At 48.0% G+C, this 236,247-nt stretch overlaps 29 protein-coding genes and 2 non-coding genes across 41 annotated transcripts; 20 read left to right on the top strand and 11 right to left on the bottom strand.

Annotated features, from left to right (window-relative positions):
- Nucleotides 1-5,215: 5,215 nt before the first annotated feature.
- On the top strand, nucleotides 5,216-16,273 carry LOC108091563 (gamma-aminobutyric acid type B receptor subunit 2). The gene is made up of 11 exons (XM_017190836.2): nucleotides 5,216-5,316; nucleotides 7,459-8,635; nucleotides 9,369-9,512; nucleotides 9,912-10,187; nucleotides 10,671-10,922; nucleotides 11,485-11,832; nucleotides 11,912-12,213; nucleotides 12,505-12,643; nucleotides 13,725-14,000; nucleotides 14,478-14,796; nucleotides 14,931-16,273. Exons 2-11 carry the CDS (start codon nucleotides 8,018-8,020, stop codon nucleotides 16,181-16,183), a joined length of 3,927 nt encoding a protein of 1,308 aa, XP_017046325.1. The 5' UTR covers nucleotides 5,216-5,316; nucleotides 7,459-8,017; the 3' UTR covers nucleotides 16,184-16,273.
- Nucleotides 16,274-26,245: 9,972 nt separating this feature from the next.
- On the top strand, nucleotides 26,246-26,670 carry LOC108091416 (tenecin-3-like). The gene has a single exon (XM_017190607.1). The coding sequence runs from the start codon at nucleotides 26,276-26,278 to the stop codon at nucleotides 26,585-26,587; it is 312 nt and encodes a 103-aa protein (XP_017046096.1). The 5' UTR covers nucleotides 26,246-26,275; the 3' UTR covers nucleotides 26,588-26,670.
- Nucleotides 26,671-29,443: 2,773 nt separating this feature from the next.
- Nucleotides 29,444-29,719, top strand: LOC108091410 (tenecin-3-like). The gene has a single exon (XM_017190601.1). The coding sequence runs from the start codon at nucleotides 29,444-29,446 to the stop codon at nucleotides 29,717-29,719; it is 276 nt and encodes a 91-aa protein (XP_017046090.1).
- Nucleotides 29,720-31,846: 2,127 nt separating this feature from the next.
- Nucleotides 31,847-32,251, top strand: LOC122320007 (POU domain, class 4, transcription factor 1). Its single transcript, XM_043207916.1, has one exon. It carries the CDS (start codon nucleotides 31,865-31,867, stop codon nucleotides 32,156-32,158), a length of 294 nt encoding a protein of 97 aa, XP_043063851.1. The 5' UTR covers nucleotides 31,847-31,864; the 3' UTR covers nucleotides 32,159-32,251.
- A 1,541-nt stretch (nucleotides 32,252-33,792) lies between these two features.
- On the top strand, nucleotides 33,793-35,572 carry LOC108091415 (gustatory and odorant receptor 21a). 2 transcript variants are annotated; one of them, XM_017190605.1, is made up of 4 exons: nucleotides 33,793-34,747; nucleotides 34,815-34,872; nucleotides 34,933-35,136; nucleotides 35,188-35,572. In XM_017190605.1, exons 1-4 carry the CDS (start codon nucleotides 33,996-33,998, stop codon nucleotides 35,515-35,517), a joined length of 1,344 nt encoding a protein of 447 aa, XP_017046094.1. In that variant the 5' UTR covers nucleotides 33,793-33,995; the 3' UTR covers nucleotides 35,518-35,572. The 2 variants fall into 2 exon arrangements, with proteins under 2 accessions (XP_017046094.1, XP_017046095.1); XM_017190606.1 differs by lacking the exons at nucleotides 34,933-35,136; nucleotides 35,188-35,572 and having other exon boundaries at nucleotides 33,793-34,752.
- A 435-nt stretch (nucleotides 35,573-36,007) lies between these two features.
- LOC108091445 (xylulose kinase) lies at nucleotides 36,008-37,909 on the top strand. The gene is made up of 2 exons (XM_017190641.2): nucleotides 36,008-37,815; nucleotides 37,866-37,909. Exons 1-2 carry the CDS (start codon nucleotides 36,104-36,106, stop codon nucleotides 37,870-37,872), a joined length of 1,719 nt encoding a protein of 572 aa, XP_017046130.1. The 5' UTR covers nucleotides 36,008-36,103; the 3' UTR covers nucleotides 37,873-37,909.
- LOC108091443 (cGMP-dependent protein kinase, isozyme 1) lies at nucleotides 37,817-84,442 on the bottom strand. Of its 2 annotated transcripts, none has more exons than XM_017190638.2 (5): nucleotides 84,209-84,442; nucleotides 39,947-40,308; nucleotides 38,389-39,834; nucleotides 38,142-38,327; nucleotides 37,817-38,083 (listed from the first exon to the last, which is right to left on the bottom strand). In XM_017190638.2, the coding sequence occupies exons 2-5, from the start codon at nucleotides 40,174-40,176 to the stop codon at nucleotides 37,921-37,923; spliced, it is 2,025 nt and encodes a 674-aa protein (XP_017046127.1). In that variant the 5' UTR covers nucleotides 40,177-40,308; nucleotides 84,209-84,442; the 3' UTR covers nucleotides 37,817-37,920. The 2 variants fall into 2 exon arrangements, with proteins under 2 accessions (XP_017046127.1, XP_017046126.1); XM_017190637.1 differs by lacking the exon at nucleotides 84,209-84,442 and adding an exon at nucleotides 42,274-42,571.
- On the top strand, nucleotides 62,270-64,053 carry LOC108091447 (probable ATP-dependent RNA helicase DDX28). Its single transcript, XM_017190645.1, has 2 exons — nucleotides 62,270-63,196; nucleotides 63,258-64,053. The coding sequence occupies exons 1-2, from the start codon at nucleotides 62,330-62,332 to the stop codon at nucleotides 64,002-64,004; spliced, it is 1,614 nt and encodes a 537-aa protein (XP_017046134.1). The 5' UTR covers nucleotides 62,270-62,329; the 3' UTR covers nucleotides 64,005-64,053.
- Nucleotides 64,043-66,554, bottom strand: LOC108091444. The gene is given in 6 exon segments (XM_017190639.2): nucleotides 64,043-64,538; nucleotides 64,594-64,827; nucleotides 64,886-65,846; nucleotides 65,902-66,048; nucleotides 66,101-66,136; nucleotides 66,138-66,554. Coding segments are annotated over 6 exon segments (2,136 nt in total). The 5' UTR covers nucleotides 66,459-66,554; the 3' UTR covers nucleotides 64,043-64,101.
- LOC108091453 (peroxisome assembly protein 12) lies at nucleotides 66,821-67,863 on the top strand. The gene has a single exon (XM_017190652.1). It carries the CDS (start codon nucleotides 66,887-66,889, stop codon nucleotides 67,778-67,780), a length of 894 nt encoding a protein of 297 aa, XP_017046141.1. The 5' UTR covers nucleotides 66,821-66,886; the 3' UTR covers nucleotides 67,781-67,863.
- LOC108091454 (post-GPI attachment to proteins factor 2) lies at nucleotides 67,767-68,689 on the bottom strand. The gene is made up of 2 exons (XM_017190654.2): nucleotides 68,034-68,689; nucleotides 67,767-67,979 (listed from the first exon to the last, which is right to left on the bottom strand). The coding sequence occupies exons 1-2, from the start codon at nucleotides 68,686-68,688 to the stop codon at nucleotides 67,843-67,845; spliced, it is 792 nt and encodes a 263-aa protein (XP_017046143.1). The 5' UTR covers nucleotide 68,689; the 3' UTR covers nucleotides 67,767-67,842.
- LOC108091455 (post-GPI attachment to proteins factor 2) lies at nucleotides 68,852-70,457 on the bottom strand. Its single transcript, XM_017190655.2, has 2 exons — nucleotides 69,540-70,457; nucleotides 68,852-69,439 (listed from the first exon to the last, which is right to left on the bottom strand). The coding sequence occupies exons 1-2, from the start codon at nucleotides 70,168-70,170 to the stop codon at nucleotides 69,303-69,305; spliced, it is 768 nt and encodes a 255-aa protein (XP_017046144.1). The 5' UTR covers nucleotides 70,171-70,457; the 3' UTR covers nucleotides 68,852-69,302.
- Nucleotides 70,654-71,915, top strand: LOC108091452 (cleavage and polyadenylation specificity factor subunit 4). Its single transcript, XM_017190651.2, has one exon. It carries the CDS (start codon nucleotides 70,770-70,772, stop codon nucleotides 71,676-71,678), a length of 909 nt encoding a protein of 302 aa, XP_017046140.1. The 5' UTR covers nucleotides 70,654-70,769; the 3' UTR covers nucleotides 71,679-71,915.
- Nucleotides 72,146-74,988, top strand: LOC108091451 (integral membrane protein 2B). Its single transcript, XM_017190650.2, has 3 exons — nucleotides 72,146-72,378; nucleotides 73,459-74,170; nucleotides 74,225-74,988. Exons 1-3 carry the CDS (start codon nucleotides 72,271-72,273, stop codon nucleotides 74,362-74,364), a joined length of 960 nt encoding a protein of 319 aa, XP_017046139.1. The 5' UTR covers nucleotides 72,146-72,270; the 3' UTR covers nucleotides 74,365-74,988.
- On the bottom strand, nucleotides 75,045-76,569 carry LOC108091448 (RCC1-like G exchanging factor-like protein). The gene has a single exon (XM_017190646.2). It carries the CDS (start codon nucleotides 76,479-76,481, stop codon nucleotides 75,117-75,119), a length of 1,365 nt encoding a protein of 454 aa, XP_017046135.1. The 5' UTR covers nucleotides 76,482-76,569; the 3' UTR covers nucleotides 75,045-75,116.
- Nucleotides 76,906-84,185, top strand: LOC108091446 (cytoplasmic protein NCK1). 3 transcript variants are annotated; one of them, XM_017190643.2, is made up of 6 exons: nucleotides 76,906-77,435; nucleotides 80,359-80,894; nucleotides 81,106-81,310; nucleotides 81,697-82,042; nucleotides 82,118-82,567; nucleotides 82,669-84,185. In XM_017190643.2, exons 2-6 carry the CDS (start codon nucleotides 80,438-80,440, stop codon nucleotides 82,876-82,878), a joined length of 1,668 nt encoding a protein of 555 aa, XP_017046132.1. In that variant the 5' UTR covers nucleotides 76,906-77,435; nucleotides 80,359-80,437; the 3' UTR covers nucleotides 82,879-84,185. The 3 variants fall into 3 exon arrangements, with proteins under 3 accessions (XP_017046132.1, XP_017046131.1, XP_017046133.1); XM_017190642.2 differs by having other exon boundaries at nucleotides 80,208-80,894; XM_017190644.2 differs by lacking the exons at nucleotides 80,359-80,894; nucleotides 81,106-81,310 and having other exon boundaries at nucleotides 76,907-77,435.
- An 86-nt stretch (nucleotides 84,443-84,528) lies between the features above and the next one.
- Nucleotides 84,529-100,666, bottom strand: LOC108091449 (arf-GAP domain and FG repeat-containing protein 1). Of its 2 annotated transcripts, XM_017190649.2 has the most exons (6): nucleotides 100,142-100,435; nucleotides 87,464-88,272; nucleotides 86,589-87,059; nucleotides 86,245-86,439; nucleotides 85,837-86,174; nucleotides 84,529-85,543 (listed from the first exon to the last, which is right to left on the bottom strand). In XM_017190649.2, exons 1-6 carry the CDS (start codon nucleotides 100,309-100,311, stop codon nucleotides 85,505-85,507), a joined length of 2,022 nt encoding a protein of 673 aa, XP_017046138.1. In that variant the 5' UTR covers nucleotides 100,312-100,435; the 3' UTR covers nucleotides 84,529-85,504. The 2 variants fall into 2 exon arrangements, with proteins under 2 accessions (XP_017046138.1, XP_017046136.1); XM_017190647.2 differs by lacking the exon at nucleotides 86,589-87,059 and having other exon boundaries at nucleotides 100,142-100,666.
- Nucleotides 100,667-101,467: 801 nt separating this feature from the next.
- On the bottom strand, nucleotides 101,468-102,957 carry LOC108091552 (WW domain-binding protein 4). The gene is made up of 4 exons (XM_017190823.2): nucleotides 102,834-102,957; nucleotides 102,690-102,762; nucleotides 101,915-102,633; nucleotides 101,468-101,856 (listed from the first exon to the last, which is right to left on the bottom strand). Coding segments are annotated over exons 1-4 (1,011 nt in total). The 5' UTR covers nucleotides 102,836-102,957; the 3' UTR covers nucleotides 101,468-101,639.
- A 20-nt stretch (nucleotides 102,958-102,977) lies between these two features.
- LOC108091551 (probable serine hydrolase) lies at nucleotides 102,978-104,650 on the top strand. The gene is made up of 3 exons (XM_017190822.2): nucleotides 102,978-103,197; nucleotides 103,347-103,436; nucleotides 103,606-104,650. The coding sequence occupies exons 1-3, from the start codon at nucleotides 103,002-103,004 to the stop codon at nucleotides 104,442-104,444; spliced, it is 1,125 nt and encodes a 374-aa protein (XP_017046311.1). The 5' UTR covers nucleotides 102,978-103,001; the 3' UTR covers nucleotides 104,445-104,650.
- Nucleotides 104,651-105,275: 625 nt separating this feature from the next.
- LOC108091431 lies at nucleotides 105,276-106,219 on the top strand. The gene is made up of 3 exons (XM_017190622.2): nucleotides 105,276-105,635; nucleotides 105,691-105,814; nucleotides 105,870-106,219. Exons 1-3 carry the CDS (start codon nucleotides 105,562-105,564, stop codon nucleotides 106,101-106,103), a joined length of 432 nt encoding a protein of 143 aa, XP_017046111.1. The 5' UTR covers nucleotides 105,276-105,561; the 3' UTR covers nucleotides 106,104-106,219.
- Nucleotides 106,220-107,146: 927 nt separating this feature from the next.
- LOC108091518 lies at nucleotides 107,147-111,649 on the top strand. 2 transcript variants are annotated; one of them, XM_017190779.2, is made up of 3 exons: nucleotides 107,147-109,177; nucleotides 110,632-111,225; nucleotides 111,290-111,649. In XM_017190779.2, exons 1-3 carry the CDS (start codon nucleotides 109,095-109,097, stop codon nucleotides 111,555-111,557), a joined length of 945 nt encoding a protein of 314 aa, XP_017046268.1. In that variant the 5' UTR covers nucleotides 107,147-109,094; the 3' UTR covers nucleotides 111,558-111,649. The 2 variants fall into 2 exon arrangements, with proteins under 2 accessions (XP_017046268.1, XP_017046266.1); XM_017190777.2 differs by having other exon boundaries at nucleotides 107,148-110,265.
- Nucleotides 111,650-111,746: 97 nt separating this feature from the next.
- LOC108091517 (epidermal growth factor receptor kinase substrate 8) lies at nucleotides 111,747-117,969 on the bottom strand. 2 transcript variants are annotated; one of them, XM_017190775.1, is made up of 6 exons: nucleotides 117,686-117,969; nucleotides 114,403-114,790; nucleotides 114,198-114,341; nucleotides 112,431-114,017; nucleotides 112,184-112,360; nucleotides 111,747-112,124 (listed from the first exon to the last, which is right to left on the bottom strand). In XM_017190775.1, exons 2-6 carry the CDS (start codon nucleotides 114,739-114,741, stop codon nucleotides 112,032-112,034), a joined length of 2,340 nt encoding a protein of 779 aa, XP_017046264.1. In that variant the 5' UTR covers nucleotides 114,742-114,790; nucleotides 117,686-117,969; the 3' UTR covers nucleotides 111,747-112,031. The 2 variants fall into 2 exon arrangements, with proteins under 2 accessions (XP_017046264.1, XP_017046265.1); XM_017190776.1 differs by lacking the exon at nucleotides 117,686-117,969 and adding an exon at nucleotides 117,541-117,653.
- A 689-nt stretch (nucleotides 117,970-118,658) lies between these two features.
- On the bottom strand, nucleotides 118,659-119,860 carry LOC108091487 (KRR1 small subunit processome component homolog). The gene has a single exon (XM_017190711.2). It carries the CDS (start codon nucleotides 119,770-119,772, stop codon nucleotides 118,732-118,734), a length of 1,041 nt encoding a protein of 346 aa, XP_017046200.1. The 5' UTR covers nucleotides 119,773-119,860; the 3' UTR covers nucleotides 118,659-118,731.
- A 49-nt stretch (nucleotides 119,861-119,909) lies between these two features.
- On the top strand, nucleotides 119,910-126,731 carry LOC108091486 (serine/threonine-protein phosphatase 1 regulatory subunit 10). Of its 3 annotated transcripts, none has more exons than XM_017190708.1 (6): nucleotides 119,910-120,009; nucleotides 120,784-121,017; nucleotides 121,077-121,174; nucleotides 121,238-121,512; nucleotides 121,639-122,925; nucleotides 124,655-126,731. In XM_017190708.1, exons 2-6 carry the CDS (start codon nucleotides 121,015-121,017, stop codon nucleotides 126,346-126,348), a joined length of 3,357 nt encoding a protein of 1,118 aa, XP_017046197.1. In that variant the 5' UTR covers nucleotides 119,910-120,009; nucleotides 120,784-121,014; the 3' UTR covers nucleotides 126,349-126,731. The 3 variants fall into 3 exon arrangements, with proteins under 3 accessions (XP_017046197.1, XP_017046196.1, XP_017046198.1); XM_017190707.2 differs by having other exon boundaries at nucleotides 119,924-120,718; XM_017190709.2 differs by having other exon boundaries at nucleotides 119,945-120,028.
- Nucleotides 126,732-127,147: 416 nt separating this feature from the next.
- On the top strand, nucleotides 127,148-128,313 carry LOC108091489 (peptidyl-prolyl cis-trans isomerase, rhodopsin-specific isozyme). The gene is made up of 2 exons (XM_017190712.2): nucleotides 127,148-127,739; nucleotides 127,998-128,313. The coding sequence occupies exons 1-2, from the start codon at nucleotides 127,233-127,235 to the stop codon at nucleotides 128,199-128,201; spliced, it is 711 nt and encodes a 236-aa protein (XP_017046201.1). The 5' UTR covers nucleotides 127,148-127,232; the 3' UTR covers nucleotides 128,202-128,313.
- Nucleotides 128,214-135,629, bottom strand: LOC108091485. The gene is given in 16 exon segments (XM_017190706.2): nucleotides 128,214-128,373; nucleotides 128,436-128,817; nucleotides 129,273-130,249; nucleotides 130,371-131,420; nucleotides 131,489-132,100; nucleotides 132,157-132,456; nucleotides 132,540-133,096; nucleotides 133,160-133,539; nucleotides 133,602-133,803; nucleotides 133,877-134,068; nucleotides 134,071-134,511; nucleotides 134,564-134,700; nucleotides 134,751-134,883; nucleotides 134,955-135,165; nucleotides 135,259-135,383; nucleotides 135,440-135,629. Coding segments are annotated over 16 exon segments (5,892 nt in total). The 5' UTR covers nucleotides 135,579-135,629; the 3' UTR covers nucleotides 128,214-128,319.
- A 13,608-nt stretch (nucleotides 135,630-149,237) lies between these two features.
- LOC108091565 (larval serum protein 1 beta chain) lies at nucleotides 149,238-151,893 on the top strand. Its single transcript, XM_017190838.2, is given in 3 exon segments — nucleotides 149,238-149,498; nucleotides 149,569-151,461; nucleotides 151,463-151,893. Coding segments are annotated over 3 exon segments (2,376 nt in total). The 5' UTR covers nucleotides 149,238-149,288; the 3' UTR covers nucleotides 151,736-151,893.
- A 233-nt stretch (nucleotides 151,894-152,126) lies between these two features.
- Nucleotides 152,127-152,291, top strand: LOC122320033. Its single transcript, XR_006245452.1, has one exon. It is a non-coding gene; the product is annotated as a U1 spliceosomal RNA (small nuclear RNA).
- A 1,029-nt stretch (nucleotides 152,292-153,320) lies between these two features.
- LOC122320040 lies at nucleotides 153,321-153,485 on the bottom strand. Its single transcript, XR_006245459.1, has one exon. It is a non-coding gene; the product is annotated as a U1 spliceosomal RNA (small nuclear RNA).
- Nucleotides 153,486-165,790: 12,305 nt separating this feature from the next.
- On the top strand, nucleotides 165,791-169,523 carry LOC108091567 (glutamate receptor ionotropic, kainate 2). The gene is given in 12 exon segments (XM_017190841.2): nucleotides 165,791-165,947; nucleotides 166,017-166,172; nucleotides 166,247-166,309; nucleotides 166,507-166,710; nucleotides 166,781-166,992; nucleotides 167,047-167,169; nucleotides 167,225-167,428; nucleotides 167,494-167,910; nucleotides 167,975-168,346; nucleotides 168,409-168,502; nucleotides 168,505-169,088; nucleotides 169,158-169,523. Coding segments are annotated over 12 exon segments (2,817 nt in total). The 5' UTR covers nucleotides 165,791-165,835; the 3' UTR covers nucleotides 169,434-169,523.
- Nucleotides 169,524-174,213: 4,690 nt separating this feature from the next.
- Nucleotides 174,214-207,497, top strand: LOC108091511 (protein O-mannosyl-transferase TMTC2). 2 transcript variants are annotated; one of them, XR_001771401.1, is made up of 11 exons: nucleotides 174,214-174,494; nucleotides 180,907-181,254; nucleotides 200,519-200,605; nucleotides 201,410-201,965; nucleotides 202,069-203,179; nucleotides 203,243-203,357; nucleotides 205,637-205,722; nucleotides 205,786-206,174; nucleotides 206,253-206,332; nucleotides 206,455-206,612; nucleotides 206,676-206,787. XR_001771401.1 is itself a non-coding variant. In XM_017190760.1 (11 exons), exons 2-11 carry the CDS (start codon nucleotides 181,181-181,183, stop codon nucleotides 206,847-206,849), a joined length of 2,835 nt encoding a protein of 944 aa, XP_017046249.1. In that variant the 5' UTR covers nucleotides 174,214-174,494; nucleotides 180,907-181,180; the 3' UTR covers nucleotides 206,850-207,497. The 2 variants fall into 2 exon arrangements, 1 of the variants encoding a protein (XP_017046249.1); XM_017190760.1 differs by having other exon boundaries at nucleotides 206,248-206,332; nucleotides 206,676-207,497.
- Nucleotides 207,498-236,247: the final 28,750 nt, after the last annotated feature.

Raw genomic sequence — 236,247 nt, 5'->3', positions numbered from 1 at the left:
GACTTGGATCAGTGATTGTTCAGTGGGAGTCCGTTTGAGGTTGCCTTACATAAATCGGACATAAGGCCGGTAAATGGATATTTCAGGTCCAAGAGACAAGGGAAGGGGAAAGCAGATCAACAGGAAACCCAAAAATTTATTCTTTGATGCTAATAAAATGCAACCAAGAAAATTACTTGATGAAAAGTTCTTAAATCTGTTAAGGTGTTTATAAATGACTGATTTATAGCTGCATTTGTATTATGGGTATTGCCATAAACCGGTTGCTGTCTCTACTAAGGAAAGCTGTTGGACACCAATCTACAGGGTGATTGCTGCAACAGCTGTCCTTTGTTTACCACCGGCAAATGAGGGCTTAAAAATTAAGCTTAAATTAACATATTGGTTGAACCGAGTTGAAGGGCCCGAAGTTGATGCTGGTGGCTATAAAAGAAGAATTTCTGCCGCCAGCGCTCAGCAGTCCGCATTTCCCACAGTCGAAGCGACTGCAGCGGGTAACGGCTTCGAACAGTGGCCTCTCGGTAAATGGCATGCGAATTTCTAATGGAAGAACCATTAAATGAGTTTAATTAAATAAGAAATCATTATTATAATTTTTTATTTACTTGAATCAAACATTTTGAGTCCTAACAACCAGTTAACAATTTCGATTTGTAATATTCGACATAATAAATATTTAAATGGACAGAAAAAGACAGAAACCACTGTAAGCCAATCAGCAAAAAAATCGAGTTGAAGGGTCGATCGTGTTCCAAATCAAATGATGTTCAATTTTGGGCCCGCTAAAAACTGTGTGCTTCTCTCTGCGCTTCTCAGTTTTTGGCCGGCTAATTTAATTTGGTGGGAAAACCCGAAAACGTTAACTTTCAAACGGAACCTAATCCAATTAAGCAGGATGCAGGAACCGGGCTACACGCAAATTATGCGATTCTGCTCCGTTCTTAATTAACATTTAAAATGCTTCAGGTTTTCATTTTTTGTCCCTTCGGTTGGACCTTTTTGCGCGGAAACCACTCCGCGACCGCAGTTGTGGTGCGGTGGTTGGTTGGGAAAGGGGAAGGGGAAGGCGAGGGAGATCTCCCACCGCCGCACCCACTCTGAAATCCATATACAGAAAGTTGCAAATTGTTAAATATTTGCAACACCTGAAAAATTGAATATTTTTCATTAAAAGTTCAAAGTTTCCCGACAGCAGCGGCTGCTCTGGAAAATACTCGGTAACTGGAAAAGTGGAATGTAAGAGTCTCTGTCTCAACCGCAGTCAATAAATAAACTTTGAAAAGTGCGTGAAAACGTGTTTGCAGACTGAACGGAGGCCAAGTGATGAGTGATGAAACCAAGTGCGTGAGTGAACCGAAAATACCAATATGAGAGAGAATATATTTAACCTTCCACTTTAAAGTCATGGTTTTGAATCGAAAAGAATAGAGATATATAGGAATGAAGAGATTTTTTGAATCACTTTTCTCCTCTCTACCAATACGTGCTTACATAACTTGCTTTAAGTCCTGAAGGCAGAGCTAACCGACCTAAGTAGTGATAATTGCAAGAGATTTTGGTCTCGTTCATTTCTTGGTACTTGGTCCTATTTGTCCAAGCTTTTGCTAAAAGTTGCTGATGCTGTTTCGATTATAACTTTTAGTTTTGCATAACGCTCCCTTTCAGTTTCTCACTTGCACAGAAAAAAAGTTCGTTAAATACTTAGAAATAACATTTAATCCGATCCTGAGGAGCCAAAGGAATAGGTCTTTGTTTTGAACATCTCAAAGTTATATATTCAACATAAACTCCGCATACCCAAATCCGCGTGTATCAAATATCAATAAGTATTTCTCAATGTGCCTCCTTGCCAAGTGGCGACTAAATCAATTTGCAAACTTCAGTCACAGTCGCAGCTTTCCCCTCCCTGCTGGGAAAACCGCGACAGGAAAATGGACGACAGCCGGTGGTGCTGTCGGTGGTTTTCCGTGTCGACGGCGGTGGTGGCACGTGTTGCGGGTTGCCGGCTAACAGCAGATGTGGGCCGATGTCTGTTTAAAGCGCCATCATAATCAGCAGCGTCGTCATCATCGGAGCGCTCCTCCCGCAGTTGGTCATGTTGTGCTTTGTTAAAAGGATTTTCACGGATTTCCGTTGTAATTTGAAAAGTTTTTGTGCAACTTTTTTCATTAGAATAAAGGAGGAGCCTGGGCGGGCAAATGCGGAGGATACGGCTGGGCATCGGGAAAGGCGTCCCATCTACCAGCTCGCAAAAGGTAAATGGCTCGGCGACCGTGTTAGTTTTGAAGTGGCCTGCCACGAGCAGCAGGCGAACAGGTGTTAATTGTTTTCAAGCTAATTTGCCCTGGCGATAATGAATTTTTCGCCAGGCCAGGCCCGAAAAGAAGAAAATTATAATTAAATTGCCCTGAAAGTGACGCGGATTTCCAGTACCTTACTTAAGACTCTTACACGGAAAAAAACAAACCAAGGGTGTAAGAAACGGATATGCAAGTGTGATTTATTACCCTAAGTATCTGTGTGCATCATAATGTTTTGTGTTTTTGTGCTCTTTATCCTCAAACTGTGATAAGGGTTTATGAAGTTTTTAATGGCTAACGGTTATTTTTCTCTGTACGCGCCCTGGAAAACTGTCTTTAGCGCACTAGTTCGAGCTGGAAAGGGACTTGGGTCCACCTGCTGGGGCCAACAGCTCCAACTGCCGGCCAAAAACTCCGAGGAACAATAAAGTTGCCAGTGCTCCACATTCCACCTCCCCTGAGCCAGCCCCGCCCCCCGAGCAGTGCCTTTGTCAACCTTGAAAAGGCGCGCAGGTGTGAAATGAGCGTGCGAAATGGAACCAGGCCTACTCCGAAGAACGAGGGTGGGAAAGTGGAAAGTGAAAAGCGAAAATGGGAACGGTGCGGGGGAGCGTGTGTGGAGGATAATTGAATTTCTGATTTTAAGTGCTGTCGGGGGAGACTCAGACATCAGCGGAGGGCTGCTGAGCAAGTCACAAAAGTGCAAATTTGCGCCGCAAAGTATGCAGCACTAAATTACGCATACGCCGTGTGCTCCGGCATCAAAGAGCGGAACGTGTAAACTGTTTCCACTCGGCCTGCCCCGAAGTTGTCCGGCTGGAGAGGGGGAAGCTGCCAATTTGCCAAGTGTCCGCAAACAAAGCGAGACAGGAGGAAACGAAGAACCGAACGAACAACAAATAGTTGTCCACACTCAACGGCCGGTTTGGCCGAACAGTGAGCACACTTCAGATGAAAAAGAACCAGCAGAGTGCATTCTAATTCTCACTTTTTCAAGGCAAACATGAACATCGGAATAGTAATTCCCGTTTTGTTCGGTACGCCTTCGTTCCCGTTTCCGTAGTGCAAACATTTGTTATTAAAATAAGGTGTAGGTGGCCAATCTTCAAGCCGAATTCTAAGCACCCGCCTGAGAGAAGTTCAGCCGACAACTTCAAGTGGCATTGTAAAAAGTTTCCCAGCCAGCTCATTTAAAATGCAAATGGAGGCCGCTCGTACAGAGGCAATCGCCAAGTCCACCTTTCCCCCTTCCCTCTTCCTCGACGGCAAATTAGTTGGCAGGCGGAGGAAACATAAACAGAACACGGCAAAATATCGCCCATTTAGGCTATAAATTATCAGGGATATCACTCCGCATCGGGCTGTCGAGTTGTAAGTCATATTCGGGCATATATTTTGGGCTGGAGCAGCCAGCAGTCGTTCTGGCCATAATCCGCTTTGTGGCCCATCTGAACTTTCAGCTTACTGAATTTACAGAGGAATCGGAGTGGATGTCGCACCATCGCTAACTTCTTAAGTGCAGTGCAACTTTTTGACACTTGAAATTGAGTTTTGCGGTGTAATTGCATTTTATTTGCCAACTCCAGCCGAGGGAGCCAAACAAAAGTCGCAATCCAATCCCGTTCTCATTCTCATTCTCATTCTCGTTGTCGTTCTCGTTCGAAATCCCCGTTGCACTGTCACAGTAGCGAAAGTACTGAAATCCGTTGGATGCTGTATCCTTCTGTCATTCGGATCCCCAAAGGGGGAGGGAAGGGGTGCCATCAAATTTGCATGGGTGGCGCCGAGGAGGCTGGAACTCAAGTCAAGCGGCGATAATCGCAATCTTTGGCTCTCCCTTTACAATCATCCAGTCACCTTGCACGGAGTAATGTGAAATCACCTTAAATGCTGTTTGTTTAAGTATTCAATTTATTATGTCGAAACTTACCAAAGAAATTGATGCATTATTTGAAAACCAATTCACTTTCCAACCCAAAGTGTGTTGAGGATACAATCATTCGGAATAAAAGTATTTTCGCAGTGCAGGAGGGAATTGAATTGAATCATTTTCGCAAATGGGTTGCCCATCTGAAGGGTAGTTTGTGCAGGCTGCAGTTTGGCAGCTCATAAAATCAACTTTATCAACCCATTCCATTCGCATCCACAGGGTCCCCGTGAATGTGGCGATGGGTGGATTTGGGCCAGAAAATTAATTACATTTTTTTGAATGCAGACCTTTGAAGGCGGACGGCAGTGGATGAGGAGCAGCAATCAAATCAAATTATTTTCCATGGCAGCTCGATAAGGGAAGCGAAAACGAAACCGAACCGAGCAAAAGGCCATTTGGAGAAAGGCAGGCGAGTTCACAGCGAACTCAGCCATATTATGCAAGCCAAGTTGGACTGGGAAAAAGCTGCTGCGGAAATGTTTAGCGAATGCAAGGCGGCATTTCAATTCCAGGCGAACTGAACAACTCAATGCAGCCATAATTAAGCGTGTCCTCCCTGCCAGTCCGCCATTGTTCTGCCTTCTGTAATTTACCAGCGAAAGCAACGCGAATCGACAGCTGTCCTTCCTGCTCGCAATTATTTGGCAGCGTGCTAAATGAATTTTTCATTAAAGCAGTTGCAAATTATTTAGTTTCATGTTGGGCATTAATTTGCATAATTTAAAGTTAAACTTTCCTGCACAGTTTTCAATTGCCACAGCTTGTTGCTTGTGCGCCCCCAACCCGATTAAGTTTTTCATGAATGAAATTTTGGCGCGCTTTCCCGACGCAGGCGCACTTTAAATCGGAGAAGAGAGCGGAGCCGGTTGAAGCCTGGCGATGGAAATTGAATCCCCAGCTTCCTCGGAGGATGCCGTTTCAATCCGCGTCTCGTCAGACAAAAGCCCACGAACGTCGACAACTGCCAACAGTTGCGGTCCGGAGCTCGTTGGTTGCACCTTGTCGTAGGCGGAAAGCCCGGGAAATAAAATCTCGAAAAACCTAAGAACCCGTCGTCGTGCGTGATTCGCCTGCCGAAACTGCAAAGTAAATTCAACAAATTAAATTATCGCTCAGATATGCATGAAATGCCAATAAATTGTCATTTTTGTGTGACGGTGCGAGAGTGTGTGCCCCGTGTCGTATACGCAATATTTATGAACGCAACTTCCTCGGCTGAGCAGAGACAATGCTCGCCTGCCGAGATTATTGTGCCTGCCCATTGAGCAGACAGTTAAGTGAACCCGAAAAAGCGGTTGCATTGTCAGTGGTAATCTCTGTGGAAATACCCGGAGCGATTTGCCCCGCCCACCGCCTGCAGCCGAGTATTGGCTGCATAACAAATCGCAGATCGCATCAGGCATTCTGACATCGCATCTCGGATGGCGTCTCCGAATGGGCAGAGTGCACTTGCCACACTGCCGCTGCTCAGCACACTCAGTGTGCTCAGTGTGCAACGCCCCCGCTCCTGCATTTTTTGCCAGCAGTTCGCAGCAGTTGCAGCTTCACAGTTTGCACACGACGAGCGGCGAAATATGGAATCTGAATTACAAATGCAGCCAGCATTTTGCATAATTTATGTCAAGCATGAAAATAACAACTAAAGCGGGCAATGGACACAATGGGGGAGGCGAGGGACATCACATACATGGCCATAAATAAGTGTGGGTTTAAATACCACGGCAACAATTGTGAAATATGGCAGAATAATAGAAAGGACCAAAGCAGAGCAGCAGCTAAATATTCATGTACTCAAATGTGCTCTGCACTGTGAGAAATGTCGGAGGGGTAGGACTCAAATCGAGAGGGGAATCGGGAAAGTAGTTTTGAATAAACATGACTAAAGACCATTCAACGTGTGTCTGATTTGAATGGAAAGCTTCTCACGAAATAATCTCATTTCAGGAATTTCCATCAGCGCTTTAATTGACTCTAGTTTATGTGTACTTTGGCGACTCAATTTGCGCGTGCCAATTTTACTGAACAGTTGAAATTCAATATGAACTATAACGCATTAAATCCTATTATAGAGCAGTATTTTATAAAAGCAAATCTGTGAATCATGTTGATTAAATTCATAAATTCATTTTTATCAACCAATGGCAGATTTTTTTGGCAGACTTAATATTTTTGGTAACTCAATATCAAATTAAACTTCAGGTCGTTTAGTTTCTGTTTAAGTTAGCTAACAATTTTTTTCTTATTGAAAACTTTAATTGAATTAATTTGTGTCCTTTTTCCAGCCCGAGCAGTTTGCCATTTTTAGGCTCTGAGGTTTAAGTTTCTTTCAACTTACAGATTGTTTTCTTAAGCCTTAAAGTCACAATGTATTTTCCTTGCTGTTCTCAGTGCGTATACAAATATGAGTTGTTATTTGCACGAGTAGCCCAGTGCAAAGGGGTTAGACAAAGGAGAGCGGGAGGGGGCAGGGGGCAGGGGGCAAATGTTAACTGTATACCATGCACTCAGGGGTTAAAGAGTTTCGGAGGGGGGTTAAGTGGGGCTGGAACCCCCTTCCGGGCACGCCTCTGTGCGCAACGAGAACTCTGTGGACAAAACAAAGCGGGCTAAAACAACGAAATGGGCCAAAAAGTTATTTTAAGCCAACAGCGACAAGAAGAGAAAGAATAAGGCAGAAGGCACGAAAGAAAGCGTCCGTGGAGTGGGTGAAGGTGTGGGTGAGTGGGCGCCGGAAAAGTGGGAAAGCGGGAAAGCCGCGAAGCGGGGGAAAGACTGCAAGTTGGTAATCTCGAAACAATTATGCATACGCGCGCATACAGAGAGAAACGCTCACCGAAATCTGTGGCGCGTGAGACTCGACAAAAAGTAGCCCAAAAGCCCGCAATGAAAGCGCAAAATGTTTGGCCATTAGCATAAAAAATAATAGCCAAGTGGCTGCCACACAGCGGCAAGAACAACATCTGGGGAGCTGGGAAAAGGGAGTTTGTGCGGGGGCTTGTGTCCATTTCACGAAAGACTTTGGGTTAATCCTTTTCAACTGGCAAATTGGCGGAAGAATGCCTTTTGGGCCATAAATATTTTCGATATGGTTGCTCCGTGACCATTCCCTTTCACATGAAGAAAAATCAATAGAGGTTCAGTTTCAGGAATTGGCATTTCTTACATATGTTTGTTCGAACACATTTCATATTAAATGAGTAATTATTTAGTGCTTTATATCATTGGCAGCTTTAATGGTGCAAAAGAACTGTATATAAAATTAAACTATAAGTGAGTTGATAAAATATTATAATAATAAATTCAGTGTGTGAAACCATATCAAAAAGCAAATGATTTCTTAATCCAACATCTTTAAACTGTGTACAATTATACGAAAACTAGCTCCTTGCAGCTACAACTTGTAGTGTACTTTCCGCAGAGTCGGGCAATCCTTTCAATTGAGCCATCGAGAACCTCCTCAGCACCGCATACTTTAACGGCCGCATACTTTTCCGAGTGAGTGTGTGCAGGCAGCGGAGCAAGAAGATACAAAATGCGTGCGAAAGTGAGGCCAATAAAAGGGCGATAAAATTGACGCCGATACAGGAGGCAGGAGCGGAGGAAGAGGAAGAGCAACGATAAGCGTATCCTGTCGGCAGAGTGCATAAAAAGGCGATATATATTCCCGCCGTCCTCGAGCCGCGTGTCCTGTGTGTCCTGTGAGCCCCATTTTTGCTGCAGCAGCCTCCCGATAGCCGCCGATTCAAATGCCTTGGTGATTAATGGGCCATTGGCCACTGCCGACGGGATGCGCATAATTCACCCGTGTCCGAGGACCGAGGGATACGGCCAATGGTCGGCCGTGGGTCTCCGGCTGTTCCTGGCTCTCGCCTGGACGACAGCGGCGGCGGCGGGCATGGAATCGTCCGCCGAGCTGCAGGCCCTCGGCTACGAGGCAATTAGCCCGGGTGCCGGCTCCATTAGCACCACCTCCACCTCCACCTCCACCTCCCCTTTGCCACCTGGGGAGTCCACCCTCGCGGAGGGGCTGCCCGCCCGCTCCGACTGGAAGTACAAGCGGACGAAAGTCAAGCGCCGCCAGCAGCGCCTCAACTCGCACAGCAACCTGCCCGGCAGCACCAACGCCTCCCACGCCCACCCCCACCCGCTCCTCCCGCCGCCGCCCAGGCAGCGCTACCTGAAGGTCAACCAGGTGTTCGAGAGCGAGCGCCGCATGTCCCCGGCCGAGGTGCAGCGCAACCACGGCAAGATCGTGCTGCTCGGCCTCTTCGAGCTCTCCACGGCGAGGGGTCCTCGCCCGGACGGACTCAGCGAGCTGGGGGCGGCCACCATGGCCGTGGAGCACATCAACCGCAAGCGGCTCCTCCCCGGATACACCCTCGAACTGGTGACCAACGACACCCAGGTGAGTGGGAAGCAGGGATTCGGAATTCGGGATTCGGCGGGGGTCACCCATTCTAGGCGGCGGTTCCATTACCAAATTGAATTTTCATTTAGTAGCGCGTGCACATTAAATCTTAATAAGAAAATCTGCTGCAAAAGAACAGAGAATGGAGAACGGAGAATCGGGCGGTGAGCAGCTGCGGTTGAGGTCCTAAAAGTCCCGGCAAATATGTCATCAACGTTCCGTCTCGAGCGTTTTTATTGCGATGAGTCGTTGCCGCTTTTGATGGGGCACGCAAATGTACAAGAGCAGCGACACTTGCCGAACGAAATCTGTTATTCAAATTTGAGAGTAGAAAGCAGCTATAAACTAAAATAAGTAGTAATTCAATTCACATTGCCTTTGCACTTAATCAATATTGAATTCACGTTCTGGAACAAAGCGATTCGAAAGATTAATTAATTTTTAATGCTAGTAATAAATATTGAAAAGGCTTTGTTTTAAGTGTATGCATATGCACGTCTACCAAAACAGACAGTCATATCTGGAGTCGCATCTCCGCCCGTGCCTCTATCAAAGTCGACATTTTAAAAATGTTTATGGCGCCATCTTGCCGCTTTTTTATGGCAGCGAAACGAGTCGGTGCACAACGGCCTCTGCCCCTGTTATTTAGCCCCTTCCCCTCCTCCCCACCCTCCCTGAGGTGCCCTTTTCCCCACCATTTGATGGCGTTTTCCGCTTCTCCCACAATCAGTGCGATCCCGGGGTGGGCGTGGATCGCTTCTTCCACGCCATCTACACTCAGCCCTCCACGCGGATGGTGATGCTCCTCGGATCGGCGTGCTCGGAGGTCACCGAGAGCCTGGCCAAGGTGGTGCCCTACTGGAACATCGTGCAGGTGAGCTGGTTGATTAAAATGCAAATACCCGCGTACACCCCATTCGGCGGTTCCGGGCGTCTGGCTTAATCGGGCAATTTCTCAAAAATCTAATCAACTCACGTGCGTAGCTCGATTAGCATAAATGCCGGGAATCCAGCCGATGCCGGCACCCCATAATCCTCCGGGCCATAAACATTTCCACGGCCCACAAATTATGAGGTCCACAAATTCACTTAGAACTCGGCATTTGCATTCGGTCTTTGAAGTTTCGTTTCGGTTCTGGGAGACTAAATGCTAAATGAGCGGGGAAGCAGGGAAGCGGGGAGCTCGAGGACACATGAGTCGGCTGGATTCCTGGGAGCACGTCCTGCATTTTAAGCAATCCCCAAATAGTCTAGCAATTCCCTTCGATACAAGGTCTCCTTCGGGTCCACCTCACCCGCGCTGAGCGACAGGCGGGAGTTCCCCTACTTCTACCGGACCGTGGCCCCGGATTCCTCGCACAACCCGGCGCGCATCGCCTTCATCCGGAAGTTCGGCTGGGGCACGGTGACCACCTTCTCGCAGAACGAGGAGGTCCACTCGCTGGCGGTGAACAACCTGGTCACGGAGCTGGAGGCGGCCAACATCTCCTGCGCCGCCACCATCACCTTCGCGGCCACCGACTTCAAGGAGCAGCTGCTGCTCCTCAGGGTGAGTGGCATGAGTGGCCTGAATGGCCAAGTGCACCGTTGCCAATATCCACAAGCTGTTGCACGACTTTATTGCACGTTATGAATTCCACAAAATTGTTCGTGTAATCAAAACAGTATAAAAGGAAAATAATGAACAACTTAAATATATTAAATTTCTTAAGGCCTTCAAGTACAAAGGTTTATTTTTATACGCATGCATATTGATTTTTTTTTATTTTGAGTATTTATTTTAAAACTCCAATATACTTCCTCTTGTTTATGTACCTAAATTTCTTCTTATTCCGTTTCCTTAGTTCAACTTAAAGTTTATTCCCCCAGATGAATGCTTTATCATTAGTAGACCATATCGCCCAGAGCATGATTGTTACCCATTTTTTTGTTGAGTGTGGGCGGGGGCGGGGGCGACGGCTAATCGAAGGATGACAAATGACAAATGGGCGGCCGCCGCTCCATTCCGTTCGTTGTGTTCATATCGCCACAGGAGACGGACACGCGCATCATCATCGGCAGCTTCTCGCAGGAGCTGGCCCCCCAGATCCTGTGCGAGGCCTACAGGCTGCGGATGTTCGGGGCGGACTACGCCTGGATCCTGCACGAGAGCATGGGCGCCCCCTGGTGGCCGGACCAGCGAACCGCCTGCTCCAACCACGAGCTGCAGCTGGCCGTCGAGAACCTCATCGTGGTCTCCACGCACAATAGCATCGTCGGGAACAACGTCAGCTACAGCGGACTGGTGAGTTCAAAGGACACCACTTCACTGGGGGAAAACGTTCAGGATTCCTATTCAAAGTTTTCAAATTTAATACAAATTATCATAACTGTGAAAGGCCTCTTTAAAAGTCCAATAGAAAATAACAAGACGGACTGGCAAATCAATTTAGATGTCTCCCGATCAAGTATTACATTTTGTAAAATCAATTCGGTTTCTTCGAGTGTCTGTTTTTCAACAGGCAACCAGCGTGTCCTTCTGGTCGTCCTGCTCCTTATTCCTTTGTCCGTCCGCTTACGCGCGTCCAAAACGAAATGATTTATTTGATTAGACAATCCCGAGGCTGCGATTGCGTTTGCGATGGCTCTAGCGATTGCGATTGCGATGGCAATGGTGATGGTGATTGCTAAGTGGGAAGCCTTAGTCCTGCCTGTCATCGCTTTCGCATTCGCATTCGCAGACGCGCTTTTATGGCTCTTTTAGTGCTGGTCATGAAACGGCGGCGGGGGGCTTGGCGTGGGGAATCTTATTACTGGCGGCATCCTGCGGCACTCGTGGTCTGTTTAATCGCCTTTCCACTTCGCAGAACAATCACATGTTCAACTCGCAGCTGCGCAAACAGGCCGCGCAGTTCCACGGCCAGGAAGGACTTGGCTCTGGGTCCAGGATCAGCATCACCGCACCGCAAGCGGACTCGCGCCGCCGGAGGAGGAGGAGCACCTCTGGGGGCCACCTCTTCCCGGAGGCCATCTCGCAGTACGCCCCGCAGACCTACGATGCCGTCTGGGCCATCGCCCTGGCCCTGAGAGCCGCCGAGGAGCACTGGCGGCGCAACGAGGAGCAGTCGAAGCTGGACGGGTTCGACTACACCCGCAGCGACATGGCCTGGGAGTTCCTGCAGCAGCTTGGCAAGCTGCACTTCCTGGGAGTCTCGGTGAGTGCATCTAGTGGGGGATCGCATTAAGAGGAAAACTACTTCAGTAGAACTAGCATTATATGTACCATTTATTTAGGGACCCGTCTCCTTCAGCGGACCGGACCGCGTCGGCACCACCGCCTTCTACCAAATCCAGCGCGGCATGCTGGAACCCGTGGCCCTCTACTATCCGGCCACGGATGCCCTCGACTTCCGGTGTCCCCGCTGTCGTCCGGTGAAGTGGCACAGCGGCCAGGTGCCCATCGCCAAGCGGGTGTTCAAGCTGCGGGTGGCCACCATCGCCCCGCTGGCCTTCTACACCATCGCCACGCTGTCGAGCGTGGGAATCGCGCTGGCCATCGCCTTCCTGGCCTTCAACCTGCACTTCCGCAAGCTCAAGTAAGGCGGAACATTAATCACATCCCCTGGGTAGCCCGAGTATTTTTGCATACTTTTTTCCGTTCCGTTCAACCCACTTTTGAATCCGATTCCCTTAATTCAACTCCCTGTTAATTCGGTACTTTATAATATACTCCGCCAACTCTTGATTGAGCAAATTGATTGGGTTTCTTCGGTTGTTAAAGTGGCATACGGGTATACGTCTCGCACCCGTTGCTTACTCTGCACTTTCCGCGATAGGACGAAGGCTCCTCGACTCATAACCTGACCGCCTCCTATCTCACTCCACAGGGCAATTAAACTTTCCAGCCCCAAGCTGAGCAACATCACCGCAGTGGGCTGCATCCTCGTGTACGCCACCGTCATCCTTCTGGGCCTGGACCACTCGACGCTGCCCTCGGCGGAGGACTCCTTCGCCACGGTCTGCACGGTGAGTTGTTATCCTGCTGCTCGGGAGTCCCCGTCCGCTTCCTCCTCCTCCAGCCGTTTTTGTTTGACTTTGACGGGCTTCTTGTGTGTAAGCATGCATGTGGGGTCCACATCAAATATGACTTTCAGTTTCAGGCTGCTAACTTTCGAGCCGCGTTCGTGTGTTTGCTTTATTCGTGCACTGGGAAAAACAAGATGTTCTGCAACCTAACTATACTCTTAGGATTGACTCAAACATCCAGCAAGTTAATCTATCGTTATATTTTTGTTAACTCAGATGAGAGTGGTTAAGTGACACATATTGAAATCGATTTTTAAAAGTGTGATTTTTTACCCCTACAGGCTATAAATAGCCGACGGATTTGGCTGCAAGTCTGCTGCTTGAAGCCAAGTCAAGTTTGACGAGCTTTTCATCCTGATCTGCCGCCCCTTCCCCGTCCCCTTCCCCTTGCCTTTCGGCTTTCCCCTCCGTTAACAAGGACCCCCAACGCCACTCCTGGGAAATTTGCTGGTCGCTGTTGTTTCCTGTTTCTGTAACCATTTCTCCTGCTGTTCCGCTCTGCAGTTCCCTGTTTGTTTTGGTTATTGCGGAGTCCCTGGTGTTAAGCCACAGTCGAACATCCATAACTCAAACTGAAAACGGTTAGCGAATAAATACGATATGGGGTAACAGTAGCATTTACTTGGGTACAAAACCGATTATTTCTTACCAGAATTAAACACTTACGCAAAACCATCTACAAGTGTGCTTGAATTTCCAGATAAAATTACAGTGAGGGAGGTTCGACTGTACTTTCAGAGCGCCGCAGGCGTTGATGGAGGGAAAACTGAGGATGGGGTCCTGAAAATGCAAACACATGACACAGAAATTTACAACTTTTGTGATATTCCTTTATTTGCATAAATTTGAAACGCACAACAAAGTCTCCGCCACTCCGAGGATTGTGGTCCATTGATGACTTGTTTTCCCCATTGTTGCCGCCGGCCCTGTTTTCCTTGGGTCTGCCTGACATGACACTTAGTGCGTTGCTACAGTGTTACCCCCTCTAACCCCCTCCCCTTTCGCTCATCCTGTTCTTCAGGCACGCGTTTACCTGCTCTCCGCCGGGTTTTCACTTGCCTTCGGATCGATGTTCGCCAAGACCTACAGAGTCCACAGGATCTTCACGCGCACTGGGAGCGTTTTCAAGGACAAGATGCTGCAGGACATCCAGCTGATCCTGCTCGTCGGCGCCCTGCTCCTGGTGGACGCCCTGCTCGTAACCCTCTGGGTGGTCACCGATCCCATGGAGCGCCACCTGCACAACCTCACGCTCGAGATCAGCGCCATCGACAGGAGTGTCGTCTACCAACCGCAGGTGAATATATTGAAGCACTCCACTAGGTTTATCCTATGGGTTTTTTATGAGGGATTCAGCCCCTCCTTTTTAAATATTTATACCCGCATACTCGAATATACAAGAATACATACAGAATATACAGAATGCAATTGATAACATAATAAAAGTTTATCTAAATTTAGTATCACGGAAATATTGTGTGCATTTAAATTGGCGCTTAATTGAACTGCACAGCGAAATTTTATTTGTAAAATCATAAACGTCGGCGATTCGATTTAAAAATTCAAAAGATTATTTGCAACGCTATTATTTATTTAAGTACATCTGATTTGAATGCGAACGCTCTATTTGCTACAAAAAGCCAAACATAAATAGGAACCGTTCTGCAAATAACCAAATCATGTTAACAAATAGTTTTGTTGGCTAACAAAGCTAAGCAGTTTTTCAGATATCGTATGCGGAATGTACATATTTGGGTTTAATTATCTCCGTCAGGTGGAGGTGTGTCGCTCGCAGCACACGCAGACTTGGTTGAGTGTGCTGTACGCCTACAAGGGCCTGCTCCTCGTGGTGGGGGTGTACATGGCCTGGGAGACGCGCCACGTGAAGATCCCCGCCCTGAACGACTCCCAGTACATCGGAGTGTCCGTCTACAGCGTGGTCATCACCAGCGCCATTGTGGTGGTGCTGGCCAACCTGATCTCGGAGCGGGTCACCCTGGCCTTCATCACCATCACCACCCTGATCCTGACCAGCACCACGGCCACGCTGTGCCTGCTCTTCATCCCAAAGCTGCACGACATCTGGGCGCGAAGTGAGTGATAGAAAGTTTAGCCGTACCATTAACTACACTTTCGTTTTACCTTTAACTCGAAACACAACTTTATTGCGTAAGCCCTTTCCACTTTTCTCTCACAATAACCCCCGTGAAACCACTTCCGCCCGCAGACGACATCATCGACCCCGTGATCCACAGCATGGGGCTCAAGATGGAGTGCAACACCCGCCGGTTCGTGGTGGACGACCGCCGGGAGCTGCAGTACCGCGTGGAGGTCCAGAACCGGGTGTACAAGAAGGAGATCCAGGCCCTGGACGCCGAGATCCGCAAGCTGGAGCGCCTGCTGGAGGCGGGGCTGAACAACACCTCTACGACGACCTCCTCCTCCACCTCCCTGCTGGCCGGAGGGGGTCACCTCAAGCCGGAGCTGACGGTGACCAGCGGCATCTCGCAGACCCCGGCCGCCAGCAAGGCGAGGACACCGAGCATCTCGGGGATCCTGCCGAACCTGCTGCTCTCCGTGCTGCCGCCGGTGATCCCGCGGGCCAGCTGGCCCTCGGCGGAGTACATGCAGATCCCCATGCGCCGCTCGGTGACCTTCGCCTCGCAGCCGCAGCTGGAGGAGGCCTGCCTGCCGGCGCAGGACCTCATCAACCTGCGGCTGGCCCACCAACAGGCCACGGAGAACAAGACGGGCCTGATGAACCGCCTGCGGGGCATCTTCTCGCGCACCACCTCGAGCAACAAGGGCTCCACCGCCAGCCTGGCCGACCAGAAGGGGCTGAAGGCGGCCTTCAAGTCGCACATGGGCCTGTTCACCCGGCTGATTCCCTCCTCGCAGACCGCCTCCTGCAACGCCATCTACAACAGCCCGAGCCAGGACTCCGCGCAGGTGGAGGCCTCGCCCCACCCGAACGGCCACCACCTGAAGCCGATCCACCGGGGCTCCCTCACCAAGAGCGGCACCCACCTGGACCACCTGGCCAAGGACCCCAACTTCCTGCCCATCCCCACGATTTCGGGGGCCGGGCAGCCGGATCCCCAGCAGGGCGGGAAGTACGTGAAGCTGCTGGAGACCAAGGTGAACTTCCAGCTGCCCAGCAACCGGCGGCCCTCGGTGGTGCAACCCGCGCCCAGCTTGCGGGAGAGGGTGCGCGGCTCCCCGCGCTTCCCCCACCGCATCCTGCCGCCCACGTGCAGCCTGAGTGCTCTGGCGGAGTCAGAGGACCGCCCCGGGGACAGCAGCTCCGTCCTGGGAAGCTGCAAGTCCATTCCCCGCATCTCCCTGCAGCACGCCACCAGCGGCGGCACCTGGAAGTCCATGGAGACGGCGGCCAAGTCGAGACTCTCGCTCGGCGACTCCCAGGAGGAGGAGCAGCCGGCGCCCAACAAAACCGAGGCTCCTTCGAACGGCCTGGATTAGATTACCCGCCCTGTCCACTTTCCACTGACCACTGTCCAGTGTCCACGTCCAAGTCCAAGTCCTCGTCAATTAGAAGGGAAACACCAAGCAATTATTTAACGACACGCCCTCGGAATCTGCCCCCCGGAAAAGCGCGTGTGCAACTGACCAATCATCAGCTTAAAGCAATCAAACGCATTAGGGTAAATGCTAGATAAGTCACGATAGGAGCCCTCCTCCGTTAGCTACCCATAGTTAGTACCCCCTTGAGCTCGGTAGAATCAGCTACACAGAGAAAACGGTAGCTTAAGAGTAGCAACATTTATGGAAATTAAAATCTGTAAATTTAAAAACTCTCATCACTAGATAAATTTCAAACTCGGGATGCCAAAAGATGATATGTTATATTATATTATTTATAAAGCATTCCACTCACAATATGGAACGCTGTTTTAATTTTCTCAAAATCTCTTAGGAATTGTTAGGATAAAGTGTAGGTCTTTCGAACAAAGTTGTAGGCCTGATCTCATCTCTCTGTGTAGAAGCTCCTCCGCAATGTGTTTTGGCCCTGAGCCCGGAGCACCCCGCTTCTAGGTTAAGTAGGTGAGCTTTTCAGTCAGTTCCAAGTCCCCCTGTTGTGATCAACCCGCTCCCTAGTCCTGTCCCCCTGATTGTCCTATTAGAGTAAGTAGCTCCGCGTTAGCGTTTGATTTCTTGTTGTTGTGCCGCCGCAGGACGGCCGAGTCTGCGGCGTATCTACAGTGTATCCAGTGAGCAATACTAAGTATCGTACTAAAAGTTTAGACTTGGCATCAGCCGAGATCCAGCGTAGAGTAGGGGTAGCAGGCGGTCAGCATGATTAATCATCGCAGACGAACCATGAATCATGCAGGAGTGCAGGGGAGTTGAGGCCAAAGCCGAAACACTTGAGAGCTGCGCGAGACTAAGCCGTAAGTTTTAGCATTGTAATCCAATTCGATTCCCCTCCCCGCTCCACTCCATACCACCCCTCCACTCGGATAACTTGAATAAACAGAAAAGTCCAAGCAGAAATGCCAAGCCAGAATAATGATTAATTAATTAAACTTGTTTTATTGAGTGCCGCCTCGGGGGAGCCGAAACCGCTGCAGATTCGGACTCGGATACAGATACAAATGTCGGGCGGGCCAAGAGAAATGACTTTGTACGAAGCCGTGAAATGACTTGGCCCATTGGCCTGTTTGCCAGCTCGCCCGGCGGATCCTGCACAATGGCCACCGAAACTAATAGAGTTCGGTGATTAAGTTGACGCTGCAATTTGTTGCCATAAATAAATAAATAATTCGGATGACCGAAAACGGCGGGCGGTCGACCTAACCTGAGCTCCTGCACTTTCTCCTCCGCAAATCCTCGTGGGTTTGGTGGCGTGTGAATTTATCTTTATGCTCGTAAAGCAAAAAGCACATGAAACGGAATCGGCCAAATAAACAGCGACGACAACGAGGCACTTGGAGAAACTGCTAGTAGCCAGATACTTTAATAATATTTTCAATAAATAAAATGTTGCATGAAACTCATATTAGCCAGGGATTGCTTAAGCTGATTATGACTTAGAGAGTAAGAGATGTCACACGAGAGTGGAACTTATGGTGCTTTAACTATGCACCATCTCCTTTCTTACGTATATTGTAAGTGAATTTGTTCTCTCTGCACGAAAATAGATGTGATGGTGACACTCGTAGTCGGGTGGAATGAATACGCCAACATTTTTCATGGCTCCATTCAGTGACTTCCCCGCTCCACATCATTCCACGCTGACGCACCAGGATTTATCCCCGCGCACTTTGTTGCCACTTGGCTCTCAGTCGGCGGTCGGCGGTCGGGGGTCGGAGGTCAGGGGTCAGGCTTTGCAGGGATGGGGTCGGAGGTCGTGCTCCGCTTCCGCTCAATAAAACGGAGCTGGCTGCCTTTATATTTGCTTTATTACAGTTGGAGTACCTTTTGCCCGAAGGCCTGTCACAGCGGCGAAATGTTTATTTATTGCACATATTTGCCGCAGCTGCTGCCATTCGCTCCATTCTTTCTCAGCCCGACGACAACATTTTGTGGCGTCGCAAAAGTTGCGCAAATATTAATTTTAATCAAGCTAATTAATATGGTCAAGTCGGTGTCGGAGACGGCTCTCGAAAAAAAGGAGGACGACCGAGTGAAATGAATAAAAATGGGGACATGGTCAGTGGCGATATAAGGATGAATTTCCCGGGGTGTTTGTTTGTGATTGATTAAATGAAAAACCAGTGTTCTTCGGGGAAGTGGTTAACCTATTTTTTACGGTTTTAATGCACTATTTTTCACATGTCACTACTACAGTTGGTATATGGTAGTTCGCCCCTCAAACGCCCAGTGGCCTCCGCCACTGGCAATGTTTTTCTGAGGCACTGACAAATGGGCAGCGGGGTCAACAGGTTGATCCCACGCGCCGAAAAGGGCACACATTGTTCTGTTCGGTGGCTCCCTCGGTTGGGCGGGATTGCCCTGGCAATCTGGTCCTGCGGTCGGTTCATTAGTGTTGAGCCCCCGGGCGCAAAGCCCACTTAATTAGCACCCGCTCCAAAGGCAATTTGCGCATATGCCAAACTGCATTAAGTGAGCAGATCTCTCCTGATGCGACGGAGTCTCTGCGGAGCCACGCGCCAATTCCCGCTAATTATTCAGGATTATCACCGAAAGGGAACGCGTTCGTTTGGCTGCCAACAATGCCCGCGGGTCTGCAAGGATTCCCACGAGGTGGGGAGCTCACCAATTCCCCGAAAGTCTTGCACTTTATTTACCTTTGGCATAAAGCGCTCGAGTTTATTCCCCCGTCCCCCTTCGGGAGGTGGTACATAAAACGGCACTAAGTTATTTTCAATCAATAAAAACAACATAAACAAAAAGCAAGCTGTAAAAAATACACTCAAGTGCGAGGGAACACACACACTCCCCTCTGAGGGAGAAAAAAGGAGGAGAAATGAAAGGAAACCACTGTGCTCCCAATTTGCCAATAAATTTGCCTGCCTCGCTCTGCCTGTAATTCAAAGAAGCGAGTGAACTGAAACAGCAGCACATAACAAGCCAGCGGCACCGAGATGGGAAAGGCGAGGAAAAGCGATTTCGGGGAAAGCCAAAGCCAAGCGATGCCGAAATGTTGGCCAAAAAGTTTTCCCTTCTCTGCCCCGCTCCCAACTTTTCCCTTTGCTACGTGGCTGCTGTCAGCGATGAAAATGACAAAATATGCTCGCACACGGTTGAGATGTCTTCTGGGTTCATCCCCCCATCCCACCATCCCCCTTCTGCTCAATCAGGCATAAAAACATCAACGTAAATGATTTTCCGCACTGATGACAACTCGCACTTTTAATTGTGACACATGCACTGCAGGTGAAGCTTTAAGTAAGTATTCCTCTAAACTTTAGTAACAAATTATAATAAGGAATACTCTTACATGGGATAACCTACAATCCGTACTTCGGGATAAAAAGAGGGATTTGATTTTGTTATTAAACTTTGCGATCGCTTTTATTTGCAGTGGAGTTGGATTGAAAGGTGGCAGGCCACAAGCGCTCTAATTGGTTATCTCCAGGGAATCGCGGCGAGGGAATCACCGCGAACGACAACGGGTAAGCGGGAAATGGGAAACTAGTAGCGGAAAACGGATTTCTAGCCCAGTGAGTGGCTGATTGAACACTTTCCAGTGGCGCTGGGAAGGTGGAGAAGTGAGGAGGAGCCAGAGCAGTTCCCATGCAAATTCCGCCAGATACAATCAGAGTCAGCGAGATGGCGCGTGGTTGAGCTGTTGCCATTCAAGGCATGATTGCAATTTATTATGAGCGAGCTGTAAACAAATGCAGGGAAGTCTTCGCAGCAGTTATTGTCGCGACAACTGGAAAAGACAGGATACAGCTGCCAGGAGGAGGAGGTTGCACTCACTTGCTCGGCTACCATGGGAAATTACGCGAGTGGAATGGCAGCTCTCACACACGCGCACGTCTGCCCAAGAAATAACATAATGTTGTTGACACACTGCACACATACGCACACGCCAGCCAACTAGAAGCGGAAACGGAAGTAGCAACATGGCGACAGATGGGAGGGAGAAGGTCGGGGCTGCCAACTGATTGCTATGGTTGGCAGCGGAAGATGGGGTCCAAAATGGAGGAAACTGTGAGTCTGAACTCAGGAACCCAAGATTCAAATACCTTAGCAATGTCCTTTCAATTTACTTGGTTCAAGGTATTTAGTCCGCCTCAATGCAGACTTACGATTTGTGATAAATCATCTCACTGGGTCACCAATTAATAAGTATCTCTCACACCAAATTTTATTTTATTTTCCACTGTGAAAACAAGTATTATCATTAAACGTATTCCATTTATATTCTATTCTGAGTTCTGAGATTATTAGGCGCTTGCCAAATCTAGCATACAACCGAAATACTCCCAAAAACAAAGATAAAGAGCGAGGCGCTGGTTTCGCCTTGGCAGACAAATGATTAATTTCAACAAGCTGCCACAAACTGTTGATGGAGCAGCCAGCCAAGCCAGGAGAAATCTGGGAGAAAGGGTGTCCTGCGGAAGGAGCAACTGGCGTACGTGTCTACGCTCGAGTTTATCGAGTATGTTCGAGCCAAATGCAAACTTCGGGGACGATGATGCCGAGAAGCGAGACAGCGTTGATTTTGCGCTCCGGAACGTAATGAACCACAAAATAAGAGAAAACTCAAGGATTCGCTTAAGCATTCGCAAACCCTTCAGATCTGGCAATATTTGCTGTCCAATCTGCTCATCCTCATTATGATTGGAAATCACGTCTATGTGCAGCAAACTGGATTTAGTATTTATCAGATTTTTCCCATGCTCGAAACTACTCGTAATCAGCTATTTGAACCTCTAGCGTAGAAGTTGCCAAACAGTCTAGTGAAATACCTAAAGTGTGAATATTCTACAGGGAACTCTTAATGCATAGCAGTCCGATTTTCTTCCATCACTCGACCTATTTAGGAAACGTGTAGGAAACGTTAGTAACGCCCATCAAGTCCTGACTAATCCAAAAAATAGTTAAACATTGCTCCTCCAATTGTCACCACACTCGTAATGGCCAGATTACCTTGTAAATGTCTGGGAACTTCGAAATGGACCGGAATCTGATTTGCATTTCTATTGAAAGCGGAACAGAACTGACCTGCCATCCGAGGAAAAAGCACAAATCCGAGCTGCCAAAGAGTTCAGATCGAATAACCAAGCTGAGAGTTCAACTGTCAAAACATTTTCTGGGAAATTTCTCGATTCCCATGGTGGCTGAATCGCCGACCCTCCTCCGCCGGATTCCCAGCTTCTGTGTTTGATTTGCGGTTGTGCATCCATTGCTCTGCAAATGAAGCAAACGAGCCGTGCGGTCATTAGATGTCGCCCAGTCGGATCCGGCCACCGCAATGTTTGGCCCGGGGCTTCTGGCTTCTGGGTTGGAAGGACCACTATTGGTCTATTTATGGAAGGGAAGCTCGGAACTTAAATCGAGCCTTGCTATGGATCACTAAGCGAAACTCGTTTAACCCGCCTTGCCCACTTCATTTGCCCACGCTCTCAAATTTTAATTAGTGGAGACAGGACAGGTGAAAAGCTAAGCCAAACGTGTCAAAATCAGCGCCAAAGTTTCGCTTCGCCACGCCTCATTTAACTTTTTGGGCAGCGCAACTTGACACGCTCCTCGTCGCTCCGCACATGCAGCACATGGCGTATGCGTAATCTGCATTGTTTGCCTGCAGCAGCAGCAGCACGCCATATTTCCCACCTGCAACACGATGACTTGATAAATATTTCCATTGGCGTCAACATAATCAACAACAACTGCAGCGCCAAAATGGGGCCGTGGGAGGCCAGGAGCCATCCCTTTGTCTTGGCAAACTGCGAAAATAAGTTTTAATTAGACGTCACTGCAGGGAAAGTTTTCCGCGTTCACGGGGCGTATGCGTAATGCGCGAGGCAGAGATGAGCGCGGTCCACAAAGGGTTAGCTTTTGCATCGAATACCAAAAGATTTTCACATGGGGTTGATGGTCCTTCTAGTCGCTTGTGATGGGTAGTTTATGACACATTTCAGAGACATCCTCATTTTACGGTTGGACATAAAGCAAAGGTAAAGTTTTAACGACAAAACGATAAGAAACGAGGCGATTTCTAAAATTCAGAGCAAAACTGAAATAGTAACCTCTAAACGAGTTATGAAGCCGAAAATATCCCCTCATCTCTGGGTGTAAACTTCGCGTTGTTGGCCCGAAACTTTAATCAAAACTTATGTTTCTTTGCAATTACGCGACAAGAAGTCAGTTAAAGTGCACGTGCCCCGCACTTCCCTTTGATCCCGCCCCAAGTTCACCTCTAATTAAGCGATGCGAACCGTTTTAAGCTGGCACGCGGGATGGCAGATGCAATGCATCATTAATGCACACTCACTCACACACCGGCGATGCCACGCCCACACACTTACATGCTCACGAGGACTTCTACACTGCAATTTCGGTAAACAATAATCGGGATGATGAGGTAATCACCCGAAGTGCAGTGAAACTTTTTGCTTCATGAAAGTGTGGGTGATTCTCTTGACCTTTATGCTTTATTCTGAGCACAAGTTCAATCTGCATGATTTCACATATTTTTCTAGCAGTGTACTGGCGCAATGTGCGTGCCTTCCACGCCGAGAGTCGGCGATGAGCGGGGAAGGGATTGCGGGGAACGATTTGGAGCGGGAAATGGGGAAAAATATGCCGGCTAATAGCTCCTTTTATGCTCCACTTGATTCCCCTTTTCGGCGGTTCCGCCGTTCGGTGGCTCAGTGTTTTGCCACGTAGACGCCATAAAATTTTCGGTCGTGATTATTACAAGAAGGGTCGAAGGGCGGAAGAGGCAGGTTGAGGGGGCACTCGTAATTTCATTAAAATTTTATTAGCCCTGTATGCGGCGCTCAGGTTGGCTGTTGCGAATGTGTGTAGCAGTCTCAAGTTTTGATTTGGGCAAATGAAATTATCACCTATGCGAGCTATGAGCATAAAGCCAACACCAACGGGCCAGCGAACAGAGCTTTTACTTTTAAGTACCCCTCGATTCAATGGGGCTGAAGGGTGGGGAAGGGGGCATGTGGAATCCCTAGAATGGCCCTCAAAGTTGCAACTCTCTGTTGAAGCGAGTGCGAGTCACTGAGGTTTCCCGGACTATCGGCATTTTCTTTTTCCTCTGGCCGAGTGGCTTTTAATTTCCATTTTGGAATTAATTTCAACCTCAAAGGTAACAAAGGTGAAAGGCGGGCGGTGGGTGGTGCGAAAGTTCGAAAGGTGGAGCACATCACTGCCTCACAACAAAGCCGCAAAGCCTTGCCTTGGCTTTGGTTAATCCAAACACTCGCACATACACACACATCCAGATAGATCCGGCCACTAATACCTGCACACAAAGAAAAAAGTGGGCAGTCTTACAGCCATCTCCAAGATCATAAGAAGAACGTACAAAAAAAGAATGTATTTCATCCATCAATTGATAATTAAAGTGCTAATTTTTAAAGGTTCGCTTGCCTGGCAATAATTTTCTTTACCTTTATTTTAAAACAGCGTTTGCTTCACCAACCGTCCATTGCAAATTATTTGAGTGCGCAGATTTTGTTTTGTGTGTGCGGCGCCTTTATGTTTTCTTGATTGAGTTTCACCTTTTGCATATGAAATTCAATTTAATCAGTTGCCAGCTCACGATGGGCCAGGCATCCTGGCAGTCACACACAGACGCACACAGACACGCAGTGAAGCCAATAATAATGAAGTCCTTTTGTTGTTCGACATTTTCAACGAGAGGGCTGCAACAACGGCAAATTTGCTTTGGGTACGCAACAATTTTCATGACCGAGCCGAGGCCAACCTCAATAATGTTTTCACTTGGAAATCAATAAATACAAATAACATATATTTGCCGACGAAGGGCCAAGCGGGGCGAGGGGGGTTGAAAAACCAGAGCCAGCTCTTGACGGCCATAAACTGGCAAATTGTATGCAAATAAAAACGGGAAAACAGAAAAACGGAAAACAGAAGCGCAGTGCCGCTCGACAGGCCAAGTAGCACCCCTATAAAGCCACCAATCCGAAGTGGAAAGTGGAAAGTGGAAAATGGAAAGTGGAGAACCAACAAACAGCTCGAGCGACAGAAATGCTGACACTGCAGCCGCTGAATCCGAAGCCCCATAAAACAACGAAGGCGAGGGAGCGAATTCCGGGGAAGATTTGACCAGAAAAACTTGCTCGACGACAACTTTTTATTAACTCTCTGGCTTGTTGGCTCTCTGCCGGTCCTCCCCCTCAGTTTGGATACCCCATTGTCCTCCGGCGCCAATTGGCAAAAGCCCAAGGCGGAGACACAAAAAGGATTTAGGGAGCGGGCCCAACAACTTGTTGTCGGTCGTTTCTCAAGCCAGATGCAAATGCAAAGGTCCTCCGAGATGGCTTCCCAGAAAGGGTAAGCAAAGCGATTACCCCTTCGCCGCCCAAAGTCAAGTTGGCAATGTGTATCCCCTGTTTTCCTGGTTAAAGTGATTAGAAGCATTTACATTTATAATTGCGAGCGCACTTCTCACAGACTTAGGAATTACATCTTCCCAGCAATTATATTGCCATTCATTGCTTTTTATATTAGCCGGTAGCTTATATATTTTGTTGTCCTGAGTAGTTTATAGGGCAAAGCATCTTCGAAAGGGAGGAAAGTCGGCCAGCTTATTGTTTTCTTCATTTGGTGACTGCTTGTTGACATCGCCCCTCGGACAAGGACAATAAGGGCCAAGGGGCCAAACAATTGTATTGATTCAGGCCAAGTCTGGCCATCTGACATATGTTACACATGCCGCAAGTGCGGTTGTGCCTTGGTGACCCGTGGAAATTGTGTTTTGGGCCTTGTGGACCGACATCCTGGCCCGCGAGAAGGCTTCGACTTCAACACACTGAGTGTGGGGAGAGCTGCGCAGTCAGTCTGCCCGAGTTTAATCGCATTTAGCTCATTTAGCGCCAAATTGAATTTGCCAACGTCACGACCCGCTTCGAAAGCCCCTGAATAGGCCCGCCGAAAATGAGAAATTCAATTAAAATCAAACTTTTACATCAGCACACGCCCTCAGATATCTTTAAACGGATTTCAGCTGCAATTTCACCGCTTTAACTCCGCGAACACACAAAATCGAACTGAGGACAAATAGGCGAAAATAATTGAAAGACGGCTGCTGCCACCGAGGCATCAAGTCTTCATTTTCCAATCCCAGACGCCTGTGTATCCCCAATCACTCCCCTCTAAACAAAAAAAAACACTTCTTGCCGCCCAGAAAACATCTATGCGTGGCCAAATCTTTTGCGCTTGGCTTCTGTTTCGCAAGGGCCACTGTTCGTGATTAGCTTTGGTCATGGATGGTCTCGTCAAGTTTTTTTGACTGGAGAAAGTGGAAAGTGGATGAGGCGGGAACAGAAGCAAAGGCTTTGGCTCAGTGGCTCCGGCGATAATTAGGACTCAAAATCCTAGGCCCTGAGATGATTTATGATGCCAGAGATGCTGAAGTTCATAGCTCACTAATTTATTAAATTCCCGCCGTGAGGCATGAACGCTTTTCTATTCCTCTCTATTTCGCACTTACCTCCCAAAGTCAATATTTTTCGTGTTATCAGGTTTGTCTTCATAAAGCGAATCAACCCGGAAAATTACTTGTGTTAATTTATGAGTATAGGGTTTACATTGCAAGCTCAAAGTAACAAAAATATCCATCGAAAATGGTAATTAAATACACATAAAAACCGAAAAAAAGCAACAGCTGCTTTAAAACGCTAAAATGTAAACGAATAAGTCAACGTAAAACATTTGGTTTTTTTAAGACAAACCCCACGAGCTTTAAACGCATTTAGTCGGTTTTTTCCAATTGCTTAGAAGTTTTTTTGTGTAAGTGACGTAATAGCAGGTAGCAGCTGTTTTTGAGGACACTTATGAGACAAAACAAAACATTTTGAGAATATAAAAAGGCCTTGGCGCAGGGAAAAAGGCATCACAACCCGACTTTCCACCGAGCGAGCCAAACTACCGAAGAAAATGCGTACCTTTACTTTGATTGCTCTTTTGGCTCTTATTGCCGTGGCTGCTGCTCAAAGCGGACAGCAAGGTGGACAACAAGGTGGTCAGCAGGACGGCCAGCAAGGATCCCAGCAAGGAGGACCCCAAGAAAACCAGCAAGGTGGTCAGCAGGGTGGACCTCAGGATGGCCAGCAGGGTGGACAGCAGCAGGGAGGCCCAGAAGGTCCTTGGGACCTGCCTTCCAATGGAACAGTACCCTCCAACAGCACAACCTCAACCACTGAGGCCAGCTCCACTGAAGCCAGCACCACTGAGGTGTCTTCATCCTAGAATGTGGCCTTTCATAGTTTAACACGAACTGTATTGTCTTTTGTTCCTTAACCCTGATTAAATAAAAAATTCTTGCAAGAAAATTATATTGTTTTACACTTTGCTACCGTTTGAGATGGAAAACCATTGCCTAACTATTTCCCCTGATGAAAATCGTTTAACTTTGCTCCTGCGCATCCCCAAAAATAATTTCGAGCTATCCTGAAGCAGCAATTAACGCTAAAAAGTATGCAACACTTTTTGTGCGCTGCTGCTGAGAACCACTTAAAAGCAAATCCCAGGAATGCTGCTCATTTCCATCTCCTTCCCCCGAGAGTCCCCGCAAATTGCCACTAAAAGAGCTCCAGTTCCCGGCTGCGAAGTCTGCGACAAACAGCAGTTGTAAAATGGCAGAGGAAAAGTCTGGGGGAAAACGCATATGCAGTGGCTCATGAAATGCAGTACAAAGTATTCCTCATCCACTCGCTGCTTAGCGAAGCGGCCACTTTTCAGTGCACTGAAGTGTTTTGCCGCAGAGGGGAAGGGTTTCCAACGGGGCGGGTGAATGAAGAGGAGGGGGGAGAGGGGGAAGGCCGTCAGCTGTGGACCGGCGAAATGATCAATTGATTTACATTCCCCATTCCGAAAAATGGACAGCAAAGTGCAGTGCAAAAGCGCTTTAAAGCAGCCAACCATTGACTGGACGCTGGGGTTGGGTAAAGCCCCACAGAGCTTCGGTGGAGCTTAACCCACTGAAGGCAGAGATTTTATTTTCAAATAAAAATATACCTTGCCATTACACTAAGGGAGAAAATAAATCTATTGCAAAATAAAGCAATACAAAATAATTTACTAATTCACACACCAGAAGCAAACGTTATATTTCACGAAAACACTTTCTAATCAACTGATTGTCGGGCTAGCTTTGATTTGCTTCTGATTCATTGATCTGCTGGGGGCACAGGTGGGTTAAGCCAGCTGCCACATGCGTTTGTGGCAAGTGGGGCAGTTGGGCGAGTGGGGCGGGTGCGGCGAGTGGAGCAGGCAAAACAGCTCGCTGGGGAACTGTAAATCACGTCGTGCGCAAAGCGCAAATTGGTTAGTGAAACACATGAACCATTCATCAGGAGCAAACGGGAGGATCGGGGATTCGCACACTCACTCACATGAGTTGGCAGTCGACTAAACTCGCGCTTTCGGAGGAGAAAGAACTGCAAAAGTACAGAAGCATACGCAGAAATGCCAAAGTAGCAAATGTAATCTGCAGGGGGCTAAAAAGTGGATGGGACCGGAAGGAGCAGGGAAATCATATTATCCTTAGGTGGAATTAGTTGCCCCTTGCCGAAGCAGATAGAGAAAAAGTGTTTATGGTATTCGGTTCCCCATTTACCTGCACCACTTAAGAAGTACAACATCTTATTGAGTACAACCTGTTTGCCTCGTAATTGGTAAATTAAATTCCTTAATCCACTCGGAGTCTTGCCTTTTCGAGAAGAAGAAAACATGTACCAACCATAAATACTTCAAAATCCCACCACAACAGCTGACTTTAAAAGTCTTGCAACTTACTGAGGGCTTTCAAGCAGAGTCCTTTACGTTTTCAACTACCTGATTGTTCTCTGTGTGCTTTAGTCAGCGCAGCAGGAAGTTCTATCCAACTTAACTCAACTTGAGTCAAGTCTCCGCTTTGCTTTACTGAGCTCTACCTTCCCTTCCTACATTTTAGTTGCACAAATTGAAAGGAAAACACATCCTGGCTTCCTGCAGCAGCGGCAGCGTGGCAGCGGCGGCAACAAAAGCGGAAAATCAGGATGAGCAGCAGTCGCGCTGAAATGCAGCAAATGAAATTTTCCAAGGCCGAAGCGATCGAAGTGAAATTGAAAAAATAATCATAAATATTGCATGCAGCTTGGTCGGGCTCTGGTTGGCATCTATTTTTTGCCGCTTTCATTTTGGCTTTATTTCTTTTTTCTTCTCGCCGATTAAGCGGCGCAAAGTGGATGCAGGCAGCGCCGGTTAAGTATACGCCGCGTGGGCTCCGCCAAGTTGAGCCCGAAATGCGCACAAGCCTCTTCATGTCATCCTGGGCTCAGATCCGGATGGAAATGAGGTGGGCTGGGTACTCGGCGTGGGAAATGAGGAAGCACATCTGCCATATTTACACGGCACTCCACTTCTATGGCGAAGCCGCCGCGGGCAAGGAATATTCTAAAATGCTTCGTGTGAAAATAATTTCACGGCGGAAAACAAGGTTAGTGAGCAGGAGGAGAGCTTAGCGACTCTAAGGATATCTTGTATTTTGAATATTCCTCACCCCAAAATAAGCTTTTGCTAAATTTCACAAGCATCAAAAATTCGATTTTTATAACGAAAATAAATTATTTTCATAAAATAATGTAATAAATAAAATAATGGATGTACTATGATTAAGTAATTCCCAAATTTTGGTCCGAAAAAGTAAACAGTAAAACTACATTATGTTTTGTAAGACAAATAACACTTTGTAAGCCACATTATCAAACGTAAATATTTGTCTGCTCGAAAATAGTAAACATAACATTCTTATGTGTATATCGTAAGCGAAAACAGAAAACAAATCAAAAGTAAATTCCAGGTGACGCACAGAAGGTAAATTAGTCAACGGTAAACAGTAAACACTTTGGCCAAGCCTAAAACTCTTTGTGTCTGGTTTTAGGTTTTGCCAAATTACCGCAGACGTTTGTTTGATTTCTGTGACGCCGCACGAGCAACAACTGTTTAAGGGGGAATTTCTTTGGGCTATGTAGGAAACTTTTGGAATATAAAAGCCTTGGCGTTCGGGAAAATGGTATTACAACCTCAGTTTCCACCGAGCAAAGCAAAACTACCCAAGAGAAAATGCGTACCTTCATGTTGATTGCCCTTTTGGCTCTTATTGCCGTGGCTGCTGCTCAAAGTGGACAACAAGGTGGCCAGCAGGACGACCAGCAGGGTGGAGCTCAGAGTGGCCAGCAGGGTGGACAGCAGCAGGGCGGCCCAGGAGGTCCCTTCGATCTGCCGTCCAATGGAACAGTCCCCTCCAACTGCACATCCACCACCACTTCAACCACCGAGGCCAGCTCTATTGAAGCCAGCTCCACCGAGGAGACCTCGTCTTCAGACGCAAGTTCCTAATAGAAAATATACATAAACTTGTTAATGTAATAATTGTACATAAATAGATACACATATAACCAAAATAAAATTACCAAATTTAAACCGTAGTTAGACAATTGTAACTCACTTTGTGGGGCCCAAACCATCAGCTAAGCAATATACCCCAGAGCTCCCACGTACGGGAGTACATTTAGTGGAGTAAAGGTGTTACTAGCGCTGAACAAGGGAACCACTTAAAGCGCTCGGGGATGTTTCAGCATTTAACGGAAAAAGTTTTCCACTCGCGGCTCACCCTCCTCCCCTTTTCGCCACCCAGAGCTCTTTAACATGGCGAAAATTAAAAGTTAAATGCGCAAAGTCAATAAAAGCCGGCGTCGGCGATACTAACAAATGGAAGCAAGAAGCGGCAGTTGGGAAATCCTTTAATGCCGTCGCATTTGCATTGCAATGTGGCGCGGAGGAGGAGAAGGGTGATCCATCGAGGACAATAGCCCCCGCCGCTTTGTGTCTTTTGTGCGGCACCAGCGACTGTTTGCCCAGAGATAAAAACTCGGTTTGGGGCTCAAGCCCCGCCCACTAATAAAATGCACTTGCAGTAGTCGGGACTCCCAGGGACGGCGCAGGGATGTCCTTAGAGCGGTTTGCGTTTTGTCTTTGCCGGCTGAGTGGCTGCGTTTGCTTTGCTAATTGATGCACTAGGCACTTGTGTACTTTTCAATTACCAGGCACCGAAAACCTAAGCAAAAAGCATCCGGAGCTTAGAGAAATACTCGCATAATAGGGAGCCCGCCCCAAGCAGATGGACTTCTTCCCATGAAAGTGATAGACAGCTGATTAAGCCATCGATTCCCGAGGACAAAGGCGGGACCGGAATAATTGGAACAGTTTTGTTTTCGCGGCGCCCCCTTTTCAACTGCAGTTGGTTGGGCAGAGCTCAAAATCAATTGTGGGAAAATATGCAAAGCGTTTTTAATTAAAATTTGAAGATCCCGCTGGGATGAGGCCCACACAGCTAAGCTCGACAAATTATAGAGGGCAAACGCATTGAGCCGTGGATTATGGCCAGAGGCGAAAAATGGGCAAAGTCGAGGGCGCGCGGCTTTCCACAATTGTTCAGATTTTTAATTGCAATTGCAGCGCGCTCATTAAAGCGATGAATTTCCAATGGAAATGAAATTTGCATTTTAATTTCCCCGAACAAGTGGGTGGAGCGCCAAGGGGAGCCGCAACAAAACAAAATTAGTTTGCTACATTTACATTCACGCACATTGAGTTATCACTTCCCCCGATGCCATGCAAGTATTATGCGGAGGAGAGTGCGGCAAACACTTGCTTTTAGCACCAATTAGTGAGTTTATATCCAATTTGCTAATTTGTGGATGCTCCGCCCAACTGCTGCAAATGTAACCCAGACGTCGACATATGTATCCTGCTGGTCCGAGCACACAGTGCGTATGATTAATGTTTAATTGCATTAGCCAGAGTGCAATCCCGCCTACAGAGCTCGAAATAAACTGTTTTAATTCGTGATGGCAGTGGTAATTAAAGAAATAATTTCCCTAGTGAAAAACAAGTGCGATAATTATAGACGAAATAAAGGCGGCTTTTAACGTTTTTCCATTTTGTTTAAGTGGATTTAACTAGACCTTTGCTTTTCGAGTGCATTATAGTGCATCTGACCCTGCAATCTGTCCTGTGCAGAGATAATTAAATAAACATTTATTTATTGGTCCTGCATTTGGAGGACCAGGCAAACTCATAAATTGCACTCGCCACTGCTCGCACTGATGAATTGCCCGCAAAACCCAGTGGGATCGATTCCGATTCCACCAGCCATAAAGAGCACCCGTGCCACCCGTTTGGCGATTGTGGTGATAAATAGTTGAATAGACAACGCAACCAAAACGGCGACGCCAATTGAAAACGAATCAAGAGCAGCTGCTCTGTGACGCAGGGAAAACAGATGAATGGACGGCTAGCGTTTGCAGCAGCTCAAGACTCTTTGTCTGGCTTTGGGTTTCCCAAAACACCCGACGTTTATTTGACGTCACTGAAAAGCAGCTGTCTAGCAGGGGACTTTGTGGGGAATCGCGCGAGTATAAAAGGCTGGCGGATCTGGCGAATAGGTATCACAGTTCACTGAAAGATATAACCACCAACGAGATGCGTTCCCTCATCATCATTGCCCTGTTCGCCCTGATTGCCGTGGCAGCTGCCCAAGGTGGCCGACGAGGTGGACGCGGAGCTCCTCAGGGTGGACCCCAAGGAGGTCCGCAGGGTGGACCTCAAGGAGGACCAGGACCTCAGGGAGGACCAGGTGGTCCTGGTGGACCTGGTGGCCCAGGTGGACCATGGGGCCTGCCTCCTAATGGCACTCTTCCCTGCAACAGCACCACCACCACAACCACTACATCGACCACTGAAGCCACGACCTCAACCACCGAATCCTCTGCTTAGTAATGTAGGACTCGCGCCCAATCTTAAATCAATTTTGGGCTTGTTCTTCATCCTTTCCCTATATTAATAAAAGTCTTTTCTGCAAAAAGTAAATCCTTCTTTTACATAATCCAAGATACAAGATACTTGCATTCCGCTTACATAGAGAGAAAAGTTGAGAAAATAACAGATGAAAAGGTATGGTTATTTTTTGTTGACTGTTTTTTGAAGATATTTTAACACAGAAGTATCTTTTCTTGTCTTTAAAAAGAAGTGAGAAAATGTCGCATTCCATTTGGTAAGTAAATTCTTGAAGCCCAACTGAGGCGTTAAAGGAGAGAAAAAAGCCAAGGGACTCGAAAATCGAAATGTAACTCGTTCGCCAAGGCCGCATGGTGGCTGACAGCCAGCGGCCATGGGGACTCGCTCAGTTCCTGTGACACTTCGAGAAGGCACGTCCTGCAAAAAGGACGAGGAGCAACAAAGCCCGCGAATCCATGGATGCGCTGCAGTTCCTTAAGCCGTTCCAAAACCAGAAGCTGCGCCAGCGGTTTTAGATGTGCAGCCGCCTCCTCCAACCTCCTCCTCGTGGCTGCAATTATGTCACACGGAACACTTCGGGGTCATAAAAACCAGCTAAACACTATATTTATGCTGTCTCGCTTGTCGTTTGTCTTGAAAGTTTTCGCATTAAACGAGCTGAGTTGCCAAACTATGTGCAATGAAAATGAGTTTCGGTGCCAAAACAAAGAAAACTCCGGCCAAAAAGGGATGTGCAAACTCGCAACAGTTGGCTTTGGGTCGCTTAAGCCCGTCGGAACTCTTTAAATGTCGCTCAGTACATTTTAAGCATTCTTTGGGGGACTGGCTACTTGTTGTCTCACTTAATTTACTTGGTTGAAAAAGTTCGCATTTAAAGCGAAGGGGATCGAATGCTGCAATGCAGAACCGACAACTGGCAACGTTGAGAATACTACAAAATCTTTTATTTTGCATAAACTATACTGATTGTCTTAATACACACACTCCAAACATTTTCTCGGCCGCCCACTTTGCACATAAACGTGTTATTTCGCTGTCATCGCCATGACTTCTCCTTCACTTTCGACTGACTTTAAGCGCCTTAAGAGCCATTGATGCCTGGCCTTTTGGTATTTGAGGCAGAAATAGATCAAAAGTCCGACCCACACACACGAAGGACCCAGAAGTCGAAGAAAAGGACACGGAAGGAGACCCGTTGGTGGCACATTTTTATTGGTCATTAGTGCAAGCCTCTATCGGCATTCGTAAGCATTTACACATCGTTAAACTTTCATTTCCGGCAAATTAAGCGCATTTTATGTACCTTCTCCGTTCGGTCGCCCCCATCTGCCCCTCCCGCTCCCCCACCCCTCTTCCTCATCCACTGCTGGCGTCGGGGTCACCAGTTGGTCGGTGTCAGCAGAATGACCGCAACAAACGGGCACTGCGAGAAAAGACCCAAACTATTCAAAGCGGAGCTACACAAGGTGTCTTTCTCTATTTAATCAGCCTTGTGTACGTATGATAAACACTGCTTTAGCCTCCAATATTAGTCTGCTGGTTTTAATGTGCAAAATGAGTGAGCAGGAGAAACAAGTCATGAAGTTAAACTGATTAGCAATTTAGGATAGGGTCGGGTATTTTCTCGCACTGCAGGAAGCAGGCTACCCTTAGGCCCATGTTCCTGTCCTGGTCTTGAGCATACTTAATGGAGGGCCGCCTCCGGGGCGTGTCGCCCCATTGTTTGTCTTTCAATCGAAAGTCAATAGCAAGGCCTGCCGCAGGGGTATAAAAAGTCTGGCCGAAGGGCCCTGGCCGGACTTTCCCCGATCGCACGATGTCGTTCTGGGCAGTGAGTCGCGGACTGACGCCGCCGTCGAAGGTGGTGCCCATGCTGAATCCCAACCAGCGCCAGTTCCTGGAGGACGAGGTCCGCTACCGCGAGAAGCTGAAGCTGATGGCCCGCGGCGACGCCATGGAGGAGGTGTACGTCCGCAAGCAGGAGACCGTGGACGACCCGCTGGAGCTGGACAAGCACGACTCCTTCTACCAGACGACGAAGAGCCTTCTGGTCCTATTCCAGATCATGGGCGTGATGCCCATCCACCGAAACCCGCCCGAGAAGAACCTGCCGCGGACGGGCTACTCGTGGGGCTCCAAGCAGGTCATGTGGGCCATCTTCATCTACAGCTGCCAGACGACCATCGTGGTGCTGGTGCTGCGCGAGCGGGTCAAGAAGTTCGTGACCAGCCCGGACAAGCGCTTCGACGAGGCCATCTACAACGTGATCTTCATCAGCCTGCTCTTCACCAACTTCCTGCTCCCGGTGGCCAGCTGGCGGCACGGTCCCCAGGTGGCCATCTTCAAGAACATGTGGACCAACTACCAGTACAAGTTCTTCAAGACCACCGGCTCGCCGATCGTCTTTCCGAACCTCTACCCGCTCACCTGGTCGCTCTGCGTCTTCTCCTGGCTGCTCAGCATCGCCATCAACCTGTCGCAGTACTTCCTGCAGCCGGACTTCCGGCTGTGGTACACCTTCGCCTACTACCCCATCATCGCCATGCTCAACTGCTTCTGCAGCCTGTGGTGAGGTTCTGTAGTGGGTTTTTCCCAAACAAGCCGGTAGTATTTAGCCAACTATTTGTTTCCGCAGGTATATCAACTGCAACGCTTTCGGCACCGCGAGTCGCGCGCTCTCAGACGCTCTGCAGGTAACACTTATATGTTTTGCTAAGAAGATGGGTAAGTAATCTTTGAACTTTAATCTGTAGACCACCATCCGGGGCGAGAAGCCCGCCCAGAAGCTGACCGAGTACCGCCACCTGTGGGTGGACCTCAGCCACATGATGCAGCAGCTGGGAAGAGCGTACTCCAACATGTATGGAATGTACTGCCTCGTGATTTTCTTCACCACGATCATCGCCACCTACGGCAGCATTAGCGAGATCATCGACCACGGAGCCACCTACAAGGAGGTGGGTTTCACACGGAAAATGGTATTAGCCTTTAATAAATTTGACTTCCAGGTGGGGCTGTTCGTCATCGTCTTCTACTGCATGGGTCTGCTGTACATAATCTGCAACGAGGCGCACTACGCTTCCCGGAAGGTGGGCCTGGATTTCCAGACGAAGTTGCTCAACATAAACCTCACCGCTGTGGACGCCGCCACCCAAAAAGAAGTGGAGATGCTGCTGGTGGCCATCAACAAGAACCCACCCATCATGAATCTTGACGGGTATGCGAACATCAACCGCGAGCTGATCACCACCAACATTTCCTTCATGGCCACCTACCTCGTGGTGCTGCTGCAGTTCAAGATCACCGAGCAGAGGCGCATTGGCCAGCAGCAGTCGTAGTACTTATTACATTTTTTATATATTGTATAAATCATGAAATCTACATAAACTAGAGACCCAAATAACTTTCTGGAAGACTTAGAAAAATTCATTTTTCGGTCGAATTGCGCATTTTTTTGTGAGGGGTACGCACCATATAATTTTTATACCCTTGCAGAGGGTATTAAAATGTCATCTTGAAGTTCACTCCAAGTAGAACACAATCCAATGATTACAAAATAAAAACGTAACGTAAACTAATGTAGTTAGGCTATAAAAGAGTTCTTCCTCAGATATTGCAAAAAAACTTAGTTAGTTTTGGGCAAAAAAAAAACATTTTTAAATGGTAATTTGTATGTCGTTTAGGCTAGAAACAACTTACAGCCAAACAAAGTATAGATGTGGAAACCAGAAAAGCGCAACTATCAAAAAAATACCCATTTTTTGGTAAGGAAAATCTGGTTCCGGACTTCTTCTACAACTAAAATACCTTTCTACTTATGATCTTGCTTAGTAATTTCTGTCCAGCACCTGTTCGACCACCCAAAATTTAAAATTCCCGCTTCAACAGAACTTTTAGCCTTCCTTGACTTTCGTTTAATGGAACATGTGCCACCGTCGCAGGCAGGACTACAGCGGGAACACCTACCTGGGCCTCCACCTGGGCACCCAGCTCCTCCGCGCGGTGATCCTCGACTCCAGCCTGAAGGTCACCTACGTGGCGCAGATCCGCTATGACGTGGACCTGCCCGAGTTCGGGACCACCAACGGAGTGCTCCCAGACAGCGGTCCTGGCGAGTTCCTGGCCAACCCGGTGATGTGGGTGAAGGCGCTGGACATGCTGATGGACTGCCTGCAGCAACAGGGTGCGGACCTGCACTCGGTGGCCTCGATTGGAGGGGCGGCGCAGCAGCACGGCTGCGTCTTCTGGTCGGACTTGGGCCTGCGGCGCCTGTGCAACCTGAACGAGCACTTCCGGCTCCACGAGCAGATCACGGAGAGCGCCTTCGAGCTGACCAGGACGCCCACCTGGCTGGACAACTCCACGGACGAGCAGGTGCGCGAGATGGAGCAGGCCGTCGGCGGTCCCGCCGAGCTCTCGAGCATCACCGGCAGTCGCGCCTACACCCGCTTCACGGGTCCCCAGATCCGGAAGGTGTTCACCCAGTGCCCGGAGCACTACGAGCGCACGCCCCGCATCTCGCTCATCAGCAGCTTCCTCTCCTCGCTGCTGATCGGCGGCATCGCCTCCATAGAGTACACCGACGGCTCGGGCATGAACCTGCTGGACATCCGCAAGAAGCACTGGTCGCCCGAGTGCCTGGAGGCCTGTGCCCCCGACCTGGCCAGGCGCCTCATGCGGCCGATCCCCCCGTCGCGGCTGCAGGGCCGCGTGGCGGACTATTTCGTGAAGCGCTGGAACTTCCGGCCCGACTGCATGGTGGTGGCCGCCACCGGGAGCAAGGCCTCGGAGCTGGCCGGGCTGCTGGTGGAGCGGGACTTCCTCGTGCTCTCGCTGGACACCAGCGACGTGGTGGTGATGCCCCTCCAGAAGGCGCCCCGCCTGGAGGAGGGCCACGTGATGTGCCACCCCACGCGGACGGACGAGTTCATGGGCCTGCTCTGCTTCCGCAACGGCGGCCTGGCGCGCAAGGCCGTCTGCCAGGAGGTGGTCGGCGGCAGCTGGAAGCGCTTCTACGAGATGCTGGAGGCCACGCCCCCCGGCAACCACGGCAACATCGCCCTGCACTTCCGCGACCGCGAGATCCTGCCCATCGCGCTGGGCACCCTGCGCTGGGACGCCGCGATCGACTACATGGCCCAGGAGTGCGTTCGCGGACGGCACCACTTCGAGGCGCCGGAGACCGAGGTGCGCGCCCTCATCGAGGGCCAGATCATGCACCACTGCGCCATCGCCCGCGAGATGGGCTTCCACCGAGGCGAGGAGACCAAGATAGTGGTCGTGGGCGAGGACTCCCGCCACCAGGCCGTGCTCCAGATCGTGGCGGACGTGTTCAACGCGCCCGTCTACCAGCGGACCGGCATCGAGGTCAGCCTGCTCGGGTGCGCCTTCCGGGCGCGCTACGCCTTCTACGAGCACCGCGAGGCCTCCTGCAACTGCCGCTCCTGCCGGATGCCGCTGGGCCGGCAGCCGCGGCTCTCCTACGACGAGTTCTTCCGCAACGTGCCCTCCGGCCTGAGCCTGGCCGCGGAGCCCACCCCGGGATGCGAGAAGATCTACGAGCCCCTGATCGCGCGCTGCTCCCAAATCTGTCGCCTGCTGGCGGCCAAGACGGCCCACTTTGTCGTCGAGCACAAGTGAGTTTGAAGTGTCTTTGTTCCCCTACGTTGCTAACAAATCGGTAAAGTAAGTAAAGCCTAAAGTAAACTAGCGAGTGCGAGTGCGAGCGCGAAGTACTGGGCCTAGAAGTCCGCGTCCCAGCCGGAGAGCTCGTCCGGCGGCTCGTTGGGGTCGCAGGGGAAGCGGTCGAAGTAGCGCACGTCCGTCGGGTGGGCGATGGGCCTCACGAAGGGCGGGATGAGCAGCTGGCTGGCCAGGCCGTCCCAGTCGAATCCGAGGAACCACCTGTAGGGGCATCAACTCATTAGGGACTCCCTTAACAAGGTAACACTAGACCACTCACTTGTGCTTCTTGATGTCCTGGATGCCCCCCGTTTGGTAGCCCAGCCGCTCCGAGGGAACGTCGCGGCAGAGGCGCTTGATGAGCTGCACGGCCCAGCGGGAGATGTGCTTGGGGAAGGTGATCATGTCGATGCCCTTCAGGATGAGGTTGTACGTCTGCATGGGATCCGGCGCACTGAACGGCGGGCTGCACGAGAGGAATCATTAGGGAAGGGAGTTCGCGGGAAGTATAGTATCCATGTACTTACGTTCCGTTGAGCAGCTCGTGGATGAGGATGCCCAGGGCCCAGTAGTCGACGGCGCGGTCGTGGCCCTTGTTCAGGATGATCTCGGGGGCCACGTACTCGGGCGTGCCGCAGAAGGTCCAGGTCTTGGCGCTCGTGCCGATCTGCTTGGCGAAGCCGAAGTCGACGATCTTCACGTAGCCCCGCTCGTCCAGCATGAGGTTCTCCGGCTTGAGGTCGCGGTAGATGATCCCGCGGGCGTGCAGGTACTCGAAGGCCTGCAGCACGCACCCGATGATGAACTGGGCCGCGTTGTCCTCGAAGGAGCCGCGGTCCCGCAGCATCGTCCAGATCTCGCCGCCCATGCAGGCCTCCAGCAGCATGTAGACGTACTTCTCGTCCCGGAAGGTGCGGTACAGGCGGCACACGAAGGGGCACCGCGAGCTGAGCATGATGTGCCGCTCGCTGTAGATGTGCTCCTCCTGCTTGGTGTCCACGATGTGCCGCTTCTTGAGGCACTTCAGCGCAAAAATGTCCACGCGATCCTGGTGGTGCGCCTTGACCAGCTCCACGCGCCCGAAGCCGCCGATGCCCAGGGTGCTGACCACCTCGAGGTCCGTGAGCTTCAGCTCGGGGAACTCCATCTGCAGCTGCTCCTTCGGCTCGTCCTGGCTGCTCCCGCGCGCCTGCTTCATGGCCAGCATGCGGCTCTCGTCGCCGTAGTCCTTCTCCTTCAGCTCGCAGAGGTCGCCGATCAGCCGCTTGAAGGAGTCCCTGTCCAGGGTGAGGCACTCCACCCCCGGCGACAGCGCGATGATATTGGCCGTCCGCTTGTCCTCGTTGATCAGCGCCTGCTCCCCGAAGTAGTCGCCCCGGGAGAGGGTTCGCAGCTCCGTCTCCTCCAGGGAGGCGGGCGTCAGCTTCTGGGTCACCCGGACGTTGCCCTGCGAGATCAGGAAGAAGCTGTCGCCGGCGGTGCCCTGGCGGATGATGTAGGTGCCGGCGGCGTAGAACTCCAGCTCGAGCACGTCCGCGATCTTCGCCAGCAGCTCCTCGCTCAGGTTCCTCAGCAGCGGAACGGACTTGAGGAAGTTCACGCTGTTCTCGATCCGCTGCAGGCCCGTGCACATCATGATCTGCTGGAAGACCCGCCGGTCGAGCACCCACACCCGCGCCGCCTCGCTGAGCACCCGGATGGAGGCCGTCCTGGTGCAGTTGTAGAGGATGGCCAGCTCCCCGAAGGCCTTGCCCGGGCCCATCTTGTCCAGCACCTTCCCCTGCTGCATCACCGCGAACTCCCCGGCGGCCGAGACGTACAGGTGGGCCCCCACCTCGCCCTCCCGGATCACGAACTCCCCGGCGGCGATGCTCTTCGAGTACATGGAGTCCACCAGCTCGCGCACCTGCGAGGCGTCGATGTTCTTCAGGAAGTCGTTGTCCATGATGGCGTCCTTGATCTGCTGCTTGTCGCTGGGGAAGACCAATGAGTTGGGTTTTCAATTTATATGGAGAAAGGCTTACAATTATTTATACACATTATTATTTTAATGTACTCCTTATTAATTTGGAATACTTTACTCACCAGAAGTCCTTGTCGAACTTGGGAATCGGGATGCTGTAGGAGTGCTGCATGGACTGCACACAGCTCTCGGCGGAGACTCCCTGCTTCTTAATGGCGGCGGGGATCGCCTTGGGCGGCACTGCTGCTTCTGCTGGGGAAGCGGGGGCCGCGGAGGAGCAGGCCGCTGCGCCGGGCAGCGGGCCGAGGGACAAGGCCTCCAGGGCGAACGCCGGACTGGAGGGCAGCACCATGCCGCAGGAGCTGCACACGTGGGGGTCCCTGCCCTCCTGCTCGCCACATTGCTCCGGCAGGGGGTAGAGCTTCGTCTTGGTCTTCTCGCTCCGCGTCACGTTCAGGTTGTTGGTCGTCTGCTGGAGCACACTCTGGACATGGAGAAGGGAGAAGGAGGAGGAGCATCAACTGATGTGCGTCGGGAAACCAATTCCCCGCCAATTGGGAGGCATCAATCGATGGGGCGCGTGATTCCCGCGACACCCGAAACCAACTCAATTAGGTGACCCACTGCGAATGGCATTCACGTGCTTTCTCGATGACGAATGCCGGGATGGAATACACAGAGCGGATTTCTCATACATTCATCAAGGCATTTGACACCCAGAAAGTCCATTAATGAAAAGCGCATATCTTAAACAAAGATTAATCGAATGTTAAGCAGAGATCCCAGGGATTTGCCCGTGAAAGAAGTAATGCCTGTCAATCAAGAATTGCAGAGTGCGTAACCGAAGGCAGCAAACTTTGACTTCGAACCCATTTCCATGGCATGTGTGCCAATTGGGTGCGTTCTTTTTAGGCTGCCTTATCACAGTCCGCAAATAAAATGCTAAATTCTCCCCTGGGCGGGTGACCCAAAAACGGCATAGATAAAACCGCAGCCAAGAAAAATCCGAATCCGAGTCCGAGGTTCCTCCCCAGAAAGTAGACCTAGTCAGAGTTCCAGTTCGAGTTCCAATTCCGCCTCCCGCTCGGAGGGCAAACAAGATAAGCCGAATGTCGGGGCGAGGTGTTACCACCCCGGCAGCCACCTTTTGCTTGTTTTCCAAATTATTTGCATAGAAATTAGCATTTCAAAAACTCTCTTCGCTCGTATTTCCTTTTCTGCCGCCGCTCTTTTGTTTAGGTTTCGGTTTCAAATTCGGTTTCTGTTTCTGTTGCTGTTGCTGTGTTTTTTTTCGATGCGCGCGTGCTGCCCCCGGTGGAAACTATCTATGTTATGTATCTCTGCATCTCTGTCTGGCCACAGAGCAATCTGGGGATCTGGGGGGGACCTGAGGGGAAGTGGGGGGCGGTGGGGGACGGGGTACGAGCTGGAGGTGATCCGGCAATTAGCGACGCACACTCGCGCGGCGTTTGAATTAAGTGTCGAAGAGCTTTACATCTCTTTATGTATGGAATTCCGCTGAGCTAGGAAAATTTGTATTATCATCACAATGTTTTGCGTTTGTGCGTTTCCTATTCTCGACACTCACTCGCACACTTTACAGCCCCAATTTGCGGAATAATGGATATTAAACGTTTTTCGGCTTCCAGATTATTTGGGGAAGGCTGCCGAGTATCTCGCAGTCGCAAGTCTCTATAAAACCGAGCACGACGAGATCTCGCCAAGAAGTGCTAATCACTTGGCTCAATAAATCTGCCTTACAGTTTAAACATATGGGATGGAAAGCAGGGGTTCAAGAAAAATTTATAAGGCAGAGGCCGGGACAGAGCGTTAGATAGATACGAATACGAAACGATTACGAATACGAATATCTAGCAGATAGCCGGCGTGTTCATGGGCATGGGTTAGCCTCAGAACCCCCACCCCCACCCCCAACCCACTTTCCCTCCCCCTTGCCCCATCGTTCAGTGGGGTAGGCATGGTGTGTGGGGTGTATCTGATATCTGGGCAGAGTCTGCTGCTGTTGGGCAGATAACGATGTGCGACGCAACTGCTGCACGGAGCGAAAAACCATATCACTTGATGTTCCCAGGTGGGATATCTATTTGCATTGCTTGTATCGTATTGCCTGCCAACCCACCAAAACAATAACCAGGTAAAGAGTCTCTGTGCAAAAGAAGTCGGAAGTAAAGCCCTTAGCTCTTCCCAAGAATGTAGAGACGATCGCACCCGTTTTTGTTTCCGTGCAGAGGAGGGGTCGGCGCGCGTGTATTTGCAGATACTTTTGTATCTCTGCGATACACAAAGCGAATTCGAAATTAGTCCGAAAAAATAGTGTGCTCCGGTGGCTCCTGCTTATCTGCCAGGGGCAGCAAACAAAAACAGAGCAAACAAAGCGATGCGATAGACAGCGATGGATGGCTTTTCCCCACCCCGCGGCCTTGCTCACCTTCAGCTTGTGGATTTCCCGGTGCAGCTTGACCAGCTCGCTCTCCCTGCTCCGCACCATCTCCCGCAGCGCCTGCACGTCCTTCGTCAGACTGCTGACAATCGCCTCCCGCTCCCGGTCGGTCATCATCGCTTGGGCCATCTCGACCTCTGTCTCGATCTGTGTGGTGGACCAGGGGCACTAAGCGCCACTCTTCGGTTTGCAATCTCTGGAATCTCTGTTCTAAGGCTTCTCGTCTCGGGTTATTCCATCCAGGCGGAGATGCTCCTCCGCTGCGAAAAGCTGGAGGTTTGCTTGCGCGCGCGATTCATTAGCGACTGCCATCAGGCGGCGATCGACGCGGCGTATACGTGATTTATCGGAGAGCCCCAAAGAGAACCCGCAACCAAAAGAGCGGCCAGAAGAGCGATCTCGGCTTATCGCCAGAGTAAACCACAAACGAATGGAGGCCATTGCATACTTTTGCCGAAAGTGGTTCGAAAATTACTCTTCCTTCGCTTTGCAGAAGCAAACTGAATTAGCTACCATAATAATTTTAAATATTAAAACAACAAAATTTCTAAAAATAGAAAAAATGGAAATGAATGGGTAGGGGCGGCGGCAGCCAATAAGGGCGATTTAATTTGCCTTTACGGCTGCTCGAAAACAAAGCCCAGCCACAAAAGCCGGGCGTAATTTGATGATGACAGGCAACGCGACATCCACGGGCGGTCGAAAGGGCTGGTGACGGGTCAGAAGGTCTAGGAGGGGGTGGGGGGGTTAGAAGGGCCAGGAAGTGACAGGGCAAGGACATCTGCGATGGGGGAGCCAGAGCGTGCAGAAAGCGTAAAAATGAAAACGAAAATGCGAAATGGCAGCCAGTAGATATGAAAGGGAAAGCCAGCCAAGGAGGAGTAGACGACTGGGGAATCGGATAGTGGCCGCAAGGTAACCAGGATCCAGAAATCTGACAAACATTTCGGCACCCGACTACAGGAAAAACTCACTTAATTAACTATCAATTTTTTCTACCCTCCAGTTAGTGCAACCGAAATGAAGTTCATATTTGCCGAACTAAATTAAAAAAAGTAAATCTAAGGGAGAAATTGAATTATGAATCATTCTGAAGGGAAGCTCCCGCTCAACTTTAATATTTCATTACAGCTCTCAAAAGTTTAGTTTAGGGCGACGTTAAGTTTAAGAGCTTACGGAATAGTATTCATTACCAGCAGTAAAGTCCCTGACAGAACGAATTGGACAATTTATTGGTGTAATCTCATTCCTGATTGCTTACTTTAAGTAGAAACTTAAATTTATGTGCACTCTTTTCATGCTTATTTATCATTGCATACGCTTCTGGCTGGGGAGCAGCTGAAATTAAATGCTGGAGTTCGAGCCAGAGGAGTTTCGCTGTACTCTTGTCCTGATGGCTGGCGTCAAAATAAAATGGCTTTACAGCCGTAATAGAATTATAGTGGCCAACTATGAGGCGAGCCTTAAACACGAAGAGCGGAACGTTTTGGCTTGGCCCTTTTCGGTGTCTGCTTAATGCAAGTGGAAAATAAAACGAAATCGAGCAACGAGTTTCGCTCTTTCGCTGTTTCGCTGGCGGTGGCCCCCATTTAATGGAGTCGCGTATTAAACTGCAGACAGTGATATATTCGGGATGTGCAAAAAATGGAGGAAAATCTAGCGAAGGGAGGAATTGCGGAGAACATGACAGCCATCGGGCCGAAGAGCTCCCCTCCGAAATCACGGGAAAGGACGCGGAGCAGAGGGATTACCCGCCGAGCTTCGAAAGGCAAAGGCAGCGGGTTACACACGGCGTATGCGCAATGACGCAGCAAATGATCTATTAAAGCACTGCCTCCAGTGGAGCCAAGATAAATTACCTACGAGGTGAGCAGGAGGACCAGCAGGAACAGTAACACTAACAGGAACAGGGATGAGCTGCTCAAAACTCTGACATGCTGCGGTAATTATCTGCAGGGGCTGGGACACCAAAGAGCCCCGCCCGAGCTGCCAATCCGGCCCCTGAGCTCCCATATTGACCCCCGCGGTTGCAGCCACAGGATCCTGGGTGAAGAGCTCAAAGAGCAGGGGAGGGAGAAGGCTGGGGGGCAGCAACTAAACGTCAATCCAGCCGAGCCAGCTAATTAATGGACTCTAATTTCTGATGGCTGGAAACCGGAAGGGGAGTGGGAATAATGGTGATTCCGCTGATGACGAGGTGGGCTTATCATAAAAGTTTGTCCCGCATAAGAAACAGAAGCGGGAGCTTTGGAATCTGGATTGGGAAATCCTTTATTGGGGAATGAAAATTAAAATCAAAGGAATCCCACTAAATAATAGTTCTAAGCTTGCGAGAATTTAGTTTCCTGATGACATGTAATTGCGATTGAACCATTTAAGCCTTCCCCACTCTCAAAGGTAAATAAGAGTTATTCCTAATGCAGAGTGCAGTCACGTTGGCTCTCGCAGAGTGTTGTAAAGCAGGGATTATCGGATCACAGGAAAGGGGATTGTAGGATTGTGGGTTTGCGGGCTGCCAATATTTGCATAATAGATATCGCATGTCACACATTTCACGGAGGTGATTACAGCTGCCGAAGGCCAGAGGGCCAGGACTCGCTTTGCATTCCTGCGGCTGTCTGTCAGGGGAAAAGCCGGAACCGAAGGCAAAGCGCTGGAAAACAAAAGCAAAGCGAGACAAAGCCAAAACAAATGCGATTGACGGGCATAAAAAGGAAGAGCTCGAATCAAGGGGCAATCTGCGGTTATGAGCGGGTCCCCATAAACACATCTCCGCAAAACCCCTCATATGCATACAGATCGTTTGTGGACGGGGCTTAAGCAGGCTTTTCCTGCGAATACTATCAACGTGACGCCGCAAGGACGCAGGAGCCACAAAACAGTGGAGCGTACGCAAAGAAATCGGCACGAGGCGACAATGGAACTCAGAGAGATAAACAAAACCCCATTTCGTGCGTTATTTTATGCCAGTTCGAAACCCGTAGACCCGTTGACGACCACGTGGGCAATCCAACTGGAAACCCGTGATTTGTTGCGAGGACACAATGCCCGAAAGCGATTCCCCCGGGATCGGGGCCATATCTTATCGCCTTATCAACACAACATAACATTTCGTTCGTGTAGTTATTCAATTAAAATCGGCTGCCGGGAGGAGGCCAAAGTGCACGCCGGGGATTAATTCGAGGCACTCCGGACCAGGTGGCCCTTGTAAATGCCCCCCCAGTCCACTGGCCAGCTCGCAATCTCCACCAGCAGCCATTATCATTGGCTTTGACCGGGCTCTTTACCCGGGGCTCCACCTGCCATGCAGCCCATTTATTCCGGGCTTTTGTTGTTCGCTTCTTGTGTTCACACTCGTACCTCTGTTATTGCCCTTGTGCTACCCTCTAATCGCACAAAAGAGGGTGGTTTAGAATAGCTTAAAGGGAGAATCATTTAAGGGGAGGTAAAACCAAACAGTTCAAGAATTGTTAGCCATCCTTATCATCTCAAATAATCGAACAGTTCTTAGCTCATTGACTAAGTACTTGAGGTACTTTGCCGTCGACTCCTTCCACTTGAGCTGCCAATTTCACCGTTCGGGGTTCGTTTTTTGTGCGCTTTATCTCCGGCAAAACAAATGTAACATGTTCGCTTTGGCCCGAAAACCCTGGCATAATAAACCATCAGAAGACAATGCATCATGTGCTGGCCAGCAGAATGCCGAATAATTTCATAAGCGGCTAATTTCGTAGTTTCTGTGCCGGTTGCATTTTCACGCTCGATGGAAGGGGAATTACCTGTCAAGCGTAGGAGGGCAAAGGGCAAATTAATGAAAAGTTCCATTACTTGAAAGCCGAGAACAGCAAAAACTTTTCACTTTGACCGGTTTCTCGGTCGCATAATAAAAAGTGTTCCGAGGAAATGTTTTTTAAGATGCAATCTTGCTCAAGCACGCCCCTTCCACTCTGCCACCCGTATTCTCCATCCACTTGGCCATCCTTATGCATAGTTGGCGTGCTTCTCGTCCTTTTTCCCCATGTCCGAGAGGAAAGAGCAACGAAATTTGTTGCAGATAAATTTAGATTTTCCGAATGGATTCGGTAGAAAGCAGGGACACCTGAAGAAATCGGAAGGATGGGAAGTCATAGACTCACCTTGTATCCGAAACAGGAGTGGGAGATCCTAATTTTAATGTTGAAAACCCAAAGAACTACTCCACTAGCAGTATGACAAAACAACCAGCGACGTGGCAACCCACACTTTCTCTGAGTGTACGAGGCAGTTTGGCAAAGTGGCCAAGCTACCATCGAGGATGGTGATGGCTGCCTCGTGCGTGTTTGTGAAGTTTTGCAAATTGCTCGCACACACACTCGCCAGTGGACAATGATAGATTAGCCCTCCCAGCCCTCATTTTCCGAGCTTTTTCTCGTTTTGGACTTTTTCGTATGCGCTCGGGAAAACTTCAATTGGCAGTGCCAACATTTCTTACAACAAAATTAAACTGTAATTGAAAAAGTCAATTAAAAAGTTTCTCATTTTGTTCTCAATGAGCGCAGTCAGACATCCTTCCACGCCCACTCGCATCCCTTAAAATGATGTTTGCAACAGAACTTGCCGCCTGAGGGCTTGCAGCGAACGGGAAGGAGCAAAAAGAATGCAAAACCCATGGAGAAAGCGAAACTTTCTCCACCGCCTCCGCCCGACCCCGCAACCCTTCCGCTTGATCCCTGCGGACTTGTGGATTGAGCCTTTATTCGGATGGCAAAGTGTCAATTAGCGTGCCGTTCCTTGAATCCCGCAGATGCGCAAACTACGGCTGAAATGCTTTCAGCAGATGCGAAAGAGAGATTTCAACAACTGATTTTTTTTTGTACAAAAGAATGTTCAAGCACCGCTGTTATAACTTACTCGAATTGCTATTAGTAGCAGAAAATCGCTAACAATTTATAGAAGAATTAAATTAGATTAAGCCTGGTTCTTTCACAATTTGCCACAAAAGTTCGCATTTGCAAATGAAACAATAAATTGAGGCACACAGGAGGCTGCAATATTGGCAATACAATCAAACTGGTGCCTCAAAAATGCAGTTAAAATAAGAAACTCTCAGAAACTCTCTCTATTTTGACAGACACAAGAGATTCGATTTGGTTTTGGATGAGTTTTTGTCCGGTACTCGAAAACCATAAATAAATTCCCCCGATTGAACGCGAAGTGCAATGAAAAAATACCACAAGCAAACTGTGAAAGAAAAATACAATGAAATATTTCAGCAGTAATTGGATTTTGGATGGAATCGTTGGGCAGATACTCTCCTTTCGCACAGACACCTAATGATTGGAGAATGATTTGTCGAACATAATGCTATTTACATTTCAAAATGCTATAAATAACCTTCGTCCTGTCAACAATTTATGTTTCGAAATTGTCGCTTATCAGGCGAATATTTAGCACGTTCGCCAGCATTTTAAAGCGGACGTAGATGGATCTATTCAGGCCGGAAGGGTACTGCCCGACAGCCCTGCTTTGCCACCCGTCAGGCAACCTTTATTTAAAAATGCAACAAGCAACACTCAACTTTTTGCCTCTGTTTCGCAGCGCAAATCGATAGAAGCAAACAGAAAGCGTTTGCAGGCCAAAAAAGGAGGCGGAGTGAGGAAACTGGCAGCCAAAAATGCCAAACAAATTGATTGGAATCGAAAACGAAACGCAAACGAAAACGATTCGAATGATTGACTGGCTGGCTGACTGGCTGACTGACTGACTGATGGATCGGCGGACCAAAGGACGACTGGACGGCGGACGAAATATGATGGCTTATGGACTGCTGAAATGTAACCAAAAAGGGGAAAGCTCACGGCTCTGATTGCACACGTCGGGGCCCACCTTCAATTTGGGGCTCGAAAACATTTTAGCCAGGAATTTAATTTGATTGCCCCGCTCATGAATGAATGATTGGATGAGCAAACAGGACAAACGGCGTGCGCCGTTTTTTGACAAATGCAATTACGCAACGGGCTGCAACGCAAGTTTGTGCAGCCTGCGATTGTTGTTGCTGCTCAGTCATCGAAAATGCATTTGCCATTATTTGCTGGACGTCGCCCGAGGAGACTTCCGCCGCCATTCAAATCGAATATCGCCTCCTCGCAGAGAATCGGGGAAAATCCAGCTGAATCACATCGAATTGAATGCACGGACGTCGCCCGCCCGCCTTCCCCGTCCCTCAGTCGCTTTTCCGGTGCACTAAGAATCGCAATTTATATCTAAATAAATTCAAGGATACATTCCTTTTAAATAAATAAAATAAACATTTTCTTTTCTATGTAAATGGCCTAGGTAAGAGATAATCCGAAAAATCATTTCAGTGCAAAAGAAAAAGAAAATACTTAAAACATCTTACTATTAAATAATCTACTAAATAACTCAACAAGTGCACCCGTTTTTATCGCCGTGCAGTCTTCACAATGACAACGGAGGTGAAGGCAAACCCGCAGCTCACAATGAAACTCGTGGAATCGACGAGTCGACAACTCGACGTGTTTATTCACTGCATTTCCTGTTGATATTCAACAAATGTCAGCCGCGCCTCCGCTCCCTCTATTTTAGCAGCCTCCGAGTTTCTGGAGGAAACAGGAAACGCATTTGCAGCGCTTTGCCAGGACACTCTGCCGAGGACGAGGGGAACAGCCTGGAGCCGCATTGATATTTGCAATTGTTGTTGCGGGTGGCAAGTCGCCTTGCGACACCAATCCGCAGACCCTTTGAGGCTCCAACTAGTGCTCCGTGTGGTGTTGAAAGGGAGAGCCTGATTCTCTTTTCTTTTAAAGAACTTTCAAGCTTCAATTTTGCCCAAAACATGATGACGACTTTTTAAACAAAATACTGACGAGTGGAAAATTCCCAAATACCCTTTATATTTATTGACTCAACCAAATGCGCTCCTCCCCAGTTTTTCCCCCGCTCAAGGCCAATTCCGTTCGCTGCGAGAATAAATTAAATTTTCATAAATATTTCTCGTTCTTGGCAGTTGAAGTTGAAAGGCTCCGATGCAATTGTCGTCATCGTCAGCGCCATCGCCTTGCTCCGTGCGGTTCCCCATTTCACTTCTTGTGGGCGAACATGTGCCGCCCTCCAGCAGTGCCACGCCCACTGCAGCAGCAAGTGCGTCAGCAGGAATAAAAAGTGAGTGGAGTGAAACATAAAAAATTTAAACTAAAATGTTTTATGCATGGGCAAACCACAACAAAGCGCGTAAATGTCATTTCCTTTTGACTAAAAGGATACTTTGAAATTAAAATTGCGGTATTTTTTACACACCCGCCCAGCTGCAGTCCTGCCGGGGGCAGAACCTGCAGGCTTCCCTGCGTCCTGGTCCTGCTCCTGGCAAAAAGCGTCGGCAATGCCTTTGTTTTAGCTCCTCCCCGATCCAGCTGCTGTTTCTGTTTTGTGTGGCCATCGAGCGATTTGAGTGGTCTGCTCATGTGAGCAGCCACCAGTGGGTTAAGGCAAGTGGTTCGGGAGTGGAGAGTGGTTGGGGAGTGGTTTTCGGACACAGTGGCTAGCTAGCAACCACTCCTCGGCAAATTCGAATCAAATAAAGGCAATAGTCAGACATGAAATGTAGCAAGCTGTGCTCAGCGCTTAACTGCCGGATGGGTTGCCCAATAGTGGGAAACATTGTTAAAGTTTTATAAACTTTAATTGTGTATAATAAATAATAATTTGTTCGGCCTTTTCCGGGGGTGAAGCCTTCCCAAACAGGAGGCACATCGTGTGGAAAATGAACTTTTGCGATGACGATCCCATTGAGGTGGCAACTGCGATGGCCAATGTGCAATATTGCACAAATAGCATACTTTGTGGCTAATTACGGCTGGCAAATAGAGGGCGGAATGAAGGAGCAGAAACGATGCCTTCAGGAGGGAACTGTTTGTTGTTCACACAACTGCACAGTGGGTGCGAAAAGGAACTGACACCTCTCCTTGTTCTCCTGATTGGCCTTCCAATTAGCCTTTTTTGCGAGCCCAAATTAAAGGGGGTTCCAATTAAGGAGAAGGCTATTAGTCTAATGCGAATACTGTGAGCACTTATCGAAGGAACACCTTCCTCAAACGAGGCCATTCCATGTTTACTTTTCTTTCTCTACGAACACTAATGTGAAAAATAGTGATATTTCATTTTATTCAGCGTTTGAATTGGCTACTCACATTCAAGCACAAGTTCAAGCAGCAGAAAGGGGGCTGAACCACGCAGGATTCGATCCAAGGACTGCTTTCCACCAGGAGCGGGATTCGCAACGAAACTCGTTCGCAGGGGGACAAGGGTTCCAATTATCGGCATTTTGCATTTGGAATTTGTGGCCGAGCTGGCGGAGCTTGAGTTATTGTGCCGAAAAACTTTTGGAGAACAGAACTCTCGCCTCGGCATTTGGGTTTTACACTTGGGCTCTCATCTACTTGGTCCATAAACCCTCGAAGGCTGCTCCTGAAATATTCATGCGTGAGGCGACAATTATGCCAAAGTCCTGCCAAGGGTAATGCAAATGCAACACAAAAACTGGCAAAACTCAAAGGCAACTTCACATAGTTCGTAATTCCTCGACACGCCCATTCACAGCACTCGAAAAAATGGTAGCTGCAGATGTATAATTCAGGATTTGACCTTATTAAAAATTATTATTCCGTCGTAAATATTATTAATGCTGGGTTATTGTGATAAACACAGCTTTATTATGAATGGTTGAATATTTTATCAAGGTTCTGTTTTTTCTGGCTTACTGAAAACACAATAACCTTTATTATTTCAAGGTAATTTTCCAGGCAAATCGCACCTGATGGGTGATTATTTGTCTGCGTGCATCTGCATCTTGGAGGGGATTTGGGTTTTCGAGATGGGTAATTTGCGGCTAACCTTATAAATTGCTCTGACCGCAGCACGCACATAAAACAAAGCACACAGAGACAGAAATCAACCATTCGCCGCAGGCTGCGCGCGAAGAAGGCAGGGAAAGCGGGAAAAGCGGGGAAAGCCGGGGAAAAACTTTTACGAGCCTCGCAATGAACGGCCAAAAGTTTGCTTTACGACAATTATGGCGATGGGAGGGAAAGGAGGGAGGGTGGTGCGTTTTGGGGACGACAAAGTTCAATTACGGTCAACAAATTGTTTCGCAATTTGAAAACACGTTTTCATAGTTTTTCTGGCTGCAGCTCCAGGAAAATGGGGAAAAGTCCCTGTTTAAAGCCCGCAAAAGTACGTAATGAGAAGGCACGCACAAGATTTCAGTCGTGATTTGCGCATATTGCGTAAAATTGAATTTTCAAGTAACCGAAAAGTTGCCTCAACAGCCCCAAGTGGAGGTCAGTGGGGGCGGGGGGCGTGGCACCCAAGGAGATTTCTCCATTGAAGTCCCCAAATGAGTTTGTGCACTGTGGAGATGACAGCGTGATTCGACACTCGATGACTAGAATTTAAGGTTGATTTTAAATGAATCTTTGCTATATTTTTTCAATATTTCAGTAAACGAAAATATCGGGCTCGATTAACCTTAAGTCTAATGGATCGTTAGATGTGGTCACCCAAATTGATTCCATCCCACCTAAGCGAAATCACATTTCCATCTTCCGTGTCCTGTGGAGGTCCTCCGAGGGACAGTTGAAGTTGGTCGAGCACTCAAAGACTGATGTGTTTACATGTTGAGCCATCTGGCTCCCTGGGAGTCGTCCGAATCGCCCGGATTCCCATCCCCGCCATCTCGGATTGGTCCGCACTCACTATTTGCTCAGGCTTAATTGTGGGTGGACTGGGATATATCCGAGGAACTGGTAACTGGGAACTGGGAAGTGAGTTCCAGGGAAACATCCAGGCTTACACCACTAAGATCTGGCGTGCCGTAGAATAATATTTCTCCGCTCGGAGGCTCCGAGCTGGCCACTCCGCCCCCAGAAGATGCAACTACTGCTGCCGGCTATTCTTGGCTGCTCTGTATCCTCGTGCTGTTGTGCCGGCATTATTATTTTCAGGGAACACGTTTAATTCCATTTGAAATTCATGAGCTGCATCTTCCGGCGAGGAGAGCGAAAGACCCTTAAAGCTGCAATTGAATTCGCGTCGCGCCGTCGAATAGCTTTATTCCGGTCTGGCGCAAAATTCAATTTGGGGTAGCTCTTTTAATATGCGGCATCTTAGGCATTGTTTTCCATTTCCATCTGCTAAGCGGCTTTCTCCGTCCTTCAGGTGGTTTCCGCTCCTGCTCCGTGTTTCGTGTTCTGCGCTCTCCTGGCTTCCCGGCGTTGCCCAGCTGAGCGGCAGTTTTAATTTAATATTCATAAGCAGCAGTTAATGAAAAACACTTCAAGTCAAAGGGGAGGGACATGTGTGACGGGGCAGCAATTTCGGGCCGTATTATGCTGTTGCGTTTGTAATAAAATGTCAAATATGTTTGACGCACTTCAACCGCAGCACAACCTCCGCCCCCAACCCGGAACCCAGAAACCCAGGACTCCGCACTCGAGGACGCTCGAGGACCCTCAGGCCATCGGGGAAAAGGTTAGTGACAGGCGCGAGGCCAACAACAATGCCGCCGAATGGGTCTGCGACAACGTCGATATGGCCGACGTAATATGGCAGGTAAAACGGCAGTTCCCGGCTTCAGTTTCACATCGCAGCTGCCGGGGAACCCGATTCCCCCAGCTGATGCCTCAGATACCCTGTCCTTCGAACGGCATGCTACATGCTCCATAAGAAGATTTGCACAGTAAGCTACTCTACTCACTTCTCAGCAGAGTAAAGTAGCCTAAGCCTCGGAACTAATAAGCGTCGTTGAATTATTGAATCGAGTTTGACTAATTGCTTTTCGGTATTAAAGTAGAAATTTATTAAATTATTGATTAGCGCACTACTACCCAAATGGCAGCTTAATCTAATCCAACTACATTTTAAGTTTGAACAATTGGTCTAATAATACTTAGAACTAAGATAACAGAAAGACAATTTAGGAAATACGGTAGTTTAAAACATATAAAGCAGAAATATAAAATTAAATTATTAAATTATTAGGTCAAAACCCGGTCAGGCAGGTCTTGAGGGTGGTGTCGCTTCAGTCTTCTTCTCGTTCTTGTTCGTGGGTCTGCATTGTTAATGACAGCTGTGCCAAGCTTCCTTGATTTTCGGTATTGCAAGGGGTATCCCGAAGTCAAACCTTCCCCGCTCGGCAGCGCTTCCTCTGTTATTGTTATTAGCATTAAACGTGTACGTGAGACCGAAGGCCAATCTTAAAGAGCCACACTAACCGAAAGAGGGCCAAAATGTAGGAAGGGTTGGGGAGCGGGGAGCGAGTCGGTCTATCGATTTCCTAGCCTCGCATTTTTCACCTTTCAATCGAAGACAAAGGCGCTGCACGCCATTTGTTGTGGCCGCAATGAGATATAGCCCAGATATCTGGGGAGAGGACGTTGCATGCTGCTTGACAAGTGAGAGGAGGACGCCGGGAGGAGAGGTGAGGGGAAGGAGGAGGGGAATGGCAGACCTTGTCCCTGCAGCTTTTCAGTCAGCCAGTCGAGCAGCAAAGCAGTCAATAAAAGTCCACTTACATTTCTGCCGACATCTCAATTATTTTCCTTTCTCTCACACGGGGACAATGAAAAGGGAAGCTCCGGGGACAATCCTTCACCGAGGGAATCCCCTTTAAAGACCTCCAAGAATCCGGTCCACCGTGCCTGCTTTTGACACCGGCAAATATTGCCAACAATGATAATTTAAATTAAATTTTACCGAGGTAATCAAAATCACAGGTAAGGGAAATTCATAAATATTCCACACATTCCTTAGAGATTTCCCGCATTAAGAAGCCAAAAGGGAAAACACTTCCATTGATTAATTAACCGCGTTTTAAAGAAAATTACATAAATAAATAATTACACGACGAATGTTCAATTGATTGCAAAATGGAAAAGGTGCAAGAGTCAATGCGAAATCTTAATTGGCACTAAGATGAAAATTAAATAAATAAGTAATGGGTCTCAAAAGCTGTGTAAACCTGATTTAAGACCGCAAAGTGTTAGTTCGACTTGAGGCAGAGCTTTATGTCCGATAAATTGACTCTCGAAGAATCAAACGATATAATGGATTAACGAATCGAGTAAACGAGACGGGTCCCAAATAGGAAATGGGAAAGGCAACCAGAAATGGGACAAAACGACTCCCCTGAGGAGCTCCAATTAAGCAAAGGAAAACGGACAAACATTACGGCGAAATCGCTTTATTTTTGAAGTTGTTCGAAAACACTCGAAATGAACAAACCCATTTGAGCAACTTAAGATGATTACGGGTCTGTTTTGAGCCGGGAAACGACAATGCCAAACAATTCATTTGGCGAGCGGATTTCATTCGCCTCGCTGCGAAAAAAGGAAGGCAAGTGGAGAGTTCCAGGGGAGGGGATTAAGGAGCAAGACGGAGAATCCCGTCAAGCTGGCATAATCTGCGCTCCGCTTGCTTATTTGCATAAAATAATTGAAAGGCGAAATTTAAAAGAATCAACAAAGGCGCCAAAGCCGGCAAAGGCGGGGAAACGGAGGAAAACCCGCGAGAAACGCACTCGAGAAAATCCCCAGAAAAGGAAAATTTCCGAACAAAGGCGCCCGGTCAAGTGAGCCGGACTGCACCTCGGAGTGCACTAATTACGCCGGATGCAAGGCCTCCGGCCGGCTGCCCTACACTGACAGAAATAGGGGGTTCTTGCAGAGGAAATAGGTTTCATTAAGGAAGAGAAAATTCCAGGTTTCCAGATTCAGATTGGAGCCACCAACCATCCTATACTTTGAGCATAAAACACCTTTTTCAACTTCAAATGACAAATGACAGATGGAAATGCCAGTGCGATCCTGAAGAGAAGTATCTCATTACCAGAGTGCGAACACTGCACCATTTTAATCATCACCACTCCTGATTCTCGGCCACGACAACTGGCTCCACTTTGCTTTCCGCTTGTTTAATTGGATTCGCGCCGGGAGAACCTTGTTGTTCCTCAGCGGGAATCACGATTGTTTCCTTCTGCCGATTGACTAATTGCCGGGAGGACATGGACCTCCTCCCAGGGGCAGGGGATCCTCACAAGTGTCGTGGCCAATCATTCACTTATTCACTTTGCCAACGATGCGAATCGAATTTGATTCGATTATACGGCCCCGTCAGGGATTCCCATTCCGATTCAGAACCCGATTCTGCCGTGCAATTAGTTGCAAAGAGGCACTCGGAGCCGGGATGCAAAGGGGGAATTCAATTGTCGATGCAATCTTCGACAACCAATTGAATGGAATTAAATCCGGCACACTGTGCAATAATATTAACCCGACTACACGTGTCCATCCAACGCTCGTTACGTCCGTCGTCGCTCATAATTGAGTTAACTTGGGGGCGTTCGACCCAGTGGGTGGTGCAATCACCGCACCCAACCACCCAACCACCCACTTCCCCTTTCCGTGGTGTCGTTTAATTGACAGCGACGTATTAAAATGGAATGCCGGTGATGGACAGCGGATGGAGACGTCGTGGCGATGCACGAATGCGATTTAATTGCAACGTTTAAGGCTCCCGTGAAAGCTGGATTTCCACTCCGTGATCAGCAATGCTCTGCTTGATTTTTCCGGCTAAAAAGTATTTATAAAGTGGATCTGCAAGCCGTCTTCCATTTCCTGTTTCTACCTTCCTTTAACGTTCTATAATTTTGTATATATTTGATCAAGTCACTCCACAGTGAGCAACACTGATTCCGGCTGCCTGACAATTGTCGTTTCATCAACTTAATTGAATCCGCCGCCCAACAACAGCTCAAGGATGGATTCTCGCGAGTCGGGATGCAGGTGGAAATGGAGATGGGAGCTGGTAAATCTGGTGTCAGCCAGGTATTGCTTACTCAGTAAGACGCAGGCGGAAACCTTTGTAATTTAAATTCCCTGTCGGGAGCGCTGATGCGGCTCCTCCGCGGGGAGACCTCCACCAAAATAAACGCGAGCGTCAGGTAAACGACATAACGCATACTTTTTTAATTATGCAAAGAGCCGGGAGTCTCCGGGAAGTCGGGAAGCCGGGAAGCCGGGAGCGGAAGGAGCTGATTGATAGCCGACAACAGCCGGCTGCTAACGAAACAATTGATGGGGACCGACCGGCGGTGAAAGTGATGCTGACTGGGCCCACTCCCGCCTCCCTCCTTTCTCATCCTTCCCCCCTCAGCCCGCTTTTACCACCTGAGGAGTAAATCTGGCCAAGCCCGCTAATCGCTTACAGTCGCCGGATTCGCAGGATTCCCCTGCCCCGCAGTCTCCCCAAAGAACTATCGATGTCGCGTACTTTCCGTAAACGACAACAGCAGGCATTAAACTCATTGGAGAGCTCCCGCCTCATCCTCATCCTCCTCCTCCTCCGCAAGCTCCTTTCCGGAATCCTTAAGCTCTTTGCACAAAGGAGCCTTTAAATTACTTTAACAATCCGTTTGAGGCAAACGCGATTAAGTGCCAGGAAATGGACGGAAGTCCATTTAAAAATGTGAAAGCTTTTCCAGCGAATCAATATTTTACAGTTTATCTCTGGCAACCACTATTGTTATCAACATATTCCTTTAGTGCCAACTACCTTTAGGAAAACATGATGGAATTTATTAATTACTCTGTGAGGATAATGTAATTTACAATTAGTTCAAAGTAATACAACTTTTTATCGGCATAAATTACTTTTCTCGATTAATCGGTTGTGACGTGTTCATCGACTTTGATTGCGAGTTTGGTTTGCGATAACATTCGGCTGTCCAATCGCATTCGATAATCCAACTTCATAGCTCCGAACTTTAATTTATATTTAATTCTCTCAATTTTCACGGGGAACGCTATCGACGGAATTCGATTTGCCGCAAGGACTCTGCCAGGTCCACCCATTCCCGAACATTCATTGCTTTTTCCGGCAGCTGCTGACAAGTTTCGAATTTCCTGGCGCTCCAATAATAATAACCGGCACTCTCCTTCGAACGGAGGGGGAATAAAGCCTTGGCGGTGTGGCGGTGATGCATGGCTCCGAACGGCGGATCCTTCCCCTCCAGGACTCCCGATTCCCGTTTCCCGATACCCAGACTTAGAGCCTTGGCTTCCTAAGTCCGCACACATCGCTGCACATTTATTTCCGGCAAATTAGGCTCAGCACGGTCGGGAAGCCCACGCCTTCGTTCCCGGACAATCCAAAGCAGTTTTCCGTCTTGCAAGCCGCTTTGCGATTCAAACTCGACGTTGCTCATACGCCCCGACGGCCCAGATGACCCAGATGACCCAGACGACCCCGAAAGCAACCGTTGTCAATGCGAAAACATGAAAATGATAACGGACAATTTATTGAAGCGCTACAGATACACATTGGGCCGGTCAAGAGTAGGCAACGCAATTCCAGAAGCGGCGAGATACGGCCGGCAAATGCGAATGGCCACGATTATTATGATTTGTCGATTCCCGTCCACTGCCGCCTTTCCGCCCATATTTTTGCGGGATATCAATGCGAGCTTGTTTATTTGCCCTGCACACAGAGAGAAATGCAGGGCTCCAAGGAAATTCCGCCTTTCGCAGCCTGACAAATGGGAGTGGGACGCCCAAAAGCGAATCTGTTTAGCATGTCTTTGATTTCCCGCGCACTCTGCGGAGTCTGGCGGGGGAGGCAATCCCTCAGTCCGGAATGCGGAGTGGGGTCACCCACCTTGGCTGCTTTTTTCGGCAGATGGCAGGGAAGGGTCTGCGTTCCCAGGACCCCGACTTCAACAGCTTAGCAGCCCGTGTCAATGGCTCAGTGCGTGAGAATTTGTTGCCCTGCGAGCTTAGAGGGCGGAAAGCGACGCAGGAGACGGAAGAGGCGGAACGGAGGGCGACAGGTGGAGGAGCTCACCTGGGCCACATACATCACCGGGACCCTCCGATCCATGTTTAGTAGACAGTTTTATTTACGCTGATGGTCATAAATATTTGAATTACAATATAATATTTAAGCCCAAGCCAGCTTGAGTCTAGGGCTAGGGGTGAAAGATTTATGGCCGCCGCAAATGCGCGCCAGCCACTTAATGCATTTTAATTTATTAAGCTGTCAATCTGCAGGGCGGAACAGCCACTCCGCACTGCTATTCAGCTGCTCCAGCACGTGTGGACGGGATTTGGACGGACGGAGGGAGTCACTCGGTTTGGTGGCAAACGATTTTTCAATCTCAGCGGACACGGACGGAATTCAAGTTGACTGCATTAAAGTCACACGTTGTTGCTCTCCTCCCAAACGAATTATCCTTGTACCTTCGCAATGTTAACTTCTTTAATTTCAATCGTTATGATTTCCAATATATTTTGAGTAGTTCCATGAAATTATGTGTTAAATCAATTACATAAACTATATATATCCCTTCTTGGGCGCAAATCAGACTGAATTGCAATTCGATTTCATTGTTTCCTGTCAGTTGATAGTCTTGAGTCTTGGACGACAACCGAAGTGGTGTGCAAAATGACCAATTTCAATTAGATGTGCTGATTTGGTACGGCAAAGTTGCAACTAGGCACACACCGAAGCACACGCACATCGAAAACATCCTTGAGGAGCTACAGAGAGAAAAATTAGAAGTGCAACTAATCAACAAGTGTTTATGGAAAGGGCCAATGGGAACCGAAACCTATCCTATTGTATTACAATTTGTTCGATGTTAATCCCACTTTCTTCTCGACGATTGCCCAAACTAAAGCAAAGCTGTTCGATTTGCATTTTTCAGTTCATCCAGAGCTTGGGAATTTTTCGAGTGCCAACCCACACACGCAGAGCCAACAACCTGCCGGCTGTTTAAATATGAGCAACAGATTAAAACTTAATTTAAAGTTGACCCAGCCGGGTTTCGTGTTTCCACTTCAAGTTTAATTAATATGTTAAGCCCGCAAAGCCGCACCGGTAAACTAACCCCATCGGGCTTTCGTCTCCTGTGTTTGTTTTTTGTTTTCCCCCCAGAAATCATACCCCCGAAAAACTTGGGCAAACAAAGGGCTCGGGGGAAGAGCACATGATACTCCCGGAACGCAGACGATAAGGCACCTTGAACGGAGGCTTACATGTGTAGGCGGAGCTCGGAGTGAATGCCAATTGTCTGCCGGAGTCCTGGCCATTATGCTCGCATTTCATCTGCGTGCGCAGAGTTAATCCGCCGGGTTCGGCATTACTGCGGTTGCCATGGCCAGATATGCGCGGATATATACTGCTCATACTATATCTACTATCTGTGCATCTGCAGCTGCAGCCATGGTGCTATGCATTGTTCTAATGCGTGCTTAAAGCGCGTTTCCAGCATTTCAAACTCGTCTGCACGCCCGAGTGGCCACAGTTGCGGTCGCATAAATACTGCCACGGCAGCGGATCATCAATTGGGTTTCTGAGCTGCTCAGCAATAGCTGAATATTGGAAATATAATATTATTATGGCTTTTAAAATGAAAATAAAATCAAACTTTAACAACTAAACAAAAATGTTATGACTACATATTTCAACTGTTGAGAAACGTTACTCTTTATGGAGCATCTTGAGGATTTGAAAGTAATCCCGATCCGAGCGTCCGCTGCAGTGGCTTCCACTGCGGATGCAGCTCCCAAACAGAAACAAAGCACAAAGCGCCACTCGACAAATGCGCTGTAATTTGAGGCGACAAGTACGTAACGCGAATTTTAAATGTATTTCACGCACTGCGGCTGACGAATCGTGGTTTCCCCCCAGCCCCATTCCCTCCCCCTCCCCCTCCCGCTGTCCCCCACTAATCCCGTTAAATCCATGAAAAGTCCTCTTCAGCCTCGCCCGAAAGTGCCGTCAAGTGGTGGCTGTCGCCGCCAGCCAGGGCCCACTGTGACACGGAGAAAAAACCCAATAAACATAAAATGAATACAAGGGGAACAATTCATAAGAATTTTGCAGTTTTATATAAGTAAAGAACTTTTAATTATTGTTGTAGGGAGATTCCTTTTTAGGTAAAAGGGGCAAGTCGGTGAACTTTTTTTTTACCATCCATAGGGGTATCACCAGTTTTCTTCCGGTGCAAGTGGCGGAAGCTCAGTTTGAGCTGAAATGGAGTGCGGATACCACGTTGCTGGAACCGAATCGAATCACAAAGCACGCGGATTTCAATTAAACAGCCACGCACCGCAGAGTGTCCTTTGAATCACCTTTTTATGGCCTCCAGCGTCGCGCTTATCGGGCAGAATGAAGCAGCAATTAGAGCGAAGTGATTTATCTATCAAGGAACAGGGAAACCTCCGGGAGTGGACATGAGAGCACGCGACTTCTTGGTGAGTGAAACCAAAGCTGGGTAACTTTTCGATGGACTCACGCCACCGGATCGAGACACGCACTTCATAAGCAAATAAATAAATAACTTTTGGGGAAAAGGAAAGCGACTGCAAGGCAGCATCCGCTCTTGAAATATTTTGTTTAGGACAAACGACAAAATCCGAGCCAAAGTATAGTTATTCGGACCGGAATTTATTCAGAAATGCATGCAAAACTTTATCCGAGAATTTAGCTCTCATTTGCATATAAGTCACACCGCAAAAAGTCAACATTTACAAGTTCTTCACACCCTGCGCACGAGAATAAGAATATTAAAATCGCATTTTGCTCGAGGTGTTCGCTTTATAAAGCCATTAGGGACTGTCCGGGGGACGGAGGCAGGGGCTCTGCGGAGGAGTCCGCATGTGTCGGCCGGCATTTTAACACTTTAATCATTGAAATGCAAATTCATGGCCGAGTTTAGCAGGACATGCGTCAGGAGGCAGCAGCAGGACATGTATGTGAACACGGCCACCGACTGTCACGCCCCGAATTCTGGAGAGGACAGCTCAGGATTCGGGATTTAGCATATTTGGGACGACATGGCAAGAAAACACGCCTCTTAAATTAAAAATATTAAAATGCGCAAAATAAATATCAAAAATTAAAAAAAATAATGGTGCGGCCCGGGGATGGGATTTATGCCTTGCCTGTTTTTTTTCTACAAAGTTAGTATGGTATTAGAGACAAATATTGCACATTTTATTTATTTATTTGAACATTTTATTTTTTTTTTTTTGTGTAGTGGAACGCATTTTAAATTCAGCCTACTACAGCTGCGTTCCTTTCGGGCCCTGAAAATAACGCCGGACCCGGCAAGCGAATAAATTAACCTATATCGCATTTATATTCGGAAGTAGTGATGAAGATGAAGACCAAACCTGAATTTCACGGGAAGTGCTCCCTTTATTGCACGTAAATAAAGTCATAAAGTCATCATTACAACCGCGCCAACAAGGAGCGCGATAAAGGAGCACAAAGGACAAACTTTTGTGACTGCGATAAAAATTCGCAAATGTGCACAAATTACTCAAAACATATTAAAAACTGCGTCTCCGCCTCAACAATTTGTGCAAAACGTTGCACAAATTAAAAACCCTTCGAAGGGGCGGAGATAAAAGGAATTCCATTGTGGCAAGTTTTGTCGGCGAGCCAAAGTTTCGAAGTGGAAAATCGCAGTACAACTTTTCGCAACCGAAAAATGGAGTTCCATTGAGTGTTGCTTATTGGCAAAAAAAGTTTCCTTTGAAGATACGACATATGGAAACTTCGATAATATAGTTCGTAATAATTATCCTTGAGTTTTGCAGGAACCCATCAGAGCTGCCTGAAATGTCTACTGATCAAAAAGTCAATAAACAATTATAGCTTATCACACAAATTTTGGATGAGATTAATGCATTTGTCAGAAAAACCAGAACCATCCCTTGCAAAATTTAGTACGCCAATTTACTGCACATTATAGACAACTCGGAAAAATCGGGGCAAAGCATCCTTAGAATAACAAACTTATATGAAGTTCTTTGAAGAGTTTAATTACCCATTCTTAAAGGTATGCTACATTGAAATCGAGTATTCATAATTCAAAGTTGGCGCCACATGGGCAGCACTTCTCGATAAGCGTTTTTCAGCAAAGCATTTGCAGCCTACTAATTCCTCGCCGGCAAACGAAAACATTGAATAATCTGAAAGCGGAAGCATGTTGAGCTTATCCGTGGTCCTGAGGGTGCAATCCGCCCGGCAGAGAGCGTCCTTCGCCACAGCGGCGGCAGTCAAGACGCAAACGCAGCCCTCGAAGACGAAATCCAGGAGGGAGAGTCCCAAAAAGCAAAAGGAGCAGCCGCTAATCTCGTGCAGAAGAAGCCAGTTCAATTTGTTCGAGCACGAGCAGGCTGACTCCAAGTTCGGAAGCCTTTCACTGGCCTCCAAGGGCTGGTTGCACAACAAATCGAAGGGAGACTACTTCATTCTTAACGCCACCGTTGAAGCGGAGGAACTTTGCCAGGAAATGAAGACCGTAGATGCGTTCCTGGAGAGCACGCAGCTCAAGATTCACCCACAACTCCTTGAGAACTTACAAAACGAACTGGGCATCAAACTGCTAACGGGTATCCAAACTCAGGGGATCCCCGTCGTGCACGGGAAGGAGCACTGCCTGATCGCCGCCGAAACTGGGTGCGGAAAAACCCTCACATATCTACTGCCCATCTTGGACAGGCTCCTGCAAAAGGAAGGGCCCGAGCGAAAGCTCAACACTCCCCGAGCCCTGATCCTCACCCCCGGCAGAGAACTGGCCACCCAGATCGCTGGGGTAGCAGAAAAGCTCGCCCAGGGCACCGGTCTCAAGGTGCAGGCTCTCCTCGGGGGCAACACAAAGCAGCTGATGATGAACCCGCAGTTCGAGGAGGTTGACGTACTGGTGGCCACTCTGGGAGCGCTCAGCAAACTAGTGACAACCGGGATCTACCGCATGGAGCAGGTCCGTCACCTGGTTCTGGATGAGGCTGACACCCTGCTGGACGACACTTTTACGGACAAGCTGACCTACTTCCTCAGAAGATTTCCCGTAAGACCTGGACTTGGGCTTCCAGTCGAAGCGTTGTAATTGCCTTTCCACTCTTCGATAGTTCCATTTGGTGCAAAAGGAGGACGCTGGCACCCAACTCATCCTGGCCTCGGCCACCATGCCTACGAATACCAGGGAAATCCTGCACAGGGTCGTGGACGTGGACACCATTCGGGAAGTGGTCAGTCCGCATCTGCACCGCCTGATGCCGCATGTGCCCCAGAAGTTCCTGCGCATGTCGAAGGCCGATCGACCAGCCACACTCCTATCGCTCGTCAAGCAAGATCTTGCCAAGCGGCGTCCACTGATCGTCTTCAGCAACAAGTCCGCCACCAGCGACTATGTATCCATCTTCCTGAACAACAGCGGGGTGAACTGCCTGAATCTGAACGGAGACATGCTGATGAAGATCCGGCTCGGCCGCTTCGAGCAGTTTCAAAACGGTCACTGCGATGTGCTCTCCACCACCGACGTGGGAAGCCGAGGTCTGGATACCACCAGAGCCAGACATGTGGTCAACTTTGACTTTCCGCTCCACGTGTCCGATTACATCCACCGGTGTGGCAGGATCGGGCGAGTTGGGAACCTGGACAAGGCGCTGGTCACGAACTTAATCTCCTCGCGCCGCGAAATCGACGTCGTTCAGCGGATAGAACATGCGGCCCGAACGGGAGGACTGCTCCCAAATGTGAATGCCAACATCCGTAACATTATCAACAAGCGAATTGTGGCCGAGATGAAGGCGGCGGGAGTGCCCGTTCCGGTTTTAGGATCTGGGAACGGGCAAGCTCATGAGGAGGCCTTCTAGTCCTGTATTTGTTGTTTACTGCGATAAAATAATGTTGGTTTTAAAGTGATATCTTAGTTTTTTATTGAGATCCCCCTTAAATTTTTCATAATCCCATTCAGATCCTCAGGTAGTGGTAGCCGCTGGTGGGCAGGCACCTCCTCACGTTGGTAAGCGGTTTGAACAGCTTTCGCTTGGCAATGAGAATATCCGAGCTGGCACCACCACCCGCACCACCATTCGCCGTGGACGAAGGGGAGTCCACGGAAGGCGGAACGCTCGAAACCTTCGGCTTCACCAGCCTTGGTCGGCAACCGGCGAACTTGAAGCGAATGCTGCCCGCGCAGTTGAGCTGCAGGTTCGGGGGCTGGAGGTCGGGGAAGGCCTCGCAGAGAGTCGGCTTTGGCTTGAGCGCCTTGCTGGGATCGTCGCCGTGGCACATGGCTGCAGCCAGAGTGCTCCATTCCAGCCGACGCACTCCGGGCACCGACTCTATTCTGTAAGCGGGAGGCTTGACTCTCGAATATCGCCTGGACACCATCTTTTCGTAGGCACCTGCAATGATTGCCGGTTATGAGGAGGCTTTAGGGGAAAAAATAATATTTCCTACGCGCATAGTACACAATAAAGGGCTGCAAAGCGCTGCCGCATCCATGCTCGAGCCACTCGTATAAGAATATATCCTCCCGTCCGACCAGAAAAATGGCAGCCGGCGCCAAATCCAACCACAGGCTGTCCGGGATTTCCTCGACGCCTAGCTTGTATATATACGGAATGAACTCCCTGAAGGCGTACTCTCCTAGGGAAATCAGCCCACGCACGGCTCTGCTGATGTACTTGTAGTCTGGCAAAGGAAACCAAAGTTTAAACCTGCAAGCTTTTAGCTGGCCAAAGAAGTTTACCCCGCTCACTGCAAACATCGCGACCTTCGAAGAATCTCGCCAGACGTCTTTTGATCAGGAAGAGGCACTCCGAATGCAGATAGCCACTCTGGGACGCCAGCTGGCCCATTGTTTCGCACAGCTCGTCTACCAGAGCATTTTCCACTGGACTGGCAAAGTAAGTCGATAGGTGTTCGGTTTCCGGATGGGCATTCCGGTCCTCCTCCTCCGTTTGAAGTTTGTAGATGGTGTGCTCCTGGGTGGTCTCACTGGATAACTCTTGCGGGTCCTGCTCCTTCTTGTCTGCTTCTGTGGCATCGGGATTCGGGCACAGTTCTGGCTCGGTTTTCAACTGCTCTTCGCACTCCATTTTAATGCCTGTCTGTTGCCCGGGAGCTGGATCCTCGGGAGGAGCCTTGATGGTCTCGAAGGGCGCCATCAACTGGCTGACCAGGACCTCGGCCAAGTTGAAATACTCTGGCCGACATGCGTTGTGGTTGGCAGTGGCGTTATAATTGCAGGCTCGAAGCAGTCGCCAACATCGCTGGCTCAACTGATCCTGCTGCTTGAAGGCCAGCAGCTGGACCATTTTGCTCACTATCACCCGGTACATGGATCCCATCAGCGGCGTTTGGAAGGCGTGAGCGACTGCCGCCGACTGGGTTTTGCTGTCCGCAAAAAGAGCTGCCGTTACCAGGCTCTGAACGCACTGTCTCAGCTGATCTGAGTGCTTGTCTTCCACGGCACAGATGCTCTGGAAGTCGGCATCATACGGCGTGGAGAGATGAATTTCCTTTTGAAACTCTGCGCTCAGTTCGAAGATCTTATCCGAGTGAAAGTAGAAACTGCCGTCGTAGTCAATGCGATCCCAGTCACTGTCCATGGCTCCCAGCATGGGCGGCACATCTGCGTCCTTGAGCACCTCGTTTACCAGATCGTAGGTCACCACTCCTCCGGAATGCCGGGAATAGATCTTCACATTCTGGGGAAAATCATTGGATTAGGCACCTCAGGCGGGTGTATTAACACTAGCATACATTGATAAGTTCCCACACTTTGTAGGACGCATCCTCCGCCAGTCGGGCACACACATCCTGGGACAACTCCACATCCGTTTGGTCGTGCTGCTCCCAAAAGATCTTAATGCTCCTGGGGTCAAAGCCGGCATAGCTCTTTTGGTGACCCTGCAATAAAGCCGAATATAACCAGTGCCTTGGTTTTGTAATGTTACCCTACCATTCGGCTGGATGTTCCGGAGGCTTCAGCTCCTACGAATCCCCCCGGCAACTCCATGGCCCCCTCCTCCTGCTACCGCAAACGAGGCATCAAACAGGTTGTAGTTGCCCAAACTTGATGTCGGAGTTGTAGGCGTTGTCACCATGTTCAGGTGTGTGGGCGTGGCCGGTAGGCTGCCCACTGCCACGCCCCCACCCACTGCTGATGCAGAAGAGGCAGATACGGAAGTAGAAGCTGAGTTTTTTCCGGCCAACTCCAACTTGGCTGACTTGGAACGCGACTTGGTGGACTTCTTGCTGACCTTTCCGTGCGAAGACTTGTTCAGCTCGTCGGGATTGACGGAACCCGAGGTTTTCATCGTCTCGTTTATGTCATGCACATGTGTGTATTTTAAACGTTTAGTAAATAAACCTCAGCGGCACAGAAACGAAAACAAACTCTACCAGTGCTGTAAATATCCGAATTTGTGGCAATCACTTCATAATACCATAGTGCTGAGCATCTGGCTTTAAGAATCGCAATACTCATAATTTGTAAAATTTTAAACAGGTTCACTTCTTCATGTAGTCATATTTTTTACACTTTTTTTTATTTAATTAAATGAATAATAGATTTTAATTATTTGTAAGTCTGCACAGCTATATTTGAGTGCGCACGGTCTGTCCTATAAACAGTAGCCACCTGGGCTGATAAGAGATTTTATTTGGCACTTTACAACACTACGCTAGCTATCGTCGGTTTAACTTAATATGTTTATTGTTTTGATGAATAACATTGAATGAAACAATGGCAGAAGCTGCAAATGTGCGTCAGAACCTGCAGAATGTGCCCTCAATCTTCGAGATCTCGGCGGCAGAGACGCTGGACAACCTGATTTACCCGGCTTTGAGCAAGATCTTCGACTACTTTGGACTGCGGCTGGACTTTAAACTCTGGGGAAGTTTGCGGGTCAAAGAGGAGCTGTCACCGCTCTTAACCTGGCTGCTGCAGTATTTGTACCTACGGAAAAGAGCCTCTTCCTTCGGGGAGAGCTTTTATGGGTTGCAGAGAACGGTTACGGAGACTGGGGATTTGCTAAATCGCCGACAGCAGTTCCTATCCGCAACCTTCTTGACTTTTTTACCCTATATTGAACGTAAACTAAGGAGCAGGATCACCCGGCATGAGGACTCAAATCCCTGGGAGCAGCGGCTGCTTGGTGCCTTTCATTGCTTCCACGCCGCCAAGGCGGTGCACACATTCCTCTACCTTATAAAGTATGCCTCAAACCACTCGCCCATCTTCCGGCTTTTGGGCCTTACCCTTCGCTATCCCAACGAACCCCCACACGAAGACCAATGGACGTACCTCGTTCTCAAAATGCTTGAGGTTCTTGCCTTTTTCCTGCAATTCATCCAATGGTGGTATTCCAATGACCAACGTCGCAAAGTTGGAGGAACACTGCTCAACCCGGAGGCGATGCCAAGGACAGAACTGCCCAAGGAAGTTCAGAAGAGCCTTCCCAAAACGGGAGACTGCCCCGTTTGCCTGCTGCCCATCCAGACCCCAACTGCCTGTTCCGTCTCCGGATACGTCTTTTGCTGGAAGTGCATCGTGAGCCACATGAAGGAGCACGGCACTTGTCCAGTAACCCAATATGCCATTAGCTTGGACGATCTAGTGAGGATTTACGAGACGTAGCCTTAAGTTTATTCTTATATTTTGTACCTTCTTGTTCAATATATGTGATAAAATGTTACGGCTTAGATTCCGCCGAGAAAGAAGCCCAAACGCTGATCGTAGCATAAGTAGACGTGGTAGAAGTCCAAGTAAGCCAAGCTGATAAAAAGGCCGAAGCACTCGCATGAGATGAACTCGCTCATGGCGAATATGGAGTAGGCTGCGTGGAGATTCTGGGATAATAACCAGTAGCAAACGCAAGTGAAGTACTCACCGAAGGAAACACACCATTTGTGGTGGATAAAGTAAAAGACCCACATAACGACCACCGATACAAAGTAGGGGAAAAGCAGGCCGCTCTTCAGCCGCAAAGAAAGTTCTTCCTGCAATGATCTATTCCTTGGGTGAATGTAGTACTTGGCGCACACGAAGGAGCCCGCTATGTGGACGGCACACAGTACGAACAGCGACAAAGCGATGGCGATGTGGAGCGCTGAGTCGCCGTTCTCGCGAGGAAACGTCCCCCACAGCAGCAAAATGAAGCCCTTCAGCGCCAGGAAAATAGCTATTAGACAGCCGAAACTCCGAACAGGCCTTGGCAAACCTGCCCGGTAAAGGCGAAACTGCAGCAGGGCACTTGCAATCAAGAAGGGAAACTCCAGCCAGCAGGCCCAGGCCCAAAGTTTGTGCTGCGACTTTGCCGCCGCCGACGTGGAGGGGAAAATGTTGAAGGCATGGCAGGTAGAATACGTGGTCGCTTCAAAATCTGTTGCAATGGCCATCACTAGGTTGAAGACCATGCAAATGGGCACCTGCATAAGTCCCAGCCCCAAAACTGGACCCATCGGAACTCGAAAACTCCGGCGAGGCCGTAAGTCCATGATTGAACTGGGCAACAGCTTGGATTGATCGTCGACGTAGTCCTTCATATTAATGAAATCAAATCCTCTTTGGCAAAAAATTTATTTGCTTCTATTGACACTTGGCAGCCACTTCCGAATTGACAAATTTCCCAAAGTTATAAATTAAATTCATTTTGATTTTGTAAGAAATTTCTCTAGACATGCAAGTTGAAAAATAAGTTCGAAACCATGAAATTTAAATGTATAATTTACAAATTGATCGCAATTAATATAAATACAATTGTATGCTAACAAAATACTATAACCATCAAGCCACTTTCAAATTGTCTTGTGACAAAACAACCTTCCCAAAGCATCTTCTTAACTTAGCGCGTGTATAAATATTGCATTACATAATCGCGGAACTCGGTTCGAATTACACTAATTTTTCAGACACTTTTTAAGCTTATAATATTTTGGAACCACATAATAAAATCGTGTTGGGGCCTTAACTAAAAGCGTGTGTATGCATTAGATCGTTTCATACTGAATCGATTTCTCTCGGAATCCCTCAAAGAAGTTTCCTTTGGTAAAATTAAGTAAACTTTGAGCTTAAGCTAACACCGCGTTTGTACAGAATACTCGAGGACGACTGGCTGGATGATAAAGCGGCTCTGGCTGGGATTGACCTCCCCTTTGATCTAGAACTGTGATAGGTAAAGGCCATGCTTGGCATCACACACAACGTTGAGGGCGTAAAAGTCCCAGTAGGCGGTCATGTGGAAGCCCATGTTGGTCAGCACCACGATGTACTCGAACAACGCGAAGAAGGTATAAACTGCGGACATTAAAATTAACAGATATACGAATTAAATCGAATATAAAGTGTTTAAGGCACTAAATCCAAATCAAGGGTATCCTAAAATCTTCTTACTCACCTCCCGCCTCACAGTGTGAATTGTGCCGGACAAAACAGTATCCTGCCAATCCGAAGGCCACGACATTCACCAAAAACAGGTTCCGCTTGTATCTCAAAGACTTTTCCTCGTGGGGCAGGAGCACGGTTTTTCGGATGTTCCTGTTCAGCAGGTAAGAAACCAACATGTAGCACTCAGAGCAGGCGATAAATACCACAAAGGCGTTTCTGTGGGTCTCATAGTGATCCGCAGAGGTCCAGAAGGAAAGACAAAACAGCGCGAAGTCCTCCACCACATTGAGGAAACAGGCTAGGATTCCCAGCAGCCTTCTGCTTCTGCGGATGTGTTCCCTGTAGTGTTCCAAGTAGATTTTGGCCACCGCAAGCCGCAGTGGCAAATGCAAGAAAATGGCCAGTCGCCAGACGGTTTTTTGGGGCTCATAGTTTCCGATGGCCGCGGAAACGGAGGGCAGGTAGTTGGTCACATCGCAGTGGGTGTAGGTGCTCCTAACGAAGTCAAAGCTCAGTGACCAAACCACGCAGAAGAAGAATCCACCGAGGGGCAAGCTCAGAGCCAGCAGAGCCAACCTGGCGAAGGAAAGCCGGAAGAAGACGTTTTTGGGATCGCTCAAACGCTCGTATGTGGGCAGCATTTGGCCTTAGGAGTGGGTGGGCGCTGTGGGTGCTTGGTTGGGTGGTTCCTTTAGCGGCACAAGCTTAGCATTTTCAGTTCCTCGCTCCTGAATTTACAAACTTCGGTTTTTACGCGGATTGCTTACGTTGGAAACATTGCGAAAAGGTTGTAAACAAGTGATCGATACCAGCTGACTATCGACCGAAGGCGGGGGTGGTTTTTCGCGCTTCCCTAAACCCAGCGTTTTAAAATAAATAACATTTCATACGGTCTTATATAATGATAACTGTGGTAATTGATTAGTTCAATAAAGACAACCGGTCTTATCATTAATACTAACTGGTCGGATACTTAATTTCATTGCCATAAAATAACCGCCATCAGTGCTGACTCAACGTTAAAAAGCCAAACAAAAAACAGCTTGAAAACTGTATAAACCAAACATCTGGCAATAAAAAGCCAGCATAGTCACTGCCACCCGACAAGCAATCTTTTTCGATAGTTTTTCGCCGGCTTCGTGCCATCTCTATCAGCACTGAAACAAAACACGCGCAAAAAATAGAAACTGTATTGTTTATTTGATTTGTTAGCACACGAGAGTCCCTAAATCCTGCAGAGATGGACATCCTTTTGGCCAACGTGAGCGGACTGCAGTTTAAGGCGGAACGCGACCTCATCGAGCAGGTGGGCGCCATCCCACTGCCCTTTTACGGAATGGACAAGTCCATTGCGGCGGTCTGCAACTTCATCACACGGAATGGCCAGGAGTGCGACAAGGGAAGTGCCTGTCCGTTCCGACACATCCGCGGGGACAGGACTATCGTATGCAAGCACTGGTTGCGAGGCCTGTGCAAAAAGGGCGACCAGTGCGAGTTCCTCCACGAGTACGACATGACAAAGATGCCCGAGTGCTACTTCTACTCGAGATTCAACGCCTGCCACAATAAGGAGTGCCCTTTCCTCCACATCGATCCGCAGAGTAAGGTCAAGGACTGTCCCTGGTACAAAAGAGGCTTCTGCCGTCACGGGCCCCACTGCAGGCACCAGCACCTCCGGCGGGTCCTCTGCATGGACTACTTGGCGGGCTTCTGTCCCGAAGGACCGGCCTGCAAGCACATGCATCCCCACTTTGAGCTCCCTCCGCTGGCAGAACTGGGTAAGGACCAGCTCCACAAGAAGCTGCCCACGTGCCACTATTGCGGTGAGCTGGGCCACAAGGCTAACTCTTGCAAGCAATACGTTGGCAGTCTGGAGCACCGTAACAACATCAACGCGATGGACCACTCGGGACACTCTGGAGGCCACTCTGGCGGGCACCCAGGCTACTCCGAACACTCGGGACACTCCGAGGGCAATGAGGACAACTCCACCAGACACCACAGTCAGTCACATGGACCCGGCTTCGTCAAGGTGCCCACGCCGCTAGAGGAGATCACATGCTACAAATGTGGGCACAAGGGACACTACGCCAACAAGTGTCCCAAGGGCCATCTCGCCTTCCTCTCCAACCAGCATAGTCATAAGTAGAGTATTCTGCTCTGTACGGTTAAATGTAAGATTGCACGGGATGTAGATTGCCGAAATAAAGGTCGAATCGGGTTCCTCTGGCTTACACACGCCCAGGGAGCTGATGATCCCAACTGCCGCAGGGAAGCCGATTGTATTTCCATTGACCATTTCGCGTTTGAAAAGAATGCCCTGGAAATGTCTCGTTACTGCCAGTAAATTGTATTTTGTTATCAACGAAATAAACTCTTCCATAGATATCAAAGTGTTTTCATCAGTTTTATATCTAACTTCGGAGAGGAAACTTTTTTTGGAAGTCAATTAAATGAACCGTTTCATCGAAAGGAACGAAATAAACAAGCAACTATGTAACTAATCACGATTTAAATGCTAGGCGCTCTTGTCATCTATCCGAGTTTCCAACCTGTCCGTGGTGGCCCGTTTGAGGTATATTTTCTTGGCATCAACGGTACATAAGATAACGGCTAAGCAGCGGCCACACTGTCTGGATCGAGTTTTCTACTCGTCAACAATTGCGCACTAAATTTTCCGTAAAAACAAACACCATCGGCCGTTCGGAGGCATCGAAAAAACAGAATATAGCAGAGCAGCCATGACAATTCTGGGAAAACTGCGGGGGGAGATCAAGGATCAGGAGAAGGTGCCCCTGCCAATGAACCTCAACGACGAGGCGCTGATGCACCATGGTTCTTTAATCGCAGTGAGTTTTTCATCCCAGAACAGATTTGGCCTTCTTGTTTTTGCGCAACCGTTTTGCGAATGCTGTCCTTGCGACACTCCGTGTCCACCCCTTGTCCTTCGTCCTTCGGCCCCCGAGAGCCACAAGTTTCGCGAGAGGGTGGGTAGTGGATTGTCGTTTGGCTCCGAATCGGAATCCGAATTTACAGCCTCAGCAGCGCAGCTCGCCCTGCAGGCCATCGATTTTTCCCCGCTGGAATTTCCGCACTCCTTGATGTCCTTGTTCACCCCTGCCACCCTCCTCCGCAAATGACGTGTGCCCATTCGCTTTCCTGGGCTTCCCCGCCAAGGACTCGGGCCCCTCTCGGACGACGAGGGCCTCTTCCTGTTGCTGGTGCAGATTGGCCCTGACAGCGGGGGAAACCCAATTTCGGTTCCATTTCCAGCTCTTTGTGCGCTCGCTTTGCTCTTTGGCCCCGCACAGTGACCTCGATAAGTGTGCGAACGTGGAGAATAATATCCAAAGAAAGTCGTGTCTTATCAGGTGGCAGTTATAAGCAGATTGGTGCTCAAAGTTCTTAACATATTCTGTTATTTCAATTATGCAGAGACTGCAATCACTTAGCTTTTAAACTACGAAATGGATGTTATAATCTTTAAAAAAAAACCTTCAGAATTCTAGAAAAAGATAATTTATCACAAAATTGTATTAATTTTAATTTGTTGTATTTGGCAATATGATTTTGTCGAATTTTCCTGCGTGTGCTTTTAATTTGTTCTTAAGGGATCGAATTACGTTGACTTAGGACTGGCATAAAAAATTGAACCTCTGAGTCAACAGCTCCCCCTTTTTTTTATTTCGACTTATCGTTGTTTTTATGACAGTTGCAATGGGAACAATAATCATACATATAAGTTGATAAGGGGAAAAAAATAAAACAACCCAAACAGCGTAATTAACCTAAACTAGTTTTCCTGTATTGAGGATAGATATCCCAAAATACAGTTCCAACCTCTCTAAATATCTTCCAAATTTTCTACTTTTCGTTGTTTGCAAACCCATAAGATATAAATGTATTCATTGTTTAATTTCTTCCCGCAGCCAAAGGTCGCTTACAGCGATAATGAAGCCGACGCGGAATCGATGGTCTTCAACCGACCGCAGCACCATTGCATCAAGTCCTTTCTGCTGTTCCTGATCGCCGTGGTCGTGATGCTCCTCGGAGTCCTGGGAGGATGGACCCTGTACCGCCTGTATGCTCCTTCGCATGCCAGCATGAGGTACCACGCACTGTGCGAGATCCCCTATCCGGAGGACTCGATGGAGATGGCGCGGGTGTATCCCCGTTCCGAAGGACCTTTCGCCCTAAACTGGCGCTCGTTGCTGCCTGAGTTCGGACCACTGATGCCGAACAGCGGATCCCTCGACGAGAACTACTTCCGCGAGGACATCGAATTGGATGGCGACAGCGACGAGGAGGGATTCGCCCGGGTGGATGTTCCTGACTTCAAGGACGGACGACGGGGCCGCTTCATGCACGATTTCAAGGAGAACCAGTCGGCGATCATCGACACCACCACTGGCCGGTGCTTCATCATGCCCTTGGACCGGGACACGACCCTACCGCCGACCAGCTTTGTAGACCTCATGAAGAAGATGAGCATAGGCTACTACAACATCGACACGGAGCGCGTGCGGCGACAGATGCGCGTGGTAACGCCCCGCATCACTGATCTCTCGCTCATCTCCGAGCGAATCGCTAATGAGTGCTACGACATGAAGGTCTACATGATGGAGAAGTTCGTCTCGGGCGGTAGGTTACCATATGATTTCTTTTGTTCCCCTATTAATTGCATTGCCTTTGCAGTTTCCAAGAGATCGGCCGATCCTTTGCCCGATTCCGGCAAGTACGCGGAGTTCATGGGCAAGGGCGTCATTGAGTACGACTTGGCCAACATCGCCGAGGTGGAGGCCTACGAGGCTAACGAGGCAAAGCAACGGGCCTGAGCATCCCGAGGGCTCCTAGCTGCGATGTCTGGAGGAGGATCTTTTAAGCTACAACACCCCATATGAATACACAACCTAAACAAATTATTAACTAGAATCGATTTATACATATAGCGAAGCGAAGCGAGGAGATCTGTTCGAGGAGCCATGCCTAGAAGTCTAAATCTGGTTTACCACTGGTTAGCAGTACACACACCCAGTTCGGGTGGATATATCAACTTCGGCCAACTGAGTTTTGCGAATCATAGACCCTAGTGAAGAAGCGTAACGAAAATGTACCTAGAACGCAATCAAAAGCGATCGACGAAATTGTGACAAATACGAGCAATGTATTAGCCTCGAGTGTGGAGTAAAAACGGAAGGGATTGGATCAGATTGGAGATCGGTACATCACACACAGACACACTGCATTCCAAGTACATATTTTATATATATGCTCTTTAACTACTCTAAAAATTAATGTATAGACCGGATTCAAATCGAAGCTATTTACATGCAAACCAAAACCAACCAGAAATCCGAAAAAGGAACGGAAACTATCAGCATGCGTCGAAACACAGAGAAAAATTAATCTAAATGTTCTTTAAACTACTTAATGTATTAAACGCGAATTTGTGATCTTTAGTCGTTTTCTTTTTAATGGCTGGGGAACCCGAATAATAACATTTTGGACTAGAATATATATTTTATCTAGCTTAATATAATATCCACTTAAAACAGATAACTTCACCTAAATACATTTTTTACTTAGACTAGAAATACGACTTGCATAGGGCGATGGTGTGATCCACTCCGAAAGCCACTTTGGTAACCTTTCCATTGATGGCCGCTTTAAAAGGGAAGAACTGATCCTTTTTGTGCCCTAGGCCCAAATGTCCGAATCGGTTCTTGCCCCACATGAAAAGATCTCCGTCTGAGTTTACGGCGCCCATGTGAAATACACCGCACCCGATGGAAACCACGGTGGTTTCGTTGCTGAAGTCGTTCCGACCGAAAAGAGGAGGCAAAAGGTGCTGTGGCTTAGATGTTTGCTCCACAAATGGTCCAAAGCCGAGAATGCCAAAGCCCCAGGTGTAAACCAGGCCCTGATCATTGAGAGCCATGCAAAATGAGCCTCCCGCCGCAACGTCCTTGATCTTGCCAATTCCTTTGGTTAGTTTGAGAGCTCTAGGCGTATTGATTTGGGTTTCCGCGTGTTCGGAGTCATCCAGCTGTCCGTACTCTGAGTTGCCCCAACCAAAGGCATCACCTGATTCGTTGAGGGCTAAAACGCAGTCCGAGGAGCAGCTGAGCTTCACAATCTTCTCCTTTTCTATATCACCTCCAATTAGGGTTATTTGTCCGGCGGTATGGTAGTTTCCCTGGCCCGTTTGACCGTCGGCGCCCCAGCCACATGTGTAAATCCTTCCCTTTTTGGACAAGAACATGCTATGATCCTGGCCACACTCTACGTGGACTATCTCATCCTCTTTACCGCATATATCCTCCTGGGCAATCCTGTGGATCAAGGCACTCTTGCTGTATCTTTCTTCCTCGATGATGGAACGCCCACACTGCCCGTAGGAATTGTTGCCCAAAGTGAAGATGGTTCCATTTCGGGTCAGCACCACCAGGTGAGCCCTTCCCGCGGAAATGCTCTTCACCTGCATGTCCTCATCGGTTTCTCCCTGGATTCTAGGTAGTTTTATGGCCGTGGGGTAGATGATCACATCCAGGTTGGCTGGATCTTTGGGATTTCCTTTCACTTGGAACCCGAGTTGCGAGTCCGTATTTAAACCACTGCCGAATAGCGTTTCTCCATCTTCTCTTCTCACAGCGTAGGCTGTAAATCCGTAGCCAGCAGCCACATCCGTAATGTCGTTATTGTTGGAGAACTGCAGCCTGGTGGGATGATGAACCATCTCCGTGTAGCGTTCCTTGGCTTTCTTTACATTGGTTTGCAGACCCAGAGCTCCAGTCTCCTGGAATCCCCACACATAAACGCGGTGCTCATGGCTGTCCGTAGTTTTTGGGGTATACTCCTTGATCTTCGACTTGTCCTGGGCCAACACACTCCTCTTGGCCTTGGCAGTATAGGATCTGGAAATCCACAGCCCGACTCTGCCGGTTTTCAGCATGGTATTACGGGTGCACTGCAATCAAAACAAACAATGTTCGCCAACCTGGAAACTCTGGTGCCACAATTAGCGATGTCAAGCAATCGATATTTTTTTGCTAAATATTTTTTTTCATAAAATCCCCATTTTTTAACTTGTCAACGCATGGGGTACATATACGCATATAGAAAATATAAATGTAAAGGTAAAGCCAGCCCAAGGAGGATGTAGGATGCATTCTATAACCGCCATTAGAACTCGTTGCCCAAGAGGAACTGTGCTGGATTTCCCACCAAACCAGACTTACTTCAGCTTGCCGAAAAAATATCAACTAAAGTCCATCAAACATTCAGATATTTTTCGAAATTATATCTCGATATAACCATTTATTATATTCGATAATATATCGATATATATGTAAATTATTGTTTTACCCATCCTTAACAACAATCCTACTAATCGTTATCGCCTTATGCATATCGAAATCGGACGTGAAAGAAACGGCTCCATAGAAGTAATATATAAAAAACTCTGCAAACACTTCGGGTATTAGCAATTATTTGTAATTAACGCGTGCGGTATTCAGTGGCCTGGGAAATAGTTGTTTTTCCACGATTACTGTGTTTTTCCAACCGCCGCAGCAGCATATGTACACACACATACTCGCGCACCCCCCGCCCCACACACACACACGGATAGGTGTATTATAATTAAAGTTGTGCTTTTAAGTGTGTGTAAAGTGCAATAGCCCAGTGAAAAGTGGAAGTGAAATAGTGCGTTCCAGGAGCTCCAGGAGTTAGTGTCAACCCATGTCTTCCCGTTCGCCAGTGGCTTTTCGAAGGGCTGGGGCTAAGGGTTAAGGGCTGAGGATACGGACTCGGACTCGCCGGATAGCGGATAAGGATACGGATAAGGAGTGCCAGGCGGAGATTTAGATTCGGGAGGAACAAGGAGTTGCCAATCGCTTCGTCTCCGGTAGGTACACACAAAAATTCGGCTGCTCCTTTTTAGCTCTTGTTTGTGCGACTCTCTCTCGGTTCTCTCTCGTCCTGCGCTCTCTCTCTCTCTCGCCACCTGGTGGTGCAAAGTCCTTTGGCCACCACCCTCAGTGGGTGGTACAACCCTTAACCCTCGGCTTCCCATCACCTTTTTTGGGTAACCATGGTCGTGTGTTTTCAGTTAACTGTGCCACGAAATGCCAGTGTTGTGGAGTCGATAAAATCTTGTACCTAAGGAAAGCACCTGGTTCTTTTTGTCTCGATGATAGGTTCTATCATACATACGCTCAGTTAGTCTTCACCTAACATTATTCAGATATTCGAACGAAGGGAGGAATTTAGACAACTTTTGGATAGATTAGCCTTGTACCTGGATACAAAAAGAGAGTATATTTCTCAACACTGGACAGGAGATTACTCCCTTCGCAGGACATCACGCCCACCCTCTCGCTGCTAAAAAGCCACCACTCGCAGTGATTTTGCGCAGCAACTCTGGCCGGCAAAAGTCGCAAACTCCCTCGGCAACAATCCCAAAATACAAAAAACAATACCGAACCGAACCCAAAACGCCATTCGAATCCCATTCCCTAGCGAAAGCATCTACTTAATCAACATGGGAATGGAGTTGCGGAGCACACTGAATGAGTGATCTTATGTAAACAGCCTGCCCTCTGCCTCCCACGACTCCAGATAAGACCATTTCGTATATGTAGGTGCCCCACTTTCAGTTCCCCCGAAAAGTTTACCCCCTCGCAACCAAGTCGTAACTCAGTGTTATAGACCCAAATGCTCCCATTTTGGGGGCCACCAATTTGCTTGTGATTGTTTTCGGGGGCCGCAACGCGTGCATAGTAGCTACTCCCTCCATCTGGAACCGATCTTCGGCCACTCCAGAGGCATACAATTATAAAACAGAGGGGAGAGAAAACTTTCCGCCTCATAAACTTGAAGGCTTGTCCCCCAAGCACGTGCAACTTTTTTCTTCGGCGATTTCCTCTTTCTCTGAATAAAAAGACGAAATGTTGTCAAGAAAACAATGTAGGAGTGCACACAAAAAAATATGTACATGTTATTAAAGCCATCATAACAATGCTGATAAATAAATTAATATAATTTGTTTGTCAAAGTAAATATAAATCAGGAGAACCTAATCTTTAGTTGTATACTTGTTAGTTTCAAAAATATGATAAAAGAAAAGTCTAATGCCATCTGATATTTATTTCCTTTTACCTAGAGTAACCCCTAAACCTTATCACTTGTTTTCCAAAGCAACAATCACAGGTACAACAAAAAAGATAAAAGACCACCAGAATTCGCTGTTCTTTATCACCAGTGTAATGTCAATGTCTTGGCAGCTTGGGCTTATGCAAGCGCAAACAATAACAAAACAATTGCCAAGCCAAAGAAAATCCAAATCCAACGGTGGTGCATTTCAGTTCATTGGCAGCCAGCCAGCCAAGCGATTCATGTTTACCAAGGCCCTCGTCCGCCCCCTTATCACTCTAGCATTTGCACAAACATAATCTTTTTTGGGTTCTTTCTCCGTTGCTATCTGGGTTCGGTTACGGTTTCGCTCCCCGCTTTCTCCGCTCAAAAAAAAGGAAAACACAAACAATAGCAGGCAGTGAATCACTTGTGACCAGTTATTCACTTCCACTAAACAGGGAATTTTTCCCTCTCCGAAAACCTTTGACTAATCGATGGTAAATAAACAAATACTTATTTCATAATAAAGTAGTGAGGCAACAATTTCAACAGGAAGCTAACTAAATGCCTTACTAGAATTTATACCAGGTTGATTTAAAGGAGGAAAATCTGTTTGCCGAGTATGATCTAACATCTTTCCGTTGCCATAGAAAAGTGAAACCAATAACGGCTTTAGTCAAGACCCAGAATAGCAATATCTCAGCTTGGCAGACACTTATTGATTTTTAATTATCCCAAGATGGCCCTCGGCTGTGGCATTGACTTTGATTTTGCTGGCTTGCCAACCTGGCCAACGAACTCGCGAGCATCTCGACTGAGCGTGGTCCGAACAGCCTTCTTTGCCGCCCGCTTAAGTGCCTTATGTCACTCGATAAATCTCGGCCGAGAAACCTATTTCCCAATACCGCCACCAATTCCCGTTCGTGACTCATTGCGGTCGAATGGTTGGTTGCTGTATGTGTCTTTCTGGGCTCAAAGTGTCTGAGTTTTCGAGTCTGTTGCTTGGGTTTTCTCGGGTTCTGCAACCTCCGTAAACAAATCAATAGCCGATGGCCACTCGTTCGCTCGCCTGGCAATTGGATTCAATTGAGTGGAGTCAGGCAGCGGCAACTTTCACTTGCACAGATTTTAATTGCCCGCAACTGGAATGGCCAGATCCCCCGACCGACCGAATCCCGCTCCCGCTCCCCCTCCAAGCCGTCATTGTTCATACAAGCAGTCCACTCATTATTCATCTTCATCGCCGGCTCGCTGACCCCAAAAACAAACATTCATCTCTCGGCTAATTTTTGAGTTGGTTTCCTATTTGGTATTCGTATTCGTATTCGTATTTGAGTATATTTGCATTGTGTTTCTTAAGCTAATCATTTTCACGCTTCTTGGCTTCTTCAGTGCTAAACAATTAAACCTAATTTGCACATATCATTTCGCTCTCTTTTTCTTTCATACTTTGATTCATTTTGCGTTATTGCGTTCGCTTATGTTTACGTTTGCCACGCCTACGCTCACGCTCACGCCTCCGCCCCCGACCACGCCCTCCCAGCAATTATGCATTGGCCGGAGGCTGCCTGCAGCAAGCTTAGAGTGGCCGCCAGCAACTGCCACACATAACCTGACCCATCAACAACATCTTGATCAACTCCAAGCCCACAAGTCCACTGCCCCCATACTGAGCCACCGCCTCTTGCCTCCAGGAGCAGCCGCAGGAGCACAGGAGCAGTCCCAGCTGGAGGAGCAGGAATCCCCCCGCGGCGGAGGAGCAGCCAGTCTGGAATGTTGGAACACCCCCAGCGGTTCGTGCGCAACATCCCCGACTCCTCAGCCAGTTCGCAGCAGTATCCGCAGCAGCATTCGCAGCAGCACCCGCCGCAGCTGCCGCAGCACCAGAATCTGAGTTTGAACCCCAACCAGAACCAGATCTACCAGTACCGTCCCCAGGTGCCCCTGCCAGGATCGCCTGCCCACCACCAGCGGCACTCGTCGCTCTCCCAGCAGCAGCAGCAGCAGCAGCACCAACAACAACAGCAACAGCAGCTGCACCACCACCGCACCCTGTCCACCGCCTCCTCCTGCAGCGCCCAGCACAAAAGTGTGACCTTCGGCCAGCCAGCGCTCGACTGCGGCGGCAACGGCAGCGGCAGCGCCAACGGAAGCGGTAGCGGCAACTCCTCCAGTGGCAGTGCCGCCGGCAACGCTGGAACCCAACCAATGGCGGGCAACATGAAGCACGGTAAGCAAGGGGCTAATCGGGCTTACCATCTTTGCATAACTTGTACGAAGACTATTAATAAAGGGCATTATTTCCCAAGATGTTTGTGAGCGATTGCAGTCATCTTGGGAGTAAGAGCACCACTAACAAAATACAAGTTTAAAGATCTTCCTCTTTTGTACTTCTCTCAGAATTGAACCCGACTAATGCTCACCCCACCTCCAATTCCCAGGCAAATCTCAGGAAGACGTCTGCTACGTGGTAGCCAAGTACGACTATGCGGCGCAGGGGGCCCAGGAGCTGGATCTGCGCAAGAACGAGCGCTACCTGCTGCTGGACGACTCGAAGCACTGGTGGCGCGTCCAGAACAGCCGAAACCAGTCCGGCTACGTGCCAAGCAACTATGTGAAGAAGGAGAAGCCCTCGCTCTTCGACAGGTGCGTCAGGTTCCTGGCCCACTAAACCTAAGCGTTCTTCTTGCTCTGATTTCAGCAGAATAAGCCCTCTCTTTCTGTATCTCTAGCCGTATCCGTATCCGTAGATGTATCTGTATCGCGCTCGAACTCCCATTCCCGCCTCCTCAATTTGCTTTGGTTGTTGTAATTTAACCTTTAACTGCTTTCGGCTTTTGTACTTTGAATTTTGAGACAACAAATTCGTTTTAATTTCGTTTTCTGTCGAGCCCCGTGCCCCTGCCCCTGAAAACTTAGAGCACCACTAACACCTAACCAAAGTAGGGCTAGTCTATCCCACCTGAAAATCCCGCAAAAAAGCTTCCTTCTAAGCCGTCTAATCCAATCTCTATCTGGTTTCCCTTGTGCAGCATCAAGAAGAAGGTGAAAAAGGGCTCCGGATCAAAGACGCTGCCCAACTGCTCTCCCTCGCGCCAAATTGAGAGTCCAACCATGTCGCGCCGACTGCCACCCGATCCCGCCGAGGCCATCGGCTCGGCTGTGGTCAAGTACAACTACCAGGCCCAGCAGCCCGACGAACTCTCCTTGACCAAGGGCACGCGCATCCTCATCCTGGAGAAGTCCAACGACGGCTGGTGGCGCGGGCAGAGCGGCAACTCCGTCGGCTGGTTCCCCAGCAACTACACTACGGAGGATTGTGATAACGACGGCGAGATCCACACCTACGCCATGGCCGAGAACGTGCTCGACATTGTGGTGAGTGTGAACAGAAGAGAAAGCCAGAGTCTCGAGATTCATGGGTTGCTAATGATATCATTGTATGGATATTAGGTCGCCCTGTACAGCTTCACGTCAAACAACGACCAGGAGCTGTCGTTCGAGAAGGGCGATCGACTGGAGATTGTGGATCGGCCGGCCTCCGATCCGGACTGGTACAAAGCTCGCAACAACCAGGGCCAAGTCGGTTTAGTTCCACGCAATTATCTCCAAGAGTTGAACGACTACCTGGCCACGCCCTATCGCAACACGAGTGCCAGCGCCGGAAACGGGAACGGAGGGAGCAACGGCGGCGCAGGAGGAGGCGGCGGCGGAAGTGACTCGATGGAGCGCCGCAACGAGGGCAACAAGCCTCCGGCTCAATCCTCGGGCCAGCCGATCGAACGGCCCAATTTGGCGGGCAAGTCGTGGTACTACGGAGCCATCACCCGAAGCCAATGCGACACGGTGCTCAACGGGCACGGGCACGATGGCGATTTCCTCATCAGAGACAGTGAGACTAACGTGAGTGGAATCCCAAACTGAACTGCTGCCACAATATGTAGCAGCAGTCGTAAATGGTAAACAAGAAGACAACACAACTAATATTACACCTGTTTCCGCAGATGGGCGACTACTCGGTTTCGTTGAAGGCACCCGGACGCAACAAGCACTTCCGCGTGCACGTGGAGCAGAACATGTACTGCATCGGGCAGCGAAAGTTCCACTCGCTGGACCAACTGGTCGACCACTACCAAAGAGCGCCCATCTACACGAATAAGCAGGGCGAAAAGCTGTATCTGGTGCGGTCGCTGCCGAAGGCCAATGGCACGTAAACAGGATCCAGGATCAGTGCGCCGGAATCTCAGCACCCATATTACCCGTATTCAAGCAACACACATATGCAACACAAAGATATACCAAGGCTAACTTGTAGGCAGCTCAGCTCAGCGCGACGTGTAGTTCAATGTAGTTCGGTTCAGATATTCGGTTATCAACTCGGTTTTGGATTTGGATTAGATCAGACCAGCGAGTGTATATAGATCGGTTGGTTCAACGCGACCCGTACATATAGCCACGGAGAAAGGACCTTTTTGTACTTTTATATAATTGAATTAACTAAATTACCGCTTGATTATCGCATTGGCAATGTTAACGAGTAACAAATAACTAAATAACTCATCGCATTCGATTCGATTTGAGCAATTCTAGATGTCAACATGCAATACATTTACATATTTACATACCATACATGTGCACATATTATACTATATTCTAAAGCAAAGTTGTAGCAGACTTATAATGTACACAGAGAAAAGAGGCCGCTTTTAATCAGAACACTCGAACATGTAATATGATATTCGATATGATGTCTATTATCCATGCGTTATCCATAAGCATACTGTGTACGACCGTAACCAATCCGCAGAGATATCGACTTCGTACATGTATATACATAGATGAGACATCCTGATCCTGGATCCAGGACACTCAACCAACCACACAGCCAGAGTGAGGAATACGCTCCTACAGTCATTTTTGTTATTTATAAATTTAATTATCGACTACGATATAACCCCGCAAAACAAATACAATTGATATCTCCGGGCTGACTCTGCCCCTGCATAATTATAAACATAATCTAATCGTTTGCTGGCGAGGAGAAGGTGGAGACTTGGAGACGGCGACTTATACGCGTATAAGCCATACTGTACAGTTGATGCAATGCTAACCTAGGCACTCTTTCATCTCTAGATATACGAGTACTCTTATTTACGACTACGACAGTAGAACGCAGCGATTCCAGCTTTAATCTTTGTTTTTAGTCATTGCTATTATTTGTTTTCCTACGTTTACGATTTATTATTACCTTAACGATTATTATTTTGTTTTTATTTAGCTCTAGGAAAGTAATAAGCGAAGGATCGAAGCGATAGGAGGAGTGGCTGCCAGTTAAATGACTTTCTTTCATACGCGAATTTTTAAATTATAAACCTATATTATACGAGTACGTAATATAAAACTTAAATAATTTATAGTAATTTAAACAATTGCTAAACCAACTAGTACTAAAGACGAAGAGAACAAACTAGAAATTATACCGAAACGGAAATGAATAAAAATACATTCAAATAAAACATAACACGCCCGATATTTGTCACTCACCTTCTTGGAAATCTTGAGCTCTCTTGAAAAGTTCTTGAACTACTTTTGCATACTTTTTGGAATTTTCTTGATCGCAAAATAGATATTTTCATTTTCTTGATTTTTGACAACCACAATTTCCAGGGAAAATCTTGCCGCGAGTCTTAATTAAATTTGATCTTCGATTCAATTCTTTTCACTTAGCCCATTTTCATAGCGACGAGACACGAATTCCTAAAAGTATGCCAATAAGTTTAATGATTGTACTTTCAGAATGTTTCAACTAAAAATACTACAACAGTCACGGGGAAAACTACGGGGGAATCGAAAGTAAACAAGTATAGCGTTCTTATTTGTTTTTATTGAAATTTCGTAGTTTAAATAACTTTAAGGCTTCGATAATGTTTGACACGTTAAGGCTAAAAATGGAAAAATTCTTGCTTCTTATCTGGACATGGACATGTGAACGGTGAATTGAGTCATGTTCCTGGGTTCGACCGATGGGTTGGGACTGGTGTTAATGGAGGTATTACACAGGGCTTACAATCAGACAGAATATGTACAAATGTCTGCCGTGGGTGCAACCAAAAGGTTCGACTCGCGAGTTGAGCAATTTATCTGCACGCCCGATATCGCACGTACTAAAAGATGAATTAGCACACGGAAAGCAGACGATTAGCAGTGAGAACAAGAAGCAATTCATTAGGTACAAAAGCATATTTGTATATATCTGTATCTGTATCTGTATCCGTATATATATAGTAGTACGTTATAATATATAGTTTATAATCTTATTAAGGCCACACAATCAATAACTGACAGAGTTCTTATCCGCAAAAGAAAGTGCTAAATGGGACAAGACAAATACGAGGACAGACAAAACAAGTAACACATGTATAACCTGGCCCAACCGCATCCTCCACAAGGATCAGGATTAGTAGCTATGTTAGTCAGTGGATGATGTGGATGTGTTCATGGGCGCTTAGTACAAGTAGAGAGTTCTAGGGGCAAACGGCAAATACAAATATCCGTATCCGTTAACGTTAACGTTAGAATAGAGTTACCATGTAAAAGAATATATCAACGCCCCGACCCGCTGCCTCCGACAGGATTAGCGTCATCTCGGGGTGTACATATTTGAGCTATGTACACAGGGGTGCTCTCCGGCGTGTATTATGTATATATAGATTAACGCTACTGTTCGTAAAATGGACTAATTTCGCTTCGCTTCCTCAGCTCTCCGTCTTCGCTCGCTCTTTGTTCGCTGGCTCAGCGCCTCTGCCAAGTGGCGAGTGGCGGACTCTTCCCGGTCGCGTCTCATAAGAACGGGTTGTTGGTGTTCACGGCGCCGCTGGCCTGTGGATATAAGTGAAGAGAGGGAGTCGTTAGCAAACACGGGTCCAGACCTAACCAGTCCTGGCCGGAAACCCGCCGCTCGTCTGGATTTAGCATGGCAAGGAATCGTGTGAAACCGAGTGACACGCAAGCGGTCGCTTGTTTGCTCGATTAATATTTATTAAAGAAAATTACGCGGCTGTGTGATATTGTTTATCGCCGTGATTCGAATCTCGTTTCACCTTACGATTGCCAATTCACCTACTTAATCCAGAAGCCACGGGTACCACGGGTACCTTCATTCCTATACTCACAGCAAAGGGGTTGTTGGCCATCACTGGAGCGGGTTGCATGCTTCCGAACCCACAGCCGTTGGGCAAACCTTGTGGCAGGGCGAACCCGTTGTTGTTGAAGTTGAAGAAGCTCTGTTGCTGCTGCTGCTGCTGCAGCTGCTGCTGGTGCTGGAGGAGGTGGTGCCCCATCTGCTGCTGAGGACTGCTGCCGTAGGCATTTGGTATGAGCGTCAACTGGCCATAGAGATTCTGGTGCTGATGCTGGTGGTGCTGCTGCTGTTGCTGGAATGGATTCACCACGTGGCTACTGAGCTGCTGCTGTTGCTGGCTCTTGAAGGGATTTGGATTGTTGTTGAGGGCTGGTTGGGGAAAAAAAGGGCCCAATTAGCGATGGCTACAAGGAGGATGGTTCTGAGAAGGACTTCTTACCGCCCCCGAAGGCATCTGCGGCCTGAACGTTGCCGTTGGTGGGCGTGGGCGCCTCCGCGACGGATTCGCTGGCCTTCAGTTCCCTTAGCTGCTCGTCGAGATCTTTGAGAGCAGCATACCGATCCTCGCTGGGCGCCATCGCCGCACTGCCGCTCTTGGGCGGACTTTTCGCATGGCCGTTCTGCAAGGGTGCACCTGCAACGGGGAAAGTCCGGTTAAAAAGATTGTTAAATTAGCCTCTTGAGTTGAAAACCAAACACGAACTAAACACAGCATCAACAAAAAATAACGAGCCAAGTGCAACAGAACTGTAAAACCAAACTCAACGAATTTTAACAACTTACTCCACGTGAACAAGTCATGGAAATTGGCATTTAAGATATTCATCTCTTGATCATCCGCCCGGTCCTCTGGGGAACTGCTCGAGATCGAGCTAAACAACAGATAGGAGAATGAGGAGGGCTGCTCTGGGGAACTCGGACGCTGTTCCTCACTTGACAAGTAGGGCAGGAAGGGATTCGAGGGCGAAAGGGGCGGAGTGCTATGCGTATTGAAAAAGGAGAAGGGCGGCTCCTGCTGTAGCTGTAGCTGATGCTGTTGCGACTCTTGCTCCTGCGCCTCTATTCGCATCTCCTCCTGCCAGAAGTTCCACGCCAGCTCTGGTTCTTCCTGCACGGTTGGCAGTGGTGACGACACTACGGGAGCCGGAGCAGCTGGGGGACTTGAGCCTGGAGGCGATTCATCGCAATCGTCGAAGGGGTCGTGGAAGCCCCGCCTGCTCCAATCGCTGACCCAATCGTGAAAAGTGGTTGGAGCTGGATTCAGCCGAAGAGCGAGAGATTAGAGAGTGGAAACGGACTTCTTGGTGTGGGGTGCCCGAAGTGGGAGGCGAGCAAAGCTGCAGGATCTTACGGAAGCCAAAGCCATTTTGCAATGGTGATTATGGTCAAGCAGCGGGTGCAGGAGCAAAGAAATGTATTTGTTGAATGTACTAAATTGCTGAGTGGTTGATCTATGTTTCAGCACGAGCATACTTTACATTCAGGACCTCCTATTCCGAAATTTATTCAGATCAACTTGAATTCAAATAGTTCATCTTAATCAAATAAAATTTCAATCAAAATTAGTTGAACGAAAGATTCAACAAAAAGGGAACTCAGTTGATGAAATTTGATTGAGTGGAGGGGGAAAAGAACCTATTAAATATATCAACACTTACCCACGGCATTGAAGATGGGTGCGTGATCGAAGTCCGCGAAGTTCGCTGTGCCCTGGTGACCGTTCCCATTGAGGAGCTGCTGCTGTTGTTGCTGCTGCTGCAGGTGAGCTGCCCGCAGCGGCTGCACCTTGGCGTACCCGTTGCTGGACCCCACCGAGGAGACCGAGGACACCGCCGGCGATCCCGTCGAGCGCGCCGATGTGGCATCGAAGATGTTGGCCGAGCCGAAGTCGGCCACGAAGTCGGAGTCCGCTCCGAAGCCGTTGCTGGCGCAGCTGCTGGTGTCCGACAGGGCTCCCGTGGAGGTGGAGCCGGCGCTGTTCAGGCTGCTCAGGCCTCCGCCCAGGCCGAAGGCATCGTTGTTGTTGTTTTGGCTGCTGTGGTGGTGGTGGTGGGGCCGGCTGATCGAGGTTGAGGAGTTGCCGGAGGAGTGGGCGCTGGCCACCTTGTGCAGGCCGTTGGCCGAGGTCCTCTGGGCGGAGGGAGGCGTCAGGTTGATGCTGGCGTACCCGTTGTGGTGGCCGTTCTGGGTGTGACTCGTGGTCGGCGGAGCGGACGACTTGAGGTTGACCGCATTGGCCAGGGACTTGAGCGGGCTGGCCGGCTCCAGGTAGTACCGCTTCCGCTCGTACTTGTCCACCATCAGCTCGCGCTGCTCCTGCTGGAGGACGGCCCGCTTGGGATCCCACAGGCCCAGCCAGGTCTTGGCACACAGCTCGTTGCCGTGGCTGCGCAGGAAGTCGATCTCGTCCTGTGTGAATGTGGCCATCGATATGGATTTCACCCGGTGCGGTGGAGTCAGTCCGCGTCTGAAAAAGTAATAAGAGTCGCTTATTATTTCCTATCGGATGGAAATTATCATTTATCTTAAAACTAGTTCATTTTCAAGTAAGTGTACCCTCATTTGGAGTATTGCTAGGGCCCCCTAATACCCTAATTCCGCAAAGTAGTTGTTCTATTTGGGAAATTGCTCAAGAACTGCCCACTTTGTCAGGTGGCGACGGTGGTGGTTGCTTGACCCACTTGTACCCACCAGAATGACCCGTCAAATGGGCGTTCAATTTCAGTTAATTGCGCAAATTAATTGCGCTGGCCTTGGGGCCCGAAAGCAATTGGAGCACTTTGGAGTGCCCAGAACAGCATGAAAAATGAAACCCATAAAAAACTGAAGAGCCGCTCTGGCTGGTAGAGAGTTTTCCAGCAAATTCGCCCGCCACCGACGGCTAATTTCGGTTTTTCACGAGTTTCCCGAACGAAACGAGTACACACGGGCACCAGCAACAGCTTGGCCACAACATGGCAACAGCAAAATCAGAAAAATCAGAAAAACAGCGCCAAAAGTGGCAAAAGAGAGCCAAATATGCAATGCAGGGGAAGCAGAAACTGGACGTTTCACATGAACGCTTCGCTGGCTCCAGTTGGTTGTCGGTTGTAGGTTGTTGGTAGCTGGTAACTGGTTGTCGTTTGGAAAAAATAAAGAACTTGAGGAGGCTCTAGCGATCAAGAGATACCCAGTTCTCATGACAAGCAAAACGCAAAGAATTCAAAAATGGTTAGGCGGTCTTGTAATCCATAAATTCCAATTAAATGATATATAAGAGTTTTGAATGTTCAACTGTTCGCAACAAATTAAACAAATATTAAAGACTTCTAAATCATTCAGTTCTCCCACTCATAGAGGGTATCGTAGGGTGCCATTAGCAGCAAAAAGTCTAGGGGCTGATGATGACTGGCTAATGGCATTCTCAGTCAATCAAATGACGTCCTTTGTCATCCCATTCCCGACCTTCTAATGCAATCGTGGCTCAAGTTGAGGACGGGAAATGGATGCCCGCGACAAAGAAAAAGCGGAGGAGGAAAGGCGGAAGCCTTTGAGTGTCTTGCCAGAAAACAATCAACTCTCACTTAAGCGGAACTCTTGCGGCGGGGATCGAAGTGTAATGAATGGAGGTGGAGGGAACGGGACTGGAGTGGAGTGACTCCTCCCCCGACGGCTGACCCGTGACCAACGGAGCACGACTGAGCAGCTGAGGACGACTTCCGCCGGAGGCTAAATGATCTGTGAAGCTGCTGCTCCGCGGGGAAAAGCAACAGGAGGTTGGCTGACCTTACACGGCCTGCCAGCCACCTCGAAACAGAAAACCACCGCCACACAGACAGAAAATATAAAGTAGGTATTTATTCTACTAAAACGGCAGTCAGGGTGGGTCGACTTATCCTTTCAAAATACGAAGCTAAGTGCAGGAAAATCGAGTGCATATGAAACACTAAACCAGCGAACAAAAATTGCTTTTAAATTCAGATTTAGCCTTCTTAATTTATGCGGTACTAATCCTATTAAAACATCAACTTGGCATTTGCCGGATTAAGGCAAGCCGTACGTGATGTTTTTCTGTGTGTGCCAATAGCAGCACTCAAGTGGTGCCCAGTTTTCGGAGTGGCCACCAAACCCCCAAGAGCACGCACAGCCAGTTCGTTAGGGGATTCGTGGATGAGGGGGAGGAGGAGGAGGAGGAGAGAGAGGATGCAGTGGCAGAGCAGCTGCAAGTGGCAAAAACGAAGACCAAGACAGAATGGTGCGCCATGTGGCAGTGGCTATTTTTGAAATCCAGCCACACTGCGGAGAAAGTGAAAGTTGCCTCCCCACAAAATGTGGAAACAGTGGCGGCATTGGAGGCACTCACTCCGCCACGCCCACCGTTTATGGCGTGCATTTGAAACGCTTAGTGAAGAGGGGAAACTGGAGGGAGGTAATTGACAATCACAGCCGTAATGACTGCAAATTTCCATGCAGCTGAGGCTTTTGTTAATGCGAAAAAAGCCAACGAGCGAGGCAGCAGCATGTGCTATTCCTCCCCAACTCAATGCGGTTCTGCGAAACAAATCACTTAGAAACTTATCACAAAAGCACTGCGGAAAATGCCAGCTGAATCAATATGTTTGAATAGCGTTTCGGAGGCATATTCGCCACCATATTGCACACAATCAATCATTGGGGGAGAAAATTTAGTATACGATGAGGGGATACATATTGTTAATATAAGCCTGAAACCCGACTTTTCAGCATTGCTAAGAACTATCTAGAACTTCGAAACCTGATTCGGCGACAGCTAATTGTTTAAGCAGGATGCACGAAATGGTTTATCTAGGTCTCAGTTGTCAATTCCCCAGTGCAAACTAAGCCCTCCAAGTGAGTTCAATATTAACAGTGAAATGCTAATTGTCGTACGAAGCGAGCTCAGTACCCCCCTCGGTACATCGGCTTCAGAGGAATTCTCGACAGGCACAGCCACATCTGATGCCGAAGAACGAGAATGGCAGAGAGCCGTGCTAATTGGGAGTCAACAAAGCAGCGCTGAAACTCACAGCTGGAATCGGAAAACTGTGTCACACCTCAGAGGTCATGGCAGGGCAAAGGCCAAAGCATTCCACCCTCCAAGGGAAAAGCTGTGTCGATTTCAAATTTAATTTCAGAAACTATCTCAACTCCATCTGGGGAGAACCTCCAAACATAACATAGTAAATATGGAAGAAAACACACGCCTTTATCTACATTTTAAGAGTCAAGTGTTCAAGCTGACTTCAATATACACTTTTAGTTACAGATTATTGTTTCAGCCGAAGACCGCGTAACGAGTTAAATATTTCCCCTTTAATGGGAACCTTAGGGCGCTGTTTTCAATGATGCATTCGAGCTTATGTGCTGCAAATCGCCGGAGATTTGAGAGACTATTCCCTGGAAGGTTGCGGGCTTCACGTGGTCATGCCGAGTTACTTATGCTGAGTCGTGTGACCCCCGTATGACACCCGCCTGGCGTTTCCCCACAGTCTCCGCCGGATGAGATGGGTCCGCGATCTGAGATCTCGGCGGTTTCGGTTTCGCTTCGTGCTTGGCACAAGTGGATACAACGAAAATTAAAACAAACACAGAGACAACGGAGACGACCGACTGAAGTGCAGATAAACAAAAAGCTAAGCTTACAATCACTCACACTCTGGCATTTTTCGTTAGCTACAAAAGTGCAAAACTCGTTTTTGCGCATTTTGCGCACTCAGCGTGAAAAAAATCAACTCAGCTGGTCCGCACTCAAACAAAAACAAAAGTAAAACTCGTTGCGGCAGCAAAATACCCAACTACCAATATGCATAGACACAAATACAATGAGTTGAGTGACGAGTACGTCGAACAATCCACAAAATACATAGGAAAGCGAACTCGGAATCCGATTCCGATTCGGACCTACCACATATCGTTTAGCTTTGGATTAGCTCTGGGAATTTTTGTGCAAAAAGCAAGATCAGCGAAACAGGAAAGGAGGAACGTATACAAATTATGACACTAAATATCAACTTAAATATGGACAGCGCCTCACATAATAATTTTCGATTTCGGATGAAGTCAGCGAAAGATTGTTGGGGAGAGGGGTATACCCTCTGCCCTTTAGAAAGACAACGCCTTTTCTGCGATCAGCAGAAGGTGAATATTAAACTAACAGTCAGCGATTTCTTCTCTTGGCGTTTGGTTAGCGACACCCATAAATGCTTGTTTACAACTAAATCCATTCACCTTATATTTTCCAGTTCAATTGCTGTTCGCACTTTAAATCAGTTCCCCAAGCAAACAACACATTCATTAATTTGGATGCACAGCAACTTTAGAACCACCATTCACATCCCCTAGCGGGGTATGCAAATATAAATGCGAAACAAAACACAAAACTGAAAGAAAAACAAAAGCGTATACGCAATTTCTCTGGTATAAATACCGTTTCTTCTTTATTCCCCATGAGTCACGAGTCCCAGACTCTAGGGGTTCAAGAGCGGTGCCAATTTCAGTACACACATCAGCTACACGTTAAAAAACTGGTGGGATTTGATGGCAAATTAATTGAGTATTACAGAACATACCAACCTACCAACTTATGAAGTAGCAGAAAAGTCTAACCTATCCACAGAAATATCATTTCAAAGTTATTTTACTAATTTTGTTCTGTGCGGGGAGAACATATACATTCATTCTGGGGCTGAGAGAAGCAATTAGTCAATTTTGTGGAAAAGGGAATGGAGACCTTGCCCCAAGACATGGCCCGATGCTTAGCAACCCGGAGAGGGGAGAAGGTCTCTGGGAGATAAAAAGTCTGATACTGGGGCCAGTGGAGCAGCTATTACCGTAAGTTATGGCCACTCCTCGAGCTAATTTAACTTTTAGTGCTGAACTCTCTTAGCCAGACACTTTCTAGGTTCACCATGTGGTCCAGTTTCAACAATTTCTAACCGAGTTTAATAACCACTTAGGAAAAGGCCCAAATTCGAAGGCCATTGTCATGTTATAAGAATCAATAGCTCTATAACACTCAATAAATGTTAATTGTTACGGGTTCGATTCAGCAGTCAAAAACAAGACAATTTATCAAATGTTTCTTATCAATTTGGTGGGCTTCCCTTTTTAAATCACTTTAATGCCTTCGCGTATAAAGAATTTTCCACTTGGGGCCAACGCGAAAACAGTTTGTGAGAATCAAGAACCCCCAATTGAAGAATATTTAATATAGTAAACAAAAATAAATTTTATTTTGTTGGATATTTCCCGCTGAACAAATGGTTTCCGTTTTGGAGAGCGATCACTTAAATTCGAATCCCACTTACTGCGTTTGAATTTTCTATTGGGAGCCTTTTTAATCAGAGACCTCTGCGCGAGGGATTGGAATTGCGACTGCTGACTTTGAGTGACTGGTGATGAGCTCGGAAAGCGACTGTCGCCAAACCAGCCGGAGAAGTCCGGCGTAAATGCGTTTCAGACGAAGCGGAATTCATGCAAATTCCGAGCGACAAGTGCGATAAGTGGGAGTCAAGGGGCCGACACTACCAGGAACCGATGTTTGCAGGGAACGTCAGTCAGAAGTGTTAACAACGCCCACTTCCTCTTTGGATTCCTCCCACCAAAACTTAAATAGAGGGTTCGGAGCAGGGAAAATGTTTCAGTTTTCAGTCTTAAAATGTGACGAATAAGAGATCATTAAACGGCAAGTTAAGCTTGGCTGGGCTTTGTCTTCCCAACTGCTGAGTAGACTCTTTGTTCGCTTATTATTTCCCAGTTTCTTCACCTCGGAAGAAAGATCAGCATAAAGCGCCATAAAGCACGCACATATGTAGTTAACACCCAACTCTGATTGGCATTGATATTGACCTCAAGATAAAGAAGTGCCATCGATGAATCAACGGAGAAACAACAAAAAGAGGCGACGCTTTATGGGTGGCGTCCCTGAGCTTCCACTGAAAGTCAATCTTTGTCTCTGGACTACACTCAGCGCAAATAAACTAAGGCTTTAGCCAGCAAAGTGAAGGCTCATCCAGATCTAAAAATAAAACGCCGCCTGGTTTCAATTTCCAACCGCAACCAAGTGACACACAAGGCGAAAAAACGAAGGCGACGGGATCGAGTCACAAAGCCTGGGCATTGAATCTCGGAAATTTTCAAATACGGTGGCTACTGACTAGATGAAACGCGTTGACCAACGCAAACAAGCAAAAACGAATGTATAACATGCTATATACAAAGATATAATAAATTCTTTAACTTCTTATCGGCTAGAAAATTCCAATTAGATAATAACAAATAGCGAATTGACAACTATAGTGCCCTCCAGCAATTAATTACCCTGTGACTACTGTACTTGCGCGTGGGCACTTTGAGCATTAGGTGTGAGTGTCTGTTTGACAAATAAACGAAAATTGCCGCTAAATTTGGTTTCCCTTCTTCCCCCGACGAGTGAGAAACTGACCTCCACTAAACAAACACTCTAAGTGAGCCAAGGCTCCAAGTCAAAGTCGAACGGAAGGCAAAAGTCCGGACTAGACAAGTTCTATCTAGCTGCAGGCATCCCGCTCTAGGGGATCCCACGGTCAAGAACTCTACACAGAAAGAAATGAATACATTTCGCTGCTAATCGTATGGAACAATCAAAACGGTTAGTGCATCGTATCACTCTTTTTCCGTGCTGGGAATATTGCTTTTCAAGGTCGTTGCGGCTAGAGGAAGCACACTACCAGATAAGCTAGGCCTCGATAAACCGCAGAGCAGCGATCCGACTCTTTTCACTCAGCTTGAGAACATTTCCCTGACTAGAAGAGCTTAAGCTTGAGAGCTCGTTCATTCATAACGCGGTGAGTTCCCAGTCCCGGAAAACATGAAAAGCGGGAAAAGTCTTAATTCTTGCGAGACTGACCCACAGAAAACGCTGACCCACTCTGAATGGCGAACGATGTCCAGCTGCGGGGCGTTTTAATTACAAAGTTATGCTAAGCTGAAAAAGCGGCAAAGCAACTGCAAACACTTCCAACAGACTCTGCAGTTTTTTCCCGCTCCCTCGGTGGCGTTACTCAATTAGGCCAGGCCAAATGGAAGAGAATCCCACGCATTCCGAAACCGATTCCCGTTCTGGTTCCCCCTTCGATTTCTGCCCGGTTCCCCAGAGATGCTATGTGGGCGCCACAAAACGAGTCCGTTGCAACTGACACTTCTACGCGGCTGAGTGTGAGTGCACCGCGAAAAACTGGTGCATAACGAACTTGTTTATTTACTAAAGCACCTCATGCTCGTCTACCCAATATAGTTAACACACTTTTGGACTGAAGTGTACTGGTATTTCATGCCAATAGTAAAAATATCATAGTAGTCTAATAGACTGTTATTTTTATTAGTGCAAGCTTGTGTCGCTTTTGGCGCAGAGTGGTCGCCTTTTGGCATTCGCTGACAGTCGTCGCATTTGTCGCACAATATAAATTAAACTTGACAGCAGGCGTCGGGGGCCTTTGGAATGAGGACCCTCCACTCGGGCCCTATGAATATTTTAATAACGCCATCGTCTGAGCCGGAGCTGCAAATTGCCCGAAGAGCCTTGAGCTCTTTTGCTGGCCATGGGATGGCGAATGAAAAATGCAAAAGGACCTCCGGATTTGCCATTGAGCCATTCAGTCGGCTGAAAAAAGATTTCTCGGACAAAGCCGCGTGGGCAGTCGGGTTATGGCATCTCCTTTGACAGAATTTGCACCACAAACGTAAACACATCCACCCCCTACAACATGTAAACTTAGGGATTTGAAAACTTTTAATTTGGACTGTAGAATTAAAAAGAAATCTTCTCGGTCTCGGATGTATTTTTTAAGTCATTAAACACGGAATATGCGACCATATGTTAGTTCACCCCAGGATATCTCCAAAAGGGCAATCGAGGGGCGCAGCAGGATCCGGCTGACGATGTGCCTCCCAGTGAGAAAATGGGTGGCGAGCCGAGCAGAAACCATAAATCTCCGTGTGGGCAGGCGCCATCTGCTCGTTGGCTCCCACTCTCCTCTACTCTCTCTCTCTCTCTCTTTCTGTTTCTTTCTGCGACCCTACACCCACTTTTCCCCTTTCTCGTTGGGGCACACACTCGTAGAAAATAAACCAAAAATATTTGAATTTTGTACTCTTAAAAAAATTATTTTTTTTAAATATTTTATTATATTTAAAATATTTAAATCGTTCTCCATTGTTTTATTCGATTTTTTGGCTTTCAAATAATTAACATTTGTTTGTTTGTGTGTGTCATAATTGGCCTCTTCTCTCCAGCTGTTGAAGCTTTTTTTGGGGAGGGAATGGCGCGCCGAACTGGAGCACCTCCCCACGCCCTTTGGTCCCACATTTCACCCACATATTTCCGCATTTGAATTGCACTCACATCTAAGAATTGAGAATTCAGAATCGAGAGCCAAATCGCTGTTGTCGCTCGGCGTTTGCGCCTCTGCATTATTAATAGAATCGAAATCTCTATTTCAAGGCGAGCGCCAAAACAAACAGAGGGGGGTTAAGGGGTGTCGAGAGGGGGCTGAGGGGGCTACAAATGGCTAAGGTGGGTGGTGAAAACAACAACGGCGAAACAAAGGAACAAACAGCAATTACAACAACGACACCTTCGGAAAGTGTATGTTTTCGCTTCGAATCAAAACTGCGCAATAATTGTATATGTTCCTATCTCTATAGACCCACAGCACCGATCTCTCCCTCCTCCTTCGAACTCATAAGCGATTCACAAACATTTCCTCGAACGCTAAACGAGTTGGGAGCGTTTCGATTCAGCTGAACTCTAAGCGAAACCAAATGCAAACATTTAACAGTTTGCCATTAAATTGGTTTTTATAACGTTTTCTTGACGATAACGTAGTCAGTATCTGATCACGTTGATCCAGAATTATATCATAAGCGAAAATACAAGTTACATTGAACATAAAATTTGTTCCATTTGAACCGTAAAAACGTGTACTTGGTTTGGGAAACAATTCGCATTTTGAATATTTGAGTGGAGAGACAAAATACATAAATGGGAGTGCTTCACACACAACCGCACACCAGTACACCCGTACACATTTGGCCTCTTGTTATTTATATTTAATTGCTGTTGCCTGGCCCGTTGGCTGCTTTTCTTTTAGTTTGTTCGTTTGTTGTCTTGGCTTTTTTCGGCGGATAGAGAGGCAGAAATAAAGGGGCCACACAGCTGACACCGCATGGTGAAAGTGTGCCCCGCCCCCCGCCCTTTCCCCCTTCCCCTTGCCCCATTCCCCATTCGGGGCTGTCAAACGCAGACATGTTTATGCTGTTTCATAATCGGAAATTTACATATGAGCCGCAGAACGGGCCAAAACAGAGAGAGAAAGACGTGCTCCGAGCTTTTGAGCTCCACTCGAAGGCAGTTGGCCCAGTTCGGCTGCAACTGCAATGCCAGCGCGGTGGAGATCGGAAAACGGAAAACGGACGGAGGGGTCCACAGTTCACTTGCCCGCTGACGCATGTTCGTTCATCACGACTCTGAGCAGAAGAGATTCTTCTACGAGTGTGTTAATCGGATATTTTCATTACTTTTTACTATTTGGTCATCGAAAAAATGGGACATTTTAAATTACATCTGGAGTAAAACGATGTGTTGAACAACTTCGATTGGCACCGCAAATTTTTCTCTCTGTGTGGCATGACTAAAGCCACAGACATTGGCTCTCCGACTGATAGAAGCGCACAAACACATTACGACCGACTGCAAACATACAGCCAGGGTCACAGAACTAGCTCAAACGTAAACTCGTTAAGTTATCATGCAAAAAACAAACATTCCTTTTAGGAAATAAAATATAATGTTGAGGGGTTCGAGCAAGATTTACCCCTGGTGGTTAGGGAAATATTACAATGTTATGGGAAATGGCAAAAAAAGGAATTTAATGAACATGAAAAAGTAAACAAACGTATTTTTTAAGATTACAGATAAGCATGCCGGGCGATAAGAGGGAACCAATTTTATAGTTTTATCAGTAAACATTTTCTTAGTGTAAACAAGAAGCTTAAATTGACTTTTAAATCAAACAGTGCATTTGTTGCTTATTAAAGCATATTCAATTTTCAAAATTCTTTGCCTAATGCTGATTGTCTAAGCAAGTTTAGCCAGTAATAAGATTCAAACCTAACGAGCATTTGTTCCAGCGAGTGGAGAAATAAACTCGATGGGTATTTTCCAATTTTTTGCCTGAACTCGCTCGTTTAGATCGCTCAGTTATTTAATAATTGGATAAAGCACTATTAAGCCGGCAAGTTCATACATTTAAATGGCCGTTGCTGTGTGTAGTTAGTGCCTTGTGTGCGGTGGGAATGATGACGAAGCCTGAGAAAGTGGCTCACCTCACCATTGCTGCTCTGCTCCCAATGTTCGTTTGCTTTCGCCTTATCTAATCAACAAGTTTCTTGACTTTTATGAGCCAACAAGCTTTGAACTCCGCCAAAGCCAAAGCCAGAGCCAGAGCCAGAGAGACGGCGGCCAAAAAGACCAAAAGGCGGAGGAGCAGATGGCTTGATTGAGGTGCAACAATTTGTCTGCAATTGGAGGCACAACAGCGCAACTTTAACCCAAAATACACTCGAGCATGCCTGCCAAAGCCGTCGGACAGGTTTTCCCCGCTCTTCCACGCCAACCCCATTCTGAAGCCCACTCCCATTCCCATTCGCATTCCCATTCCCATTCCCTCATTCCTGAACCGCTTCCTCCATTAAGCGAACCAAGTGGCCGGCCGGTCTGCAGCGGATTCCAATATCCAAAGGCGGGCCGAACATGCACAGCCATTTCTTCTTGGAGTCGGTTTCATTTGGTATTCCCTGCACTCGCTCCCTTGCCGCAGTCGCCAGTCTTCAGTTCCAGTCGCATTTCAGCCAGGAAGTTCGTTGTCGCCTGCTGTCTCCCTGGCCACGCCCCTCCCTCGTTGCTTTCCTACACTGCAGTACCCTTCTGCACCCCTTTCTACACCGAAAGAAACGTCTGCAACACAAGTTCAGTATGCAAAAGAAGTCGGTTCAAATCCTCCTTCTCTATGAAGAGGTGATTACAAGTCACTTGAGTTTTTCGCAGTGCAACCGTTTTGTGCCCCGACGTTTATGCGGCTTTTCATTTACATGCCAACATTTGTTTCCCTCGGCAGTTGGCAACGAGGCTTGAGGATTGTGGACTGAGGACCGAAGACTCAGGAGTACGCAATGAGTCACCGAAGGAGAAGGAGTTGGGGAGAAACTGACTGGCTGACTGCAGCGACAGAATGCAGAAGGCATCGCAGTTGGCCACTTTGCAACCTGGCTGATGATGATAGAGATAACTCAGCGGAGAACCCGCATGCTGTCCAATTTAGAGTCCACAATCTGGGGCACAGTTCGTGGGAGACTGGGGCTTGGACCTGGGCCAGGCGGAAGTTTAAGAGCAATCATGTAATGTGCTTGATCCGGAAATGCGTAAATCAAATGAACTGCAGTGCCGGAGGAGTAGGAACACATGACCCCAATTTGCTTAAAGCGCCCACAAATCAAAGCCAATTTGGCAAATTACTATGGGGCGTGAGAAGTTGAAAGGCGCCAAGGACACCCACAACCCAACCGCCAGGTGGGCGGCCCTCTAAACTGTCGCAAAAACACGAATAGAAAGCGCCGCCATGGAAGACAAAGCAATTTCGTTTGCCGCGATGTCGCGCAATTGAAAGTTTTGTCTTCGATTTGCATTTCGAAATGGAAAGGAAGCTAAATTGTGCGAAATTGCTCAAAATTGCTTTCTCTTTCACACGAAATACAAAATAATAATGGGGAGACGGGATCGGACGTTGCATCGAACGTAAATTATCGGTCAGTCCACTCGGCCAGTGATCGAAAATTAAAGTCAAGCGAGTTCAAATTGGCCGTGTTCAACAAACCCAAGATAAGGGGCCAGACCAAGAAAAGCTCAGATACTGCGGGAGAATTTATATTTTCATTTTTGTATTCCTATTTATAGACCCCTCTATGCTTCTACTGAAGAAATTCAAAAACATTAAGCGAAAAGAGTTCAGAATTGCTAACAAGACTATCAGGGAACAAAAGAACTGTTTAAGTATGACTAATAAGGAAAAACACATTTTAACTTGATAAAAAATTACTGAAAACTTTCTAACCCGTCCAGTTTCAAAGATTTTCAAAAAATACTCGGACAGAAATAAAATCTATGAAGAAAAAAAATTATAACTTGTATAGCTGTCATTGAAATCGAGTTTAAGGAATAAGGACCACATCTTAATGCGAAAAGGTAACTTCCTAGAACCGGCAACTAATTCCATTGTCCCAGATGCCAAATATAGTGTACTTACAGGACTCCGGAGCAGCGAGTGCAGACAAAGGATCCGATGGTCATGTTCACGTAGGTCGGTCCTTTCTGCCCGCAGTCGAAGCACTGCCGGTTGCCCCCTGACCCGCTGGCCACCAACTCCCGCAGGGCGAGCAGGTACTTGTCGTCCTGTTTCTTTCGCACCACCGCCATTGTTGTCGTCTCCTTCGCTCCTCTCTCCGCTGCCCTTTGTACCGCTTCCGGTGCTGCTGTCGCTGTCGCTGCGATGAGCGGCTTGATGGAGGGTCCGCTACCTGCGCGCTCCTCCTCGGATTCCTCCTCGTCCCGATCCTGGTCCTGATCCTCTGCCAACTGCTCGGTGTCCGAGGGCAGCCGCTCCTGAGGGTCAGGGTTTGGGTGGGGGAGTGGGTGGTGGGTGGTCCGCTCGGCCGCGTAGGGCGCAAAGGGGGCGACGGCGGTGCGGTAGGAGGAGGCGGCGTGGGGCGCGGAGCTGTTGTAAACGTACACGAACTGAATCTTGCCTGATTTTCCTGATTTATCAGGAAACGGAATCGGTTATCATGTGTCGTTTATGGTAAATTATTTGACAGAAATCCTCCAGATTTTTTGCTTAGCAGAAGCAAGATTGGATATATCCTTTCCAGCTACGCGTCTTCCTCTTTTCACGATCGATAGGAGCTGTCTTAATAGGTTTCGGGTTATCGGATATTATTTATCGGATATTCGTAACTGACGTAACTCTCCTTTCCCACTCCTTTTTACGCAATTTTTGGCTTGACCTTTCCTCTCCTTTGTCGCACACTCACACACACCACTGCACACAAGTTCACAGGTGTGTGTGCGCTGTAATGGATCGAAGCAACTTTTCGACTGGCTCTGTTATTGTTTACTTTTCACTTCCTTTGATGGGCAAACTTTTTCAAGGGGCAGCTGCAGATTTTAATTCAATTTATTTACACTGAATGCCGCAGCAATTGCCACACAGACTTCAATTGAAATTTCGACGCTGCGATTGCACTCGCCACTTTTGCTGCTTCCCCTTCTTCTTGTTTGTTGCAACGCGGAATTAAACGAGTGGAAAACGAACGGCGAAACGAAACCAAACAACACAACGCACTCGAAAGGCCACAAAGTAGCGCGATTTTCCGAAATTCCGACGCAAATTCGACCGCTCTCCAACAACAAAAACAGCAGAGTGACCGTTCGCGGCCAGTGGAAATAAAACAGACTGCCTGCGAAAGCCCACAAAAATATTCTGTCTTCTTTGCTCCTAAAATTGCCACTCGGTGAGCATGGAGACGAACCGATAAAGGTATCAAAGTTGTTATCGAAAGCAAACATTTCAAAATCATTTTCGAAAAAAATTGATTTATTGATAATATATATAAGACTGGATTAAATTGTTCCGTGATAAAATCAAATACAGTATTCAAAGCAAAATTATTACTTTTCTTGCATTTATGGTAAATTTAATTCTAAGGTAATGAATGAAGTTGAGTTATAAAATATCTACACCCAACTTAATCATCGACGCGTTGGCGGCTGTTTCCCTTTTTGATGAATTTCCGTTTGAACGTGGCAGGCGCACTGGCGGCTGTCTCTGCATCCAGACCACCGATCGTTTTCTCCTTAAAGCGCTTGACCGGAGGCTCGGGCTCACTGGTCGTCGAAATCACGGGAGAGGCACTGTAGTAATCCGTTTTGGGCAACTGCCAGTCGATGGGCTCATCGGGCGCTCTGAAAGAAAAGGGGTTAACATAACCTTCAGTTTTCCCCCGAGTCCAATTATCCTTACTTGACCTCCACCGTTTGCCACTGGCCAATCTCCTTGGTGGCCGCCTCCTCCTCCGTCTTAAATGCTCGGCGCTTCTCCTCCTTCTGCTTTTTCTCCTTCGGGTTCTCCGGTTTTCGAAGGGCTTTCATCCGTTCCCGATTTACGCGAGCCACTTCCTCATCGGCGTTCTCCCGAAACTTGAGGGATTCCTGGGCCTGTGTGATCTCCTGCTGCTCGATGACCAATTGGTTGATCCGTTCATACTCCTCATAGGACATGTAGCCCTCCTTAGGGGGCTTCCAAACCGACTCGTTGGTCTTGACGTTCCAGTAGTAGGTATGTCCCTCGTCCGACTTGCCCTCCACCCAGAGGGAGGCTTCGGGAGCTGCTGCCTCGGGTGCCACCTTTCCAGGAGCGACCCGTCGGTTGTCTTCTTCGTCGTCAGAGAGTCCTTCGAGCCGCATAGGGTCCACTTGGCGGGATCTTGCAGCGGAATGGGCTCCACCCGAAGTGGAGGAGGCGGTGGCCCTCATCACCGTGTCAATGGACCTGGCGGTCATGTCACCGCGAGAGTGGACATCCTGGGCATAGGACTTCATGGCAGCCTCCTCCATTTTGCGGATCTCCGCATCCATTTTCTGGCGCTCCCTTTCCGATTTCTCGCTGCTGCGACTGATGTCTGTAATCCTCTTGGCCACATTTAACTTGTGCCGCTTGCCACTTTCATGAAAGGCGACGCTCTACGGGATTTGGGGCCATTATAGAACGGAAAGTCAGCTTAATCTTAAAAACTCACAGCCTTGTTGTCGCTCAGCCAGCATTTGCAAAAGTCGCAGAACTTGCGTTCGTTCGATTTCCAGAACTCCGTCCTATTTTGATTGGAGGTTTCATTGATTTACATACAACGTCACACAATGTAGGGGTTTCATTTTCTACTTACATGTTGATTTGTTGTCTAAATTCGTGAATTACCAGAAAAGTAAACAATTTCAGCGTTTCCTGAAGTCCAAAATAATAATCAGCTGTTGGGCGACTAACACAGAGTTGCCACCTCGCAAGTTTTCGATTAGACTAGCCTTTTACACATACATATGTATGTGCTTGCTTGATGAATTTAAGCAGTAATCAGGTGAAACTTTCGTGGACGTCAGTCGCTCTCCGAGACTCGCCAATTCCAGACGACAGGTCCGAATCTTCGCTAGGTGCCGTAGAGCCATTTCCGCACTGTAATTCAGACATGGGCCAGACTCGCGTGGCAACAACACCAACTCAATCTTCGCACTCAATGATTTCGGCGGAGAAAAGTAAGTAATCCGGCGGAGGAGGTCATGGTCAGGTCGCCGATTTGCACGCTTTCCGCACCTGAGTCCGAAGTTTCGGCTGGCGATTTCACCAGCTCAGCGTTTCGTCACAGCTTTGGTTTTGTGTTGACACTGTGCATTCCACCTTTCAGGTGACCAGCCGGAAGTGGAGGAGCCACAGCTGCTGGGCGAGGACAGCTGGGAGGAGTTCTCCATCGATGTGCCCTGGGGAACCGTCGAGGGTGAGTCATCTAGGCGCCCGTTCCTTATCACTAACACCTCAGCCCATTCATGACAATCTGACGTGATTTTGCGTGACGCAGCTGCACAAGCTGTCACAATATTTTCATTCATTCTTGGAACGAGTTTTCAAAGGGTAATCAGAGTACTTATCGATTTTCCCGCTTTCAGGAAAGTGGTGGGGTTCCAAGGAGAGGCAGCCGATCATCGCGCTTCATGGCTGGCAGGACAATTGCGGCAGCTTCGACAGGCTGTGTCCGCTACTTCCGGCGGACACCTCCATCCTGGCCATCGACCTGCCCGGGCATGGAAAATCCTCGCACTACCCGCAGGGCATGCAGTACTTCATCTTCTGGGACGGGATATGCCTTATCCGCAGGATAGTGCGCAAGTACAACTGGAAGAACGTCAGCCTGCTGGGTCACTCCCTCGGCGGAGCTCTGACCTTCATGTACGCAGCGAGTTTTCCCACGGAAGTGGACAAGCTCATCAACATAGACATCGCGGGTCCCACGGTTCGGGGAACGAAGCGAATGGCGGAGGGCACGGGCAAGGCGCTGGACAAGTTCCTGGACTACGAAACGCTCCCGGAGAGCAAGCAACCCTGCTACTCCTACGAGGAGATGATCAAGCTGGTGCTGGACGCCTACGACGGCTCCGTGGACGAGCCCTCCGTCCGCGTTCTGATGAAGCGGGGAATGCGGCACAACCCGAGCAAAGATGGCTATCTGTTCGCCAGAGACCTCCGGCTGAAGGTTAGTCTGCTGGGCATGTTCACCGCGGAGCAGACGCTGGCCTACGCTCGCCAAATCCGCTGCCAGGTGCTCAACATTCGGGGAACCCCCGGCATGAAGTTCGAGAACTCGCAGGTCTACACTGACGTGATTGCCGCTCTGAGGGAAAATGCCTCCAAAGTGGTCTACCTGGAGGTCCCGGGCACCCATCATCTGCACCTGGTCAATCCAGAGCGAGTGGCGCCCCACATCAAGCAGTTTCTGAAGGACCCGTGAGAAATCGTACACTTGACCAGACCATTACTTAAGTAGGAGGCTAGTTAGAGAATATTGATAGAGAATATAGTTTGTATATATCATCGAAATGTGATGTATCAGTGAACAAAGGTATGTGCCCCCTTTGGGAGGATCTAAATGTTATGGTAATTAATAAACACAAGTTTATGACAAACAAAAACTGGCTCTTAGTCAGAACCCAAGTTGAACTTCGGTCTCTGAAACCATGTCATCGAATGTATCTTTTTATGGTTATTTTTCTCGTTTGAGCATTCGCACAATAAGGCAAACACTTTCATTTCAGTATTTAGCCAGTCATCATTACAATTTCAGCTGATTATGGCAAAATCTGATTGTCTAGCCATTGATAATGGGACGTTATAATATCTCGTTTTATTTGGTTCTTATCGCCTGAAAAGATGCAGACTGGACTTTGAAATTGAGTTTATCTATTTTTTTTTTTTTTTTTTTTTGAGACATTAAGGTGTCTAGACGATGTAAAGCAGAGATACACGGCAAAATTATATAAAATACCTTCCCGGAAGATGTAAAATAGGATACCGGAAAAAGTTTCCCCCGAAGATATATAGTATGATATTGCGTCACATAGATAAGATGTGGTTCGGAAGTGACCAACCGTCTGAGAAGATAGTCCCGGTTATCAAACTCAACAATTATTTTAATATTTGACAAACTTATACCAATTTTTTTTTGTTTATAAAACTACTTAGTAATTTCGTGTTCAAATGGAACAATTTATAACCGAAGCCGATTTTCGCAAATACAATAAATATAATTTAGATAAACTTGGACCTTTTTCAATGAAGTTACTTTCTCGTTAAAAAAAAATTTATTTATTTACTCAACAACAGAAAGATAATTAAAAATTAAAAACTTTTTACAGTGAAAAGAAACTTCTAAAATATACTTGCATCTCATGGGTTAAGTAACTGTATCTTTTTCCCACACAGTGGCAATACTAAATATTCCCCAATCTCCAACTCCCCAATGTCGCGAGAAATGTCTAAATATCTGGTAGCACTGGCAACAAATTACCGTTGCATGGCAACTCATTTGTTTACGTTTTTATTTACAAATCCTTTTCAAAGGATGCACAATGGACCTCATCAAGGAGATAAACGACAAATACCTGGCCCTAGAGGCGGAGATCGATCTGAAATTGGAGAAAGTGTAGGTTTGTGTTGACGTAAAATTAAAAACCTCTGAGACCTTTGGATATTTTCAGGCAAGCTGAGGAACTGAAACTGGAGCGTCAGAACGAAAAGCTGGTCGAGACATCTATTTACACACCAGTACCAAAAGTTTTGTCCTATGAAGAGGCTCTACTAAGGAACACGAACACCCTGAAGGCAAGCCTCCCCTCTCAAAAACGTAACATGTGCTGAAGATCCTTTTCCTTTTCAGTCGTTAGAAATAGCCAAAGCCCGCCTGAGATCACGATCTACATATTCTCCCGTTGAAAAAATCCTTCAAAAGGCCCTGGAGAACTACAGGAAGGAACTGGAGAGCCTCCAGGAGGTAAGGAGCGATCACGATCAGGAGGCCAATGAGGAGGAGGAGGACAATCTGTACGATCTTGTCATGCAGAACGTGATCGAAGCCAAGAAGCAACACACCCAAAAAACAACAGATCTTTAGGTTATTTCCCTGGAACTCGAGCTGTTCATATAGCTATGATATAGAATAGATACATAGGTGCTCGGTATGTGCGCAAGTGAGACATTGTCAAGCTGAATAAACACTCACCAAATGTACACACTTGCTGGAAATTGAATTAAGAATGGGAATGCCGGGAAAAATGGGGTGTATGCTCACTTTCTGTTCCCACTTCAAACAAAGATCGAAGTGGAGCAAACATTGAATGACGAAAGGGAACCTTGTTGCCATCTCAATCATCTAAGTGCCCGATCGACGGCATGTTCAGAACATGTGAGAACACCCTCGACGTTATCACCCTTAAAAGTACCTGCCAAGGCGAGAAGATATCTTCGCCGCTCGGGAACATCAGAGCAAACACATTTACCTAATTAGTTGGCCATATAACCACTTGGACATCTCCAAATCGGAGCAGGGCAAACCAGGGAAGCCGTGGCAATCAACTTAGTAATAAATCAATTAACGACACTCCGTCTCGTGCAAACATCAAAGAAAATTATGACTTCTCAGCTTGTCTATGTCCTCCGATAAAGTCGCCGGCGATAAGGGATTGGGGCGAAAGCGGCAGAAACAATATGGAACAGATCGCTCCGGCAAATAAATTCGGAGTTCTCATTTCTCGTAGGCACATACTTTAGGGTACAGTTGGGGTCATGAAAATAACACAAGAAAGTTCAAAAATTTAACAAATTTTGTTGTAAAGCTAAAATGTTTGCTATCCCTTGTCAGCCCATAAGTTTGAAATCCTCAATTAATCTGCTTAGCTGTAAGCAAAAGGTGGCTTTAATGGATGCGCCTGACGGGACGTAGTAGAGAACCCCCACCTGCCCACCCTACCTGTACTGATAACGCCAGCCACGACAGAATCTATTGAGACAAATTGTAGGGCGGCGTTCCACTGGCATTTCCATTTCCATTTCATTTTCTTTTCAGCCCGTGGCTACGTTGACAGTCGCGTTTAATGGCCAATACAAAGACAGCACGCAGGTACTCGGGTGTGTGTGCTATCTACAAAATATCACCCACTTTTGCTCCAGTTCAATATTTCATATTTATTTGTTTTCCGTTTCTGTTTCTGTTGCTGTTGTTGTTGGTATCGCTGTCGCGTTGCTTTTCCCCAGCGAGAGCGAGCGAGAGGTGCTCCTTCGCATTCGCACCTGTGCAGGTGAGATATCGCCGGCGATCGACGGTACTTCGTGGGGCCCGCCGCCGGGAGCTGGCGTTTTAAACTTCACCGTCAAATCCGACGTTTCAGTTACGTTCCGAAACGCGACAGGTGCATATAGTGCCTCCCGATCCGTTCTCGTCCAGGAGTGGATTGAAGTGGTGCGAACAGTGCGTGGTGCCTACGTGTAACTCCTTCGTGGAACCACCAGATCCCCGGGCAGCGAATTACTTGGGCCAAGGGGATGCAAACTGTGATCGCAGCTAGAAGTTTGTTCGTTTGGCTTAAGTTATTTTCATGTCCGATTTAAGCGCCACGTGGTGGGATCGGATTGTCCACACATAGTATATAGGAGAAGTGTTCTGGTCAGGAAGTGCTTCTGGCCTGTAACTAACGCGGTTATAATTGGATATGTCGGGTGTGCTAACGAGTTGGGATCGGGCTTGCTACGCGCCCGGAGATCCTAAGTGTGTACGTCATCAGGTGAGGATCGGCGGTAAATCTGGACACCTGAACAACAGCGCTTCTCCGAAGGCCCATTAATCGGAAACGGCACAACTGTTGCCCTAATCGGGGTTGATAATTAAACTGGTACTGATACCAGGAGCTGCGTTGCTCCGCCCCCAAAAATCAGACGCCCCGAAGAGGTTTAAGCCGGTTGATTGCCGATCGCCGCCACCGTAAAATCTGATTTCTGTAGACGTGTCGTCGCTCGCCCCAAACCGATTCGATATGGCTGGGGAAAACGACTTGGGCACGAGATAAGAAGCCTGAAGGGGCACACAGAGAGAAAAACGGCATGCTGAATTAGATTGTAGTTATCCACCAGGCAGTTCGAAGTAGCTGGGAATGAAAATGATCTCGGCAGGATTCGAAAGATGAGCATATGAAAACCTTTTTGAAATTATTAGCACATCCAAAGGATATATTTCAAACCTGACCTGCGAATATCGACGTTTTTTTCTGTGCAGAAGGGGCACTTAGTTTGGGGGCACTACGTGGCATGGAACCCTCTCTATAAGGCGGAAAGGTAACCGTTACCGAAACTGATAATTGTGCAACGTACACAAACCTTGCTCGTAGTGCTCCACTTGCTTTCGGGTTATCAGTTGGAGTGACAAGCGGAAATTAAAGTTGAAATCGACACGATTACTTCATTAGTTCTGTTTGGAAAGCGCCGAGCAAGAGGGTGCGTTCCGGGGGCGGGGGTCAGAGGTCAGGCAGGAGTTGACAAGGTCACCAGGGATGTTTATACGAGGCTGTCGAACGCGACTGATAGATTGGATTGTCGGTGGCCATAACTAACCAATTAGCGATTTGCCATTCGTAGCAGGCAAAGACAGGCACAATCTTTGGCAGTTGGATCTGGTGGGTGGCTCAGGGAGTTTTCTGTGGGTGGTGGGTGGTGGGTGGTTTGTGCTCAGGCACCAAGGTGAAACGCAATCAAAAATAAGTGAGCCGAGCCGAGCCAAGTCAAGTCGAGTTAGGCTGAAGAATTGGACCCAATTCGATCAGGTGCAAGCGACAGAAACAGCGAAGGAGACATAGACAAACAGACGAACAGAGGCCACGTATTTGCCGGGGAGTATAGTGGAAACCCTCGAGGATGGACAGCAGCGCTGTTATCTGCATGAACACTAATCTAGAATCCGAACAGTATGAACAAAGTGGGCGTCTGAACGAAGTATCTTTGTATTTGGAGGGCTATAGATAGTATAGCTTTTGGGGGTTCCTTTTTTCCCATGATATGCAATGTGATCCGCCACAGGGAGCCTTCACTGTACTAGGATGAGTGGAACCCTGAGGAGATGTCATTGGCTTGGACGTGGACGAAAGCGAAAGGTGTAGACGCAGACAGAGACGGAGACAGAACTTCAGCGAATATGCCAAGGTACGTCAAAAGAAATGAATTACCCGGACTGGAATCCGGACGGGGGACCAGGAGGAGGTTGGCAAAGTGCTCCAGGCCGAGGCCTGGCCCAACCCCCAAGTCGCACTTTACTGCAAATGCAAAAACTTTAGACAGGGAATCAATTGTTGTTGCCTTGTTTTATTTTGCCCAAGACACGCAACAACAATGGGAGCGTCAAGCAAGAGGCTAAGATGGAGAACACTTCGAGAAGAAGGGTTGAATCGCTCTTTATTGAACGCTTAGTGGAACAAAAGTCTTCTACAGGCCATCGAAGCCATCCCAAATCCTGTGGCGCTGGATATTTTATGGGTGGTTACAGAAGTTATTCGTGTAATAAATGTTATAACTGGGAATATAGATAGTGGCTCGGGTTATGTTTGTAAGAACGTTATCACGGATACATTTTATTATGCTCACTGCTTTATCAGAAATAAGTAGCAGTGCTTGTAAGTTGTGATTGATAAACTGCTCAGCAGAGTTTTCTTACTGGATTTTTCGAGCAGTGCAGCAGGTAACTAGCAACAAATGGGCAGTCGGCAGTCGGGGGCGTGACAGCAACCGTGAAAAGAACTCGAGGATGACAGTTATGGGTTACAAAGGCAAGGATTGAATCAAATAAATAAACGCGCAAGGTTCTCGTCATGGAGCACGGCTCAGTGGGTCGGATATTCGGGGGTTGCCCGGGGATTTATATGGGATTCGATTGAACGGGTTGAGCTCCGGCCGGGGATGGGGATGGGGGTAACCTTACCACGTCCACGTCCATGTCAAGTTTGCATGCGGCTGCAGGTAATTCCTCATTTCACCCGCCTTTACATAATCACAACAAATGAGCGAGGAAAGGCGACGGATGGCGAATCTATTAGCATAAAGGCGCATAAAACGGCGCCGCAGCCCTGGATCCGGCTGGGCTCGGATTCCAATACGGACACGGACACGGACTCGTCGAGTCAGTTGCAGTGGAGCCGTGGAGCCGCGATGAACGTGTTTAAGGCAAAGGTCCTAACGGAGGTCCCTTTCGGGCACGTCCTCATCGTCAGTGGACGCGTCAAGCCTCACCCGAATAAGTAGGAACTACATTGCAGTTTGTGGACGCGGCACCCTAGAAATTAAGAACATAATTAAATAATTTTTATCAATTTATCTGGGCCTCTTTGTCTGGTCGTTCGACTGCCTATTTCCTATATCCAGAAAGGGCTTATTTGACAAGAAGAGTTTAGATTCGCACAATCATTTAGTTTGCGAAATATTCACTTGATTTGATACAACATATTAACTGCTGAAGCTAAAGTTTTTAAAATGACATAATAATTAAAGTTAAAATAAAATGTTCAGCCGAAAGCTAAGTGAATCAATAACCCAGTTTGCGATTGCAAATAAACACTATTAATTCAGTAATATTTGGTACTAACCCCCTTCCCAATTCTGGTCAGGATATCGCTGGACCTCACGGACAATGTGAACGCGCAGAACGAGAGCGAAACGGTGTTCCTGAAGATCGAGGCCAACTTCCGCGAGGGCCAGATCATCCGGAGCATGTTCCAGCCGGGCGAGGGCTGGCAGCAGGAAGAGATCTCGAAGAACTGGAAGTGCGACGGCCCGAAGAACCCGCTCCAGCCCGGCCAGAGCTTCACCTTCCGAGTGGCGGTGCTCCAGCGCTGCTTCGAGATCTACGTGAACGACCAGTTGTACGGATCCTTCGAGTTCGTCAAGTTCCCCAAGCAGATCAACTTCGTGCGGACCTACGGGGACTTCGAGAGGATCACCCAGTTCCACCACCGCATGCTCTTTCCGCTCGTCTTTCCGAGATGCCTCATGTGCCCCGAGAAGGTGGCCTTCCAGAGCGACGTGCCCAGGCGCTACGAGACTGGCACCGTGGTGGCCATGGAGTGCATCGCCAAGGGGCCGCCCACCACGGAGTTCTCCATCTGCTTCCAGTGCAACGACACTGGGAGGACTGTGCTCCGGTTCCATGTGAACTTCGATCGGACAACGGTTTCACGAACCTACCAGCGCGAGGACAACAGGTAAAATATTTGCCCATTTACCCAAAATTTCTTAAAGAAATCATTTTCCCCCTTGATTTTTCAGCTTTGCTCTCAGCGACGAGGAAACAGAAGGTGAGTTCCCGTTTGTGCGGGGAAAGCTCTTCAAGATCGCCTTTGGACTCGGGGACCGTGCTTTCCTGATCGCCGTTAACGGCCAGTACTTCACCTACTACAACTTCCCCGGACGCCCCTTCTCCATTTCCACGCTGAAGTGCTTCACCAACGAGGTGGGCGACTTCGACGTGAGGAGCCTGGAATTCCACTCCGACTCGCCACTTTTGGCCCGCGTGGAGAAACTGTCCATCATCTAGGCGGAAGGACGCCGGTTTGAATTTCCGTAGAATGCTCTTTGTTCAATCGTTGGCTTTGATCACCGTACAGCACCAGTTAACTTCTTTTTGTGAGCAAATAAAGCAAATCAGCTCTCCAAATCAGTGTGATCCTATTTTTATCCTTTACAACCGATTACATTCTCCCTAATCGAGCGCAACCAATGAGTCTTCCTTTGGATATAATTTTATTAAAACAAATTATTGCCGTCTCCTCCCTTTCTTCGTCTTGATCAGCATCACCTTCAGCAACTGCGTCAGAAGGAGCCACCTGCGACTCTCGTTTGGAGCTCCACTAAGTTTAGTCTTAAGGTTAGATCTACTTCTAGCTAATCCGGTCCAATGGGGAACAGATTGGCATCCCAGTCGGGACTGCGGATGTCTGTTTTCCTACATAACGCTAGGTTCTCACTATGGTTTATATGTGTATATGTAAATAGAAATCGTATATTCGTCCTAGAAGTAGCGGAATTCACCCTTCTTGCCCAGATGCTTGCTGCGCATCATGTCGGTGGGGTCCGGCGATCGCTGCTCCATGCCGGGGTTATCCTAGAAGAAGAAATGCTATTGCTTTACTTTAGCTATGAATGTGCTTGAAGGACACGCACCCCTGGTCGCGATTTGTTGCCGGAGCCCGGAATGCCCTGCGGTGACTGTTGTTGGCCGTAGAACTGGGACCCATCTCCATCTCCGAAATTGAAAGGAGTGACGATCGTGTGAGGCACGTGGGCCACCTGGCCGCGCATGTTGCGCGCCTTCCACCACTTCCGCGTGTCGTCGAGGATCTAATTTGCAGTAAAGGATTTCGGAATTAAGACATATCTCAAAGTAGATTTTTTTAAAATGTGTACTGACCTCCAAATATTCGCCTCGCATCACGCTGAGCTCCTTGTCGTTGTTGGCGGTGCGTGGATAGGTGACCAGCACAATCTTGGCTCCTGCCGCCTGCAGATCCTCCAGCCAGGACTCAAGCATCTGGTCGTCGCTGACGTTTGTGGCAACTCCTCTTCCGCCGCCGCCCAACTCGGAGGAAGGCCCTGGACCAGCTCCTCCGTACCCGTTTCCGCCGCGGGATTCCCGCGTGTGCAGATTCTGCAGACCAGCTGTGATGGCGCTCAGGGTGGGTCCAGCTCCTCCTGGCCCGTGACCATGGCCATGGCCATGGCCCGCTGCACCGCTCCTGCCCTCGATTGAGTCGAAGGAAAGCTCGCTGCGGGTGTTGAAGTCGGAGGCGCTGATAGCTCCCGCCCGATCCCTGTCGCGCTCCCTTTCCCTTTCCCGCTCCCTCAAGCCCTCGTTGCCATGGTGGATGGTGTACTTCTCGATGCCCATGGCCATGTTCATCCCGTTCCCCGAGTCGTAGTCATCGTACCCGCCGCCTCCTCGGCCATTCAGTCCGGATCCAGCCTGGACCTCCAGCCGGCGCTTGCTCACATGGGCGGGTGGGGAGTTCGGGGGCGGTTCCAGCTCATCGTTAATCAGGTAGTCCGGGGACCAGCCGTCGAGGAATACCGGATGGTAGGACCCGACGTCATCCTTCCACTGATCGCGCGGGATGACCCATGCATCGCCCAGCGAGCGCCACAGCTCCGTCTCCTTGCTGGTCACGCAGTTGATGAGCAGGTTGATGGCCTCCCTGGTGAGCAAGGGGTTAACGACCCGCGCCGGCAGTTGTGACTCGTAGTACGTGTCGCTGGATGCCTCCACTATTAAGGCCAGCGGCGTGAAGAGGAAGTGCACCAACTCCGGGGCGTTGGGGTCGTGGATGTGCGCCTTCAGCTTCGCCAACAGGTTGAACGAGAGCTTGAACTTGGCGAAGATGTCCACGAACTCCTTCTCGTGGGGCGGTCGGGTTCTCAGAGTGAGCAGCCCCTCTCCCGGATCCCTTTTCTTGGACTTGCGGTTGCGGCGACGACGCTCAAGTTCCCGCGAAGCGGCTGCCGCGTGCTGAAGTCGGGCTATGAACTTCTCGATGTCGTCGAAACAGTGATTCAGAACAGCCACGTCCCGTTCGTACTTTTCGCTGGACGTGGAGCTGGTCTCATCGCGCTCGGCTCCTCCTCCTCCGATGCCGCCGTGCTCCGAATCCGTTTCCCCACTGATGTGGGCCACATCTTCGCCGGAACCGCCCACTCCGGCCCGAATTCCGTACTGCTCCACACTGCTCCTTTGGTGCATGTGATGGTGGCTTTCACGCTCCCGATCCCGATCCCGTTCCCTTTCCCGCTCGCGGTCTGATCGCTGCTCCCTATGCTGGTGTAGCTCCACTCGACTGTGCGAGGAGGACGAGGAGGTCTTGCTCATCATCATGGCCATGCTGGAGGCCCCGCCGCCTCCGCCTCCCGACTGCGTGGGTGTGGCACCGCGCTGCTGCGTGATCATCTTGCCGCTCCGCAGCTGCTTCAGGTCTTCTACCAGGTGAACGGCGGACACGCTTTGTGACTGCATGGGAATATCGAAGGATAAGAATTAAAAAAGACTCACGGCATAATTTTTAAACTTTTTTAAAGGCCTTTCGAAACAAAATAAGCGCACACAATATTCAAAATGATGTGCTTTTTGCAATTAAAAACACTTCAGAAATTAAATGTTGTCTGAATGTGTCTGCGCAATAATATTTACCTGAAAAATGTGCATTTCGGAGCGGGATCCACCGCCTCCGGACACGATAAAGACCAGAATATTGTTATACAGCTCCATGGCGTCGTTGGAGGTGAAGGCGGTGGGCTCCTGGACTAACGAAGCCGGAAATCTTTCGATAATGTTCTGGAAGAGAATAACCGAAGATCAATAACCTTCCAATACCAAATGAAATAGCCCGGCTCACCCCCGTTTCGTAGTCCATGATTAGAACCCACTGGTAGTCCAAGCAGAGCTGCATCTTCTGCGACCAAATGCCAGTGGTCTTTTCCAGCTGAAGCAGTCGACGCATTCCGTCTGCCGGATAAACAATGCCCGATTCCTTGTTCACCGTGAAGGTGGCCAGGTGCTCCAGCAGGTAGGTGGGTTTGTCATGCAGGTCGCCGTCCAGTCGCTCCCGCTCCTCGCCGCCGCCACTGCGATCATCTCCGGAGTAGTCCCCTCCTCCGCCACCATGGGCACCTCCTCTCAAGCTTCCGCTGCTATTTCCGGCACTGCCGCCGCCATTCGAGTGGTGGTTCACCATGGTGACCCCTAATCCCAGTCGAGGCTTAGTTTTAGTCCTAAAGCTCCGTCTGCAAATATGAAAGTTTGGGTTACTAAATGCTTTTCAAAAGCAAGTGAGTCTGTTGGTAAATACAAATTTGAATTTGCGTTGAATTATATGCAGAATTTTTCTTTGCATACCGTTTAACAACTGATAAAACCCTGTTGATCATAATTTCAATTTTTTTTTTTACATTTTCAATGCATTGTTAGAATAAAATAAATAAAAAAGTATTTTATTTTATTTAAATAAAACAGCAAACAGTCTGTGGGTGAAGTTTGATTGCAACGTAAGAGCTTCGCATTGACTCACAAGGGTGTGGTAGCTCGGTACCGAATTTGGTGTTCCAAGATCTTTAAGAATTAAGCAATGCAATCTTTTGACTACCGGATACAACTTTTTTTTGAAATTTTGCGTATCACTATTTTATTTTTCTGTTGTGTTTAGCGCAGCTGAGATTAAGTAACCCCCTTTGCATCTCAAGCCCCGAAAACCCCTTTTAACCCCCTTCTGATATTGCGCAGCCCAATCGGATCTGACTCAGACCGCATTCCTCACAGCCACTAACATTAACACACACTCCAAAACGATCCGCACATGGCCGCAATTATTCTCAAACTTTAACATTTCGTTGTTGGCTTGGATCAGCATTGGAATTCAAAAATCGCGCTCCTTCCCCTGGTTTCCCTCCTAACTTATTGACTGCACAGAAAACAATATTTAAAAAGTTCTCAAGGCCTGGCAACACAGATATTACTGAAATTAATAAAATCAAATTGTATTTCTAAATAATAATATCCGGAGTATTATTATAAGAAATATTAGCATTAAATATGCAATTATATTGTTTGAACATTGTATTATCAACATAAAATCTATCTTAATGTTTGTTTCTGTGCAGCAAATTAACACACCTGCAAAAACACACACACGTGAAACTAAGATTTGCAAACACCCTCTCCTTCGCTCTCTCTTACTAACAGACAGACACTAGCTAAACCGCTCCCTCGACTCAAGTGACAGCAACAACTTTTCCGCTGTTTTAGGCTGGGCTCAGGCGCCGACAGCGCAGTCGACGGCTCCAGCGACTTCACATACCAATCTACACTCAAAAAATTAATGGTATGTATAGATTCGTAATTCCGCTGTCGGGTAATTTTTTGTTGGCTAGTATTTTAATTCTTACAATTCTTGTCCTGTTTTTAACATTTGACGTATTTTACTAATCCAGCAGAATATCAATATCTCGACCGAAGTTATCACTAAAATCGTCATGAGAAACATATTTTTTTTTTGTGTAAAAATGTAGCATAGGCGAAGGGACTGCATAAAAAGGGGGCCTGGTGCATGTACATATGAACCAGCGGCAGGTGAAAGAGAAAATTTCGGAGAGGGTCAGGTAAAGTGCACTATCTTTAAAACGATCTTAGCCAAAAGAAATCTCAGTAAATAAACAAGACAAAATGCAAATAAAAAAAGAAAAAGTTGACCCAGTACACCCCTGGCAGAGTTTTGTTTTTGTTTTAGTTAACTTGTACAAGCCCCAACATTGCATCACACTTGTGAAATTTGACAGATTTGTGTTTTTTGTTATTTTTTACAACAGCTTTGGCGGCAAAAGCAAAAGGCGATTAATATTATTACACTCGAATCATGGCAAAATTGTAAAATTATAAGATTTCCCCAACAATAAGCCAATTTAAAGAACCGTAGCCAAACAACTAACATGCACATATACATGTATATATGTATAGTACATATGCACATGGCTAGTTCAGGGGAAGTTAATGAATTGGGACCTGATAAGCATGAGATGGGAATTAATGTCTCAAATAATTTAGACAGCGTGGATTTAGATAAAAAACGAAGGTTTACTTCTTTTTTTATCTCGCATTTTTTCGTTTCACGAACCAAATGGCAAAACAACAAATAACAATAGTAGTTGCTGTTCTTTGGGAGCAAACTAGCTTGAGGGGAGGGAGGGTGATAGCGAGACATCGACACCCTGATCTACACAAGCGCTATCCCCTTCGCGCGCATGCGTGGCAGGTAAGCTGACGTCAGAGATTGTGTTTGTGTGCGGTTTGAAAAGGTAAACCCACTAATATTTGTCTCCGTGTCGCTGAATCCCCCCACCCACCAACCCCTCCTCGCCTGTAGATCGACCGCATTTTTTAAGCTTTCTTTTCCACCTGTTTTCCTCTCTCTCTCATTGGAGCTGTTGATATTTTACGAGTCTCTCACACAGATACTAAGCCCCACTTACACAGGTACGGTTGTGCAGCAATGTGCGTGCGTGGATACACAGAACTCACTCGAAGTAAATAACTGCGAAAATGCAACAGGACCGTAAGTCGTATCACTAACAAATTATTTCAATTTACATATGTATAAATGTATGCACATATTTGTAAACTTACAAAAATATAAGAACTCTTTTATCAAATACGTACAAATTTAACACGTATTCAATTGTTCACTTTTTAGAGGAAGCACTGTATATACAAAAGTGGGAGCGGCGGCAGGTTTCGTATTGATTTTTAATGCTTTTGCTCAATTCATTCACTAAATATCACACACATGCTTAGTCTGCTATATATACACATATTTTATTCTAATTGACCGCATTTTCCGCTGATATGTGCGTATATTTGTACATTCCCTTTGCACACACGCACACTACAGGTATCGATATCTCGTTAGCATTTCGATCCCATCCCCCCCACTCGGCACATTCCTTTTCTAATTAGCACGAATCCAAACCTTTGTCACATTCACCTGGCATATTAACTATGTTTCGTTTTTTCAATTTTAAGACGTTAAGACTGCGATCACTGGAGCATTGTTTTGAATTTAATTCAAACATTAAAAATAACTGTGGTTCAGCACTTAATCCGCTCTTCTTCTTTTCATTCTTCGTTACCTGTCTTCGCCGTTAGTTCTGTCCTTTTCTGGTCCCCGCTTTGGTGTTGTGCTTTCTCGCTTCCCTTCGATTTTTATTTTTAAGTCGGCTTTCTTTTGCTCCGTACTTTTTTATTCTCACAGGTTTTTTCTGTCGCTTGTGGAAAAAAAACGTACAAATAAGAATAACCCCGCACAGTATGTAGTTGTTTTGTGGCTTTTCAGTCACTGCTTTTGTAGTTGTCAAACGCACGCGAGCGTTCGTCCGCTTCCTAAGCGCGTTTATACATGTCGGTACCAAAAAGTACTAACTTGGCTCCATGGTAGAATAAGTAAGGTAGTCTCGACGGATCCGTCAGTCCAATATTGCGCTCTACAATGAGTGCGAGTGAAAGGGTGTTTTCTCGTAAGCGGGAAAGAAACCGGAATAGAGTGTGCGGCCTTAGTCAATAACCCCACCACCGGTTGTTATCTTTGAACGTTAGTTAAACTCGTCCGCTAGAGGCGCTTTATCCTGGTTAACAGAAAATTTGCTTGGCACAAAGTTTTCCAAAACGGGTAAACGGTGGCGGTCAAAGCAATAGAACCCAAGACTAAAGACTTAAAACAACTGACTTTATTAAAACATATTATAGCCACAAATATATGGAGGTATGCCACATTGAAATCGAGTTATAATTGGCCAAGTTTTGGATAATGGAAGTTTATGTTTTTGCCCATGAACAGGGGTCAAAATATCGACCATTTGCAAATGGAAAACTTTAAATGAAGTTTGTTTAGGGATATCACCACAAATATTTAGAGGCATGCCACTTGGAATCGGGTTAAAATTCTAGTCAGGGGATCTGAAATTTCAGTTATGGGCCACTCTACGACAAATCATCAAAAACTTGGAAACATCTGACATGAACAGGGGTGAAAATATCGATAATCAGTAAATTGGAAAAGCAACCCGTTATATGCTTTGGGGATCTTGATTATGTGTTAACCTACTATTTGCATTTCAATCGATTTTATTGAATAAACCTTAGCTAATTAAAAAAACTATTAAAAAACTCGTCCTCCAGATCAGCTCTTTGCCTTCTTGTTGGCTTTGATTAGCTTGGCCTTTAGCGCCTTCACGTCTACTTTGCTGATGGAAGATTCCTCCTCCTTCTTTCGATTTGAAGATGAGGAAGTTGCCTTCTCTGTGGGCGGTACAAAGTCCTTGTTGCGCCGCTCGTCCTGCCGCTTGGCAGCCTCCTTCTGTTTTTCGGTGCGCTCTTGGTTTCGCTTGGCCTGCTTTTGCTCCTTGTTGAGGAAATATTCGCCGCTGGCCAACTGCTTGTCCACCTTGCTCTCCGGTTGGCTGGGCGGGAATGGCGTGTACTCCTTTTTGGGCTTCTTGACCTTCGGCTGCTTGCGCTTGCTGATGTTTTTGTTTTTGAATTTGGGCAGGAACCGGGACCAATCCTCATTGGCCAAGCGGGGATCCTTCATCAGTTCCCGCTTGATCATTAAAGCTTTAATGTTGTATATGGGATGCACGTTATTCATGGTTTCCAGGACAATATCCCTTACTTGCTGGAGGCCCTTATAGGGACCCAATGCAGAGACGGTGTTTCCTTGAACCAAAACATAGCAATCGGTAAGAAGTTCAATGGATTTCAGGGTTGCGCCATTGGGTCCGATTAAACGTTGTCGTCGCTTTACAAACTTCTCCTTCTTGTGCACCAGGTTTCCGATTTTAATGATGTCGCAACCGATGTCATCCTGTAGAACACGCTTTGCCTGCTCGAAGGGAACACTTCTGGCCATCAGTTTGATCATGTCCCTCGCCTTAATGATGATATAGGGGTCCCAGGTTTTGCGACTGGTCTTTACCACCATGCTGCCCTCCATCAGATCCAGTTCCGCCTTTAAATGGTGCTCCTCCAAGCACTGTTCCACCAAGGGCCAAACTTCTTTGAGGTATCGCTCCCTGTATTTTGGGAACAGCGTGGCAAAGGAGCTCTCCTCCACCATTCCATGCGGGTTGTCCTCCTGTTTGAAGGCCGGTATTTTCAAGGCCCACGCATTGTCCACCGGATCGGTGCCGGTTTTCGTCTCCTCTGCTTCGCTATCGCTCATTGTTTCTGCGTTATTCAGGTGGATAAATTTTAACTACTTGCACGCTTCTTTTGACAGGTTGGCCAGATCGATGGAAAACATGTTTGGCCTTACTAGTATTTTCCATGGTATATTTGCATGAGCCGAGCGATATATTTTCCTTATTGTTCTGCGGTCATACTGACCGTAAACCGAAACGAAGCACACGCAGGAATTTTCGCAAAGAAAAACGTCGCAAATAAATACATAAAAAGAGTTGTAAGGCTGAAAAACAATTGTAAATATATTCCTGGTAGACTTATTAAACTGTTAATCGACTAAAGTGTCTGCGGAGAAGGCTCCAAGTCTCGCAGATTTTGGGGCGTGGATGTGATTAAATTATTTAAGAACGATTAATTAGCAGAAATCAAATGTAATCATAACAAAGTGGCCGATATTGCAATACGAACAAATGCTGTAAAAACGCAAATTTTCTTAAATTTTACTTGGTTGCGGACTTAATTACGCATTGTGAAAATTTGTGAAAATCAAAATGGAGTCGCTCTGTGTCGTGGCAGGGCGCTGCCAACTTGCTTGAAAAATGCAAAACTGAGTAGCTTTCACTTTTTATTTGACCCAAAACGTCATCTTTGGGTTGAGAAAGTAAATAAAGTAGGAGCATTCGTGCCTTAGCCGTTCGATCGCATGTTTTTTTTTTTTTTGTTAATTTCGGCAAAGTAAATTGTGGCATTTTGGAGAGTGGACATCCCCTTAATGTTGCACTCGACTATCGATAACCGCTGAGCACACGTCCGCTTTTCTCAGTGCCTGAAAAACAGTCGCGAAGAACACGTTTTCTGCTGATCTGCAAATAAAGGAAAAACCTGGAAAAGGAGTTGATTTTCATAATAAAAAAAAAAGATCGGATTTCTCCATTTTTTGCATCTGTTGCTTGGGACTTGTTTTTCCTTGGCTTTAACCGTGAATTGTAGGGTCTACAATAGTTCTGCCTCGATAAATCCGTTCTCAGACTGGTGATTTCTGCTATTTTAGATACTTTCGGAAGGCTCGCAAAAGCGAAATTGACGGAATTACGTAATCAGTGGAAATTTAGTATCCATTAATTTCACGCACACTGGCGTCGCTACACACACGCACGTATCAATTTATACACACACACACACACGCACGCGTATGGTTGAACCTTCGCGTGTGGAAAAGGGACGGCAATAGGACACACGGCGTTGCCAGACCTCGTTTTTCCGAAACGAAAAACAAAGGAAAATGGTAAGTAGTTAAGCTGAACAAAATGTTGAAATGTTTTATTCATAATGTTCCCAAAATAGCCACGCATAGTGCCGTTACAATTATTAAGGTGCCTTCGGGTGCTCTTGGACAACAACGGTGGAATTTTAAGTGCTTCAGAGGTGAAACGCATTTCGGGGTAAGTTTGCCACACCACAGCGCCCCCTGGTGGTCTGTTCTAAAATCGATTTTCTCCCAACAGTTTGATGGCCAAGTATTCAAAGAAACTTGTTTCGAAATGTGTTTATGTACAAATACTAAAATCAACAAAGACGGAACTGTTGGGTGACTTTATGGCCGTTGGCGGCTGGTCGCTGGTCTACACGTGGCTAAACGATGCCATCAGAGCGATGAACTGGCCCTTGGTGCAGGAAATCCTGGAACTGTTGCTGCTCTCCCCTGTGGATGTCAATCGGCTGAAGATCAACTCGGCGCCCATCTTGGTCAAGGGTCTGTGCAAGGATGGCGGCAATGAAGGTGAGTTTAAGAACTATACTTCCTTTAGTACTGTTTAGACTTGTTTACGCAATTGCTGATGCTTTATTTTTAAATAATATTTTTGCTCGGGATTACTAATTGCCTTTCTTTGATCCCGTATTTCAGGTGTACGAATTCTGGCCAAGCGTTTGGTGGAGCAGTGGCTAAAGATTGTGACTGAGAACACTAATGTGGTGGTCCAGACGCCGCTGCCTGCCATCTCGTCATCTCCTGCTCCTACGTCCACTGCCGCAGCTCCAGTTCCGGACTCTGCCTCTTCTTCCGACAGCACAGACAGTGCCGGCGTCCCTGTGACTTACACCATCACCTCGGCGGCCAACAGCAGCAACTCCAACAGCATAACCATCAAGTGGAAGCAGATTGATAAGACAGAAGGCGAGGAGATGCCCCACGCAGCTCAGAAACACAACGAGGAGGAGCAGCAGGATGAGCGCTCTGCGCCCGAAGCAACAACCGACGTCAGCCTGGGGAAAAAGTCCAGTTTAGATGATAGTTGTTCAGGAGCGGAGGTTAAGTCCGGGGAGGACGTTGATAATAGGAAACATAAAAGCGCCAAAAGCGACAAGAGTAAACGGTCTGAGAAGGAACGCGAGAAAGATAGGAAGAAGGAGAGTTCCTCGAGTCATAGGTCATCGTCATCTAGCCATAAGTCGTCGTCGTCCTCTTCATCCTCCTCCTCCTCTTCGAGGAACAGTTCCACAAAGAGCTCCTCTTCTTCCTCTTCCCATCGCAGTTCTAGCGATAAGCAGCGCGATAAGGACAAGCCTCGTTCCAGTTCGGGCTCGTCCAGCTCAAGCAAGGACAGGGAGCGCAGCAGCAGTTCGTCCTCTTCCTCCTCGAATAAACACAAGTCCTCAAAGTCCTCATCGTCGTCGTCGTCGAGCTCTGGTTCTAGTTCGTCCAAAGACCGCAAGGACAAGTCGTCCTCAACATCGTCGTCGTCGTCGAAGCTGGAGAAAGACAAAGATAACAAGCTAATGCCTCCGCCATCAGCTTCGCCATCGGCAGCTGCGTCTGCATCTGCTTCTCCTTCGGAGAGCGAGGCACAAAAGCCCAGATCCATTCCTATCATGTCCAGAAAGGCCTCCATTTCGATTGAGATACGCCGGGACACTGAGAAGACCGCCACTGTGAAGACATATCAGTCGAAATTCAGGTCGCATGGCCTGACGGAGGAGGCGCCTCCTCCTCCATCGCGCAAGGGTCTGAAAAAGCCCACGTCGACGACTGCAGCGCCGGCTACTCTGATGGCAGTACCACCTCCTGCCCTTAAGCGTCCTTCGCCGCCGCCCAGGGATTCGCCCACCGAAAAGAAGTCGAAGATCGACATCAACAACGTCGCGGGACATGTGGAGCGGCCCGGAGCCGCCAAGCTGATTGCACCCAAAAAGAGTAAGTATCTGTCTTTGAGAAACCCTACTAACGCTCTTTTCCTTCTGTTTCAATTCGCAGCCCTGCAGACTTTGGTGGTTTTTGCTTTTGTATTTGGTCGGAGTCGAAAGTCGTACTCCAGCGTATTATTTGTTGATCTCTCTTCAAGGTGTTTAATTTTGCTTGGGGCGGGTCTAAAATTCTAGTGCAGCATTGGGGCGTTTATAGTGGCGACTTAGCAATTTATGTATAATTGATGCGATCGGAGTGGTTATCTCTGGATCGAGTTTGAACTGTATTAACCAGTGCGTGCTTCTATGACGCTGCCCGGATGACAACGCATGAAGTCGGGGCCCTAAATCTGGTCATTGCGCATGCGCCGAGACTGAAGCCGAATCGAAATCTGACTTGCTGACGCTGCCGACGTCGCCGCTCGGTGTTAAGTATCCAAACCCAAATCATGAACCTATTTTGATTAGCTTAGCTATAAGGTATGTAGATCTCTTGGCACGAAGCCCACCTAAACAATTACCAATAAAAATACCATTTCCTCTAGAAAAATACGATTTTTCTATTGAATAAAAAAATGCATTGAGCGCAAATGAAACCAAATCGAAAATGTTGACTTGAGCTGGCGGTTCTAGAAGTTTGGTCGGTGGATCGCCACCTCATGGGCCTTTTAAACCTAGCTGCTTCGCCTTGGCCTCGATTAGCCGTCGTGCGTCACCGAGGGTCGCCATTCTTGTTTGTCGCGTCAGATAAGGGATTCGCCCGTTGACCCACTCCCCGTGATTAGCAGACCGTCAGCGGATGCGTCACTTCGTCACTTCAGAGAGCTACTTTAAGAGCTTTATCTGATTGCTGTGTTAGCTCAAATTTTAACAATAGCTCTAGTAAACCTCTTACTTTTAAGTCGTTCAATAAACAATTATGCTTCCTCCAATGTAATCGCAAGGAAAATAGTTTATTTTCAATACTTTAATTTTTTTTATTTGTTTGCAAATGGCAGATAAAAGCCATGCTTTTAAATGTATTTTATGTTCGACTCTGAAATCATAATAAATTTTTTTTAATAACTTGAAAAACTCGATGAATAGAAATATTGAAAATCAAAAAAAAAAAAAATTAGGTACATAGGCAAATTTAATACTTTAAACTTGCAAATAAAAGTCAAGCTCACAAATTACGAATCTTTCATCTTAAATAATTTTTTTTGTCTTTAAAAACTCAAGAAATAGAAATACATAAAACGAGGAGAAAATTTGGAACGTAATTTTAAAGAATTTTAAATTTTAAAAGAGAGAAGGATTTTGTTAAATTTATATTATTTCCTGTTACATTGTGCGTTATTAAACTTCAAAAGATATTCACCTTCAAGAATCAAACCTATTAAACCTGTTAGCTTTTATCTTACCTTGTTTCTCGCATGAGAGTTAATGTAAGCATAACTATTTTTAACTTACTGTACCTTGCACTAAACATTTCAATAGCGAAATAATAAGTACTTATCATAACCTTACGTTGCAGTAGTTCTAATCTAAGGACAGTCGATATCTACGCTAGTTATATTATGGGTTTCCAAATTGTCAGATTAAGAGTTTAGGGGCTGTGCAAACCCCTGTTTATTGTGTTCCGATTTGATTTCAGCAAAAGCAAAACCACCAATGGGGCTCCTCCAGGGAAAATCGTAAACTCTATATTTACTACAACTTACTTGATCCAATACTCACTATTCCTTTGTTTTTTGCAGTTCAAACCCTGGTGGAGACCAATCTGTTCTCGGACGCCCTGGCCGCCTCCATCGAGCCCAAGAAGGTGGTGAAGCGCAAGCGAGCGGCGAACGCGATGTCGCCCACGGACAAGGATGCGCCGCTGGCGCCGCTCAAGTTCTACCAGGACACCCTGGACGAGTCGAAGGGGGAGGAGAGGTCGGACGACAGCAGCAAGGAGAACGACGAGGCCCGGTCCGCGTCGCCCGGCAAGGACACCGACGTGGACGACGACGACATTCCGCTGAAGCGAGTCAAGGAGGACATCGAGCAGAAGGTGCAGAAGGAGAAGGCGGCTTCGGGAGAAGGCGGCAGCGAGGCGGGCTTTGTGACTGACGCCGCAGACGACACCCCCGAGGAGCCCAAAAAGCCAGGACCTGGTTGCGGCCCCGACGGACCGCCCGGAGTCCTGATGCTGCACCGCCGCAAGGGCCCCAAGAAGAAGCTCACCTGGCAGCCCGAGGACAAGCTGACCCAGGTGCGGTACTTCGAGGTGGACCGGTCGGAGCGCGTGAACGTGATGAAGCAGAGCTTCCTGGAGATGAAGAACATGGAGCGGTTCAGCGAGCGGGACGCGCTGACGATCGCGCGACGGGGATTCGACGACACCATGGAGCCGCAAATGGAGTGGCGTCCCCTGATCGAGGTGGACAACGTGCCCGACCACCCGAACGGGAATCTCTCCAAGCAGCGGCAGGTGCAGATGGACAGGGAGGCCACCACGCTGCGAGCCCTCTACTTTTCCCCGGACATGATCCCCGACAGCGCCGCGGAGGCCGAGCTGGAGCCGCACTTCGCCCACGACATTCCCGTGATCCCCATGGACGACCTGACCGGCAACCCCGACGCGGTCAACGACTACAGTACCTTGCCGTGGCCAGAGCCGAAGGGATTCGCTCCCAGCTCGGGAATCGCGGGCAACAGTGCTCCGGACATGGGCTTCAGCGACCCCATGATGCCGGGCCTGGGCGGCGGACCCAACATGATGGCGAACCCCTTCGACCCCTTCATGGGACGCATGCAGGCCCCCGCGGGGATGCCGCCGGCACCCAACCTAATGCCCAACCCGGTGCCCAACGGACCCCCGCAGATCTGGCAGAACCAGATGGGTCCCGGAGGCCCCGGAGGGCCAGGAGGTCCCATGATGAACGGTCCGGGAGGGCCCGGCATGGACATGAACAACATGAACAACATGCCGCCGCAGAACTTTATGGGCAACCAGTTCGGCAGCCCAGTGCCACCGTTCGGAAACGGACCGCCCATGGGGTTCAACCAATACCCGCCCATGATGATGAATGGCCCCGGCCCGGGACCCCCGGGAATGGGCCCCAACGGACCCGTGCGGTGCCCCAACGGACCCATGATGAACGGGCCGCCCAACGGACCCATGATGAACGGACCGCCGAACGGAATGGGACCGGGACCCATGCAGAACGGAGGAGGCCCCAGGAACAACAACAACAACAGGAACAAGAACAACGGCGGGGGCAACTGGCGCAGCGGCGGCAACAACTTCCAGGACAACTCAGGCGGCAACTGGCGGTCAGCGGGATCTGGCCCCAACCGAGGAGGCGGCGGCGGCGGCAACACGGGCGTCTGCAAGCAATTCATGCGCGGCCACTGCAACATGGGCAAGAACTGCAAGTACATACATCCGCAGAAGAAGCGCATGTAGGACTAGCAGGGGTCTTCTGCGGAAGATTCGGCTGTATAGATCTCAGACGCACAAGCACGCAGGTTCCGGCGTTCCACAACCCCAAGAAGACTGTAGCCAGGTTAGCCGCTGTGGATAGTGCAGCTAATGTACATATGTATCTGAATACTATTCGAGTAGAGGCAGTTTATCTAATCACTAAGCTATTATACGTAGTCTAAGATCCCGTTTGGTCCCCTTCCCCGAGGCAACTCGTTGTCGCTGCGTACTTATACCGAAGGCTTCTTCAATGTGGTGTCCCTAGCTTACTCCCTTATTTTCTACTCCTTATTATGCATATTCATAAAGTTACGTATTTATAAGCCTATGGTTAGACATTAAAGACCAAGTCAAGTGATGAAATACTTTTGGTGTTGTTCTTTACACTGAGGGTTCGACTTTATAAATATCTTGCTGAACGTTTAAATTTAATTCTCATATTTCGCCAGCAGGAAGGCTGCTGATTTAAGCAACTATTAGTTGCTTAATCACGGGTCGTTTTTAAATGATTTTATTAAGTTAAAAAATTAGGATGTTCGGAAATAGTTAAAATTAAGATAAATGCATTTTTTAAAGCAAGAAAATGATTTATTAATTAGAAATCCACTTTGTGAAATCCAATTCTGGTTCCATCAGTGTAGTAGCTTGGATATAGAACAGAAAGACGGATACTCCCTGCCAGGGTGTTGAAAATCGATTTGCTTTCGGGAGGTATGCCATCATCATGCGATGCTTGCACTTAACCTGGAATGTCTATGGCTTCCGCCTCCAGACCCGCGACCCAGAATTCACATTGCTAATGCAATGCTTGTTTCAGTTTTGTGTATTTCATCAGCGCGTTGAGACCGGAGAACGCACAATCCACCATGAAGTTCCCCAGCCTGATGATCCTGTGCGGCTCCATGCTGGCCATCGCGAATGGCCTGAGCTTCACGGTCACGTCGCGGATCTACATGGACGTGAAGCACAACAAGAAGCCGGTGGGCAGGATCACCTTCGGGCTGTTCGGGAAGCTGGCCCCCAAGACGGTGGCCAACTTCCGGCACATCTGCCTGCGCGGCATCAACGGAACCAGCTACGTGGGCTCGCGGTTCCACCGCGTGGTGGACCGCTTCCTCGTCCAGGGCGGGGACATCCTCAACGGCGACGGCACCGGCTCCATCAGCATCTACGGGGAGTACTTCCCCGACGAGGACAAGGCCCTCGCCGTCGAGCACAACCGGCCCGGCTACTTGGGCATGGCCAACCGGGGGCCGGACTCCAATGGCTGCCAGTTCTACGTGACCACCGTGGGCGCCAAGTGGCTGGACGGGAAGCACACTGTCTTCGGGAAGGTGCTGGAGGGAATGGACACCATCTACGCCATCGAGGATGTGAGTATGCCTTTGTTTTTAAGTCAGCAAAGGAAAATTCCTGACAGAAATCTTAAACTAGATTTTTTATTTTTTATGAAATTGTCAAAGTTATTAGTGAACCACATTCAGTTAATAAAAATATTCTTTATAAATGTTTAAATGTAATAAGTCTTATATTAAATATGAACATATTTTATCAATATTTAGTTAGAGGTTTTATACCCTTTCTTGGTTAAACAAATCACTGACGACTGACATCCCATTTTCCACTTGCAGGTCAAAACGGACACGGATGACTTCCCAGTGGAGCCAGTGGTGATCTCCAACTGCGGCGAGATCCCCACGGAGCAGTTCGAGTTCTACCCGGACGACTTCAACATCCTCGGGTGGATTAAGGCGGCCGGGCTGCCGGTGACCAGTTCCTTCTGCGTGCTGCTCATCTTCCACTACTTCTTCCGCCAGCTCAACATGTACTGCTGAGACGCCCCTCTCTCAAAGTAAACGCTTTATTACTGCACATAGGACTAAGGAGCCCCACTCCCAACCCACACCAAACACAAACACACCCACAATAAACGCGTATAAATTTCAAGACATCCTAGGACACGAAGACGCCCTTGAGCAAAACGGGAAGAGTAGGCCCCATGTGAAGCTGTGGGAAGAGAAGTCGAGCTCAGGGATTGGTCGAACACATAATACTCCAGTGTTGCTCACATCGATGTAGAGGTAGTCCTCCAGAAGCTGGTCCTTCTCGTAGAAGCGGGACTCGGGCTTGAAGAGCCCCACCATGGTCACGTCCACGCCGGAGTAGTTGGACAGGCAGCCCGAGAAGACCTTGGCCAGGGTGAAGTGGTGCTTGTGGTCCGGGTAGACGGACGGGTTCAGGCTGTTGTAGTACTCCTCGACGAGGCGGCGGTCCTTGGGCGTCAGGTCCCGCTGGTGCTTGACCATCCTGTCCAGGTCGAAGGAGTGCGCGTGCTTCACCTTGGGGTCCCGGTCCGCGTCCAGCAGCCGCTCGAGCATGTTCCTGTACTTGTCCTTGAAGAACTCCAGCGCCGTGCACTTTTCCGCCCAGAAGGCAAACTTTTTGTCGTTGCTAAGGGAAGAAAAATACAATAAAATGGAAAATCGCGTTATTATTATTAGTAATTTTAGTTGAATACTTCATTTGGATGTTATTATAATACTTTTGTAATCTTATAATGTAATCTTATAATGTTGGATACTTAATTTGCTTATCGAACAATTTAAAGAAGTAACTAAGAAAACAAAAACAAATATTAAGTTGAATCGCGTTTATAAAATAATATTAATAATTTTTTGTTGAATACCTTATTTGGATCTTATTATAATACTTTTATAATCTTATATTATAATATTGGATACTTAATTTACTTATAGAACAGTTTAAAGAAGTAACTAAGAAAATAAAAAACAAATATTAAGTTAGATGTGTAATTACGTGCTTTGAAATACTTAAAATAAAAAAAAACTGCTTCGTAATTACGTGATAATAATTAATTTTGGTACTGACTAGCATTAATTACTTACTGCCTGCCCTCGGCGACCCTGAAGTCCACGTAGAGGCCCGGAACCCTGACAGCCGTGCGGGCGGCGGCGATGAGCTTGCCGGGTCCGAAGAAGTGCAGCTTGATCTGGAAGCGGCGCACGGTGTTCCGGTGGAGGGGACCCAGGTCCAGGACGAAGCCGTGCTGCTCGCAGGGAAGGGGCTGTACGGTGAAGTGCTTGACCCTCGCCGGCGACCAGAGGCCCGGCGCCTGGTGCATCTTCTGGTGGGTCAGGTAGACTTGCTGGTGCAGCGCGTACAGCTCGGGCTTCAGGCGGAGGCGAAGCAGGTAGCGCTCCGCCAGGATCAGCTGCCGCAGGACGGTGGCGTGGGGCAGCTCCTGGTTGTTGTTCACCATCACGTAGGTGTGCACCATGCGGAAGAGCTGCAGGTCGTGCAGGTCCTTCCTCTCGGAGCTCATCTCCTCCTCGCTGGCGGAGAGCAGGGAGAAGTCCTCGGTGACGGACGCCTTGTCCTCCGCCTGGCCCTCCTCCTCCCCCGGCCCGCCCTTCGGTTCCTCGTCCACCTCGGTGAGGGAGCGGAAGATGTCGTAGTAGTAGATCCTCTGCAGCAGGCGGTACTCCTCCTCCACCTCCAGGGGGTCCATCGGAACCCTCGGGAGCGGCGAGCTCATGTCCAGCATGGGCATCACGCCCTGTCCGCGGAGGCAGAAGTAGTTGGAGTCGCTGTTGTTGATCATGGCCCCGAACGAGTGGCGGAAGCTCTCGCTGAACCCGAGGATTCCCTTCACGCGGATCTGCTCCGCTCCGGCGGATCCCGGCTCCAGGTGCAGGATGTCGCTGGTCAGCATCTTGCAGAAGCCGTCCACCAGCCGCTTCTCCTTCGCCTCCTCCTTGGGCGCCTTCGGAGGCGGTCTCTTCACCTCGACGACCACCAGCTCGAGCGGGTACTGGGTCAGGTTGGAAACACGCACCACCGCATCGAACGATTCGTACCACGGCTGGAATGGAACCGCTTTAATATCTTACTTGGAAATTGAAACACTTATGTAACCCCTCCAAACATTGAAATTAAATTACGTGGGTAATATGTACGGGAGTTACCTTTGTGCAAATACCCACCTTGACTCCCAGGTAGATGCTGTCCTTGTGGAACCTGATCTTCTGAGGGAGGTTCACCAGGGTCACGGTGAACCGCTGGCTCTTCCCGCCCAGCAAGGCCAGCTCGAACACGGCGCGCATCTCGTGGCCGCGGCGGATGTGGGGCAGGTGCAGCTGGCACTCCAGGTCCGTGTCCACGGTGCCCCGCTTCTCGTAGAAGTAGATGTGCCGGCTGGCCAGGCAGTCCTCGGTGGAGGGCTCCGACCAGCGGTCGCTCGAGTCGATGTGCAGGCGGTTGAGGATGTCCGCGATGGTCTCCCGCACGACGCTTGAGGAGCTCTGGTCCCGCTCCGGCTGCTCGGCCGGGGGATCCTTGGGCGGGAAGAGCAGGGGCCGGTGTCGCAGGTCCAGCTCGTTGATGACCTGCTCGAGGATCTCCAGCACCAGGTCGCCGTTCTCCTCGAAGCGGCGGAACTGGCAGCGGCACGCCTGGTAGCGCCTCGTCATGTTCGGCTCCTCCTCGCAGCTGAAGTCGTACTCGAGCATGCGCAGGATCTCGGAGAGGACATCCGCGGCAATGCCCTCCGGGTCGTCCTCGTCGCCGACGAACACCTCGCTGGTCTCCAGCCGCCGCCACTTGAACTCGGCCGGCATGCAGCCCTGGTTCACCAGGTGGATGCTGCTGTCGTACGGCTTTCCCCGGTCGAAGAGGACCAGCTCCGGCTGCAGGATCGCCACCTCGGGCACCATCACGTTCACCCTCAGGAGCAGCGACTTCATCGGTCTGCCCAGCGCCGTCACGTTGATCCTGCCCTCGATCTGGCGGCAGAAGAGCTGCTTCAGCGGGCCCCTGTTGAGGATCACGAAGATCTCCTTCCGCTCCCCGCCCGCCAGGCTGATGCGCAGCTCCTTCTCGTAGGCGTCCTCGTAGAACTCCTTGATCTTGAAGGGGCCGCTCACCTGGAGCGTCACCCGGTCGTTGATGGGCACCGAGCAGGGGTTCACCAGCAGGGGCGTCTCCTCGTAGGAGCGCTCTTTAAGAGGCTCGCACCGCTTGTAGTTGAAGTTCACCTACAAAAAAAGAGATGGTTGAGAGCAGGAGGGGAATGGGAACGGGAGGATCTCCCTGGTGGACCAACCTGCTTGGGGCTCCACAGCAGCTGGCAGTCCACGAACTCCGCGGAGGTCCTGACCCTGATGATGTGCTTGCGCTGCGGGTACTTCTGGTCGATGACCTGCACCAGGAAGTCCCCGGTGGCGAAGCCCTCCACGTACGAGCTGGCCAGGATGTTCAGCTGAGCCTCGCTGCCGGGCGTCAGGTAAATGTTCTTCGGCTCCATGTCGAAGCGGGCGGTCAGCGCGTTGGTGGTGCAGGCGGAGGAGCCGCTGGCTCCCGGTCCCAAGCTGTTCAGGCGGATGATCAGGACGCGGTAGGCGCGCCGGCCCTTGTTGATCACCCGGATGGGGAAGCGGTGCTGGTAGAGTCCCTCCTGGAACTGCTCCTTGGTGTCGGTGTACAGCAGGCCGGCGTGGAAGCCCGGGCGGATGTCGGGCTCGAAGTAGAGCGGCACCCCCTCCACCAGGAAGGTGATGGGCAGCATTATCATGTTGTCGAACTGCAAGTCGATGAACAGGGTGTTTTGGTAGAGGTCCGGGTCTGTAAACAGCGAGACTAGCGTGGTGTACATGCTCTGACCAGAGGGGGCCAGGGATCCGCCCAGCGTGCTCAGGTACTGGAACTCTATGTCTTTCTGAAGGGGACGATTGATTGGGTCGTACCCAAATGGGATGAGGTCTATGGTCTTACCAGTCGCATGCTGAGCTTGGTGTGCGTGGGTGTGTAGTTGTCGATGTAGAAGTGCACCACGGACTTCTCGTAGACCTGCAGGCGCTGGTGGACGTACATGGGCGTGACCCGAATCTCCGTGGGCAGGACATTCGCGAACAGGTGGAAGGGGAACGGTTGGTTGGCGCCCACGATCTTGACCAGACCGGACAGCCGAGTGCTGCTCAGCGATCGGAAGGTGACGGAGCACTTGGCGGTAACATCCATCCCGCCGTCGATGAAGAACTTCCAGGTGCCGTCGCGGAAGGACATATCGGTGGGCTGTTTGTGGACGGGGGAAATCGACGAGAAGGAAGAAGTGATTCGGGTCGAAGGACCAACTCAAGGGCGTTTCCATTACTTACAATTACGTCATAGTGCAGAAAGGCGCCGATGATGGAGCGGTTGGAAAAGGTCATATCGAAGCCGTAGTCTTCGCCGGCGTAGATCGTCCGGTGGGAGAGGTCTACCAAGTTGGACCACTCAATCTCGGGCACCACGCAGTTGTATTCGAACCAGAGCTTCGAGCAGAGGAACTCCGACTTGATGAGGGTCTTCATGATGGGGTGGTCGTCGCTGGACTCCAGCGAGGAATTGGCCACAGCAGGGCAGATCCGCACCGAGAGCGACCGGTGGTAATAGCCCTCCTTGTTCGGTACCAGGAGGATGGTGATGCTGCGCCCGGTGTTCGGCCGCAGGTAGATGATCTCGTTGTCGCAGAAGACCTCCCGCGGGTCGCTCGGCACCGCGTTCCAGTCCATGAAGATGTAGTTGTTGTGCTTGGTGAACACGGAGAAGTACTTGGTGTTGAGCAGCCCCGTCATCGCCTCCTGGATGACGCGGCGGTCGGTCTCCGACTTGTCGAAGATCTTCTGCTTCTTCAGGTTCGTCAACAGGAAGGCGGCCATCTGCGGAATAGGTTCTTCGAGGGGGTAGGGGTAGGGGTAAGGTATCCATCAGGATCAAAGGTAGAAGTCGTGCTCACCCATCACCTCCTCCTCGAACTCCAGGCTGTACACGGAATCGGTCATCTTGGCGGACTTCATCGACAGGATATCCGAGACGGTGTTCGTCAGCCGGACTTCCCTGGGCTCCTTCGGCTCCGTGCTCTGGAGATCCTCGTGCACCTGCTGCAGATGGCGAATGGGGTCGCGCACGGTGATGGGCAGCATCTCCGTGGAGCTGCGGATGTTGAGCACCAGAGGCGTCTCCTCGCCATCCTCGGTGGGCTTCACCTGCAGCGTGATGGGCACCGCCAGCGGGTTCATCAGCAGCATGTACCGCTTCTGGGGCACCGCGATCGGGATGCTGCCGAACTCCACCAGCTGGGGGAAGGTGCGCAGCTGCACCGGCTGCCCAGTGCCCCTGGGGAAGAGCGGGGGAAGTGAGTGGGAAGTGGGGGGACTGCTGTTCGGAGGCATAGCTACTTCAGCGTGACCTTGTAGTGGCTCCCGTTCTCCACCTTGAAGTGCAGCGTGATGGAGAACCTGCCGGGGATCAGCGAGTAGAAGGACAGGTTGAAGATGCCGCGGGTGCAGGGATCCAGCAGGAAGCCTTCCGCGGGCGAGACGCGGATGCCGACCACGTCTGGATCGGAGGAGTCCTTGTAGACGACTCTTGCAGGCACATCTTGGGGGTAATGAAAAGTTAAGAGAGATTATCAGTAGTAATTATGAGAGTAGTATTCTGTAGTGCTCCTCACCATCCACGTTGAGCACCTTGATCTGCGCGCAGTGCTCCTCACCCAGGTAGATCTTGCGGAAGTCGATGGTCTTCGGGTGGAACTCCACCTCGACGCCCCCGATGAGCCCGGCCAGCATGACGGAGTGCGACTCGACGCAGTCCTCGGCGTCGCTGAAGCAGAAGACGAGGCGCGTGCGCTGGAAGTAGGGGGCTCCAGGTCGTCGGGGAACGGGCTCTCGGCGTCGTACTTCGGGTAGAAGGCCAGCTTTATGTCCGCCGAGCTGCCGGCAAAGATCCTGCTGGGCAGCACGAACTCGAAGTGCTTCGAGGCCCTCGCGTCGCAGAGGACGTTCTGCACGCTGGCCTTCTCCTCGAAGTCGAAGAGCAGCACGCTGCGCATGCTGACGGCGTCGTCGATCAGCTTGTCGGACACCGCGGAACCGTCGTCGTCGGTGCTGGCGCTCACCTCCTTGGCGGCGGAGTCCACGCGGAAGTCCCCCGAAGCGGACACCTCGTGCTGGCTCTCGTTGCAGACGGTGACCGTGCGCACCTCCTCCTTGAGGAACTTGTTCGTGCCGAAGACCACGCTCCCGAGGCTCAGGTGCACGCCCATCGACTTGGGCGTGAACACGAACAGCACCGGCTTGGGAGGCCCTGGGGAAAGTGGGTGATCACTCGACCCTCTGGGGGGATTGGGAATACTTACACACGCCGAACTTGATGTTGAAGAAGCCCCTGTAGACGCTCAGCTTCTGTGGGTGGATGACCAGCAGCAGCCTGGCGAAGTCCCTCGGCGGCAGGACGTCCTTGTTGTTATCGTTGATCTCCAGTCCCCGGTTGGTGCTGCCAAGGATTATATGGTGATGGAACTCACTGCTTTAGGTGGAACTCACTTTCTGTAGCGCACTCGCACGTGATCCTTGGTGGGGTTGTAGATGACCATCTCGTAGTGCGTCTTGTTGCCGGGCACGCAGCTGGGGAAGGTGATGCTGTCGCTAATCGAGGGGTACTTCAGCTTGTCGAGAACTGCGGATGAGTACGGGTGTGAAAATCGATTCGGTTCGATCGGGTGTGGACAACAATAAGTTTGTGGATACCGATAATGGGCACTTGGAAAATGATGTTGGGGTGGAAGCACTCGAGCAGCACGTGGCGCCGCCGGTTGATGTCCCTTTTCGAGCTGGCCCGGATCCAGATCTTGACCTCCAGGACCTCGTCGGTGTCCAGGTAGCGGTGCAGGTCCAGTTCCGCGATCGAAATGGAGGTGTCCTCGGGACTGTCGGTGGTTACGTTGACCAGGCGTGGGAACTGCGGGGGAAGCGCAAATAAAAAGCAGTATGAACACAACGTTTGTATTGGAAATCACTAGGAAGGAGGTGTAGGAAGATGTTGGTTTCTTACCAATCCCGTGTTTTTGATGTTGAGAGTCAGGCCGTAAGTGTTGTTCACCTTAAAGCCCTTGTGGTGGATCATCATCCGCGGCGTGATGTGCAGCGAGTCCACCATGTTGGAGTACTCACTGTAATCTGCGAGGAGCGAGAAGGGGAGCAACAATAGCTACACATAAAATCATATATCTTACATTCCCTTGCGACGCAACATTGAAATTGGCGCTTCACCTTGCTGCTTCGGAAGGACGGTTTAAACATTTGAGGCGTGTTGTTAAATACATTAGGTGGATCCGCAGGTGTCCCTGTTGTGGTCGGCGCCTGTTCGGACATTCTGGCTTGTGTTGTGTTTCCTGAAATTCCAAAAAATATAATTGATTTGAATTCAAAAGCCACTGCTCACCACAGACGGTTGACGTTTTTCAACTAGGTGGCAGCACCCCGAGATACTGTTCACCACAGGCACTGCTTGAAATACTCTTCCACTTCCTTTGCCCAAGCAGTGCAAAGGACGTTTTTATTTAAAATTCTTGTTCATCTTATCCGTAAATTTAATATACTTTTGCATTGGATTGAATCTACCTCCCGTTCTCTTCCGCTTACTTGTTTTCCAAGGGTTGTTGTTTTGGCAAAGCAATTTCAATTTGGCAAAACCCAACGCAGCATGAACGCCACAAAATGTCGAACGTGTTGCAGCCTCTTCTTTTAGCATGACCTCAACCACAGTTTTATTCGCAAGCCCAAGTACACAGCGAGAAATCGAATGGTGTTTTGTGTAAAAATGTTTTAAGACTTACGCAAGTTTTTTTGTTAGCCTTTTCCCTTGAAAGCAGGGGATATTTTACTGAGTTGTTAACAGAATTTCCATTTGCAAGAACGTATAAAAGAGAAAAGCTGGTTTTATTTCTCGCTGTGCAAAACCGAAGCAATCCCAACCGCAAAAGCTGCCGATACACAACAAAGTCCGGCTGCTTGCCTTATTTATTTGCTGCTCCCGACTCCCGAATGCCGAATTCTGCACTTGGCAAAAGGACATTTCGTCCTTTTGTGCAAAATTAATGATATGGGCCAGGAGGAGTGACAGGCGGAGGCTCGGACTGCGGTTGCCGCCGTCCTATTGCCGTTTTTATTGTCAACGGGCCCTAGAAACTTGAGATAAAAATTTGCCGGAAAGCCAGGCGACCACAAAACCGTACAAAGAAAATTGAAAGAAGGTCCTGTGGCATGTGGAATTTGCATGTGTGCTCCTGCATCCTCTTTCGGCCATTGTTTGCCGGGCCAGCCCACTTTTGTTATCGCCGGCAAAGCGCTTATAAATCACTGCACTTCACATGCAAGGACCTCGAGCCACGGACCTCGGACCACGGACATTGGACATTGGACCCGGACACTCAGATAAAACACGACCGAATGGATGGCCGAAAATTGCAGCATCCTTCGATGGAGTGGCAGGCAGGCAGGCAGTCCGCATCTCATTCCGGGGAGCAGTTACTTTGATGGAAAACAATTGCCAGAACTCACTGGCAGGACATCGCTCTCATCATGCTCGAATTGGCGCCTTTATTGGGTACAAATTGGATGCCATAATGATGACAAAGAACCGCCAACGCAGCTTTAAGTGCTCCCCTTCGTAGATGGCATTTTTATGACATCCAATCCGAGGTCTGCGACTGATTGCTCCACTGCACCCCGCTGACCAAGGACGAAGGATAGGACCTCAACCTCAACATCAAGTTCGGGGTTCGGGGTTCCGGTCGTGGAAAAAGGGTTTTTATTTGTCCGGCTTATGTGCTCCTTACGACTGCAAAGTGGCAATTCTTTAACAATTTATGTTGCCAAACCAAAGTCGAGTGTGTGCCACTGCCGCTGAAAGTGGCAAATGGAATTGAGGGTTGTCAAGGGGCAAAGGGGAGGAGCGAAATCGGGAGACAGAGGGAAGAGGAGAGGGGGAGGGGGCCCTTGCCGAGGGCTGCAACAGCTGACGCCACTCCCCCAAATCCCCATCCGCCGCCCTTCTGACGCTTTTTATTTTGTTGGTCCGTCGGCGGCTGTGAAATTTTCGTGAATTTATGAGCACTTGAGAGCAGGCGCCATCGCCAAAGGCAGCCCCTCCACCACCTCCCCCTCTCCCTCCGTCCCCCCTCTTTCCACCCCCTCTTCCCAGTCTCGCAGGGCGACTTTGTTGGCCTAATATAAATTTCAACTCGAACAACAACAGCTGCACTGGAATAAAAAGTGGACAAAGCAGACTTCTTAAAAGGGCGGTGCATTATATCTACAAATTGTTGGAAAAAAATTCAAAAATTATTTTTATAACCTCCTCTGTTTATCAATGTATAATCCCTTTTGCAACCTTTTTTTCCAGTGTATTGAATGGCTAAAAACTGGCGGCGGGGATTGTAAGCCTGGGCAACATTTTAATGCGCCACGCGGTATTTTTTGGGTTTTTTTCTCCCGATTCCCCATTCCGCAGTGGCAGCCAAATGTGGAGAGGGGGCAATAAAATGGTCGCCGAATGTTATGAAAGGATTGCGGCCAAGTGCGAGGGCCGTAAATCGTAGGCCAGCAGCCCTTATAAAAATTAGTTTACGTGGCACATAATTTTGCATTAATTCCGCTTTGGAATGGCCCTCAAGGAGGAGCGTGCGGCCAGAGATTCGAGGACGGCTTGCCAAGAAGCACTTTGCCACATTTTAAAGTGTCTGTCACATAAAATGCTCACTGGGGGCAGAGCAACAGAATGCAACAAAATATTTTGCTATGCTGCACACAGAAAAAACAGAGAGCGAGCGGCAAACAAAAACAGAAGCAGAAACAGGGGCAAAACAAATGCTTATAAAATGATAAGTTGCTGCTGGACGAGGACGTGGAGTCGAGTGAAGTGCAGGGGCGGCAAGGACGAGCATCGCAGCACATCCTCGGGACGAAGTGGGCGAGAAGTGGAAAGGACCTGCCATCGAAGATGTGTTGCGGAAATATTTTGTGTGAAATTATTGCGGCCAGAGCAGAGAAGAGACGGGAATGGGAAAGAGACTGGAATGGGTTCTCTGAGCGGAGGATACCCTAAGCTAAACACAAAACTGAAAGTTTATAGCTATACGGCTAAATCAATTTGAAAGTATTCCTGCTCGGCATCTTTAAGACCTAAACTAAAGCTGAACACAAGAAAAACAACTGTGTGTTTCTGACTTTATGAGTAACTCCGGAAAATAAGTAAACAAGGAACTCAGGTATCCCGGCTTTGACTGGAGTGACCGATGGCCACAGCTCGTTTAGAAACCAATTTGCATGGCTCATCGCTGCGAGGGAGCGGTGGCGGATGCGCAATATTTGTGACAAGGCCCGACGCCACCTAGCGGACAACCGCTGCAGCAGCTAATTAGTGTGACAAATTGCTTAGTCAGAAAAGAGAGGGGCGGGCCACCGCATCCACACCGCAGCCGCATCCCTGGTGGCCACGTCCTGCTCTGTCTGCCGGGCCAGGGCAGAATGAAAACTCATTAAAAATTTACAATTGATTGACTGCACAGTGTTCGACTGGCTGTCGTCCGAAATTGTGACAACACTCGTTCGTTTTGGGCTTGTGGCCCTGGCTAAATGGCGCACACGCATCGCATCCAATTGCATATGCTCGCCCCTTCAACTGGAGCAATTTATGCTAATGCTCGTTAGTGAAATCAAACAGCAACAGAGCAACAATTGTGTAAACAACAGGGCCGTAAACCAAACCGAGTGCTACGTGCGAGGGCAGCTGCAACTGGCGATGCCACTGCCGCTGCAACTGCAACTGCAACTGCATCTGTCGGTTGCACAAAATATTGACGCATATATTGGCAGTGACAATTAATCTGCTAATTGCCAATTTAAGCACGTAAACCAAACACAGGCGGCGGCGTCGACATGACCAGGGCGTGGCTGCCGCATTGTCGGTGACAGATAGAGAGGTGCACAGCGAAAAACAAGGGGTCACTTATGCTTTCACTCCGAATTGAATCGCAATAGTTACTTACCTCTGTTACCTTCTCTTTGCTGCACCTTTCTGCGATAAAGAGAGGTGAGTGTTTTGTTTAGGTGACATTCAGCCCTAGAATTTCCGCCCAGTGTGCGGATAGGTAATAGGAACAGCCAATGGTCCGTATCGAGGTCGTCGCTTATGGGCTGCCAGGCCATTGGGAACCAAGGAGGACGGGGCTGCGGACTGCATCTGCAAGTGAATTTGATTTGCCGTCTGATTTATGCGTGCGACGCTCGAGTACTTTTGCGTAATTCGAGCTAATGAAAGTCAACAGAGGCGCATGCTGCAGGATACAGGATACAGGATGCAGGAGGCAGGACGTCGAAGGGGCAGACCCTGGAGCTGCGGGGCGGGCCACAAGTGCGTATGAATAATCAGGGCTTAAAGCGAGCTCGTAAATAAATTAGTTTTGCTGTTGACACGACAAATTGATGGGAAGGAGAGGCCTCCGGAGGAAAAGGAAAATGAGGAGGAGGAGGGAAGTGCCAGCGACTCCGGAAGCCGGTAGTCGGTAGCCGGAGTCCGGGATCTGGAGTCCGTAACACGCCGCTCCGGATGCAGCACAATGGCGATCTAATGAGCACGCACCGCTTCTGCGTTTGAGTTCTTGGGCTCGGAATTTATTTCGTTTTTTCCAGCAGCAGCTTCTTGCAAAACTTTCGCTTAGTTTGTCGGCATCGCCATGCCCACCGAGTAGAGGGTAAGGGGATGAGGGGGTTTGAGGCGTGTCTCTCGACCCTGTCAACTAAATGCGCTCCATTGTTGGCAGCAGGACGACTGCCTTTCGTCCTTCCACGACGATTGTGTCGCAGCTCATTAAATCCAAGGCAAGACAGCAAAAGGCAAGCCACAAAAATCCCTTTGCACTCTCACAAAGAGCTTCATTCGGGCCGTCGTCCCGGCCACATTCAAAATGCCATTAAAAGCATACTAAAATTAATTTGTAGCAATTAGTTGCAAATTGCTAGAAACCGAGGCGGTCAGAAGCAAAGGATAAGAGCAGGCGCTTCTGTCCGGAGAAATGGCTCAGCGTTTTTATGTGCCTCTGCCCATTTGCCATTTAGAGAGCTGTCTTCGGCCATGCCGAGCAAAATCATAAAAACCCACTGCCAATTGCCCTCGCTCCCCCTTTCGCCGCGTGGCCAGAGTAGTGGAGCATAAATAAATTCTGTGTTATTTTTGGCAATTATTTCCACATTCTACTATGTCTCCTCCTCGGCGAGAGAGTTTGTGTGTCTCCGCTGTCGAACTCATTTGTAATTTGCAGATAGTTGGCCCGAGAATGGCTGTTTGCTTTCTGAGAACTGATTGGGGATATCAGGCAGACATGTTGCTTTAATGCTTTAGTAAGTAAGGAAGAGTTCACTAAAAGTATTGCCAGGAATAACCAGTTATGTGCTTCACTGATTCACATTGGCGTTTTAATTTTAGTGCATAGGTATTGGGTACTTTTCATTCGAGCACAGCCAAGAAATTAATTTCCGTTTATAGACGTTGTTGTTACTGTGACGCCTTTAATTAGCCTCCACCTCCGAGCTTCGATTCCCAGAACCCCAAATCCAACTGGGATTCTCAGCCAGCGATAGACATCTCGGTGCCGGCATTTGTCTTGGCAGGCTACGATAGCGGGGGTTCACTGTGGAAGGGGAGATCCGCATGACACATGTTGTCAGCAGGCTCATCTTTCTTTCTACACATGAAACAATTAGTGCAGTCGCCTTAATGATTTTTTACTCCCTTAAATTTGGTAGCCTTGTGTCTGAATATGTTATTTTGTGAAATTCAATCCATATCAAATTAATTTTCTGTATGTGTACTCTCGAGAGCCCCAACTATTCGCTCCGCTAATTGGAAAGTGTCACAATTTATTTTATTTTTTTGTTTAATTGGATTCTGCTGAACGGAAAGTTTACCTCCGTGGGAGGGGATCGGTCGCCTAGGTACGATGCATGATAATTTTCTTAATTTGCGCGCCTTGATGAGCAGGAAAAGCGGAAAGCCGGGGAAACCGAAACAGGGGAACGGGACAAGTTGCTAGTGAGAGAAGGAAACTTTTTCCATTTTGCTGATGGCATGTGTACGTGTAAAAGTTTTGCCCGCAGCTGGCGGAAAAGCGGGGGAGGGCTCTTCAAAGGTGCAAATAAAGTAAATTATTAGATTCTTCTTCTGCTGCTTGTGGATTTCCGCTTCAGTTACGGCCGCTGCTCTCGCATAAAATCTACTTGACAAACTTGCTCGTGATAGTTGGCAACCCTGCCCTCACACCCCCTCCCCCTCACACACACACATTGACAAATTAAGGACTTCCGCAGGGGGCGACATGTAATTGCTATTAGTTATTCCTCAGACAAGTTTAATGAGAGTGGAGAGCGTGTAATGGCAGTTGGATGTAAAGCCATCTGTTTAGCGAACATATTTTAGTGCAGAAAGAACACCTCCTGCTTTGAATTTAAGGAGGGATCCTTCTTTTTTGCATGAAAAATCCTCAGCTCTGAGTTTCGGTATTTTTGGCGATACACCCACAACTTCCCTAATGAACGGACGGTTAAAATCGTGCGGTTTCTCTCCATATGGATTTGGCATCAAAGACGGCTTTGGTATAATTTCCCAGGCATATAAATAAATCACGTTGTCTGCCAGATAAAAAGCTTTATTGGCTTCATTATGGCAACGGCATTCCGTTCGGGCTTAATGAGAAATATGCTGCACGGCGTTGCGTATACGCCGCATAGGCGGTCGCCGCTTGTTGCTGCGTGTCCTTCGTCTTGCTTCTTCGAGGGGTGCGCATAATAAATTTTCATTTTAATGACTTAACGCATAAAAACAACAACAACCATCCTGGGAGGGAGACGAGGAGTGCAGGGCGTTACAGGTGCTGTTGTTCGCCCTTGTTTCTGGCTTTTACAACCATTTTTTGAGCTCAGCGTTTTCCGTTGTTTTCGCTCTGACGTTCGTTACATTCTTCTCAGCTTCATTTGTTACGCATTTCCCCCCGATTTCCCCCATCGAATTTCCACCGCTTTGGACCCGAGAGGCGTCGCATAAATGTGTTGGCAAAACATTTTAATGATGACGTGCTAAAGGGAACTGGGATCTGGGATCTGGAACCTGGGATCCGAGATGTGCCCACGCGTCTCCTGGCTCTCCACTCAGCGACGCCTGCGAGCAAAAAGTTAATTAGAAATTATGCTCGAGCCGTGTGCTCCGAGGACAAGTAGTCGTGTAATGGCGAACACACAACACCTTTGGGTCTTCGCAATGGGGCTTAAAAATCATACAAACACACGACGGCCATAAACCTCGACGGCATGAGCATAAACCTAATGAATGCCACTTTTGATGTGTGTGCGCAGCAGAAGGAGCGTGACAAGGCTTAAAGCCAAGGACAGTCCAGATTTGGTGGAGATGTTTGATTCTCCCACATGAAAGTGTATCCAAGCATAAAAAGTTTATGCAACTAAAAGAAAACATTTATTTTTCAAACAATTTTCACCTTTTAGAAATGGAAAGAACCATCAAAAATATAACAAAATCATCGGAATACTAAGGTTATGTCAAATGAAGAATTTCACATTTTCGCAGTCAATTTTCTTTTATGTGCTTTTGTCGCACTCATTTCACTCTCGCAAAAAATTGTTGTGTTCTGTTGTTTTTATAGGGCAAAACATATTTTTCGTTTATGGCTTTGCATACTTTGAGTTTGTGTTTTCGTTTGTCAGGGTTGCCGAATTTTCTGTCTTTGGGGGCTGACTCTATTTAGAAAGAAACTCAAGGTGAGTCTTTAAATGTTTGTCAATTCCATAAAATAATTATTCATTTATGCGTGGATGATTACCATCTTCTGTGTGATTTTCTCCATAAATTCCACGTTTATTTTATCCTGAAGCACACACTTGCCTGGCAACCCTGGCTAGGTGAGGGCGAGAGTGGTGCCTGTATTTTTAATACATTTTCGCTTCAGCGTTTCCACAATAACAGAGAGGAGCCGAGTCGAGAAATTACCATGCCGCTTATCAACACACTCACATCGGCTGTGGCAGTGGCATCGTTTTGCCCGATGGCTCTTTGGGGAGCAACTATGCAGCGCGTTCGCAGTGACAGTGACTAATAAAAGCACACTCACACGCTGGCAGCGGATCCGGCGTTCCCACAAAGCAATATAATAGTCAAGCCCTCCCCCTCTGGTAATATACAATATTTTCCGCTTTCTTTTGCACCGTTTTCATTTGTTACTAAAATCATAAACAAATGTTGGTGCGGAGTTGCCCGCTATCTCGCATGTGGCATAAAAACTGGCGCACACACATACTGCGAGAGCAAATAAACTGCTCATAAAGTAAAAAATTGCAAAAAATAACAACAGGATGGGGAGGCAGGGGTAACCAAATGAAACGAATACAAGTTTAAGCTTTCTTGCTAAACGATTCGACAAAGAGCTACCTGCTATCCATCTGGTTATTAGTGGTCCATAAAATAAGTAAAAAAGATATATTTTCAAAGATGTACCCAGTTTAACACGAACTAAATTTATTGAAAATGAATTTCATCTACTAATCACTAGTTCAAATTTGGCATACCCTTCGGGGAGTCGAGAAGTACCCATTATTCAAATGGCAAGAGCCGCTGAATCTGTGGGTTTCGAGAGGTTTTCCGGCGGAGGAGCGGCGAGGGGGTAGCGACTTAATCTCCATCTAAACGCAATGGAGTCGTAATAACAGCGGAAAACAAATAGAAAGCACAGACCTTCGAGGCAGACAGGATATCTGCGAATACATATGCACGATCTGCGTGTCCGTGTGCTCATATGGTCGCATTTATAGTTCACTTTTTTCACTTCTCTTCTTCTGGGAAAGCAGGAAGCGTAGGAAAAATGGCAATTTTGTTTGCCTTTTTTCACTTTGCTCATTTTTCTTTTATTTCCAATGTTGACTGACTCACTCGCTTTTGCGTCGTTACAAGCTCCGTTTTCTTTTCTTTTTCCGGGGATGAGTGTTCGTGTGTGTGTGCTGCTGATTAGCCCACTTGGGTGCCATTGGAGTGCTTCATTTGATCCTTGGCCGCAGTTCTAGTCGACCTCCACCTCCCCCCAGCCATGTCCTCCCTTGTCCTGTCCACGACCATGTCCTTGTGCCACCAACATTGTACACACACGTGTCCGCTTGTCTCCGTTTAGGTGTAGTTTTTGCTGCCGTTCGGGTTTTCCTTCCCCCTGCCATTCCCAGTGGCCACAAATATGAGTGTGTTCGGGAAAAATCTAAAAAAATTGTAAACATCAGGCAATATGCTCCGCACTGATGACCTACATCTGGGCTTATCAGGTATTGATAGCTAAAATTAATTGTACTCGAAACTCTTAGTACTTGTTGTTTCTTAAACAAGGCCACTGAATAATTCCACAACACTATCCCCATTTGGAATAGATTTATGATTTCCAGAGTGTACATAACGAATCCTTGCAGAGCTTTTGAAGTGCTTCCTGCCCGAATGACGTCTTCTTCCTTGCGGACTCCTCTCCGCCAGTTACATCGAGTATTGTACATTATTGTGTTGTTGTCTCGCCTCATTTGTGTCCTGCGCCATCTCTGTACATTGTCGTCCTTGTTGCCATGTCTTTGTGGCCACTTCCCGCTCTCCTCTTCGACTAAGAAATGGCTGGACGAATGAAGAAATTCCCCGCAAAATTGCTGGCAGAGGAACAATGAATTTGCCAGTGTATCGAATGCTTCGACAACTGCCACCCACTCGAGTTCCCCATTTGCCCTAATTTGGCCATTACCCAGGTTGATGAGATCGTAAAGTGTTGCTGTTGCTGGCTCTCTGGGTGTCCTTTTTGCTCCTGCTGAAGGACAATTTTCAGGTCATTTAATTCAAAAGTCATATGTTGCCGTAATTGAAACCCGCAGGAGCTCTGGCAAAAGCGCCGGTCCACTGAGTTGCATAATTTGATTAAAATATTACGGCATATTCGCATTTTTGTAAGGGCTCGATTTCACTTCGTTCCCGAATCGAATATTTCATGCGAACCGCTCGAAATGCTTCCTGCGGTTGACCCCAACTGGGAAGTGGGGAAAGGGGCGGAGCGGGGAAAACATTTGCTGACTTGGAAAAAGCGCCGGAGACACAGGAAACCAAAAAGTAGTTTTGTGTAAATTTACATTTTATATTAAAGTGACGAGCGACGGGGACGCAGCTGTCGTTTCTGTTTTTGCCCGGGGCTAAATGAGTTTTTAAACGCTCTCCATCGTGTGTGTGTGTGGGAAACCACAAAAATCAAGGCAAAGGACAACCAACATGTAGCAGTGGAGGGGAGTCCTCCCCTCCCGGAGGAGGAGTGGGATACCAAGGCATCTAATTTCCTTAGTGATTCGGCGCAGAAAACGCCACTAAGAGATGGCCATCCAGGGGTTAAGGTTCGCTCGTCCGCTTTCCGATATTTGTGTGGCTGCAACTAATTAGTGGCTGCCGTTGCAGCTGCACCTGGTCATTATTGCAGCTCCCTTCGGTTCGGGCCATTATTAATGCTGCGCTTGCCTTTTTGGCCATCTTTCGCCATCGGACACCGACCGCCGGCTGCCCCTCAATCTTCTTCTTCCGTGTCATCTGCTCGCCTTTTCATTTTTTAAACCGCCCGAGCAGCGAAAACCCCAAGCCAAACAAGCTGATAAAGTTGAAAGCAGCCACATGAGTCTGCACTTTAAACTTTTCATGAAATTATAATAAATCTTGTTGTACTTATTTTGGAAATATCTAAACGCCCCAGAAGATTTTTATTCATTATTGGTTCTGTTTTACTCCTAAGGTTCAAACTACTGCTTCGGAAGTAATCGAAAACATTTAAGTTATTTCTCTGAGTGTAGCATTGGCTGGTGTCTGTGTGTGTGTGCAGCATGACGGTACACATGCGACAAAGCACACGATTAAATTACAAACTGTCAATAACGATAACGAAATGAAATTGATTGAAACGAGTGGCGACCGCACAATGGACGCGACGTCCCATGGAACAGTGGAGAGTGGCTTCGGTCCGGCAGGACATCGTCCTCCTGTCGCGTGATAAATGATGCGTGTGTGCTTGAGTGGATGACACCTTGCAGATATGGCGGATATGCGCCATAGATCGCAGTGCCGCACAATGGCATGTCAATTAAAATGCATGATGTTGAAATCATTCGCAATTAATTCATAATTAAAACGCGACACATTATCAAAAGTGTGCGGGGGATGCGGATGGGGGTTTGGGTAAATTGCGGATGAATATTCATAGGGGAGTGGTGTCCAGTGTTCATAAGGGAGACCCATCTGCACCCCGTGAAGTTCATCTACAGTTTGCCCCACCAAACTGATGGAAATGCACAGATGGACCCAAGTTATGGTCTCTCTCCCAGCTTTTGCATTGCGTTATCGGGCAACAGCGGAATGCACTTAAAAGTATTTAGTTGCTGCGGCAGGAGAACCTCGCTGAAATGCGGTTGCCGAAGGGAACAAGAGGGGAGTGGCAGGATGGCCAGGAGCCATCCCGAAAGCCTTTGAAATTAATGTGCGTGCCTAAACAAGAAGCCAGGGGGTCGGGGCTTAACTTTGGCCACTTGTCCTCTTACACAGACGAGGTCCTGTCGCCCGTTCCCCCAAATTAGCGCTATAAAGTATGCAACAAGCTTTGCAAGCTCTTTTAATTTGTTCCCGGCCCTCCGGCCATTAAATATTCATTTCTGGCGGCTGTGAGAGAAGTGGGTGGTTGGCTAGTGGGTCGGGGGTCCGCAAGAATCCATCGGATGGCCTTGTTCTTCCGGAGAAAACTTTAGGCTAATTTGCGTGAGGAAACTAAAACATTTTCCTTGTAGGCGGTTTCGGTGGTGCTTTTGTGGCTTCAGTTAGCACTTTGTTTCCAACAAAATTTCCACTCAACTGTCATTTGCGAGGTGGAACCCCCTTTGAATTTTAATTTCGAGGCAGCTGTCATAATCAAATTGACTGACAAGTAATTAAAAGTCAGGTCGGACACCGCGGAAACTCCACTCCTCACACAAATCGAAAAGGGGCTATCGTTCGATGGATTTGATTGCGCCATAACATTAAATAAACGGCTTACTAGATTCCACTATCAAATTGAATTCGGTAATTTGTCTCCTCGCTGCAGCGCCGTTTATTATGCAAAGGATCCCGGAGGAGGAAGTTCAAATGGAGAGCAAACTGTTTATGCCGACTGCCTGGCCCATAAAAAGAGGCGGACTGCGGTTCTCCGCCGGAAATCTCATTTTGTTTGTAAATCAGCAATTTGCAGCCGGGCACAGGACCCTCTCGATGTCGTTGTCGCCTCAGCAACACACTCACCAACACACTCACCCAGGGACACACCCATCCACAGCAGGAAAATGTGTTTGATTACAATACTTAGTTTCACTGAAGGGCCATTTAACAAATCCAAAATGAGTAGACGAGCCTCCGAACACACATGCTACTCTAATTTTAAATTATCAAGTTCCCATTTCGAAATCGAAGAAGAACTCTCATATTTCTCCCAGTGCACACACTCACATTTTTAAACGCTCAATAAGATTGGAAAATTGATGGCGGTATTGCTCATTGGTTTGGCAGCGCTTTCCCCGCAGCCGCTTTTCCGGCTACCCGTTCGCTTATCGCTCCGCAGGATTCCCCGGCAGCAGCTCCACCCACTCGGTAAGTAAGTAAATCCCTCATTTTCAGGGAAAATAAAAATTGCCCCAGCAGCGTAACGCAAAATAAACACATTTAAGTTGCAAATTGAATTTTGCATAATCCCAGGCGCTGAAGCTGTAGCGATGCCACTCGGCCTGGGCTCCAGGACTCCCCAGTCCTGGTCCGTCTTCGTCCTGTTCTGTCCTGCCTGTCTTGTCTCCTTTTTATTTTCGGCGGCGCACTTCACATCAGCGCATGAGACGGAATTTCTGATTAGTTGTCATGGATTCCCCTTCGGCCGCCCTTCTCCTTTCGCCTGCCGCCTGCCGAGTGCCGCCAACACTTTGCACTTGTTTACTCTGCTTTGACTTTGCCGGAATTCTATTTATTTTCAAAATTTCTTTTGGGACAATCCCCCACTCCACGCAGCGCCCAACCCACATGAGTGCCACACACGCAGCGGAACGCCTCCTAGGCGTGTGATCCTGGGGGATTTACAAAGTAGCCGCGTAATTGAATTTACTTTATACTTTGGCTGATTAGAAAAAAGTTGATTGGATTTCACGCAGCTCCACATGTCGGCGCTTGAGGAGGCAGTCAGTCTGGAGGTTGGGCAGCTCTTCTGCTCCTCCGAGTCTGCTCTAAGTCAATTACGATGGTCTTAGGTGTCGCAGACTGATGGCCCTAATAGTTTGATAGTTTAAACTTAGAGATGACGAAACAAGACTTTGATATTGCAGAGGGTCTTATAATTTCAGGAGACACCTCGGACTCCATAAATTACATATATTCTTGATCTGCATCACCATGTTAGTGTAAAGCTATTAATTTTTAGGCTATTTCGATGAAACCTTACGAGCAAGCAATAAGTGAGAAATATTCACTTAATTCAAATCAATCAAGGAAAAGCTTTGCTAGCTTATTTTTAAGACAATTGACGGCAATATTCCCAAAATAAATAAGCAAACAATTAATGCATTGTTCTGCGATAGATGGACACGGATTTAGATGAGGCTGACGTGGTTCTGTTCAGATTGCATTTGCAGACGGCTCTTGACAACAGAAGTCTGGCTTCGATAAGTGATAGCTGTTCCAAGGTAACAAGACGAGCTTAGGCGATAAGACGCAGCAACAGCTGCGCAGCAAAGTGGCTACAGATGGCGCGATCGGAGCACCTGAGATACACCCGGTGACCCCGATCCCGACCTGCTGCTGAGCTGCACCGCGATATCTCTGCACGGACTCCGAATCGTTGGGTATAAAAGCATCCCGGTGCCGGCAGTGAGGCAACAGTCTTTAGGCATTGGATCCACCGAGTGCATCTGATCCGGAGCAGTTGAGAGTCGAGTGCAGAGCAGCAGGAGTCCGTCACCATGAAGATCGCCATCGCATTGCTGGCCTGCTTGGCCGTGGTCGCTTCGGCGAACCTCCACCAGACCCACGAGGTCAAGATCGCCGACAAGGCCTTCCTGGAGAAGCAGAAGTTCCTCTTCGAGATCGTTTACCGCATGGAGGACCCGCTGATGTTCGAGGAGTACATCAAGCAGGGCCAGAAGTTCTACTTCGAGGAGTCCTACTACACGGTGAGTACGCCCCCCTCTTCCGCGAGAATGCAGTCCACTCAAGAGCGTTCCTCCTCCCTTCGCCCGCCAGAAATTCGACCTGTACATGAAGAAGTTCTTCGAGGCCTACAAGGCGCACGCCCTCCTGCCCAAGGGCGAGTTCTTCGGAGCCCTGGCGATGCCCCACGCCAAGCAGGCCCGCGGCCTGTTCAACTACTTCTACTACGCCAAGGACTGGGAGACGTTCAAGACCAACGTGGCCTGGGCCCGCATGCACGTGAACGAGGGCATGTTCGTCTACGCCCTGACCCTGGCTATCATCCACCGCGAGGACTTCCACGGCCTGATGCTGCCCTCCATCTACGAGATCTTCCCGCAGTTCTTCTTCAACAGCAAGTTCGTGTACGAGGCCGAGAAGTTCGACTACGAGATGTGGGCCAAGATGAGCATGTATGAGAAGGAGTACATGGACGTCTACTACAAGACCCATTCGCACGGCTACGGCTACGGAAACATGTACCAGTCCAGCGAGTACACCTACATGAAGGACTTCAAGACCTGGCAGTGGTGGAAGCTGATGGGCCTGGGCGAGCACTGGTACAGCGAGGAGAAGTACATCCTGCGCGAGAACACCTATGAGTTCAGCCAGGAGAGCAAGTGGCTGGCGATCATGAAGGACGTGAAGCGGTTCTACATGCCGGTCGACTACACCCGCGACCTCAACATCTACAACGAGGACTCGAAGCTCTCCTACTTCACCGAGGACCTCGGCTGGAACGCCTACTGGTACTACCTGAACATGGACTACTCCTTCTTCCTGGACGGCACCACCTTCGACCTGAAGAACGACCGCCGCGGCGAGTGGTGGCTCTTCAACGTGCACCAGCTGCTCAGCCGCTACTACATGGAGCGTCTCTCGAACGGCATGGGCGAGATCCCCGAGTTCTCGTGGTACCAGCAGGTGGAGATGGGCTACGACCCCCAGATGATCTACTACAACGGCATCGGCTACAGCTACCGCAAGAACTACTACGAGCTGGAGACGTACGGCAACTTCGACATGCTGGACAAGATCACCGGGTTCGTGAAGCGCGTGCACAACATCGTCGAGCAGGGCTACTACAAGACCGCCGACGGACACATGATCGACCTGCGCAAGCCCGAGGCCGTCGAGTTCATCAGCAACATGATGCAGGGCAACATCGACGCCATGGACAAGATGTTCTACCAGTTCTGGTACATGCTCGCCCACATGTACTTCGCCGAGGCCGACTACCACCAGATGGAGGTCTACCCCAACGTGATGCTCAACTTCGAGACGATGATGCGCGACCCCATGTACTACATGTTCTACAAGTCGATCGCCCAGGTGTACTTCCAGTTCATGCACCACCTGCCCAAGTACACCAAGGAGCAGCTGCTGATGCCCGGCGTGACCGTGAAGCAAGTGGAGGTCAGCGACCTGACCACCTACTTCGACCTGGTCGACTTCGACGTAACCAACATGCTCAACGACAAGATGGTCTTCCACGAGGGCCAGTTCACCTGGGACAAGTCGCTCTTCGCCCGCCAGATGCGCCTCAACCACAAGCCCTTCTACTACACCTACACCATCGAGTCGGACAAGGCCCAGAAGGTGGTGATCCGCGCGTTCCTGGGACCCAAGTTCGACGAGTTCGGCAGGACCATCTCGCTGGCCGAGAACCGCATGAACTTCATGGAGATCGACGCGTTCGCCTACGACCTGACCGCCGGCACCAACATGATCACCCGCAAGTCAGACCAGTTCACCTGGACGACCAAGGACCGCACCACCTACACCGAGCTCTACCACTACATGATGATGGCCTTCGAGGGCAAGAACAACTTCCCCCTGGACATCAGCGAGCCCCACTGCGGCTTCCCCGACCGCCTGGTCCTGCCCATGGGCTGGGAGAAGGGAATGCCCATGCAGATGTTCTTCATGGTGGTGCCCTACGTGGCCCCCCGCCCACGAGCAGTTCTCCACCTTCGACTACACCTACTCCTGCGGCATCGGATCCGGAGCCCGCTTCGTGGACAGCATGCCCTTCGGCTACCCCTTCGACCGCGAGATCGACGAGTACGAGTTCTTCGTGCCCAACATGTACTTCAAGGACGTCGTGATCTACCACACCGACACCATGGAGAAGTACTCCGAGTACAAGAGCTACTCCAACTACGGCCACTTCGACTACGGCTTTTTCAACGACTACTACACCAAGCACTTCAAGTTGTAAGCGCCGTCGTTGTGTGTGCGACTGCGATTGCGATTGCCGAATGCGGAATGCGAGCTACGAGATGCGACCCGGATCGAACACCCATTGAGCGGATGTATTTATGTCTGATGTTTAGAGTGTAAGTGCGCAAAAAGTCTAATAAACTTTCGAAAAACCAAGCATTGTCTATGAGAAGTGGGATTGAATTGGAGAGGAAGCACTGTTCTTCTAGATGCACAACCAGCTATCAGGAGAGAAAGAAATTATAGTTGTTTATTAATAACGTTATCTCAACGAGTACGCCCTGAAATATACTTTGGGGGTGACTGTTCACTCGTCTGCAGTTCCATACAATTCCCAACTTGTTCTACCCAAATCCGTATGGAAAGCCAACCCCCGAGCGGAGGAAATCATACTTACCTGGCGTAGAGGTTAACCGTGATCACGAAGGCGGTTCCTCCGGAGTGAGGCTTGGCCATTGCACCTCGGCTGAGTTGACCTCTGCGATTATTCCTAATGTGAATAACTCGTGCGTGTAATTTTTGGTAGCCGGGAATGGCGTTCGCGCCGTCCCGACATAGTTAATGCATTTCCAATTAGTTAAAATATAAATCAGATTGAAGTGACATGTAAAATCGTAGTTTGTTGCGTTGGAAGTTCAGTAAGACACAAACCAATTTTATGTGATTGTTCTTGAAAATTAAGATTTTAATTATGATTTCAAGAAAAACACCTGTGTTATTCTTTTTAAGTTTCCAAAAACAACAAAATCCTTTAGAGATTTTTCCTATAAATATTTCGATTCATTCAAGGTCAGTGGTGTACTGTATAGTACTTTTCTAAATGAGCGAATTTTCTCATTACTTTGGCACCTATGTGATATCGAAGTCCGTTCTTTATGGAAATAACGTAAATTATTATCGCACCGATACAGTAAATGTCGAGGAAAGTTGTAACGATTTTTTGTATTATTTTTCTATAATCTCTCTTCAATTCTTGTACTTCTTCATATCTCTATTTGTTTGTACATTCAGGCTATTAGTAAGATGGTAACTTCTTTTTGGCAAGTCAAACAGGATAATTGTCTTTGTCTAAATGGTACTCCAAACAGTAGTTAGTAAAAAATGGCTATTTAAAGACTTCGAATTTACTCTATAAAAAAATAGTAAACAATTTTCTAGCACATTTGATTGTTACTTTTGCTGGCCAGGGATAAAATTCAGTTAACTCTGTTCTTCGTTTACGACATTATAACAAAATAACCTAAGGCTATTTCAGTAAAATAATAACTAAAAATTCTTACAGGTCGATTGGCTTTATCTGAGTGTACACCATATAGTAGTTAGTAAATGTAAATAAAGCCTTTGGAAAAAAAATGGATAGATAAATAATGAACAATTTTTATTTAGCAGATACTTTTGCTGGCTGGTGCTACAATGCAATTAACTCTGTTCTTCGACTACGGTTTTTTTTCTCCAGCATTTTCAGATTACCGAAAAAGTTCGTTTAATCATTCCGTTTCGCAACATTTTCGAGCGAAACAAACCGCCACTTCACACACTAATTAAATTTAATCTACAAGTATAATTTAAAATGTATTAACTATGTCGGGACGGCGCGAACGCCATTCCCGGCTACCAAAAATTACACGCACGAGTTATTCACATTAGGAATAATCGCAGAGGTCAACTCAGCCGAGGTGCAATGGCCAAGCCTCACTCCGAAGGAACCGCCTTCGTGATCACGGTTAACCTCTACGCCAGGTAAGTATGATTTCCTCCGCTCGGGGGTTGGCTTTCCATACGGATTTGGCTAGAACAAGTTGGGAATTGTAAGGCACTGCTGACGCGAGAACAGTCACCCTAAAAGTATATTACACAACATTTTTTTGTTGCAAAAAGTTTAAGTATAGTATATTAAAAATGTACAAATCCCTTTCCATAAAAGATAAACATAAATCAGTATTTTATAGATAACCTTCAATAGAAACCCGTAGATTTATGCGAAAAATAAATGAATTTTACAAGCCGCAAAAGACTATAACCGAAATAATGTGGGAGCTTGGATCCCAAAACTGATTTAATTTAAGGCAATTACAATTTGTTATTAGAAATTTGCGGTCACCGAGTCCACAGCCGCAGATAAATTAAAAAACAAATGGGAAATGAACCGGGCTGAAAAAGCAGCAGCAAAAATTATTGTTGACATAAGCCGCATTCTGTGTGATGGCCTGAATTGTTTGCACTTTGCCCTGGCTTTTTGTTTGTTTGCGGCCCACTCGTGTCCTTTTGCATTATTTCAACATATTGTGAATGATAACATGGAGGACTCGCAGTAAATGCATAATTAAACCAACAAACACGGCCCATCAATTTAGCCTCTGTCGCTGGCTTTTTGATGAGCACTTGACAAAACGCTAATGAAAAAGACGGAGTGGCAGCGGTGGCTGCGTGTTTGTGTTTTTGTGTTTCTGTGTTGTTGTGTTTTTTGCGGCATTTTAATTAATAAATGTGCATCTAGTTTGCTGCCGGCCAACCGCCATTGGGCGACCGACCAACTTTGCCACATTAGCTGCGATTCAACCTTATCAATGGGCTCCTAATTAACTCGCACATGGTTCAAACTTTTGGCCGCTGTTTGCCTGAAGAGCTATTTAACCACAACAACTGCTGAGCCAGAGTTTCCGATGAGTTTGCTGATCTGGTTTTCGTGTATCGAGTTTAATCAATTCAAAGGCTTCATGTGAATCACGTATTAATACCCCTCCCCGAATCCTTTAAACCCCAGTCCAACTGACCTTTGGCCGTGTTACGTGAAATTGATAATAAATTCAACAGATCCTACATTTGCTGAACAACCTCGGATGGAATCCCTTCCGAGGGCGTTCGAGTGCGCTGGCTGCGTAATTATTTCGGCATCAAGCTTCCCGGCAGATGGAAACTTTTTCTTTTCGCCGAGCAAACAGCGCAAACTTTGCCTTCATATTTCCTAGCCGCCGTGTCCTTTGTGCCTGGCCCAGTTTTCCGGCCAGGACGAAGTCGGGAGCGGGCGTAAGCAGGGATAAGTGCTCCTGAGTGGACAGGACTCATTGTGCGCCGGCCTTCATTAGAGCTGACTGAGCGAATAATAAACAAGGAGCAGTGCTGTCCAAGAAACTCGCTGCCTTCCCTTTGCGGACTTTTGCTTTTTGTTCCGTTCGGGCGGCATTTAAAAGCATTTCCATGCTAAAACAAAAGGCCATTCAATAGGATTTCGCCTTTATGGGACTGGCTGCCCAAATGCGGCTTAAGTTAGTGCCTCCCCCTTCGCCTTGCCCACCTTGCCGAGGGAAGCGAAGTCCTTGGCCAGGACATCCACAGTCGGCACTCCCGCATTATTTACATGCTCGCTCTCCCAGTGTATTTACTTGTCCAAAGTCGCCTTTTCTTCGATTCCTCTGTCTCAGTGAAACTCTAAACCTTTTATGGGGCGGGTGGGGCTGGGTGGTGCGGAGGGCTGGAAGGCCGCATGCACTGCCTTGCAAAAGCGAAGCTCCTAAAATATTCATAGAATTGCTTTAATAACGGCAAATGAGCAACCCAGAGCGATCCAGCCAGCCCCAAAATGTCGTTTTGTGTGGGGTGCACGTCGAAAAAAGAATACTTCAAAGGGAGTAAAATTTCAGATGTATTCAAAAATAGAAGATAGATATCTCGATGGTTCTTTTTAGTTATCACATTAAAGAAATGGGACTTTAAATGACAGCTTTTCTCGCTGTGTGTGCGACTTAGCTTCCTATCCAATTGTCTATGTCCATCGACTGCGGATGATTGTAAGTGGAGCGGGGGAGTAGGCCACAGGTTATGCGGCAAAAAGCAATTTTTCCTCACCAGAGGGCTCCGCCGTTGCCAGTTCCCCACATTCCCCCATTCCCCTACTCCCCCCTCTCCACCCCTTCCCTTCCCTTCACTTCCCTTCGTTCCGTTTGGTTGACTGATTGGCGAGACGGCGCCGGAGCGCAAATAACGGAGTCCTGAGTCCTGAGACCGGCGACCGAGCACAAACGAGGCGTCCATCTCAAGATGCCACCACCACCGAACCACCTAACCACCGCACCACTGAGCCCATCCCCTCGACAACCGACTCCATCGGTTGGTATGCAAATCAGGGACGACGCCGTCGAGCAGGAAGTTGATTAAATGACAAAATAAATAGAAAGTGAAGGATAATGTCAACATTCTAAGTGGTTTTCTTTTAAAAAGCTTAACTGACAATGAACCGCAGGGCAGCGGTCGTCCCGCTTTCCCCGATAAACTGGGATCCGGCGGCCACGGCATCAAGTTGAATAAATTATTTTTGTGACTGGCGGGCAGGCTGGGCTCTGAAATCCGCAGGGGAGTCTGCGGGAGGGGAGTCGGGTGGCAGGACACGAGTCTCGAGGTCGCTGCCACAGGAAATTGACTTTGATAGTGCATGAAATTTGATGATAATTTAACATTTTTCAATTTGGGTTTATGGACCCCAAAACCCACGGGGCGGATACACTTGAAATAATTAAGAGGAGATTCGTTTTTAGTAAACGATACATGAATAGTGAGCAAGTCAAAATTCAGTTTATAGACTGAAGCTCACATAACCATACCATTATCATACTTGGCTTTTAAACTGAACTTACTGCACATCGTGAGATAAATTTGTGAATAAATAGCCTTGGCTACTTGAAATGCATGGCTTCGCAAAGGAAGCCACTTGAGCCTCCCCGCCGACGGCTAATGAGCTGTCCTTATTAAATTGAGCGTGCGGAAATGTTGGACAACGCCAAAGTTCTTTACCCCGACAGCGGCAAATTGTTTTGCTCGCTGACAAATGCCTCTTTGAGCCGTTTTTGTGTCGCCAATTTAATTGAAGGAGCTCCCGCTGGGGCCTCTTTGGCGCTGTTCCTAATTGGTTGCCCCGGATGCAGCAGATCCTTTGATACAGTGTCCGGTCCTCGAGGACAAATGGCGGCGACACGTATGCATCATTAGGTCCTTGGCCAGACGCCAAGTCTGGCTTATTTGGATGGGGCGTGATTAGGTGACCGACAGATGAACTAAGGAAGGGCCCGAGGGAACACTCTGCAACTATAAATAAAGTCAAACTAAATAAATTACATAAAGCGAAGAAAGAGGAAAACGGGAGAAAATATAATGCAGGTTTTCCTTGCTCAATGCAGAACATCGCAGATTGATTTGACCTCATCTCAACCTCCCGATAAGTATTATCAGCTGGCGAACAATGCCGTCGAGCTCAGTAAACCCTAGTCTTCTGGAATTGTCAGGCGAAGGCAGCTCGTGTTTCTTATAAAATGCAAATATTTGCCTCACTCATTTTGCTGCTCACTCTGTGGGTTGCAGAAAGTCACTCGTTCGAGGGGCTTATAAATTGGTCATTTGAGGACGCCGAGTTCACTTCAGGCACTGAGAAGTCGTTCGATGATTTGAGAAACCAGTTCAGCCCCAGGATCCTGGTCTCTGGCGATTCTGAGAACCGTATAGACACGAGCAAGCTGCCTGTGGATTTGGCTAAGAACTGGCTGAGAGCACTGGGCCTATACCACTTGGAAAGCCAGATCCTTCAGGCCAAGCATATGAAGGGCAAGAAGGGCACCCTGCTCTTCGAGCTGAAGAATCCCCTGCAGGCGATCCGAGTGGTCGAAACGTGGAGGCATTCGCCCAAGGAGGGATCCCTCGTTGGATTGAGTGCCGACCAAACAGAAATCGACTTCTTCAGCGACTTTCCGAAAAGCCAATTTGACTGAAAGGAAGGTCTAAACGGGTTGAAACTCATCAGAGCTTTGTAAGAAACTAACTTAAGATACATTCCATTAAAGGCCGACTTTGTCTTTCGTATTTGGGATCGGGGCTTCTGCTGTGGCTGTTTTGATGCTTGTCAAACAAATTATAAGCCACAGACTCAACTCAAGTGCCTCAACGAAAGCGGTTTACTCACTTGTGTTCATCGTCCTCCGACTCAATCTCATCCCGGCTGGGCTGCTGTAAACTTTCCATGCTGCCTCTGCCAAAAGCGGCTTATGGCTAATCCGCATATGGCAAATGATATAATATACATAAAAGCAAGTCCCGGACCAAGGAATGCCGAGTTTCGGGGAAGGGGAAGGGGAGGGGCGTTTAATGGAACTTTCGGGATGCAGAACTCACAACCTGACAAAGCAATTTCCACAGTGACACATTTCCCAGCCACACAGACACGGGTTTCGAGTGCAATTTACCCGCTACATGCTCGTAAATAAATACAAATATATAAGCATAAATAATAAAAACATATTAGTGCACGTTTTAATTCGTTTTTATTAAAATGCGCGCACTCTGTCGAAAGCGGGATGGCTGGGGAGGGTGGGGAAAGCGGGGAAATGGGGAAAATGAGAACTGGGAGCTGTCTGTCTGTTTGGTTTGCGGCTTGGCTGCCTGTCAGTCTCGTTAGTGGGTTAAAAGGGGGGTGAGTGGGTAAGTGGGTAAGGGGGTGGGTGGAGCTAACTGGCGAAGGCACTGATGTGAGGAAGACGCACTTACATCACTGCACAATTTTTTACATTAATGTGTAAAGTGCTCTGCTACAGATACACTTGCAGATGCAGATACAGATACATACCATATACATATACATTTACAAGTACAGAAACAAATACAGAGTGTGCCGTCGAGGGAAATTAAAATAAAAGGCAAGCGCAAACAAACAAACTACAGCAAATGCCACTACAACTATATGAGCTTCAATACGTACAGTGGAGGTCGCAAGAATAGGACGAGGCCAATAAGTTAAAGTTAACGCAATGAGAATTGTTATTTAATGAATTCTAGAATGATAGTGATTCTTCGTACCCAGTTAATGCATTAATGTTTGCAAAATATTTACTAAGGAAAGTTAATATATTAACATTGCACGCATTACACGCACTGTTCCCTCGCTTACAGTCGTTCTGTCCGTGTGGCTGGCTATCTCGCAGATGGGGAAATGCAATTTCTGACTTTATGCTGTTCACTTTTCACTTTTCCCAGGTCCATGTCCAAAATGTGGGCGATGCATAAAAAGGCGAAACACGAAACACGAAACATTGGTGCGGAGCAAAGTGAATTGCGGTCTAATGGGTTGTCTTTCCAGCTCGCCGGCGGAGTGCAGAAGCGTGTAAGCTTCCGTTGTCGCCGTTCTCCCCCACGGCCAAATGCGGTTGGGGGCCACGAGCCGTATTCTTTGATCAATAGCTTTCCTCCTCCTATTTATGGCCACAATTAATGCATCGCAGAACAGCCCTCTATTGCTATTGCTATTGCTATGTGCCTCTCGCCCGACAAGTGTAGCATGAAATGAGTGCGCGACATATTTATAAATTATGATCCTTTCATTGCCAATTAGAAGCTCCCCGGAACTGGCGCCGGCGAAAACGCCACGCAGCAGCCACACGGCGACCCCAAATGAAGCCAATTAGTTGACGTAATGTTAACGACAATCAGGACGATGACGATGACGACGACGACGATGAGGTTGGCGGGACCCAAGTGCAGGTGCTGCTAAAGTTTGGGGAAGGGGAGGGGGAGGCGCACTCTTCGAACCTGCAAATGGAAACATTTGAACCGCGCCATGACGACGCGCTTGCACGGGGAGAAAGCTTTTGGTTTTCTGATATGATTTCGTTTTAGAGAACTGATTATTTTTAACAAGAATTTGCTAACTAAGCTTCAATAAAAAGAGAACCTCTTGTTGCATGTTTGAAGAATTGTAGAATATAGGTTACAATAGCTCTTCAAACAACTAGACTTTGTGCTCTTGCTCTGAGGTGTATCCTTTTTAGGGAAGTGTAGTCAAACTCTTGACAGGTGATGGGCGTTGGGCGGTGGCTTCGAGTAGCTAATTAATACGCGCCGCTGCACCACGGAGGAGAGGAAGGAATGTGGGAGCGGCAGCACAGAGGCCCGAACCCCGAGCCCCGGACCCCGAACGCCAACTGGCTGGCGGACCTGGCTCAAACTGTCAGCTTTTCCATCGCGACCTGTAATGAGCGTTCAGAGTTAATTGGCGTGCAAGAAAGCGGGCGGCAAAAAAGGCAAATGGGCAGTGGAAGCGGCAGCGGCAGCGAGAAACTTGACAAAATTTTATGCGTCTCAAAGACATTAATTAGGAGTAATTGGTGCGGCCTAATGAGCTTGTTTGTTGGTCGGTTGGACCCAGTTGCTCCGCCGCCGCTCGTGGCGGGGGAAATTGCAAGCTTCGAGTGGATTTATAACCCTTCAATAGAGGCGGCCCACTGCTGGCAATCAACTCATATTTCATGGCATGTTCGGCTGTCATTAGGCGCGAAGGCAACGAATTGAAACGCGAAAAACAATCAAAACTTTTAATAAAAGAAAGTCGGCGGAAAGGAAATCGGTGGGGATGCAAAAGGAGCCAAACCGAGCAGGGCGACGCACACAGTCGTAAATATTTAGTTGCCGGCAGGAAGGTGCCCCACCCGCCAGCCCTGTTTTTATGCGATTTCAATCGGGAAACCCGAGGAACCATTCCGGTTGGGAAAGGTTGCAACAATTCGGAGCGGCGCCGCCTCAAATGACGCGCGAAATGAAATGAAAATTCCCCCGCCGCCCAGAAAGCTAAAGTGTAACACTTGAATCGTTGTTTGTGTTTCGATTTCTGTTGTTTTCTTTCCTCCTTTCAGTCAGTCCCTTTTTGCCAGCCATTTTCCATATTGAACTCTGACACGCAACATGCAAACGATACTGTATCGATGGAGGGCCGTGTAATGAAACATGCCAACTTTGATGATGTGTCATATGCGCGATTGAAATACTAGACCCAAACGAGCCGCGGCAACTCCAGTTGATTCATTAAAATATTTCGGTAATGCGATAGATGTGAGATTTATGCAACGTTCCTTTGACTCGGAGCGGAGTCTCCCCGTAATTGAGTTCCCCTGGCAACAAAGCGGTTTATATGCCATAAATTGACTTTTACGTCGGCGATTCGTGGAGGGGAATTTCGGGGAGGGGCAATCGGTAGCGTTGACAACCGTACCTGCAGCATATGCTTGGAACATGCTTGGCATCCTTGGCAGGAAATGAGGATGGAAAGCAGCTTACGCCAAACTAACGAACAGCTCATTGACATACAAACCCAGATGAGCTGCAAATAAATCAGAGCCAACGGAAAGTTTTTTCCACTCTTTAAAAATGGCCTCATTGTTTCATAGGGTAACTACTTGATTTAGTTGAAAAGCCTAATGTTTAAATTCAATTTTAACTTTCATTCCAGGAAAGCGTGGCTGTCAGCTTTTTCTGGTCATTCGTTCCTTGGTCGGCGGCTTAATTTGTGCGGCGAGTGCTTTTGACGTGGTCGTAATTACAAAAATTTCGGTGCGTTCCCTGAACGGACTCCGTCAAGTCGATGACACGCCCCGCACTCGGAACCTCGAGGGTTTTTAGTGGAATGTGAGGAAGGGGATTCGGGAGCTGGGGAAGTATTTTTGCATTTGATGCCAGGACCCGCGGGCAAAAAGATGATGATGTGGCTGTGGAAGAGCGGATGGCCAATGCAGCTAACCATAAATAGCGGTTATCGGAAATGGGGAATCGTTCTAAGCCCCTCCCACTTCCCCTTCCCCTTTCCCTCCCCCTTCCCCACCCTTTTTTCGCTTTTCGCTTTCCGCTTCTCCCCTCGGAATCGTGCACCACATACAAATGTGGCGCATTTATTTTAATCCTTGGCCAGGAAGGACAAGCCCGGCACAGGATGCGGTGCTCGGGGACCACGAGGCGTATTAGTAATCGGAGAGGGTGGGCCTGCCGGAGTGCCGGAGCCAGAAGCGCCTGGGGAGCAACAAAGTTGCGGATTCATAACTCTTTCATTTGGCCATATCTGCAGATTTTTTCCAGGCTGAATCCCCGAATCCCGCCCCCGCCCCCCGCCACCGAAGCCTGGCCCCGTAAAAAGCGCGCCGAGATTGGCATTTGGTTTCGTTGCCAATATCCTTCGCGTTCTTCCGCCCTCGTGGCCCTCGGACCATCCATTCGGTTCATGGCTTGCTCTTGCCAAGGCATTCATCAAATTCAAGTCATGTTATCGCAGAAAATGAAACAAATTTTTGCAATTTGATTGCTTTTCGTGTTGATGGCGTGAGCACAGGACACTGAGAGAAATGTGGGGCAGTGGGGTTATTCAAAGTGGAGGCAGAAGTGCCTCCTTCCCTTGCCATTAAGCAACTCAAATTAAAATATGTATTCAATGTGCGGTATTCATGTTTGCTGGTTGCTGTGTCCTAACCAAGTGCCTTTCACAAAACCCCACAGGAATGAAATGAACTGGTTTTTAGGTGTACGCTGGGTGGACTCAGTACATCAGAGGAGCATATTAAATATGCATGCCTACGCGATGGGTCGAGATTTCCATGAGCCATGAACTCCTGCTAATGCGAAATTCTTTATATTTTTTACGTGCCTAAGAACCAAAGGAGCGCGCCATTCGATTGGCTTCGTGGCAGCAGGAAAGGATGCTCGATGCTCCCAGCACCTCAATCATTTTACATGTGAGGCAACCCCGTGGTCGCAGCCGTATATCACTGCCCCAGGATACGGGCCGGGTTGCTCCCGTTGTTTATTCCAAAAGTTAATTTCGCACTTTATCATCGACGCAGACGAACAGACGAACAGACGCTCAGTGGGCGGCGTGTGGGAAATGAAACTTTACAGCGGAAGCGGAAGCTGTACGCTCCTCCTCCTCCTCCTCCGATTGCAGATCCCCTGGCCAACTTGGTGTGAATAAAGTAAAACAAATGAAAGGGCTTCCCCCTCAGCACTCCACACTCTTTTCCGCTGGCGCTTTTCTTTGGCAACAATTGCATTGCGGTAAACAATATTTCTGTTATCGCACGCCAGGGTGGCGTACTTTACAGCTCCGTTTCCGTGCCCATTTTTATTGTTGGCTGAAAGGCAGCCAAGTGTTCAATGCACAACTTTTAGCGCAATTGTTAAAAGAATTAAAAGACAGCGGCGGCAGAGGACTGGGTAAAACAAAAGCCAGATATGATAACAGCCAGAGGACCAGAGGACCGGAGGACCGGAGAACCGGAGGACCGGAACCGGAAGGGAGCTGCCATAGACTCCGGTTAGAGTGGAACATGCGAGAGAAATGTGCCGTGACGTGGCAAATGTAATGGAAAATGGTCACAGGATCCAGCTCCCCTTTTCCCCTTCCCGATCCCAGCTCCTCCTGCCGGCCAACTATTTTTATGCAGCCTGGCAATGCGAGGCGCGCCGTAGAAACAACGACACCATTCTTGGCTCTCGAGCTATTTATATGTTTATTCTCCCCGGGCTCCGGCAATGATTTTGGTGCCAAGTGCGTAACTGCCTGCCTGGAACTGGGTTTTTCCATTGCTGCGGAGGGGTGTGGAAGCCCCGACTAACAAGAGACGTTTATTGCCATAAAAGTTTACGACAAAAACTCATTTCCGTCACCAAAGCAAAGCGATAAATGTGAGGGGAATCCACAGCGAGTGCACGGAGAAAAAAGAACACGTGGTTGTCTTGACTTTGTTATGAAATGTGTTGTGTAACCATTCCACAAAGTGTTAACTGGTTTCCTCACCCTGCTGTGGAGATGTTCTTTGAGAATGAATTTGGAAGGAGGATCCTCCTCTTTTCTTTCTTTAAAATTCTACGATTAGCTATATTCAAGGCCTATTTTTTGTTATCTGTAAGGCGTCAATTGTGCAATGAATCTAGGTGGGGACTCTTGGCTCCCAGCTACACATGTCGCCGAAGAAGCATCCGGAGCGGAAGTGGAGCACTCTGCAGGAGCGGATGAGCCGCAACTTGAGCCATTTGTAAGCTGGTGGCACTTGGCACTCGACACTTGGCTCCGGGTGGCCATGCAAATGGGGCATCGGCTCATATAAAATGCTGAAATAATAATAACAATAATTTGGTTGACTTTAGCCGGCGAAGACGCTGACAAGCAATTTAATTATGCAGATAGTCTTGCCGGGAATTACCTGGCCGGCAGCTGGAAAAGCAGTCGGAGCGAAGCGGGAGCCATTGCTCATTAGTGTCAATCTATTTAGCATAAATTTCAATTGAAGCGATATTCTGTAGCCAGGACACGACGATGAAGCCGACTTAGGACACTTTCGAAGGAAAACACGGCCAGGGAAAGGAGTTCGGAGGCAAACAAGCGAGGCGAAGGATGCTGAGTTATGGCGCCCGCTGTTGTCATCACCGCCCTTTTTTTCCGGCCCCCAGTTTTCCACGCCGGCGTCTCATATTTCAGGCGAACTCATTAAAATGCAAAATGAGCGTAGAGCAACGTATATTGGAAAACTTACAGGGAAAGGTTCGCGCTGCGGCTGTTGGCTTTAATCTCTGACCAAGGCAACCCCGACTCACAAACACAAAATACAAAACTAAGATCCCGGCCAAAAAAAGTGTTCTTCTCGCGGACAGTTGGCCATTTTTTGGATGGGAACTAAAAGGAAGAGGGAAGTCGCTCCCTTTGGAAAAGGAAAAAGATGTTCATGAAACATTGGCCAAACCAGAAACGCTTTCCAAGAGGCTTTAATGGTAATTTGTACATCCATCCATCCCGCTGGAGGGAAGGGGGAGTCGCCCGGACTGCTTCAGACTCGCAGCCTTCCGTTATGAGGTTGTTGCAATATCTCCGCAGAGCTTACGTGCCACAAACCCAGCCAAACGAACGCACACACTTGCACGCACTCAGGATTCCAGAAAGGAGCGCTTAGGAACTGACAGTTTTGTAAATACGAGTATGTGTGCAGAGGTTCGCCATGGCCTCGCAGTTGTCCTGGAGGAAGGACTCCCCAGCAGGCGGAAGGAAACAGTTAATACTTCTGTCTGTTATGCGCTTACTTCCTGTCTCCATTAAAAGTCATTCTTTTGGATAATCCTTTTGGCAACATTATGGCAAGTATTAAAACTTTTTGCACTAGCCAGGGAGCACCGTCATCCCTTCCCCGCTCCCCTCAGTTTCCCTCAGCTCCCCGCCAGCCGAGCCGAGGTCTTATTACCTAGAAAAAGTTTGCAGATTCTTCTGCTGTTGTGGCCAGGACTTGGATTTGTTGTGCTCTGTTCTGTTCTGTTCGGTTGTGTGTTCTGTGTTCTTTTCGGTGGGACTTTCGGGGGCAGCGGAGGAGGCTCCAGCTGGATTCGGTCTGGTCGGTCTGGTTGGGCTGGTTTCCTGGCCAGCTGCAGGGCATTCCTTCCATAGGTGGCCCCGTTTCAGCCGCAACCTCCGCATGATAACCATAAATATTTCGTGTAATAGAAAATGTTTGCAAGCGCTTGTCCGTGGCCACTTTTTTTCTCTGCTCACTTCTTGGCTTTTGCTTGATTACGCGAAGCGAATTCCTGGCGAAGTTTTAATCGAAAAAGAGAATGCGCTGGTGAATGGCCGGGTATTCGATTCCGGAATAGTTGGCCTAATCCACGTGAGCATTTATCATCATCAGCAGTTGACTGGCGGCGTATTGGATGTTTGGATTTCGCCGACTCCGCAAATAAAGATTAACGGTTGGAGGTAGCAGGGCTCACCTTCTTCCGGCTTCGGGAGGGAATTATTCAAATTTCGACAAAAGGTAGAGGGGCTAAAACACGAAACGTGTTCGGCATGCAGAAAATCCTTTGAGCAAACACAGGGCAAAGGCTAAAATGACACCAGCGGCCATGTTGCGTCCCAGCCATTAAAAGTACGCTTCGGTGGGTGCTGAATGCTGCCTTTATGTAAATCCGCCAAACGATGATGGCTGGAAGGCCTTTGCTGCCGCCTTGTTGCGTGAAAAATTGACACCTCATCGCTTTTCAATGAAGCAGCTGAACCCACGGGGACTTCTCAAATTGGGTATACTTCTCATTGAGTCAATCCAATGAACATGTAGGGGTATTCATTCTGTTCCGCTTTCTGGTCAATTGTGTATCGAATGAAGTAGAATTCACGGGGCGATCAGCTGACCGAGCTTTTCCGCACAGCTGGTCGCCGTTTTCCATCCGACGCACTCGATCTCCAAGCGAGCAGAAAAGCTCCCCAGTTGCCCTGGAATCGTCAGAACGAGTGCTCGCAGGAAAATCGAAATAGCTGGCCCGAATGTTCGGCGAAAATTCCAGAGCAGCAGGCATGTGGCACCGCATAGTTCTGCTCTGCTGCGTATGGAGTGCATTTTTCGTGTGCCACAGCCAGGGGCAACAAATCAACATTGGTGAGACGTGGTCAGTGGTGGAGGAGAAGCTGTTTGGCTGAACTGTTTGCTCCCTTTTCCCCGCTGCAGGCGCCTTCTTCTACGACGACGAGCTGCAGCTGGAGAAGGAGTTCGTGGAGGCGGTCAACGCCATCAACGGCCCGGAATCGGAGCAAACCCCGAGTTTCTACCCCCTGATTAAGCGCCTGAAGCCCGAGGACGGCAGTGTGGAAGTGCAGGAGCAGGGTGAGCCGATCACTCTTTAACTGCTTGAGGCGACGAAGAACCTGACGAATTCGATTCTCGATTTTCCCGTTCAGCTTGCAATCTTATAGATAATGGTGTCGCGGCTATTTTCGGACCAAGTTCAAAGGCGGCGAGCGGTAAGAGGGGTGCGGTACGAGGGGAATCTTGTGTAGAAGAGGGAAACAAAGTGGAACAAGAAAGATCGCGCCGACGAATTCGGGGCAAAGCGAATAGCGGAAGAGTTCGGCAAGTTCAGCCGGATTTGTTTGTCAACAGAGCGGATAAGCGATCTCCCCTCTGCGCAGAATCACTCTACGATCTCTCTCGCTTTCAGACATCGTAGCTCTGGTCTGCAACAGCACCGGCGTCCCGCACATCGAGTTCGACCTCTCGGACGAGCAGCAGCCGGAGGAGCGGCCCAACCACCAGCAGTCCCTGAACCTCTACCCCTCCCAGGTGATCCTCTCCAAAGCCTACGCGGACATCGTGCAGAACTTCGGCTGGCGCAAGTTCACGATAGTCTACGATGCGGATGATGGTGAGTTGCAGTAATGCATATTATATTAATGTGCCATGACATTGTTGGGTGCTCAATTGTTCGGCAACAGCCAAGGCGTCGGGTCGCCTGCAGGACCTTCTGCAGCTGCGGGAGGTCCACAACGACATAGTCAGGGTGCGGAGGTTTCAGAGGGACGACGACTTCCGGGTCATGTGGAAGAGCATCAGGGGCGAGAGACGAGTGGTCCTGGACTGCGCCCCCGACATGCTGGTCGATCTGCTCAACTCCTCCTCGGAGTTCGGCCTGACCGGGCAGTTCAATGTGAGTTTCCTGCTTGTACTTGTATCTTAACAACTTGACTCAACCTAAAATCAGCACATTTTTCTCACGAACTTGGAGACCTACGCGCACAATCTAGAGGAGCTCTCTGCGGACAACGAAACCTTCGCCGTGAACATCACGGCAACCCGCCTTTTTCTCAACCCCGATCTGCCAGAGGTTAGTGACTCACTCCCCCAAAGGAGGTTTTCTCACGAGTATCTAGTACTTGCAGTTCCCCCAGGACGACGGCAGCGAAGCACGCACCCTGCTCCACGACCTGATCCACGATGCAGTGAATCTGTTCGCGCAGTCCTGGCGGAATGCCAGCTTCTTCTACCCGGACAGGATGGTCGTGCCGAGGATAGCCTGCGACTTTGTCCCCTCCGGAGGTCGTCCCTGGGTCATGGGTCGCTACCTGGCGCGCCAGATGAAAGGGGTAAGGGATCCGACGGCTGGTTAGCCGATGACTGGGAGCCCGTTAATGTCCGAGGTGCGTTGCAGATCTCCGGCGTGGACAGCACGAGCTTCCGGACCAGCAGCCTGAGCTTCGACGAGGACGGGCAGCGGATTGCGTTCCAGCTCGAGCTGTACGACCCCCTGGACGGCATCGGCATAGCCGTCTGGGACCCGAGGGGCCAGGTGACGCAGCTCAACGTGGACGTGAAGGCGCAGAAGAAGATCATCTACCGGGTGGCCACCAGGACCGGTCCGCCGTACTTCATGGTCAACGAGACCGCGCAGGAGCTGAACCTCACGGGCAACGCCTTGTACAAGGGCTACGCGGTGGACCTCATCGACGCCATCGCCAAGGAGGTTGGGTTCGAGTACGTATTCGTTCCGGTCGCGGATAACCAGTACGGGAAGCAGGACAAGGACACGAAGCAGTGGAACGGCATCATCGGCGAGATCGTCAACAATGTATGTAGTCTGCAATTTGCCATCTGCTTTCTGACATTTGCCATTTGGCATCTCCCATCTGCAGGACGCCCACATGGGAATCTGCGACCTGACCATCACCCAGGCCCGCAAGACCGCGGTGGACTTCACGGTGCCCTTCATGCAGCTGGGCGTCAGCATCCTGGCCTACAACAAGCCCCACACGGAGAAGGACTTCGCGGCGTACCTGCAGCCCTTCGCGTACGAGGTCTGGCTGTGGATCCTCATTGCCATTTTCGTGGTGACCTTCCTGAAGACGATTGTGGCGCGGATCTCGAAGATGGACTGGGAGAACCCGCACCCGTGCAACCGCGACCCCGAGGTGCTCGAGAACCAGTGGCACATCCACAACACCGGCTGGCTGACGGTGGCCTCCATCATGACGGCCGGGTGCGACATCCTGCCGAGGAGTCCCCAGGTAGGATTGCACTTCCACTAGGGCCAAGAACCACTGGGACTCACAAGGGTTCCCCATCTCAGGTGCGCATGTTCGAGGCCACGTGGTGGATCTTCGCCATCATCATCGCCAACTCGTACACCGCCAACCTGGCGGCCTTCCTGACCAGCTCCAAGATGGGGGCAGCATCTCCAGCCTGAAGGACCTGAGTGCCCAAAAGAAGATCAAGTTCGGCACCATCTACGGCGGCAGCACGTACAACCTGCTGGCCGAGTCGAACGAGACCGTCTACCGCCTGGCCTTCAACCTGATGAACAACGACGACCCCTCGCCCTACACGAAGGACAACCCCGAGGGAGTGGAGCGGGTGCGCAAGATCCAGGGCAACTACATGTTCCTGATGGAGACCACCACCCTGGAGTACTACCGCGAGCAGCACTGCGACCTGCGCTCCATCGGGGAGAAGTTCGGGGAGAAGCACTACGCGATCGCCGTGCCCTTTGGGGCCGAGTACCGGTCCAACCTGAGCGTGGCCATCCTGCGGCTGAGCGAGAAGGGTCGCCTCTACGACCTCAAGAGGAGGTGGTGGCAGAACGAGGACGCCAACTGCTACCAGGAGCCCGACTCGGACGAAACCCCGGACATGAACTTCGAGGAGCTGCGCGGCATCTTCTACACGCTCTACGCGGGCATCCTGATCGCCTTCCTCATCGGCATCGCCGAGTTCCTGGTCTACGTTCAGCAGGTGGCTCTGGAGGAGCGGGTGAGCCTCGTCCAGCCACAGGATCCGCTACTTTCGTTGCTCTAAAACATGTTGTATTCGCATCCACAGCTCACCTTCAAGGCCGCCTTCAAGAAGGAGATCCTGTTCGTGCTCCGTGTGTGGGTCAACAAGAAGCCCATTGTGGCCGGGACCCCGGTTTCCAGCCTCAGGACCACGCCCCGCAGGTCCCTGGACAAGTCCTCGGAACGAACCCCCAAGTCGAGTCGTCGCATCGTCATCGGGCGCTCCTCGGAGGAGATGCGGGAAATGCCGCAGGGATCCGGAGCTGGGTCCTCCTCGCACTCCGACAGCACGAAGGCGGAGCAGCAGGAGGAGCGGCTTTAAGCAGTCTGATTGCCAGCTATTGTTAATGAGTTTTCAGTTGGTTTCAGGGGCAGAAGTTGCTGCATTCAATACAACCAGATTCGAACATAATCGACTTGGGGCTCCTTTAAGCTTGAAATTACTTGGCGGGCTCTCTTATTCCTCGATCCCGCGGGCAACACGAGATTCCGACGCTGGAAGTTAGTGCATGCCTCGCTGGCCACGGCATTAACCCTTGCTCCACCTTCACGTTTCCGTTTATTGTTGCCGCAGTTGGGCTCCCGGCAAGGAGGCTGTCCCAGCTCGTCAATTGCGTTATTGGAGCTTATTGACATTTTATATCCGCCGACTGACGAGCCGCGCTCCCCATCGCGAAAATTATTTAAGCAGCTGCAGGCGAGTTGGGCGGGAAACATGGGCAACAGCGGGGCGCCAGGACCAAGTAGTAAGGAGCAAGGAGCAAGGAGCAAGGAGCAGGGAGCAAGGACCAAGGAAACGTGGCTCCTGCTGGGCAGATTGGCGAGTTCGTGTTGGGTCGCCTTTGGCCTTTGTTGGTTTGTGTAAAATGAGCAGCAATGACAACGGCAGCGACAGTTCCAGCAGCCAAAAACAACAACGAGGGTTGTCAACTGACAATATAGAGTGCCATGCACTGGAAACCTTTCTGTGGCCCAATGTTTGTAACTTAAGTTGAAGGTTATCATTTAAAAACATTTGAATGGATGCCTTTTCAATAATCAAAGCTAATCTATCGAGCCCAATTACAAATACTTTGTGTAATCTCTACGACTTAAATCAGAACCACAGTAAGTTGTTGGTTGGTGTTGCTTGGGTAAGTTTCATTTCGCGCAGTGTACTGGTAGATGGAGGGCCGCTCCCCTGCAGATCGCATTGCATTCCATTCCATTCCGTGGCGAGTGTCATTTGCTAGCTGTTTGTTTGTCTGCTCCGCAGTTCTGTGTGTTCAATTTTTAATTATTTTGTAGTGAAGTGGCTCCAGCTTCGCCTGCTGCTGGGCAACGTGAGCCGTTCGAGTAGTTGTCAACTGGAGGAGGAAGGTGGAGGAGGATGAGGAGGAGGAGGAGGAGGTTGCCATCAGGAAGAGTCTCCAAAAATGCGCTGAATCTCGCGGGCTGTTCGGCAAACTCAACACACTTGTTGCGGCCGCGTCTGATTGCCAGCATGCGCAGTGGCGCTTTCAAAGGCCGAATCCACCACCGATGGCCAATGGCTGAGTCGGCGGCCACAGAGCGACAAGTTCCACAGCTTCCAAAAGGGGGCAGGACGCACCCCCGAAGACGAAGGCCGAAGGACGAAGGACGAGGGACGAGTCTTATACGGACGAGGCGGTTGTCATTTGTTAATGCCACGCACGGAAGCAATTTCCACACGAAAGCGCATTCCTTGAGCCTTTAATGTACTTTTTGATGTTAACAAATTTTTCGAACATTTGTTGTTGACTGAGGAAACGGGAGGCGGCAGCTTCATGAACTGAATCCTAAGTTGGGCCACAGTTGATCTGCGGCTTTTGGTTCTGGTGTGAGTGATTAGAGTCACATAAACAAATTAATAAGTGGGCGACTCTTCCGACCTCCGACTTCCGCTTGCTGCGCCGGCGAATCCAATCAGGCGGCAAATTTCGAGTGCAATCAACACCTCGCCACAGTTATAAATCGAGCAATTTTCCAGTTCGGAAGATTTATGAGCCGCCGTCGCAGTGTAAATTGTGGCCAGAAGGAAGTCGAACAAGCTGCCAAGTCTATGGGCCAATAGCTCGACCCTTTAGCCATCTGACAGGCAATCCGAGCTAGCAGACAGGCGGACTGGCGGACAGGCGGACAGGCGGACGGACCCACGTGTGGACTTCATGGGCTTCACTGCACTTCGGCACTCACTTGCTGCGGCCGCAATTTCTTGAGCAAATTGAAATTCTTGTGGCCGTTTCCGTTTCCCGGGGACGAGCCCTATTAGCTGGTATAAATCTTGCCGGCTATCTGGGCAATCGGGCTAGCTTGCTTGTATGGGAAAATTTTTAATTAACAGCTAGTGGTGCAGGAAGCAGGGCAATGAATCCCGCCAGACATTGTGTGGCAATTGCGCTTTACTTTGGACTTCAGAAGGGACACCATACGTGCCTTAAACCACCTCTGAATGTTGCCTGTTGCAAACAACATTGTGGAAACAATGAAGGCCCTTCCAATGCCGAACAAACTAATACCACTGTTTTCTTTTGGTCGCTTGTTTTCTTACTTGCAAATATAACGTGCGATAGTGATTTCTAGGCAGAGTGGAAAAGTATATGGGTCAAATGGTGCCTCCCACCGGAACCTCCTTTCGAGGCAGTGTGCACAGTGAGTGTGCTGGGGGCAGCTCCTGCCTGCAGTGGCCGAGGATTTGTTTGTTTATTTGCCTGCCACAATGCACTTGACTGCAAGCTGGCATCTTGGCGTCCGGAAGGCCCTGGCTTGTCTGTTTTCCCTGTTTGTTTTTGCGCCAAGTGGCCAGCAGTTGTGTGTCTCTCGGGCCGTGTTTGGTGGACAAATAAAACGCAGTTATGCAAATGACGGAGTCCCTCCCTCGAGGGAGGACCTCTGCCCTGCACACTGCTCATAAATTCAGGCACTTGCCGCCGAATTCAATTTTCCGCGCAATTGAAGGGCTCACATTACTCAGGGCGGAGTTCGCGCACGATCGCTGGCTGCACACATTTAAAAAGAAAAACAATTGCCAATAACCATTGCAATTTTTCGCCGGAGGGGCAAAGACAACGAAACGTTCAAAAGCAAATAAATGCAGACACGAGCTGGAAGTTGGGAGCAGAGAACAAACAGCAGCGAACCGCAAGACGGAAACGGAAACGCGTCACACAATGTCGAGCTCGCACTCGTCCTGCAGGGAGAACCTACCTCCCCTTCCCTTCCCTACCCCCTCCTGCCGCCCTTTATTTGCCATTAGATATTTATTTCTGCGGATGTTTGCTGTGTCTGTGTTGCCTGTGTGAGAGCGCGCACATATTTGCACATGTTTCGCATTTGTATTCCATGCGTTATTGAGCTGAAAATTGATGCACATTACTTACTCTATTGAATTACACATTAGCCCCGACTCGACTGGCGGGGCAACTGTAAGTGCACCGGAAAAAACATCGATCCTCTTGTAGCCTTGACACAATTACTCAACACCCCGAATCCACTAAGGAAATAGTATATCGAGATATCTAGTCAAGTGCCTTAAGACGACGTTGTGCTTTTCACAGCAATCTTTTGGGAACTTTCCAAATGCGAAACTTCAGATGAAAGGTATTTCTGTCTGAGGATTACTGTGATCTTCGAAAATACATCAAAAGCGCTCACAGGGAAGCCTGTTAGTTTCTCTTCGTGCAGACTTTCAGTCGGAACTAAATTCCTGATGCTTTGGCCGCATCTTTGCTCCGCTCGTTGGCCAATAAATAATTTAAAAATAACAAAATAACAAACTGAAACAAAGGACATGCCGCCAAAGTGCGCCAGAGCAAAATCAACGTCCTCCCGGCGATGCAACCATCGATAGACCCCGTTTTCCACCCCTCCGCATCTTGCATTGAATTATGCATGTGGGTAAGTATGTGACCACCACCCCCTGCGAAGGGACCATAAATTGTACAACTAAATACAATTTATTTCTCGTCGTCGCTGGTGACCCGTGTGTTTTATACGAACCCCACCCCTTTCCTTCCCCCTCCCCTCCTCCCTTGATCCCACTGGGTTATTTATGCGCTGCTCTCCGAGTTTTTCCTTGCCCATGCAGTTGTTTTTCCTCCGACTCCAGTACTACGTCTTCGATACAATATTTATGTGGTTTAAAATAGTTTTGGAAGTAGTGTGTGATACTTGATAGCGTTTTTAAATCACCTCGCGGAGTACCTCGGGAGGGACCAAGGCTTCAGTGACGTGATTTCTTATTTGAAAGTTAACAAAAAGATTTTCAAAGTTCCCATGAGCCCAAAGCCTTAAACATCTTCCGTTGGAAATTAATTTGCAACTTTCAATGGGAATTGTAACATGTTAATTTTGTAACATCTATGTTAGTTTTGAAATTTATGTAAAGCGTACACCCATGCACTGTAAGCACCAAAAATTTTACCCGTTTCGGCATTCAAAGTGTTCTACTGTTAGCGCAGTCCCCTCAATGTAATCAACATATAACAGAGGTCTGCAGTTAACATACTGGTAATGTCTAACAGAGGTCTGTTACAATCTGTTATATTCAGACTGGGGTGGAAAATGAGAGCTACAGTTTATGGCAAGCGAACCCCTTCTGTTAGTCAACAGCAAATGTTGACAGAGAATGTTCTGACTTCAGTAAATGATTTGTTTACAAGAATATTTAAACATTTTGTGGTATATTTATTTTTGGGAGAGCACCAAGAATGTTAAAGTGTGCATACATAATTTTCAAATTCACTTTTGGGTTCTACATGCAGGACTTGAACGTATTGTTCTTCCTCCCAGAAGTCATTCCAAATCCTTAAATAATATTCTGGTGAGATTTAACCTTGTGCATTTTACCTATTTCAACTGCTCTTGTCGCTCGTTTTCGCCGAGTAATTAAACTCTGACTGGCTAACAGAAAACTGTTGCATTCGTCGTGCCAGCCACTCGAAAAGTAACCATTAACTGCGACTGGCAACAACTCAATCGCACTGGCCCGAAGTCCTGCCAGAGTCCTTCTGCGTCCTGTGAAAACTCACCACTTGGCGGTCGGAGCTCCTCGCGTATATAACAACGAGTGCGCCAACTGGCTGACTCCAGTCTTCGTTTTGCCTCCGAGTCGTGCGGTCAGCAGCTGAACCCCGACACTAGACCTGGCCAACAAAATAAGGCAAGAGCTGCCTCGGCCGCGATGTGGCTCAAGTCACTCTAACTCCGATTCGAGCAGAGCTCCAGAGACACAGCTGCGGGAAAGCAAAGGACACCGGTGGGTCACGGTTTCAGTCCGCACGGAGTCGGCTTAAAGTAGGGCTCTTAAAGCTACGGAATTCGTGCGCTCGTTTCCGTTTTTGTTTTCGTGTCGCCGCGTGTGTGTGTATGTGCCAGTGTGTGGGTGAGTGTGTCGCTGTGTGCGTGCCATTGTCGCCGCTCTCCGGGCGAAATCGGGATACATTTCCGTAGTCGTAGCCGTAGCCGTAGCCGTTGCCGTACTGCTGCAGAAGTAGCAGCTCGAGTGACACACACAGCAGGCAAGTGGAAAACCCGCAGAACCCGATAAACCCTCGGAAAAACCAAGAAAACGCCAAGATGGAAGGGCGGGGAAAGTGCGGGCGGGCGGACGATTTCTGCGGTCGCAGCTTTTGACTTTCTGCGGCATGAAGTGCATTTCGTGCACTGTCTCCCGCTGCAAGTCAGTGTGCTACTCCCACTTGTTTGCAACTTTCCCCGACTTTTCATGTTTTTCTTCATTCAGAGCTGCAGCAATGTGTGCTTACTAGCTCTCCATCTCTCGAGTTTATCCGCCTCGAAAATTGCGACAGCTTTAATGTTTCCTTCTGTGAGCCTTGCGAGCTCCAGTATTTTGTCTCCTTTCCCAGTTTTCTTGTAACAGTCTCATCTTCTACGATACACAGCCTTCCATAGCGCTGCTTAAAAGCTAACTTGACAATCGCATTTGAGCAGACCTCACTAAACGTATTTTATTTTTGAAATTCCGAGAAACCGCTCTTTTCACTTGCTTTATTTTAAACCTTTCAATATACGCACATAAACAGGAGTGCGCTCCATGGAAAATATTTCCATCACGCTTCAAGTGTGCGCCGGTTTAGGGAATTTCCCATGCAAATGCCTCACAATTGAAATTAGGTTTACTGCCTTCCTGCCCGCGAATCCCTGAAATGGTGAAATGGGTTAAGGTTAACAAAAAACAGTGGACGGGGTCGGATTGTGTTATTGTTTTGCCAGGCTTTCTAGGCGGCACTCTGAGCCAACTTCCGTTTTGATTGCTTATGCCAGATGAGCGGATCTGAGGTCTGCCATATGCGCGAGCCGCGAAACTTTTGAATTTCTAAGTGGCAACTCGTGTTGCCCCGCATCCTGACCCAAAGTCAGCCAGAGAGAAAGCTAAATACAGGCAAAACTTTTTACAACGGCTTTGCTACTTGGCCAGTCAATTTTGTTTACTCATTTTAATACTTAAAAATGTATTTGGATTTATTTGTAAATAAAATCAGTAATGAAGGGAAGTGTTCCCAATATTTTTATTACGAGCTTGGATGAAAATGGTTGTTCGATGTTGAATCACAAAGTTTTCAAGTTGTCGCCCATCTTCTGATTTGAGCAATTATGTGAGTGTGCGGACACTGTTGAAATGCAAATTAGTTTGCTGGCAATAAATAAAGTGAAGTGAATAAGTGCGGCTGCAGAGGAATTACTGTGTGGGTTTGGCTTTTGGGTTGAGGAATTCAATTAGCTGGACTCCCTCCTTTTGTGAAGTGCAAAGTTTTTGCTTAGAAACTCCCAGCAAACTTTTTTGGTCTGAAAATTCCCATAAATAAATTATTTTTGTGTAATTCGTTTTAGAAATAATTAAGCAAAAGCTTGGCCAACTGAGAGACTATGGGAAAAAAAAATCTAAATCCATTTTGCGGCCATTAGCTCATCTATTTCTGTCTGAGATTAAAATGTAATGAGATTGTGGTTTTAAAATCCTGATTTACAAATCGAGTCTTAGTAATTTTAAATTCTGTGACAAAAACTTCAAGCAATTTTGATTACTCCCAAAACCTAATCCAATCGCAAAGCATTCCTCTGCGGCCAAAAGCAATCTTAATTTAAGCTTTCGTTTCGGGTTGTTCAGAGCTGGAAATGCTTTCATTGGATTTACTCGAATTTCTCCCCAGCTTCAGCTCAAGCAGCTAATGTGGCTCAATTAGTAGAATAATTTCGAATTTAAGTGCAACATTTGCTGGGGCTTTCCATCGATTTCTGCTCTGGTTTCAATTTGCGCACGAAAATACGGCTGGGATTGTTAAATGTGGAGGCGGCAAGTTCAATAGAACTTTCGATTTTGGAACAGTTTACGGACCAGTTGGGAGGAAGCAGGAATTGCAAGTAGGGAGCATCGTCAGCTCATTCGAAGTTGCTTGGTGGTAGTAAAAGAGCAACTTTGTCTGCAGCTGCAGTAAATATGCAAACTCCTGCTCCTGCTCCTTCTAACCTTGGCAGTTTCCCAGTACCAGTGTGGTTATACTCTCGCCCTTATCCCCACGAGCACTTGCACTGGGGAAAAAGGATCCAACTCCAATATACGCACCAAAAGCCAGTCAGATTGCATCTATCTTAAACACGTTTAACAATGCAACTTGCTCGAACTGGCATATTAATACGTTCTTCTATACAAAACTATTTCCCCGGTATTCTAGATAGAAAGATAGGTAGGCAGATAGCTTGATTTCTACTTTCCAACCAGAGAGTGTTTTAGGTAAAGGCAGATGACCATTTTTGCTGAGATCAGGCTGGTTTCTCTTTGTGCAGCCTCGTTTTCGGTGGCACGAGAGGGGCAGCAGCTACAGCAGCTGTTGTTCTTGCCCAACTTTCCGTTCACACACGCCCAGACACCCGTTTTAACCCTTTCCTGACCATCAGGCACCCGCATCGCCCGAGTTTCAAGTGTGCTCGGGATCTGCGCGTTATGCAAAACTAACTTTTTCCATTATTTTCTGTGTGCTCCCGCCGCTGCTGCCACTGCTGCTGCTGCTGCTTTGCTTCTGGTGCTGCTTGTGGTTTTTATTTATGGTCTATTTTTGTTTTCATTTTTTTTGGTTAGTTACCCCAGGCCCCGCCATGTAAATAAAAGCCAACTGCAAAGTTTTGACAACGCTTCTCTGGGCTGCGCAGCAGCCGATGCCGCCTCCGAAAATTGGGTCGGCAAAAGCGAAATTTATGTCGCAGCCGCGTGCAAAGTGACAGCGAACAAATTGCCGCGACGCAGACACTGAAACACAGGCAACACGGCCAACACACACACACACACATACACACAGATCCACATTGTGCACAACAAGCCATGTAAAACGCTAGCGAAAGTTTCCAAGCCGAGTGCTAATCAAGAGACAAGCAAAGGGGAACGAACAGAGCCGGAAAATCGGGGCTCGAGTGCAGCTAATTTTTCGGATTTCCTTGGGATGCACTCCCGAAAATCTCCTCCGAAATGCGGCCGAAATTTCGCAAAAGTTTTTAAAGCAACTTTGAATTATTGATAAAATACTAGAACAGTACGGGAGTGTGTGAGAGATTTTCAGAGTTCACCCCGCAGACACTTTTAGCATACACTGGGCAAACTTATTTCCAACTCGCATGCACACAACTTATTTGATGCACTTCACTTCGTTCCTAGAGACAAATCCTGGGACTGCAACTGGGGAGCAGGGAACAAGGCAGCGAGACGACATTGATAAATGTTATTTTGGCAACTTTTTTGGTTGGGAGCGAGCAAACAAAGGGGAAGCTCCAACCCACAACACAGAAATGCAATCAAACGAGAAAAGCAAATACAGGAGCTCTCCGAGAACCAGATCCAAATCAAAATGCTTTTATTCGACACAAATGGGAACTCCTTAAAGGTCATAAAGGCGGGAAAATCTGAAATAGTTTGCACCGGAGTAAATCAGCTTTAAATTTCCTAAAATCGAAGAACTTACTCTCGATTATGGTTCAGTTAGGGCTGGTCGACCGACGAAGGTAGTTTATAGCCAATTTAAGTAGCAATCGACCTACTGGTTTTCTTTCTCGGATGCTTATCGTTATAGCAATTAAAAAAACATACTTATACTTTATTACGTAAGATCGCGCGAGTTGCCTCAAAGTAATCAGCTACAATTGTTGACCCCAGAGCCCCGAGACCTAGAAAACGAAATGGAAAATTCAAATTGGAATCCATCTGACGCATTGGCGCCGGCAAAGTTCAGGCTTCTAATTAAATTGGGTGCAGCCCCAACACCAGTTATTAAGAACATATTAAAACGGCTTCACGAGGCAGAGGAGCAGCGGGGCACGAGGAGTTAAGCGCAAGCAGTTACCAGCATTTGTTGCTGTTTGTCGCAAAGTTTGCCCAGCCGCCGCAGAATGAAAGTCCATGGTGCCGAACCCCCTTCCGTTCCTTGTTTGCCCCCAAAACTTTGCCGCCGACTCTCGGCCATTGTGTGCCAGTGTTCTTGGCCAGCTGCAGTCTGCAGATTCCACTCTGTGATTGTCTGAGCGCCGCTCCTTAATTTGCTGGCCAACTTTGTCTAATCAGTGTGCAGCTGCTGGCAGGCTTCCCCCAGATTGCGTATACGCGTCGTTGGCCCCGTTTCCGAAATCTTGCGCTTGAGAAGGAGCAAGTTCACAGAGCTGAAGACCGGCCACTCGAGCCATTGGACTGGCCGAAATTAAATCACGGTCGGGTTACGGCGACACTTTGTATTACTAACTCCATACTTCTAACCTTGTGGTTAATAGCAATCGCGTGGCGTATGTGTGATGTGTGTTATTTCAAGTATTGCTAAGGGTCGGGTCGCCGGAGAAATAACACCGGAGTAAGCTAATAACATTCCACTTCAATGGGGCTGTCTGCCCAGCCATTTGTCGAAATGTCGACCAGCAACCAAACGGAGCAGATGTCAAGCTGTCACAGGACAGACGAACCAGAGGACGAGGACAGGGTGCTCCAAGGGTCGTGTGTCAATGGCTGGCACTCCAGCTGCATTGTGGGAAAAACTGCAGCTGACTCGGTAAAAATTACCGGGGAAAACGAACCGAAAACGTTAATAGAAAAGCAGCCAGGTCGGCAGGAGGGCAGGTTGGCCGGCGGGGAGCCGTGGAAATCACTCAATTGGACGGCTAACTGACAGTCACACATTATCAAATATTAATGGCGGGGAGACGAGGTGGGTCACCGGCTCATTGAAACTGTTTGGGTTGGAGGGGCGAAAGCGAACTTTGACACCAACGCCCCTCAAAGTCACGGGAAAATTCAGGGGCTGCGGGGTCACCCTCAAATTTTCAAATTTTACAACATTTGCCGAACATCTGGTCCAAGGGAAAGGCCCGGTACACATGACTAGCTATAAACGGCAGGCGCCGCGTCACACAAACTGAAAGGCTCATTTATAATTCAGCAAAGTAAAACATTGAAGTAATGAAATTACACCAGAAGAATTTGTCGACGTCGGCCAGACAACATTTGCATGGCAAATGGAAATATGAGCGGGGAATAAATAAAAATTTAATGAAAGCACGTATACGCAGCATGCGCCCGGCTTTGCATGCGTGAGGCAGTTTGACAAAAAATTTGTGTTAGTCAGTCCTCCTGGCGGCCCGGGAAAACGCAAATAATTGAATTTCTGTCAACGAAATTAAATTACGACGGGCCTAAGCGTCCGCCCTTTAAAGCCCTTTAAGTTGCAGCCATAATGCATTTTAAATTGCGCATAATTAAAATAAATGCAACAAATGATTTAAATTTATTATAATGCCAGCAAAAACACTGCAGTCCGACAACAAAGCAGGCCGACAAAGGTGAGCATGCTATGTACGGCGCGAACATATATCCGTCCGTCCGTCCGTCCGACCGTATGCGCCGGGATGAATGGCAGATATATACAATAAAAGTTAATGACAATGCATAAAAGTTCATTACTGCCAGACACACAAACAACGGGTAATTCAACCGACTCGGAATGGGAAAGATATTCCGCAATTGTGCACTGCGAGGAGGCGGGACTGCAAAGATGGGACAATGGGACAATGGGGCGAAGGGACGATGGGACGATGGGGAATCCCGAATCAGACACGTTCAGATGTAATATATAGCCCAGGCCATTACAAAACCACCTTATCTATTTACCCGCCCCGCCGCAGGAGCGGAGGAAAATAATAACAAAACGACAGCCATCAAAGGACACGGCAGTTACACAACAACTGACCACTAATTAACCTAATTTCTAGCCCGGCAATCACAATGAAAAAGCGAGCGTAGGTGGAACCAATCCAATTCCGTCCATACTCAATACCCGGTTATGTCGGACAGATGGGACGATAAACCGCCGACAGAGCCGGCCAAACAAATGGAAACCAATGAGGCCGTTTATTTTTATGTTGATTATTTCGAATTTCCCGTTTTTTCGGTAATTATTTATGCCACCCGCTGGCCGGCTCAGGAAATTATTTCGATATTAATTCAAACAAAACTTTCAATAATCCGTAATTATCGACGAATGTAGATCAAATAATCACGTTTTAGTCGCCGCGCTACAGCAACAACAGAAATTAATTAGGGAAAAACAAAATGGGAATTATTTGCCATGACACGAGGACCTCCGCATCCTGTCCACGCGTTTGTAATTGGCCCGAAATCGCCGGCTGTCATCGGTATAAATTGCACAGTTTTTCCGACGTGCGCTGTTTGTTGTATTATATATAGTTATGCTCTGCAATTAAATATATCCCTTGACTAACTTGGCTATTGATTTTTTCACTTGCAGCCGGCACTCCCGCTCCTGCTACGAGCTGAAGGCGAATACAGCTCGCTGGATCGGCCGGAGCAAACAAAGCCACCCAACACCCATGTGTTGTGTGCCCGAAATAAAATCACATAAAATGCGACCAAATCTGCAGCATGCATTAAACAAGAGCCTGGCAAACAACGAGCTCCTCGCATACATACAATATTCAAACTAAGTGGGCGCCCAAGTCCGGCAATTCATAAGGAAGCTCTGATAAGTCCTGCTCTGGTCCTTCGCACCGGATCCTGGAGAGATGCCGTCGATGGAGCCCTGGCTGGGGGGTGATTCCTGGCTGGGGATGCTGCGGCTCCGGCTGCATAAATCAAAGTGAGTTGCACTGCCCCTATCTTGTTATTTGCTCTTCGGTTCGGTTGGGTTCGGTCCGCTCGGTGAGAAATCAAATTAATTTCAAACTTGTTAGACTTGTCCGGTGGTGCGTTATTCTCCGGTCGAGTTTGGCGCAAGTTTGCCATTAAATTGCCACACGCACAACAAAAGAAGCCCGCAATAATAAAAGTCTCCATTGCGAAGTTATTTCTGTTGCGGCGCTATTTATAATTTTCATCGGAGGAATCCTGACGAGGGTTGCCACTTCGCAGAACGGAATTTAAAACAAGTGACCAGAAAGGTCGATTCGGGGTACCCGAAAATATATCCCCCTCGGAGGGGGCACTTTTGCTACCATCGATTTGCTCCGAGAGCCCGAGAGCGCTTTAATGGAAAGCCCTCTCGGCTGAATGTTATAATTAGGAATGTTTCTGGGGCACATGCGACTCCGGGGAAGTGGCTGTCAAAAATTTCATAAATGAAAAGCCATAAAAGTGCGACCGACCCGAAAAATCAATGCTGCCACAGCTGCGCTCGCCTCGCCCTGTTCTCTAAGCCAGGAGTACATGACCAGCATCAATAAGTTGGCCCGCACACAAGCTTCGGGACAAACAGCTGGTCCTGTTCCTCGAATTCCTGAATTTATTGACACCCACACACACCGTCCATCGATAATCACTGCGGAAACGTGCTACGAGAATCCTGCAGGAGTGGAGAGCTCGAAATGGACGCAGTGCAAATTCGAGGTTAATGCACAAATAAATCTGCCACAAATTGTTAGCCATCAGAAACCACGTCCCTGTTGCAGGCCAAAGGAACCTCTGAGGGAGCTAAGGAGTTCCATGGCATTAAAATAATAATTATTAACGCGTAACTGCGTCGCAATCAACAACATTTTATCTGGCGATGCCAAGCAGTTTCAAACTTTTGCGGCAGAGTTTGCGTCTCACTTTCGGGTTTCGGTTGCCTTCACTTGAGTTTTTGTGTTGTGTCGATATCGTGAGCCTGCTAACTTCCGATTTCCGGCGTGCGCCGTGATTGCGCGCCGCTTATTTCCTGCGGGGCGGCGCCACCGAGGACCACAAGGACACTCCCAGTCCTCCTGCCTGCGAGCGCCGCCTTGACTTCTGATAAACTTATTATACACTCTTTAAAGGCGGGCTGCTCAGGGATGGGCCAATGGGTTGGTTTTCCATAAAAAGTAGTAAAGTATTTTGGGGTGCTGAAGATGAGGGGATGGCTCTTGCTTTTACTAATTAGATCGTGTTCTATACTTTATAAATATTTTGTGTTCTTAGCTTAGAACTAAATCTTAAAAAATATCTCCAGTTTCTTTAAAAAATAAACCTCTGCTGGGAAGCAAATTGACTATATGGGTGCCCAAAAATTTGATCAGTCCTAACTGGCGGGGTCTAGGTGTGGGCGCAAATGGGTTAAGGGTATGGAAACCTTTCCCCCTCCGCCTTCCCTGTCTGCGGGCATCAATGTCAGTGATTTATCACAAGGCACAACGCACATAAATAAACACCAGCAGACATCGGAGACGGAGTAGGATTTGCTGATACTTTTCTCTCCGGGCTCCCCTCCTCTCCTCTTCTCTCCCCTCACCTCTTCGGGGGTATTTTTTGACAGTGCGTTGCTTTACGCATCACTAGACTTATCTCGGGTCCCCAGTCGGGGCCCCACTCCCCCGGTTTCCTTTTCATTTGACGCTTTGTGCACTTGACTTCGGAGTCTCCTCCGCTGGCTTCCATTTGCTGCCTCTAACGACCCTCATTGTTTGATTTTCGCAGGCGCTCCGCTCGCCCGCCATATCTTCGGTATCGGGCGAAGACCACCTCCCCCCTCCTCCGCATCCTTCATCCAACCGTCTTCTGGCGTAATGGCGGAGCCGAAGCGACATTATTTTCACTTTATTGAAAACTTGTAGCCGGAATTGATTTTCTGCGTCTCCTGGCGGCGGCGGCACATTCCAAACGCCCCGGGAATTGACATTCCCGCCCTTAGGAAACCCACACACCCGCAGCTTTGTCTTCTGGCAAATTTATTTCGCATTTAGTTGAATACTTTTCTGCTTTCGGCTTGGAAATTCCGCATACATTTATTTTAAAGACTGTAATTTCGTTTTATTCTCATGCTAATGTGCCTCCGACTTGCATTTTTGCAGGGGTTTGGTCGGCGGGTTATTAAGTATTTATTTGCGCACATTCCGGTGCTAATGTGCTTTTTTTCATGGGCGCGATGAAAGTGCAATTTTCCACTGGCATGCGAAAGCCAATTTTAGCCGGAATGTTCAGCTAATTGTTTCTGCAACTCACTCATTTCAGTTTCATATCAGTGCACGGTCAAAAAACTATTCGCAGTTTTTGCTGAAAAACAGCAAATTCGCACATCACAAAACTCACTTTCAATGAATTAATATAGATGTGTTGTCACTGCCGATTTAATCCATTAATTTCTTTTACACCCTTCGACATAAATGGGGACTTATCAGTTATTTTTGGGTGATTATCAGCTTTATTTTTGATAATAGGGGAGTGCGACAAGGTAGCCCACGGGTGTTATCATTTCGCCGTTCTTAGTCGCTTCAGTTATCTCTTTAGAATATTTTATTTAAATTCTGGCTAGCCAAACCCGGACTATCCGCACTGGACCCTGCGAGCTGAACAATAAAAGCAATCAGTGCTTAAAAATCAAATTCAATTTGCGCATATTCAGCATTTTTCCATTGTGCTTTTCTTTTTGTTTCTGTTTCGTTTTCGTTTTTGTTTATTGTTTTTGCTTTTGTTTTCGTTTTTATTTGCCATCCTTGTTGTTCTCATGCCGCAGCAAGTGCATATTTTTTTCAAAAATTTAAACAAAAAAGGGAACGAAAAACATGAACGCCATGCGAGACAGCAGAACAGTTTGCCAAGGCCGCTCGGCGCCGAAGAGGAGAAAATGAAGTACTGGCAAATCATAAATATTCCCTGAATCAACAGAATATGATGAAAATCCATAAATCATTGTGGGGGCGGCATTGGGGCTGAGTCGGAGCTGCTGAGGGGTTAGCGAGTGGGCTTCAAGCAAGGATTTCAAATGCAAATCAACTGTGTCAAAAACTTTCGCTGCCAAGTGCTCAACGGTAGAGGCAACTTTCTTCTGCTCGCCGCCTTTTCTCCGAGAACTGAGACTGCCACGCCCACTTGGGGCAAGGCAAACAAATAATGAAGATGAATGCAAACAGTAAAACACCAGGCAAATAACAGAAGAGTTCTGCAGAGAGGGAGAGCGTAGTGTGATGATGATGCCGGGGAACTGTACAAAATTTAAGCAAGCAATGGACGTAGCGGAACGGTGGGGGCGAAGGGGGGCGATGGGGGGTGAAAGGGGGTAAGGGGGTGCCGGCAATGGGGTTCCACTTGAGTGCGAAAAAAGCGGCTTTTGTTTCGTTTTAATGCGATAATTTCATGCGCAAGAATTTAATGGAAAATTATTTCAGCTATTTTCATAAAATCCTTCGCTTCGGCATTTCTGCTTCCTGCCAAGCCGGCAAAAGTTCGAAAAGGGAGAAGGAAACTTATGCCGAGCACTGTGCCTGGTTTTGAGGATGCAGCAGAACAATGCACAGCAGTTTGCATAGTTCCCTTTTGGCTATTTGTTCTTCACATGAAATCGGAACTTGCATATTTACTAACCTTTTTTTTTAGGGGTACTTTAAAACTCCGCTTCTTCTTGAGCAACTATACAATTTCAGCCACTAAAAAGTGCTTACTTGAGAAAACAATTTTTTGGTCCAATCTTAAGCTTAAAGAAAAGATGAAACTTTGTTGCAGTTTCAATGGGATTCGCCGCACAGCAAGGACACTGTGCCAGGGAGGACAACGAAAATTGCGGTACCTAAAATTCTGAAATAACTGCAGAAGAAGCAGGAAACAGAGAAAATGGCCACGAATGAGGCGCGAATTTGCTGCAGGTAAAGCCCTAAAATGAAATTTAATTGTCTGCTGTGATTTTGGCCAGCACCTGAACCGTAAAATTAAACGTTGGCCGACTGGAATCAGGGTCCGAATCCTGCCCAGCTGGGCGGAACCCAAATGTTGGCCAGGAGAACTTGTTGCTTCTGTCGATTGAAAGGTAAAACTGGCATGCCTTTTGCACGTGGTTTTCGGGAGCTGACTTAAAGTGTTCGGGCTGAATCATAATTGTGAGCACGTACGGGCAGGAATATAAAACGAAATAAGGCGAATTCCCCTCCCACCCCTCTTCTCCTATTTTGGGGAGGTGTCAACGCCCAAGGCTCGGGATGAGCGGACACAGAGGCTTTTCGCTCATAAAACTTGAAATTGAAAAACTTTTACTTTAAACTAGAATCCTACGCATTGTTGTGTCTACGGCTGTGTGCGAACAATTGAGACAAGGGGCGGGAAGGAGAAAGGGCAGTGCTGAGTCGAAAGTCGAAACACTTTCGCCTGATTACAAACGCGCAAATGATGCGTGTCTAATGCGAGCGAAGGCCAACGGAAGCCCCGAACAAAGGCGCACGACTTACCGCATTGGCAGGGGATTCAGACAAAAAGAATTTTTACATACGACGTACACTGAGAAAAACAAACGTATGTCTGAAATACGCAACATTTGTGTATGAAGGCTAAAAGGTGTTTTCGAGAGCGCGGTGCTCAATGCTTAGTTTTTGCAAGTAAATACTTAAAACCCTCTTTGTACATACGAATCGTTCCATTTCCCAAGTATTTCTCTGTGGTGTGCCACAAAATTGTCAAATTGTCTGTTTTGCGTTCTTTCGCAGTAACGTATGAGCGATGCCTAAAAGCAGGCAACATATTTTGGCAGGGGGAGGGCCTAAATACGCCGGAGACGGAATGGCAATTGGGAGCAGGACGGGAATGGAGCAGTGACAGACAGCCTCAAGCTGCTACCAAGAAAGCGGAGCCGGCAGAACCCCACTTTTTAATAAAATGAAGACTGGGTCTGGCAAGCGTTTAACATATGCCCCAGCTAGAGACGGGAATAGAGGGGGATAGCAACAGCGAGACAGAGAGAGGGAGAGAAAGAGAGAGCGAACGAAGCCCGACGACGGCTTGATATTAAGCGCACCAGAGATAAACACAGACAGCACTAAATTAATTCTGCTCAATTTGCATTAAAATATATGTGTGTGCGAGAGATTCCTTCTGCGAGCTGTGTCGGTGTGTGTTAGTTACATTTCCGTGGGTGTCCTTGTGTCTGTGCTTCTCTTCCGCTCTTCTACTTTATGTGCGTCACTGAAAGAAAAGTGTGTACGATATGGTGATACATTCTTTACAATCGAACAAGCTATATTAATAATTCCGATAAGGTAACGAATTAATATACTCTTAAGTGTAAACTAAAGATGAGCCAGTTATTCACAGTTCAAAAGTTTTCCGAGAAGGTAATAAAAAAAGGATAGAAGAAATGTTTTTTGTGTACTGTGCAGCTGTGTGTTAGTTTATTTAATTTTAAAGCCTGCAGGCTGAGCGACCAAACCTGCTTCCACTTCTGTTTCAGCTTCCTCTGCCCGCCCTCTTCTGCCCTGCCTCTTGGTCCCCCTGCAATCTGTGTGCCCGATGTGGTCGCACAGGTGAGCAAAAACTTTCGCACAGCTGCCTAATGACATTGTGGAGGGACTGCGTCTGTGGTCAGGTCTTCTGGCAGAAGCCAAAGCCAAAAGGAGGCGGCTGGCCGGGCGTAGGCGTGGGAGTGGGAGTGGGAGTGGAGTGGGCGGGGACAGCAGCTTTCAGCAACTGTCAGGACTGAAGAGCAGCCGCAATATTCGGGCTGTTCCGAGGGATTTATCTCCGGCAGGGCAGGAACAAATTGCCCCTACTCGCCAGACAACAAAGTATTAAAACATAAATGCCAACAATATCAAAACGGATGAACCGCAAAATTGTACGCCAAATACACACACACACATTTGCATACAGAAGGATAGAAATGAAAATACGTAGAAGTACAATATAGGGTAGAAATGAAGGACCAATATCATTAGTTATTTAAAGTATATTAGCTTAAAATATTTATTGTGCTTATACACACCAGTTCTCTGAGTTCTCAAAAAAGCATTTTAGCTGGGGCCTAAATTTAAAATACAATTCAACCAAGAGCAACGCTATTAACTCAACCGCAGTTGTTTGCTGAGAATACACGGATATACACCCAGAAGTATATGCAAACAAATTGTTACGCACTTTATGAAATGCCAAACCGAACGAGAAAGCCCGGCGGAGGCTGAATTTGTGGTCTCCGCCGCTTTGCTCTCCCCTAATTCGCCAGTTATTGTCTTTTACATCATCGCTTTACTTAGCATAAGTACAGACAGAAGCAATAACAAATTGCGGCCCCAAAAGCCTTTTCCCGGCAGGGGCTTACCTCAGAACCCTTGTCGGGGGTTGCGTCTGATATTCAAGCTTAGTTCTTGAGAAGAGATCCAAACATTAGCTAAGCTTTAAGGTTAAATTACGAATTCACTGATTACGGGGAAAAAGAATTCTTAATTTCTCCAAAGGCTTGAGGTGAAACCCCCCTGAAGGTTTGCCCCCGCCTCTGCTCGCTGAGTACTGTACTGTTGTTTCCGGCATTCCGTGCTGCGCCGCACGAAACCGCCTGACACCGCCAACGAAAGCAACTCCAACATCCAGTCCGAGCGCCTCTCCGCCACTGCTAACATTTATTTTTATTTTATGCACTCACACCCCCACGAAAGAATGCCCGGCACCCCTGGGTTCCTTGAGCTCCAAATAAGTATGCACAGCACGGGGCAGACTCCGATTCCACTGCCTTCCCGCTCCCAACTCCGAGTTAATATTATTGACTGCTTTCCTGGGATGTTCTTAGCCGCCCGCCCTCCTCCCACGCTTTCTTTTCTGCGTGTGCGTGAGCGTGCCAAAGCCAATATTTAGCTAATGGTCTTCATATTTTAAATATTGGAGAAAGGAAGTGGGGACAAAGCCACTGGCAAACTTTAAAGACTCCAGTGCGAAGAAGGGAAACCAAACACAATTCAGTGACGCAAAAAATGTGAGCGGGTGCGATACGAGAGTGTAAAATATTTAAATTAAACTGCAAACGCAAATACACACACCCAGTGCAATTTCATTTCGACCATAAATTGCGAGCACGTGAAAGTTTCTGGCTGTTATTGTTGCTGTTGGTCCCGTTTTTACCGGTTTATTTATGTTGGGCTTGTTATTATTGCTGTTACTGTTGCCTATTTATTCGCGAGTGTCACGAGTCAGTTGGAATAAGGGGAAAACAGGCGAGGGGTGAAAGATAAAAGTAATTTTGTTGATTATTGTTTTTTGTGCACTTCAAACACGATAAATGATTAAACGCAACGCTAGGCGAACTTTGGCTGTGGCTTCAAATGCAAGTGCAGGGCAGAAACCCGAAATAAATCAAAGGGGTTGCGGGAACCCGAGGACTCGGGCTGGAGGCTCCTCCTCCCGAAAGTGGAAATCTTTGGCAGCAGTCAACAGCAGCAGCCACGTCGAATAAACCATGAAACTGTTTTGCCAGCCACAAGCAACGAAACAAACAGAACGCATTACCATATGTGCTTGCCACAGCAACAAGAACAACAACCACGAGAGCTGTTGTAACAAATGACAATTTCAACAAAGCACTATGGGCAAACAAAAGCAAACAGCACAGAACAAAAACGAATCGAACGGAGAGCCCTACGAAAATGCAACTCTTGCATATTTGGAACAAGTGAATTGAGCGGGTTGCTGGGGAGGTGGGGATGTGGGGATGTGGGGGTTTGTATATGGAATAAAGTTATATTGATGTCAAACATGCGCAAAAAGAAACAGAAACAAAACCCGAAAAAAACAATCAAGAATGCGGCAAGGCCTAGGGTATGCTCGAATTAAATCTAATCCTACTGAGCTTAACATTTTATTTAATATTTGCATTGAATATTTGCTCTTTCCGAACAATAACATGTTGATTAGTCCAAATTAATTAAGACCAGTGTTTTGGGGTTTTCCCCCTAAGATATTGAAAGGATTTAGTTTAGCTGAACAACCCTTGGCTGCCTTGGGTGTACAGGTAATGGGCACAAAAAGTTTAAGCGTGCTGCTCTTTTGTTACCAAAACATCGCCGGCACAAAAGCCCCCCGAATAACTGAAACTGGAACGCAGCGGCGGAGGAGAGGCTGCATAGCACCAACCCACTTGCCAAGCAATGCAAACGATTTTCAAACTGGGCGTATACGTAATCTGCCATGAACCAAATATGTGATGCGAGCTGTTGGCCAGAAGGGAAGTAGGGAAAGGTGCGGGGCTGCCACAATTGTTGATGGCCCGGTTGGCAGGCAGACTAGCTGGCGAAGTGAGCAAGTGAGCCCAAATCGAGGACACACACATGGGGAACAATTTGCGCACTCGAAAATCGCTGAAATCGCTGGCAAAATGATTTGTCCACGAACCCCCGCAAACCCCAACCCCCGGATCCCGGATCCCGAACCCCTGTAGCTATGCAGTCATCTTTTTCGTGGGCTCTTTTTGTTTCCCCTGCCTAATTGACGACACCCTAGCGCATATGCCAGTGCTTGTGCATACATTTTAATTTGTTTACTTTGCTCCCATTGTTGTCGAAGGCGGGATAGGTGGATTTGGCCGAGGTGCCAGGCACGGACACCCACACATGACCGCGCTAAATACACTTTTACGTGACTCGGCGACATCAGCCAAGGTATTTATGGAGGTAACGGTGGCGGAACGAAAGCCCGCTGCAATTTGTGGGCTCAAATGTCTTGGGATCGAATCGTATTCCTTGCTGGTGCAACTTCAAGTCGCACAAATCTATTCCGGCCTTAAGCTAATTTCCCCACCTTCGGCTTAAAGTCGACGCGTGGCAAAGCGAATTTCCTGTCTCCACATTGACACTGATTTGATTTCAGCCAGAGGCAACCGGCCGCGTTTCAATGGCAGCCTCATAAAAGACACCGCCCAAGGGCTTAAAACGGAGGTCTTTGAGCCAAAGGTAGAAAAAACGGCAAGCGCGAGCAACGCAACTTAATGCAAAACGCGGCATTTAACACTTTTGAAAGGAAGCGGGCTGCCAGGCAGGGTTCCCCTGCTATTTTACAGCCCCTTATCCAATGCTCATATATTTTTTCCAGCCCCCTCGAAACTCCACCACCTGACCAGCCAGCCATTCACTCCGAGTCAGCCACACTATGGCCCTATAAAATGCTTACAAAATGTTGTTTTATATGAGAATTCCCCTTCCCCCGACACAAACACACTCTCACACACACGAACACACCTACACCGTTTCTCACACAAAGGCACTGCAGCTGAATGCCACTGTGTGTGTGTGTGGGAATTGCATTTTACATGTGACGCACGTGTGCAACAACAGAGCCAACAAAACCGACTCTGCCCAAAGCAACAGAGGTGGAGGATCCGGAATGACAGAGGAGTCCATCTGCAACGGAAAAACCAAACATACCCTTTCTTGAAAAGCGGAGAGATATTTCTCTGTGAAACTGTTAGTTCTCCAAGATATGTTCTCACCAGTTTGGCGTCAGTAATTAGGTAATTTTTCATAGGTGCATATCGTGATAATGAGACTAAGCCAAAAATTATTTAAATCTAACGGAGAGCTAATAGAACTGCACTTGGTTTTTTCGTGATCTCCCAACTTTAAAGCAACGTTTATATTTGATCCCTCCAGGAGCTGAGAATATACCTCTCGGGAGGAAAGGGCATAAAAGCATAAATCGCTTCACATGCGCAAACAAACTGCCTGCACCGCTTCCTCTTCCCTTTTCCCACCGCTGGCTTTTCCTCTCTTTCCCGGCTGGCTTGCGTGTGTGTGTGTGTCAGCACTCATTAGGATTAATTTTCCGGTTGCACCATAAACTGAAGCTTACAGAGAAGACTCAGAGAATGAAGCGATACGGAAGGAGTACACCGAGATAAAAAGTTTGTTATTGAACTGCATATAAGGTTTGGTCGTTCTTTTGGATCAGTAGAATTCTATTCTTCAGTGCAGGCGCGATAGTTGGTTATCGATTTCATCTAAAATACGTTTTTTCCAGTGTACGCTCAAGTGTTGAATGGCTCAGCGTTCCCTCCGTCAGCCTTCAAACAGAACAGAGAACGGAGAGAGCGGGCCGGGAGAGACTGCTCTATCTCTGTCTATCTCTGGGCCAAAAAAGAAATAGTTAAACTGCATAAAATTTAATCAAGAGCGTTGAATGTCAGCCCTGGCAATGGCAGCAGAAAGAAGCAGAGAAACATTGAAGCCGAGAAGAGAGAAGGCCGAACAGAGGACCGAACACGTAAACGAGCAAAATGACATTTTATCATCAAAGGTGGGCCAACAACAGCCAGAGATAGAGATAGGTATAGGTAGGGGAAAGGGATGGGGACAGAGACAGAGATAGAGACAGATAGACATGGGGAAGCGAGCGAGAGGGAGCAACCCACAGGGAATCGAGAACCATTTTGTGTGCGCTGAAGGATAACCTACATTTTACTTTTCAGTTTTTAGTTTGCCTTTTTATTCATGTTCCTATCAGGGTGCGTGTGTGTATGTGTGTGTGTTGGCCAGACTATATAGCCATCTGTCTGCCCGAGTACGTGTGTGTGTGTGCAATGACAAAGCAAAACTTTCCAATTAACTTTGATTAAAAAGTTTCCACTATCGCCCTACAATGTAAACATGAAAAATTTGTTTGAATTAAACTGCTGGCAGTCAGTCAGCCAAAGGGTGGCTGGGTGGGTGTGGCAGGTGCACATAAAATCAATTTGCAATAAAATCAGTAAGTTGTATTTGTCAAGCTCAAACATGGCCGGAAACCCTAGAGGGGAAAGATGATGGATGAAAGGAAGGAAAGATCGGACTGACTGGTCAACCGTCAATTAGTTTGCGATTGGAGTTTAGTGAAGGTGTCTATGAAGGTATGAAGGTATTAGTTATATTATCTTGTTCATGCTTGAATCTCCCGAAAAAAGGTTCGGTGTTCTGGGTTAACTGCCGTTTTCGACGGGCTTGATTATCGATTAAACAACGTTAGTTAGTAAACGGCAACCCCAACTCAAATACGAGTCCGGGATCCGCGAGTGATGCAGCCGCATAATGGACAGTTGGCCGCAACCGCAGGACCACCACAGATATGCCAATCCATCGCAATCGCACACAACAATCGCAGGCCCCAGTGCACTTGTGTGTGTGCACTCTATATTGTGTAAATTTGCAATATTTGTTTTCATTTCATTCACTTAAATGCTGCAAGCAAGCAAAGGAGGTTGCAGGCGGAGAAATCACGTGCTACTATCCCTAGAACTTTAAAAGTGTTAAATAATAATGAAATATGAACGGCTCATGGAGTTTGATATGCACTAAATTATCTAAACAGAAACTGTATAAAATGCAAACTGAAGCTTGAAAGACCACAAAGTTTTTCTCTGTGTAGGAGCAATGCTGCATTCCTTTTATGTTTCGCAAAATGTAGGGTCCACCTGCAGTACTTTCGACGGGTTTTGGCCAACGCTGCCTTCTCGATCAGCGCTTCGCCGCAAATGGCACATCAATTACATTCTTACATTTCATAGCAGATACAAATTTGCAACAGCAATCTGCAGGCTACCAGCATGTGGCATCTGTTTGCCCATCCCCAATCGCTCCTGTTTATTTGACTGTTGGCTGTGTATGTTCCAAATCTGTATCTGCGAATCTGCATCTGTATCTCGAGTTCGGGCTTAGCCCACACGTGATGAGATTTTTTGCATAACACACAGTAGGTCGAAAAGTAAACTTTTCCACAGAAATACTGGTATATTTTTAAAGACTTCCGTTTTGTTAAATTAAGTTGGAATAGAACATTACATGTTGTGTACAACTCGAAAAGTTAGATTTATTTAATTTATAGGATCTACTTTTATTTTCTCTTTCAGTGCTTTTCCAATAAATACTTACCAACGTCGAAGCTATGTGTGCATCCATTTTATAGGTTTCGAAAATGTTTTGATTGAAGAATCTGTTATCGGAGCCACTGTGCAGTGCCAAAAAATCTGTCGGTTGTCAATTTGCGAGCGTGTGAGCTAGAGCGATATTGCAATGTGCATTATGTCGGCAACGGAAACATGCAGCTGCTGCAGGTTTCCCATGCCCCATCCTCCACTGCGGTCAGAGCCCGCTCCGTTTGCATTGGGAATCAATCGCGTTGAATGATTGATAGAAATGTTTGCGAAATACATTTGCCAGCTGGCGCACCGGCACATCGATCGCTGTGGAACTCCGCCTTGGGCGGAGTGCAAAAAAGGAGACGCCTCATGTGCCAGCGAGCGCGTGACATATTTTAACGCTCCGACGCGCCACTTGTTGGGGTTTTTCCGCCGCCGAAGGGCGAATGCGAATGGCGCAGCGTAGAAGCCACCTAATAATGCCGCAGCATTAAAAACCCATAAAAGGAATCGCGACTTTGATGTGGGACTGCCTTAAGACTGCTTTCCCGCTCCAGCTTCTGCAGAGCATTAAAAGTTTGCCAGGGGGAAAACCCTTTCTTGCGGTCCTCGAATCTGCTCCAAATTTTCAGTCGACGACCGGCCCTTTTCGAGGACTTAATAAATAATTTGGCCAACAAAAATTGATGCTTCAATGAACCTGGGCCAGCTTACCTTTTGGGAGTCCGCACAGAAATAATCAAGTTTGCACAGCGGTGAAAGCCACACAAATTTCAATGGCTGTTTCCTCCGTCATATTTTAACTTGGTCTGTGCCTTTTTCTGTTTGCTCCTCAAACTTGACCAAAAGTAAATAATATGAACGAGGCGGTGATGCTAAATGTTAAGGGATTGGGAATGCGAAGTTGGACAAGCCGCAAACTGGGTCTTCGATTTTAAATTCTGTCGAGGTAGAAGAAGAAGTAGAGTACATTCGTTGGAAGCCAAAAATAAGGAGGAGCTTGACTGGCATTGATTTTATTTGGCTTTGAAATATCGAAAGAGGCGGCGTATTTCGATATAATGGGTGTGCACTTATCATATGGATGTAATGAAACTAACTGTTAGTTAACGTTAAGGGAAGTATTTACTTCGCTTGGTATTATTTGTTTTAGGGGATTATCGATTCATTGGAACCGCTTCATACATCGCGGTTTCTGTGTGTTTTCAGCTGATATGCATTTAGCTAAATCCACAGCCAGACTGCGTTTAGTTGTGCAGTGTTTTATGGGGCTTCATTTGGGTGTGTGGCCGCTGTTTTTTCGACTGTTTCGCACGGCATTTGTTTTTTATTGTTTTTATTGTATTTTATTTTCCCCCACCGCAGCCGGCGCGTGAATTGTTTGTTTGTTTCGCTGTGTTTGCCTGTCGGTTGTACATAAATTGCGGTGTGCGAGGACCCGCTTTCCTCCTCGCAGCTGCAGATGCGTTGCTCTCGTGCCGTGTGCGCTGGAACAATAAACAACGTGACTTATCACATTGCGTAACTTGTGATTTAATTGGATTTATGCCCACGTACGCTCCTGGGGAACGGGATTGAGGGAGGAGGGACTGCACTGCAGTTCGTGTCCGCAGCCCGTGAGCATTTTCGCTCAATTTTATTGCAACTCCTTTGGCCCGATCCCACGGGGCTTGTGTAATGTCCGGAGATCGGAACCCAATCGCAGTTCCCATCGATTGTGGTTGCGCAAAGTTTTTAATTATGTTTGCGGTTAGCAATTGGATTTCTTTCCTGCAACACCTCGTTCCCCCCTCAACACACACACACACATTTACTTGTCCTGACGGGGACAAACATGGATGTCGCTTAATTATTTCATACGAGCCGTGGCATATGCACCTACACTTTTGCAGCTGCCAGTTAATGTTTCGATTTGCATGGTTTTTCGCATGCCACTCAGTGAGCTTCCTCCGGGTTGTTTGGGCAGCGCGTCAAAACGTTAAATATTCCATGCCAACTATTTAAATGGTACAAAAAAGGAGCTTGGGTGGAAGCTGATGGTGCAAGTGCAACAGTATCGTAAATATTTGCCCCACACAGTTGGAACGAATGTAAAAATTCTGCATGCGTACACAGGGAAAACGGTTCGTACATGTTTAATTGTTCTTCACTTTACTTTATTAACAAAGACAAAAAGTTTCGAAGATTAAAAAATATTTGTCGAGTTAAGTCGAGTATGTCGAGTTTGATAAAGTTTCAAAATTCATCATTGTGTAGTGAAGTTGATAAATTTTCCTCAAAAGGGTTGTTTTTATTTTCCGGAGTGGAGCAAAACGGTCAAATCAAAAGCGCGCCAACATGGCGTATGCGTAATTATAATTATGTAATGCAAACAGCACAAAGCGCACACATACAGACAGACAACGAGCTACTCACTCACGGACACACTCACACTAGCACACACACATACAGACACACAGACACATGTCATTTTAATTAGCATATAGAGCAACACGCATACGCCACGTTGGTCGTCGGACTCAATTTCAAGGCACTTGGCATTTGGACATTCCAGTTATAATTGTTCAACAGGCTTACGCAAATGACGGAGAAGGGAGGTGCGGGGTGAGGAAGGGGCGAAAGGGGGAAGAAGGAAGGGCGACGAGGGAAGAGGGAGAGGGGAGGGAGAACGCACGACAGTTGCGCATTCAATTAACGCAGCTCAAACACACAAGCTCACTTACGCAAACTATAACACAATTCGTAACTAGGCCGCAGCTTCCCGTTTCAACCCCGAAATTTCCGGCCCTAATTTTCCGAGCGCGATTATCGAGACTCTTTGGATTCCGTTTTTTGGGTTTTAGCTCTGTTTTTCGGGCGCCAAAACATTTTGGAACAGTAAATCCGAAGCATCCTTCCTTCCCAAAACCCTCCGCTAAGTGTTTTTTCCCCATTGTCAGTGTGTGTGCCGGCGAATACATAATTAAACGATTTACAGTTTTGGGCATTTAAATTAAATTATGGCTGTGAATTTGTGACTCAGGACCGGCAAATTGCGGGCGGAACTTGAGGGCGTATCGAACCCTGTTAATTGGCAGATGCTAATTATTACCTAATTATTATATACGGTGGCCAAAGGAGCTGCAGTAGTCTCTGTCGGAAAAGCGGAAAATTCTGCAGCGATACCACAGAGTTACTTTGAAGTACCTTATAGCTGAACTTTTTGAATAGCGCCCTTGGTTTTCTGATCGAAACCAGATTCGTATTCAAATTCCGCTGCAACTTGAGCCCCAAAGCGGAACTGCGGCACTTTCATAATTCGCCAAAAGCCGCTCAGATAGGTTTTCACGGAAGAATGCGGGGTGCTTCAATTGAACGAACCGCTGGGCAAATGTTCAACGAGCTATTAAACCGAAGCCGGAGAATAACCCCCAAAGCGAACAAAAACTTTACTGCATGGCCAAAATCCAAAAAGTTTTCCTCAACCAGCCACGCCTCCGAAAGGCAAGTCTGTGTGCATGATTCTCACATGTGAGTGTGCGTGTGGGTGGGCGGGAAATTGCCTTTTTGTGATTAGCATAAAAGTGCCAAAAGTCTGAGTCTGTCGCTCGCTTAGGTTGGAATACGACTGCAACACTAAGAGAAAATATGTTCGTTCAAAAACACGATATGTAAGTGGAAAATGACTTTATCAGTACTCATTAATATCGAATTACTAAAAGTCGAAAAGTGAAAGTACCTTAAAGTTCATGATAGGGAAACTTTAGGGGTTTCTGCAAGTGCACTTGAAGCCCGAAAACAGTCATACTGGTTCCCTGGGCCGAAGACACCCACAGAGCTCTGGTTCTAAATACCTCAAAAAATATTAGCAAGGGCAGTCCGCCCCAACGAAAGCTGACCGGAAAGTCAGGCCGGGCTGCATCCACAACGCGCTCAATGACCCGAACTCAGGACTCAGGATTCAGGGCTCTGGACTGCCGACTGTGGACTCCCAACTCCAGTCCTCCCCACTTGTTTGCATGTGTGGAGCAGTTGCTGTGGGGCTTACCTTGCACTGCGAACCCAACAGCGCTGTTGCAGCGTTTTTCGGTGGGAAAAGGGTAACGGCGGGTGGAACACTCGTATTTGGCAAGCTAAACGAGTTTAGTTGGCCAAACATTATCATAACTTGGTCGTTTGCAAGCCGCAATGGTGTAATCGTTTCATTTTTAAAACGTTTTCGGTATTTTTACGGTACTTTCCCAAAATGGCTGCCTTTCCGTTCATTATTTTGATGTCCGGTCGGGCGGAGAGGGTGGTGAGTGGAGCCGGGCTCCCGAAACTGAAACTGCCTATTTAAAATGCACTGTGTGGATTCACAAGGCAACGCTGCATACCGCATAATAATAAACTTTCACTTTTGGCAGGTTTACTCAACTGTAGTCTGCCCTTTTTCAGCTTTATTCGACGGCAGTTTGAGCGGCAAATGATTGCTTACCACTCGGGGGAGTAAAAAAAGGCGGCCAAGTATCTGTGGGTGTTGGGCGGTGGGGGTGGCTAACCCCTTTGCGAGGGCCGCAGGTGTCGGCATATAATTAATTTTATGCATAATCAAGCAAAGCGAAATAAAAACGCCTATTAATTATAGTTTTTGCTGCCAGCCCTAAATAACTTTATTCGTGTGGGCTGTGCGAGGGGGTAAATTAATTCAATGCGCTTAAATTTCACGTCTATTAGTCTACGGAGTCCTCGCCGGCTTCTAATTTCCATACTGCGCTGCTGTTTTTGGCATTTGGGCCATCCAACGCCACTCGCCGGGCAATTAATTTAGAATTTTAATACCCAAAGTCGGTGGGCAGGCACACACACACACACTCTGCTGGCTAATTGTGGTCTGCAGAAGGACTCCAGCTGGTCAGCCTTAGGCTACTTTATCCCGATGAGAACAGTTCCAGCAATGGTATATAAACATCCTGTTGATAAGTAGCGATGGCATAAAAACGTCAAATAACTAGTGAAGTCATGAAATCGATTGTGGATTTCAATAATTCTAGTTGGTGCAATGCACATATGACTCTAAAAGGATCGGCTCGAGCAGATCGGCACACATTCCAGCTGCATCCTGGCAAGCCAAGGGAGGGCGACCTTCGCTGGCTAAAGTTAGGTGGCAACTCTGGGTTGGCCAGGCAAACACCTGCCCAAACGGAAGCGGAAACTGTCAAAGGCACAACAAACAAACGCAGCGATGAAAAAACAGCGCGAGGGGAGTGGCTGAGGGTGAAAAGAAAAACCATTAGACGACACAATTTACTAGGTCAGCAGCAAAGGATGGCAGGTGGCAGGGCAATAAAAACAAAAGTGCCAACTGGCATGAGCCAAGTGGAAAGGCAAGGAAAATTGAGAATGGAGAATGGCGAATGGAGAATGGCAAGTGCCAGGACTCAATTTGTGAGCAAACAATTTAAAGTGCGACGGTGGCAAGTAATAAGACAAAGTGGAAATTTAATCAACAATACTCGTAAACCTGAAACTGTTAAATAGGCAAACAAGGAGGCCCACGGGGAGGGCCAGCGAAAATTGAGACAATGAAAAGCCCGTTATTTATGCGGTGGCCGGGCTAATTACGAAAATAAAACATGATTTATGGCCCGGCGCCCGAAGAGGGCCACGATGTGTGTGGGTGGATGGCTAGTGGAAGGGGGAAGCTAGATTGAGTGGAAGGAAAGAAAGGAAATGTATCTATCAGCTAACAAAGGACCGTCTTCCTCATTTATAGTGCTCGAGTCCAGAGTCGAGCTTTATTATTTGTGGATAATTGGTATGCGAGTCGTTCGCCAAACGAGTTGACAAGTTGCGAGTGATAAACCCCGGATGAGATGGCCCCGAGCAAATGGCTCGGAAACAAACTGCAGGCAAATCAATCAGGCAAACACTCGCCAGGCGAAGGAAAGAGCCCAGGGCAAAGCTCGTCATAATGGCTCATTAGCAAAGCAATTTTGGCGGCTGTGCAGTAAATGGGGCTCCTCCTTCGTTCTTCGCATTTTTACTTTGCGGCTTACTCGCATATTGAATGCTGCTAATTTGGGCTTAAGCCGCTTAAGGCCCGGACCCCGCGCACAATGCCAAATCTCTCGGTGTGTCAACGTCGACAGAACTATGCCGCCCACAGTCCCCTCCCCTCGAGGACTTAGCGAGGCCTAAGCCAACTGCTTATTACTCGCATGTACAAGCTTTTGTGCCGAAAAAAGAAAGCGAGCGGCCCTTTTTCACATTAAGGGGGGGTGGCGGAAATTGGTTCTACTTGGGGAGCTGCCACTCTGAAGTCGGTTAGAGTATTGTTTTTTCTCCACTTATTAATACTTTTATGTATATGACTTCGGCATTTCATTATTGGAGTTGTTAGGCTCATTTCTTAGTATAAAGCCCTTTTGCATTTAACGGTTGTATGCTATTCAGATTGGGGATGGTAAAAGAGGATCCCATGTGTCCATTATGCTGCGGGGACACCGAGCCACCCACACACATGCTGGCTTTTGGACAAACATCGCCGGCGAGCTCGTTGATAGCCTTTATTGTCTGTCGCTGCTGCGACTTCTGATGTCAACGATGCTGGGTGGAAAGGGTGTGGGTGGGCTTCTGGGGGAAGAGTCCGACTGGTGACGCTGGCAACCGCAGCAAATGTGCATAGAATCCAGAGGAGGAGGAGGAGAAACGGGATAAGCGAATGCAACGGCAACAGTCTGCTGACTCTCATTATGTGTAATGGCTGTAGCAACATCATCAACGGCCAGTAAACAACAACGAAGGCGGCGGAACGGGCGCGGCAACAAAAACGGCTGTCAGGAGTCCGAAATGACAACAATGCCCAAAAAGGAGGAAGCCATGAATGCAATCTACCTGCACATTGCAGGCCGATTCCGAAAGGAATGAAAAGCCAGCGGAAAGCAGGGGAAAGGCAAAGGAAAAGCTGCTACCAGCAGTTACTTACTGCCGCTGGCGGCAGCAACAACAAAAGCGAGCCAACGAATACCTGAGATGGGAAATATGATCCAGAGTTGTTAAACAGGGCTCAGAAAGGACCTCGGATGAATGTCACAACTTTCGCTTGTCAACGGGCTCATTATATAAGCCATACACTCACAGAAACGCACTTCTACTTTCGCTTTAAATAGCCCTTAGATCTTTGTATGATTTATAAATTCATTAAAAATTTAATTTAAATTACATTTCAGTTTAAGTTAGACTTTGAGTAAACCGAAGCTTTTAGTTTTGCGATAAAATCATGAATTATGGAGAAATATTTATGTAATAGCTTGTGGGCAAACTGAAACTAATCGATTCCCCCATCTCTTCCCCTCCATTTCAGCATGGACTTCACGTGTTTGTTCTGCTGCAGCCTGGCCTTCGTCCTATATCTGAACACCCTGAACGCTGGCTTCGTCTACGACGACAGGTAAGAGTCATTACGGCCGAGGAATCGGGGAGATGGAGGAGGCGGCGGCTCCGAGGCAAATTTATTAAAGTTGCGATAGCACATCCTGAATTGCGTAACATTATACGTACAGAGAGGGAGGGGCGGGGAAGTGGGTGGGGAAAGTCGCCTGCGGCATGCCGTGATGCTGCAATGGAATTCCACCGGCGCTTAAAATCGAATTTCAGCCAGGAACGCTCCACACACTCACTCTCTCCCTCACAAACACACTCACTAATAGCAACGACTTCTCCACCGACTTTATGCGGCATTAGAGTGGCATTTGTTTATGTGGACCACTGGCGGTGGGGCAGGCGGCTTTGGGGCCACCTCCCCGGCCTTGCCATGATATACGAGCTGCTGGCACCGCCGTCGTCGTTGTCACGAACACCCGGCCCAAATCCTACAAAAGTCCGCCTGCCGTGCTTCGCAGGTTGCACAGGTGGCAGAGTGGAAATTCCGAGGGAGAAATCGCAGGGGATTCCACGGAGCAGGACTTCCGCCAAAGACCAAATCGCTGACTGCTACGCGTAGTTACCCAACTACTTCTATGCGAACAGGCAACAGTCGATGATCTTCGCAATGAAGTGGAAGTCGTTATCCTTCCCAGAAGAGATTTTTGTGCTCAGCAAAAATCAATTAAAAAGTTATCCCAATAACCGAATTTTTAAACAAAAATCACGATAAAACCTTTTGCTAAATAAAGAGTACTTGTAATGTAATCTTTGGGATATTTTTAGAGTTCCTTTCTAATAATCCGAACAATTCGAATCTTTCTCCTTGCAGACGTGCAATCCTGGCCAATGCGGACGTCTCGGGCGGATCCCCCTGGCAGCGGAGCTTCTCGAGCGACTTCTGGGGCACTCCGCTGACGGACAGCGGCTCCCACGGATCGTGGCGTCCGCTGTGCGTGCTCAGCTTCCGGCTCAACTATCTCCTGGCCGGCGGCTTCGCGCCGTGGGGCTTCCACCTGGTCAACAACCTGCTGCACTGCGTGGCCACTGCGCTGGTGGTGCGGGTGGCCCGCACGCTGATGGCCTCCGTGTGGGCGGTCCTGGCCGCCGGCGCCCTCTTCGCCGTCCACCCGATCCACACGGAGGCGGTGGCCGGGGTGGTGGGCCGGGCGGACGTGGCCGCCTGCGTCTGCTACCTGCTCACGTACCTCAGCTACCTGCGGCACATGCGGTGGCGCGAGTCGGGGGACCCCCGCCAGTGGCTCGCCCTGGGCGCCACCCTGCTCCTGGCCCTCGCCGGGCTGCTCTGCAAGGAGACGGCGGTCACCGCCCTGCTCGCCTGCGCCCTTTTCGACGTGATGCGCGGTCTGAGCGGACAGGTGGACAAGGTGAGTTACAGTTCCCATACTTGCCAGTGGTTACGAGTACTGTTTCTGCTCGAGTCCTGCATGTTTAAAGTGCGGCAAATGCAATCGTGTTCCTCCTCCGCAGCAACGCCTTCGATCCGTGTGCATTGTGATGGGCGCCCTGTTCTGCGGCGTCTACTGCCGCCTGGTCGTCGTCCCCGGACCGCAGACGGCCTTCTCCAGCGCGGACAACCCGATCGCGAGGACGCCCTCCGCCTGGACGCGGCTGCTGACCTTCCTCTACCTGCCCGTCTTCAACCTGCGGCTGCTCCTCCAGCCGAACGTCCTGAGCTTCGACTGGGGCATGGACGCTCTGCCCAGGGTGACCTCTCTGTGGGACCGCCGCAACGCCCAGTCCGCCTGCTTCTACTCGGTGCTGGTGGGCGTGGCGTGGCGCAGCTGGCGGCAGCTGCTGAGCGGACCCAAGGAGCTGCCGGGAGGGAGTGGAGTGGCCGCCGCCTTCCCGCAGTACCACATCCAGAAGGTGCCCAGTCGCAAGTCGCGCTCCAAGCGCAAGCGGATGGTCAGCAGCAGCAAGTTGCAGGCCTTCGAGGCGGCCTACCGCCAGCAGGAGGCGCTTCCCTGCCGCGACTGCAACAACAACAGCAGCGGCTTCGTCTACGAGGGCGGTTCCCACACCCAGAACCAGAACCACAACCCGAACCAGAACCCGTCCCCCGCCCAGAGCCACCCCCATCACCTAGTGTCTTCCGCCTTCCGCGGCTCCCGCAGCAGCAGCAGCTGCAGCAACAGCACGAACAGCAGCTCCAGCTCCAGTTCCAGCTCCAGCTCCAGTTCCAGTTCCAGCTCGAGTTCGGCGGGGAGCTCTGGCTTCCACTGCTCCTCCAGGGAGTACGCGCTGGAGGGGATGTCGCGCGGCAACCGGCACGCCTGCGTGGTGGTCATGTCCCTGGGCTTCCTGGTCCTGCCCTTCCTGCCCGCGAGCAACCTGCTCTTCTACGTGGGCTTCGTGGTGGCCGAGCGCCTGCTGTACCTGCCCAGCGTGGGCTTCTGTCTCCTGGTGGGCTACGGCGTCTCCAGGCTGATGGCCTGCTCCCCGAGAGCCCGCTGTGCCCTCCTCCTGAGCTTCAGCGTCCTCCTGGCCGCCATGAGCCTGCGCACCCTGAGGAGGAACGCGGACTGGCGGGACGAGGAGAGCCTGTACCGCAGTGCCATCGCCGTCAATCCGCCAAAGGGTGAGTGCTCCCCCGATTCCTTGCATCCGAACCTTCGTCAATTCCAATTCCCTTTCCTTTCAGCGCTGGGCAATCTGGGCAGCGTGCTCAGCTCGCAGGGACGATACGAGGAGGCCAAGCAGGTCCTGCAGGAGGCTATTCGCTACCGGCCCAACATGGCAGATGTGCATTTCAACCTGTGAGTAACCGACCACTGAATACGAAGATCACTTGAAAGCCACTTAGCGAATGTTCAGAATGCCTCTTTTGAAACGGTTCAGTGGGGAAAGGACTCTTATAGTGACAGTCATTCTGGCCTTGTTTTCGATAGAAATACTAATATGTTGTTATGTTGAAAAACTTGTTTAGTAAAAGAGGGTAAAGGAAAGGCACTTAACGCACATATTCTAACAGACCTGTACCTTTTTTTTCTGCAGTAGTGTAAGCCGGAACTGGCCTCATTACGTTGCCCACCCACATGCGACAGGCAGAAGCAATGCGATAAATGGCAGCCTTATTCATTATCTTTTTATGCGTTTTCCCCTACATCGGGCACTATATCTCCCCCTCCCCCCGTCCCCATCCTCCACCCAGAGAACTCTTCGGTTGGGTGCGCATTTAGCGCGGCCATTTTATGCAGCACAGCATCCTGGTTATGAGCCTGCGTCCCCGAGATGGCAATACAATGCCGAACAAGCTGTCAAATGGAGCCCAGTTCCTTTCTTGCGCTACCCGAGACACGCAGCAATCCTCCAAGTCGTCCTGCCACTGGATCCTTCGTCTCGTTTTCCCATTTCCATCCAGCTCAGGGCATTTGCGTGCCGCTGCAGAACTATGCTCATTTTGTGATGCACGGGCATGCACTGGGAGAAAACGAGGTACTTTCTCTGGTACCTAACAATGGAAAGTAGTGTTGTGGATAAAATGAAAGTTTAGTTCAAGTAAAAGTTGTATACGGAACAAAGCTACATATCTGAAAGCACCTTGATTTGAAGTCGAAACTAAAAGTTATTCTAACTTGGAGTGTAGCCATTGAAAGAGGGGAACATATTTTGTCTGTGCACCATCCAGGATGCTCGGCAAAGGCTCTCAGCTTTCACACTCTCTCCGTCCGTCATTCTGTCCCTCTGTCCTTCTGTCCCTCTGTCAACGTCTGACAAAGTCTGTAAGCTCGTCGTTTTCTGCTTTCTGTTTTCAGTTCAGTTCTGTTCTGTTCTGTTTCTTCCTTATAGTTATGGTTCTCTGCTGGCTCTGTGTTTTGTCTGTTGTCTGTTCGCATTGCATTTTTGCTCATTGCGCATATTTCACAGCAGCGACGCGACGCGATGCGACATAACGGGACAGAAGGAAAGCCAGCAGAAGTAGCAGTAGAATGAGTGAGGAGTGGAGAGCGGGGGGTGGGGAGTGCGGAAATACAAAGCTGGGGAAAAGCGAAAGAAAAGCGAGCGCGGAGTTGCGCTTTGAATATTCAGTGCGTCATTTCGGGTTTTGCTTTTTACCGCCTGTCTGTCTGTCAACGTCAGGCGGCTTGTCGCAAGCCAGATTATTGCTTTTGCTAACCTTGCCCGATTCGCACTCCCTTCGCCGGCTAATGCCGGAGTCCTCAAGAACCAGGTCACACTGCTAAGGCTGCCATTATGTGTGTCCTGCGTGTCCTGTGTGTTCTGCGGAAACCCTTCAACAGGCTGCCTGCAAAGCGAACCACGCGCTAATCGAAAATCAATGTTCCCTGCCCCATTCGCAGCAGCCTCCTTCCCCCAGAAAAGCTGCGGATACACACATCCGCGAACACACAACACACATACATTATTTACTGCGATCAAATCATCAGCAGCAATGCTCGCGGCGGTCTGCTTGCTTGACTGATTGCCGCCTCCCGAAGTTCGTTGTTTGCCAGCAGGACCAGCAGGAGCGGCAGGACTAGCAGGACCTGCAGGAGCAGCAGGACTGGCAAGAGTGGGAGGAGTGGCAGGAGCAGCCAAACATCGAAACCAGCAAATCACTGAGCTGTGTAATTTGATTTTTTACTTTACCGCACGTCAAACATTCGGGATTGTTGTTGTGGCTGCTGCACTTGTTGTGAAAAGTGAAAGGACCCTCCACTTCCCTTTTGCCTGGAACCTGGTTGCGAAAAGTGCAAGCAGTCGACACTTTAAGAGCCGCCTGCTCGACAGTAGCAAACTAATTATACGAACCCAAATGCACCGCAGAAAAAGTAGGTTTGGAACACAAAATTGTATTACAAAAAGTAGCGTTTAAATTCAGAGAAACTAACCGCAGTCCGGGGGGGTATTTAAGTTTGCTCCAGTCGAGTGCTAGTTGCGCATCAAAGTGACAGTCCTCCAACCGGAGGCACTCGACTTGTCGGGCTCGAGGGAACCTCAAGGGGGCCAGTCTGCCCGATTTAGGCGCTCTAATTAGATCACGAGAGCCGGCAAGTTCAGTCTATTAATGTCAACACTTTCGCTCTCGCTTCAGGGGCATCCTGCACCAGAACCAGCAGGTCTATCCGGCAGCCGTCGAGTGCTTTCAGCGCGCCATCAAGTTCCGACCGAATCTGGCGGGTGAGTAACCAACCACACATTGCAGCTTCTAGGGGGCAGCTCATGCTTACTCGTTACCCACAGTGGCCTACCTCAACCTGGGCATATCATTCATAGCGCTGGGAAAGCGCCAGCAGGCCATCGAGACCCTGCAGGCGGGCTCCACTCTGGATGGGGCCGCCGTCCGAGATCGGGGAGCCCACGACCAGGCGCGCAGCTCGGCCTACTTGCAGCTGGGCGCCCTCTACGTGGAGCAGGGCAAGCTGCAGCGGGCGCTGGCGGTCTACCGGGAGGCCCTGTCCTCCCTGCCGGGACTGCCGCAGCAGCGGGAGGTGCTCTACCAGCGGATCGGGGACGTCCTTGGCCGCCTGCAGCAGTGGGACGAGGCGGAACGCCACCACCGCGCCGCCCTGGAGCTGCAGCCCAACCAGGTGGCCGCCCACATCTCCTACGGCATCACCCTGGCCAGAAATGTAGGTGCTCCTTCCATCGCTTGAGAGCTTGAGAGAACAAAATGCTAATTGTTGTCCTGCTTTTCCCGTGCAGAGCAGCCGAGCCTCGGAGGCGGAGATGTGGTTCAAGCGGGCCCTGCAACTGGCGCCCGACCAGGCCAGCGTCTACCATCACTACGGTGGGTACTAAACCATGTCATTGACTAACTATAGAGATAGGAAAAGAACTCAAATCTTTTTCACTATTGAAGTAAGCACCAGCAACTGACCATCCTTAATTGATATTCCCCCCACCGTTTAGCCGAGTTCCTTTCGCTGCAGTCGCGGCACCACGAGTCCGCCGTCTATCACCGGAGGGCCGCTGAGCTGGAGCCGAACGACTACGCCCTGGTGGTGGCAGCTGCCACCGCGATGCGGCTGCTGGACAGGAAGGTGGAGGCGGAGATGTGGTACCGCAAGGTGAGCAACTGACGATCCGCTCCAGGAGAACCCCCTCTTAAGCCAAATGTATCCCCGTTTCAGGCAGTGGCTCTGCGACCGGACGACGCCCATGCCCACACCAATCTGGGGGCCATCCTGCACCTGCTGGGACGCACGAACCACGCGGCTGCCAGCTACAAGGCGGCTCTGCGACTCCAGCCCGGAGACGCCATCACGCTGGGCAACCTGGCCAAGCTGGGAGTGACGAATGTCTAGCAATTGCGGCGGCCACTTTCGCCGAGCAGCTGATGATAAAGTTAATTAGCCACAGAGCAGAGATATTTTTATATGTACGGGAGAGGAGGGAAAGGAGGGAAAGGAGGGCAGGAGGAGCGTTAGATAACTCTACAGAATTTATACAAAGGACTTCGATACATATGTATATCATTTAGCAGCTGGCAGCCGTGTAAATATCCAAGCAGCGACCAAGAATGTCACAAATAGATAGCGATACAGTACCGATACAGATACAGATACAGATACCGAAGCGGAGCTGACAAAGATTGAGCTAGATACAGATAGAATCAGTGGAGGAGCGACAGAAAGAACAATAATTAAAATACCTAACTGATAAGGGAACGAGTTACTGTACAGCTGCAGACAGGATGCAGGATAGTGGGAACGATGATTGGGTAACTACTCGTAATGTGCTTAAATATCCGTGTAAATTACTGTACATACGAGGCCCCGCAGCCAAAGGCGTGGGTCGTATTATTGACTATATATATACGATATGACTTGCTTCTCGAGATTGTTTTCTCCGTTGTGTGTACATTTTAGTTAAGCAAATAAAGATACCGATGCAGTGTATGGATTGTATAGAGATACGGCAAGGAGAATATAATAAAACCAAATGAATTGAAATTACCGAAACTCTGTTTGGGTTAGCAATACGTATACAATCGCAATCCTTCCTTGCCGCCGATTTGGCCACTGCACTCAACCCAGGCGCCTCTCGAGGGGCATTTTAGCAGCCAGGGTAAATATTTTCAGTGCTCAACGGCTTAAGATCCCCTCCCCCCACTGTTCCCGTCAACTGGCCTCCTGCTTGCAGCTGAACCCGAGCAAAAGCACAATCAATGTCAGAATTTTCGACCCAAGTCGAAGACGAAGACGAGGACGCCACTTAAGCCGTGGGCAACCACAATGGGAAGTAAGGCGCTGTGTCCTCCGCCAAGCAAATCGCAGGATTATGAATTACAATACACCCGGGTGGCCTGCTCCTCGGAGCAGTCATAATATTGTCACAGCCACAGCCACGTCTAAATGGCCGGCTTGGCAGGCAGTCCGGGCTCCTGCGGGCGGCGAGATGGCGATGCCACCGATAAAGGTGATGGCTTCTGACGTCCGGGAGGAGCTCGGAGCAAGAGCACTTCTTGGCACCACCGATGGGCTTGGCGAGTCGAGTGGCTGCAGAACGTGCTCGAGAGCGAATAAATGAATGTATCAGACAGTCGCAGTCACTCCGTCCGTCAGCCAGTCGGTCCGCCGTCAACCCGTCACTCCTGCGAGAGCGAGAGCGAGGCGGAGCGTCCTCCAAAACGGTGTCATGTTGCCGGAGCCACTTGCACCAGAGATGGAGCAGAGAGCAGGGGAGGCGCCACTAAATGCGCCCGTCCCGAGAGCTGCTCACTAATTGCAGATGCCTCCGCCCGCGCTTCCCCACTGCTCCCGTTCACCCATCATCTGGCCTCCTTACAAAGTGACTCGTTAGCTTTGTGGGCCAGCACGGAGTGGCGTTCAGAGCGCTAATTACTGACAGCCTCGGCGGTGAGTGCTCGGATTTATGACAAGACATCCTCGGCATCGGTGGCTCCACTGGCCACTCAGATCTCCGGAGTCGTCGCTTGGGTTCCGCCTGAGTGCGCATCGAGAAGACCATTTGAGCAGAAGCCACTGCTCGCCAAAAAGTTACCCTTTAGAATATTAGTCCTATATTATCTTGTTTCTGATCTTGCAACATTCTTCATCGTTGTGCCTCTCCTGAAATGCTTTTCCTGTAATGTCTACAGGGTGTGTTAAGGCTCAGTTGCCGGACAATGCCCCGGACCAGATTGAGGGGGCAGGAGGAGGGTCAGGATAGGGTATCGGGGGTGTGGGCTGGCGATAGGACCCCACCTGCCAAGTGCAGCGCCAGACTCAGCTAATTCGAGCTAATTATGACCCGGGGCTGTGTGAACTGAAGACGACAGCCGAGGAAAAGCTTACACAATGTTTGATGTGTGTAAAGCAGAGCGCACACACAAAAACACGGCGTCCCTGGACAACAGAAGCGAAATCGCATTGGTATTTTTATGTTTTAATTGTGGCTTACGTTTGATTTGGCCAGGGGGAAATGCTCGCACAACGGCCATGACAGGAGCAAAAAACAAAGGCAGACAAACATGCTGGTGCTCACACAAACGGGTTATTTACAAGTGGCTGATGGCAGATCCGAAATCATTTGTTATTTGCACATTTGCCAAAAGTAGGAAAAACTTTGTCGGCCGCTCTGCTTCTAAATCGTTTTTGATGAGGGTCGCCACTGGAGAGGATTGGATCAGGGGAGGTGGAAGGGTCGCGTAGAGTGTGGCGAGTGCTGACCACTTCGGTCAACTCCAAAAGTTTACCTTTCGAAGGAGCGGACTATGCTGGTTCAGCCCAAGACCAGAACCATGTGTGCTTTATTTGTGCCAGTTACCTGACAAAATATACCACTTGTTCGACACCCATTAGAAACTATTTACTGAATAGATTAAACAGGTATTTCGCCTTTCAGTACCTGGGCAGCATAATCTAGAAACTGTTTAATTTCCCTTATCCACGATGGCTTTGGGCTTACGAACAATCGCAGGCTGTGCTAAGGGAAATGGGCTAATTAGCGAGAGTACACAATACTTTTGTGAATCGCGTGTCTACGTCCCGCGAAAAGTTGCACTTGACATGGCTGAAAAACGTGACAGCGTCAACACTCTGGCGCTCGCATAATAATCATATTGCGAAATAATGGCGTGAAACAGCAACATCTGAGATACAGCAGCAACAGCAAAAGCAACAGCAACAGCAACAGCAACAGCAACAGCAACAAAAAGGACGCCACTCGCAGGGCTGAAAAGTGTCTGCGACAGTTGACAGTTGAAGCTGGCTATGTCAGTTTTTTACTCCTTTGCCGTTTTTTGTAATTGCGCAAAAATAAACTCCCCTGCTTCTGGGCCAAAAATTGCAGAATCTGTTGCATAATTCCGGGCGCTTTTTGCTGTGTGGCTGGCGCGCGTGTTCAAGTGTTGACATCAGCAGCAGAGAAGGAGCGGGATCCTCGGAAAAACAGTGCGACCGGAGAGCTACGACAATTGCAGCGGCAATTTATGGCCAAGATGCAGCAGCAGCAGCAGCAGCAGCAGCAGCAGGACAAGATGAGGGTCGTCTGTCACTGGATGTACTATTCACTCGTGTTGCAGCGAAACTACATTGCAACTACAGCCGGAATTATAATATGCAAATTTCATGTGTAGGTTTTGTAATTTCCACAATTACAATGCTGCGCAATTGCTGCTCGGCAACTGTCCTGTCTTAATTAAAGAACCGAGAACTAGTTGTGCAAATTATTTTTCCATGCCTGCCAGCTGTATGGGCAAACAATTAAAAATCAAAATGCCAAATTACACTTGTACATTCACCAAATTACACAGAGCACACACACATCGCCTCATGTAGCGAGCACAAGGAGCAAAATATAGAGACATCAGTAAACTAAGCTGACAGTAAAAAGTCCGTCCAAGCGTGTAATTAGAAATTATATCCAATTGCCCTGCGGCCACTCGAGCATCGGGGAATGAATGGACGGCCAGGAAAGGAAGGCCACTCCTCTCCACGCCACTCCTCCTCCCCTTCCTGCCGTTCCCTCCAGCCAATCCGCCCACTCCTGCCAAATCCTGCCACTGCGCTCACGATTTTTGGTTTTTCGAGCCAGCCACAATGCTTGTGCGCCTGCAGATGCCTCCGGATCTGGCCAAGAGATGTCTGCGTGAGTGGAACACCCTTAAGTTGTAACTTGGATTTTCGAAATCTAAATTGAGTCCAAATAACAGATTAAGGGAGTAAAAAGATTGTTTGTTTTTGGGTTTAGCAACTTGTTAGAATAGGCAAAACCAAAGCAAATTAAGGTATATTCCTGTTGCAATAACTTCATTCGAAAATATATACATTTGTAAAACTAAATAGGTATGGAGGCCAGATTCCGTCACGCCTTCATCTCGCATTACTGAGTGCGTGGCTCTGCCTGTTTCAACGGAGCTGGTGCACTATGAGTCCACAGACCTAATTTGATGCTCAAAAGGCTTAATTAAAAAAAATTGCAACCCAAAATATTAACTCAGATGAGACCAATCAACTGTATCCAATATTTTGCACATTTGAATAATGAATTTACCAATAAACGCTCGTAGAAGGGGTTGCGTTTCTCTTGTTCTGCTTATGTAAGCCTGGGAAACTGTTATTGAGTAACAAAGAAAGCTTTTAAGGCGTGATGTGGCTGTTGACCCCACAGTATTGTGTGCCTGACAGAGCAGAGTGCTTAACTGCAACGGCAGCAGCCTTTCCGGTGGCCGCCTACGCTCTGCTTTCCTTTTGCCGCTTTCCCCAGCCCCTTTCTCCTTTCCCTTTTCCCATGTGTCTGGGTTTGGCAGCCTGTGTTTCTGCCGCCAACCCTTTGGCAGCTGCCAAATTGTCTCCTGTGGTTGTCACACACTGCGTATTAGTAATGCGCCATACGCAGCGCCCGCTCCAGGCCAAAAACCAGTTCCCTTTCCCCATCGGCGAACTGCTCCGGGTGTTTGTGTCAAGTGTCAATGTCTGTGCTTTCAATTACGGAATGTCAGACATGTTGAAAATTAAATTCACAGCGCATCTTCGTTCTTCGCCTTCTGCAAGGCGTTTATTAAAGTTGGTCCATTAAAAACTTTTCTAAGCGCTCTCCAATGAAGCGTACGCCAGGTGAAGTTTAGTTTGAGATCCAACAAGGGTCTTAAATTGTTTACCCCTGCTGTATAAACGTCTATAAATACCAAGCATAGAGGAGGAACACAGCACACATACCAAAACTGGAATTCTTTTAAATTTTTTTAAGTCGCGTTAAAAATCATTAAAAACTTGGAAAAATCTGACATGAACAGGGGTCAAATATCGACCATCTCAGAATGGAAAATTTTGATTGAAGTTCCGTTAAGAATTCTATTACAAACGTTAAGAGGTATGCCACTTTGGAATCGCATTACAATTGGCCAAGACTTGGGATCTAGACCTGCAGTAGAGGGACACCCAAAGGGACATTATCGCAAACTTGGAAAAATCTGACATGAACAGGGGTCGAAATATCGACCATCTCAGAATGGAAAATTTTGAATGCAGTTCCTTCAAGAATTCTCTAACAAACGTTTAGAGGTAAGCCACTTTGGAATCGATTTAAAATTGGCTCGCGTTTTTACTTAAAATTCGCTTAAAATGATCACAACTAACAATGCCGTACTATTTTAGGGATAAAGGCAGATAGGGTTGAGAAGAACATTGGTGAATAACAAAGCAAGGACCAAAAGCATGGGACTGTCAACTGAAGGAGTTATGTGACAGGGGTGTACAGAAATTCAGAGTACTTGTAGAAAACAAACGAAACTTCCCTTTCACTTGGATTCAACCAAAGCGCAGGAAGAGAATGATCCACCGAGAAGTACCTACACTTAAACTGAAACATAAATGAAAAAAAGCGAGGGAATAAATATTCCTCAAATTGATTACATTTATTTAATCATTCATTTATACAATTCAAAAGACATCTCTCAACTCAGGAGGTTAAAATTTTTTTTTTTTAATATCGGTTTAAGGACTAAGAACATTTTATCCGTGCACAAGGAGTTGGGTCCTGTTTAAATTTAATCGTCACATGTCTAGAGACAAAGCACCCCCGCCTACCTCTCGACTTTATGGCATTTTATTATTTTTTATGATTGTTTACAAGACAAGCGGCTTTTAAGGCCGCTGCAGTGCAACCTCTAACCCCAAAGGGGGTTGGATAAGAGGGCGGGGATGAGTGTCAGGCGCACGTTGAAACAAAGTGCTTTTGTTTGGTGACATCAAGTTAAGTACCTGGGCCCAGGATTCATGCCAACTTGCATGAGTACAAACACTTGGTGTACAGAATGGTTTTCAAGGATGGTAGGGGCGAATGTTGATGCTTGACGTGACTCGAGTTCGTTTTGCATTTGAAATTTGCATTTTTAATGAAAAACGGTTTTAATTGCATGAAATTGTTTGACTTTGTTAAACAGAAAGATCGAGTGGGAGCCGGAGCGCGGCGGAGAAAAAACCCGAGAGGGTGGTAGATGTGAGGCAAATAAATTCAAGTACGAGAACATTCTATTTACACGCCACTGACTATCAACAGGAACCGGATGCAACACTTGGCAGCGCTGCCAACCGCACGACGACGTCGAGAACTCTGCACACTGGTCATTACCGAAAATCATTTTATTTTATGAAAAGACATTGCTCGAAATCGAAGTGACATTATCAAATGTAAGCTTTTGATACCCACTTAAAAAGCAGACCAGGTATTCTAAACATATAGAGTAGCACAAACATTTTGATGCCTTTTCGTTCCACTGTTCGTAGACGCAGGCAGCACAAAATTATAGCCAGACACGACGTGGCTGAAAAATTGCTGGAAAAACTTGCCGAAAGTGGCAACAAACAAACAAACGAACATACAAGCGGATAAAGAGTGGGGACGATAGAGAGAGAGGGAGAGAAGGAAGCAAACAGAGGGAGACGCGAAAATAGGTGGCAATACTGGGGCAGCAACTGGACGCCAACTGATAGCAAATATGTTCCCGAGTACTTTTGGAGAAAACGTTTTTAAGCCAGCGACAAAACTTTTACCTCGATTGCCGTCGGAGAAAACCGGAGAAAAGAAGCTGGGAATGGGGGAGTGAGACTTCGGAATGTGACACTGAGGAAAAATGACTGGAAAAGTGGAAAAGTTATCCATTAAAAAGTTGTCAACTAAATCAAGATTGATTGATCAGATCAAGACAACATAAGTTTGACTTTATAATAATAGCTCCTAAAGTGTTCAGCCATTCTATTTGTTAATTTGTTTTGCTAAGAAATAACAAAATGCTTCAGGCAAAGTTATTGTGATGCGGAATTTTCGGGAAGTGTAGGGCTTCGTGCTATACTTTGACTCCCTAAGCTCCTTAAATCCTTTATGTAAACTTTTCGCCCACCGCTGGCTTTCCTTGTTCGCCATCAAGAGTTATTTCTCTGCTCAGTTCTCTTAGTTTAGGACTCGTTGCTCATTTCTGCAGTCGATCCTTGGAATTTTGTCGCTCATCCGTCTTTAATGAAGTTGACTGCGTTTTGTCGTTTCCCTCCCTTTTCAACCCACCGCAACTCATTTTTAAAACTGGCAAATATTTTTTCAACAAACTCACAAACTGTTGCTGCTGTGGATTGTCTGCTGTTTGCGTGATAAAAGCAAATTTTCACTTTTGGCTTTTGGTGGCTGCTTTTCCGACTCTGGCTGCTGCTGCCATTGAAAAGTGCTGATAAATGCATTCAACTGCTTATGACGATAAGAAGGCGGCGGGATTTGGGAAAGCGATTGGGTGTGGAGAAATTAGCTGGCGACACCTTCTCATGAACTAAACGAGGAATCTACTCGTGTGTCTAACGAGTTCCAGTTCTGCCCCGGTTTCCAGGAGACGTAGAATAATTAGGAGGTGGATCAACAAGAAATAACGACGCAGCTGCCGAAAAGGCATGACAATTATGGTAATGGCGCAAGCAGTCGTCAAAAAAAGCTACCAAAATATATAACTAAGTAAATATAGTATTTTTAAAATGTTTCAATTCGTCGTTTTGAAACAAATCACTAAACAACAAGAAAGGAAGCTAGCTTTGGCGAGCCGAAGCTTATATACCCTTGAAGTTATCAAATATGTCGAACGAAGTAAATAAGGGTTAAACAGAATCGAAGCTAGGACGATTTTTCTATTAATTTTTCATATTTTCGACTATTGTTCATATGACGGCTATATGATAAAGTGGTCCGATTTTGATGAAATTTAATTCGATATTCAAAAGTCGTTAGAAAACTCTTTATTCCAAAAATCATGCTTGTCTGATGAAAAACAACGATGTTATCATTTTCTTTCCGTTATTTCAATATAGTTTTTTCGATGATTCAAGGGTTGTTATAGAACAAAATATTTGAAAAATCATGCTCGTAGACAGACGGATCGACGGACACACGGCCAGACGTACAGACGATATTTCGATTCAGATCGTGATGCTGATTATGAATATGTATACTTTATGGGGTCTGAGGTGTCTCCTTTACTGCGTTGCAAACTTCTGCCTGAAATTATAATACCCTCTGCAAGGGTATAAAAATAAAAAATGTGCTTTCTTGGTCGACCACCTGACCCACTCTGACTAGCTCAAATTTACACCCCCCGGCCGGCCTCTAATTGAAATTACTTCATTAGACGGTGGCCGAGAGCCGTACTGCCCTTTTTGGCCAATTGCCGGCTGCGCTTCTCAGTTGCGCGAACAGATGACAGTCGTAATCAAATTGGACGTGCACCATTAAAAACGATAGCACCCGGGCTCCAGCGTTTCGGACTCCTTCGCCCGGAAGTTACAGCCACGCTCCGTGAGGACTGGCGTCCGGCCAAAGGATTCAGGACTTGAACTGAAAGCGAAACGAATTGAAAATTAAATACACAATTTATTGCATTCGCGCGGGTTCTTGTCGCGGAGCAGCAGAGCCGGACAAACAACACACTGCAAAGTACAGTTGGACCCACTTCCGGATCCGTGCCACAACATGTTCTATTCCGTTTCATTTCGTCCTCTTAATGATGCACCTAGCAAAATTTTGGAGCAATATATTCGTTTTAGATTCCAGTAATGTAAAGTAACTACAAGCCACAAACAAGCGAATGACTATTTGATAAGACTCCAACCATTTTAAGCTAATCTAGTTTAAATTAAGAACAAGAGTCTTTTTCTTTCTGTGTGGAAATAAGTGAAAATTTGTTGTACGCTGCACATAAATTTCGTGCTGCATTGGCAGGGAACGAAAAGAGGGTCAGATGGGCAAAATGGGGGCCTTGGCAAATTAATATTTATTCGCTGGCAAAGGGGGGAAACGGAGGATGCAGAAATAGAGAAAAGTGGCTGCACAGCGACAGGCTGCTAATTACAAAAGTCGAATGTAGTCATTACACGAACGATTAAGTTTTTGTCGTGTGGCTTGCAACAATTTTTTTGTTTCTGTTTTCTGTTTTATTTGCTGCTACTCCTAGATTTTGTGTGCGTTTCTTGTTTGTTTTCTGGAATGGGATATTAAAATTAATGTTCTATAGAATCGCAAATTTTTATAACTTCCATGACTTGCTTAGCTTGAGGCTAACGTTTTTAAAAATGTACAAAAACTATAAAAAATACATAACAAATATATCAATCTTTAGATCGATTGCCAGGCAAAACAAGTTTGGCCGTTTTCTTACGGAGCACTCATGAAACTTTGAGACAATTTATATCGCCTCGCTTTTGTTGCGATTATAAAAACATTTGCAACAGCTGATATCTGCCAAAATTGATGGGCGTACCGGGTGCTTACATACAAAGCAGGGAAATTTAGTTCAGAATCGGATGGAGATGGCTAAGTTGTCCGAAGTCCAAGAGCAATTCGCAGGGAGGGAAGCTGTAACACACTTACAGTTTATTGCATTTATACACAGTTAAAAAATTAGAAAGTCAAATTAAATACATCTGTTGCTAATATGCCCATAGTATTTTCACATAAGAATCATTGAGTTTTTTAGAAAACTTTATTTACACTCAGATTAGTGATGAAAATTCAATATATATATATATATTTTATCATCATACTTCTGCGTCGCTTACCTTTTTTTCCAGTGTAACATTGTGTCTGTGTGGGTAAGTAAGTCCTTCAAGCACACAGGACACCCACGCACGTATCCTCCGTCCTCCAAAGGGACACCATTTGGTAATGAGATTTAGAAATAAAATCTACAAAGATGTTTGCACGAGCTGTTGACGTCCATCCAAGTGGATGTGGGTGCGTATTCTGTGTGTGCGAATCTGTGCGCTTGTCCATTTGTTTTCTGCTACTATCCATTAGTAACAGATGCTACAGCCACTACCGAAGTCTCGGTCTCAGCATCGGCCCCATTTCAGATCCACATTCAAATGGCATCTATGCACGGAGCCATCGCTTATATCTACATGAACATGCATATATGCATATACCGAAAAACCGGGAGGATCCTTACCAGGATGAGACTGAAATCCAATAACCAAGGCAATCGATTGACCGCCTTATATTTAAATACCGAAGTTTAGGGAAACAAACAGTTTACAACAAATTAAATGGTATTCGGGAAGTTTTTGTTCGAAAATTTCATTTCGTTGGTAATGAAGAATCCTGATTTCGAGCAGTGTACACACCCCTGGAAATCAAATTTGTATACCGTACTTATTTGTGCTGTTTGGCCAGCATGTTAATAAGATTTCCCCGGTCAACAAAGTGCGTTGCGTCTATGGAATTAAACAGTGGTCGACTGGCATTAAGCCGTGGAGTAGAGTACTGTATGCTGAACTCCACCCATACTTGGTTTCCAACTCCTGCCTTCCGGCGTCCCCTGCTGCTCTTTGTTCCGCTCCTTCGGTAGCTTGTTCATGTCCGGATTTGTGTCGCAATTCCTGCGCAGCGTACGGCAGGACTCACGCACCAAATCGGCTGTGTACATCATAAACACGTTTGAGTTATGGCCGCAGTCCGAAGAAGTTGCCCGCTTTTTTATGTGACTTCTGCTTGATGCCTCCCACTGAACCAGAAGCACTCGCCCTCTCTGGCCATAACGAGATAAATCATTTTAGACAGCGTCATTAGTTGGCCGTAATCATTTTGTTGTGGTGGTGCTCCAAGGACCGAAGGGACCTTCAACACACGCGCTCCACTTTTGATACATTGCGTATACGCCATGGCTGCCTTTAATACAAGTCTTGACTGCGGTAAATGGTAAATTTCTTTTTAATTTGAAGCGTTCACTCAAAGTCACAGTCATGTTGGAGATATTAATGCGCGTTCATATCCTTCCACCCCCACCTCCCGAACTCACCCTTATCCGCATTTTCAGACGAGTCCAGCCAATGACTTATAATTTATGGCGATGGCAGGCGCTGTCTGAAGGTTCCCCAGCTAAACTCGCATCATTCCTCCCTGTTCGCCGGGAACAAAAAAGCAGCCAGCAAGGCCAAAAGACGGAATATGGGACACCCTTGCCCGGCAAACTAAAGTTTGAGAAAAATCCGGGTTTTAAAGGGACTTTACCAGACAAAAAGAGCCTTTTATTTAATGCGATTAAATGCCATGATTGATTCCAATGGTGAGGGTATTAAGTCCAGTCCGCGCTGTCCACTCACGGTTGTATGTTCGAGCTTAATGGCTTTTTAATTATATCAGCGGCGGTCGATTTCGATTTGGAGCGTCCAAAGTTTGGCGCAAATTCCAGTCAACGAGCCAGCGCGTGACTTGCAGTGGCTTCTTGGCCCAGACCATCCTACGTAATAATTGCATCTTTTGGTGTTGTTTGCCGGGTTGCCACCTCGACATCCGACAAGTGCATTTGCCTCAGACGCATGTATGTGCTTCCGTTGGACTTCATACAGTGGTACGCAGAAGAGTAAAACCAAACTAGATAGGACTTTCAGAACAATTCTATCAAACTGAATTTTAAACCTTCCTTATTCATCGTATTAGAAATTCCCATATTTAAACAATATAAAACTATTGTTAAAAGTTGGCGGCAATTAAAACTGCACTGCCAGGTTTAAGTGAGCAAAAAATCTCGAATCTTCTAAAACACCCCCTCAAAGTAGTTTGCTTGTCGTCGACTGTTTGACTTTTGAGCGTTCAATTTTCCCGTGTTTGTGTGGCACTTTGCGTTTTCCCTGCTGCCTGGCTGGGGCACACTAACATATGCTAATAGCAATTTGCGGTAATGAAGTTGATTAACATTGCAGCCAGGAGTGACAAACACTCGAACATGAAGCGCAGACAGAGAAGGAAAGTCGAGGAGGCTGGAGGCGGGAAGGCGGGACGGCAGCAGTTCGCTGGCTCCTTGCGCCTGATAATTAAATTCATGCGCTGCCGCTTGCATCTCATTCAATCTCATCTGCAGCAGTGATCCCTGCGCCTCCATATTGCGGAAATTGCATTGAAGCTTGCCATATATCCATAATGGCCTGCGACCTCGGGTTGCCGTCCTCATTTCCCTTTGACATTCGGTCCTGCTCCTCGGCCACATCCTCAACAAGCTCCTGACTTCTGAGCCATGTCTGCTGACGCAATTTTCATATAAATTGATACGCTCTGCTCCCTCGGCTGCATTCGTCTGCCGCCCAATTGTCCGGCATATCGAATGGAATTAATTCCGTCACGGTCGGCGACATTATTAATTCGAGGTGCCTTCTTCCTGAAATTTCTGCCTATGCCAATCCTTGAAACCAAACGAAAAATAATGTCGCGCTTGATTGAAACAGTGAAGTTGATTTGATTTTTGATTTTAGTTCGCAACGATGGTAAATTTTAAATGCAATTTAAACAAAAACAAAGGCTGTCAGGAGAACTCAAAGAAAAAATGAATTTCATATATTGCATTTATAGTCGAAAATTGCATTGAATAATGCAACAAAAATAATCTATAATTTAGTTACTGGCTGCAGGCCGGGATGGCAGAGAGCAGAACTCCCAAGTTGATTAAATTTTACACAAAAGTTTTAATAATGCAGCACGACTGCGAATCAAAAAACATTTAATGCGATAATTCAAATATGTATCATAAATGGGATAATAAAATATGGCCCGTGACGACAAAAAGCCGTTCGAGACGGACACATGCTGGCCGCTCATTCTTCCGGACGGACAACAATGAGATGATGCCCGGACAAAGGCCGGAAGCGGAAACGTCGCACTGCCACCGCTCAAAAGTCGAGCACAAAGCAGCGCAACAAATGAGCACCCCTCCCCCGAAATGACCGCCATCCACGAGTGGCATTCGCATGATAGCCGGCGCCATCCCAACCGCTCCCAGGCCGCCCTTTTATTTACAATTGCAACTCCATATGTATAAATTTATACGAACATCTATTAATGGAGAAAGGACGGAGGTAATTCAATTTGCAGTGGGCAGTCGCGCTGCACGAAAGGCACGTAAAAGCCTTTGAATGCAAATGAATTCAGCCAAAATAGCCGAGTAATTGAATGTACACCAAGCAGCTAGGGACACTCGCGTGAGTTTCATTTTAAAATTCCAGGCAGCGCTAGGAATATCTGTGGCGTTTTCAAAACAAAAATGTAGCAATATTATATTATTATATTGAAGTAATATAACTATGTATCCTGCGCGCACTCAATAAAGGAACCCTTACTAGTGCGTATCTCTAGGGGGTGGCTTCCCCTCACGCGGCCACCTCTAGACCCCGGATTCCTCGAACCCTGCGCCGGGTTTATTGCATGCAATTAAGTGCAATAAAGTGATGCTCCGCATCCGCTGATGGAGCCTGGCGCGGAGGATTTGTAAGTCGCCTCTTCCCGATGCCCTTGTTCTTCGCCGTTGTTGTTGCGTAATTAACGAAAGTGCGCTTGCGGGCGCCGCAGCAGGGGAGTCGGCGAGGGCGGAGGCTGGGACTGGGCGTGGCCAGCTGGGCTCATGGCTGGCTCATTTACACGATCCAGCTGCATAATGAGCGCCATATGCCGTCGCGGACGGTTTTTATCGCACGGACTCGAAAGTACACATACACAGTGCGGCACTGGGAAAAAGAAGGTATCTATTCACAGGAAAACTTGAACCCTTATAATAAATTTCGAAATATAACTAATTTTACTTACTTTTTGTTATGTGTTTTGTAAACTCTATATTGGGAAACTTATGTTGCTTTCCGCCCAGATTATTTGATTTAATTTTGTTCTCTGTAGAAAGAATCCTGAAACCGTTCTGGCTGCCTAAATTTAATTAACGTCAGGAGGATTCGCTGCAGAGATCGAACGGTGCGTCCTTCTGCGTTGGGTCCTTCCATCCGTCCGTTTGTCCTAATTCGATTAACAATCAACGAAAACTGGACAAACAAAGAAACTTCAAGTGGGGGCGGAGCGAGGGGAGGGGGCGTGGCAGACGGCGGCTGGCCACACTTGACCCCAAAGTAATGGCATAATTTAATTGACAGCAAACAGCTAAGTCCCGAGGCCCTGTTTCGAACTGAATGAGATAAATTCAGATTCTGCGGCGGGGACTCGGTTTGGGGCGCAACCACAAGCAGCCGTCGAATGGGCGTGGCACTGCCAGTGCCACTCTGGTGTGCCCATGTTGTTGTTGTTGATTTTACATTGGCACCAGCTGGTGCAGTTAAAAAATATTCGAATTTGGCCGACAACCGGCTTGTAAAACTTCGTTGTCAACAAGCAAATTAACACGGCTGCCACAGGTGATATTTGAAAAATCGACACTAAAACACAGCTAAGGGATAATTGAGAAATCTAAAAACCAAATAAGCATGGATGATGCTAACCATATAAAGGTCAAATTTATGATTTAAGCTACAAATTTATAATCTTTTAGTTACTAATATACATAAGCTGCATATAATTCAAAATTAAAGTACATAAATAACTCCTTCAACTTTAACAAACAGCGGATAATGGAAATCATTTTCAATGGCAGCCTTTCTGGATGATTTGGTCCCATTCAGGCCGGAATTTTCAAAGATTAGCTGAGGTTTGAGTCGCAGCCGGCCATTCATGCATTGTTCTGTCGCCATAAATGGTGAGCTAATTTTGTTTGGCATTCGGAAAATGCTCCCGGCAGGGTTTGTTGAATGCTGTGTTTCAGCCTCCGTGGAGTCCAATGGCTTAGTGCTCCCCCTGAAAGACCACTTCCCCCACTATATCCGTTGCATTCAGAGTCGAATTGGATTAGAGACAAGGGCGTAATAAGCATAACGTTAATTGAGTATGGTAATTCACTTAACCTAAGACCAGAGGAGGGAGCGGAGGGTCTGGGGCTGGTCGGACTATTTAATTTTTCAGCATTTCCAGTGGCCGTCTGTTTATCGCTAGCTGTTAATCTTAAACGATTTTGTTGGCTTGCAAAGGAAAAGGAAAAACGAGGGGAAAATGCGAGAGTCCAGCGGGAAATCTGTGAAAGAGATTCATCATGTTTGCCTACAACTCAGTGTCCAAGTAGTTGCTCCGCGGGCGGTGGACAAGGGGGCGTGGCGTAGACAAACGGGGAGAAAGCGTGGCGCTTCAGCTGGTTTTCAGTTGCACCCGGACTGGGAAGAAGGAGTAGGGACTGCAGGAGTCTCCGCCAGCAGCAGGACATTTTTAATTAAATTGCATTTCCGCTTGGGAAATTTTTTATGAAGCTACAAAAAAGCAGCAGCAGGCTGGGGAAAAGTGGGAGTGGGGCACCGGCAGTCGAGGAGAAAGCATTTTCTTTTGGCTTGCCTGGCCTTGCGTTGCTTTTGTACTTATTTTTATGCCGCTGCTTCATCATATCCGCCTCAGCCCGCGACCACGCCCACACAGCGACAAAATATATGGCCGCTAACTGAATATGCCATTTGTGAGCTTAACCTTTGAATATAGAATATTCCTCCCTTTTCCTTATATTATATTATTGTGATAGTCCAAGATGACCATATTTCGACTTTATACGAGTTTGCCTGAAAACGTTTCTTTCAGTGTTGCCCACGCAATCACAGTAGTTTTGCGCCTGCGGTAAACTCGGACGGATACGGATTCAAAGGCGCAGGCGGGGCGCATAGAAGCTGCTGGCTCGCATGTAATTCAATTTTTTCCCGCTGCCTTCTACGGAGTCCCCCACGCCAGCGCCCCCTCCACCTCCCTTCGCCGAAACAATCCAACAAAGAAGCATTTATTTTGCGCCCGGCTTTGTATGCGCTTTTCTTTGTTGCACACAAAACTCAATATCCCGACTTGATGTCCTTTGTAATGCATCCGCTTTCGGCTGACGGATGGACTAACGGACTGGCGGACGGACGGACGGACTGCTCTCCGGAATAACTGACGGACGGAGTGAAAAAGCAACTGACTGTAAATCTGCCTGCAGCAGAGCAGCGCTAGTTGACATGCCAACCGGAGAGAAGGACTCGAAAGAAGAACCCAAGGACCAGGAAAAGTAACAGGAGCAGGAGCAGCAGTCATGGATTCGGCACGGCAGTGGCTTTAACATCAAACTTAATGACTTTGGCCAAAAGCTAAATTGCACAAAGTGTTGCCCCGAAAGCCCCTTTTTCCTCTTCGACTGCTGCAATCAACGGGAAGCGGCTTTTAGGGCCATTAGCCAGTTCAGCACATGTTACGGCTTTTCACATGGACACACTTAAAAAAAAACCAGCGGAAATAACTATAAAATGTTTACAGGGGTACTTAACAGGCCGTTTGAACTTAAGGAAAATAATATTCATATCAAATATAATATCTTTTGACTTAAGGGTGTAGTTCAAGTAAGTTCGAGTTCCGATAATATTTTTTTATGTGCATCTGTAAGCTGTTCTTTTGTTATTATTTCTACTGGGGCTGGTTTTGCCAACGATTTGACCCACATTAAAATCAAATTACAAGCCGAAAATGTTGCAGTAATTTCAATTACCAGTTGCACAACAATGAAAGGAATTTTGCAAAATCAGGAGTGCCAAATGCGCCTTACTTATGGAGCGCAAAATATTTCTTGGGAACTTTTGTTCAAACTACGATTCCCCAAAAGAATAAAGCAATATGGTTTTCGCCAGCTGATCTCGCTTTCTGTCCTTCTCAAACTGTGTTGCTTTCGCTGCTGCTTCTTTTTCTTCTTCCTAGGAGAGCACATCAACAAGTGTGAGTCTAATCTGACAGTAAAACAAATAAGGGGGATTCTTATTGGGAGCGACGGAGGACAAGAGCGTGGGTGAGTGAGTGAAGGCGAAGGAGAAAGAGAGTGACTAATGATGATGGTAAACAAAACGAAACAAAATAATGGGGGATAGCGAATCGGGTTAGTAAGTCAGGTCGAAGGTCGATGGCAGGATGTCGAGTCGAGTCCGATTGGAGTGGGGAGTGAAGAGGGAGTCGACGGAGGGCGGAAGGCAGAAGGGGGGAGGGTTGGTCGGAAGGGGCGGGTGCTGACACGCTAATCAAAATGTGTTTATTAATTGAACGATCAAGGTAAACCGTTCTCTGAAGAGGGAAGGAAAGAGCGGGGGAAGAAGTGCTGGCCTGCACTGCAACAAACTTTGTTATTATCACTTAGCTTATTTAAGTGTATCATTCATATAAAAGCACCAAATGCTTTACCTCTTTTACATCGATTTGCTGTAAATATTTCATTAATTAAGTATTCAGAGATGTTTTAAGTTCAGCATCATTTAATTCTCCTGAGCATTGAACCATTTCCCTCTGTGTTCCGTTTAAGCCTGTTAACAATGCTCACCCTTTGATTAACCCGGCGCAGGACATGCGAACGGTCGGAAAAAATGGAGGGCTGTTGCGTTTGTTGCTGTGTTGCCAGTAATTTGTGTGTACACAAAACCCGCCGAGTGGCAAAACGCAACCACACATGCGAAGTGGCACTCTCGAGCTGTGTGGCAGGCGGGAAGTTGGGTGGGGGTGGCAAACTCTTCAGGCGCGCCCGTGCAGGTCGCCAATTTCTAATTTATGCACTGACTCCTCAACTGGACGCGTTCTTGTTATGTTGTGGTTGCCTTCTAGCTGCAGCTGCAACAATTAAAAGTACTCGCATGTGGCATGCAAAGCCGAGGGGCAGCGGTGGGGGAAGGCGCTCGAGCGCAAGCTGACAGAAAAATTAAAACGGCAACAAATTTGCTGTTGCAACTCGCGAGTTTCGAGTCTCGAGCTCCCGACCTCAGAGGCTCATGACTGTGGCAAATTAACACAACATCTTGGAGCCCGTCGAGATTTCTCGAGTGAGTTGAGCGAAAGTGAAAGAGGACAGTGGGTGGTGGGTGGTGCCACACCACGGCAGAGAAAGGGGCAGGGAAGTTGGAAGGAGAAGGACTTTAATAAATCGTCGCTGAAAATTGGCCTCAGGTCAGCGAATTAAATTACGTTGTTTATCGCATTAACTGGGACTTTTTCAGTGAAAGTTACAGAAAGTTTGAGTTTTTAAATAAAGGAATTTTAATCTCAAAGCTTAATTGAATGTTACTGGGATTCATTAAATAAATACCACCATCTCTCACCCTTATTGCCTTTGACTTTTCCACTCGAGGCTTCATCCGAAATCAAAATTGACTTGGAATGGCGTAATTTTTAGCGCACACAATGGCAGGCGCCCCTTTTCCCACACGGGGCAAACATCGGAGGTGCCGCGGATGCAGCCTGCCTCTATTTGCATATAACAAATAAACACACACGCAGACACAGTTACCCACGCCAGAGTACAAATAAACTGATAAACTGATTGCAACCACACGGGGATGTGACACGGGGCTTCGCGGTGGGGGTGCTGCGTATTCAACCGAAACCGAAACAGTAGCGAAATTTATAACCAAAAAGGGAATTACAAAATCGCGAATAAATTTATGTACAAGCGGGGACGAAAAGGGGGCGTGGCGCGCCCCTGTGTGCATGCAGTCACAGGAACAAAAGCAATAACGCAGGGCTGATAAAACAGATTTCGATATCAGGCGACGTGCGAAGAGGAGGAGAGAGGGGGCTTCAGAGGGGGTGGTGGGGGGATGGGACACTGCTGCGATTCAGTGCGGGTGCTTGCTGATGCAAATGGCGGAGGTTCGCGGGGGCGGGGAGGCGGGGCAGCAATGGAGTGCCAATATGAGCGGGATTCGTCACCCTTAAACGAGAAACCGCCTCTGTGTGCGCTGTTGAAATTTCCATAGCTCACTTTTGAACCAGCTTAGAACGCAAATAAATACCCTGACTGAGGGTCATCAATTCTGTATTTTATACTAGCAAAACATAGTGTCCTTTTAATTGACTAAGTAGTAAATATCATAGGCGATTAAATTGGGGTTAACTTGTCCCGACCGATCATTTCAGTTTCGAGCTGAAAACAGATATGAGCCCGTTTTCGTTTTCGACCTTTCAAACGCCCATAAGTTACCCGCTTTTCGAAATGCCTCTTTTGGGGCACCCGATCCGATACATAGCATCCGATGAAAGCTAGCATAAAAATATCAATTTCACTGAAAATGCAAATTTAGAGTGAAAAAATGGCCAAGAGGGGAGGCGGTCGATTGGGGGGCGGGTGGTGGGTTGCTGTTTATGGCTGCTGCCTCGACGCGCAGCGAACAGATTGTTTCCGCTGTTGTAGACTTTTTGGCAACAGAAGCACACAGATAACTCCAATGACTCGGAAGTAAGTGCGAGAACGTCTATCCCGCATACTCCTTCCCCTTCTTTCATAGCTCGATTCCTTCCTCCACGTCCAAAGTGTTAATTTACGGAATTGCAGAAGAATTCATTGAGTTAAGAAGTCCTGGGCTCCTTGCTTATTTATGCATGTAAATGTGTGTGTTTCCCCCGTTGAGCCTTCCGAGAAGCACACATACAACACGTTCCTTCCACCTCTAAATATACTTTTGGGCGAGCGCTTCGAGCCTGGCCACTACTTTTATTTTCCTCTCCCCCTCTCGGGGAAAGTGCCTCGCCTCCCCTTTCGCCACCTGCCCCGCCCCCTGGATGTTTATAGTGTCTGCTGCTATCAGAGCGCTTCGATCTCGGTAAATGGAAATTTACACGTTAACACTTTTGGCCGCTTGTAAGTGATTTGGTTTTAATTCGCTTGATGGCGTCTGCCGGCCTTCTCTTCTGCTTCTGCTTCTGTTTCTGTTGCTCCTCCACTCCTGGTTTCTGGCCAAAACGTTTGCGGCAGCATGCTCGTCCTGTGGGACTGGGACTTGTGGCCATGTGCGAGTGCTCTATGTTAATTTTTGGCTCTGCTCATGTTCGCTTTGTTGCCACACACTCGTTGTTTATGATGCAGTCGGCAGTCGGTGGAAATGTGAAAGAAATGTAGATAAAATGCCAGATAAAGGGATCTCGCCAGTCCAGGAGTCGACCCCATAATCCCCGCATCTTCTGCGGCCAGCAACTTAATCCATTCTGCCCCAGCAGCGAAGTGGAGAGGAAGCCCAAGTTGTGGCGGGACAGGAGGAGCCCGCCGGAACATGGCGTACATTTGAAATTCACATGAGCCAGCAGGCAGTGCCTGTGGCCACATGCAGGAGCTGCACTAATTTGCATACGACCACTGCCACACACAGAGTGTGTCGGCAGACAGCTCCAGGACGCAGAAGGAGCAAGGATGCGCAGGAGACGGGTGCCACTGAAGCCGACCACGCCCCTTCTGCGGCTATCGGACGGATCGGGTCATCGCAGGAGCTCCCCTTGGCCCGCAACACTCCACTCCGCCAGTCCGTTCGAACCCTCGAGTCATTTTCGCGCGCCTAAGCTGATGGTCTGATGGTCTGATGGTCTGCTAGTCCGCACCCCAAATCCAATGTCAGTTATCGACGCTACACTGGGAGAACTGATTGAGTGCTTAAAGGGAAAGGTTGAATCTCCACGAACTTTAAAAGTTTCCCTTAACAAAACTGTAATATTTATCAATGGCAAAACTTGAAGTATCCAATGAATTCCCTTCCCCGAATACTGATGCCCACTAAGCTTGACACATTTTAACCAACTCCAATTCCCCTCAGTGTTCCCCCAACCGAGTCCCCGTTCCAATTTCAATCGCAGTTGCTTATCTGAGTGTCCTTCTATTTGCTTTGGGCCTGCGTCCGTTTGTTTGTTTGTTTTCACAGCATAAGGCGACAATCATGCGGAATTTCATTGCCCAAGGCGGCTCGGAAAAAGCCCTCCCCCCTTTCGCCCATCCGCACCGACCATCTACCAGAGCCGTTGAGGAGACGTTTCAGCGTTTAACTAAATCAAATCGATATCGAATTTAGTTGTCAGCGCGGCACAGAAGTTTTCGTTGCGTTTTCAGTATGTCAAAGTGGAATCGGAGTGGTTATGGGTGGGGTTTTGGGTTTTTGGTTTCAATTTCGCCTGAACTCGTTGGGGACCTCAAAGTTGGCAATGAAATGTGAAACAGAAACAGTAACGGAGACGAAGGCGGAGACGCGGGGAAACACGAAGCGAGGCCAGAGGCAAAGGCCAAAGGAAAAGTTGCCAGTTGCTCGGGCTTCTTATCTTCATCCTTGGCACAACTTGCGTGTCCTGGCATGGATTTGTCTGTCTGTGCGTGTGACCGCATGACAAAAAGCCACAGGTTATGAGTTTTTCATTACGTTGCCATGCACCCCACCAGCTCACATTTCTTTTATGCGACTTTTGTTTAGTTCTGGGTCCCTTGGCAGGCCCCCAATTCGTAATTGCAGAATTAGCTGGAGTTTATCGAAAGTGCCTGCCTTGATGAACTGGCTGAATAAATTGGGCTGCGGACTGTTGCATTTTGCGTGGAGGATGACTTCACTTTGGAGTCATTTAACTACGTAAAAAGCAATATATGCAAACGCGTTTATTTATTCTTTCAATTGAGGGCACCAACACATATTTTATAGCTCTGAAGCACTGTTTGTTATAATCTTGCAGAGGGTATTTTAATTTCAGTCAGAAGTTGGCAACGCAGTTTTGACAGGGGGAAGTGGACTTAAGCCATTTTCTAAAAAAGCCATTTTTCGGATTTTTGACAGGGGTCAGGGGACAGGTGATGAGTTACATTACAATTAAATTGCATTCAATCGAATAGATTGTTGGTCTTCTCTTTTTTCAAAACTATACTTCGGTTGGTTGTAGCTTGTTGCTTGCCTACGCAGCAAACAAGTTATCATTGAACAATAATCCAAAAAATCGTTAAAAAAGTCGTCATTTTATTAAAAAAAAAACATTCCATGGTAATTTTCCCCATACATTTTATATAGGTTTATCGATATTTCCGATGTCGGCTATAGTTGTCCAATTTTTATGAAATTTTTTTGACTGAAAAGGGTATAAAACTCTTCATAACTTTGATGTTGTTTGGCCATTATGTATTTTGTTCGACATATTTGGTAACTACAAGTGTAGCTCTTGTTTTGCTTTCGAATCGTTAATCCCGTGTTTAACTCGGTTTATTTGGTTCCAAGCGATTTGAAACGCATCATTAAATCAATTTCTATACAGCACTAATTAAACTGATTTTAATCAACACAATAGATTTAAATACATCTGGTGATATGTTTATTTCGATAACGCTTGCGACCATTGCTAAACTGCCATTTGAATATTTTCCTGCGGACCAAGTCAGCACTTAAAGTTAACGACCTTCTCCGCTGGCCGGCAATCATAATCTGTTGATTTCGGCCCTGGCGAAAAATCGCTGGCTCAAAATCCTGGGCTGCAACTCATTTTCCATGCTATTGCCTCTTTGTATGCGCAATTAAAAGCGTTGCCGGAATTGCCGTTAATGGCCGCAGTTGCAGTTGCAAGAACAACAGTGGCGCCAGCCCTGATTGTTCGTACCCTGTATAATGCCTTATGGTTTCGACATCGGCAGATCTACGGGGGTGCAACTAAAAACTTATTATCCAAATTCGAGGATATCATGATCATTCCTCACAGCTGAATGACTCTCTGTACTGCAAGGATGCAGCTGCATCGCTGATAACATTCTAGTCCGTAAGGACACTGGAGAGTCCAGGGTATTCTCGCGTTGATCCTTCGGACTGGACTCCCTTTTTGCACTCTTGTTGCTTCAGGCGAGCACGGATACGGCCGGGTTTTGGTCCCGGATCCGGATCCGCGGCCCTGCTGGTTGTTTTTCTATTGTTGCTGCTGCTCCTAGACAAAACGCCGATTTCTGGCGATTCGAGCGATTTCGTTGATTACATTGCGGATCCCGGCTGCGCCTCCCTGTGGAACCATTCCAGTCGCCATCGCAGGTCGCCCAGCAGGAGGCGTGGCGGGAAGCGGAAGGCGGAAGGCGGGGGGAGGGAAGCCGTGTGTGTGCGTGCCTAATGAACAAAATTCGACGGGGCTGCAGCGGCTGCCATGTGCATGACCAGAAAATTGAACTCAGGCCAAAAACTGAGGCACGACAAATGACCGACGGGGGACAACGGCTCGCTGACCATTCACTGTGACATGGGTGGAGTGTGAGTGTGAGTGTGCCAAGAGGGAGGGGAGCAAGAGGGGGAGGGGAGGTGCCCGGTGCGTGGCTTTGCGGCACTGTCACTTCTAATGACCAAAAGCGGCCAGGACCAAAATCGCACGGACCGAGCGAAAGGAGCAGCGGCAAGCACCGTTAATTTTGTTTGTTGTTCTTTCCTTTTTGCGAAAAGCGGATGCGCATCCTTCAGCCGTGGAACCGCAGGACTCGACAGCTCCGACCACGGCGGAATTTCAATATATCGCCGCATCGACACGGGTATCCAGCGTCGGATTGCGCATCTGTACTCGCAGCTGCAGCTGTATCGACGTTTCCCGCATCGCCTGCAATTCATCAGGAGCTGATTGCTAATACCTCGGAGACTTAAATCCACTTTAAAGTGCCGTCCGCATGGCACTCCAATCGATGGCCATCCAGGTGCCAGAACCGCAAGCAGGCAAACGAAATCAAATGGATACTGCTCCACCGCCGAGGCAATGGCAATTCATTTTTTATATGATTCAAATGCTTCCCCATGCAAATGCCCCGCTTGGGTGCACTGCAAAAATCACATGGTTCTTATGTGAGAACACAGCTTCGAACGGTGCAAGATTCGAGCTTGTGGCTCGGGCAATAAAATCTATTTTACCAATGGGGCAAAAGTAATATGCTCGTTATTGTTTTCAGTGCACCTTGACCCCCTTCCGAGTTGCCATCGATGCATTGGCTGTCAGCTTCGTTCCTTTCAGCCAACTAATAACACTTAGAGTGTGGCTATTCCTGTCTGTTCTGGCTGGCATATTTGGAAAAATTGTAAGCACCTTGTAAGCAAATTTCGGGTAAATAATGATGCTGGACGAGCGGAAGTCTGGAGAAGGGCTGATTGGGATCTTCTGGGAGAGGAGTCCAACAGTTTGGTGTTCAAAGAGCTACAAAAAAGTTGACGCAACTCGATTTGCTTGGAAAGTTTCACAACTCGGACAGCCATTGATACGCTACTCAAAATCCAGAGACAGCTCGTTAAATGTCTTTTGAATAGAGCCAGTGCAAACTCAAAAGTTTCCCTAATTGTGTTCGAAATGTTGGGAACAATTAACTTGGGACTTAATGTCGGCTGCTGTGCCATTGCCACATCTTCAGGTGCATTGCGTTCTCCGTACCGCTGTCAACTTGGGGTAATTCGTCGCAACTTGCCTGAAATCACAACCGTGGCAACAGCACTAAACTTTTCCACCTGCCCAGGCCAACGGAGGCTGCAGTTGGCGGAACAGAAGCCGAGTTCCTCGGCGTTGAGCCGCTGCAAGAGAGGGCCTAACCAACCGCAAGGTTGCAAGAAAAAGGAGCTCTTTACGGAAATGAAAAACTTCAATAATGTGAATCTTTAAAACAACTGATGATCGATGATCGACTTTTTAATAATTTTAACGAACTGGAGACTAAAGAGTTTCTGCAGGAATAACTTTTGGTCCCCAAGAGAAACCCAGCTATTTTTTCTTTCTATGCACAAGTGTGGTAACAGGAAACAGTCAACGGCGAAAAGGACCCAGAAAGTGGTAGGGACTTACACTTAAAGGACGGCGGTGCAGCTAAGTTGAGCAAGCGGAACCATCTGAATTAGCACAACTCGCAATGCGCCACCGAATTGAGGAGCAGTCAGCTGCAGCGACGCGTCGCCAAGACATCTGTGGCTTAAACTTGTCCCAACTGCGAGTCCCCTGCTTTTGGGGCAACTGCGTGGAGCTCATTAAATGGAGCCAACACGCCAGCAAGGCTTTTTCATTTTATCCGGGCAGACGGTTTCGAGTCCTTCTTAAGGTTTTTTGTGTTCAAAAACTCCAGGACATAAAAGTTTTCCGGCTTCAGCCAGAGTCGACCAACTTTTAAGAACACCATGCCAGATCCGAAAGAAACATATCCACTGTAAGTAATTTTGCCATCCGTAAAATAAATTAAAAATCTTTTTATTGCTATTTAATCATTTTATTTTAAAAAGCATTTTTATTTTTAGCAAAATTATTTTGTATTAGTTTTGCTATTTAAACTTATATTTTTATCCCTTGAGTGCTGAGTATCTTAGGGGTGTTTCGCTGGCTTTAAAGTTGAGTTGTTGCGGGTTGGCCACGAATCGCATGTAAAACATTCGGGCGAGTGATACGCACCATAAATTCCAGAATTTATAGCGGAAGTGCAAAATGGGAAAATAGTCGGGCACATTGCACTCGGGCCAAAGGCGAAAAAGTTTCCAACTTGGAAGTTGCATCCCGGAGTACACCGCAGCTTTTTCTGAAGAAATCGTTGCGATTTGTGATAAGTGCGGTTAATTTCAATAACTAGGTGGCAATGATAATGGGTTATGAAATGCGTGGTTAAGCCTTAGGTAAACAATCCATTAAAACCTATTTAATATCGTTGCAAAAACCTAGTTGAAAAAAACATAACTGCACTCTATCATCCAATGACTTCGTTTTGATACCCTAGAAACGGATTTTATAGGTAAAAGTCCATTCGAAATCTTTTAAACGATTCATTATAAATAAGCATGTGGCAGGGCATTTGTCCTGTGGTTGAGTGTGATTATGTTGTTGGTATTCCCAACTAAACTAATAAGCAATTGAGCGTCCGCAGCGAAAATCTTGGCCGTGGAGCGCGGAATACCCGGATGATTCTTTTTACCAGCTTTGTTTTTCTCGGTTTTCCGTGTATTTACTCAACTTATTTATGGCTGCACTTTTGTTATAAATGTTTAATTTATTTAAATATGATTAAAAAAGCGTTGTCGTGGTGTAAATCAAAACGTTTTTGCACATTTGTTATTCGACACAGCTCGGAAAATCCCCGATTCCCCATCTTTTCTGGGCAATATAAAGTATTATGTGCGAATGTGTATAGGGAACTGGGCGAGAATTTATGTGCGGTCAGATTACTGCATTCGAAATATCGGGACAGCTCCACTGTGTAACTCATGGGAGTTCTCATCTTCAACGAGGAACCACTTGAAAATTCATTTGCTCTCGTCTTTGCAAAAGGACAGCCTTCTGCACGGCAAAAATAGATTTGTAGATCTCTTAAATCATTTTCTATAACTTTGATTTTATTTCAATACACATACACCGATAATGTAAACCTTAACAGTTACCTAACAGTGATATTAAAATTTTTGTGGGATCATTTTCTTTCGGAATATGTGTCTTTCTGATACGATGATTGACACAGCATAAAGATAAAAGCATGCGAATATCGAATTAATACCGCGCCGTTTTTATCTGTGTGCTCGTCAGCCAGCGGCTCTCCAAAAAGTATGCAACCCAAGTGCGCAGTGACAGGGGGAGGGGTTTGGGGCCTGGGGCTCGGAGGGGGCGGCAGAAGTTGCCGCAGCAGCGTTGCGGTTTGCTGCATATCGTTGTGGTTGAGTGCATCAAACATCAATCAATTCAATGGTACTTGGAACCAGGCACACACTCTCCACAGCGACAGATGCCTGCGCATGCAGATGCAAAACTGAAGATACAGATACCGAGATAGCGACACACAGAGCAACATGCCAGCAACTTGCAGCCATTCAAATTTAAGAGGGGCAAAATGAACACACACGCAGAGGAGCACGTAATGAAAAGGGGAAGACACTGGCAACCACAATATTTAGTGCTTGGAGAACTGGGGAAGAGGCAGTGGTCAGGGGTCAGGGGTCAGAGGTGAGGTGGACAGCAGGCACATACCTGAGATCCGACTTTACGTCCAGCTGCTCATGGAAAATGGAATTCCTCTGCCATCAGAGCAGACGAATCCAGACAGACGCACATCAACAACTTTTGTTCGGGCCTTCCATCATAGCAAATCTATAATGACAGCGTCGATGGCTTTATTCTCCCGGAAAAACACCCGAGAGAAGGGCGGTGGGGGCATGTCAAGCAGCCAGTTGACCACTTGAGTCGACTTCGGGCTGAGGCAGGCTGATAAATGTTGTAAATATGCAACCTGACTGCTGGAGGGGAAAAGTGGGGCAAGGCGACCGTACTTGAGTGGCCTACACGTCTTTTAAAATAAGCGGTTCATGATTGTCGTGTGTGTTTTTGTAGTTCTTCGATTCCAATTCGAATTGAGCCGTGACAGCCGTAATTTAATGAACAGCAACATCATGAACCATAAACAACGGAAAACACAAGCCTGTTTGTATTCTCCTTATCAAAAACTACTTTTTAAGCATACTCTGTGTGGAACTGAAACATGAACTGATAAATGGAATGCAAACAATAATCAAACGTTGTTGAGAAAGAAATCCCGGTGCTAATCAACGAGGCGTTGCACCTTCTGGAGCTGGAGCCTCTTGAGCCGGCTGTTATTGTCGGTGGGGCGGGCGCCAATAAATCCGGCGGCAACCTCCTCGCAGCCATAAATTTTCGCCTTTGTCTCACTAACCGAAATGCCGCAAATCTCAGTCGGGCCAACAGCCCGGACCGAAGACCACAAGACAACTCTTGGCCCGGCCCTTCGCTGTTGCGGCCCAACAACAATTTGTAAATAAAATTGTGGCGCAAATTAAGCGTATAAATAAGCCACGAACATCGCCCGAATCGCACATGGTCACAAGCTGAGGGGGTGAGGGTGGGGGCGCACATCCGGTGGCCCAGTGGTTGCCCCGATCCCAGGATTTCCCGGGACAAGGCCCGCTCATCATCGGCATCATTTCTGTTTTTGGTTTTCGCCGTTGCCAAGGCATTTTAATGGTTGCCCCGCCCCGGCGGAGTCTTCGAAGTTTGTTCTTTGGCAATTCATGTGGCCGCTGTTGTGACTCGAAAAGATCTAGAAATAGACTCCATAACGCACTGTGAGAAAAACTTAAGCGTTTTGATTTTTATGTACATTTTTTTTAATTTTATGAACTAAGCCCAATCACTTTTTCTATTTTCGCATTTTGGGTAAGGGCATCATCATACAGGATGCTATCCGATTAAGAATTCATCGATGTATGACATAGATCAATATTTATCGAGATAGAGACAAAAAACTAAGTTTTTTTATGATGTTATGCAATTTGTTCCATAGTTTAGATGATTTTTGTGTTGTTTTGGGCAAGAAACAACTTACAGCCAAACAAATTATGGATTTGGAAACCAGAGAATCAACCATCTATGCCACCGAATGGTTTTGCATATTAATTGTCAATTAGCTTATCTCTAAATAAGTTCATAAAAACTGATTTGGAAAAGAATAGTTAACAATTTTGGTAAATCCAAATTTTTGGTAAAAATCCATATAGTCGAATGTTCTTGTGACCAAGAGAGTTTGACCAAAATAACACAGATTTTCTCAATCTGTACACTTTAGGGCGGGACATGGGTCTCGGCAAGGTCGCAGCGCTTGTCGTTATTAATTTATTATGAAAATCTAAACGACTTAAGTGGAATAATATGGGATAAATTATTAAAATTTATGTGCTTTCAAAGCAGCCATTCAACATTATCGTCTAGTTGGCCGCCATCCGGTGGAACGCTGGATGGAGACAGCGAAAGCCATTTGAAAGGCGGCCAAAGTTTTCGGGCATACTTCACTTTAATTTCTTTTGCTCGAGCAGGAGGCGAAAAGATGGCCAGGAAGAGGAAGTTGAGTGATTAAGTGGGGCGCTTTTTTGCACTTATGCTTTTTGCATAATTTGTCAGCCTAATTTTGGTCAAAGGAAGCCCAAGGGGAGGATTCTCTGGAGGCGGCTGAACCTGAGCGGAATCGTAAACGTAAAAGTTGACTCACGAGTCGCAAGTTTTAATTAAAGGAGCTCGAGCAGATTTAGTGCCACTCTCGAGCAGGAATTTGTTGCCGCTACAAGGATTTTTATGTCTGCCAAGCTGCAGACTGTCAACTCTGTGTCTGGCTGTTAAAATTTCGATTCGTTTTATTGAAATTAATCGAATAATGGCCAGATGCCAGAATCGAACCAAGCTGGGGTGGTGGAAAGGCCCGGACTCAGGGACTGCGACTCCGTGGGTTTTATGGCGCACTTGTTTCGCGTTAATCGCAAATCGTAAACTAAGCATTTTTACGGCACCTGCGGTAATGGATTACTAAAGCAGCTCCGCCATACGCACACCACAATCGTCATCGGTTGGAAAATTAATAAAGTTAAGTGTCGAGCACAATAAAAATGAACTTTCAGCCGAAAGAGGCAGGCCAACAAGTTAGCGAGGCGTGAAAGGCCCGCCGGAGGCAATGTCAAGCACTGGGCTCTCGGTTATTGCTTTGGTTTGCAATAATTGCAGAAGTGCAATAAATTTCGCTTATTTCTGGCTTTAAACTCAAAGTCGAAGGCAATAAAAAGGATCTAGAGGCCTGTACTCTGTTTCACCATCCTTGTTGGGCCCGAAACGAAACGTAATTTTAACAGA

This window comes from Drosophila ficusphila, unplaced genomic scaffold (assembly GCF_018152265.1).
Source record: "Drosophila ficusphila isolate 14025-0441.05 unplaced genomic scaffold, ASM1815226v1 contig_412, whole genome shotgun sequence".
NCBI classification, from domain to species: Eukaryota; Metazoa; Arthropoda; class Insecta; order Diptera; family Drosophilidae; genus Drosophila; species Drosophila ficusphila.
This window is presented reverse-complemented; position numbering and strand designations above follow the sequence as displayed.

Bases quoted from the DNA above. Each gene is read 5' to 3' on its own strand.
- LOC108091416 (XM_017190607.1), top strand. From the start codon at position 26,276: ATGCGTACCTTTACTTTGATTGCTCTTTTGGCTCTTATTGCCGTGGCT.
- LOC108091445 (XM_017190641.2), top strand. From the start codon at position 36,104: ATGTGCCACCGTCGCAGGCAGGACTACAGCGGGAACACCTACCTGGGC.
- LOC108091431 (XM_017190622.2), top strand. From the start codon at position 105,562: ATGGACCTCATCAAGGAGATAAACGACAAATACCTGGCCCTAGAGGCG. The intron at 105,636-105,690 runs GTAGGTTTGTGT...GGATATTTTCAG, and splicing joins GATCTGAAATTGGAGAAAGT to GCAAGCTGAGGAACTGAAAC. The intron at 105,815-105,869 runs GCAAGCCTCCCC...TTTCCTTTTCAG, and splicing joins GGAACACGAACACCCTGAAG to TCGTTAGAAATAGCCAAAGC.
- LOC108091487 (XM_017190711.2), bottom strand. From the start codon at position 119,772: ATGAGCGATAGCGAAGCAGAGGAGACGAAAACCGGCACCGATCCGGTG.
- LOC108091563 (XM_017190836.2), top strand. From the start codon at position 8,018: ATGCGCATAATTCACCCGTGTCCGAGGACCGAGGGATACGGCCAATGG. The intron at 12,214-12,504 runs GTAAGGCGGAAC...CTCACTCCACAG, and splicing joins CTGCACTTCCGCAAGCTCAA to GGCAATTAAACTTTCCAGCC. The intron at 14,001-14,477 runs GTGAATATATTG...TATCTCCGTCAG, and splicing joins GTGTCGTCTACCAACCGCAG to GTGGAGGTGTGTCGCTCGCA.
- LOC108091446 (XM_017190643.2), top strand. From the start codon at position 80,438: ATGTTGGAACACCCCCAGCGGTTCGTGCGCAACATCCCCGACTCCTCA. The intron at 82,043-82,117 runs GTGAGTGTGAAC...TATGGATATTAG, and splicing joins AGAACGTGCTCGACATTGTG to GTCGCCCTGTACAGCTTCAC. The intron at 82,568-82,668 runs GTGAGTGGAATC...CTGTTTCCGCAG, and splicing joins TCAGAGACAGTGAGACTAAC to ATGGGCGACTACTCGGTTTC.
- LOC108091449 (XM_017190649.2), bottom strand. From the start codon at position 100,311: ATGGCGGTGGTGCGAAAGAAACAGGACGACAAGTACCTGCTCGCCCTG. The intron at 86,440-86,588 runs GTAAGTTGTTAA...TCCCCGTTGCAG, and splicing joins CCATGACTTGTTCACGTGGA to GTGCACCCTTGCAGAACGGC. The intron at 86,175-86,244 runs GTAAGAAGTCCT...TTCCCCAACCAG, and splicing joins CGCAGATGCCTTCGGGGGCG to CCCTCAACAACAATCCAAAT.
- LOC108091451 (XM_017190650.2), top strand. From the start codon at position 72,271: ATGACAATTCTGGGAAAACTGCGGGGGGAGATCAAGGATCAGGAGAAG. The intron at 72,379-73,458 runs GTGAGTTTTTCA...TTCTTCCCGCAG, and splicing joins ACCATGGTTCTTTAATCGCA to CCAAAGGTCGCTTACAGCGA. The intron at 74,171-74,224 runs GTAGGTTACCAT...TTGCCTTTGCAG, and splicing joins GGAGAAGTTCGTCTCGGGCG to TTTCCAAGAGATCGGCCGAT.
- LOC108091447 (XM_017190645.1), top strand. From the start codon at position 62,330: ATGTTGAGCTTATCCGTGGTCCTGAGGGTGCAATCCGCCCGGCAGAGA. The intron at 63,197-63,257 runs GTAAGACCTGGA...ACTCTTCGATAG, and splicing joins ACTTCCTCAGAAGATTTCCC to TTCCATTTGGTGCAAAAGGA.
- LOC108091454 (XM_017190654.2), bottom strand. From the start codon at position 68,688: ATGAAGGACTACGTCGACGATCAATCCAAGCTGTTGCCCAGTTCAATC. The intron at 67,980-68,033 runs GTGAGTACTTCA...ATCTCCACGCAG, and splicing joins CAAATGGTGTGTTTCCTTCG to CCTACTCCATATTCGCCATG.
- LOC108091511 (XM_017190760.1), top strand. From the start codon at position 181,181: ATGCCGTCGATGGAGCCCTGGCTGGGGGGTGATTCCTGGCTGGGGATG. The intron at 203,180-203,242 runs GTGAGTGCTCCC...CTTTCCTTTCAG, and splicing joins CGCCGTCAATCCGCCAAAGG to CGCTGGGCAATCTGGGCAGC. The intron at 206,613-206,675 runs GTGAGCAACTGA...TCCCCGTTTCAG, and splicing joins CGGAGATGTGGTACCGCAAG to GCAGTGGCTCTGCGACCGGA.
- LOC108091455 (XM_017190655.2), bottom strand. From the start codon at position 70,170: ATGCTGCCCACATACGAGCGTTTGAGCGATCCCAAAAACGTCTTCTTC. The intron at 69,440-69,539 runs GTGAGTAAGAAG...TAATGTCCGCAG, and splicing joins TTCACACTGTGAGGCGGGAG to TTTATACCTTCTTCGCGTTG.
- LOC122320007 (XM_043207916.1), top strand. From the start codon at position 31,865: ATGCGTTCCCTCATCATCATTGCCCTGTTCGCCCTGATTGCCGTGGCA.
- LOC108091410 (XM_017190601.1), top strand. From the start codon at position 29,444: ATGCGTACCTTCATGTTGATTGCCCTTTTGGCTCTTATTGCCGTGGCT.
- LOC108091453 (XM_017190652.1), top strand. From the start codon at position 66,887: ATGGCAGAAGCTGCAAATGTGCGTCAGAACCTGCAGAATGTGCCCTCA.
- LOC108091517 (XM_017190775.1), bottom strand. From the start codon at position 114,741: ATGGTGAACCACCACTCGAATGGCGGCGGCAGTGCCGGAAATAGCAGC. The intron at 114,342-114,402 runs GTGAGCCGGGCT...ATTCTCTTCCAG, and splicing joins TCATGGACTACGAAACGGGG to AACATTATCGAAAGATTTCC. The intron at 112,361-112,430 runs GTCAGTACACAT...ACTGCAAATTAG, and splicing joins TGCGAGGCGAATATTTGGAG to ATCCTCGACGACACGCGGAA.
- LOC108091415 (XM_017190605.1), top strand. From the start codon at position 33,996: ATGTCGTTCTGGGCAGTGAGTCGCGGACTGACGCCGCCGTCGAAGGTG. The intron at 34,748-34,814 runs GTGAGGTTCTGT...TTGTTTCCGCAG, and splicing joins AACTGCTTCTGCAGCCTGTG to GTATATCAACTGCAACGCTT. The intron at 34,873-34,932 runs GTAACACTTATA...TTTAATCTGTAG, and splicing joins CGCTCTCAGACGCTCTGCAG to ACCACCATCCGGGGCGAGAA.
- LOC108091452 (XM_017190651.2), top strand. From the start codon at position 70,770: ATGGACATCCTTTTGGCCAACGTGAGCGGACTGCAGTTTAAGGCGGAA.
- LOC108091551 (XM_017190822.2), top strand. From the start codon at position 103,002: ATGAATTTAAGCAGTAATCAGGTGAAACTTTCGTGGACGTCAGTCGCT. The intron at 103,198-103,346 runs GTAAGTAATCCG...TCCACCTTTCAG, and splicing joins AATGATTTCGGCGGAGAAAA to GTGACCAGCCGGAAGTGGAG. The intron at 103,437-103,605 runs GTGAGTCATCTA...TCCCGCTTTCAG, and splicing joins GCCCTGGGGAACCGTCGAGG to GAAAGTGGTGGGGTTCCAAG.
- LOC108091518 (XM_017190777.2), top strand. From the start codon at position 109,928: ATGGGGATGGGGGTAACCTTACCACGTCCACGTCCATGTCAAGTTTGC. The intron at 110,266-110,631 runs GTAGGAACTACA...AATTCTGGTCAG, and splicing joins GTCAAGCCTCACCCGAATAA to GATATCGCTGGACCTCACGG. The intron at 111,226-111,289 runs GTAAAATATTTG...TTGATTTTTCAG, and splicing joins TACCAGCGCGAGGACAACAG to CTTTGCTCTCAGCGACGAGG.
- LOC108091486 (XM_017190708.1), top strand. The intron at 121,175-121,237 runs GTAAGTTTGCCA...TTCTCCCAACAG, and splicing joins GAGGTGAAACGCATTTCGGG to TTTGATGGCCAAGTATTCAA. The intron at 122,926-124,654 runs GTAAGTATCTGT...TGTTTTTTGCAG, and splicing joins GCTGATTGCACCCAAAAAGA to TTCAAACCCTGGTGGAGACC.
- LOC108091489 (XM_017190712.2), top strand. From the start codon at position 127,233: ATGAAGTTCCCCAGCCTGATGATCCTGTGCGGCTCCATGCTGGCCATC. The intron at 127,740-127,997 runs GTGAGTATGCCT...TTCCACTTGCAG, and splicing joins CCATCTACGCCATCGAGGAT to GTCAAAACGGACACGGATGA.
- LOC108091443 (XM_017190637.1), bottom strand. From the start codon at position 42,414: ATGGCCCAAGCGATGATGACCGACCGGGAGCGGGAGGCGATTGTCAGC. The intron at 39,835-39,946 runs GTGAGTAAAGTA...GGTCTTCCCCAG, and splicing joins AAGTTCGACAAGGACTTCTG to CGACAAGCAGCAGATCAAGG. The intron at 38,328-38,388 runs GTAAGTACATGG...CCTCTCGTGCAG, and splicing joins CACGAGCTGCTCAACGGAAC to CCCGCCGTTCAGTGCGCCGG.
- LOC108091552 (XM_017190823.2), bottom strand. The intron at 102,634-102,689 runs GTGAGTTTTTAA...CAAATCCCGTAG, and splicing joins GGCTGAGCGACAACAAGGCT to AGCGTCGCCTTTCATGAAAG. The intron at 101,857-101,914 runs GTAAGGATAATT...CTTTTCTTTCAG, and splicing joins TGGCAAACGGTGGAGGTCAA to AGCGCCCGATGAGCCCATCG.
- LOC108091448 (XM_017190646.2), bottom strand. From the start codon at position 76,481: ATGCTGAAAACCGGCAGAGTCGGGCTGTGGATTTCCAGATCCTATACT.